Source organism: Scomber japonicus, chromosome 17, assembly GCF_027409825.1.
Source record: "Scomber japonicus isolate fScoJap1 chromosome 17, fScoJap1.pri, whole genome shotgun sequence".
Lineage (NCBI taxonomy): Eukaryota > Metazoa > Chordata > Actinopteri > Scombriformes > Scombridae > Scomber > Scomber japonicus.
The window spans coordinates 11387885-11676242 of NC_070594.1; the positions used below are offsets into that span (position 1 = coordinate 11387885).

Sequence of the window (288358 nt, forward strand, 5' to 3'; positions counted from 1 at the left end):
AACTGATGTGATGTGTGTATTGTTTTTTTGTAAATATGACTTATGATGTATTATCAAGTGTTTGGTTCAACCTGTTCTTGTTTAAGGAAAGAAAATCACAATAATTGAAATATAAAATCACAATACTTGTCTAATCAGAATCGCAATTTAAATCGAATCGGGACCCAAAAATCGTTAGAGAATCGAATCGGCACAAAAGCATATCGGCCAAGCCCTAGAAAAAACCCTCCTGAGCAAAATCTTAATCTTAAAGGTCTGTTACATGTAACTAGTTACTCCCCAACACTGGCTGCAGCCTACACTTTTCTCCCACAATGAGTCTAATGTTAATCGTCGATGTATATCCTATAGAAGTATAAACTCTCGTCTTTTAACTGTAAGCTAACATAATGACTGAACATAATATATGGATGCTCTGAAGAATAACACATATGACTCAAACATGTCAGCATTATTATATTTTAATAAAACATGAAGCTGTGCAGACATTACTTTGATGGGGTGTCTTGTTTATGGATGTACTCAATTATATTTGTCTTGTCTGATCATTCGGCACATTTTGTAGGTTTGAAGCTTTACAGCAGACAGCAAAATCAAAATAGAATTTAAATTTTAAAAAAATAAGTATGAATTGAAATTGAAAAGCTTTCAAGAGAATCTGGGTCTCCTGATCATATACGGCACCGCATTAGGAAAATTGGAAAAGTGGTGAGGACACTGCATCCTTTTATAGCACTAACTATGTTTAATTACACTCCCCAAAAAAGTAAAATTAATTACAGCACTTTATAATAATTTTGGCGTTACTCACAGCAGCCGGGGCCCCTCTTGAGAAGCATGGTACTTTCATATCTAAAATGAGACATACAAGATGAATTTATCAAGGCAAAAGAAATATGCTTTACTTGTGGGGGGTTTTAGCCATTATGGTAATTTTGATCAGTCCACTGCTTCAATGAAAATGTGCAAAAATAATGTGAGTTTTTTTTCAATAAAATATTCACTATTTCATTTTGCTATATTTCAGTATAATATATCAGCTGGTTGTAAAGCTTCTTGCATTAACGTTTAATTAAATAGCTTAGTTTGTGCATGTTATTGAAAAACATGAAATTCAATTTAAAAACATTATATTTACCAAGTCACCAAGAAACCAAGACCAACTCAACTGAAAAGGCAGACCTGGTAAATACTGTCAGTTTAGGAACATCATTACAACTTCAAGCTGAATGAGGGTGCACAGATGTTTGTGTGATAATAGATAATAATAAATTTGGTAATTTTGAAGAAAACAAAAAATATATCTGAAAATAAAATGATCATCAATTGATATATAATGTACCACCAACTGTAGAATGACCATAAGGTTAACATTGTATTTCTCAATGGATCCACCAGGACTTCCTTTATAATGTCTAGATGGATCCACCAAATTCTATACATGTAAGTTTCAACACAATGAACTGCAAAGAATTTTGTGATCTCCTGAGTTTTTACCTATTTTCAATATCATATAAAATATAATATAAAACTTTTGATTTATGACTGGTCAACCCACAAAACACCCATCAGCAAATGTTAAGTAAATGTACATCAGTAGGTTATGCTAGCATGTTGACACACATATCGTTTATTAAAATAATAATAATAAAAAGAATGGCCTTGTCCTTCACACATAAAAATATGTAACTATGCAATAGAAATGTTTAGTTGATTTCATATTAATGTTTCATTTCTATTGTACGTAGTGGGTTTCTATTTGCGACTAGACATGTACAGGCTACATTTTTATATTTCCCATTAATGTTAAAGTTATAGTTTCAACTTCAAAAATATTAAGTTTCTACTTAAGTCAACTACTGCACATGCACAGCTGTCAAAGTCATGTACACATTGACCTAATTGTGACCTCACCTGTGACCTGTCTATTGGCCAGTTTCTATACTCATCAATGTAATGATAGTGAACACTAGCAGACACCTTTCATTTCATTAGGTACACCTGTGCCATAAATTCTACATTTATGAAGTACATTTGAATTATATTGAATGGTGTTCCTAATATTTTGCCTCCTTCGTGTATGTCAATGGAGTCAACAAAATATTAGGAGCATCATTCAGTAGCTATAATGCACCCTAGTACACCACCATCATCCTCTATGACCTCAATAATCCACATAAAGCACAATTATAACGTAAAATGTATAAACTTAAAAAAAAAAAAATATGAAAGAGCTGTAGATTGTACAGGTCTACCTAATGAAGTAGCTGGTCACAGGAATTCCTCATTTTTGGATATCCAAATATAGAAACCTAAAGATTGTCTAGTAATCTTAATTAAATGAGTTCTTTGAGGAACCAGTTTCTATAGTGAGGAATTTCAAAACTTCTTACAGGCACCTTGAGGACATACAAGTTCTTGAAAGAGCTGTGTAGTTGCAGTGTAGCTGGAGTTTGACATACAGAACAGATGTCTCCTTCTTGCTGGGCTCACTTCAGCTAAAACGATGGTGCTCCACCACTGAAAACCTTCACTCTCCTTATCGATAAAAGAATGGCTCTTGTCATACAGACAGGTTAGCCATGTAGAGTTCTCCTGTGCAAGGTTAAAAGCATCAAAACCCCAAAATATTACTTGCCAGGCAGAGTTGGTGGAAAAAATCAGACACTTCCTTGAAGCTGCATAAATTACTGGTATTGTTGTTTTGTGTTGTTGTTGTTGTTGTGGTGTGGAAGTTTCTTGAATATTGACGTATCCACATGCATATATGTATATCTGTGGTACATCAATATTTATAGAGGTTTCCCTTTAACCTTAACCTCTTGCTTTTCTTCCTTGCCATGAAATAAGACCACCATGATATAACTTCAAAGTATGATGGGTGGATGGATTAGTATTTTAATTTTTCTCTGTTTTGTGTTGTTTTCTTTGCTTGTTTGTGGGTGGGACTGGGAGGAGAAGGAGGGGGTGGGTGGGGGATAGGGAGTTGGGGTTTATACTGTCACCCTGTACTGGTTTCTATATGTCTAATTTTGTGTCTTTTTATTCATATGATAAATAATTGATCACAAAGAAAAGAAGTTCAAGGCACTGCTGTGCTGAAGTTCAGGCTCACAGAGCCACTAGCATGGCTGTCAACTCTGTGGCCTTGTTGCTTTGTGTATGCCAGCTGTACAACACAAATCCTAGTTAAAAACTTCTGCTCTGTTTCTTTTGTACAGCAGCCTGTAATATATAAAAAAAAGACAAAAAAACTAAAAAGCCTAATTGACAGCCTTAATTGACAGTCTTCCCCCCTCTCTAAAAATCAAAGCTTATGTGAGTTTTGGCATTTTTAACTGCACTTCAAGACTAATGTACTGTCTCTCATCCTCTAAAGACATATAACTGTTATTCCTTTCACAACATTTTCAAAAGGGAAATGTTAAAAGAGGCAAAGTTTTTGTTCGACATAATAACAAAAGCAAAAATATGTTCTACATAGTCCAAGCGATTACGGGTCCAGTCTGACAAAATGTGTCTGTCTTTTATGGAGCAGAATCCAGAGGAAAGCAAGGCTCAACCAAGCTTAGAGCAAAAATGAGCTGTGAAGCTGTACTAAGCCTTTGCTCAATCCCTGTTTCCCCTCTTAAGTTCTAAGTACATTTGGAAAGCCGAGGTCCAGAGAAAATACTGAACATTTCTGCAAGCACATATTCCAGAGTGGATATCTTGCAGTTGTGTGATGACGCCCTTAAACATAATGTAGATTGTACGTTTATCTATTGACATGTGGTAGCTGGTTCAAGGTGGAGCACTAAATATAGAGGATGGTGAGGTCTCAATCATTCCTAAAAGGTCTTACATATCACAGAGACTGAAAATGTAGGCTTGTTTTTTTCTGTGTCTTTTTTGTGTGTCTCACTGTTGGATGAGAGTTGAGTGAAGATAAGCAATATTATTTGTTTCCCATAAGCGATCAAACCTGCGCTCAGACTCAAATTTGAAGATGATGAGCAATCTCTGAATTTTGCTTTTACCCCCCTCATTCATCATAGTATCGATAGTTTCACATTAATCTAAATAAAACACATTTAGCTAGCTTGTTGCTTATGAGTATGACACACACAAACACACACACACAAACACACACACACATACACACACACAGACAACCTGGCTCCCTAATGTGCTTCTTTATACTGTAACTATGTCCCTAGGAGAGCATCTGCTTAAGCCGTATTAGGCTGCAAAACACATGCAAACTCATAGATCAGTCCTGCTGCTCCCAGCAGACTAGTTTCCCCATTTACATTCTGCCTCATCATTAGTCCAGCTTTACTCCACTTTGTCAGGTTGAGAGATGGTAATGAATAAATTCAGAGCTTTCCACTGGTTTCTGTTGATTTGGGTTTTCCAGCAGAGAAAAATACAGCCTCTACATAAAAAAAAGAGTTTGTAATCTGCATTTGCACATGCATGAGAAACGTAACACATCTGTCTGAGCTTGTCAAAATAAATTGCAGCATGACAGTCAAAGTTATTTAAAATGTGCCAGTAGTATTCAGATCTGTTCAGAAACACTCAAGAATTCTTCCTTTCCTGCATGTATGAATATAAAAAGGCAGAAAAATCAGGTCATTAGCAGGGTGATGCATGTTCAGAGCTGACAATCAACACACACAAACATGGGCCAAAACATTCAGACACACAGGCATTCCTGCTCAGCACTCAGACGCTTGTGTTGTTACACCACTAATCTCAGGTCACTGCAGGAGGTGTGAAAATATTTCCCACCTTCTACGCAGATGTGTCCTCAGTGTGGTTCACCTCAACTCTCCACCTTTCCAGTCTTTCCCTACACATGCCCAGATCTTCCAGACTAGAAGATTTATCATAAAAGAATGCACCTGCAAAACAATATAATGTTAAATATTGAGACTGAAAGGGCCAGTTCATATTTTCCTTACATCTATCTCAGTATAATGGAGGTGAATGGATTTTGATTTGTGGAGCTCACAATCCAAAATTACATTTTAAAAAGTGTCCCTGCTAGTTTGAATAATACATATAATGCAACCGTTTGTGTCGGAGCTGCTTTTTCTGTATAAAGTAGTCCTATGGAAAAGTGTTCATAAGATGTCCATAGTCTAGGTCCTATTAACCAAGATCTGAGATTGGGTGGGTCCAAAATTGTACTCAGAATATGTGGAGAGGGTAATGTTGTAGTGTGACAGTTTTTGGGTGTCAAAATGTTTAAATGGATCAGAATGGGCAGCTCTGATCACATGCTGCATCTCAGTCAGGAAGTTTTAGATGCTATTTTGTCCTCCAGTTAATTTGGATTATGTTTGACTGTCCCTGCTTCGCTTTCAAATTGGATTTTTTTGGATTTTTTTTTTGTATGCACCTCTGGTTGAAGTTTTGCACAAAGTTTGGACCTCAAATCTTGAGATTCTCCAGAATAAAAGGAAATTATTTCATTAAAAAAATATGTTGCTGTTGAATTCCTTACAGCAGTCATAATCTATACAGAGTCATAAAGGTGCAACGGTGAGAACATAACATTAACATTATTGTTGCTCCTCTGTTCAGATTCAATAACGATAAGGATAATTGAACTTTAGACTATATTTGCAAATACTCCACTGGCTATTCAGATGAAAGCCCTTTTAGTTGGCTGGGATCTGGTCAGTGATTTGCTCAAGGGCCTTACGGGAGGAGGTTTAATTCTCAAATACACCTTTAATGGTAGAATCGCTTCGAACCTCATAAAGTTGTAAGAACACCAGGCAAGCACAGCCTGTCCTACAACATACTTACGCAAACAAGTACATAAACCCCTCCTCACAAAATACGGTTATTATTCCTAAAGTTAAGGCTCATTGAAAATTACCTCAGTAAAACGGCCATTAGTAAACACAGCAACCCCTTAGTGTTGCCTCTGCCTCTCAGAGCCAATCCAACAGCAATGGGGTGTTTGCCACCACTGCTTACTGCTGTTATGGTGCTGGCGTAAGCCTCTGCAGCCATCACCGAGGCTGATTCCCATTAGAACAAACCTATTTGGCTTGCATTACAAACCCATTCAATCAGGCAGCAGTGTTCTGCTTTTTCGTTTAAGCCCGGAGGCTGAGAGTGTATCCAGCCGCTGTCGTTCAATAAGTGAATGGGTTATTGCAGCTGAGTCTCCGTATCAACCTCATTTTCTCCCGAGCTCAGAAAAAAAAACATGTTTTTGTTCAATTGTTGTGCAACAATTTGTATTTATAACCCATTGCAAAATAAGATGAAGTGTTGTTCAATGTGTTTGCTCATCGAATATGCAACAGTCACGGGTGAGTGGGGTGATTTCCATGTTTGATAGCAGACAGGTGTGGTGGAGCAGCCATTCAGCCTGCCAATTGTGATGGCAGATTGACCTCTCTTGGCACTGTGAGCGGGAGGTTCATCACGTCTCTTATGCCACGCTTGAGTGTCATCACTTGTGAGTTGACTTGAGTGACATGACTGTAATAGTTGGAGATTCTTTGTCGTTAGTTTGTCACTCACTGCATCACATGGATATGTGATTTAATTGCAGGTCGGGGGGTATATGGGGTGTGTGGGTGTGTGTGGGGTGGGGGGTGGTGGTATTGTAGACGGCTACCTTGGACCCAAGGCAGAGTTATCCTCCAGCGTATATTTGTAATTAGCTTATTAGACTTTTATTTCATACTGCTCTGGTTTGGATTAAATCTACAAAACAAATGATGAAACCTGCTCCGTGCAGCTGTTCTAATATCAGTGACCAACTGGAGCGAGCAGGAAAAAAATTTGGCTAGCTTAGACAGATTTGAGCAGCTGTGCGAAAATTATAGTAAAAAGTGGTGCAGTGCAGAGTTAAACATTACTGAGGCAGAATCCAAAACACCAAATTTCAATTAGACTAGGCTGATAATTGATGGAGATATTAATGCTGGATGTTGATTTAAGCTGTGAATGGGAACAAATGACACGATGCTCGTATAGTATGAATGAGTCTGAAAGGAAACTGCCTCTCCCTCTGGGTGGTTGCACCAGTTCTGCCAAGGCTGTGTTCAGACTGAAAACTGCCATGTGAACCATAAGAAATTTTACCAAGGTATCTGTACCATAGTAGAACTATAGTAAAATGTTCTTGTAGGGTTAAAGCAGTGCAGGGAGCTGCTGCATTTCACTGGCAAGACTATGATAAACTATGATCTGGAAAGTCCAGTTGGAGTAATGTCTTAATACATTTGAAGGTTTGTTATACTCAAACACAGGATTTTCTAAAAACTTATCAGAGTGGCAACTATATGACCAGCTTAGAAGAGGTAATATGGAATATGGTCCACACATCTGATAAAACACTGCCTCGTAAAAACATGAACAGTGAAGTTTAAATGACACCCCATACCTCACATTACAAAACACCAGCTAAATGAACATCAGCTAGGTTAGCAAAGTTGGATATTTACTGCTCATTCTAACTTGCATACTGACTTTAAATACAAATTTCATACATTTACAATTTGAAGTTACATTTTTTATCCCTTAAAAACTTTTTTTGAGGTTATGCTATAGTTTATGGTACTTCAGTGATTTCCTACTTACACAGCTGATTGATTGGATGGTGCTGCAGATGTTTCAGACATAGTCTTTAATGGCATTTCTGATTTTTTTTATGTGCAACACAATTCAGCTAACCACTAGTTTCTAAGAAAATAGGGGTTACTATGATTTTTTTTTTAAATTTCATCAGGCAAGTCAATTACAGATAGTCATTTGCTATGACTGACTGGCCAGAGGCAAAGGGCCTCATGTGGAGCTCAGTATTTAACTTGGAGTGTGTTACCTGGAGGAGATTGCCTGATTGATATCAAACAGAACTGTCATCTTGATTCGGGCAAAGTAGAAGTCACCTTTTCTAGCATGATCTTTTAGTTTCTGACACATTTTTTGACACATCTTGGTGGAAATGTCTCACATGGAATATTTGTCAATCCTCATCACTTAACATATCCAAACCACCTCAAATCCACCACGTGATTTTATGAAATCAAACAGGGCACATCTGATTCATGCAGCATACAGAACTCCCATCAGACTCCCATCAACAATTATCTGCCACCATCGTTTATGATCAGACCATATTTTACCGCTGGTTTTGCCGCAGTCACCTTCACAGCAGCTGAAATGGTTTGAAGTTCACTTGCTTTTTTTCCTGTCCCAGATCCCATCCTGTCTCGCTTTCCATCTGTTCTGAGCAGGCAGGACTGGGGCCGGCCTGTGGGCTGCACTGGGGCCTCAGGGAGCAGAGCTGCCGCTGAGATACTCATTGCTTCATTGGGATTCTCACTGGATCCAATCACGCTGTCAAGCTTGGATAGGAGGCATGTCTCCCTAGGTAGCAGATACTACTGCGCACACACATACACACACACAGACAGACACATACACACAGCGTTTTGAACGTCAACCACTGACACATACAGATGGAGACAGAGACATACAGTACAAATCTGCACCCACATACTCATGCACCCTTCACCGGCATCATAACGCGCTCTGACTTTATCATCACAAGCCTGTTGATGCTCTTGACTGCAGAGCAACAGTGAAGCAGTGTTTTGGTGTGCGGCTCAGGCTCTCTCTTCCCCTCCACTCCTATATGGGGTAGCTGATCAGGGGGAACTAACCTGCTTGAATTTTCCCAATTTTGTTCCACTTCAGTGATAATCCATTCAAAGTTATGTTAATCTTACTCTAATGTCAGTGAAATTAAACACACTTTATGCAGGATGTGTTAGTAGATGCACTTTGCCAAATAGCTCAAAATTACAGTAGATTGTGTGTGTGTTTTTTTTCTTTCTCCAAAAGCAAAACTTTGGCTTCACATGCACTGACATTACATGAATTATGCATTGTATGGCAATAAATACCCTCAAGTTTAAAAATCCTGAGCTGCCAGACCTGGTCCCTAGATGGCACTGTGTCCACTGGGCGAGAGAGCGGCCCTGCTGTTTATCATGCAGCTGTGACAGCCTGTAAAAGCTTTTGTCAGTGGAACTGAAGATTTAGAGCCCAGATTAGCACATTCATATCTTAGCAGTTAATTAGGGCTGAGAAGCTAACTGAAAGCTTTGGTTGCTGAGTGATGGAGCGGAAGAATAAGAGGAGGTTTGCTCCTCACAGGGAGACACAAAAGTGAATTAAGTGCACATATACACACACACCTGACTCTCCTGCTAATGTATCACTGTGTGCACCCACCGAGACATAAGAATATCAATGCTTAAGCCACACGTAACCACTAAACCATTTTTTCTTTGACTGTGTGTATGTGAGTGAACGTTGATGTGGCTTAGGCACATCGAATGCACACACATGCCTATACACAGACAGACACACACGCCTCTTTCTAAGGTATTGTGTATGTGTATGTATGTTTGTGCCCTTCATAAAGCTGGAGTTGAGGTCAGTGGGTTCATATTTTACCTGTCAGGAGTGATCACCATCGCCTTCACAGCTGCTTTGCTTTGGTCCGTGGAGGATACCGCATCACTCCTGAATCTTAACTGGGAGAAAGAAAAGCTGCATGTCTACAATCTATAGAAGGGAGCCATAAAATGCTACAGCTGCAGATGTTCCCGGTGCTCAAGGTGTTTTACAGCATCTTGCCTCAGTGTAGGAGGCAACAAAAACAGATTTCATCTGTAATCAGTGACAGAGTTGATGTATCGGTCTTATAAAGCTGCTGTTTATTTGAATGGAAAAACATGCTATAAAGCATTTAAGTGGAATTAACCAGTTCATTAGCTGAAGTAAAAATTTATGACAGGTCAACTGTCAGCCTCCAAATGAATGAAGGGGAGCTGAGCTGCTCCCTTTTTGGCATTCCAGAGACCCTATACAGGGTGAAGGCAGAGCTAATGTAGTCAAACGCACACAGAAATCCATTTGGAAAAGCCATTAGCAAATGGAAATTGTTTTTCTGTCAATTAAGATATGAATTATCCAGCCGACATCAGCGGGATCTACTTCTACTAATTTGACTAAAAGGAAAAGTAGTTGCTACACATAAAATCCAATCAATAAACTTTGTCAGCCAACAACTGTGTAAGCAAATGGGTTGTGAATATCAAATGCGTACGATTCCTCTCCTCACACCCTGCTGGTGTAAATCTGAAAGTGACTAATGGTTGCAATACCTCACTGCTTCAGGGTTAGTGCCAGTTGGTTTTATAGGAGTAAAATGTAGACTTTCCTTCCTTTTTTATTTTATTAACACAGCTCTTATCTGGGGACTTGACTTCATTATGATATAATCATATACTGTAATTATTTGTTATTTGGAGAAATATTTGACAAAACTAAATACCACTATGCAAATTTTCTGTGGTGGCATATGCTGTAATTTTTCTCCCTGGTGCTTATTTTTGTATCTCTTTTCTCTTATTGTTATTGGTAAGTGAATGCTTCATAGAATTTGTTTTATTTTGTTCTTTGCCATCTGCACTGCTGAAAAGCCCTTTTTTTCTTTTTTTTACCACAATGTAATAAACAGTATTTTGGCTTTAAAAGCCCCATCAAGTTTTAAAAAACCAGTCACATTTCTGGATGGATCTTGAGATTTTCTGGTTGTTGGCTGCCGTCTAACCAGCTTCTTCACCTCACATACAAACTCACCGTTAAACTGAAATTTATATTCCAGTGTAATGTTGTGAATGAAGCTAAGTGTCTTCGGCGGACGCTCCTGATTGCAAATCAGCTCTGACAGTTGAGCGATAAAGGTAGAGAAGATCTTCCACTGATGCACAGTGCACTGCAGTGTGAGGCTCAATTTACAAAAGACCAGATAAATATTGAACGAATTCAAAAAGGGCAGCCAGCTTAGAAAGAAACTAATCAGGGATGGCAAACAGCTTCACATTTCTCAGACTTCTAAAATACCTTTAAATGAAAGAGCGTGACATCAGTATTCTTCTCTGGAGAGGCAAAACGCAGAAGTAGAACCATATTTGGTCTGTTTTGATCTATTTTACTACATAAAAATAAAACAGCTTTTTAAATTTTCAGTAACTACAAAACATAGCTAAAAATCAAGCTAACGCAATGAAGCAAGTGAATGAAGTACTGTGAAAATTCTACAGCTAAAGCTAAACTCTGCTAACGGTTAAGCTAGGCAGATCTCAGTCACTGCTATCTTTTCTTTGGTTAAGCTCGAAAAATGCAGAAATGCTTGGTAAACCTGGTGGTAGTTCTCTGCGTGTTCGTCACTACTAGCAACCCCTTACACATATAAGTAGTCAACCATTGTTAATATGAAAATATCGATTATAGCCTCTTTAAACTTTCATCCTCTCTGCTTCACTGCCTCTGTAGTCACTGCTCTCTCTTTCTCTCTCTCTCTCTTTGCAGGGCGGTACTGCAGTAAGATGAAGTGTAGATTGTCGATGCCATTGCTTGTTAGAATGAATGTTGTTTTCTTACACATTAACTTTTTATTGTGTTGACTTATGCAGAACAAATTTCCACATATTTTAAGGAGAAAAAATAAACCAAGCATCTTGAGATGTGGGTCTGCTTCCGAATGTAAAATACAGTCCCTCAGTGGAACGAATCCCTGCTGGCCTCCTTGTTCCCATTTGCCTGTGGCAGGATGAATGAGTTAATATGTAGTCATTGTGCGAGCAGGATATACTCACACACACGCCGCTCTGATATCCTACATCAATGGGCTATTGCAAGTTAATGACCACCTCTGTGAAGGCCCATTTGCACGAAATATGGACAGTGTAAAAATGAGCAGGGAAAGCAGGTGCTGCTGCCATAGAGCAGCTCATAATCCGACCATATGGTTGTGGAGAATCTCAGTTGGCTGTACACTCTCACAAAGACCTGATTTTAAAGAAACCTAAAGCTGTCCATCCACTGTTGTGAAGACTCAGGACACTTATAGACGTTTTCTCCCCTTGTCCTTTTTTCTCTTGTGGCATCGAGTATGAATTTGCATAATCATCTATAGGTGAATGATAGTGTTGAGCTACTGTGATCTGGACTTCATTTGAATGGAAATGATACCACTTTTTGGTATAAAAAGAAATCACTGAAGCGATAGGAAACGGATGAGAAATTGTGGTTTGGTGAATAGTCTTCGGCGTAAATGATATCTACCTTCTACCTTCGTCTCTTCGTAGATTCGTCTCCTGCTCTTACGCCACAACATAGATGAGTTAGTGACAGCCACCCGTAGTCTAACATCCAAAATGTTTGGGAACAACATTTTTTTTTTATTTCTGGGAATTGTTTGGAGTCAAAGGAGCATAAGACAGTAATTAACTGGTCGAAAAAGCCAAGTACCAACACAAAAAATCAAAGTGAACATACACACCGACCGATTTGCATGAAAATGAATGAGAACAAATAACTTCAGCAATAAATAATGAAATTTAAAAAAAAAATATTGCTAGAAGATAATGTCATAAAAATGAGACATGAAATTACGCTACACAATTAAAGAAAAAAAAAATCAAATGAGCAGACGAGAACATTGACTTCACAGTTTAAAAAAAAAGAAACAAAAAACGAAAGAAACAAAAGAAAAACACCTGTAAATCAGTAAGGTGCTAGCAATAGATCTCCAAATCCATCATAATCTGTCTTTATTCTCTTGTTCTGTTTTTTAAATTTCCAATAAAAAAATAAATAACATGAAAGTAACTTCAGAATAAGGAGGAGTCCCTAATACAAGATCTGAGGGAGGTGTCTTCTATTTGATTGACAGCTTCCGACGTCAAATATTCATGCGACTTAGAGAAACACCATCCAGAGAGACTAGACGTCTAATCTAACAACATTTGCTTCCCGCCTAAACAAATGTTCTTGTGCACATCTTTTTTTTTATCTCCAGGGTTTCCTGGCAAAAGAATAAAAATGTTGTTTTTTTTTTCGTCATGTTGCTACAGCAGTAAAATCAAATCAAATGGTCTGTCTATACAAGAAGAGGATAAAAAAACAACCAACAGAAACTTGAATTTTCTATACAATATTGACCTGCAAAGCACAACGGCTATGATGTAATAAAATATGTAAACATATTTGCTGTTTTTGACACAGTCGTCTGTGACAACAGATAGAATCACACTTGTTCACACTGCAGTAAGTCTTTAGCCTGGATTATTTTCTTTTAAAGATTGCAACAGTAAATTCTCCGCCAGACACAAATTATGATGATGCATTTTTTTGCCACAGCATCTCAGGAAATGTAAAGAAAAGTGGACAAAACGAAAGTGAAATGAAACAAAAGGAAAACGCTATCAGAGATTTAAAATTCAGAGAAATAACAATGTAGCATTTTGCCTGGTGGATCCTTTTTTTTCACGCTTGAACACCGTCTAGAATTTGGATGCCATGCATAGCAGTCCAATCCTTAGCTGAGGTGGGAGGGAGGGAGAGAAAAATATTGAGATACATTACTGTATCACATCCTGCTGAGCATTGCCTAGCCAACCCTGACTGGACATCATCCTTTTACAGTAAAAAAAAAAAGTCTTAAGTTCAATAAATAAATAAATAAATGAATAAATAAAAAAAACAAATTAGAAATTAAAGACAACTTTAAGTACACATATACTTTACCTCATATCGCATCCATGAAAGCTACATTTAATGAAACCGTTTGTAATGCGAAATCATGTTTTTGACTTCCAACTCTCCCGACAATCATTGTTTCTTGAGGTCCCTCACTTACACAGATGCCAGCACCACATCACATACACCTCACATGCATGCTCAGAATGGCCGAAATGACAGTGATCGTATTTTACAGGGTTACAATGGACAAGGTCATTAGAACTCCAAGGATCACACACCTCTGACAGTCACTTGGGATCGTGATGTTATTCACACTGCCAAATGTCTCCAGCAGGGACTCCTTAAAAAGGTCCATGTTGAGTCCCGATGAAGTGGTACTGCATTGTCTCTCCGTAATGCTTACAATAGTAAGTGTGCTTACGTAAGCCAAAGTTCTTTTGTAAATGTTTCAGTGACTCAGAAAGTCTTGAGTTCTAAAGAGGTTTAATCCTTTTTTAATCACAGTTGCCAATATGGTACTGTCAAAATGTTTATATCTTTGTTCCAAACAGTTTATTTTTTTTATGTGTTGGGAAATGACTTTTGATTTCTATACATAATACTCCTTGTCCTTGTCTTTCGGTCTCTTGCTACTGGCGCTGGCTTTGGCGTTGCTGCTGGGTGTTTTATCCTTCACCACAGCGCCATTGGTTTGCGCCGAGTTGCTGATGTAGTTGCGCGTCTCGTCCACCTGGTAGGAACCCTCGTCCCTGTTCCTGTACTTGTACATGGCGTAGAGGAGGATGAGGATGCAGAGGGCTGCGGCTGAAACAATGCCCACCACCATGCCCGTGGTACTGCTGGATTCCCGGATGACCTCGGAGGCCCCCGGGGGTACTCGCCTTACCACACCGGGCACCGTGGGCAAGGCAGCGGGCACCGTGCGCAGCATGGGCGAGGTTATGAAGGGGCCCCGTGGCTTGGTGCCGTCCAGATCGAAGGACGTGGGCAGTGGCAGCAGGACTATGTCCGGCTGCTGGGGTTTTACCTCGCGGTTGTTCATTTTCCCGGCGGGCAGCTTGGGCGGCGTGTCTGAGGGGACCGCCACAGGAGGCGTGCCACGGAGGTCGGGCAGAGGCAAGGTGGGTGTAGTCCTACCTGCCTCAGAGGCTTTGCTAGGCCTCAAGTCCTTGGCCTCCCACTTGGGTGCGAGGGCTTTGTAGCCGCCTTCATAGGTTGATGTGGTCAAGATCTTATCTGTTACCAGGGAGAAGGTGGTGTAAAAATCTTCATCGTCAGTCGGGGGCAGGCTAGAGTCGAAAGCTTCGCCAGAGCCAAACCCCGAAATCACCATGCCATCATCATCATCATCATCACCATCATCACCACCATCACCATCATCACAATCATCGCTGCCTCGGTCCGACAAGCAAGGTACCCCCGCCTCAGTGGCCATGGCCAAGGATTCTTTGGTGGTCTCAATAATGGTGAGGACGGGGCGGAGGGTTGGGGGGAGGGGGATGAAGGGAGAACGGGTGGATACAGAAGGGATGTCTATGGGGTCCTCGACTAGCACGGGGATGACTAGCTCCCCTCCTGGAAAGTGAAACAGAGAAACAAACACCAGTCAGAGGGCAGAAAATCTTTCAAAGCAAAAGCTAGCAAACACCAAAAGAAACGATAACCAAAGAACGTAAAAAAGCAAAGCTCAACAAAGGGAGGAAATGAACTGAAGAGAAACAAAGAAATAAAGAACAGAAAATACTGTACCAGTGCAAAAACAATGAAACTCAGAACCAAACAAGACCCAAACTGAAAGAAAACAACAGCCATAAATAAAGTATACATTGCATCAAAAGGCTTTGAGGGATGCACAAGGGTGAGCCACATTAAACTGACTCCATATATTAATTAACTCCTAAATGTCCTCAGATAGCAGTTTGCTTTATTAGCACTAAACTATGAACTATACATGATTATTATGTGTTCTATGTGTTGCATGTATATTCATAAATGATCATAACTGTATGTAAGAAGTGTGAGTTATGTGTATATGCCACACAAATTGTAGCATCTACTGTATGTATATGATAAGGCTGTATATTTTTCCACTTAAATGACTAGTTCAGGCTTTTAAGAGGCTCGTTTCATTTAACTAATCCTTTTTAGTTTGTTCAAAAAAAAAAAACAAAAAACAAAAAAAGTATTCTGTGGATACAAAGAAACAGAAGGTATTAGCATTTGTTTGCAATTCAAGTGCAAGCCAGTGGGCCTGAAAGCAAGTTAACGAAGTCTGAAATGAGAAACTGTTTGTAAGGTGTTTCATATAGCTGCTCAAAGAGGCGCTTTTTAACCCCGCTGACCTACACGGGCAAACAAATACTAACAGCTCCTGCATCATAAAACTGAAAAAAACGACAGAAAACAAACACAAAGGGAAAAAGATAAAAACCCGACTGGAAGCACTGTAAATATGAATCATATAAGCCTCTTAAAAACCAGAACTGAACTCTGTGTCACAGACTGATCTACAAAATAAAGAAAACTGTGCTAGAACAAAGTCACCGCTCACAAGTTGTTGTCCTAAAAATCTGAGGGGACTTTTCTCTCCTCAGCACTAAGTGGGCTCCCCTATTTGCCCTAGCCTCTTGCCTTTTGACCCCTACAGTTACCACAATGGCACAAAGTCACCTGGCAGTTCAACGCCACCTGAATGTTTGCTGGTTTATGCTGTTTGGTGAGAGAATCCCACTTCTAACAGCTTGTATTCTCCCTTTTTTTTAAATGTTATTTTATGTTTTCAAGGTGTGCACAGTGTTAAAACTTAAGGTCCTAGAGACTTAAATAGATTCCTACATCCCTCTATTTATTATAAGCCCATTTTGGAGCTTTATTGGACTCTTTATTGGTTAAACCTGTCATTTGACTACTACAAAGAGTTAGAAACATTCAGATGTCTATTGAAGCTGCTTATCCTCTTGCCAAAGTGGCTTGTTTGTACATTGCAAAGGCTCACAAACAGGGCACTATAAAGAGATGCAAACCTTTTGGAACAATAAAGAAAAAGAACACAACAAAAATAAAGGAAACAAAAATCATAATTAAGGCATTGCAAAAAGAGTTCAGAGTTAGAGCAAACATTGTAAAAAAAACATTCACAAAGTAAAGCCACAGATAGAGCTATCCAGAAAGGGATTAGTAATAAGTAAGTAGAAAAAACAGGTAAAAAACAAAAACAGCTCGGAAAATCATAAAAGCCTACCAAAAAAAAAAAAAAAAACAGTTTTCAAAGGAAGAAAGCATACCATCAGTTTTGTCAACTTACATCAACAAATTGCCCGCATGATTTTGGCAGGAAGAAAAAAAATTTACAAAAGAAAGTTGTGTAAGAATGCCTTTGGACAAGTTAGGTTAGTTTCTTTTTAACAATTTCTGATTAATTAGTATATATTTCTCTTTTTAGACAGGATGGTACAGGGAGGCAACAACACATACATCCACACATCATGACATGAAAAATAATCTTCACCATTCTGTTCAGGATATTTATTTTTTTAAAACTTTTAATAGTTATTTAGGTTTTGTATAAAAGAGAAAACTGTATATCTATGATTCTTGCTTTGATAGATAAGTCTCTCCTTAAATATCTACAGCCTGATTTAATGACTCTGTTTTTTTTTTTGTTTTTTTCAAACTTTTTTTTTTGCTCGACTTTAACTTGTTCATTCGTTATGAACAAATGGATGACTGTACATATCTTAGAATCTCTACGTAAAGGATTTGGGAGGAGGGAGTGTGAGACGGGGTGGGACCTATGAACATACTAGGAAGGAAATGACATAGATGGGGGTGAACGTGTACATCAGTTGCCATGTCCATGTAAAGGCGGCACGAAGCGGTCGGGCGGCATTAGAGCTTTTGGCTGTAAGGAAGGGATGGGGATATACAAACAATGAGCATATACATGCCCATCTACAAAAGAGAACAGCACTCTCAACACTGACAGTTTTACAAACCCTAAGCTGCAACTTCTTTTTGCCATGCACGAAAATTAACCGACTCATTCACTGATTAAATCCAAATTTCAATGAGAGATAGCTATCAATGTAACAGGAAAATATTAAAGATCAGCATTGAAACAGTTTGGAACAGTTTTCACAGATAGTGGCGAGGGTCTACTTTGGAGGTGTTCTTCTCTTTTTTCTCTATGAGGCCACGAATTTGAAATCTTCCAATACAGCTGCTCGGTTTTTGATACCCAATCTTATAAAAACGTCTGTTGTTTGTAGCGGAGTAATTAATTCATAGAGAAAAGAGGAAGTCTCATTCTAATTAGGGAAAAAAATCATCAAAACATTGGCAATTGTAATTCTTAGCAAATTAGCAAGATATATTTAAAGAATTTGAACATTTTCAGAAAGAAACAGAGATACACATATATGTATATTAACATATATGTACAAAAGACAAAAAAATAAAGAAAACAGATTTGCAAGCAAGAAAGAAAGGCATTAAATTTCTCACACTACCAAAGATGAACAACCAGAGAGCACACACTGAGGCAGACAAAGAGAGGGGGGGACAGTTTATAGGCAAAGTGTCACCACCTTCATTTAACTAATAATAAACACTTTATTATTAGTTACTCCAATACATTTCTCTTGTTAGTATTTTTAAAACACAGGACAGGGCGTGCAATCTGGATGTACGTCAGAGAAGAGAGGTAAATCAGACACGGTTTCGTTTTTGGATTTTAGTTCCACTATAAGAAGTTGGGTTAATGCATGCTTAAGTAAGTTGCATTTAGGGAGAGTAATATACAATAACAATACAGCAAGCCAGGGTCAGGTAATGGGAGAGGCTTAAGAGGGTAGGGGAGGGGGCAGGGGAAGGGAGGGGAGGGGGGGTTCAAAGGCCAAGAAAAGTCACCAAGGGCTGTGGGATATTTTCTCAGGCAAAGAAACAATTCATCAGCAGTTAACAGGGGAAGAGGGTTGCACCATGGGTGATATATAACCAACATTATGTGGCATTTAAGCCTACCGCATTCGCTAATTAATCAAAGCGGGCAAGTAGACTGATAATTAATGAGCTACTTTTACTTTAATGTTTAGATCCTTTGTGTTATGCGCATAACCAACAGCCTTCGTCTGACAGATAAACACTGTGTTGGGAGGGAGTTCCACAAGAGGGCACGGGGTGGCGAGTTTTATTTCGAGAGTGTTTCTGAGTTTAAGGAGATGTGAGAGGCGCATTTGTCTCAGGTTTTAGTTTGTCCTCTGCAGGCTGGTTTGCAGAAAGCTCATTCATTAAGCTAAAAGTTGTTCTAAGAGTTAAGCGTTATTGAGGACATACGGCATCTGTCATGCTGTATTGACTGTGTATTATCAACACTGACGTCTTAAATATGAATTTTCCTGACTGTCCAACCATGCTTTAGAGAATGCAGTAATGCCTGACATAAGTTAGAGTGTGTTTCTACGCTGTCTCCAGTGTGTGATCTACTCGTCCACTGACAGCTACTGCTCGTATAGTTGTGATAATATTCCAGTAACCATAGCCAAACCCCTTTTCCTGTTAAATCAACAATGCCAGCACAGAGTAAGTGATTATATTTGAGGCGTTATTTATCTAACTCTACCCTTGTTGTCTTGGCCTTGTTTGCATCCTTTCACTCCATCCTTGGATAACAGCTTTCGGCAACTGTTAGCTTTGCGCTATATCAACAAAACACTTGGATGGGAGGGAAACCGCTGAAGTTAAGGGTCTACAGTAAAGTCAGTGCAGGGGACCTTGACGTTTCAGTAAACACTTTAATCCTGTGTAAGCTCTTGCACAAGCGTTGCACATCTTGCTGCATTTCGGAGGCAGACAAACACTGCGGTTTCTAATGGGTTTGCTTAACCAGATTGCGTTTGTTTTCCGCACTCGTCAAGATGGATGGGGATTTTATTGTAAGCCTCTGCCTCCCTGGCAAATAATTCCCCATTGCTCTAGACTTACAACGAGTTAAACTGTTTTCCTTCTTTTTAAGCAAAAGGGAGTCAGGTCTAAGTGTTTCTTTGCACCACTGCCTACTGACTACACTTTGCATCAATAAGATTCTTTTCACCATAAAAATCAAGAGCATGTAACAAAGTGAATTTTATAGCCATTCCCCTTTTCATCATCCCTGGAAAGAGAGACATTTGCACTATCTCCTGCATGCTTTTGCTGGCTTTTGAAGAGGAATTAAGTAAATGTAGTTACAACTAAATGGCTGGTTGAATGACTACCTCAGCAGCTTGGAGGCTACAGATGCATAAATCTCAGAGCAGCAGTTTCTCTTCACTTTCCTCCACTCCCTCTCTCTCTTTTCCTTCTCTTCTCTCTCCTGGCCTGATCCCCGTGTTCATCCAGCGTTTGCTGAGGCTTCCGAATGGAGATGAATCCTGACGTTGTGTCAGGGATTTGACAACGCTACACCATAAAAGCGGAAAGCTGGTGCACCAGCACCAACCATGGATGAACTGAGTCAATGGGATTTCGACGCTGCAAATTGTGGGTGAGTCAGTGGTTTGGGGCCCTGAAATCCCATTGTGATTGTATGCATTGTGCCAATAGACCTGCTGAAGCAGATTCATTCACCTCTACCCACTACAGGTAGGGAGCTGATTACCAGAGAGCCAGCAACATGCAGGATCTGAGTGTGGACATATTTAAAGGGACATGCCAGAGATTATATTGGTGCATGTTTTAGAAAGCTCAGCCATTGCAAGAAACTAGAAACATGTACAGTGTACAAGTTCCGTTTAGCGTGCCATTAAATTATCTTATCTTGCCTGGGCATACCACTGCTGAGGGAAGTCACATTTTTCATTTATGGCTGCTCATTACATCCTAGAAGTTGAATGAAGTTGTCTTTGCAACTCCAGCAGGCAGAAGGCCTGCACTCTAAAGGTGCACAAACCAACTTTGGCTGGAGGAACAGCTCTCTTCCAGGGATGTCCTGAAGCCACAGCGCATGGCAGATAGCTCTTAATCCGTCATCATGTGGCTGGGCGCAGTCTGGCGTATTAAATTGGCATCTCCAGCAAGCGTGGCGACTCGCCCCTGTCAGCCGGTCGATTTGCTGTACAGCCATTAGGCTGCACCTCTGCACTCGGCGGACATGTGTCAGCTGAATAACCTTTAAACTGATCTGAGGCCTGTGTTGAAGTGACAGCCGGTCCGATGAGGCTTGACGGAAGCCATAGCTGAAGCCACAAGGAAACCCAGTGATCCATCCCTGTCATACTTCCCTCTGTACCTTACACGTGTCTGGGATCTTCATATACAGCAATAAAGAAATCATATTATTATTATTACATAGATGCTTCCAATCTAATATTATTTTGAGCCACTGACTCACAACTTTACCCACCCAAGGCTAATGAGATGAGGAGACATCTATAAATATGTTACATCTACTTGATCTCTGTTGGCTGGTAGCGAAATGGTGCAAGTCACGTCATACTACATACACAGTCTTTTTATAATTATAGTTTTATTTATGGGAGGCTGTACTCTTTAGAAAAAGCACAGCATTAGTTGTACAAACAGCTTCAAACGACCTACCTGTATGTTTATGAGCAGTAGCAACACAGGGGGTTGTCTGAGCTTCTTAAGGTGAATCAAACATAAGTGTGGAGACTGAGGTGCGTTGTTTCATTTAGATATCAACATTGGTTTATTTTTTACCAATCTTAAACCAACAATCTTCTCTTAACCTTAAACTAACATTGATTGTGTTTTTGCAGAACAGATGTACAATCACTATATAACTATTAGCATCATATGGAGTTGCTGTTTTGGTCAATAGTGACACCCTAACTTTGTCTGTCTTCTGTTTGGTGCTGGGCAGGTAGTGTGTGGGTTTATTAGAGCTTTGAGTGTTGAGTGAGTTGAGTGGCAATTCTCTGTAGGGTTTTGTCACTATGAGCGTACCCTTTCATATTATAGCTAATCATTTGAGCCATCGTTGATATAAAAATCCTGGTTAGAGCTTCTTGAACTAGTTTCTAAAATGTAACCAAAGCTTAAACATGGGCGTGTCAGGTTAGTTCTTATGGGTTGTTTTGGAAGGCCTTGAATATTAAGTTAAGACATATTGCAGATATATTATATATTGTACTTTTTGGTATGCAGAGGAGCATAACTTTCTCATAGCTGACTTTTTGATTTTTGCAGGTGTATATAATAACAATAATGATGGCTCAGTTCCATTATGGAGTCACAGGATTGTCTCCTTGACACAGCGATGGTACAGTAAAGGGAGCTAACGCATCACTAATGTTATTAGTTACACCTATTCTTCTTGCGCTATGACAGGTCAAAATGTCTGCTGCGACAAAGATCTGTCATTCGTCACTGCAGCATTTTTTATCACGTCTATTTGAGTTACTCTAACTAAAAGGTAAACTCTTTACATGTGTTTATCAGGAGTCTAAATAGAAAGCATTTTTGTCATCATCAGGTTTAACTGATATTAATGTCTTGCAGGATTTTAGCAACTTCTAGGTACTGTATGTACATATCAAACATTCAGATGTGCACTTGTGAATTTATGAAAATCATTTGCATCAATTACTACGATATAATTACATATTAATCACAGAATTGCTCTGATTACATGGTAATGACAAGCTGCAACACTGTTAATCACCGTGAAATTAAATCATAAATTGACTTGGTGTTTTGCTGTTCTCCAAATTGAGGATCTCTTTTAAAAAATGTTTTTTTTTACCAATGATATCAAGGTAGAAGCTTGTACCAGCTCCTTTTCATTTAACTCATAGACAGTCACGAATCTTATTGCACACTCCTTATTTGCTCTCTTGTGGAACTCACACGGGATCAAGGGTTAAGGTAAGGTTTAACAGTTTTATAAAAAACACACAGACGAGACAACCATGAGACGACCACATACAGCAGACAAGACAAGCTGTTTGGCAGACACAGACGGAGCTTTGACAGAGACATCAGGCACAAGCACAAACACAAGACGCCTCCGAGGGAGGAGCTGCCGCGGGGAACAGCGGTGGTCCAGGCCCACCGCTGTAGCCCCGAACACACACTGACATGTAGTAGAAGCCAGCTGGGGGTTAGCCTGAGACTTATGGGTGGAGAAGAAGCAGCACACAAAATGAATGCCAATCATATTCATGCAGAAGCAAGGGGAGTGGGGGAGAGGACTAATCGTTAGTCTATAGAGCTGCAGTACAGTCCAGTACAATATGCATGCCACAAATGCCTTCTACTTGGAGCAACAGATAGAATAGAAAAACAGATATACTTTGTGGCAATAAAAGTCTTTTTATGCCATCTGCATTCAAACAGACATGTATATGCAGAAAGGCGAAAAGAAAGAAGGTGAGTCGGGATGGAGGGGTGGGTGGGGGGGGTGGGGGTTAACGCTTGGGAGGGGAGACGAGGAGTCATTCTTTCACACACAACTTTCTTGAGACAGAATGGAGTTGCCTGCACAAGGCCAAAAAAAGGATGATGGCAAGAAAAGATTTTGTTGCCGTTCATTTCCCTATGTTGTATCGAAAATGGGGGAGGATGTTTCTTTAGAAGCCATATGGCACAAAAAAAGAAATAAAAAGTAAATAAACACAAACTTGATGAGGAGGAGAACTTTGAATTTTCCAACCACCAAAAGTTCATGCGGCACAAGATGAGGCAAAAACGGGAGGAGCGGCTCTATCCTTGCTTGGAGGATGGACGACGGATGATGAGGAGGACACCAAAAGAAAAAGAAAAAACAACAACGACAACGAAACCAGAAAAATAAAATCAGCCCCAGTTTCTCCCCTCCCCTACATACTCAACCCACCCAAGACCCAAAGTAAAGCAAAAACAAAAGACTCAAATCTTAAGCAACCCATCAGCTGGGTCCAAATCGATACAGAAGAGAGATGTTCATATGTGCATCACAGGAGAAAAAACAAACAAAATGCAACAGAAAAGAAACCAATCATGTCATGCAACTGTTCATACGACTGGAAGCGGGGCAAGGAATGAGGATATGAATTTCTGTGTCAACATGGTGAAATGTACAGTACAGGTATGTATGAGTGTGTATGACTACATATGTTGCCACTATATGAGGGGAGGGTACCATGTTCTCTTTAATACTTAGTAAAAAAAACTTCTTACATTATGCTTTGTTGCATTCCCTCTTTTGAGAATACTTGGGTTTGACGTTTTACGTCTCGACGAACTGAAAAAAAACCTTCCACGAGTTGTAAAAAATGTGTCCATTTAATTTCAGTAATCTCTGACTTTAAAAAGCAACTCATGCTTATAGATAAAGAACAGGCACAGGGAAAATAGCTTTCTCTTCACATCAAAAAGCCATAAGTACAAGGACCTAAATGTGGCCCTAATTTTAAGGAATCAAACGCTATTACAGTGTGATAAGGCTTCAGAGTAAATTAGTTCCTTTCATAGATTGGGGAAAATGGTAAAATTACTAGCTGAGTATCTTCTAAACTACACGGAGAGACCTCATTTCTGGGAGGAATAAATAAACGACCGATTATCTGTTATGTTCTCCGTGCACAGATAAAGTGAAAGGACAATGTATTGTTTCAACTTAGGTGTATTATTAGCTGTGAAAAGTGGACATATGCTTGTTACTAAGCTGAGCCATATTTAGCCAGATTAACGCGGCATCAATTAGTCTACTGTGATGGCGTTTTGAAGGACAGTGAAGCAATCAAATAGCCTGAGCTCTTAATGATTTCCAGAGTGCCTAAAGGGAGACGCTTTTTACATACTGAGCCAGTTTCTGTAGCACTCATAGTCTCCTGGTTTACTCTGCACCATTAGGACACATGCCAACTGCTCTTGGGCAGACGTGTGATTGACAACCTGCTCATTCAAAAGTCGTCCAAACCCAAGTCGCCTCAAAATAACCACCCCTTTTTAAATATACAGTTGTATTTCCAGCTCTGTTTTCCACTGAGTGAATGTCTTATCACTTTGATCTAATCACAAAGTGATATGTGTGTGTGTTTGTGTATGTGTGTGTAAAGGGAGGAGGGAAGAGAGACGATGCGCACAGAAATTCGAGGATATCTGTTCTCTATTAGAATGTTTCAGGTAAGGCAAGCCTCCGACGAAGGAAACAGAGGTACAAACAAGAGAAGAAGAGGAAGAAGGTAGGAGAAGGGAGGAAGAGGCTCTGTTGCAGTTAGTCTGCTACATATCACAGTATCTATGCTGAAAGCATCTTTGTTCTCGAAAGAATCTCAAAATGTATCCTCTGTCAAAAGAGACGCACACACACGCACAGCAAGAGGAAATCAACCATGTACAGGACAGATACATTTTGAAGCATCAGTGCGGGCGACATGGGGCTTGATACTAATTTCGTACTTTGTTAAGTAAAGTTTTGCTCTCGACTGAATGCTGAGAGAACAAAATTAGTATCAACGCTTCATCATGTCAGCAACCAGTGGCCCCATAGCTAAGTGTAACTTGTTTTGTTTTTGTTGTTTTTTTAATGAAAAGTATGAGCTTTAACTAAGTGGCTGTCAGAATGTATGCATTTAGTTACTTACATTAAAACTTTAAACTGGGACTTCCTATAGTGAGCATGCTAAGGATATAGCAACTTAAATCTTACTGCTTTCATCCATCTCCAAAAACTTCTTAAAACTTTAGATACACACTGAGAACCCCTCACACAAGTGTATCTTTCTCATAGAGGTTACTTTTTCGGAGGACTTTTTTTTTTTAAAGTTACACTTGAAGCTCTCATGGGACATGATGCTAAGAGGAGAGGCTCCTCGGTAGCAAATCAAAGAAAGATAAGGAGAAAATAGACCAGGTTCTAAGCAAGCACAACTCAACACACCCATCCCACCTGCATGTCCGGAGTCGCACTCTTCCAGGTCCTCGTCATCGCTGGAGCACTCCGCCGATGAAACAATGTCATCTGTCGTCTGTGGAGAAAGCGATACATTCACGCACGCACATACACACACAACACACAAACACACATACACACACACGCACACATAGAAATCTGTGGTTAGGCCTGGGGGCATTAAAGTGAGTGCTCAACTTGCACACAGCCATTTCATTCAAGGATATCTCTGCACACACAGACCTCTCCGCCTGTCCGTCGGCTTCCATATATCACTTGGAGTCAATCATATTTCACAGTGTTTATCATTCTTCACTTTATGTGCTTTCCACCTCCGCAGATAATTGTTTTCCTTCACCCTCCGCACTCTGCCTCTGATTATTTATCGCCCCTCTCCTCCTCCGTCGTCCACAATCAATGGCCCCACCAAGCCCTCACAGATCAACACCGTCCCGGCTTCTGATTTGTGCTAAAGGGTGTGGAGGGAGGGAGGGAGGGAAGGAGAGAGGGAGGGGAAGGGGCAGCAGACTTGCTAGCTACACGCGGAGCGGCGATGGATTATCTGTACCCTCCAGTTCCCACAATTCTGATTTATCCCCTCTCCCCCCCTTCCTCTTTTCGGGTTGACCCATGGAGGACAGAGGGGGGAGGTTGTATTTCAGCAGTGGTGCGTTGGGCAGCCGGCGTTTATTAGAATGAATCAGCGGGGCGATAAAATAAGCCCTGTCACCAAGCAGGGTTATGAAATCAGAGTGCTGATTGAGTTTTCCAGTTCTGGCCGAGGGTGTGGGGCTCTAAATATCATTGAGTTTGACAGACTAATGAAACGCGCCCCCATGCTTGTGCTGCTGCTTTCAACGGGGCCGAGAGAAAGCTGCCCACCTCTACACCATATGCATACACATGCTGATGTACAACATGCATGTCCGCCACACTCCGCACAGTGAGAAAGTAGATTTTTTTCAGAGCATATTGCTAATGTGTGGTGTGATTAGGCGTGATGGGGTGTGCTATTTTCTGTATCAGTACATCTGATAATATGTTAATGCGTGTTTGTGCAAGTGTACATAATGCACCACATTATCGACTGTACTCCAGCATGAGGAGGCAAAAAACCAAGCAAGAGGGGAGGCTCTAAACTAAATTGCTGTAAAATATGGCCCCTTGGTAAACATGACATTATTTATTGAAGCCACATTACGGGCGTAAAAGTCTTGGTTATTGCTGAAAGAGGGTTATTGCTTGTTATTATGATAGCAGCAGATGTGGGAGGCAGGGAAACAGAGAGAGTGAGAGAGAGAGAGAGAGAGAGTGAGAGAGAGATGAAAAACCAGTGCCACTTCAAAGTCTGTTCCAGCAATTTCAGCCCGAGACCATCACACCATAACCCAGCATCAACTGAAAACACTGCTTTTCTCTTGTCCATTCATGCTGCATTCATGCTGCATTTCGCTGCAACTGATGCCTACAGCATCTCAGCACGGAGCAAATATTTACACAGCCTTGGATGCAGCAGCTTGGCAGAGCCTATAACGCAAGCATCTGTATTCTTTGAATACAGAATTTCACTGAATAATGTATTTTCTGTTATCATACTAGCAAGCCTGCTAATTTCCTAATTAAATACATGCTATGTCATGTACACCACACAGGGAGACTAATGCATGTATTTATATCAAGCAGACTGGTAATGCTCTCCTATCTGGTCTAACTAAAGAAGTCATAAATCAGCTACAATTGAACTGAGAACTAGAGAAATCTGCAGCCCGAATGCTGACCAGGACCAGAGGGAGAGAACGCATTATACACTTTTCACCTGTCAGTTTCTGTATTGATTTTTTAAAAATTCTTTCACTTGTTTTTTTAAAGCACTTCATGGTCTGGCACCCGCATACTGTATGTCTCACGTGCTTACAGTGTATGAACCAACACGGCCCCTCAGGTCCTCTGGCACGAGTCTGTTAGTTGTTTTAAAGTGCAGGACTAAAACCTTGGGTGAGGGTTAATGTTTAGCCTTCATGCTCTGAGCAGCTGGAACAGTCTGCCTAAGGATGTAGCCTTTTCAGCCTAGCTTTTGATTAAATATGGTATATAGACTTTATTTTATTCACCTTTTTAATTATATATTTTATAAATTTTTGTAAATCTAGTTTTTATTTCGTTCTATTTTACTTTATCTTATTGCTGTTATTATAGCTTTTCAATCTATTATATATCACTTTTGTCATTTTCATTTCCTTACACGCGCTGCCCTTTTTGTTGTTGTTACAGTCTGATTTTGTTCTGTCTTATTATGGGCTTATCAGTCATCTGTGAAGCACTCTGAACTACACTAACCTGTATGAAAGGTGCTTTACAAATGGACTGATTGATTGTTTTGGAAAAAAAGTGGTGATTCATCTGCCCACACTCTTACAAGGCCATCCCTGGTAACATTTCTCTAATATTCCCTACACTGAAGTTCAAGTCTGCATTACAGGCAGAACAAGCTCGAAAACACACAGAGATATTTAAAAGCTATCTTGTACCACCTTCTTGAAAGCACTGCAATAAATATGTAATTCAGGTCATTTCTAATGTATAAAGAAAGTTAAATCAGTTGAATAAACCATGAAATACTGTAAACGGGACTAACTGAAGTTGTAACAGAAAATTTTCACATGTCAGAACAGCCTCTTTTTTTCATTCCCTTTGCAACAAAAGAGTAAAAAAACCCCACACCCATTAACCAGTCTCCTAAAATCTTTAGCTTGTATTCATATCAACTGCTCATAGTATGCTGCAGGTATTAAATGATTCCCTACCTACCTAGTCCACATCTTTTAATGTTCAACTTGAATACTGTCAGACAGACTGGGGGCTTGAACAATGAGCAAGAGAATAGTATCTGTCAACTAAGTGATGACATTGATGAAAGTGAAAATTATTAGGGAATCTACAGGTTTGGTATGAAATCACGAGAAGCAGGGGTGAGCTTTCCTCATGATCACAATGCTCATTAATCAGGCCACTGAGAAAAGAAGTTGTCAAATCCATCACTTGATATCATCATTTTCCACTCGCTTCTTTTTGTGCTAAAAGAGCCAAATTTAGATACTGTACTGTAGAAAAAAGCCTTATTAATTAGATGAAGCATATTCCATATCTGAAAAAGGATTTAGAAACTTTCCTACAAGGTTTGATATTGCTATGATAGAGTTAAACATGGAGTCTGTCAGGCCAGTCAATGTAAAAATGGTCATGACTTTGAGCGCCAAGGTAAGCCTCGCCACACGTTTGTAGTCTCTGCGCTCTCTTGACTTGTCAGCACACACAAGTCAAAGCTCTGCGCAGCACTGCAGAACTCCTGTGACGAGAAAAATCATTAAGTAGTTCATCTTTGAGCCTATCCACATTAAAGAGGAGGACTGATTGCCTCGGCTCCTGTATTGTAAAGGTTGCATTTAAATGGTAGAAGGACACACTCCAGTCAATGTATTCACTTTGCATTTGATTGAAAATCGTCCACAGACTCGGGGTACGAGACCCTCTCATCTACGCGTCTTTGATTCCACTCAAAGAAATTGAAGAGTGGTTTTTGAAGTGCGATGTTTGACATTTGTAGATCCACTAGATGTGTGCCTGATTCATTTTCATAAACATATGAACCAATGTATGATGTATCTCTGCCCGTCAGAATGGTTCAGATAGAAGGGCTTAGGGGTGCCATTTTTCTGCATTTGGGCTAATGCAGAACCGATGAAGTGACACAAAAAGCTCACACTCTTCTCTCAGTCGACCAGAGACGTCGATAACATATGGCATGAGGCTAGATTCTGTAAATGCAAAGGGAGCCCATGGAGCGGAAAAAGGCATAGACTGCATGTGTGTGCAGTGACGAGAGCCTACAGCGTGGTATAGCATAATGATGCGGTTGGCCAGCGGGACTACAAAAACTGATTTCACAGCTGGGGAAATCCAATTCTGTGTCTAAATCTCCATAACATAGAGTGGGATATATTTTGGCAGCAAAGTGATTTCGTTTTTGCCGTAATTATTCTCAACAAACATTCTCGTCATTTTTAAGAGAGTCTGGGTGGTGGGATTTACAGGCCGGTTTGTTGTGTGTGTGGGAAGCTTTAATATGCGTGCATATGCCTTCTACTTCCTGTGTGCAAAGAAAGCGTATCACGCACGATGAAAAACTCATAGGCTATGTGCATCATGCCTGATTATCCTGATTACACTGCCTTCAAGTGATGCTCAAATTCCTAACTCAACAAACAAACAGCACAGCCAAATCAATAGCTAGACTTCATTAAAACAGCATTTACCTCTGACCACTTCAGCACATCAACTAAAAGGATCACACTGACGATCGATAAAGATAGACAGCCTCCTTGGGAGACGAGTCTCAAAATACACAGCTTTTAGTTTCACAACTGATGGCACTGACACAAACAAAAAGGGAGAATGTGCAAAGACGCTGCCCCATCTCTGTCTCAACAAAGCTCCTTCGTTTGAGTTTAAGCAGAAACTGTGGACTCACTACTGTAAATCAGTCAGCAGTAATCCAAGGACCATTATCAAGCAAAGCTGCAACTACCTCAGGAACTGAATGGAGAGCATGCAAGATCACCGGTTAGGTTGTAGCAGAAACTAATACATTCGATTTTATGAAGTCATTATGATGAGAATTTGAAGGAGTAGTGTAGAATGAAAGCCACAAATGTGAGACTGATGTGTGCTGAATTTAAATTTTTAAAGTAAATGTTGAAATTCAATCAACTCTGCCCTAAAACAACCTTATCATGCCCAAATGTGTACTGCACTGAACATTTTGTTGGTTGCTGTAATATTTTGTCCTGTTCATGGCCTTAAGGTGATCCCTTCCTAAATTGATTTGGATTTAAGTGATGAGGGGCAAAATCCACCATATGCATAGATCACCCAAAGCTCATGTGACACCTCAGCTGTCTGAAATAGAGAAAAAAAATCAATATTTTTTAAAGTCTCTTAAGTATGACGTTACTTATTTGTATCACTATCCCTCCATCACAACCCAGAAAGGAAAGACTGGGCAGACAATGAGGGGAAATTTAGAAGATATCCGTTTTATTTGACTAACTGGCTGCTGCAGCCCTCAGCTAAATTTCTCTGTTTTCATCTATTACATTAGAATCACATTAAGTGGGGATCTCTTTGGGGAACAATTACAGCAATCACAAACTGCGCTGGGAGTTGTTTTAAGATAGACTTTAAAAATGTGAACCTATTCTTCAATTCCGGGCTATTCACACCGTTTTTTACCAGGTGAGCAGGACATCTGTCTTCATAAGCTATCAGTGCCAGAAGTAAAAAAAAAAGGAAAAAAACTTTAAACATCTACCCCTGCTCCCTTCTAGCCATATTAGTAGCAGCAGCAGCAGTTGCACTGCAGGCTGCCACGCTCTGCTACATCAAGCAGATAAATGCAACCGGTGTCTGACAGATTTCTTCCTCTGCCAAATAAAATCCACCATTCAATACAGCCCAACCACACTCTTCATACTTTTGAAGTTTTCCAGCACCGCACAGTCCAGCTAGTTCAAACTGGAAGAAAAGAAACTGAAAAAGATAGGATGCTTTTGGTTTTTGAAGTTTGTATTTTATATTAAAACAATGCTTTTCAGTGATTAACTAGTGAGATACTTTATGCTTATGCGAGCAAGAGTGCATTCACACTCTGTCTTCACACCTAATGCCTAATAATAAACATGACTGAACTATGGAGACCTACATGCTAAACCTTCACTGCTTGCCTTTTACAGCACACTGGTATGTCTTTTTTTTGTTCAATTGAAATTAGATACTATACACAAGTCAACTTTGGGAAACATATAATATATTACTAGATTTTCTATCTCAAAATATAATATATTAATTGTGTGCTGGCAGCCACCATCTGAGGGTCACACTAATTAAAAGAGTGAATGTTTGGAATAAAAACTCTTCAAATACATGGATGGTAACAGGAGCAGCTGCTGCATCTGCGGCTGCAGCTACAGTTGACTATTCTGCTGAGCATGACGGTGATTTGATTGGTCACATCAAAGTAAAGGCTTGTGCTCGGCAAGGGGAAAGAAAGACATAATGTACTCGACCACTGTCTATAGTTTTCCCCTGGGTCAGTAAAAGCAGTATAAAGGCTAAAACGCAGCCATGGCCCCGGGGTTACAAACATGACATGAAATATGAGCATGAACAGTGTAGCATCTCGGAGGCAAAGGGAATCCAAGCACACTTGCTTAAGTACAGTACACTGAGTCATATCATCAGGGATGTTGCTCCTGAACACACCCCCATCTTATCATAACAAATGACCTTCACATATTTTTCTGCCCGGAGGGTGAAGGAAACACTGAGAAACTAAGCCTTTTGAGAATAAGGGAAGAAACATAACATTATAGATCCACATTACAACCCCACTATCAAACCCAATTTTCTTTATTTACAATGCCAGAGTGCCCAGTGGCTAAAGCTGATTTTTTTGGTACTGATGAGAAAAAAACCCAAACAAATCAATTTTTCTCAAGCGCCTCATCCTGCCAGTCAGTTGCCATGGATATCCAGTGTGGTTATATGTTAAGAGATCAAAGTGACGACATAGTGGCAAGGGCAAATCAAAGACATGGATTTCAAAGCCACTTCTTATACCCTGAGGTGCTCCTTAGTCACCTTGGACATATACATTTTTCACACATGTTAGATGGGAATACATATGATAGACTATTTTTCAGGTTGAGAAACGGTTCAGAAAGTGACAGAAACCAGAGGTCAGACTGACTCCCATTCCCATCTCCTCTTTCTCGCTATCTCACTAGTTTCCTCCACTCCACCAGCCCTCGTACCAAAATAAGATAGTCATCTCCATGGCGGAAGCTTTGCCTTTCTATTGACGGCTGTCTGATGTGCGTGTTATCATGTCCGATCTGGGCTTTGACAGGCCGACAAGGGAGAGGCTTGTATTACAAGGGGAATCAATGGCAGTAGGCCATATCCCTATCAATAAGCTGCCACAACTCTTTTTGCTCATGCTCCCTGCTCTGTGACAGATAAGATGCTTTATCAGAAAAAAAAAAAAAAAAAGTGGTTGGGGGTAGGAGGGTGGGGGTGGGTAGGTGTTGAAAGGATGGGGGATGGAAATAGCAGCAGACACAGTGGTGAGTCTAATGAAACATTTGATCATGATGTTTAATCTTCATTAGTAACACAATTGTTGAGAGATGCAGGCAAACTCTAGCTGTGCAAAAGGGCTGGAAGTCCCACTGTTAACCTTCTCCCTCAATATAGTGGATAAATTACAATGAAATGAGCTCCAGGATCAACTTGTAGGGCCAAAGCCACATGCTAAATGATTTCCTAGATCAAATATTGATATTTCGAATGAAAACCCTCGGTGGGCCTTTCTTAGTGGCCTCCTGTAGTCAGCACATTTTTTTCTTTTTAGTTTTATGGAGAATGGAAAGAGGGTGGGAGAGGAGAACGGGAGGGGAAAAAACAGCTGGAAAGGGAAAAAAAAAGAAAAGAAAATGCATTTAATTTGTTCACCATCACTATGTTGTGTTGGTTTCAGCAGAATGGGTTATGTGCCTAGTATTTCTCTTTTTCTCAAGGACCTGCCTTTGTACACAGAGGACTGAGGGTTGCTGGCTCACAGCAAACTCTAATTGCCCTGAGGCCATAGGCAGCCACTTTCAAACAGGGTCATTCATCTTCCCATGGAAAAGGAAATGGTCTTTGGCCCTGATCCTTAATCACCCCCCTGCCGCAGTGACCAAGGTCATCAGGGAAGCCCTATGACAAACAGACTCACACACATACATGTAGTATGTACACACAGAAACACAGACAGAACAGCTGACAGACTGAGGGGTCGTAGGGGTGGTCACATGGTGAGAGACGGGCAAAGAGGAACATTTGAGGTGAGCCGATGAGTGATGGAAATTTCTCCTCTCTATGCAAGCTCATGCCATACTCAGGTGATACTAAAGTAGCAATTACAGGTCTGAGTTATGCTGTATGTTAGCGTTTGTGGTTCTCCCTTCAAAGAAAAAGTGAGGAATTATTGGGGATGTGTTGCGGTGAGCCGTGCTGAAAGCTGTGACCACAGAAGAGGCTGAGAGAAGATGAGAGCATGGAGGAGAGGGAGAAGGGGGAGACTGAAAATGCATAGACTGAAATTGTATCGTATTGTATTGAATTGCATCGTATTGAATTGCATCGTATTGTATTGCATCGTATCATATTGCATCGTATTGTATGTAAATCAACAGTCTTGGAAAGGGCTCCATTTTCCTAAGGATCACAAGACACTGGCAGAGACTGGTCTGCTGAAGAAAATGACTATAAGGTAACAGTAGCTTCACCTCAGATTAAACCATTATTACAATTTGAGCACCAGATTGAGGCAAAACCTTTTCTCCCAGATTTCTCTGTGTCATTACTGCTGCGATATGAATTTAAGTCAGAATAAAACTCAGCATTGCTTTGAACTAAATGCATGCAACTAACATATTGTTTTATGTTCATAGTTCTTAATCGGCATGTCTGTATGGAGTTTGCGTGCCTGTGTGGGTTCTAACCAGGGACTCCGGCTTCCTCCCACAAACCAAAAACATGCAGCTTAGGTTAACTGATGACTCTAAATTGCCCAGAGGTGTGAATGTGAGTGTGAATGATTATCTGTCTTTACACTATACATTAGCACTGTGATTGACTGGCGACCTGTTCAGGGTGTATCCCGCCTCTTGCCCAATGTCATCTGAAATTGGCCCTTGCCCTGCCATGAGGATAAGCAGTATATTAAAAAAAATGGAGGGGTAGTTCTTAGTTGAACTTGTCAGTATACTGATGGGAATGTTATTAGTTTTGCAGATATTTGGTAACAAACCAAAGTATAACAAATGGACATTTTGACCTGATGATGGCTCTAGATCAGTGGTCCCCAACCATTTCTGTTTTGTGATTTCCTTTTCATATTTATTTCACTGTTTTATTTCATATGTGTTCGTGTGTGTTCTATGATGCTGAAAATGATTGACATGATTATTTTCTCAGCTTATATGTTAATGAAATGCTTAGAGACATTAAATATGTGGCATGTTTTTGTTTGCTATCAACAGCAGATGTTATCCCAGAATGACTGGATGCAGAAATCAAAACACATATTGGATATATTGCCTATATTAAATCCCATTTGAAATGTAGTTTATAAATACATTTTAGTTGATAGTAATAATAATTTAGGAGTGGCAGTTTTCTAAGTTATTGGTTCTTGTGTTTCAACAGCAGCTCTGAGATCAGTGGCCATTCTCATTCTTCTGTTTCCTATTATGATCTATCATTAATTTTGTTGTTGCACAAATCACTCTTTACAGCAATTATTTTCATCATTATGAGTCTGCCCATATTTTGTGTGGATTGCACTGATAAATTAATAAATGACTCTTCCTGGCTTTTTACTCACGAAGCTCTTATTGCTCTTACAGCAATGAAACGAGTTTACTTGGTGTGTCAACCCTCCACTGCTGTTTGTCTCTCGGCTGTGCTGCACACATACAAGGAGGACTGGGCAGGCCTGCAGTCTCTTCACCCTGACGTTTCCCGTTTCTCCATCAGCTCCTTGTTTACATTGCTAGCTAACTTCCATGTATACTGCATCCTGCAGGAGGGATGTTCATGTTACACACACCCTTATCCTCGCAATATATTTAACACATTAAAATTATTACACCCCTTAAAATCAAGAGGGCTTTGCAACCCCCAGTGGATCTTTGGTGCCCCCCCTGAGGGGGTTGTACCCCCCCTGGTTGGGAATCACTGTTCTAGATGAAAAGTCAGATGATCGAAGTTATTATCCTGAGAGGAACATGAATGTCTATACCTCATTCATATTAAACCCTTCAATAGTTGTTGAAATATTTCATAAAGTTCTCTTTGTACTCCTTGTATGGCTAAAAACCATTACTTGCCTGAACTACATTACTTCAATATGAGAGCCCATAATTATTATTCATCAGTTTTTTATTCAATGGCACACATTCTACATTAATATTAATTTTCAAGCTGACATTATTCACTCTGGGTTCAACCCAGGATGATTTGATCACAAGAGAAACGTTGTAACTATCTAAGCTAATTTGTATTCAGCCAAAAAAAGTCTTCTTTAGTTTTATTCACAGCAGTAGTATTCTCACTTTATTATTTTATGCTTCAAATCAAGCTGTATGTTTAATATTTGCTGTTGTGTGTCTTTGAACATCACAGATCTCTTCTAACATCTCTGTCTTTATTGTAAAATGATGTGATCTGAGCCTGTGGTCCTCTTGAGGTCTCATCTCGTAAAAAAGAAAAAAGGCTTGAATTAATCTGATCACATTAGTTCTGAGTTGGATTTATGGAATGATTTAATTTTGAATCAGTTTCTTAGGTTTGTCTTATTTAATCCAGACCTCACACAATAAATTCTGCTTTTTTTAAATCTCTAAAACACCAGTGAATTCAACACCTTAATACATCTATAAATGGCCTAATGGTAAACTGCTAGAACTATGTATCATTCACATTTGGCTGTTGATTACTCAGTCTAGGTAGGCTCCTGTTTGTGATGCTGTTTGAGACCTGAGTTGACCTCAGTAATTGCAACAATACAATCCATAAGTAAGACGATATGTTCAATTTGGAGGTCTATTGGCTTTCTATTTACAATGTGTGAAGTCTGTAACAAATAGCTGAATTTGGACCTCGCACTTTCTCCTTGTGGAATACATTCTGATCTCCCTTTTCAATCCATTTCAATATCACAGTATTTCTCACAGTCAAAGGCTATTATGACTTCAAGGCTGCAATACCAAATCAATGTAGGCGTTATGTAATGGCTGATGCTGGCAGCTTTACGTCTCCCAAATTAGCTGGGGGTCCCATTTGGGTTCAGTTCCTAATGAGCACAAACCAAATTAAGCATTCGATTTAGTCTCTTTTTAGAAGATGAAAGTTGAAACGTAATCACTAACCAATAGAGAAATTATTTCAAATATACTGTACATCTGAGCCCTCCCACAGTACATCCACATGCTTACACACACACGTTGGGATGACTACCCATGCACGCACACAGACACACAGATTCTTGCAATTATCCCCCACTCATTGCTATTAAGAGCAACAGGTTTCATTGTAGTTTGCACCAACTCTCTATGGACAAACATTACTGGGCCTTGCTAACAGCTCGGCTGAGCAATGAAACAGAACACATTATTACTGTGGAACATCAAAGGCCGTGTCTGTGTGATACATATTTAATTAAATCCTATTGACTCAAGTAGACACATGGTGCATTCAGCTCGCACAGATACAGTAATGCATATATAGATCTGTGAATATCCTTGCACTGATGTGGTCTCTCCTTCTTTCTCTCTTGCATACAAATATAAATTCACACCCTCAAAGTGCATATCATAGTCTGGCTGCAATATATATATATATTCACAGTACAGCAGTGTACAGAGATTCATTACTGCTTTTGTGAATAAGTCACCAGCTCAGTGCATACTGCTGAAACTCTAGCTTCTCTCTCTCACATACACACCTGAAGTTAGCATTCATCATCGCACAGCTTCACTTCATGGGTGGTACATTACTACACAGACATTTCTGGGAAACTTGCTGTTTTACAGAGAGTAAGATGAAACGGAGAATGTGTAATGTAATGCACAGATATCTGTGACATATTTGGTCTTGCTTAGCACAGGCAGTTTTGTGTTTAATATAAAATCTGTAAAAACAACTCTGTCTTATTTCTTATGTCCTATTTATGTCTTATTTACATGTTCACTAGTAAGCTAGCTACCATCACATCAAAGCATCAACTACATTTTATTCAGAGTTATGAATGTTTATGAAACTAGCAACTTAATGAGGACTCATTTAAGGCTTCTGAGGTGCTATGAGAATGGGCCCAAATGTTGGTGGCTTCAAATCATTTTCATCAAAACATTTTTTTGTTTCCAATTTCTACACATTTAGTATATATATACATACTTCGAAACAAGGGTAATCTAAGTTCTTAACTAGGTGAATTACATGACATCTCTGTCTATCACTTTATTGAGACATGCAACCTTAATGAGGATCATTTCCAAAATGTTGAAATGTTAATTTCGAGAGGAAAAAACTGGGACAAAAATACCTAGAATAAGAAGAAAAAACAACTAGTGTCAAGGAAATGTTGAGAGCTGGTTAATCCAAAGTGTGGAACTCAGTGTGAGACATTGCAATGCCTGAGTATTTAAACCCCTCACCAAATCCTTACCCTTTCTACCTCATTCACACATCTATGCCTCCATCGGCTATTGAACTATAAACACCACACTACGCTGACTAATGTTAAGTTAAGTCACGTAGTGTGTACACAGGTTACTTGCTATTCATTCTATGAAGAGACCAGTCTGACTGTCTGCACAAAGCAGACAGCATATCTCCACCTGACCTTGGTTACCAAAGGAGACAGCCAGCCTTATCAAGACTGCTACATATCCCAGCTAACCTCAGTACACAAAGAGATGAACCGCTCTGAAAGAGACAGGTCATGACCTACTGCTCCCAGGGTAGAAAAATGATCAGTGAATGACCATGGAGAATACTAATATCCCTCCCACAACTAGTACAGTGGGGAGAACAAGTATTTGACACACTGCCGATTTTGCCACTTACAAAGCATGTAGTCTGCATTTTATTGCATGACATAAGTATTTGATACATCAGAAAAACGGAACTTAATATTTGGTGGTAATCTTTGTTTGCAATTACAGAGATCATGCGTTTCCTGTAGTTCTTGACCAGGTTTGCACACACTGCAGCAGGGATTTTGGCCCACTCCTCCATACAGATCTTCTCCAGATCCTTCAGGCTTCGGGGCTGTCGCTGGGCAATACAGACTTTCAGCTCCCTCCAAAGATTTTCTATTGGGTTCAGGTCTGGAGACTGGCTAGGCCACTCCAGGACCTTGAGATGCTTCTTACGGAGCCACTCTTTAGTTGCCCTGGCTGTGTGTTTCGGGTCGTTGGGAAGACCCAGCCACGACCCATCTTCAATGCTCTTACTGAGGGAAGGAGGTTGTTGGCCAAGATCTCGCGATACATGGCCCCATCCATCTTCCCCTCAATACGGTGCAGTTGTCCTGTCCCCTTTGCAGAAGAGCATGATGTTTCCACCTCCATGCTTCACGGTTGGGACGGTGTTCTTGAGGCTGTACTCATCCTTCTTCTTCCTCCAAACACGGCGAGTGGAGTTTAGACCAAAAAGCTCTATTTTTGTCTCATCAGACCACATGACCTTCTCCCATTCCACCTCTGGATCATCCAGATGGTCATTGGCAAACTTCAGACGGGCCTGGACATGCACTGGCTTCAGCAGGGGGACCTTGCGTGCGCTGCAGGATTTTAATCCATGACGGCGTAGTGTGTTACTAATGGTTTTCTTTGAGACTGTGGTCCCAGCTCTCTTCAGGTCATTGACCAGGTCCTGCCATATAGTTTTGGGCTGATCCCTCACCTTCGCCATAATCATTGATGCCCCATGAGGTGAGATCTTGCATGGAGCGCCAGACCGAGGGAGATTGACCGTCATCTTGAACTTCTTCCATTTTCTAATAATTGCGCCAGGTCTGTGAGAGCCGGAATTCTTATTGGTTGGTTGGTGATCAAATACTTATGTCATTAATAAAAAATCATCAATAAAATGCAAATTAATTATTTAAAAATCATACAATGTAATTTTCTGATTTTTGTTTTAGATTCCGTCTCTCACAGTTGAAGTGTACCTATGATAAAAATTACAGACCTCTACATGCTTTGTAAGTGGGAAAACCTGCAAAATCGGCAGTGTATCAAATACTTATTCTCCTCACTGTATAATGTGTAGAAAGAGGGTGACGCAGAATCAAAAAAGCAGATGCAATTTTTCAACAGGAAAACTTCCTAAGTCTGATCTAAAGTAACTTACTAGGAGCTGAAGAAAAAAAAATGCTGGCAATAGAAGATTAACTGTTATAATAGTTTTGTTCCCAGATCCGTTGTGGTGGAAAAAAAGTTAATTAAACACCACCAAGAGTGTGGGATCTCACAGCAAGCTCGCAACTTTTTAAAATGGCTTGGCACAGGATTTAATACTGACTGTTCCACTTTGATAATCCATGTAAGTCTACTGGCATGTGCTTGGGGGTAGATGACATCTGTAAACGAAGGAAGAGGAATCTGGATTTGAGATGTAAGGCCATGAATAACATTTAGGGTGTTTTTTTTTTAATCCGCAATTGTTCAAAGAGATATGCTGTATAATCAAAAGTAATTTAAATTTTCTTGACTAAAATGATCTTTGAGTTAATTGCTTATATTCGTTTGCAGAGTTGGAAATGGAATTAATCAACAGTATCTGTCTCTTTAGGCTGGTGGAGCCACTTTTGTTGTTTTAGTTGGAAGTTTCAGTTTTTTTTATTGGACATGTGTATCATGTTATAACCAGTAAGCCATCACTGGAGGCAACACAGCATGAGGGGAGCCTGTGTACCACCTAGCGCATGTGCTGATGTCCTGCCAGTCAGCTCAGAAACAAACTGCCCTGTGTGTGTGTGTAACTGATGTGTGTTGTTTGCTTGCCCCTTGGTGTGTGAGTGCCCCGCCGTGACAGTGGCGGCTGACAAGACAGCAGGTTTACACATACACAAGCATTCCCGGAGGAGCTATATAAGCTGTGTTGTGAGGCATGGGGGACATCCATTACAAAAACCCCTGTGGTTCAAAACCCCTGGAGCTAGCGGCTGGTTCTCACACACTGAGAGACAAACTGTCCTAAACACACGCACACACGCACGCACTCAAACACACACACACACACACACACACACACACACACACACAAACAAACTCATGACACACAGACTTGAAATTGCAAACATCTACAAACACATTCAGACAAAGAAGTCTAATAGAAATAGCTCTATGTACATATTCTCTTGCGCACCAAGTGACATGAAAAATTCATAAAGAGAATCACAACCGAACGTTGCATACACACTCCGGCAACAGACAAGACAGACAATCCATGTCAGAGCTGAAATGAGTTTGTCATGTTGATGGTAGGGGGGAGCTAGTCAGCATCACACATTCAAAGTCCTCTGATATTCTGACAATGAGAGAGGATGTGGCAGCAACAGCGCTGACTGCTTTTTCAGTGTGTGCGTGTGTATGTGTGTGAACGGTAGCTTAATTTGGTTGTGCGCCTATGTAGATTTGCGAGACAGAGATTAAGAGATCCTTGTACAAACTGTGAGCAGGCGCGTGTGTGCATGTGTGTGTGTGTGTGTTTCTATCCCTTTAATGAGCCACACACACCAGCAGGGTCCCCATCAGTCCGCTGTCTCCTAATTGGCCCTACCGAGCAACTAGCGGACCTCCAGCATTCATCTCCCACAATTCACTGGGAGCGCACAGCCGGGGTGCCTATCAGAGCAGCCAGAAAGAGGGGTACAAAGAGGGAAACTGACAAAAAAAGAAAAAAGGAAGGGAAGGAATTAAGAAAAAAAGCATGCTGAAGAAAACCTGCCTATTAGTTTGACCTTTACACAGTTTGCGGTAGATCTGGGCAGGGGTTTGCGATTGAAGGTGATCACAGAGACTAACTGAAAAGAAAAGACGACTGGCAGCAGGTGTGGAAGTGAAGAGGATCAATTTACTGTAAACATACCTCTGCGCACACACACAAAAGCAGATGAACACACTCATCAAACATCATCAGGCAGACTACCACATGGAGACAAGCAGGATGCTGCACAGCACCTTTCTCACTACCTCTTGAAGAGAAAATAAATCAGTGATTATCATATATCCCCAGGTGTTAAGCAACAACCCTGATGTACTTTAGATAGACAGTGTAAAAGACGCGAGTTGAAGAGAACAGTGAGGAAATAAAAACATGTGGGGGGGGGGGGGGGGGGGCATATTGGTAGCTTAGTGTGCAAAACCTTATCTTGTCCCAATGTGACCTTTGCTGTATTTAGCTTTGTCTCTCTAAACTTTCCTGAAACTCCCCACTGCTTACTATCTAGCAAAACACCTTGAAAATAATCTGAAAATACAGCAATCACCCTGTGTCAAGGAACTTTGACGTAATATTATTGTGCATTATTGTGCACATTGGATATGTGCATCAAAGCGCACTGATGTGGCATTATTTCCAGCTTCTCAGCACAAAAAAAAAGCCCAATTAAACTACAAACAATTTACCTCTCATTTTCCCGTCTCCTGAGCACCAGGCCAGTTGAAGATGATGGACGCGAGCAATTTCTTTAACACGGCAAGCATGCAAATCACTTTCAGTGTCTCTCCCTCAGCTGTTTCCCCCCACGGTACTCTAGATTGCAGCCCCCCTTCCTAATTGTTCCCAAACATCTCAGGCCAGCAGCGCAAGTTAATTGAGAATGAGAGACGTTGATCTCCCGTGATAGAGAGCCTTGCATAAATGAGTATTCCCAAAATGACTATCCACATCAAACCAGTGAGCATAAAATCCAGTCTTTGGTTCAACCAGAGCCCTGAAGAAACTAAACGCTTACGTGGTCACCTAACAAGGTACACCTGCTTAAGTTTATTGGGATTTACTGAGGGCCACTAAACATGAGCATGAACTGCAATCATCTTGTACCTGTGAGTGAATTTGCCATAAGGAACTTCTGTAATACAACATCAGTGCTCCTGCTGAAATGTATCCAGAGGTGTGGTTAGAGGGGTAGGCCTCTAGACCTGCTAGCAATATCCCAAACAAGAAAGGGGACTTCAGGTATTATTTTGACAGTATTTTGAAATTGTAACAATATACCATGAATCCCAATTTTTAAGTAGTGTAAATATTGACAGTGCACTTTGCTTCACTGACGTTCAGAATACTTTGGGACAGTTGGAAACATTTTAAATGTGCTTGACAATTAAAATCAAACAAAATGTCTGCAGGTTCTTTAGTCAGTGTCACTGTTGCTTCTAGGTTTAGGAGACAGTTTGATATGATCACAGACATACATCACAGCAGCTTAAACTGTGACAGAATTGTAGTGAATTGTTCCCTTTGCCTGCTTCATCTGCCAGTACATATTTCATTATGTGTTGTGTGATAATTGTCATGCCATTTCAATTTCAACACAAATCACTTGTGAGCACTAGAGCTCAGAAAAAAAACCAGATTCAGTGTCAAACAAGTGCCTTGATAGAAGCAGGCAGGGGTCCATACTGTATGAGCTTAAATTAAACAGGTTTATAACAGCTAAATATTTATTCCATTATTGTTGTTTATACATATATACTGATGATTGCATTATTCCTTCTCTAAACCTTATTTACTTGTCTTGCCAGGTCAACAATGAACAAATTATTATTTGTGATGATAGAATATAGTCATTATGTGCAAAAAAAACCGGAAAAGCTGATCTGAAGCTTATATGAGGCTTCTGAGTTAGTCATATCAATTGAATATCTGCCACATTAACAGTCTTTTTAGGTTGAAATACCCCCATTGTGTTTCCCTGTTGAGCTTCTGTGGAAGTAGTAACAAAAAGCAGGACTTAACTGCTGGAAACATTTTGGACCTGGTCTTTAATTGGACTGGAATTGTTGTGTTGCATAAAACCCTACAGTGTACATTTCCTGTGTTACAATAGTCTTACTTTGTACTCCAAACTTCCCAATACCATATTGTCACCCACTTTCCCCAAATCATCAAACTAGCTTACCTGTGTTTTTCAAAAGCTGTAGTTTTTAATAATTACAACTACTAATTATCAAAGACTTTAACTTAATACAATTTTAACAGATTTTTACCAATATGTTATGTTCCCACGCATCCAAAAAGTTGTTGAGTTTTATTTTACCAGAAGACAGTGTCTACAATTTATTCATCTGGTCTGTTTCCTGCAATGAGAACAGCTCAAGATATACACAGTGTTATAAAAAAAGTGTTAAGAAAATGAGGGATTAAAGACAATCTAATTTTTACTTTTAAAAAGAATATTTAAAACATCATCAACTTGATAAACTGACTGACTTAGCTTCCATTAGACCTCCTGACCCACAGAGTGGCAACAAAACAAAGTGTCAGAGAGCAAGAGAGGGAAAGAAAAACGAAAAGTGTCTGTCGTTCCGGTACATCCCTGTGGAGCTATCATTAATTAAGCGTGAGATTGGTTCTCTCCACTTCCCACCCCTGTCTCTCATTCTGTTGATCCTGAGATGTTGAGGGATTCGCCATTTCTCACCAAAATAAAAATAAAAAGCTAGTGTTGGTGTGACGTACCAAAAATAAATGTGCGAGAAGACACCGAAACCCACATTCTTTAGTCGACGTGTAGACACACACATACACAGTCCACTAATACTACTGCACACACGCTTAAGTCCAGCACCGTGTCAGATGCCTATAGCTCTCTTTCAGCACGGCAGTACATCACTAATGATAGCTCAACTCCCTCAACTCCCCTATACTACCCTGAGGGGTGGAGAAATCTGCCAAACTGGTACAGGTCCTCTCCTTACCTCTCACACCACGGTATTTGACAGCCAACTAGGGAACTATAAAATTAAAGGCCTTGGCAAATGAAATTCTGTGACACAGCAGCGTGAATCAAAGCTGACACAGCCATGGGAGCTTGTGGAAGAAGAATGAACAAGGCGTGCCCTCAGAAGGAATACAAAAGTAAAGTGAAAAGCCAGTGAGGGCAAAAAACTTCATTTTTCATTGTTAAGTTACCAAAGTGCATCATCTGGCTAACAGCCGCATCCAGGTTATTGACATAAGAGGTATCGCTTCATCATTTCACCTTGAAAAGGAGAGTGCTCACTACAAAAGCTCTTTCATAGCACACAGAACTTTATTGACTTCCTTTGATATTAATAGCCAACGACACAAAACGCCATTTTCCCAATGATTCTACTTTTTTTTGCCTTATCTGATGTGACCTTGTTGATGGTGCCAGAGACAGCAGAGTAATGCATCTCAGCCCAGTCTTCATCATCACAGATTACTGATGCCACACAGACAGAATGGATACAGATTGCTTTGCTTCTGACCTGGAAGTTCATATCCCACATATGGAGGGTTTACACCGGGTCTCTCTATGTCAATTCTGTCTAAATCACAGGGTATTTAGAGGCTTTCTGAGAGCTCTGACTCTGGCCTCCCCACACTTGCAGTGATAGAGACACACAAGTGTCAGCAATGACATGAAGGGCCATCATCACAGCACGTCAGACAATCTATTGTTGAGCAGAAGAGGCTGATAACAGTTGTCCCTGTCTGTCGTCGACCGGCCAACCTCTCCCCCAGCCCTGTCTCACCCCTGAGGGAGAGTTATTGCTTTAATATGAACAACGAATGGTTCAATTTGTCCTCTGGGTGTCAAAGGACTGCTCGGCGTGATTACTTTCTTGGCACGGTGGTGACATTCATTGGCTTGGACTTGCGACGTATTGGAGAAAGGCCTCTGTTAGGCCAGATCAGGTGAGTGACAGATAGAGACGAAGAGAGAGAGACAGAGAAAAAGATAGAAATGTAGAAAAATAGAGCAGTGGCAATGCCGCCTTTACACACCTCAATGAACAGCAGCACTTCAATTCTTGATAGAATGAGAAATACAGTATCCTGACCTTGACTGATCAAGCAAGGAAAAAGGCAGCTTGGCTACAATCCACCCAAGCAGTTATGGGAAAGTCACCAAAAAAACATAAAACACTGGAGGAAGACTGACGTTTTCTGACGATTCACTTTGTCATATGTGTGATTATCAAAAAAGAACATTCAGCCCACAGACTCAGGCTCGGACAATCGATATACAGACACATAACACACTGTAAAATGGCAAAATGTTTTTTTTGTATTGATTAAAAAAACAAGAGTCAGACTAGCTGTTTGTTTCCCATGGTTTCCAGTCTATATGCTAAACTAAGCTAATTAGCTGTTGCCGCCAGCTAAATATTTACCTGTACAAACATGAGAATGGTAACATCACTCCACACTAGAAAGTGAAGAAGCGCCATTTCCCAAAATACATTCCCAAACTATTCCTTTAAAATACCTTGTTAACTCACATTTCTACAAACTGGTCTTCACAGAATTGGAAATTTACTTCAGCTTCAAACTCATTCCTCTTTATCTCTCCTTGACTCCCATCAGCCACTGCCTTACCTGAATGGTAGGTGGTGAGCGCTGCTTGCGAGTGGTCGTGGTGGACAGGGTGGTCGTGGTCTCGATAAAGGTGGTGGACATCTCCGGTGGCACTGAGGTGGTGGTGCGTGCAGCGCCTCTGCTGACTGGCACATCGCCCACCAGCCTCACGCTCCCGTTCACTTTGATGTTGGCGTGGCCTTCGGCGGCCATGTTGAGGACTTTGAGGCCGTTGTAATAAAGGCCGGAGAGCTGGCCTTGGTAGGGCCGCTTCCGGTCGTTTCCACCGATGGAGATAGTGGCCTGGGTGTTGAAGATTGTCAGCTGCCGGCCTGGTGCAGGAGGGAGGGAATTGTTTATGCATGTGTTTATGATGGAAGAATCTGATGTAACAAACAGCTAAAGCTCATAAAAAGATCTAAAGTGGGACATTTGCCACGTTTATTAAGTACTACACTTTAACTGCAGCTTATGGGCAGTGATGGAAGACTACAGTAGCTAAATATGACTTTAGATATCACATTACTGCTTGATTAAAAGAAGGTGAATGGAGTTTCAATACTTAAACCTTTTGATGCAACATGCTTTTACAATGAAAACAGTAGCTTATCATTCTCAACAACCCCACCTCTCTGCTTATTTGAAATGACTGCAGCTATACAGTATGCACTGTTATCTACAGTAGGAAGACTTTTCCCTTTGATACAAAACAAAGAACCCCTGAAAGAGACTGCTAATGCTGAAAACAACAGACAGTACTGTATGCAGCTATAGCAGCCTAATCATAAAGAAGTGAACACATGCAGGTGTTGGGAAAAAAAAAAAAAAAACAAAACTCGAAAAATAAGCTGGAACATGTTACACAGGCACACTTAATATTCTCTGGACAAAACAGTGGACTCATGCGGTAAAGTGATTAATAAATATGTATACAAGCTTCGGCATATTATGATAAAGTATGAGCAATACACACGCACTGCATGTCATGGTGAATTTCATTAGGATAAGCGTACATATCATTGTCAAAACACACGGCTCATGCATTAATTATGAAATGAAAATACACAAAACTTTCACAATACAGGAATCATAATTGAAAATCTAATTTGTATATTTCACAGACACATAACACTGCAAGCTTGTTATATTTGAGGCATTTGCACAATTATAATACATAATACATTGGGCATGGAATGACAGGGACAGGACGTTCATATCACAGAAGCGAAAATGAAATAGCGCATGTGGAGTCATGCATGCAGCAGTAATGGGATTTTTCAGACCTGTTTGTGTTTTAGCGATTGTTAAAGGGACTTTATAATCAGGTTAAGATGTTTATGTGCAGTGACTTTAAACTTTAAATGCTGTTTATAATGATATTATGTTCAGGAAATTTATTATGCATCAAAAATAAGGACGGGGAGATTTCTACTCGACTCCCACAAATGTTTTAAACATAAACGAGGTGCTGCCTTGATAATCTCAGTACGCTGATTGAAAAGCACAGCTCTATCAGGGCACAGTGCACCTTGGCAGGCTCAATGTGACGCTTTGCTGTCAAAAAGGCTCCAATTAGCTCTCCATCATAAAACAAGTAAGGATTTTATCGTGTGTGATGTGTATAACTACAATCAGATAAATTACAGCAGGGAAAAGCACCTGCTGTTTGGAAAGTTTTCAGGGGGATATGCCCACTGATTAGTTTGTTCTCAAACATTGCAGAGGATTTGAGTGAAGGGAGCTAATTCTCCTCTCAAAACAATCGGCCTACTGTTACGGCATAGATAATGCCTTCTCCTAGTCAATTTTGTGAAAAAAAGATTAGGAGTACTCGATACTTAAAATCATATTGTGGCACTGTTTATACAATCTATTTTCCCAGTCCCTTTAACTGGACACCATGATTCAACAAAATTTAAAAAGATGAAGATGACAAAACAGGGATGAGAACTGAAGAAAAATGAAAGAAAAATAAAGGAAAGAATAAAAAAACGAACAAAAAAAACCTGCCTCGTTTTACTTGTTTTTTTAAAGGGTTTAAGGGATGGTTATTCATTCTCAGAGGTTGAAAGGGAACAAGCCGATGAAATAACAGAAAATAAAAGATAAACATTATAGAAGTTTGATAAAGATTTACCTTTCTCCTGAAGCCAATCTTCTACTGGCCGGGTATATTTGAACGGGATTTTCTTATTTGCCATTTGATAGCGCTCAATGTCGCTGTTGCCTTTAAAGTTTGAAAGTTTAACAAACAGCTTGAAACAGTTGGCAACAGCAACAGACATCACACATTTATACAGTGGTTTATAATGAGTTTTATCTTTGTTTAGGGATATTTATAAAAGCTTTATGATGATTGTTTTTCAAGTAGCTTTAGTTTAATTGTTTAAAATCAGATTTATATAGCACACTCCACATCAAAATCTAACAAATATCCATGGAATTAAAAAGCACAACACATATCCATAGCAGTCATGGAAAAGACAAACTGCATCAATAACCTGTAAGAATAGGGTATATGTTTGGAAAACACAGAAAATACATCACAGTCTGCATAACAAGTCCTGTAATACATTCATCATATTGCATAATCAAGACCAAAGGAGAGATATCAAGTGGTTAAAAAGGTAGACCATGCATTAACTGCCTTTCTCTGAAGCAAACTGGAGGTAATTTATGTGCACTAATTCTCCCACTGGACACCACCTGCTTTTACATTTCAAGGGCCAAGAAATGATTCGGTTTAGTAGCTCACTTGGAGGGAAAGAGCTGTGTAGCAGGTTTGCGAGGAGAGGTGTGGGGGCGGGGGAGGGCATTAAAGGAGGAAGTAGTAATTTGAAGTACTGCAGACCTATTGGGAGGGAAGTCCCACATTGACACAGATTTGAAAAGGACAATGCATACAAATGAGATCATTACTGACATGGCAGGCGGCCTTTTGGGTAAAAAAGCCTCCACATTCCCCTCTTCTGAGACCGAGGCTAATGTGTTGCAGGTATATGGGAATTAAAGATAATAGGCCCGCCTTTAACAGGGTATGTTGTGAGGCATGATACGATTTCTTGTTATGTATGTACCAGGATGCGATACTTTGTCTGACAATCATAGAGGCATTCCCTCTGAAAGGCACTGCAAGTCTGTCAACACAGAGAATTGAAATGTACAGCTCAGGTCTTCAAAATCTTTGAGTGTAAAGCCTATATAGAATTATGAATGGCAACATGATGTAACTCAGTACCCAGGTGGAAGGTGTTTGGAATACAGGGACTAGCACACAATTGTTTAGAGAAAAGCTGAAAGGGCAAAGATGTATAATTGTGAGAAAAAGCCTTTTGAAAATGGGTGAAGTTTGGGTGCTGGATTTCTTCCAGGTGATTGATCTTTGGCACACACACCTACGACGATCCAGCTGACGGAGGGTATGACCGTTGTGTTGCTACTCATAATTGCTTTTGAGTTGTATTTCATGTCCGTTGTGATATTTTGGCTTAGATTCTTACTGCACACCTCATTTGGAGCTACACTGTTCTCACCTTGTGATTACAATTTGTACAAAAGGAAGGAAGGCACCACAAATAGAAGAAACCATATACTGTATGTTCCAAAAGCACTTAGATAACTCTTTAGAGCATTTAAATTTTCTTTTCCTCTCTTAATTCTTGATCTTTCTATCATTCCTTTCTACTTTTCATATTCAGAGAAAAAGGAGCCAAGTGTTCAGTTTACAGCCAGCTGGGCAGGAGTGCGGATATGGCTGCAAGGGAGCTCAAGGAGCTAAAGGACTCTGTCTGCAGCGTGCCAGCAGGTTAATCAGCTACTAGCAGGACTCCCTCCCCATTCCTTTGATCTCAAGCAGGTTTCGGGTGGCCGCCAAATACACTCTCCTCTGAACAAGGGCCACAGAGAGATGCATGATGGTCGTATGTGAAACCAGGAGGCAGACAGAACAGTTACAAGTTTGGGTGAGTAGGTTAAAGGACGAGGTGGAAAGGTGCAGAGAGGGGGCGAATTCACTGACGAAGAACTGTCACTGCAATTTCTTCAGCTTCTTTCTAGTTTATGTCTCCTCCTGAATATCTCAAAGCCATCCCATTCTGTTATTTAGCCAAAATGAAAATACGCCTGAAAGGGAGAGACAGGGGTGTAAGCTTACTGTGCATTACTAATGGCATGATCTCAGGTATAGCTCTAACATTGTTCTAGGTGATTAATGAGGTGACAGTCCCCCTGTAATGAATACACAACAGGCTAATTGTCCAACTAATGAGAAAAATCTCAAAGTTGATATTCAATTTCTAAAGGTGACTCTAAAATGGATGACCTTGCCAATAAAAGCACTATTGTTTATTATAAAACTACTCTGCCTTTAAGCCAAGTGGACAGATATTTTCTCCAATTTTTTCATCAATCTTTCAGTATTCTGTAAAGAGGAAAGTCCAATTTAGCACCATTATGGACTTGATGTTTTGTCACTGTCACAGTGCAGATTGCACATTTTAGTGCCGCCTAAAATCCACATTAAAATTTCTGCCTGACACATTATTCAACCTAGATCTCTATATTCATATTCAAATTTTAAAATGTGTTTCATACACTTTGTTTGTTTCTGTTGCTTTCTATCACGGCCTTCTCAATCCTAAATACAGACAATCAAATTTCCCTTTTCTTGATATTTTGCCAAAACAAGAATTTAGTCAAACCCATGTAAAATCACACAAATGTTGTCTCGATGTCTCTATGAAATTGCATCATCACTTTAAGTAATTAAATTCTTGTTGAAACAGGTTGTTGGGGTGAGACTATGAAATTTACAAAATATGGAATAACACACTTTCTACTTACAAATGAAATGCTTAATTCATAAGCAATTAAATGCACTACTTCTTGTTATCTGTTATAGCCTTACTTAATTTGGTATGCCCAGTAAATAATGGTGGCTATATCAGTGTGTGCAGCTAACTACCATGTATTGGCATTACTTATTGGGGGGGTATGTACTGGACTTTTTAATGGATATTTTTATGTTGTATATATTAATTAAAGATATACTACGGGTGCTGCTTTAACATCTGACCAAGGGCAACAGATTAAAGTTAGCCCCAAGATAAGTCTGGCTCATTTGTTTTTTCCCCTGGTGAATAATGAACATTAAGTTCAAATTAACTAATAAAATAAAACAACAACAACAACAACAACACACATTTACTGTCTTTCTGTCTCTTCCTTGTGCTACAGTTACACTGTGTTTAACTCTATCCCCTTACTGTTACTTATTGCCAGAGTTGCTGCTGTTGAGCAGAAGTTACATGAGATTACTTCAAGTGTGTCCAATTAACTATCAGTTAATTAAGGCAGTTTAATTTGATAGTGCTGCCAGAAAGGATGAACTTATAAAAAAAGATTACTTAATTGGTTTTACTGAGTAGTTACACCTAATAGTGCATTATGAGGTCACCAATGTTAAGACACTCTTTTCTGTAGGTAACATTCTTAGGATCATTTTATGCCCTTTAATTGAGAGACATAGTGAAGAAACAAAAGACACCTGGCCAGATGTGAACCATAGACATAGCAGGTCATGGTCAGCCTCTTACCTCCAAGGCTCCAGGAGTTTATTCATACTATAAATGTAGATGAGCTGGCCATCACACTTAAAATACTGCAAGTACATCCACATATTTCTGCTCACTCAGAAAATGTGTGTACTATCTATGTGTACAAATACCACTATCTGGACAATTTCTTGTTTGTTCTGAAAAAAGATTGTATCTCTTAAAATATTCTGATGCACGTTGTACTTTTTGCAGCATGCACTGGCAGAGTTGAGTGCCTGAACTGCTTAACCCTGCTTAACCCTACTTAACCCCTGCAAAAGGCCAATATAACTGCATAGAATGGTATTAATATTTGTCTGGTTTTTGTGTCTATATACAGTTGGTAGCCCCTAATACATGCCATTTTTTTCTCTCCCAGCCAAAACAATGTCTAAATGTTTCCCTTTCTGTGGCAGCTATTCAGTCAACACAAACACTGGCACAGCGACAGTCATCTGCTGGTTTGTCGCCTCGTTCTATTCAGTTTGCTTGCCAGACTAATCTCACTGGGGTTCCATCACACGGCCAGTGCTGAGAGCGCATCAAAACTGTGAAAATGGCTACCGTGACAGGCTCCTGGCGTTCTCTCCATTTGTGGATGATGAGCACATTTGATATACTGTGGCCCTGTCCAAAAATCGTCATTCCACAGCTCAACTCCAGAGCTAGCTGTTGCAGCCCCTGGTTATGAATATCCTGCACCACCCACCTCCTTTCCAATCTACACTTTACTTTCATCTCTGTCTCTCCTGTCTGTCTCTCTGGCTATTCATCTACTCAAGTTTCTTTCTATCCTCTCTTTCTCTTCAGCTATCATCTGCTCCTTCATCTGCTCCCTGCTATTCTCTCCCCCCCTCTGTCTCTCACAGCACAATCAGCCCTCCTCGCTCTTCTTGGCTGAATCGGACCTCTTCAGGTACTGCCACAATTCTGATATCATTTATCTACTTTTCACTCACTCACCATTCCATTTCTCTTGTTCTCTACCTATCTATCTGTCTACATGTCAGCTCTTTGTCAACTTATTCCTGTCATCTACTCCATTAAATGCATCTGTGTTCCCTCGGCGACAGCATTTCTTTTCTATTCACCCATGCCCTTCTGTTTCTCCTGCTTATGTTCCCCTCTGTTCTCCCTCCATTCTCTCTGAGACGTCAGACAAAACCACGGAGTAAATTCATCATTTATCTGGTCACTCTGAAATTTATGGTGCTGAAAGGATGAATTAGACTGGCGACTTCAACACTCAGCTTAGTCTGAGTTCTGAGAGAGACAGAGATTGTGTCTCAGATAGGTCTAATCACGTTTGGCCCCGGGGACGCGTGGGGATTTATCTTACTCCCGAGGAATTGTTTTGTCTGTATTTCAAGACAAAGATTGGCAGATATTTTGAATTGCTGCTACTCATCGTGCCTGTTTCAGGTTGTGGGAGTCATATCATTCTGTGTGTGTTCAAGTTCTGAAAATGAACACAAGGCCATTCTCGTCACGACCGAGACTCTTGTATACACCACAAGTGATGGAGCATGCACACACGTGCTCTCCCTGAGGCCCAAGGAGAGTAGTTAGGCCAATGGTCACTCATTTGAGACAACGCCTGAGTCTCGGCTCAGCCAGCTCTGACAAAGTGTGATGCACAATATCCGCCCTGGCTCGGTCTGGTGATTCTTTGATTCAAAGATATAAACTCACGCGAAAAGATCATGTAATCCAAAATCAAAGAGTACAGGGATTCGGAGTGTTATATAAGGAAATTGGAACCCTCTCACTAAACAAAAGACAAGCCCCTGCAGTAATGTGGGCTGTCACAAAAGTACACAGGATTGTAGGGGAAGATGCACAGCCCTGATGAACACCGACTGGAAAAGGATGAGAAACACTGAAAAAAAAAGAAAGTCAGGACAAAAAAAGAATGGAGATCTGAGAGGGCACTGTTCAAGGGGAAGAATAATTAGAGAAAGGAAGAGACAAAACAGTTCAACACACAGAGACACACACAGAGACACACATGACACATAACACATGACAAACGCAACGCCCCCACACGCGAACTGAGCACACGCAAGCTGCAGGAGCCTTATTGAAATGCTGCTGTATGGGATCAGTGTGGGTATATTGTTTTATGGAACAATAGGACTGTGGATTACAGAAGTCCTTTTCTGCATTATTCCCCAATAATGTCCGCATTAAACGGCACCATTTTTATTTTGCAAACCTGTTTTGTGGAATTCACTAAGGGCACTGCAAATCAGGTTTAACCTGGGCTGGGATCTGAAGGTCATCCTTTCTCTCTCCCAATTAGTTTTGGCTTTCTGTGCTATGCACCCACAATAAAGGCAAAATGGAAAATTTACAGAAAGTTAAAGGATAATTTAGTTTTATTTCAACTTTGTTCTTATTTTTGTAGGACTGGTCATCATTTATGCATTTCTGTTGGCATCATTCATTGAATTGCGTATCAAATTCAAATTCAAATTTTTTTCAGTATCTCCAAATGAGGCACTATGTTACGAGTATAGTAAGACCCTATCAACCATTTTCTGCCATAAATCCTGATATCAAACAGCGAGTGTCAACATTTGCTTTACTATCTCTGTTCCCTCTGACTACAAAACAGAAACCAGGACAATGACTTGAATAAATATGAGCTCAGGGAAGCAGGTTCATTGTTTCTCTATCAACACACATTATAGATTAAATCAATATAAGAAAATGTACAGACTCCATTACTCAAAGATAAAATTGAACTGCTTCTTTCAATCAGTTGCCTCGGAGTGCAACAAGTGTCTCTCTGATAAAGGGTGTCTGTCACATCTTTTTAGATATCACTCAACATTATACAATTTTTTGGATTGTGACTTTTGAATGGTGCTTAAAAGCCCACTTCAGAGCCATCCTGCCCAAACTCAACACACATAATAGATTTGAGAGAAAATGGGGGCCTTTTGTGGCTAAGTGTAATGTTACTCCGTATTCATAATGGTCATACACCTGGCACCATTAGTACCTCAGACCTGTGTGGCTATGTGACATTCAACATGACCTGCAGTACTTATTTGTGTCATTTGCCCCAAGCACCTGTGATGTACAAAAAGCACTGTGATAACCTCTTAAATGACAGCGTAGTTATGTTATCCTTTCAACTGCCTTTTTATGTGTTTTTGTTCTATATAATTTTATTTTTCTCTTTAGTGGGTCCTTTCAGTATATTTTGAGTAAATATTGAATTGAAGTAGCAGGCAAACACAGCCATATTATCCAAATCATTTCTTTTGGATGAAATGAGGACACCTGAGATGTCAGTAATGTGTGCCATTAACTATAATAAGTAGAGGAGGTTGAAGTTATGTGATTAATTATATAGTTTGGATAATAATTTAGTTAGTGTAACCTTTGTTTTAACCTCCATATAAGTTTAGCTAACCTGGAGGTTTGTTTAAAACCTACATGATCTGACTACTCATGTTTTTTGCGTGGTGTTGCCACAGTATCAACTGTCAGAAATGAATTTGTTTAGTGAAATGCTATGATTGTTAGACACAAAGGCCAAAGCTATAATAAAAATGAGCCAAGATATTATATAGAACATAAAAACTTTTTACGAAGCTATTTATAGACAGACAACAGGAAAAGGAAATCCTTGTATATTTCTCCTGATTGGGATCCAAACAATTGTATGTTGAGGTGGTCCAATTCTTGCAAACACTGCTGTTGAGATGTGCAATTTAGATGCCTCAGGCTATTTTGCAAGTAGCTTGACTGACAAGCAATCCAACAACACCTTTGTCCTCGCTTATTCCCTTGCAGGGAGAGAGGGCATGCCCAGATCCAGTAACTGTTTATTGAACGGCCTGAGAGCCTTGTGGCAGCCTCTGCCTTCAAGTTAAGCATTAGAAGTGTGAGAAAGCAGTCGATGAGTCTGCACCCTAACATGTAATTACTCATGAGATGACAACGCCTTTACGAGGAAGGGAGGGGGGAAAAAATCAATCATCATTGAACTACTATCACTGAGTGTCCTGCAAATTACCTGTGCAGAAGAGAAAAATAAATCAGCACGCATTTGATCCTCCGACCTCAACTTCATTCCAAGACAATGGCAGACGGACAGAAAAAGGAACAAACCTCGATGGGATGACTTGGAAGGAATCCAAGACTAAAAAGCCAGAGTTTTCTGTGTTGTGCATTGCTTAATCTGAGAGGCAAACCCAACAACCGTTTAGCAGCAATTTCAGAATGGACGCTAGCTTTGGATAGATACTGACAGACATACTGATAGATGGTTGAGAAAACAACCATTGAACGCTGATGCAGAAGGCACTTTGAGATAATTATGAAGGCGGTAGGGGTTCAATTGTTATCTAAAATGACTGCCCGTTTAAGATGGAGCATAAATGAATTATTATATAATACAAAGCCTGAGATCTGACGGAGCCTGACAAAATTACCTCTGTGCAATGATGCAGTCACATTTGTCCAATTAGGTGTTCTCTTTCAATGAATATTGACCGCGTACGTGACTGAGACATCACTTGGGTGCATGTGTGTGCCACATGTTATGGAGTTTCTCAGTATTTTCTAGCATTAGTGTGGCTGAAACGCAGTTATGAAACCCATCTAACTTTATCTGGTTAAGGAAAAGCGAAAGACAGCCAACGGCAAAAGAAAGCCAGAGACAGAAAAGATTAGCATCACCTGCGCTGGCATTGAACCAAACCAAAACAGCGTGCCAGGTCACGCCAGGAGAGGAAGCTGCCCTGTCCTCGGTGGTGCATGCGACTAGAATCATGCTGTAGGGCTGTTGAGACATAGGGCTTAGAAGCGAAAGGGATCAACTCCTATATATTTGTTCCTTACCACAGGTTAGCATCAGTAATTTTGCATAGTTTTTCTTTTTTTCCGGTGCGTGGAACACAGACATACAGTTTTTCTTGGATACATTTCTGTTCACATGAGCTACACATCTGTTAATTTAACACTATTTATCTTCAACATTGTCCATTCATTCTACATCTGTTTCTGCTGGCTGAAATGGAGACACAGATATCAAAGACCAAGAGAGCTAACTCAATTTAATGGACTGTTAAGTAGAGGCTGGAGTGGATTTTGCTCTCTCTCTCTCTGTCTCTGTCTCTGTCTCTGTCTCTCTCTCTCCCTCACGCTTTCCTTTACTCTCTCACTAAGCTAGCTGAGCGGCACATCTCTGTTCCAAATGAAGGGAGTGCCTGAGCCTCCAAACGGAGTGGGCTTCGTTTGATGACCCTATTTGTATTCTGCTGCTGTGCTGCTTCTACTGACCTGAGAATGAGAGATACAGGAAGGCAGCAGCTTTATCTGGCCAACAGGCCACCCTTGGTTTCTGCCTCTATACTCTCCTTGCTAGCCCACCGACCACATACCTTTTGGAGCCTTTCAATCCCTTCCCTGAAATGAAATTGCCAGATGTTGCACAGTTAATACCTCTTGGAAGACAAAAGAGTCTAGCTCGGTGTGCTTCTCTCCTGTGGAGTCAGGTGTGAGGGTTGAAAGGAGTGAAATTTTTAGGACTTGATTCACCACAAGTGCATAGCATGTGACAGCTAATGTGACTTTATGCCTCTTAGTTTGCTCTCAGGGTTTGAGATGTTTTACTCAAAGAACAGGACTTCCTGTACAAGCTCTATTTGTCTTCTTGTTGGTGCCCTTGGATTAAACAAATAGGTGGTGTCCAGTGGATTTAAAACTACAATTTTACTCTAATTCTTTTAGAAGTTCATCAGACAAAGAATAGAGAATGGCAGTACCTGTGGGGAAGTGCTCGTTGATTGGCCAGTTGTCCACCTGCAAGGTGGCATTGCCTCCATTCCTGGTGAATCGAACCAAATGGTATTTGCCATCGTTAACTGATGTGGTCATCTCCTTAACACTGATGTCCACTGTCCCAATGTTGAAAGTCACACCTACTTTCCCTTGCTCCTGGAAGAGACACAAACAGAAGAAAAGCAGCAATATGTTAGAGGTGTGATTCTTTGTGTTTGAATAATTGTGTTAAACAAACCTTTATATGTTATTATATACAGCAGTGAGCACTACTTCTCAGTAACTGCAAGTCATATCAAACCTGACACGACTGTCAAAGCTAGATGAATTTGAAAATTTGAAGTGCTACTGTATCAAGATTCCACCCATTGTTGTGCAGTAATGAATTAATTATATGATAAACTAACTGTAAAAAAGTTCAATAAAGCGACTTGGATGAATGCCCTCGGCTGGTGCTAATGGTGAACTACTCAGAGAACCTGAGGACGCTAGCGCGCTACGCTTCATTATACCACTGTAATGTGATGAAAATAGGCTGCCAGCAGAGATTGTAATGATGAGTAATGCTCCATGCAGCCTGTCGTTGCAAAACTCGCAGGACAGATGCATTTTCTGCTGCGGTCCTTACAAACTGTATGAATACCATATGTTTTGTTTAGCTCCTAATGCTAAACCCGATATACCACATCCATAAATCGTGATCCCTCCCCATCATTCCCTGACTCCACTCCCCTCGACCCCACTAATTTTCATGAGCTGCCAGTGTGTTTTATTGTGACTGCTTGCGTATTCATGGGCATGTAGGCGTTACAAGCAAAATGTTTTAGAGCGGAGGCAGGGCTTGAGTGAGCAGTGATGGGGAAGGGCTGTGTTTTCTGTGTCATTTGTTTTAATCCCCCACAGGGAATCTCTCAGTGTAATTACCTACTTTAGAAGCCTGGAGCAGAGGGACCGTTTCTCATAACAAAACCAAAATTAGGAAGGCTTGCACAGAGGGCAGACACATATTGTTAATTGATCAGCAGAGACCCTGGCCCTGCATGGCTATCTGTTACTATACAGACCCTGATAATGTCAAGATGAACTTGAAAGTGCTCGTCAGCATGAAAGCATTGCAAGATTTGCTACAACTTAAACGACATTTAACATTTAAACCTGCTGACCTCTATTTAATGTTTAATACTGTAGAAGAGCATTTAATAAGGCCAACCTATACTTAACTGAGTCCATCATGCTTTTATGTTTTACTCAAATATAGCTGAAGAATATAAAATTAGAATAATGAACCACCAAATGACTACAGTGAGTTGTAGTGCAAAGTAATACATGAAGTGTGTCATTTTATTGGTACTCTGTCATCACATTTTGTTGAGTTAGTTTACTCTGCATCTTTGCTGGAAAAAGGGAAGGAAAAATAAATACATATGAGATAACAAGGAACAAATATCAGCTTTTAAATCAAGTTTGTTTCAATCTTTCTACTCCTTAAGTAGAGCACCTAGAAAACCTTGGAAGAAACCCTACAGTTCTCTTTTCATCTCTCTAAATTAGGATCCTGTGTTTGTGCAAGGGGGCAGGAGTATACTCTTGTCTTGATTTAAGGTGCAGTGCATCCAAGACTCCCAGCATATGCACTAAAATGACTTTGTGTGATTGAGTGATTGCATACACTGTAAGTTCCTAGACAAGTCCTTTTAACTGTCAAGGCAGTCAAAGGACCTGCACTGAATTCAATCCCTTACTTGTACTTGAACAGTTAAAACATTCTTTGTCTATTAATGAAAAGAGATATGGCACAGCATTACACTGTGCCCGAGTCCATAATGCAAGGCACGACAGAGAAGCTCTCCTCTGTGACAATCTCCAGCTCGCCTAATAATGGAAAAAGAATGTCACCAAAGACATGAGAAAGCCATCTCCTAAAAGCCAAGGTAGGGCTCAGTGTGAGAGTCAGACGAGGAGAATATCTAAATGTGCACTTAATGTCTCAGTCAGAGAGGCTGTGAATGGGCTGTTAATTTAAGTAGTTGTCATTAAAACTTAGAGTAACAGACAAAAGCATACAGTAAAAGTATATGTGCACACGTGAACGAGCACGCACGCAAATACACATAATCCTTGCACCTAGACAGGCTAAGGTAAGCGCACACACACACACACACACACACACACACACACACACACACACACACACAAGTATGTTGATGATTTCACATGACAAGGTGATGTTCAGTGTGTGTGTTGTACCGTGAAAAATACTACTAAAGCATCCTGGCCCTCCTGACTAATGACAGGACCTTTTCCCTGGTATGAAAAAACAACATGTCTGACGGCCTGAGCGCATACAAAGCACAGACAGACACATCAGCACTAGTACATCCACTGTGACCTTCAGAGGCTCTGGCAGCCCCGGCTCTCCTGTGTAGTCGCATCAAAGCCACATCAGCGACCCACTAATACCTACAAACAAAGACAGATCGTCACCCCTCTGGCCCTGGTACAAACAAACAACAAAACACAACAATTGTACACCTCTGTAACCGTTGCTGAGTGCCTCCAGGCAGTGTGCAGAGAGGGAACCGTGTATAGTAGTGTATCGCGACGGCAAAGCTCCATCTCTCTTCCCTTTTTTCCTCTGCATTACCCCTGTTGTCCGGCTCACTCCCGCCTCCGCCACCCACCTGCCTGCCCACCCCCGTGCTGCAGCAATATTTGATTGACAGATCCAATTACGTTTTTTATTGGCCTGTCGCTTGCGAGGCGGGAAGGCACTTCATTGTCTCCTGAGCAAAGGGGAAAAATGGCTATTGTTCTCTTAGTGGAAAAGATGATGGCCACTATTCCAGGCGTAAACAAATGATGCGCGGAGAATCACTTCCAGACACACACACACACTTGAACGCAAACAGACAACGACACATACACACACACACAAACAAAGTCATAGAGTGTAACCTTGCGCTAAACAATCTTTGTTTCAGTTGCATTATTTGGCAAAAAATGCAAAACAGTGTCCAAATATTCAATCAGTTGCTCTCACTAACTCTCAAAACAAGCACTCTAAATGTGAAATTACAGTAAGGAAAGTAGTAATTTACTGGTATGATGTGCTACAGACCTTTTATAGTCTCACATGCCTCTGCACTCCCTATTTAATGCCAATCACGAGCACAGACCGCAATAGGAATAGAATAAGATTGTGCTGGCAGTTTGTTTGTGTGTCAGTTAAATGTACAGTATGTGTGGGCATGTTGTGTTCACGCTCTATGTAACTTAGACTAATAAATGTAATTCCAGCGAGCAAAACCCCCCTTCCACACCCCCACCCTTCTCCAGTGCTGGGAGCTGGCTCGGGCTTGGCACGAGGAGCTCCAGTGGTCCCACGTGACCCGCTGCACACTGACATCAGTAATCAGGCCCGCTGCAATCCAATTCAGGGCCGATCAATGCCTTCAACACATGGAGCGCCCCGGGCAGAGTGAAAGATAGAGAATCACTCAAAAAGCAGTGGTGGGCAATCCTGCAGACAACCATCACAGGCCTCGGCAGACAGCTGCTGTACAGAGGACAGGCTTCTCACAATGGACCCCATCCCCACCTCACTGAATGGTCATTCTGCGAAGCCACAGGCCAAGACAGATACATACGTCTGAAAGCCATTTCATGGAGGTGAGATGAGTAGAATTAGCACATTTAGTTCTGCTGGGAATGGAAAAAAGCTGACAATAGAGGTATGGATACAGAGAAAGAAAGGGGTAAATTTATGTGGTTATATGGCAGATATCCTCAGTAAGAATATGCATTGAAAGCACTTGAAGGTTGGAGAATGTTATTAAAGTGGGAGTTTTTCCCCCCACAAAAGGTATTGAATTGCAATCAAACCTTGATTGAAATCTGGTAAGAGCATGGAGTAGTTGTAGTGAGATGACTCCAGTGGATCTATATTAAGTCTCAGTTGGGAAGGAGTAAGATCTTATATCAAGAATGTGAACATGTCCCATGGTGGGAGTTTAGGTTACATATCCACCCTTTCATGTGACATCAGTGCTCAAGTTAGCTTTTGCGGTCAGGGGCCATCAAAACTGGATCATGGAAGCAGTGGAAGTAGAATCAATAGACTGGAGAAGCTAAGACAACGTGAGACGTGGTGGATTGATGCACCTGGCCTTCACAGTGCTGAAGCCATTCATCGTCAGTAATTGACAGAGATAACTCATAGACGACGCAGTGATTTGTAGCTGTCTGTTATTATGTGCATCAGGCTTTCACAGTCAGAAATCTGCTAAAGGGTTGGATGTTAGAGGCTATTGAGAGGAGGTTGTGTGTGTGTGTGTGTGCTGGCCTTTAGTGAGAGTAATTTCTTCTTGAACAGAATGCGCTGACAACTCGACAGGCCCTGGGCTACACGAGAGCCCGGCATATTTGTTGCGGTCTTGAAATTGTGTAACACAGTTGGTAAAATTGAAAGCCCTAATTACAGAGAGAATGTCACCCTTTCCTCAATAAATTATACGGATCAGTGCCACAAACAAAAATACAATGTGCACATCCCAACAACTTGTGTATTTCTCAGGAACTGAAAATGTGGAAAATATCACTTGTATTATCTAACAATTCAAAATGTTTTGGTTTAATTTGTCTGGGTTTTGACATACAAGATATGAGTCTGAGATTTGATGGCAAATCAAATTGAGACAATAAATCTTTAACAATGCTTACTGTCAACAAAAACCAAACACTGTTGCTTATTCTTCTGTACAATACTGACATCCATTGTTGTCCATAAACTATTAAAATTATATCAATGCACTGGGTGACATGTTTTCATACACACTAATACTGTAGTTTATTTTGAGTCAGTCTGACATATGTAGTCTTGCTGCTGTAAATACTCACCAGAGAACCTAACCAACAAATGCTATATTTATTACTACTTGAGAAAAAAGCAATTTTGCTAAAAACCACAGTGCCCAACTTCTTTAAAAATGTACTCTGACTATTAAAAAGTGTTGTATTTCTGTTCTGTTTTCAAAGATTTATGTGACCACCAGGAACCAGTTGGCAAGGAGTTGATTATGATAGAAACGGAAGATGGAGCGGAAGTCAGAAAGTACTGAAAAAGAGACAAATGCACTGTTTGGTTTTTGGGATTTGTTCACCATAAGAAAGAAAAACATATATAAGACAAGACATATATAAGATTTACATAATACAGAATTAAATAATATAGAATTACATAATAATTATCCTTTAACTTAACATGTTTACAGAATTTAATTATAAGTGTTACTTTTTATTCAATAGCAACATGTCATACTAGGCCTGTATCAAATCAATATTACCTCTTAGCAGGTTTTGAGTATGTAGTGTGTTCCCACTGGAAAAGTGTCAAAATAAAGTCTAACCAGCTGGAATGCACATTAAATACATTCTTGAATGGGCACACTGTATTATATTTTCAAAAAAGGTAATAGATGGGTTGCTCACAGTTGGAAATTGAATAAATAAATAAATGATTGGTGATGGTTAGACAGCTCAAAAAAAATCTTGGGGGAAAAAAATAGTTTAATTGATATTGACAATCTAAAGCCTAACAGTATACCTATTGTATGATTTCCACTTTTTAAAAGAGCTTATTCTTTGTATACTAACTGCTAAAGCTATACACTATGACAAATAGAAGGTAATATATACTGTACAGTATTAGTATTTAGTATACATTTGGTGTTACTCTGTAAAGAGCTGAGGACGTTTTATTTGTAAGTGGTAAATAAAGAGAGCACACAATTTAAATTCTATTCACTCCCATATCATTTGTATAGAGGCAGATATTTCTAAGAAAAATATATGTAAATGTAGGTAAATAAAACCACAATATTATTTATGGCTAGAAAACCACAAGAGGTAAGTGAGAAAATATGTTTTGGTAATTTGGGTTAAGTGAGCCTTTAATTAAGTAGCTAATGCTCATGAACAATCACTGGCTTTGCAGACATTCAAGTTTAAAATGTTAGTGTTGAACAAAAATGGACGGGAGTGAAATACATTTTTTAATGGCATGAATAAACCACAATTTGATATGCATGCAGCCATTCATAGCAGTGATGCAGAATTCGTGCTTCGGACAGACAATGACCATAAAAAGGTTCTCATTTTGTGAAGATATACTCTAACAGTGGGACTGAATAAAACACAGCAGACATGCTTTTACTTTCTTTTATAAAAGAAGTAGAAGCTACAGTTCAGGGTTCCAGGCTTTGCACAGTGACAGTCTTAATGCACTATTCAAATAAACATTCTTCTGAAAACTGTGAAATTCCATTAATCATTAATTGGCTCAAACGTTCATTCAGACATTCATAATCGGCTGCAGAGCTGTTGTGAGAGGCGATGTGGGAGGATACAAGGCGCACAGGCCTGGTGCCTCTGAAATATTGATCACACCTAAAAGAACCCAGAGGTCTAACACAGGCTATATTTCACACCTGAGAGAGCCAGGAACAGCTTCATTGAATCGACAGGAACAAAATGGCTTCCACCTCACTTTACTTAGTGTTACTGTAGGTAATTGTTGAGCTAATATCAGCGAGTCCATTAGTCAGTTTGTTAATGCCCAGGAGTGCCAGCTAGTGTTAGCCCAGACTGAAGAGGAAGAGTCACTGCATTTTTAATACAAACACAAGCAGAAGCGTTGCCGGGGAAGGTAATGGCTTTGACTCTTGCGCTCGGGCTCAATGTCAAACTCTGAGCCTCGCTCTTTGATCCTCTGCCGCAGAATATGAATCGCGCAGGGTCAGCCTTATCAATTATTTACACCCATCTTTCTCTATTTCCTGTTTGTCCGCTCTTGTGGCTGTAACTTGCCCTGACACTAATGGTGGACGGCCTGGTGAAAACATTTATCAATGTTACCGCAGAGTCCTCTCCAGCTCTATACTATCACTTTCAGCCTTTTGGAACTTAGAGTACTGACACTGCACTGATCCTAATCATCACTACCATACTTTACTGCATGTGTCTTGGCTGCATTGCCTCAGTAAAGTCACTGAGCCTGAAATAACCCTCGGTTGTTGCATCTTATACTGCCAATGAAACTGTGCCTAATTTTAAGCACTGTATACAAAAGCTATGTAATATTTTAAATGATTTTAAATTAAGTATCATTTTACTCAGGGTGTGTGGATGTCCTCTGACCTCTGTGTATCCTTAACATTGTCTATTATTACGTTGTTGCACTTGCACCATTACTGTATAGTTTACCTTACAACTCTGACTTATATTACTTACTATACTAAACATTCCACATTTATACCTGGCCAATTAGGCACTTTACCATTTTAAAACATATATATTACATACATTTATAACTATTTGAATTTTCATCCTTTATTTATGCCAATTTATTGTATGAACATGTGATCAACTAAACCTTTAAATGTTCAATATCTACCTTTATATCTATATCTATATTCTACTATTCTACTTACTTAAATACTGCCATGTTTATAGAAAGGAGATCCATTCAAAGGTGAGGTCATTATAATGCATACTGCTTAATTACAAGCTTTCTAAACCACGTGGCACAATGTCAGCCATGATTTTTTTTATCTGCCTGACCTGCTGCATCACTACCTCATTCACACCATTACAATGCAGGGTGCTTTAGCCATCAACAACGTGTAATCAGAGCATCGTGAAAAACAGTGTGCCTCAGCAGCCTACACACATATGCACACGCACACACCTACACACACCTACACACACCTACACACACACACACTTTCTCTCTCTCTCTCTCTATCTCTCTACACCGCTATGGCCATGTTAGTACTCATCTTCAACTGATGTTTTGCAGCAGCTGTTAAGATAGTTCAGGGCATAAATTTTAAGTTTGATTTCATTTAATCAGTTTAGATTCACATTTGATTTAATTTACCCAGTGCAGCTCTGCTCCAGCGTCCATTAAAGAAAAAGCTGGTTTTGTGTGACCTCACACGGTGCCGTGCTGGGCCACATGGTCCGTACGTGCTAGTGGGCTCATTTAGAAAAAAAAAGGAGCCAGTGAATGGGATTGGTGCTAGATGGAATAATATGCTGTGAAAGTCCATTAGGGACTAGGCTAATGAAATTGAAACAGCTTGGTGATCAAATTAGAATCTGTTCGGCAGATATTTAATTTAATGTGCTGCTGAATTCGAGCACTTTCTATTTGGTAGCCCCAGAATGAAACTAGCGCACAATAAATCAAGCAGACACACAATTCATCCTATAGTCTCTCCTCCCCTCATTTTTGCTAGAATTAACAACTTGTCCAATGTCTGTATTTGCAAAAAGCCAGTCTGCTCCATTTTCTGAATATAAAAAAACACACTAAAGTGGAAATAACTAAAAGCACACCAGACTTCCCCAAAAAAAGAAATCACAAGAAGACTTATCTTTGACCTTTCAGTGGTTTCCCATAGAGAACACTTTCAGTCATGATCTCATGCTTCGCTGCAGCTGCTTTGTAAAGAATCACGGGGTGAAATTATTTGAATAGACACACAAAAGATATCAGCTTGTTTGAAGAGCTGCCCTCTGTATTTTGCACGCTCTCCTTACCATGTCTGGGGTAATATGCAAAGCATAACCACACTGGGAGACAGGGAGGGGGAAAAAAAAAACTCAGTGGTTATTTCAGATAGTTGCATATCATCCCAACTGCCAAAACGGATGGTAATTATTGGAGCAAGAGACACTGATTCTAAAGAGAGGGGCAGGGCACGCTACAGAGACTCTTTCTATTAAAGGGGGATGGACAGAGTTGCTTTCTTGTCTTGTGTGTGGTAGCCATAAACACGCTTTTGAACGTCGAGCAAAGCTTGGACTGCAGTTCATATCAGTGAGAAGAAAAAACAAAACAGACAAAGACAGAGACGCAGCTTCTCATCCATCTATTTATATAAACATACTATTCTGGGCACGCACTTCCAGGCACAAACAGATGGGCTGATGAATGTAAACACACAAATGTGCAAGTGAAGATACACACACACACAGACACAGCGGGGAGTTTTTGAAAATTTTGTCACATGGTTGTTTTTTAAATTTGTATGGTGCATCAAAATTAGAAGTGCTAACACCCACTGCCCACGAAACAAGTGTTAAAATGCTAATTTTAATGGCTGGCATCTACAGTAGACAGTGCTCTGCTATTTATGTCAGGTCTAGATTGTGGAGGGCAAAGTGAAGTAAAAGACGGGAGGGGTTCCCCAATCACATGAGATGATGAGGCAGAAAAAAAAGGGCCCTTCAAAGTTTTCCACCGAGGGGGCATAGTTGCCAATATTGGAGCCAAAGCTGGTTGGACAGCCCTGAAAACACGCTGGCAGCAGCGGGGTGGTTGGTCTGTTGCCAAGGGTAACCTGCCCAGGATCAAGACTCTACACTCCACCTTGCCTGCTGAGGTGTCAGGAATGAAGGTAGAGTGAAAGGAAAAGAGAGGACAGAGAAAAGATTCACAGGATGAAAGTGGATGTGTAGAAAGAAAATCTAGGAGTGGAAGAAAGGCTATGAGGTGAGGTGAAGGGAGGGCTGCAGAAAAATGATTAACTGAGAATAGAGTGCATTACGCAGCCTGATTCTAACCACAGTGTCTTTTTTTCCCCTTCTTCTATCCATTTCTCTCTGTCTTTGATATTCTCCTGAAGAGGAGATTCATTTTATTTTGATTTGAGATTCATTTACTTTCCAATCCATCACGTCTCTGTGATAATATCAATTCATGGGTTGCTCCCTCCCACTAAGCACTGAGGACAACGATTGCTGCCGTTTAAATTCACACCATTTGTGGTGTAATTGCTTCAACTTGGAGGAGATTATGATTCGTTAAAAAGATAAAGTGACTCACCAGTTGCTATAAGCACTTTTATAATAGAGCTGTATTAGTGAAGCTTGTGAAATATGCAACACCTGTATGACAAAAATTAACTAAAAATAACACATTTCAATAACAGCTGTTCGTCAGTTTTCACTAGTGATATAACGTAAAATTTAGTACTACACTCAATTACTTTTTGGTACTTGAGTATTTAAATTTTATGCGACAGTAAACCTACTAAAAATTATATTGTACCTGTTGGAATAGTTACCATCCCATCTACACTTAAATGGTTTAATTTAAATAACTGCTCGAGGCCCAAAAAGGTCAAATTATCCAATATTCACAAAAAAGGCAAAGATTAGAGAGACAAATGAATACAAATGTGTGCATTTGTTTTATCTTCCCTACCAAATTAATCATATCACAACCCCTCAGATTAGGTCCAACCCCAAGGTTAAGAACTACCTGACTTCATTTAACTCCACATTGATAAATGCTACTTATTCATTGATGCATTAGTATTAATATATAAAAATATATAATTTATAGGGGACATTTTTCTGTAGTAGGGTTAGTTTAATATCTTTTAATATTTCAGCATTTTTACTTGTGTAGGACTTTGAATGCAACACTTTTCCATTGATGTACTGCTACTTCAATTTAAGTAAATAATCTGAACACTTCTTCCGCCACTTTCCCCCCATGACAACCAATTCTCTAGCTTCATCCAGCGCCCTCTGGCTGCACACCGCACTGTAACCCCGGGCAGATATAAAATAATGTATGACTGAGCACCTGAATGTACATAATGCAGCAGCAGAGTCAACCTCCTTTCAATTCTTCTGCGGCGATTGCTCAGAAGCCACACTGGGCAACATATGCCATCTCTGTGTGCATGGCTGTCAAGTCAGCTTGATACTGGTCAACAGTCCAAGTCTCACTTTGCATTTATTCATTTCCAATTCAAGACCACATCCGGTGCATTAGAGCTGTGTTAAATCAACCAGAACTGCATTAAACTCCTGGAATGCATGAAAAGATGATGAGCTCTGATAATTGATTAAAGACATTTATAGAAGCAGTTGTTTGTAGGACTATATGCTACACTATGGACATTGTATTTAAGTATTACCTGGGGGTGAATATAGGATTGTATTAATAAGATGACTGTTTTTAAAAAAGAAAAGAGGAAAATTTGGGAGTGGGTTACCCCAAGGGTTTTTTGAGATAAGTCAAGCTATCAGATCCCCTGCTGCTTAGCAGCATGGGGCATCTCAGCAGCTGTCTAAATGTGTCACTGCCGTTTAGAGTTACTTTCATGTATGTTTTGAGACAGAGAGTTGATATGGACAGAGGGTACAGGGGAGAGGAATGATATAATGAACAAACAAAGAAGCAAAAGTAGCCATGTTGAGAAGGAGAAAAGACAGAGATAGAGAAAGGAGAGCACTGAAATGGAGACATGAATAGCCAGCACCTAAAATGGCTGAATAAACAGGAGGAAATCTAGGTCGGTCTGTCTCTCCCACTTCAAGGAACATTGAGGCAAGTGCCCTACTTCTTGAATGCTTTGGACACTTTCAGGGCAAGCTGTCATCAGACTGAGTCTCCCCTAAACTTCTGGATACGTTCAAGTTATGCGGGCCGTCTCTAAAAGATTATGACGTATTATTTATGAAGAACAAAACAATAGTGAATTTACTTTCACATCTACTTACATCCTCCTTGCGTGCTTGTCCTTCCTTGTCAATTATTTTCCCGTGATTATTTTTTCCTTGCCGTTTCGAAAAGGCATTATTTGTCATGAAATTAATTTGCCCAAAAGTAATAAGGCACCAGTCATTTTTAAAGGCAATTTTCTACTCCATAATATGAAACTGCTAAAAGATAAGTGCATATCAAAGGCTCAGCAGATAGCACTCATTGCGGCTCCCCTCTCTCACAATTAACAGGGCTGCCTGAAGAGAGGAGGCATGAAATCTAGGTGATTGGAATGCAAGGAGATGCCAATGTAATTCTGAGAAACGCCATTAACGTTAATCAGGGGCTCCAAATGATTGATTATGCCGATGCCTTGCATGTTGGGAACCGTGCATGCATGCTGATGCACGTGGCCCGTTGTAAGCATGTCAGAGTGCACGATCAAAGAAGTCGATGCGTTTATCACAGTGCTTTTATCTGGCTTTTTAGGATTCTAATTGCATGAGTGGGAAGATTATGATGGTTGCTGATAAATGCTATGCGCAAAAAATGAGTGATGTGATGCCAAAATCCAGCGTGCGATTATATGCATTTTCCCACATAGTAACATCATGAGATATATAGGTATAGATAGTTATGTTGGCACTATTTTTTTTATCTTTATCTTTTTCTATTCAGAGATAACTACATAGAGGTTCACAGAGGGCAAGGAATGGTGAGCCAGAGAAAGTGACAAATATATTGTCTATCTTGTGAGACAGTGGGAGGTTGTTTTTAAATGTCACAGTGACTCTCAAGGTCTGTTCCAGGTTGGCCTGTGTCGCCACTCCTGAACAATACCGCGGAAGACTCATTGCTTTGCAATGTGCCGACAGAAAATCACACTCGCACACGCATGCAAGCTCACATAATCAGCCTCTGCCACCTTGACTACTCTGAAAGTCTCCAGAAACATTCACTTCATACTGAATGCTGTCTCTGTGAGCACACTGCTGAGATGTCAGTTTTTTCGAGGTGTCTGTGTGTGAGACGGTAGGCTCAAGTGGGATGGTGCGGTTTTAAAGGAAAGGCCCAACGTCATCTTCTAAATACAAAGTGAAATTTTCGTCAGGCATGCCTTAACAATTTGACCAGTGTTTGCTGTGTAGAAAGAGACAAAGAACGGTGCAGACTGACAAAAAACACTTGACTGCTGAAGCTTTCAAAGGCAATTTTGCCTTTGCTAATGTCGTGCGAGCAAGTCGTACTCCAAAGCAATTAGGGGAGATAGAAGCTTGTTCATGCATGGACTCTGGTATACTTAATCGGAAGCCAAAAAACAAAGAAGCGACGAACAGTTCAGATGGTTAGTCCGGCCCTCCCTTAAGACCTAAACAATCTTCAACAGACTGAAAGAAGGGGAGACTGAGAAAACGAGTACAGAGAATGAAAACAACACCTCCTGCTGCTTCCTTCCCCATCTGTGTTTGCCACAGTAGAGCAAACATTACTCACTCTTTCTTTTCACCTCCCAGTTCCCCTGCCCCACTAACAAAACCGCCCACCCGCCACCATCTTCTCCTTCTACCAAAGCTGTATGGAAACTAGATGCTGCCTTCTTCCCTCCGCCAGATGCTGCAGAGACTCTGGGCCAAGTCGGGCACAGTGGGTGTCTGTCATTTCGGGCTCGCTGTCGGGTGAGTTTATCTGTCATAGAAGGCGTCCTTACACCACCGCCCCTGAAGGGAGATTAGACACACTGCACTGACTCTCTCTACTTCTATCTATCTCTGTTTTCCCTCTCTCTCCATATCTGTAGCCCTTGTCTGTTGCTCTCTCTCCCCATCAACATTGCCTCTCTTTCCTGTCTATATCCTCTATCTTATTCTCTACCTCACCCTCCCTTTCCCTCCCGCTATTTGTCAGTATGCGCTCCACTGAGCCAGGACTGTGAACAGGTTACAGTAGTCGAGAGGGGAGGGCCACCACGATCAGCCATGCGAGACACAGATGGGCCTCCTTGTCCATTCAGCAAGACTGTTGACACAGGTTATAGCATAAAAATGCTCATGATGTATTTCAATCCCTCCTGTCCGCTGTACTTGACAGCAAAGCCAGTGAAATAATGTCAGATAATGCTTTGTACAATGTCAAAAAACACACGGCTGTCACTGCCAAAATCCATCTTTTTCCATCCTTAGTAGCCAGTAAGGTTCAGGGAAGATTTCTGCAGAACATCTATAAAGTCTGACCTGACTTTCATGAGCATTTCTCTGTAATAAAATGTTTACTAAATAGCCATTCAGGAATTTAAAAGTTGTCAAATAATTCAACTAGAAAAAACTTTCACTGCAGGCAATTAGAGAGTAATTGCACAAATGGCAAATCCACAGTATCCATACAGTAACTCCAGTCTGCAGGCACAAAAAGCTCAAATAAACTAAAGCTAAACCAAGGTTTAATCTCACTCCTGCCAGCACTGAAGAAGACATTTTTCATAGTGAATTTTATAATTAGAGTGTTATCCAACTTGTGCTATCCCCCGAGTGGCAGCATTGGCACACAAGTGGAGAAGGCCCCTTGGAGGCTTTTCCGAGGAAAAGGCATATGTAATGAGTCATGAGGTCCCTCTTCGCTCCAAATGACATTAATTGCTGTCCAGGCAGAAGCCTGCTGGAAAATGGCCAACACATGCGCAGGTTAGGGCAATTCAACACTGGGAACATTGCTGAACAGCCACATCTTATTTTCCTAAAACATGCGTGCAATTGCATCATGTGTAAGCCACTAGCAGCCATTTATCACAGACCATGTGACTCTGATCACAGGGAAAGAAAATATGATGAATACAGTACTTTAAAATGAATATGACACGTGAATAGGGTAGTTAAACCAAGAAAGAAATCATGGAAAGGCTGCCTTTTCCTTCACTTCTGTGGCCATGCCTGCATGTTCCAGCAAGACATGAATGAATTAAAGATAATGTGGGAAGAATGAATTAACCATGTTCTCTTCAGCCTTCAAACCAACTTAATCAAAGGGGGCCTGTGAAATTCAGAGGATGGAGGGAGGGAGGGAGGGTGGGTGGGGGGGTCAAGAGAGCTGTGCTTTCACCCATGTCCACCATCTTAACATCTGTCACCTTTGTGCTGACTCATACTGCCGTTGCCTTAGGCTTAGATCTTACAGAGGGCTCAGCTGAGAGACATACACATACATTCACACACACACCCACACATACATACACACACGCACACAGACACACAAATACACACAAAACTTCATTGCAGGTGAGTTAAGACCTTACACTGACTACATTTACTTGATGAGCCCTCTCCACTGGCACATTAAATACAGCAAGGAAATCTGACCCCAAAATACTGTTTCTGTATATTTTTTAATGTTACATTTTTTGGTAGTACTTACTTTTAAAGCTCCATTATCTTCATCTTGTAATTTCTTACTTATCTAATAAGAAGTTTCTTGCAAAGAACTGCAATTTGGTGGTAATTATAGGTAAAAGAGACATTAGACAGCCACTCAGTCCTTTGAATTAGGTTTTAAAAAGAATCAGGAGATTATGTGGGAATTACATACTTAAGGGTACTTGGAATTTTCTGTTGATTTACAGCAGAATTTCCTTGAAAAAGTCCAATTCAAGCCAAGTAAAACAAAATAATTGGATGAAAAACTTGAATCTCTATATTTGTTAATTTTATTTTATACTTACCTACAACTAACATAACTGAACTGCTGAGAAAAGGTGGTTACTTTGTTTATTTTTTTCTAAATTTCCCCCAAAGTAACAGACATTTCTTTTTGGGAAATGATTAGAAAAATATGGACTTTAAAAACTACCGCTATGACACACTGCTTTAAAATGAAGGTGAAGCAACCACTCCATCAAAAACTGTTAAAATAATGCTTGGAGCATCACAAACAGATTGAATATGATACTGTAATCCAGAGCATATGATGATGACCTCTGAAAAAACACTGAGCCAACACACGTCTCACACATACACAGTATATGTCATCAATATAAAAAGGTCATGATACTATTGGTCGACTTGGGTCAGACTGGATCATATTGGGAGTCATGGTGTCTGTGGAGCCAGCTTTGACCTAACAGGAAATGTGCATGGCTCTGTGTGTGTGTGTGTGTGTGTGTGTGTGCACAGAAATGGATCTTACACACAAAAAAAACAATATATATATATATTTTTCTTTCTTTCCCCACAATAGAGATACAGAGGAAATGGCTGAGAGTAGTGGAGGAGCAGAACAAGAGATGTGGAGATGGAAGACTTGGCTGTCATGTCCTTGGCCATCTGCCCCACTGCCTGCCCAGAATGTCTGAGGATCAATAAACCTCAGAGACACACTCCATAACCTTCAGTGATTCAGTGCTTATAATAATTCTATATAAGAGCCATCCTGTAGGAAATATCGTTTATCCCTATAGATTGTTTTTCTGATGATCCCAGCTTCATAAAAAAGTGATATAGTCTGTTTTGTCTGCTTGTCAATAGAGCTTTGTCATGGTGAGAGCCAATAATGGGGGGGATTAAATAAATACAAACTCACACTCGGTAAAATGCAGAGGTACTCACTTTCACATTTTCACTCCATCTGTGAAGGAGCCTTGCACTCAAACTTGATCCCCTCTTTTTTTATCAGTAAGAGAGAGAGAAAGAGGGGAAAAAAACAACTACTTGCTGCTTTTTTATTTTTTTCACCAGCAGGCGCTTAATCCTCCATGAATACATTTGCAGTGTGTACATATGTGTATATATACGTGTGTGTTTGTGAGTGAGCCAATCTGCCACACCGTTGCAGATATTAAAGGCAGAAGACTTTTTTGCCTTCTTTCCACTACATTTATTTTCTAATGTTGACGTTTATCACTTGAGTAGCCCCGCAATTCATCACCCCACCCCTCTTCTTGTCGATAATCCGAAAGGGAGTCAATTTGCTAAAATGTGAATCTCTTTCTCTGATTTGGTTTTATTCACCCCCCCCCCCCTCTCTCTCTCTTCATCTCTGTCTTCCTATCTGCCTCTTTGTCCTGTGGCTCAGGTGAGAGACAGCAGAGGAGCAGAGAGTGGCTGGAACAGGGTAACGCTGAGGCTTGAGGGAGGATTTAGGAGTGACTTTGGAGCTGAGATGGCACAGCCCCGCCATTCATCATCCGCCCCTTCTTGTCGTTAATCCGAAAGGGAGTCAATTTGCTAAAATGTGAATCTCTTTCTCTTATTTGGTTTTACTCGCCCCTCCCTCTCTCTCTCCATCTCTGTCTACATAGCTGTCTCTCGGTCATGTGGCTCAGGTAGGAGACGCCAGAGGAGCAGAGAGTGGCTGGAACGGGCTAACACTGATGCTTGACGGAGGACTTAAGAGTGTCTTTGCAGCTGAGATAGCACCTTGCCTTGTGTGTGAGATACACCTCAATCGATTCCAGATCCCTCTGATCTTTCATTAGGTGCTCGTCACAAGCTGTCCCGCTCATCACTCAAGCACACTTCTCATCGTGTCTGGAGCCGGGCAAATAGAGGAAATTATAAAATGATGCTGCTTGTGAGTGAAGTGAACCGCTTTGATCTCAGAGAGCATATGTCTCCATCTAAGAAGGTTCAGCTACTTATAAAGACAGATATGTGTTGTTAGAAGCAGCAATAGGCACTAACTAAAGTTGATATGGAGAACATATTGCCTATTTACACATTCAGCATTCATGTTGCTTAGCGTTTGTTCACCTTATGAATATAAGTCCAATACCCTCTTAGCTCTGCTCTGGTCTTCACCAACTCCTGGAGAAAATATCTGGCTCATTAGCTGCTCAAAGCTCCACTATTTTCATTATAGCTATGGGCTAGATGCTAACTTTATCTGTCTGCTGTTTGATGCTGTGCCGGTAGTGTTCAGTGGGTTTTTGGACTTTTTTTTGGTGCTAAAAACAGCTACCTGTAGGGGCTGAAAATGTGAAAGTGAGCCAAAACAGCAAGGTTGAGGGTTGTAAAGCCCCAAAACAATCAGCTGAAAGGTGATAAAATCTGCTCCACAGACCTGAGGGGAACTGCAGAGTCAGGTGATAATTCTCTGTGGGTCTGTCACTATCACTATCAGTCAGGGGTGAGCCTACATTTAGGATTCACCAGGATATTGCTCAGAATTGGACGGTGTGTGAAGCATGCTGTGAGGACTGTGTGGAGTCATACGAGTTAAACTACTGTAGTAAATGTAAATATAAAATGTCTTGTTTTCTATTTGTAGTATTAAATACAGATTATGTCAGGTGTAGTTGTGATAGCTTTGAAATTGTTGCAGGTACTTGAAGCTGGGCTGAGTAATGGAAAATAATGAAAGTAATTATTTCTGCTGTTAGTTTGCTGTTTGAAATAAGTAATGAGTAATTGATATTAGTGGCCAGGACCAATATTCTCAAATCTCTGCTACAATAACAAATAAATGCCTTAGTAACACATCAGAGAAGAGTTTTTTTTTTCGATAAAATGGCCACATTCTGTCCACACCTCTGTGAGTATAACCTCAGCCTCTACAGAGCTTTAGTGGAGTTATTTTTTTTTCTTTTTGTACTGCAGCTGAATCCCAACCAACTGACCAGCTACCAGGGCCCAATCTAGCCTTTAGCATGAAAACAATAGCAGAAAAAAGAAAGAGAGACAGGGAGATAAGAAGGCGTGAGAGATAAGGGGGAGAAAGCGGGGTGGTGGAGGGGGGTGGGGTGGCGGCGGCGGCGGCATCAGACTGAGACAGAAAGGCAACATATAATTTGGAATTCACAGCCAATGTGGTTGTGTGCTGAGACCTATCTGAGCCAAGTTTGTCTCTGATCCTGCTCTGAATTCTAAAATACCCACATCTTTCTATCTCTACTCCCCAACTCCTTTTCTCCCACCTCTCCTTATTCTTTTTTTTCCCTCCTCTATCTTTTTCATCCAGCCCTTGTATTTGTTCTACTTTTGGACGTACACGATGCTCCACTCTCTGTCTCTTTCATCTTTTCCTTCTGTCTCTTCATCACTGTGAGAATGGGATTCATGTCCTACCATGAAGCTGTGAAAACAAGAGCATCCCCCAGAGGGGTGGCTGTCAGAGAGCAAAGTAGGGAGAGAGAGGCACACTGTTTGTTGTTCCTCATTGAATTTTTCATCTTAATCCATGAAATATACATCGCTGAGGCCAGGGCTAAGGCCACGGACCACAGGGGTACATTGTAATAATATTGCTCTGTTTGTCCATCTTGAGCAGTTATTACTTGCTGTTGCTCTCCTGAAATCAGGGTTGGGGGGTGTGGGGTGTGTATGTGAGTGTCAGATAAACTGTTCCCCCTGAAGTGCCTTTGGTTGACATGGATGACTGACAGATGTCCCCAAAGAGCCCTTGTATCATGTTTGGAGTGTCAGTGCCAGTGTGCCGTGTTGTGAGAATTTGTTGAAGGAGCCTGTGGAAATGTTTGTGTGTGTGTGTGTGTGTGTGTGTGTGTGTGTGTGTGTGTGTGTGTGTGCGCGCGTGTGTCCGTGTATTTATATATGCACATGGCGGTGGTAGAGAGTGAGAAAATAAGTGGGGGTGAGCATGTAGGTGGGCGTGTTTGGGAGCCAGAGAGGGAGAAATAAAGACAGCGAGTGCTTGTGTTACATGTGTTTGTGTGTATCCATGCATGTGAAGTTTGAGAAAATACAAGATGCAAAAAGGTTTTCGTTGTAATGTGCATTTAAGTGTAACCGCGCATCTTTTTCTCTGTTTTCAGTCGAAGTGAAGGTGCTGCTGAAGTTATTCATTATTAATGACCACAGGCACCAAACTCTCAACCTCCTTCCTTGATTATTCACTGTCAACTCACAAAATGTCAATATTTAACCAGAGGAGAGAATATGTTTAAATGAACTCACTCATATATTTTTCTGTAAAAATTCCATAGCAACTATGTGAGAGATATTTTTAGGGGTTTATTTTATGACCTTGGAGCATATTTTCTAATAAAGAAATGAAATGCATGGGGTCAGATGGTTACAAGTAAATGCAATGGAAGATTAACTCAAACACCATTGCAACCTACCCATACTCCCACTAGATACTGGAAGGTTCACTTTTGCAGAGTAATGACACCAAAGAGAATTTCAAGTTTCTCTCTTCAGAATCAGGTGAAACATGCTTTGATTTTACATTTCAAGATTGGTTCACTCAGTATATGGAGTGCTAATCAGTCTGTGAAAAGAAAAAGATGTATAAAAAGATATAAGTATAATCTCCTTTGTGGTTCTGGGAAAGCTTAATAAGGTGTGAGAAAATAACCCTTATGATGTCTCAGACTACAAATATATAATACAGAGTGTGCATTACAAACTGAGCTTTTTAAGTGTGTAAGGAAGGGTCTTTGGACTTTGAACCACGCTAAATGTGCTGACATTTAGCATGGTTTGCCTTTCATTTTCATTCCATTTTCTGTAATGATTTTTTCATCTATCTCTCATAATTCCCCCAACTTCAAGAAACTGCTGGAGTACATCTTTAAATGCATGTTGTTTTCCATTTGTAAGCACTACACACAAATTGAATTACCAAATGGGCAAAATGCACAACTGGCCTGAGGCCACAGACTCCCAGGGGCCCGAAAATGTCCCAGGTTCGCATGTCAATTGGTTTTGGTAATATAATTAATTGCAAATTTGCTTTGCAAAAAAATAATATCAACTGAGGCATCCTGCATTATTAACTAGTCTTGTTGAGGGGCACTGTGTCAGAATCTAGTTTTAAATCTGTTATTATTTTAGTTCATTTTTTGCTTACATGGTGTATATTACTTCATAAAGTCAAGTTTAATAAATTGCCACATGCTGTCTGACACACAGGACAGGTGGAATTATTCTAGCATGAGAGCTAGGAATCTATCAATGTGATACGCTGGATCAGCACTGGTGCCAATGCTGACCTGATTAAGCAGATTGGGTATCAGCCAGATGTGATCCATTCATTTTTTTGTCAGTGTCATGATAACATTCAGTGTCTCTAAGCAGTGTCTCCCCGTTACCTAACATAAAAATAATTCCAATAGGACTATTTAAAACTACTACTGCTACTGAAAAAACATTAACAATGATTACTGATATTCACGTATCCCAGAGCTACAGTATACACATATCGAATTTGGGATTGCATCAGTACTTTGTATCAGTTGGTACACAGAGTTGAAGTAACAGAATTACTATCATGAGAGAAAAAGTTGGATGGATGTATCTCGAATAGGAGCAGTGTTTGGTTGCTGGTTTATAACGAAGCTGCCATGTGCAGTCTGCTATGTGAACTGTACATAATGGGAACTTGGAGGCAAGAGGGGACACACACAAGGCAGCTAGTTTGGAGGGTAAGGATGGGCATCAGCATCAGCAGCATTTAGCACCACTGATTAAGATGAATAGATGCTCCCTTGAAACATTATCAGATCAGATCATCTAAAACAGGAACTGCAACATAATGAGCAGCATAATATTAACAAATAAGAGGTCAATGACATCCATTTATAAAAGACCAACACTAATCTGATTGTCTGTATGATTAAAAACACAAAAGCTGCTTTTTGTTTATACAGCGGTTCACAGCTTCTCATGTATGCACCAAGCATGTGAAGGTTTACCTCACACACAAACACACACACACACACACACACACACACACACACACGTCCACTCACCATCTGGCAGCTAGTATGCCAGTTAAGCTCAGCCTGCTGTGAAAAGTCATTATGTCAACAGTGTTTCCCCCCCCAAGGGAAAGCATCGTGCTAATAATCTGGTATTATATATTGACCTCATATGAAGTAACCTGCACTGTTGCCAATAATATTCTTGTGATGTTTGTCTTTTTGCTCTTTGTTAGTTTGAATAACAGTCGCACGGTAAAATAACACAGTCTGTTGTATCACCGGGAAAAATCTGAATAATAAAGCAGAGGAGATAAAAATGACTCTGCTGTTCAGGTTCAGAGAAAGACTTATTTATCAACAAAGTTACAGTAACGCTGACTGCGTGTATTGCATGCAACTAGTTGTGAAAACAGCTGCAAGGTAGATTTTCCTAGCTCTTTATTTCCATTGGGGGAATCAAATGTGGGTGGTAAGGAAATACAAAGTCAAATAAGAAGCTGTAATGTTATCAGAGGCCATGAGCCATAACCGCGATAATATCTATCTTTCCTTGCCGAGGTAGAGTAACTTGATAGAGGCAATACATTCCTGGCCATATACGCGCTGATGCACACAGGTACACATCAACAATCTTATATTAGGCCTGTCAGTGGTAGAGGGAGGGAGGGACGTAGATGGGGAAATAGACACTGTTCGAAATAAACACATACAGACAGAAAAGTAGCTGATGGATGGATGGGGAGAGACGGGAATTAGTGAAAAAATGAATGAATTATGCATCTGCGCTCCGGCATTAATAAATTAAAATATACATGCATTAGTGTGCGGATGTGACATATGTAAGGGTGGAGGAAAAAATAGATACACCATAGACAATATAGCCTTTTACCCATCCACAGCTACTCATCTCATTCCACATCTTGTGTCTGAGTGCGCCTACTTGTCTGCACTAGGGTTTTCAATTATCCAGTAGCCGCACCTTTTCTCCCCGAGAATTAGCATGAGGGGAAAATTCAAGTGGGTAATGGAATTCAGTGTCCCATCACTCCATTAGAATACACAAGCTTGATTGGTTGTCAATGTGTGTTGTATTTTTTTTTTTTTTTTTGAGAGAGAGAGAGAGAGCGTGTGAAGATTTAGAGATGCTCCTGGGTTGGAGAGCAAGTGTGTCTAAGTGTTTTATATGTGCTGGATATAACACTGGAGAATCTACCTATCCATCCATCTAGCCATAGAATCGTTTGAGGACATGAATTATCAACAAAAAATATTATAGCTTATTCTTATGTGTAAAACACTGCAAACTGTAAAAATGTGACTGTAGGTGAGTGGAATATAAAGCTTTTTTAACATAACTTGAGATCAAATTTAATAATCCCACTTATGCCTTAAAATCAGACAGAAAAGTTTATAGTTTATAGTTCAAACAAAAGATCTGAAATTATATCTAAGACACATTTACACATTTATTCATATACTGACAACTGGAGTTTTCATTGTGATGACTTTGTAGAGAGTTTGGCAAATTTTTAAGATACCTGTTAGAGAGAGACTTTTGCAATACTTGCAGAGTCTTTATCTTGTCAGGTGCCTAGCTGCGATTTTCTCCTTTAATTGGAAACCAAAAGACACGAAACTTGATGGAGCGTTCTCCATTTCAGCTCCGCCTGACTTCAACTTGTCACCTACAACATCTCCACAGAAGTGAGTTCATCTGGGCTCACAGTAGCCACGGTGAAGGGAGCTCCAGCACCCTCCTTTCCCTAGCACTCTCTACTGTTCAAGCTATATAAAAGAGAGAAGACAGGGTATTCTTGGTGCCTGAGGGTACCCTGCAACTACAATCAATCCCAGACCAGAACTTTTGGTCACATATCCTCCTCCTCTGTCTGTCTTTCCTGTCTTTGCTTTGAAGGCCATTCTAAAATTCACCTCTTAAATGGTAGACCGCAGCTTTCAAGTGCATAATGCTGACTGGCTAATTCTTACATTAACTGCATCAATATTATGTATCCTTCATTTACATTTACATTTTTCCAGCCTGCTAATTAAAGTTGTTGATATCTCAGTGACAAGGTTGTCTCTTCAAAGACACTAAAGTTACTACTGTCTTCCTTTAATATCAAGAAAATATTTTGACAATTTTAAAACTGAAATCTGTCATCACAAGCACATTTATCTTTGTAGTAACGTTATGTCAGTGTCTTAACTGTTGTAAAATGTTGTCATATTTGTACTGTTAATTGTACTGTCTGTCTCATGTCTCTTTGTGGCAAATAAATAAAGTTTTTTTCCCTATCTGAAAGCTGTAGAGATGAGATTGTGAAGGATTTCTCTGTGAGTGTGTGCGTGTGTATATGATTGTGTGTGTCTGTGTGTGTGTGTGTGTGTGTGTGTGTGTGTGTGTGTGTGTGTGTGTGTGTGTGTGTGTGTGTGTGTGTGTGTGTTACATCTTGGGTAATCTTCACCTGCAGCCATGTGCAGTCCCTGGTGAGATACTATGTGAGTCACAACCAGCACATCTAGCCTACGGCTTAGAGTTTTTTGTCATGGATTTAAGCGGGCTCTCACTCACACTCAAACACACACACACACACACATGCACATACCCACACGCATTACAACTAATCACTGCAATATTGTGACAAGCTCTCCTTTCAAATCATCTTTCATTAAGAAGTCACCTGTAATACAAACATCTTTGATATTTGTTTTTCCATCAGGGTTATATCTTAACGTTGGATTCAGATGATCTTTTACTATTACTGCAACATAATTCAAAACATGACATCTTATAAGGATTATTGTGTGTTTTAGAGCCCAGAAATCAAAAGAACTTATAAATGAATCAGCAGCATGACAAAATGCCGTGCTTACCTCTGCAAAATATCCAAATTGCCCCTCAGATTTCAAACCAAGCATGCAGTTGTTCTTAGCAGTTAAAATGTAAACACTACAATCAGCATTTTAATTCATGATTGCCAAACAAGCCGTAAGCTAATCACGCAGAGGAGGGAGGAGATAATGAACAAAGCAAGGGAGAGGAAGACCAAGGAGGGAATCAGTGATTAGGGTCTTGCCTTAAAATGTTTTACGCCGCGCTCTGGGCTCTGTGGGTTTCCAAAAAAATACCATGTGTGCCCACTTTTCCTTTCAAGGTCAGTCAAAGACATTCACGTTCTCCTGGTGACGTTTTATTAATAAGGGACTTGAAAGAAGATAGCAGTGATACTTTTATGATGGAAAATGGGGAGAAGTAAAACTGAGTAAAGGTTAGGTTCACACTTTTTGTTGACTCTACCACCTCATATTTTCAGCTGTTTAAGATATTAAAGTGTGGCTGTATATCATTTAGTGTGCTGATTCTCAAGTAGTGACCTAATAATTGCAAAGGCTAAGGTAATGGCCCTGGGCCTGATGAGACCTTTGGGTAGACATACGTATATTCCGAATCGACAGGCGTAAAGCCTTTAACCTTTTCCTCCAGATTCATTACTGAACTCAAAATGCTGACAGCAAAGACCTGCCGTCTGTCATAAGAACTTATTATCTAATGACAATGCAGTCAAGTCTTGCCAGTCCGGATAATTTTAAAAGCATTCCTTGCACGCATTAAAACTTCTAGAGGCAGCAAAGTTGTTTTAGCTGCAAATGAGAAAACATTAATATTGTGGTAACCTTCTTAGTGATCTAATATTCCCAGACCTGCAGAATTCCAGACTAACAAAGTACAACATGGGGCAAATGATAATAACTAAAACATTGGAAGTGAGGTCAAGAATTGGTTTATTTTTCTAAAACTGTAATCCACTGGTTTTACAGCTAAATATTCACTCAAGGTCTAATTAATTATTTACTGTTTACCTGTGGCAAAAAGTCCAGCTTTTTTTATTTGGCTATTTTTCAATAATGGTGTAATTGTGGAAAAACAGCCTCGCAGTGCCATGATTTCTGCACAGTATTTTTCAGTTAAAAAGGTGCAGTATGTAGAATTTAGTGGCGTCTAGCAGAATGGACTTGAGAGAAATGGGATATCATAAGCGTTTTCATTAGAGTATAATTTCAAGTGTTGTGATTTTGTTGCCTTAGATCTACACAAGGAGCAGGTACAATTGCACGGAGCCCTCCATGTTTGTACAGGAGCCCAGAACAGGCAAACCAAACACTGGCTCTAGAGAGGACCTCTCACCATAGATTCTGCTATATGCTTGGGGGTATTTAGTTGGTTGGAATCTGCAACCTCACTGCTAGAAGCCACTAAATGTTACACACTGGTCCTATTGAAGGCTATAATCACTGTTAATATTAAAAACAAAACCCACTTCCTTTGTACACCCTTAGCTGTCAATAGATCATTTGAAATATTAGCAGTGCAATGTAGCCACGCAATGAATGAATCAATTAATTAATTAATAAAATAAAATTCCTACACTATGTTCTGAACATGCTGCTTCTATCAGTGAACTGGCAAAATCTCCTGTGGTTTAAAAAAAAAAATAAAAAAAATAATTCATTAGCGGCATGAGACTCGAGACTGGAGAAATGAAGATATTCGCCGCCCAATGACTCGCAGCCAAATTATGAGAGATACCCTGCTTGGCTAGCTATGCTGTGATATCTAAAGAGCAGAATTAAAAATGCATTCCTTTTTCTTCCTTTAGAGGTTCTTGCAATTACTCTGTCGGTTAGAAGCACAGAGGGTGGCACTCCCCACATCCTCAATATAGTTGCTGCACATCTTTCTTATTTTCTCCCTACCCATGTCACCACTTCCTCTCTTACTTATACGAAACACGCAAACACACATGCTGACATACACTTCATCTCTCTATACTGTGGAGGCAGATAAGAACTGCTTGTTGTTGGCCCTCATCTTTGCGGAGCAGATGGCAGCTTTTCGGCACCACATGGCCAGCACTCAGGAGATGAGGGGAGCTCTTTAAGAAGAAAAAGACTTTCAATCTGCTTAAGCAACTGTAGCTCCTCCTCATCATCATCACATCTTTTTTCGCATGGCGTCAGCAGCAACTCTCCCACACCCATCCTTAACCACCGCCACCTGCAACACCTCTTACCACATACCTCCACTGAAGTGATTTGACGCTCTGCATCTATCTAGCCGGTGTTGATGATTATGTTAATACTTAATGCTTATGTAAACAAGTCAAACACAAGGTCGCAAAAGCAAGATTATTAAGATGCTGCATGGACGCAGGGTGGACTGGCCAAGAATTCCAACTCACAGCCTCCCGATTTTATCATGTTTCTCCAACATGTGGGAAAACACTGCATATGTATGGAGAGACACATTTATTATTCATGCTGGGAGTCAGTTTGAATGTGGTGGAGAAGTAGGGTTGTTCTCGAAGAGGATGGTGAGCAGAGACTCAGAGTCGGGGAGTGAGTTAAGTACTTTTTTCTTTTTTTTTCTTTTATGGATCTGCACTGTTTGTATAATTCAGTTTTGGCATGATGAGCTGAATTTTGCATGACGATTACAATGAGTAAACCTTGAGGAAAGATTAAGAGGTTTGTTTGTGGTCATTGTCTTGGTCAACTTTGCTTGTGGATGTTAATTTAGAAACAGCAAAGAACAAGCTAAACAGGCTAACAGACTGTTCATTATGAGTTTGATCCAGATGCTTACCCTCAAACTAATTAGATGCGTGACTTTAGTAGAGTGAATGTAATGTTATGCAGTTCAATGTCACTGAATTCTGAATGACAACATTAGTACTTACGATGTGGAGCATGATGTAGTCACCCAGACGAGGGGCGCTGTCGATGCGGACCAGGATGCCGTCCTTGATGGTAGTGCTAAAGCCCACTGCCAGCCGGTCCGTCCGTGTGCTCGGCCTCTCATTATTGGGCCATGTATATGTGATCAGACCCCCCCCTTTACCGAAGATGTAGGTGGTCCCGGCTGAGGAAACACAAAGAAAAAGGAAAAAGGGAAGGAATTAGATTTGTTGTGGGAAAAAATGGAGGCAGATAAATAGAGAACAAGCAGAGATGGGGTCAAATTCAATTCTGTGGTTTACAAAACATACTCTAACTAGACACTGGGGAGCACGGTGTCGTCAGCAACAAGACACATTCTGACAAAAACCAATCCAAACTACTTCCATTACGCTCTAACTCTGCTGTAATTCTTTTTCAGCTACCCTGCCGCCGCTACAATGTAATTGTGTCATGTTCTATTTTAGGTTTATAATGGTATTCAGCCACCACCACCTTTTGGGTAGAAGTCAGCAGCTCCCCTGGCGCCATCTATGACCTATCCAGCTCTTAAATATAGCCCCTTCCTAGGGAATAATAGCCAGTATGGCCAGAACCGGATAAGTCTCCCAATCCTCATGTATTATATATGAGACCTGCAACCAAAGAACAAAGGCTGGCACAAGAAAGGAGAGAAGGGGGAAAAGAAAAATCGAAGAACCTTCGTCGGGTTTAATTTGACAAATGCAGTGTAGAAAAAAGGGTCTCAATACCAGTGGGGGTATAGAAGCTCATCTAGAATGAAAATTTCTCTTATTACATCAGCCACTATGCAGATTTCTGTCAGATTAGAGCCTCTGATTGGTTCAAGATTGGCTGTGAGCCACAGCTTCTGTGGAGGTTGTTTGTGGATTTCCTTTTTTTTATCATCACATGGAACAGAAAAAAAAAGAATAGTTTCATTATTTGGTTTGAGGGTCGGATTCAATTCCAACTTCTGAATGTTCCCTAAGGTACATCAGAATTAAAGCACTGAATCCTTGAGCCGCTTAGCCATCTCGTCCACATTTAGGCAAAGATAATCAAGAGATCAAAGGCATTAGACCTACAGCACATAGACTCGTGGATGAATCAATATGGGAGACGAAACAGACTCCTGTGGCCTAGGGATAACAGAAAGCATTGGCCCACCTCACAGGCTGACAGAGGATTGCTAATGAAGTCTCTGAGTTCTTGCCTCAATGTATCAATTCATTTTTTTGGCTTCCATCATCACCCTGGATCTCTTTCTTCCACATCACCTCTCCCCTTCTGTCCCCCCCTCCGTCGTTTCACTCTTTTCCATTCACTTCCTCTCCAAGTCACCTGAACATCTGTTTGGCCTTGTGATGGGTGCCCAGCTGTCTCACTGTTTCCCCTATGAAGCGGCCAACAATCTGCTATGTGGTCCATAATACCCGGGGGACTGCATGAACATATGGATGAGAGAGAGTAAGAGAGGGGGAGAGACTCCATCGACCAGATGAGTGTCTCTATTTGCCTCCAGGCACACAAACAGGTCTGCATTTTACACACCTCAGGTGTCAGCAATGCAAACCACCAACTAAGGTTGTCTATGCGACATGAAAAATGTCTTAACAAGTGAAGCATCACGAGCCCCAAACAATTTTTTCAGTGCTTGTAACTAATAACCATACATGGCTGGTTTAACACAGATGCCCCCCTTAGAGGTTTTGTTTTTTTCCCTAAAGAGAAACAATAAAGTCTTTCATGCTCTCGATGACATTGCAACAATTGATGCTGATGTTTGCATCATGTATCACCTGCCTCAAATAGCACATTTCCTCTATTGGCACAACGTCTGGCTGAAAACAAGGCCCTGATTCCATGAAGACAGCAAATAGCAGCCTGGAGCCAGGTTGCACCGGATCTGGCCCTACTGTCTCATTGCCTCAAAGTTTCTTCTTGCCAAAAGAGTTCAGGCAGACTTAGGATTAGTTTCCCCGGCAAACGAGCAAACTTCGCCTATCTCATCTAACACACACTCTTTTTTTCTGGAGGGGATGACGATGATGAGCAGCAAAGATACAAGCACCCCGGGGAGCCAATTATCACATTGAGGAGATTTGCTTAGTGTTTCAAGAAGACAATGTTCGGCATGAAACACACACACAGCCAGCCACACAGACTGACGCACAAACACACACACACACCCATGCATAGGCGGGCTGATGGAGGCACAAATGCACATTGTGATGCTCAAGTATGAAAATGTGCAAACATGTGTGTATGAACACAAACATGATGCCTTCTCACATTCAATCACACAAGTGGGTGATTATCTGCACAAGTACAGTGAGCAAACCGAAGATCGCTGACATGTAGCACATTTCCCTCAACACCTGCTGGGCCCAGACTGCTCCGGCTGTATTTCCACACAGAGAGGAAGTCCACTGTAAATCAATTTATGCATTCATCGTATGCAAAACTACCAAGAGGGGCTTCATATCTCATACTTGTCCGAAACATGCCAACAGAATTGTAGCAGCTAGGCTAAACTCTCAAGGTCAAGAGTGTCATTTGAATAATTTCTCCACAGAGCAAAAGGGATTTTCCAGGTGACAGGGCTTTTCCATTCAAGTGTGGATGTGAGGAGTACTAGTATAATTGAATTGCAATGATTTTGTGAGGAGACTAATTAGATGGAAGTCAGGGTAAGCAATGGCATATTTTAGCATTTCCTGCATATTTTTGCACAAGTTACTTTAACTAACACCTCCTCAGGCATTAACCTGGCCCCAAAATTATTAACAATAGTCTTCAAGGTTTTTTTTTTTTTTTTTTTTTTACCCAGTATTAATACCTATATGTACACTGAAAGCAAAATGCAAAAAATAAAAATGGAAAAATCTACATGTACCTACACGTATTGCAGTGTGTACTCTACATTAGCACAAAGATCTCATATTAGTATCTCATTAAAATTGCACAAGTGTAACAACAAAGAACATAAATTGTCTGGAAAAGTTGTTGCTTCATTAATGAGAGAACCCTTAAAGAAAAGTGGTCTATGTAGCTGGGCATGCCAAAGTGATGTGGTTGTACACCTTTCTTGATTTGATTTGCTTGGTAAGAGTGTAACAGTGACTTTGATATAACACACTCTTAATAATTTGCTGTTTTGTAACCACTTGTTGGTTCCCTTCTCTGCTCTCTTGTAATTAGTGCACACTTTTTTTACCTGCTTGTGGTGTTATTGTTAGCATTCGTTAATGTTAATAGTTGAACGCTGACATCTAATTGTCAAAATGTACTTACGAGGTTGAAACATTAGCCCGCTAAACTGCAGAAATGGTGCGTTCAACATACATGCCACCATCTCACAGCTGTGAAGCCCTGGTGAAAAGCCAACTGCAGGGAAAATATCATCAAAGGAATCAAATCTACAAACAGATTACTGCACAAGATGTTATTTTGGTGGATCAGAGGGGACTTTCATCTCCATCTTTGAATAATGAAATCTTGCCATGGCCAGTGGGTATTGGAGAGAGGCCATTTGAAATCTAATTGTAGCATAGGGGTGCACCATTGATTTGAAAGTGAAGGGATGGGAGATAAGAACCACTCTGGAAAAAATTATGACTAACATGAATCTATCTAATCTGTGTTAGCTTGCATGCGTATTCTCTGATGGTAAACTACGGTAATATTATCTCAAATGAGCCTTACATTGCATATCTATGGTGAGGTTTTTGATTTGAAATAATTGCCTTTGGACAAATGCATTTCTCTCCAGCATTGTGATTCATTGCATCTGCACTGTGCCTCCGTTTAGAGACAAGCTGTAGATGAGAGACTCGGTCAAAGCCTTGGCCTCTATTTCGAAGAGGTCCCCTGAGGCGTGGTAGAGCAGACAGAAGGTCAGGACACCTGTCTGCAGAACAGAACCATGTCCTGTCCTTCAGGCCCCCACGTGACAATACCCAACTAGAGAAAAGACAAAAAAAAAATAAAAATAGGAGGACACAGTGTTTTCACACAGAGACAGAAATGATGGAAGGACACCAGTTTCAATCCACTCGACCAGCAGGAATAGCTGATTCGTGTATGGACAGGTGGAAAAGGAAAAGGTGGCATTCTTTACCACAAGGCACACAGCTGCAGTAGGTAAATGCTCTAAACTCTAACTGTCTGTATATGTATGAATGTACTGTACATACACATACATACACAGTCATCTGCATAGACATGAGTCTGAACTTAGACACACACCCCCATACACAAGCGCACACACATTTCCCCTCCTTTCTCCGTGGTGTGTGTGTGTGTTGTTTATGTGCTTTTATGTCTTTCCCCTTGTTATCTCTTGGGCTTTCTGCAGCGCTGGCACCCTAGGGGATGGAAAAAGAAGACAAACATGGTTTGATGTGGTCGAATTTTTTTGCCATCGGAGAATGAGAAAAAGAAAAAGGAGCCTTAAAAAAAATCCTGAAAGTGAGATGCAAAATGTAATTGCGTCCTCAATCAAGTTCAAAAGAACTCTATCATCACAATGCTTTTCCCTGTCGTGCTTCATACATGGGGAATTATTAGGCTTGCTGTCCTTCACACAACTACAATAAAGAATCATTGACAGAGGAATCGAATTGTGAGATACTGAGCTGTGTAATCACCGGGATTTATCTCCATTTTACAACCTCTTATCATTTCATAATTCATGTTTCCAACTGTTGCCTCTCCCCTCTGGGATAGAGTGAGGGACGACTCTGATGATTGAATGCTCTCTCTCTCTCTCTCTCTCTCTCTCTCTCTCTCTCTCTCTCTCTCTCTCCATCTTCCTCATTCTCTCTCTATCCTCAATCAGGTGCCAGAGGCAAGATTATGTGCATGTGTGCTGTTGGACTATTCATGCATTTTTATGGCATAGTCACACAAAACGTACAGTGTATGTGTGTGTGCGTGTATACGTTTCATCACACACTGTGTCCACGTGTCCCTTCTCTCGTCACCGAAACTGAACAAAATACAGAATATGATTGATGAAGGGCAGTGTGTCGTAAAGAGTGGCAATGTAAAGAAAACAGCCGGCCTTGAATGATTTACTCTGTCTGTTTCCCTGTTATAATAAGCTGTAGCATTACCAAACTATATGGATTTACGCACCAAAAAACAGGGGTAATAGAAGTGGATGAAAAATGGAAAGGAGGGAGACACCAGACAGAATGATCCGAGTGAAAAGTGAAAGTTTTCTGCAGCAAGCCAAAGCCGCAATATGATTTATGTGCAGACAACACACTCGAAAATACATAGAGAATTGGATTAAGGTTGGATTTTTTTTCATGCTTACCAAGATATTCCCTGGCAAGACTGCATTTAAACATATTTTTAGCCTAATTAAACTTTGTAAGTATTCAATTATTTTCTGTTGGGTATTGAAGGGAACTTTTGTGTGTTAATGCAAAGGAAATGTAAAGAGATATGAAAAGACTATAGAAAAACAGCACTAAGATAAAAACACCACAGTCTGCGATTATGGCTTAGAAAGTTATTTCCCAGTCTAAACAGTGCGTACAGAGGATTGTATGGATTACTCTGCATTGTATAACATTTTGTCAGAGTCATATTCTAACTTTATGAGCCAGAGCTCACTAGCAAATGCAACAAAGCAAGGCACAGGCTCAGGCAGCTTCCTCTGCTGCTTCTTGGGCTGCAAAGCAGCTCCAGTAGCCAGGATGATGAAGTCTGAGCCTCTGGGCAGCAGCACCACTCGCTAGGATTGAGCAGTCAAATACTACAGTGGTAGTATTTGTGCTACAGTTGCTCGCCAATGCCAAGAGAAGCCAAGCCTCTCTGCTGCAGTGAGATTTAGTGTTGACAATGATGCTGGAGTTGGCTGTTGGTGCCAGTGTACAGGGAGTGTAGGTGTGTGACAGGACACAATTGATGTCAAGAGTAACAAGGGGGCATGTTGTAGTAGTGTAACCTACTGTATGTTGAGTAATGTGGTGTTTAAATACACTCAGCATTGCAGCTAAACTAGGCTGAAATCAAAGCTAACATCTTTAATCCCACTTAATAACTTAAAATCAATCTTGAGCTATACAAGAAAACATTGAGACTTTGAAACAAGAACAAATAGAAAAATAAGAGTAATCTTAAATTACTTATTTTCTAATGTTATGCCATTATGTCTACTTTACAACAAAGTTTTTTTTTTGAAGATTTTGACTTCATCTCTGTGGAACATAAATCTTATTCGGTTAATTTATAAAAGATTAAATGTTTTTTTTAATTTTAAGTTAAATTAAATTCAACAGACACTGTTTAGGGCTTGAACAGTCATTATTGACCTTGTATATTTAGCTCTTTTTTCTGAGATATTCAGTGGCATTTATCGGTTGAAGTTTGCTCAGTTGTCATGAAGATGGCTGACTTAATGGTTTTGCCACATAATAACAACTAAACCATCTAATCATCACAACGTAGAAAATTCCTCCAATTGATGATGGCCAAAATATGCAGTTGAAATCTACAAATTCTAGTAAGAGTGGTATGTGATGAGACATATTTGTCAGAGATACTTCATTTGAGCATGACAAGCTGTACATTCAGTAGTACTTCATTGTATCTAAACTGAAACAAATAGTCTCAAACATGGTGCAGAATGGACCACAGTATTGGTCTACACATGGTGGTATTGATTATAAGATGTCAGCATCATGTGGATTGTAGATTGCCACTGTATATTGCTACTTCTGACACATTCCTGAAAGTTTTAATTCTTGTCAAATGTCATTTAGAGTCATTTTTCATCTTCAGGCTGCTATTTTTTTTTACCTCACTAGCTCTGTTGCATCTCTTTCTGGGGCCAATCCTAGTTACTAACATAATGACCTCGCCAACTTGTGAATTATCATTGTACTTCTTACACAACAGTTAATTCTTTCCAGTCGCTTGGAATGACAATTTTTATTATTTTATTATTCAAATGGATCGTGCTCAAAAACACTTGAGGTGCAATTACTTCCAACAACACAACATGCAGTGAGATGGCTCAATCAAAAAGTTCTCATCTTTTTCGTCACCCTTCATTGACGGGGGACATACTCGACATATTTCCATGATGAACAGCTTGATTTGCCATCTGTATCACGTTGCTGAGGAAAACGTGGGTAGACGTGGAGAGGGAGAGGAGGGAAGAGTGGAGAAAGAGTCTCCTTGTGTTTTTCGTTGGGTTTCTTTTGCAGGAGGAGAGAGGAAAGACATGAAGAAGAACAGAGAAACACAGATAGAGAGTCAAGTGGCGTGGATGTGCAAGCAAGTCTCGCATCAAAATGTGTAATACTGCGTGTGCTGCGGACCAACATAGCTATTACACATTTTGATGTGAAACTGGGTTGAGATGTGAGCCTGAAATGGTCCGAGTTGCCCCCCACACCCCCCCTCCCCTTCCCCAAGGCAACAGGAAGAGGCTTTGTAACATTGCTTTCTTACAGACAGGCATGTCAAATCATCCTCCCAGATCGCTACAGAAGAACAGGAACATCAACTCACAGACACCCATTAATGAAGCAGTCATGTATCCTCACTTCAGCTTCATGTAACACTGCAGAGGCGCAAATGTGAGTACGCACAGAAGTGAAAATCCCACTCCCCACAAATCCAACCCCCCCCCCCATCACACACACACAGACTTGAACAGCAGAAGGTGAGCCATAACAACTCCCCCCTCATTACTGCGATACTTGGATAGACGGTCTCAGCCTCCCGCCCTCTTCTCTCCTCCTCTTCTCCTCTCCTCTCTCCCCCTCTCTCTGTCTCCCCTCCTGCTGCATTACTGACACTCCTCTTTGTTGTAGCGGCAAGCGGACAGAGAGGAAGGGCTTTAAATGATTTTTTTCTCGGTTCTCTGGAGATGTCAGTTCCTATTCTCTCTGGTTGGAAAAGGAAGAGGATGAGGAAGAGGGAAGGGGGTCTGAAGAGGATTTTAGAGACTGGGGGTGGGTGGTGGGGGGGGGGCAGGAGAAAGGGGGGAAAGGGATGCAGCTGAGATCCATGCAGCACTCTAGGCTACAAAGAAGACCTGTCTGCTGGCTTTAATGTTGCATGCTGCCACCAGTAGAAATTTCAGAAAGAGGAGAGAGACATTGCAGAGATGAAAGGAAATAAGTTACTAGGTAGGAGAGAACGATGCTCGGTAAAAGAAGAGGCAGATAGGCAAAGATGGGCAGCAAAGGTGGAGCAAAGTCATCTCGAGGTTGCGTAAACACACAAAGATTGAAAATAAACAGCTGGCACACTTTCACATCAAAGCTGTGAAAACCTGACTCTATTGGACTCCTTTCTATGGTGAAAATTAGCATTCTGTCAGCTCCAGTGTTGATGTTCACACTGCTCTCAGCGAAATAAGGACATGAATGTCTCCTTCCCATCATTCATAATGCATGACACACAATGTGTGTGAGGCATATCACTTCAGAGGCAGGCCACACCAACCCTGTTGAGGATTAGGTGAAGAAGATCTCCTAAAGAAATAGGGATTCCAAGATGGCTCCGAGTGGAAGCATCATTTATAATTGAATCTTCCCTAGAGGATAGAGCAGCCTGTCTGCCTTTGCCAAGGCTTCATGGAGAGCCCAGAACTCCTCTCTCTCTCTTTCACTCACTCTCTTTCTCCCGGTCTGTTTCTGTCTCTGTCTCTCCTCCTTCTTTCTGCAATAACTGAAAGGCCCTCATACACAAATACAACAGAGCAACCTCAGCCACTGATCTTATCCCAAGGCTTTATGACTCAAATCCCAGTTGGACACATTTACTCATTCTGAACTTTTACAAACTTGTCTTTTTTTTTGGTTCAAGGAGAGGGAAAAGTTACAATTTTTTTTACAAACGCTGCATTTTAAAACTTGCGGTGTGTTTGCAGCACCTGATTATAACGATAATTAGGACCGGGCGTGATGTCAACAAATGTAGAATTAGTGTCAACTGCAAATTCACAAGGAACATTTAAAGCTTTAATCAACCAATCAAAGTTGAAATTTTAAGTATGAATTATTTAATCATCTGAAAAACAAAACATTGTGTTGAGCTATTCATGCAAAAAGAATACAATTTCATGAATGAGATCATTCACTGAAGTCAGAATTAAAAAAAAAAAACACCAGTTCCATTAAAAGGAGAGATACTAAACACCCAGTGTACCAAACATACCAAGAAGATCTTTTCTTTTATTGGTACTGATAAGGTCAATTAGAGACACAGTGGGTGAAATGAACTTCCTCATGAAACATAAAGTGGCTTTCAGACATTTGTGGTTGCCTGCCTTTTTATTTTGGGAGCATTGAAAGCAACTTCTTACAGGCTGGTCAATGAGCTATGAGCAACTCCCTGTTTTCGTTAATAGTTTTAGTCTTGAAGAGAAATAGCAAAGAAAAAGAAACGCAAAAAGCAAACATAATAAGAATTTTGTCTTATTTTGTTAATGATTAAGCAACCCTTCATATTTATCATGTGACTTCTTGAGGGCCCCATGTAACCACTGTCTGAGGGAAAGAATAACAAGGGGTTATAGCACTAGAAAGTTTTATTTATTCTAACTTATTATTTGAGTTTTGTAATAATTGCACTTAATTTGCTTTGAAAATATTTTCTTGAATAATACGCTGTTTTTTTCAGGCATTTTTACTGTGGTAATTTTTACTCTTCATGCAGCTTTTTACTGTGATGTGTGGATTTTCTTTGTTTAGGATGAAACATTAAATACAGGCTTTTGACCATTTGTCTGTCTTGTGTACATCAGATGATAAAAAATGCCGCCATCTTGTTGTATACCTTGTACAAGCTTTCATTTTCCCGTTCTATAGGATGATGAAGTCCCTGTGTCGAAACGTGTTGACTGAATAAAGAGCAGACTTTCCCAGTGAGACAGATAGTGTTGCAGAGTTATTTTTCACATGGTGTCAACAATCCACAGTGGCAAATGGATTTTGCCAGTTCGGTTTGTTTGCCTCATGTTGGTTGTGTACTGAATGTAATGAGTCAGGATGGATTGAGTCTCTGGCAAACCAGCTGCCACATTTGCCACACCAAACAAGCGGCTACAGCATTTTGCCTGAATGATAGGTAGCTGGTATTCATTTCAAACCCTGATGATAAAGAAAGCAACGTAACTTTGTCACCTCTCTCTTCCTCAGCTGACTTCAACAGAAAGCCTGAGAATGTGGAAAGCGATAATTAAGGCAGCACCTCTGCAAATAGTCTTACTTCACATGCACTAACTGCAGTTTTAAATGGAAACTGACAAACATAATGTTGCAAGCCGAAAGCAGAGAGACAACCTTATCAGCCCTATCAAATCATCCATCCCTTTGTCATGCTGGCCATGTATTTCAATTACAAGTAGATCCTTTTTTATAAAACAACTTGAGAATGTCTGTTTCAGATGCCCACCTGCCTTTGAAGAATAAGGATTAGAGAGCTGGATGGACGGATACTAAAAGGAATCAGCGGCTTGTATGAGGCAGGGCTAATCTTCCCTTTGATATCAACAACATCAAATAGAAAAGTACTTGAACCCAAAATGCTATACACAGTGATGGCTCTTCCTCGCAGGGAAAAACAAACAATGCAATCAGGCTGACAATATAGATCTCTGTTTTTCAGATCAAAATCAAACTGTGCATAAACATGCCTGATGACCTCTTTTGTTTGCTCAGTGTGTTCCCTTTGTCTGAATTTGATGACTGCCCACTGAAACACAGCATCATTGTCTTCAACATCACTAGACCAGCTGTGTCTGCGGTTGGCATAGCAACCCCACATCCCAGCCACCGATGTCTGTGACAAACCTGATATCGTCTCAAACCCTACCTACATCAAACACCTTTACATCTCATTAAGTAACTCGCAAGCAGTTCCTCCTCACTAATGATGAGCAGAAATACTTAAATGTGCACTGCAATGCACCTCCCACACCTCCTGTACTCTCTCCATCACACACACACACACACACACACAGAAAAAAACACACACGTAGAAAATGCTGGCTGCAGTGAGAGACAGAAAACAATTTCTATCAAATTTGTACTTTTCAGAAGTTTACTCAGCTACCTCCCTCTGAGCCAAGGACTTCAATTCCACAGAAACATTTAGGGCAATGCTCACTTTGGCCTGGCTTTTCTCACTAAACAACTCCAATTCAAGCTCAGACCTACAATCAATGAAGTGGATGGTTTTGACACATAGCTCTTACTTCAGTATGGCATGTGTTTTCAACGTATAAGTCCACAGTTAAGTACATCAATCTGCCTTTTTATATGGAAGCAATCAGTACATGGTAATGGTCATCTCTCTGTGGGGCTTCACCTGTGTGCACTGCTGAGTGCCTTTCCAACCTCACTGGTGGTCCTCCAGTATTATTTCTCACAAAGGGGAGGTGAGAATTTTCATGCGAAGGTTCTTTGATAAGTTGACTCTGAGTGACACTTAGAGCTGGGGTTGATGTGAGAAACAATAAGCGAAACTTTAGGTGGCAATCATTGAAAACTCACGAAAGTTAATGTTTGTGCAAGTCAGGGAAATCACTTGAACATACATACAGGTCAGACAGATTGGTGACTGATTATATGAGAAAACTGAGTGGAGTGGATTGGAGACACATAATGAATGCAGATGTTTCCATATGGGGTAAGAGGCATCACTGAATGATTTGATGGAGATGTTAACTATGTAAATGATACCCTTCTGGCCATTTCAGTTTCCAGATCTCAACCCAATTGAACACCAATGGGAGATTTTCGACCAAGCTGTGCAATTACCATCATTAAAACATTAATGAGGGAGTATCTTTTGAAATAATGGTGTTTATCTATCTAATAGAGCTCCAGACAAAGCCTTTCTGATGTCTTGTGGTGACCAAACACCTTAGTAACACACATGAAGAGATTCACTGAAGCAATACCTACCAATTGAGGATGATAACAGTTCCTAGTTGTGGCTGCTAGAGCCGCTGGCCAACTAATCATGACACAAATAAACTTTTCTGCTCATCTTCAATAAGTACTTGACATGCACCAGTGTGAATCATGACAAAGTTTCACATTTTGGTCACAAAGAAATTGTTTTGGTGGCACCATCCAATTACGTCAAACAAGATTTCTGCTGCCTTGATACAGGGATGGGACTGAGCCAACAAAAAAATGTCAAAGCAGGAAAGCACATTATTTTAGTGTTTCCTTCAATCTGTCACCTGTGTGTATATTCATAGAATACATCAAAGCTGTTTAAGCACACATGCGCAATAATCTTTGTTTTACTCTATCTCTTGGAGTCAAACACACACAGATACAAAGAGACACTGTGAGATAGATAGCACACTTTCTGACTCAGACAGTCTTTATCACTGCAACTGGTTCCAATATTGGAATGGTACTCTGTAGTTGCTGTTTTCCAATTCCCTCTGGCAGGTGGGTTGACTTCAGCCCTCTATTGAATGTGTCATCCTTATAATTAATGCCCTCCCTCTCTTCAATTCACCTCCACGCTCTCCTCTCCATTCTTCTCTTACAGAGTCCTTTTCCTCCTCCATTGACCAGCTACCTTGACCAAGTCTCTCCAATAGTTCTAACCCCTGCTTCAAGGACATTAAGCCTGAGAAAAACACAGCGGTGACTCAAGCCATGGGAGGAAAATTTGGCGGCCGAGGCACAATCCATCACCTTTCAGTGATTTAGCCACAAAGCCGTGGAGAGGTCGGTCCTGCACCACCTCCTCTGTTATCTGTTTCCAATCCTTTATCAAAAGGGGGAGAATGGGTTTAGGAGGAGGGGAAGGGAGGGTGCAACGGAGAAAGATGCTTAAAAGGCCACTGCAACGCACCCTATCTACAAATAAACAAGAGGTGTTGCAATCGATAAAGGGGGGGTAGGGGGAAGGGACAGACATGAAGTAAAGGTTTCTTCTTGAAAGCTGTAATTAACAGAATCCTTAAGCTAGAAGTATGGATTGGCGATAGAGAGGAGGGCGTGTGCCAGTGTCACTGAGGACAAGACGAAGACACAAAGCACGCACATGTTTCAGAGGGCTGCGCTCATCTACATGTGCATGTGCAGCCTGAGAGTATGAGTGAGCTTGTGTGGAAGTGCATGTGGATGTGTATGCTGATCAGCAGCCAAGGCTTAGCTGAATTTGCTTGGGGTGAGGTTGAGAGGGCCCGGGGGAGTTTGGAGGGCAGCGGGATGGAACATGCTGGCCTCTCAGTGTGTCTTAGTGTCGGCCTAATTAAAGGCTAAGCCAAAAACCTCTTCATTTTGTTGTTGCTGCAGTTCTGTGTGTGAGAGCATGTGGATGTGCTGGCAATATCAAGGATTTGAAAACCTACAGTGTCGAGTTTTCTCAATCTTTTCTGGCCTGTGACCCCAATTTTAGGTCTCATAACTCACATGATGTCAGATAAAAGAAAAGTTGTAAAGTTGTCATATGAATTCTTAGATATTCTGTTTTCAAGAACTGCTTAAAAAATCCATTAAATAAATATTAAGCCACGAGGAAGGTTCTCCAAAATGTGTTGGTAAAATAGTAGTTAAAAGGGAATTAAGCTCCCTTCCTGTATTTCAATGAGATATATCTCCAAGGACTGACTTCTTCTTTACTAGTCTGATGAAGAAAGTCCTGTGTGATGATTTTATTTTATTTTTGCAAATGTATTTCTTTTATTAAACATTTAACCAAACAATATAATGTAGAATTCACTGATGATCATGTACAGATATCAAGTGACATGAGTTCAAGTGTTCAACTCAAGGTTGAGAAACTTTGCTCTATAAATATGTGAGGATAAGTGTGTGCCTGCCTTTTTGCTGTGTAGATGTCATTGTAAATTAGGAGCTGTATACCTAGAAGCTAAGCTACCTCTATTGTCTCAATCCTTTCTTTCTTTCGATTCTCCTACCGTCTCTTTCTTTCTCTTTTCTTCTTTGCTCAGTCTTTCATTCATATACCTCAACCCCACCCATACCAGCCGGCCCCAGTTTCTGCCTTTGAAGATGTACTTAGCTGAACTAACGAGAAACTTAAAGCAAGCGACAGCAGCTCATGAAAGCCAAAAGAAATCTGCCACTGTGTGTGAGTCAAATGGATGGGGGAATTGTTGCAGTGGCATGGGTAGCGGGCACAGGGACTATAAGAAAAAGCTTACTTCAATCCCTCAGCCTAGGCTCGCACGCGTCTTGGCTCATATGGTGAGCATGAAAATGAGCAAATGCACAGGAAAGACAAAGAAAACCGAACCCCTGAGCTACCTTTGACAAACTGGAACCAAAAGTGTATCATTCAAATATATTTTGGCATGTCTTCATTCAACTGTTTTTTTTGTTTTTTTTCACCTTGCCCTAGGAAAACAAAGTGGTGCAAATCGTGGGTTCTTGAAACTTTTTTCTTGGTTCGACGCCAAATTGAGAAATGTATTCCACTCCCCTGAGGTGTCAAGCTCATTAAAACATATTACTGCTCTTGTCACATGGAGACCTACCTATAGGCACTCAATCAATTTCTGTTAAGGAAGGAGACAAAAAAAAAGGTGTAGATGCTCAGTGACCTACACACTTTAAATATGTAGCAGTAGAAAGGCAAGGTGACAGGGCCCATTGCATAGTCTAGACATGAGCTCTTGTTTCATCAAAGGGAAGACATCAATCCACGGGCTGAGCCAATAGGGCAACAGGTGCCACAGTCACACAGAGCCTATCAGGATCTGACTTCATTTTACAGCGGTGTTGGATATGAATACTGATAGGGATGTGTTTGACTGTGCCGAGGGAGGCATAAATAGCAGCACAGACTACGCAAGAAGACCTATAAATATCTTTGAACTTTTATGCTGTAGCTTTATATACAGTATGTATTTTATACATACAGTATTGCTTTGTATGTACAGTAGGTGACAGGGCCTCTTAAATAGAAGGTTTCAATGATAGAATAACAGTCTCCTATTTGGTATCATGGACTAAAAGCATATGTTCCTTATTACGTATAGTGGTAGGCTATTCACCTTGAAGTAACACAGCGGGGCTGCGAGGATAGAATATTAATACACTGGATGTGATCTGCAACCAAACCATTTGCTCTAGGAAAATATGAAAAGAACGTAAGAAAGCTAAACTGCAGTCTTTTTAAGTTCATATCCTGTCCCCACTGGAATGCAGAAACGTCGTGTACCGACACAATACGACATGAAACACAAATCTACTCTTCTTCAAAATATCACACTACACAGCTATACCGTCTGCAGTCTTGTTGACATTTCAAAATCACCTCTTATCAAAGCACGCCTTATCTTGTGCACAACCTGTCTACCCCCAGTTGCTCTGCCGCACTTGACCCCGAGCTTCGTTCAAGGAGGCTGTACATCCTCAGTGGGATGTCTGAGTGTATCATGAGCTGAATGGCAGAGTAGCAGCCGGTGGGAGATTGTCAGATTGACATAGGTAGATTCAGGTGATGGACTGAGGTCAAGCCACGAATGGATACGACAAACAGGGAGGTCCCAATAGCAGGCGTTAGATTTGGCCGTGGAAGTCGGGCTAGTTTGTAATGTTCACAGTTCATCATTTATTTTATTTTAAGCTTCTTTTTCTTGGTCAGTTTACTCATAAAATAGATAGTAGTAACTGGATGATGGGGTAGAAGTAGGCCCTGAGCTCATTTATGAATAGTAAGGGTGTGGCATTGACCGTTACTGTAGAACAGCTGCAAAGCAAAACACACATGGATTACAGGTTCTTTTCGGAAAAAACAAGGATGTGACAATAATGGAATTTTAAATGAAAGAGATGTCAAGGAAGAGCAAGGATGAAAGATAGAACTGGGAGGCATCTTTCTGCCATAACAGAGCATGTATACATCTACTCATACGAGCAACCCTGACATCAAACATTGAAACAAAGTGAAAACATCAAAGCTGTCTCGGGGAGAACGTTTTGCTGTGTCAAATTTCACATTACCTTGATCAATTTAAACTTTTATTTTGTTCCATCAAGTGCACCACAAGCACCCTGCCAGTGAGTACAATAGAAGTTCTTCAGACTGATGGCATTTCTATCCAGGCACAGAAGATTTCACTGTTACAAAAAAAGGGGAACTGTTGTTGAGATAGAGAAAGAAAATAGTTGAATAGGTGTCTTCCAGTGACTGAACACATGTACTGTACCTGCATATTGGTGCATTTGTGTGCATGTGTGTAGGTACATATGCAGGCTGCAAGAATAAATATGATCCAAGACTCTCATACTTATTCAGTTGGCTGTGGGCCCTTATAAAATAGCCTCCAGCAAATATTTAGATTACAGTATGCTGATTGACTCACTAAAGGCCGCTGCAGAGTGCTCTACTGTGACAACATGAAGGGGCCGGTGAGGTTGAGATACATGTTTCAATAGTAACAGTAACTAAGGGTGGCAGTAGTGAAAGTGGTTGTGTTTGGAGATAAACTGTTAATGTACCCGCCTGGCAAAAAAACAAAAAAACAAATAAACAGACAAACAAACAAACAAAAAAAACATAGCGAAATGGGAATATATATTAAGCTTCACATCCCATTACCCATCGCAATATTCTCACACAAATGTTCTCCACAAAGACCTCCCATGACGAAATGTCCTGCTCATTCCGGCCAGCTGCGTGTGTATGTAAAAATGGGTGAAAAAGCATTATTACTCATGGGGAGTAATTTGCCTCGGCATTATTGGTACAAAATACCATTAGTTGAATACTAAATATCCCCATTTTTTCCATTCATGATTGCAGTTGTTCCAACCTCCTCAGAATCTAATAAAAGATTTAGACAGTTATCTGAGCTTGCAAACCCAAGCGGGAGAGATTAGACTAACAAACAAACTCCAAAGAAAACTCTTCTCTCCCTTTATCTCAGTTTGTTTTGCAGCATCTTTGCAAAGAATGTGATGATAATCAGGCTTCATTGAAAATGAGGGACGCTACAGTGCCTCTAAATATTTCTCTTTCTCTCCCACAGACATGCTGATTGTACAATCAGATGGCACAACAAGTACGCATGTCTGGTTTTCGAGGGTGCAAGGAGGGCAGGGGAGTCAGGCAGCTTCACCAGCAGGAGCCATATTTAGTGGCTGGCTGTAGCCCTTTGTTGCACTAAGGGTCTTTTCTCATTATATGCTATCAGTGCTATCAGGTTTGGCTGCAAGGTATTTCACTTATCACAGGGAAAAGCTAACACACTCCCGAGCTCCTCTCTCACCAAACACTTTAATTGGATCTTTTAGCACTAATCTGCTGCCCCCAAAACACTGCCTGGGTTTTAATTAAACAAACGCCATATTAGATTTCACTTAGGGCTCCTTGAAATGCCACATTTAACTCATCCTCAACCATAGCGCCACAGGGAGGACATGCCAACCTCCACCCCCAAAAATCTTTTTTGATTGCTCAGTGTTTACAACATAAACAAATCCTGTACAGTATTGCAATCCATTTGTGTTTGGAGGTTATAAACTGGTGTTTTCACTCGGTGCTAGGGCTACGCCAGTGAGATGAATTGTGGATTTGGTGCTAAGCCCATGTCTCTGTCCGTGCAACGACAGACGCGGCTTCCACGACAGACCTCAAACAGCCCAATCGCCTCATCTTGACACTCCTTGGCTTCGATTAATACCAGGATTATTCAGTCGGAATGCGTCAACAGCACTCATATTTCTCTCTGAGACGAGGATAAATGGATCATTCTCACGCTGCCGATAAATCAATAAAACATTACGCTGATGCAAAAAGAGTTCCCATGAGAAAGGTGACAGGCAGGGAGGGCCTTACCAACACTGCTGTCTTGCTTTGCCCATTTGTCATTTTCATCTTTCTCACTTTCACAGGCATTTGACAGAGGACGTGACAGAATAAAGACATGAAAGGAGGAGAGAAGGCCCCAATACCACATCTTTGTTCTGCCTATATGATGGAAGCTTTCATCTCAACTACATAATGAATTAATTAGCTCTCTTAGCGGTCCATCGAATACTGCACAATGAATGAAGCTTTCCTAAAAAAAAGGAGGAAAAAGATACAATATACCCTGCTTTCACCCTTATCAAGACTACACTGGACCTAGAGAAAAGAAGGAACCAACTAATGCACCCCTGGGTGCAGAAATGAACCTTTTCTCGGGGCTAAAGTATCAACTTGTACAAGCGTAAGAGAGCTATCTCCAAGTCCTGGCCAATGAGAGTTTGACTATTTCCTCACTTACAACCACTTACTGCAGTCACATTGAATCAATGCCTGTAGATAGTTTGATTGGGCCAGCCTCCCCTCCTCCCCAAAGCAAAGCCTGTCTCCCAGCATATATCCTGAGCACACTTGCGTTGCCTTCGACCCAAACGCTTCCACTCTTTACTGCCCAAGGGTGCTTTTTACTTCTATTACAGGATTTTAATTCTCTTTGATGATAGGCATCTAACACCATGCCCTTAACCCTAATCTATCTCTCTCTGTGCCTCCTCCTTTTCTCTTTGCTGTGGCAATGAGGCGATCATTATTATGCATGTCATAATCACGGGGTGGGGGCTGTAGTTGAGTGGGTGTCTTCCTATGTCAGTGCTTTTATGTATGCACTTGCGTATATGTATCAGAGAGATGTACCCCCATGTGCCTGAAGCTACAAAACTCATTATTTGGTAACACACCTGAGACAGCAATGTGCTGGCAGTAGTGGCCCTCATGGTTTTAGTCGTATAACTCCCCATCCATCCAGCTTTTATTACCGCTCATTGTCAATGCAAATGAGCACAGCTAAAGCTATCAATGCCACCTGAGCAGCACCAGAAGGGACAGCAGGCACACCTTCCTGCAAGTCCTTGATAAAACAATTGTGTGATGAATGAAAAAGAATAACTCAGTAAATGATGAATTGCTCCATTTTTGGAGCACTTTGTGATTCTATCGAAAAGCACACACATACTGCAGATTAGGGTTTTTCTGGCTGCTCTTGCAACATTTGATAACATTGGTATTCTGTTGGAATTGGCTTTGGAGATGTCTGCAGCCATTCCAGGAAAGAGGAGGTGCAAAGAGAGAAAGAGAAAGGCAGAAGAGAGTCAACTGCATTAAAGTTTCGATGACGACGGTGAAATATTGCTGAGAGAGGGACCTCAAAAATTGATTTGGATATGAAAAGAAATGGAGGGTGTGGGTAGGGAGAGAGGGAGGGAGAAAAGGAGGTGAGGAGCGAGATGGGGCAAAAGGAGAGATAAAGAGTAATAACAAAAGGCTGGGTGGGGATCTCCAGGAGTTGCAAAGGAGTTAGAATAGAAGAAAACAAGGGTGACGGATAAAACACCAAACAATCTTTGTCAAGACTTTTACACATTTCTCTCCAGTGGCTCCAATTCCCATAGTAGGCTCCAATTCCCCCTCCAGCTACAACAAGCCACTATCTCCTACTTTTGTAGGAGATACATGTGTGTGTGTGTGTGTGTGTGTGTGTGTGTGTGTGTGTGTGTGTGTTGGACTGGCTCTCTGCCTAGCCAATTATGTCCTTGTGCTAGAGCCATCTCCCCGTCCCTGACCTTTACCGCCCAGCTCCCAACAGACTGCCCTCCACTCCACTCCACCACTTTGTCTGAATGTCTGTCCCACTATCACTCTTCGCTTGGCCCACTAAAAAGAAGAGAAATGTGCTTTCTTTTTTCTTCATTTCCAAGGAAAGCGTACAATCCATCCTCTTAAAATTATTTTCCTTTTCTCCCTCTTTCTTTACAAAGTGCCTGCACTTGCCAAGGTTAAGAATTATTTGTTATGTCTACATTCACTTGTTCATATGTGCTTTATCTGCAATGTAGTCTACCCTCTTGTCGCTGTGATCAAAACTATTAATAGCTCTGAATCCTGTTTTGTAGGCAAATTTCTATCTAGGGTGAGGACCAAATCTAAATAAAATAATAATGCAACAATGTCTGCCCATTACTTCCTGATGGCATACCTCAGCAGGGCTCCACAATCCAATCAAATGGCTGATAATGAAAACGAGGAAGCAATTTAGGACCTTGAGGGTCCTTCAAAAGCAAAAAGGCAGCATATCAAGAAGATCGGCTAACATTATGGCAGTTAATCCATACACTGCACACTTCTTTCTTCTCTTCTCTTTCCATGTCTTTCTTTCACCTTCTCTCTTGCGGTATATCTTTATTTCTTTCCTCATTCTATCACTCTGTTGCTCAAGTTGCAGGGCAGTATAATTAAACTTCTTTGATGCTCTACCTCTCCAACTACTTCACAGGGATAGAGTTAATGGAAGTCAGTGGCTTCTACCAGACCTTACACTTTAAATTGAATGTCTCCACTCCATTTGAGAGCTGTAAGAAGATAAAAGGACAAAGTGATAGGCTCTTTGCTTCCCGTTCATAGAGCTCCAACTAGATAACTGGAGACACTTTAATGGTCACTGCTCTGCATCATATTCATGGCAAATGAATACTTGCTGAATGTGAGTGCCAATAAAAAGGGCGATCGTCTGGCGTGTGGCTACATGAGTGCATATTGATGTGTGTGTGTGCTTGCATATGTAAAAGTACAGAAAGTGAGTGAAATGGCTACTTTAAGATTTGAATCTAATGGTTCTGTCCGTTCTTCTTGTCTCTCTTTTCACCTGCTCATATCTCACCCAAACATTTTCCAACATGCAAGATGCCAAGTTGCCAACTAAAGACCAAACAACAGGGAAGTTAGGATGTCCTGGTGTCTCAAAAAGCATTGCATGTTGTGAGTGTTGCAGTGTAATTAAAGCTCAATGTTATTTTGGTGTGTGTTTTTGTTACTTCCTATTTTGCCGTTTCCCTTCACTGTTATCAAAAGCAGAGGAAGGTTAAAGCAGCAAAATATCAGAGGCTTTTTGGCTGTCTACTATATGCTCACTTCTCATTAGGAGCTGGGTATAAATCTTAGATGAAAATGATGTGCAGCTATCTTTCCTTCGCATTCTGTACATAAGCTACCGTTATATTTGCAAACCTCTGAAAGGTTTATTCTGTGCCACAATTGGAGACCAAAGGGGCTCGACTGTTGCAAAGCATGTGGCTTTGATGTATCCTTCAGCTTGAGGTGGAAACACAGACACATACGTACTCGTCAATTTATTCATCCACGCTCTTCAGCAGTGTGTAGCATCAAAGCAGCAGGCTGCTATGCAACAACGCCTCATAGCTGATTAGTAAAGCTTGCTTCCATTAGTGTGGGAAGTGTCCAGTGTATAAAATGTAAATATATATATATACATATATATATATATATATATATATATATATTTTCATGTACATTTTATACACATATATTTTTTAAGACAGCTCCTATCTCTTATCTTTGATTCTATTTTTATTCCACTGTGAAGTTATGGTTTTCTGATGAATCCTCCATGTTTCAAAAATAAATACACACCCTCATGTCCTGGCTGTCAGTATACGGACTTGTTCTGCTGGAAAATACTCACTCCATTATAGACCTCATGACTGGTCACACTCATTTCCCAAATCAATGTCACCACAGAGATGCAGGTTAAGACCTCTACCTTGCTTCGCCACTGAGGTTTATGTGACCTGAGTGTGTTCTCTAAATATGACTGAATGCACGGAGGTCCCTCTCTCTCCCTCCTGATGCATGTGTTGAACAATTTCTGTATCGTAGGGGAGGGTAGGTTAAAAGATTTTATTTTTATGGATACACCCATACTGCCTGAGTCTGTGTGTGTCTAGGTGGATGTGTACGTGGAGAGGCTTTGAAGTGGATCCATGCTGCGACGCATTCCGCATGGCAGGAGGATTGCTCCTGGCGATACCACAGCTACACAGCATAGTGAGGACATACACACACAAATACACACAAACGGACACATAAAGTATACACGTGGACACACACAGTTGGAGGCAGTCTGAGACAGAGAAGCAACAGTATTCCATGAGACAGGAGAGTGGGCTGCAAAGCGCCATACCTGCCAGCTCCTATCTTCTCGGCAGCCTTCTGTAAACCAGACCTAACCAGACTTGCCAAGTTTAGTCTGTTGAAAAGCATGGGATTTTAAATTCAGCATGGATGCGCTCATCTCTCCGGTTTGCCATTCTTTAAAATTTTGTATTATAATAGCAAATCAAGTGTTTCTAATTTATAAGTCACATCTGCAACACAAACAAAGACAGGTGTGAAAAGAACAAGGGCCATACCACATTAAGCCCTAATGGTAAGCCAAATTAACACCAGGGGTTTAAATGAACAAAGCTTGCTGGACAACAGTCTTAACTCTTCCGCTCACTAAATCACCGCCCTACTCTCATCTCCTGACTGGCACAATGAGCCTCTTCACTTCATCAGCAGCTGCCATAAGGATCAATACAGCACTTCAGTATTGATTCTGCATTCTGTGGTCAATGCCAACTCCAATAATCACCTCTGTTCACTCATCAATTACCCCTGTTCCACTGCTAAAAGTTAGATAAGATGTTGTTTTTTTCACTAAAAATCACTACCCAGTAAGAATAACTAAATGGATCTTGAAGTGAAAGATAATGAAGTTAGGTGAGTTTGACCAGGTGGTATTCAATAATGTCTGCATCTGTAGGGTTGCAGTTTTCTAACAAATTCTGACTGGTGATGATGGAAAAGGAGGAAATATTCTGTCAGAGAGAATAACTTGTTTTGTAGCTATGTCGTATTGACTCGTATATCATAATCAGTAATTGTGCTGGAGGCAAAAAAAAAGTTGCCATAGTTTGTTCTGGCAGTAAAGAAGACATATTTTGCTTTCTGTAAGGACTGTAAGTTAGTAAAGCAGAACAGCCGTCTGTACTGAGAACATTAAGGTCAGCTGAAACATTAATTGACTCTACAGTAGAAGTAATTCAAGCTTTAAACTCATACAAACACACACAGACAGACACACACACACACATATATAAGTATTTGACATTTGAAAACTGCGACTATGTTGCCTGGACTAGCACTGATATGTACACTATGGCATTGCAGTGGGGGTGAATATCCGCTTCTCTTTCCTCTCCTCTACTAGAGCCTGATAAGCTCTGCTCCGGCTTGGCCAGATAGAAAGAACGGGGGCTGAGTTTTTTTTTCTTTTTTTTTTTTTTTTTTCTCTGCTGTGTGTCCTAGATGTCTGCACACAGTGGCAGCACTGCGTTAATTCGCTCAGACGCTGTCACGAATGCGGCTCAATGTGGCCCGAGAGAGAGACGGAGAGAGAGAGAGAGGGAGAGAGAGAGAGAGAGAGAGAGAGAGAGAGAGAGAGAGAGAGAGAGAGAGAGAGAGAGAGCTTGGACGGAGGGCTGGATAGAGAGACAAGCAGAGATAAAACGAGAATTAGACAAGAGATAAAGAAGGAAAAACAACACGATGGATAGACAAGGGATGGAGATAAAAATTGAACAGGGGCTATTTATGAAGATGAATGGCTTTGGATGTTGGTTTGTGGAATTAACGTTGGTGACAAATCATGCGTGGGCATCAGTGTTAAATTCTATTCAGGCGGCACGTGGCCACATGCTCATGCTTATGGATCTAAGAGAGTGAAACTGTATCAGGATAAGCCCATTGCTCCCTGCTGCATTGAAAGATGTAATCTGTCCTATATACTTCCTATTCTAAGGCCAGGTTATTTTCATGTAAGTTAGTTCAGTGAGGAAAAAGCACATGGAATAAACATTGTTCCCTCTCCCCTTCAATTACAGAAGCACAGTATTATCACTTGCTAGCTAACCAGGTAGATAGAGATAGCTGGACATCTAGGTAGTAATGTAGAAGACAGCTATAGGAAGCTAGATAGATACACAGATATAATGCAATCTCAAAAGGTGGCCTAAATAAATCATATTTTATTGTTATCTTGTGGTTTGAGTATTTACAGCAGCATGGACACGCATACATTCTGTAAAATCATATATATATATATCCACAACAAGGCCAGAGAACAAGGCCATTATTTGGAGGAAGCTTATATTTGAGACATGCTTTTACTTCTAATTTAGTTAGTATATTCGTAGTATTTTACTAATTTGTGTCCCTGTTTTCTTTAATTCATTTTGTTTTAACTTGCTGCTGGGCTCTTTGCTGGTAATGCAAAGCAAGAACTTCCTCCAAGTCCGCCTGTTATCCTGAAATATTCAACATAATGCACTTTTCCACAGCACTTATTCCATTATTTTATTCACTAATTATTTGCATTTACAATTGCTTCTACTTTGCCTTTTATTTCCCCCTCCCCTTAACATTTTCAAAGCCTTCCAGTGGTTTGAAGACCATAATCCATCCTTTCTCCAGTAGGATTTTGATATGAAACACGTACAGGAAGTCACAACAACTTAGATAACTAGAATAATTTGTAAATGGGGGTAAAGTGTTTCTGATTAAAAGAGACTGAGCAGCATATTATTGAATACACTGTAACATTACTGCTGTATGTTCTTCTACTGACAGAATTTGTGTTGAGGGTATGTGGATAGTAAGGAATTTACACTGAGGAATTAATTCCTTGCTCATGATTTTTTTTTACTTGGCCTTTATATGCAAAAAGCCTTTATTTTTATTTTTGTGCAGGCAGTTTTATCTATCATTTGAAAAGCAGTGTTTATTTAAGAATTTACAGTAGCTAGAGGGACGCTTACATATCTAGATAGAGCTGGATAAATAGATAGATTAATTGATTTTTGTAATGCAGAAAGAGGAGGAAAAACAGGCCTTTTGTTGGAAAACAAAATTTGCTTTGCACTGACAAGGGCAGGCAGAGGTAAGATAGGAAATAAGGATCAAATGTGGTGGCTAGAGGACAGCCATAGAGAGAAAATCAATTAGAGGGAGAGAGGGAGGGAGAAGGAGAGAGGGTGAGGGAGTTTTTGCATGTGTGTGTGTGTGTGTGTGTGTGTGATAGTATCATCAAGTTCACAGCGCAGAGTGAAGAGTTGAATGATTTTATGTGAGTGATGGACAAGAGAGGAGCAAGGTGGAAGAGTGATGATTCATATCCTAGTGGAGATACCATATCACCATTGGCAGTCTGTATGTTTGCATCCAGTGTGTCGACCTCACAATACACCTCTATTCTTGGGTGCACACTTCAAACCGTGTCGCATAAGTAGATTATACACGCAAACACACACACACACACACTCATATACAAAAAAAAAAAAAAACTCCTCTGTTTACAAATCAACCTTCTCTTCATGAGAAGCGTACACAAGCACATCAGGACAGACAGACGCGTTCAAACACAATATATGGACCACAATAATCTCCTCCTCTATTCAAGCTGCTCCTTATGAAGAGGCGCAGTCACACATACACACGCAGTCAGCATCTTCAGATATAGCAATGTAGATAATAGCTTGGCATGGTATCAGTGCTGTGATTAATCCTTCGGCCTGCTTTTGAACACTTGATAAATCAAATCAAGGAAACACCCACTCCCACCCACACACACGCTGACGCAGGCGTGCATGGAGTAATGAGCGTCTAATCAATCTTACTCAGGCGGGGAGGTTGCAGTTTCATCCTGCCAGAGAGGCTGAATTGCTCCTTGCACTCTTCATTCTGACAAATATGGGACATACAGTATATTGTTTACATCTACTGTGCCCTGGGGGGCTTTTGGGATCCATATGAATTATCCATATCCACTAAGTGCTCTGTAAAACAGGATGAATCACAGGTTAAGGCTTGCTTTAAAGTCTCAACCGGTTATGTAAGACTTGAATGAGGAAGAGCTCTGCCTCACTCTCCCTCCCCATCTTTCTTTCTCTCTCTATCTCTCTCTCTTTCTCTCTCATATCTTTTTATGTTAATTTCATCAGTTTAGTTCACACTGAGGATTGCTGAGAAATAAAAATATGTATTGCTTACTGTGAATTTACAAAGCATAACTTGTGATACTAAGCTGTAAATATAGTCAGAGAAGGAGGGGGGGGTCTGCAGTTTTTTCCAAAAGAGGTAGATTTCTATACAATAAACAAGAGGTCAAGGAGTGGGTAAAAAACCACCCATGCTCCCTGACATGCTCTCTTGTGACCAGCCATCAGCCTTCAGAAAGTGCTAACGATTCCCAAAGGAGTGCTAGTCTTCTGTTCAGTATGGGATGTGTGGAGTGTGGAGTGGAGTGCAGCATACTGGGAGGTGTGGTTGGGTGGCCAAGATTTGTAATACGCATCAGTGCATGAGCAGTCTGCAGTCAGTTTCTCTTAAATGTTGAGTAAGTGTCTGAAATGTCTGCAAAGTAAAAACGTCAATCAGTGCATGTTTTAATCAGTTATCTTTGTGTGGAAAATAATTAACGGGATGTGACAAGATTATATAATTAATTAAACATCAATAACTGGTGTTTTTTATCAACTGCTAAGGGTGACAGAGAGTAGAGCTAAGGGTGCATGCATCAAGGGTCCCTGTCTGCACTAATAAACAGGGATGCTGCATAAGACACCCCTACAGATAGAAGGCTCTCTGTATGCTTTTAAGCTATGGTTTACTATCAGTATGGAGCCATGCATTGGTGAGTGGCACAATAACATAAATGCATTGAATATGGTACAGTAGAAGAGGCACAATCAGGTGCTGTTATGTGGAGGTGTATGATGACAAATCCCACTAGGCTTTATTGCAGATTTTCTTTTTCTCTTATGCCAACTTTATCACCTATGATATCACATTTCCTGTTTCTAATTCACACTCCGTTTATGTGAAAACTGTTAGAGACAAAACACCATATGAGGGTGGGAAAAACTGTGTTGGTCTTCAATTTTGTGTTTGTATGCAAAGCTGTAACAAAAAAACAAAAAAACAAAAAAAAAAAAGCAGGAATGAAATGAAAGTTTAGGTTTCAATAATCTGATCGAGTTTTCAGCGAGGCAGAAACTGTGTAACACTCATTATAAAATAGTGAAGAAGGATGTCAGAATGGGAAACAGCATGTTCCTGAGTTGTGTATGTTTCTTGTGTGATGTGTGGGCACGTAAATGTATATATGCTGCTGCTTGTTTGTCATTCTTCAGACACATGCCCGTCCTCCCACAAGATACAGGCTGTGCTTGACAGGACACAACACATGCATGTCTGAACACTTCCCTTGACCTGTCAGCCTGCTGAATCAATTCTCCCTACAGGTGTTCCTTTATAGGCTAAGTCAAAATTTGGTTCACAATAGCTCAGCTTGCACACCTTTCTTTCCTTCCTCTTTCCAGCTGACTTTGTGTTCATATTAGTGGTGCTAGCAAGATGATATCATGTTTCCGGCTGGCCAGCGAGCTTCTTAGCCAACCCTGGCTGTCTGTTTGCTAAGGGACTGCAGGAAGTCCCAATGCAATATCCACTCAGTGCGGCTGGGCAAGCCCATTAGCTACTTTAGGCTGGACTAGAGTGGGTTGGAGAGGCTATCCCAATCACTCTTTCTCTGTCTGCACCTCTCTTTCTTTCACATGCATACTCCCTCCATCTTCCTCTCACTTTATGCGCCAACTCTCTGTTATCTCTCTCTCTCTAAATAGTTCTCTATCTCCCTCTTGCTTATTCACTCTTTACATCCCTACGCTTTGTTCTCCCTCTGCAATTTCTTCACTGCCTTCCACCGTGATAAACCACAATGAAGGAGAAATACTGCATTGGAAACCTGGCAGAGCAAGAGATATTTATCCAGTCCTTGCAGGGCAAGATGGAGGGGATTACAAATATTATATTCGCTTGGCTGTAAACATATTTATCAGGGGATGAATTATCAGTTGGTTGTGTATGTGTCGGCAAAAACATGTTTGTCTAGACGCTCAATCCCAGCTCTGGAGTGCTGAGCAATAACAAAAATCACATTTGACATGACGCTACTGTTTAAGCTCACAAAGACACAAAATGCACTTACTTAGCCATGTATTGCTTTAACCACACACACACACACACACATATGAAGCAGGTTTAGGTTAATTGGGTACACTCACATTTAGAAGAAGTCATTAATTTTGTTAGTTTTAAAATACGATAAGCGCAAAAAAATCCCTTTTTAATACAGTTATAGCAATAAACTACTCGGACAGCCCATTAACCCTAAGGTGTATATAAAAAAAGCTGACATTACAAATCATTGTGCATAAAAGTGCTCCATCTTGCTGCCAATATCACCAATAGCCTCTTTAACAGAATCAAGCATCAATCTCTTACGTGCTAATTACTGCCATGAGACATTTCCTGGAGAGACGTGTGTGTGTGTGTGTGTGTGTGTGTGTGTGTGTGATTTGGGGTGGGTTCTTTCTATGCTGTATATAAATCATTTAACTGGTATCCTCAAGGTCAGGGTCTTCAGTACAAATGTATCTAATGATATCCCCACTGCTTCAATGAAGTGAACCAGCCCAGGTGATTGTCTCAGTCCTATGATGTCATGTGGTGACAAGCAGATCTGAATGACAAAAAGGAGCAAGGAATCAGCATTCTCATATCTCACCACCTGTTGTGATGAAGAAGATAATGAACTGAGAGCGAAGTCACTAAAAGGCAGCGAAGGCCGGTGAGCAACTCATTACTTAACCTTATGATGTCACTGCAGGTCAAATCCAACATGATTCATGACCTCCTCAGGAAATTTTCATTCTACCTAATCTCTGGAGGTTCTGGCGCCGTCTCCATGGAGACAGATGTGACATGAAAGGCTGAGCCATTCAAACTAATTGGTTGTGGGATCAACACTAGAAAGAGGTACGATAACTATTCTTCTACATTCACTTTTGTCTAGTGAGGAATAATAGTAAAAACCACACAGAAAGAAAAGAGTGAATTTAAAAATGGCTGAATATTATCTTTATATAATTTTTAAAAATATATGAAAATGAATTAAACATGATATATCTATAGGGTTGGCTCAATTCCTGCTCATCAGATTATTCATTTGCATCAGTAGGGGTTTGTTCAAATGAATAATAATTTGATAGATAACTATGAGATGTGTTCAACTATATTATTATATTATTTTTTTAATATATATCTCACCAAAGAACACCATACAAGATTTGGTTTGGTGCTCGTGTTGTGGTGAGAAAGAGGCTATTCTGCATTACAAGGGAACGTTGGCACAATCTGGCTACAGCTCCTCTTGGCTAAATAGAATTAACTGTGAACTTCAGTATTTATTTCATTAAAATGGCCTACCTGGATTTTGCACAAGCTTTGTGTGTTTTTCCATTTTGTCTATGCATGTTTTGATTGCTCCCAGAGTTGGAATACATTCCATTTAACTGGCAGACTTTGGACCAACTAAAGCGAAAGTACTACCTATCTTCTCTACTAGAATCCATTTTCACCAGAGGACAGTGGCTGTCTCTTCTTCCAGCCTGTTGGCTCAGGTGTGCCATAAAGACCTGTTCAACTCCTCTGCACTCTGTATCAGTGCAGAAATCACCCAGAGCTGTACTGTCACAGAAGGACTCTTGTGACTTGAGTTTTTCTTCAGCTGGAGCTGTCCTTACATATGCTGTAATGATCTCCACTGTGTGACTTTGACTGTGCTTGTCAATGCTGCCATTCCATCCAAACGTTGCTACTGATTTAATTACGATATCCAACACCACCACACAGCTAATTTATGTTGCTGCCTAATTACATTCAACAAGGTGTTTTGAACCTGCTGCCAAGAGTTTGGGATTTTAAGGAACAGTCTTTGTTACATCCATAGAGGCTCACAGTGATTTTCAATGTAGAATACAAAAGCAAAACAAACTTTGGCTTCATCGCTGGAAATGTGACAAGGCAAAATTTTGAGAAATATGGATACCAGTGTACTGCAGAGTTTGCAGAGACTCCTCCGCATCTCACTCTGGTCCATGTCAACCAACGCTGTCATTGCTGGTGATATGAATATACATGTCGACAACCCCTCCTGTCATTTTGCAGTGGAGTTCCTAGAGTGTCTTGGCCTGAAGCAGCATGTTGATGTCCCTTCTCACACCAGGGGGCACGGACTTGACCTTTTCATCACTGACTCTGCACCATCAATAACCTACCACGAGTTAGTCTCAATGGATTTGACATTCCTGTCATCCACTACGAAATCTAAGCATCAAATTCTTTTCCAGAAGTACTGACCCAGCTATCATGACTATGGACCTTGAGCACATCACCTACCCAGCTTCTGTAATTCAGTGGATGATTTAGTGGCACTCCACAATACATACTCCACAAATTTCCTCCAGTTATATAGCTGCAAAACTGAACTCTCCTTATTGGCACACCACAACAGAGTCATTCCACATTCTTCATCTCACCTTGGACAGCCAGGACATCTCCCCCTTTCCTCCTCAGTTGCTCATCTGGGTGTTACGTGTGAACCTCAGCTGACTTTTGTAAGACATGTAAGACATCTATGCAAAACCTTTCCACCACCTCAAAAAACATCTCTAAATTCCACCCCTGTCCAACCCTGTCGGATGCACATAAACTTACCCATGCCTTTATCTCATCAAGACTGGACTACAGCAATGTATTCTTCCCAGGGATCACTGACAGGAGCATGCAGAAGCTCCGGTGCATTCAAAACAGCACTGTCAGGATCCTGATGAATGTAAAAACACAAACAGCAATTCTTTTTTCATTGCACTGGCTCCCCGTCTGCTTCAGGATTCACTACAAAGTCCTGCTACTCAAACACAAATCCATCAACGTACATCTCTACCAACATGGTCTGATCACACCACAAACCTCTACCTACACCCTCGGATCTGCCAGCAGCTTGCTCTTCTAGACCCCCCCCCCCCCACCCCCCCCACCCCCCCACTCCAATCTCCGCACCATAGTGGACTGAGTCTTCTGCTCTGCTGCACCACACTACTTCTTAACCATCTGAGGGCAGCACAGACCCTAGACTCTTTTTTAAAAAAGCCTTAAAGTCTTTCTATTATGGAAGGATTTTTCCTGTTAACTCTCATTACTATTTTCTTTATGCTGTGAGCTCTATTTTATAAATACTGTAGCACTCTGAGTATCACTAGGAATTAAAAGTGTGGTAAAAATGAAATGTATTATTATTATTTATTATTAAGTATTTCCCATTGGAAACATAGCCGTAATAATAAGAGCTAGAGAGCATAAATGTAATTAATATGCAGAGGCTGGAGTGACCGAGTAAGGAGGAATAAGCAAGCGCTGACTTTCTGGAGAATGAGTTTGCGAGGACATATACTTTCCTAGTTGATCTGCAAAGCAAGCAGATTTAGGGGGGGGGGGGGGAACATTGAAGCAAAGAGTTCTGTTGGGAAAAAAAAAATGTTTATCTATATGTTGCGAAAGAAAAGAAATATGAGCAAAGAGAGAAAGTCAGGAAGAGAGAGGAGAGGAAGGTAAAAACTGAGGCTGTGAGCTGAGCAGGCATAAAAGAGAGATAAAGGTCAGGATGAGGGAGAAAGGATGAGAGGGAATTGCAGGAGAGGAGCCATAGCGATGTCAGTGTCACCTCATTAACGTTTTCAACAGTTTTTTTTTTTGTCACTTTTGTTTTATTTCATCTTCTCTTCTGCTTCCCCTTCCCCTTGCTCCTCTTTCCTCATCTCCTTTCCCTCCTCTATGGCAGGCTGAAAAACAGCCTTGTTGTCTCCAAGATAAAATGCCTAAGCTTGTGAGAGCAAAAAGAGGGGCAGGGAAGGCAAAAACCTAAAATAACCACATAATTAAGCCCCCAAAACAGCTATTTCTATTGATTTGCAGTCCTGAGGAAAACAGGGAGCAGCAAGAAAAGTAAAAAAGAGGGCAAGGAGAAGCATGATGAAGAGGAAAGAAAGGCGAGTAAGGAAACATTTTTCAAATAAGAATTCAGCTTGCCGTCTCTTTTTCTGAGAGACCAAGGAAAACCCACAAGTCCACCAGAATCTCTCGTCTTCTATACTTCAACCAGCTCGCTCCCTCCCTCATATCTCACTGTATTTTTCTTTTCATTTAATTTTGCACCCATCATGAATAGCTGGAGGGCAATATAATCTAAGTCCACCAGTGTGCGATATAATGCTCGCACACGCGCAGCTCATCAAGGCACTGTAGACAGCGATACAAAGCCTACTATGCTCCTGGTTTATTGGAATAATTCATATATGTGCTACATGTGGGACAAGTTATTATGCAGCCACCGCACCTGGACCAATACATTTTACACGAGACTGAGAGGTCAAATACATTTTTCATAACTTCAGCTGTGACAACACAAACCGTTCCAGTGTGTTGCCATGCTATCTCCACAAGCTACTGAACTCACTGAGAAGGAAAACGAATACGTTGGCATTTTGAATTTGCAGTTATTCCTCCACCCTTGCCACAGTGTGAAAAATAAATTTCAGCTATTGCCCTTTGTATACTCTAGGGTAATAGCGACAATGTCAGCGTTAGTATTTTTCAGCGGGAACATGCTGTACAGGCAGCCAAAGAGGTTTAGTGCAGTCACTTGGGGCTAATGGTTTAGATTTTTTCTCCTTTGGTTTCAATGATAATGATAATAATAGGTCAAGGGGTCAAATTAAGTGTAATATACATACAGAGGAAACTTATTTTAATACATAAATAAAAGGCAATTTGTTCACTGTAACATCTGCACTGATGAAAATCTAAACTAACTACTGGGTCAGGGAATATGGCTGCAAAATAAATAAGTCAGCATGTTTCCAGTCCACATTACTGGTGGTGCACTATAGTGCTCAAGTCCTACATGAGATACCTGAAGTGAGCACATAATATATTTATAGAAATATTTACCACTCCACAGACTTTGAATAGACTTTGATCCAGCTGCTTCAATAGATTCTTTTTTTGCATTAGAATTTGTTCACCCTCTTTTCAATTATTCCTCCAGCATTGAGAGGAAGCCATTCTTCAGTTAAACTAAGTGCCAATACTGCTACTTTTCCTTCACACTGTGTCAAGGGCCCGAGGAAGAAAAACAGCAGACTCAAACTCAAAATGTCAATGCTTTGATAATTTGGGAAAGAAAAGAAGGATTTGATGCAGCCTTTATTCAAATCAAAGAGTCAGAGCTTACCTCAGAAAAAATATGTGACAGTATCTCTCCTTTCCGCCCTCCCTCCATTTTAACCTTCTCAAGACTTACAGTTACTGCACAGGTCCATTCCATCAGGAAGATGGTGTTGCCAAAGCCACTCTCTTCAAGGTGATCCCACATCAAACGATTGCCACACATGCGCATGCACACACACACACACACACACACACACATACACACAGGCAAACAGCACCCATCTCTCTCTTATTCTCCTTAAGTGCTGAGGGCAAAGCTTCAAAGCAGGTCAAACCACTTTCACAGTTGTTATTCAGTTGACTCATTCACTTTTAAACAATGTCTGCTCAATTTATAGCAAAGCAATGATGCTTTTACGTTCATTTTTAGTGCAACCACTGTCCATGTGCCCCATGCACTGTAATGTAATCTGGGTGTGCTAAAGGATTAACATGCATACGTTTGCTAAATTCTTGTCCAGAGATGGTAGAATGCATTCTGCTTCATGTCTGTGAAATGTGTTAAACAGAGCAGTCATATATGAGAAGTAAACTCTCCCCTGTGTGTGCGGACCTGCTTTAAATGATTACAAATAGTGCGTTACGTATCTTGCATGGTCATTACCAGCAATATAGCAGAGATATTTCTGTCTAACTTAAATACTGAATAATTGATACAGTTGCTCAGTTGTGAGCACCATAACTTGACTTCGAGCTGCTACAGGGAACATGCAATATACCAAACGTTGTTTATGTCAGTTCAGTTCAATTCATAAACACACAACCAAAAATACACATCCCAAAGCGGGTGAACTGATACTGCCACTGATGATAAAATGGGGAAATCACCAGAGAATATGCTGTGAGGAGTATTCAATTACAACAAAAAAAGAAACCTTTCAACATCTAGGAATTATTAGAAATAATAGAAAATACAACAAATTACACTTATAGTAACGAACTGGGCTCTCTCTGTTCTTTGCACCTTCCTGAGAACAATTAATGAAACACTGTCTATTGAGAGAGGGTGCTTTTTCAGCATGGTGATAAATAAAAAAAAAAAAAATACAAAAATAAATTGTTATTGGATATTCATGCCTTTGGCGGCCTGAACACATTCCCTTATTTATGACTACCTCCATTCTGTTTTGCCCTAACAGAGAGGATCATTCCTAGTCACTGCCTCTAATTAACAGTTTACATACGCAGAGGGTGGAAGTCCTTAGTGTGTGTATATGAAGTTTGTGTGTGTGTGTGTGTCTGTGTGTGTTTGTTGAAGTGTGTGAAAGCATACTGTATATAAAGAATGTGGAGTTGTGTGTGCACCTAAAGTACATTATGTGTGTATACACAAGTGTGCATTAGCATGTATCCGTTTTGTTTGTAAGGTCTCTTCTGAATCTGTAATTACAATCACGCCAAAGCCAGGGTCAGTCTGTTGCTACTCAATTGTGAATAGACAACACACACACACACACACACACACACACACACACACACACACACACACACACACACAGACACGTGCACACACACACAAACACACATGTATGCACAATAACAAGGCCTCCTAATCTCCAGATTTTATCCACTCTTATCTCACTCTGCACTGAGTCTCCACATTCTGCATGCAAATTTACACAAAAGTCAACCACAACCAATCTCAACCAACTAATACACAGTTATAAAAACTTATAAAGCCCACAGTAATGTGGCAGATAAATGAATTAAATAGAAACAATGCTTTATCTGCAGCAAACAATCTGAAAAAGAACATCTACAGTAAATTCAACCACAGTATGGGAAGTGAGAACTATTACAACATAAATAAATGTAGTTTCTAAATGCAAAGGAGCATGCATTATACCTAAGAGTTTTTTTAAATGGCTGCCACCCAGTCCCTGCTCAGACTCTATACTTTGTATGGTTCACACATTGCACATTAGTAATGCAGATCCTTTCTCTCCCTTCCTCTCTGCCTGTCAGGCTCATCTGCTCCAATAGCCCTCAACGTGCTAAAAATGAGCGCTCGATGTGTTAAAAGGAGTCAAGCATAGACCTGGCTCAAATTTGTTTTTCAAACAGATTCAATCCCCCCTCAGGGATTGATTGATCTAGTGTGACACAAAGGCATAGACCAGACTGTCCCAAAATGCTGCAAATGCAGAATAAAATAAAGGCCCTGTGAATTTGTTATTTTTCTTCTTCAGGATTTTATAAATGTCTTCCGAGGAACTTTCTTACCATTGCCCTTGGATTAAAGAGGATATTCTATTGATAATTCAGGTTTTGTTGAAATGATTTGCTGCCACTTTTCATCACAGCATTTTAAAAACCCAAAAGCATGTAAAATAAATGCTTAAAGGCTTAAAAAAAAGACTGTGTAATCTTACAATGGATCAGGGTAATGCACTCTAAATTTAAAAATATACACAGTATATTCACTCATTCAAGTTAAAATATTAATCATTTATGAACTACATGATGTTAGACATATACCCTATAAAAACCAGAACCACAACAAAATATGTTAATAATAAAAGTAATCACTTACAGTATACAGTATATATATATATATATATATATATATATATATATATATATATATATATATATATAGTCTATACAGCCACTTAATAATGCCATGGTAATATAGAAAAGCAGGTAATTTGCACCGTTCGAGAAACAAAAGATCCTTCAACTGATGTCTATGTAACAGCTAATGGTACAAATAGATCACATTAAGTACCTATAAAAAAGTCAATATTGAAAAGACAAACTTTAAAAAGCCTGATGTAATTGTGCACTTTGTCTTACAGAGCTTTAACATGTATGAGGACGAGCCCCTTGACAAAAGTGGGGAATGGTTCTACACTTATTAAAGGTGAGGAAAACCATTTTCACTCTCTATCAATCATCAATTACAAGAGCATTAAAGCAGGTGCGATCGTGGTCATTCAGTATCAGCGCTTGCTCCTCCGTTGATAGAGTCACTGTGGATGCTTTGCTTGTCAGTGCCTTTCACTGACAATTAAACCTATAATCTCATAAACGAGCTCCATGATGCAGAGCTGCTGTCAAATATTGTTAGCTCTTCGTACTGTGGTGAAAGGAAGAGTGAAAGGGAGTGTAAGTAAAAAAAAGACAAAGACAGAAGGACAGTGGGAGGGAGGAAGGAAGAGAGTCAGTTAAAGAGAGGAAAAAATGATACAGAGGTGGCCACAGATGGCTCCTTTTCGCTCTGATCATTCAGAATGATAAATGGACAGAAAGCGGGAAAGCCAAAGAGAAGGGAGAGAGAGGTGGTGGCAGGACTCACCATGGCCGGCTCGTAGTGAAGCCGGGGAGCGGTATATGGACACAGGTGGCTGATGGTGTCTGGGCCCCTGAGGGCCCTGCGGGTGATCGGGCCGGGGCAAGGCAGGGGGCAGGGGGGCTCCAGCGGTAGGGGACAGGAGATGGAGGTCTGAAGATGAGGAGGAGCCCCAAGCAGAGCCCAGCACCATCCATCCCACTGCCAGAAGCAACATCCAGAACAGCTGGCCCTCATGGGGCTTTTCTTTGGGGAGCATGGCTCACGCCCCCCCCCCCTACCGAATATTTAAAAGAGAGTAAAGCAGATGTGCAAGGATCTCAGAAAAAGTGACCTTTCCGTAGCCAGGATACAGTGGCAAACTCCATAGCAGAGAAAAATCAACACAAGCTCCTTCTTAATGTAGGATCCTCCAAACAAAATGCAGCTCAGGCTTGTGTCTTGGACTCCACTCGTGAGAAGGCAGAAGATCTCCTGCTGTTTGCTTCGTTTGCTTGCTGGCTCTTTGAACCAGAATCCAATATGTCTTTACTTTCTCTTCTCGGCAGGATCACCCTGTGGCTGCTCCTTTGATGACCATGTAAGCTTATGTGTGTGTGTGTGTGCGTGTGTGTGCGAGCAGCTAGCGAGATTGTGCGTGCATGCTTTCGGTGGCGACACCTGGAATGTGTCCCTGTGCGCCCTTCTTCACCTGCAGGCGCAGACTGGGTGACAGGAGGGGGAGAAACCTGCGCTGCAGCCTTCTGCCCGCTTGCCCTGCTTCGTTCTGCTCTGCACAGCTCCGCTCTGTCAAGCCACAGATAATACACAGCCTCGGCTATGAGACCGAGGAGGAGGGAGAAATAGAGGGAGGGAACGAGAGAGAGAGACGGGAAGCTCCACACACACTCCGGCGCGGACAAACTGTCAGCTTTCTGTCTCTCTATTGTCTCAGCAGTAACAGACTCCCTTCTCCCTCACAGTTCAGCAACAGAATCTCAGCGCAGTGTGAAGATCTCCACTCGTGCTTTATCTCCGTCTTTAAGTTGGGATCCAATATTTGTTTGACTTTTTTCTCCCCTCTTTTCCAGCTCTTTCTTCTTTTTTTTATGTCCCTGGAGAAGTGAAATGGTCTGGCTTGTTAACCCAGGGAGACCCAGACTGATAGCTCTTTGTATTACTCCACAGGAGAAAGAGACAGATTTGCAGACAGATAAAGAAAGAGAAAAGCCAGGGCGAAAGGAGAGGATGAGAAAATGAGAAACTGCTAGGAGGGAGCGAGATGGAGGGGTGGTGAGGGTTGGGGGGTGGGGGGTGGAGGGGGGGTGGTGAAGGCGAGAGCGGGAGAAAGAGAGAACAGAAGAGAGAGAGAGAGAGAGAGAGAGAGAGAGAGAGAGAGAGAGAGAGAGAGAGAGAGAGAGAGAGAGGAGAGAGAGAGAGAGAGAGTGAGGATGAGAGCGGGCTCAGGTGAAACTAAGCGAAGATGATGGGACGGAGGAACGGAGGGAGAAGAGGGGAGGGGAGGGGACGTGGGAGGGGGAAACCGGCAAGTGGGCCAGCCTATGCAAATCCTCCCTGAGCAGCGAGCAAATCAGGGAGGCAGGCAGCCACTGCAGAGGAGTGGGCTGCCTTTAGTCACAGAGAGAGAAGATGTGAGGGAGGCGTGTGTGTGTGTGTGTGTGTGTGTGTGGGGGGGGGGGGGGGGGGGGGGGGGGGGGGGGGGTTAGGGTTGGAAAGAGTGAGGGAATGAACAGCAGAGGAAGAGAGGTATGGGGGAGAAAAATGAAAGAGTGGGGCAAAAATTGAAAGGGATGTATAATAGTGGTGCTTCCACTCTGTCTGGTATTCCTGGAATCACATTTTCGAACCCAGCTCAGGGTATCGGAGTGTCACTTTCCCTGCAACAGCATGTGACCTCCCCTTTTCCTCTGTGTTTTGATGGTTCTGAAAGCCTATTGAAGCCAAACCACTGAACAAAAAAAGAAGCCATGCATTATGCACATGGCAACAGATTTTTGTGAATTTCAAAAGGGCAAAATCTCTCCCCACTCAAATAGAAATGACAGAGAATAAAGGCTTCCAGTCCCTGTTCTGTCAATCTTGGAGTTTTCTGAAGGGAGAGCCGTCTCTAGGCCTTAGGAGATATAAACACTCAAAAGTCAAACTGCAGTTTAATCACGTTGCTTGTCAAAATACAATTTGATCTGACACAAGCGTTCAGTATTTTGCTGTTGACCCTGCGGATCAACACTGAGATATTCCTAAATGACAGGAGGACTCCATGTACACCAAGTGGTAGTAATGCCATTGATGTGTTGTCAGTGAGGCAAAACTTTTCATGTACTGTATGACTCATTGTTGGCTTTGAGGAGGCTCTGTGTACAGCCACTTCACAGCTCCAGGATTACTCTGTTTCTGTGCATATGTCAAGATGTCCCTTCCTATTTTTCATTTAGGAAGGAGTCCTTATCTGAGACACCCGGGGGCGCAATTATTGCGCTGCTTGTTGTGAGCACAGAACACAGAGATAATGTTTCATGGGAAAATGAACGACAGAGGAGAGAGGACATTCTGACATCCATTGATCCATGTAAAAAGGAGGAAGCAATTTGGACTGGAGTCAGTTTACAATACAGAATAAATATTGTTAATAATATAAAGGAATGTGGGGGAAATGAAGTAGCATATGTACTGTGTAAGTCCTACTGTAGCTGTACTATGTTGCCTCTTATACTGATACTAACAATAATACTACACAATACACAATTCTTCACGTTACTCTTTAGCGTTCAGACATGCAGGTACTTTTGGTTTTGTATCCATAGATTTTGAAATTTCCCTTATATATCTGCTTTCACACCAGCACAATGGAGGTGAATGGATTACAGCACTGAAACGTAATCCATCCACCTCCATTGATATGTCCCCTTTACTACACACATAATCCACTGACCTTGCTGTCAGTGGTTTCCATAGGGACGATTTTATTAGAAAATAGCTCCAACAAATAACTTTCTGCCAAAGTAGAAAGTATATGTAAGTACAATATTCCTGCATGACTAGATACCACTGGAGATTTTATTCTAGGCAAATGTCAGGAAGTTACTATTTTCTGATTTATTTTAAAGGAAATATATTCTGCAATATTCTATATTCCATAGAAATTGCCATTGCTCAATGCTTTCCCTACACTGTCTGTGGCACTCAAACTCAAGCCTATTGTTCTTGGAGAAGATGTGAATCTTTTATATAACAATATATACTTACCACAGTGATCAGTGTGCTATTGCAGTAACAGAACTTTGTTTCATATGACATTGAGATAAACAGCAGATTTAATTGTCCTCTGCAGATAAATTTTAGTTTATTTTTTTTCTGAGAATCTTTCTGTTCTTTATTGGGTGTAACTTTGTGGTACTTTTTCATGTGAAATAATTGGTTGCTTGTAAAGTACTCTCAAAGTAAAATGCGCAGAGCAAACTACTGGTGCAGAGCAGATTGAGATTCTACAAGACCACAGTCTTCGTTAAATACTGTATATCTCCATGAGAGCATTGCCTGGGCTAAATATATCATCACAATGAAAATTGAATTTGCATGCAATTTTACTGAGGTTCATCATCTAACTACTGTTTGGTGAGCAGATTCTTTCATTTTTGCTCTGAAAATGCTGCTTGAGTTTAATCTCTGCTGTAGCTTGGATTGCCTGCCTGCTCTCAGGGAAGGCTGACTGTCACACTCATGCTGGGAGTCTGATCTTTTCTGAGGAGAACATAACAAAAGCTGACAAGGTAACAAAGAAATATGTCAACTCTGACATTTCATCAAAATTATCTGTTCACATCAATCTTTTGAGACATGATGAGGACTTTTAAGGTATATTTTACATTGTTTTATTTTTGAGTGTTTTTACATTTCTAACATATACCTTACATATGAATGAAAAACTGATATTCAATTCCTCAGTGAAATGTTGGTAATTTGTAAATTATGCGGATCATGTTTTCCTAGATCCCATTACTGCCAACAGAAGACTCTCTCTTCTACTGGAGTGATAGACTCTTACAAATCTACTGGCAGAACCGCACACTGCGAAAATGATGATGTAGATTTAAAAGATATAAAAAAGTTTAATTGCAACTTGATCTAGTACACTCCATCTCAATAACTTTACTTCATGAGCTATACTGATGCTTTTTTTGTCTATGTAGAGCCCTCATAAATTCATTTCAGAAACTGCAGGCTTAATGCTGGGTAATAAGCACTACTTATATCTAAGAGAATCCTTTTTCTATTTGTCTTCAGTGAAGAACATAGTCAAGCATCAGCAACAAATGCCTCACTTACTGTAGAGAGCATTCCCAAAAAACAAAATGACCAATAGTACTCCAAACAACAATTTTAAATGAGTAATGATCCTTGCATGGGAAGTTGATGAATGAAATACATCTGATTGTGATTGACTTTTAGAGAAAGGCTTTCACTCTTCACTTTAAACACATGTGCCAAGTTGGCGTGTAGACTAGATGAAAGCAATATGTCACCTTGATCATTACCCTCCCTCCCCTACAGCTAAAGTGGACCATCCAGAAAGCAGTTATTCTCTTTATAGTGCAGTGCAAGAGACTGAGCAGTTGATCCGCAATCTCGTTGAAACGACCCATCAGGGTGCTTAGCCTTTCAACAGGGAAACAGAGCCATTTATACTGCAGATGGAGACTCTCGCTCATCTGCACGCCAGCCACAACAGCAACTCTTCAACTTGGCTCCTCCATCCTTATTTGCATACATACACTCACGCATAAGCAAACAAGTCAGCTGTACAGTAAAACACACACACACACACACACACACACACACACACACATATAATACAGTAACCACCGTGCAACCTGATCATGTATCTCAGAGCCACACCCGACGCATGAGTCTAAAATGCTGTGCCTTTTGCTCAAAACTAGTCAACCAATAAGGATCTTGGGAGCGTGGAGTCCCATGCTGACTTGGTAATGAACCCTCGTCAGGATCAGGGCTAATTAGTGTTTTACATTCTGATTTCTCTGTGGTGTCTCTGTGTGACAGATGAAGTCTGTTCGGTTTGCCCTACACGCAGGCAAATGGAGCGCAAAACATCTTAATGTCACAGAAGAGTGGGGACACGGAGGAAGGAGGATAAAAATTCCTAACTCTATTACCCTCAGCTCCTAATTCCTAACTAAAAAGTATCAGACCAAAAACCAGGCGAGTCCTTACATGTACGGCGAATGGCACAATCTGAACTGACACAGTAATGGCTATGCTGAAGTTGGAAGAGATTATGAGCTGGCTGCAACTAAGAATTTGTATCTATTGAATTTCAATTTCCAACTGTCAAATCTGTTGAGTTTCTATTCATCAGTTAATCATCAGAAAATAGCGAGAAATGTCCATCCCAATTGTGATGAGTGCAATATGATAAAATTGCATGTTTTGTCCAACCAACTGTCCAAATCTCAAGTATCTAATTTATAACAATATGAAACAGAGAATAGAAAAATCCTTATACTTTGGGAGCTGAAACAGACAAACATTTGTAGCACATTTTTAGAATAGGAAAGTAAATGCTGATTAAAAGATTAAAAGATGAACTAGTTTGACGTTCGCTAATAGAAGTTAGATAAAAGCTTGTTTTGTGTAGTGATATCTGATATGTGATTTTCAAGAAGTCAAATCCATTGGGCTGCTTCCAAGGTTAATTCAGTGTCCTCCAGGTTTGTTCTTCAAGTTTCCTCTATTAAGTCTAAAATAACTGCTGAAGTTTGATATTTCAACACGTATGCACTCGCATGCAAACAGCTTCAAACCTCTGCCTGTTTGAAGAGACTGGCTTTAAAGGAGGATTGGCAGAGGACAAAGAATGATGCCGGGTATTTGGAGCATCACAGCCTGGCACAGGAGACACACTGCGCACTCCCCAGTGAAAAAAAAGTGACGGCAACAACAATATCGACAGCAATCCAGTAAACAGCATTTGAAGCCGTCTTTCAAGTCAGCTTCGCTTCTCCTCACCAAACTGCACGTGTGTGTGCGTATGTGTGTGTTCATCTGTGTATTTGGGGGCTGTTGTTTTATCTGTTACTCAGCAGTTCACATAGGCTGCCGCTGTTAATCCTTTGTACATCCGACTCAAAGGCATTGAGCTGCTTTATTTCTAACATAGGCATCAACCCGTTATTTAAAACAAAAAAATATGCCTAACACACAATTGTATTTGGGAACAGAGGACGAAAGAGAGAATAATGAGGCTAAAAATCTAAAGTGCCACTAGCCTCCCCTAGAAGATGCAAAGTTAATCACAAACTACAACAAGTAGTTCAAGTGTTGGACTGAAAAATCTAACTTACTGTAGGAAAGACCATTATTTCAGTAGTATCCCCATGCAAATAGATTTTTTGGAGCAATCTGTCAATTACATAATGAAATACCTTGTGGAAAATTCATAATTGTTGCCTGAAAGTGATAGTACTCAGCTCTTAAGTGTCCAAAATGAAAACAGTTAAAGGAACCATAAATATAATTAATAATTTTTTTTAAAACTTGAAGACAACATACCTATTGTAGATTTGGATATTTGTTGTGTTTATGTTGAAACATTGTTAGAGGGTGAAGGGGTAATCACAGGTATTTGGAAACCCTTGCAAGAAGTGACAATTTGCTCTGGAGTCAAACTTAAGTGCTATTCAAATGGCTCCAGGTCTGAAAAGTGAGGTCAATGCAGAAGTAACTTAAACCTGTATTCTCTCCGATGGCAAGAAGGGGCAACGCCACTGGCTCCAAAAAGGTTTTATGGAAGTTTATGGGAATATGATTGTACTTGATTGTACTTCTCAGTTGATTTTTTACATCAGTAAACAGTTTCCTTATGAGTTCATGGTCTAGATTCAAGTCTTCAAAATAAAATGACTTTGTAAATTATGATCCCATTTAAAGTAAAATAGACAATAAAGCAGGGTTTCCTTCAGGGTATTGTCATGTTGTGATTGACAAGTTGCTACCATGGTAACAATGTTGGTTAGATAACACAGAGTAGGTGTAGCCATCACTGTCACTATTTCAGTGTGTTTTCAGTTTGTGAAGGGTATTTGTCCTATTTTAGTCACCTAAAAAAGTCTTGTTCAGCATTTGGTTATACTGAAAGATTTTTTTTGGTAAATGCACTTTGTTTTAATTATTCTAAGCCTGTTTTTCACAAGTCAAAATTAGCATTAGCATTACCACAGTTATTCATAAACTGTAAATGCACTGCAAAAATCCAACTGAAATCAAATCAGAAGCAAAAAGTAAAAGCAAAACAGATAATATTAGAAAATGTACTTAATGTTTCCTCGATACTAATATAGGTGACAAGAGATAGACTAATCTACCAGATCAACATCTGTATTTCAACGTAAACATTTGGTGTATAATGACCATCCTGCTTAGGGTCAACCCACATCTGCTCTCACATGACTAACACAAACATCCGTGGCGAGATGCAAACATGCACACACATCATACACAAAGAACATGTCTTTCCTCTCCTCCTCCCACACACACACACACAGTGAACTCATACCCCGCCCATGGCTAAAGTGCAGTAATCCATCCGTTGCAGTGCACTGCAGCCTAACACATTTAATAATGAATGAATCATAAAATCAAAACTGACAAGCAGCAATTGAAACGTGACCGTTTGTTTAAAAGATTAAAATGCAGCAACACCCTTATAACTAATGAATGAAGTCTGAAACCTCAATTGGAGGACAGCAACCCAGGGTGAGCTGAACCAAGACAAAAAATATAAATGCACAAAATGCTAAAAAAATACCTGCAAAACACATAAAGACAAACTATAGTGTAACATAACAAATATCCACTCCCAAAAACCAGTTGAGTGAGCATTTAGATGCTTGAAGTAGTGGAGATAATTTTACTGGTGGACTCAAAATTAAAAAAGGCAGATTAAGCTGCACAAATTTATTTTTGTTTTCATATAAAAAGTGACTATAGATAACACTGACATCACGGAGCGTTCCCTTGGGTGCGTTGCTGGGAACAATAAAATCCCAGAAGACCTAGTTTCTACAGAACAGACAATTATCCTGCACATACAGATTTCCCCTCACCTTTTATTTGCCACAAATAAAAATCTGTGTAAGGGATTAAGCCTTTATTACAAAAGAGTTCTACGTGGGAACATCCATCAGGTATTGAAGTTATAACTTACATTTTTAGAGTGCCTCTGGAGAGTCAATTCAGGTAGTTAACTGTGCCACCTGTAGTCTTTAAAAAGTAATGAAAGCATGGGTAAAATACCAAAGAAAATGAAAGTTACCTGGAGTAGGTGGTTTCCTCAACCACGGATTAAAGAAGTAAGATTATACCGTGACAGAGCCTAGTTCCAGCCTCGTCAGAAGTTTATTTAAACGGGATCCATGCAGTGTTAAAACATAACTAAATAAAACACATTTTTCTACCTGTCTGGTGTACAAAGAAGGTAGAACCAAGTGTGTGCACAAGTATTAATCTCTTCCATCCCTCCCTACCATAGACTCACTTTGTCTTTCTTTAAGGGGGGGGGGGATCTTTAGGGGGAGACAGCAGGTCACCAGTATTTGCCAAATAGAAGTGATATAAATCATCTGAAAGCTGGGAACCTGAAGATTAATTTGAGATGCAGTTCAGCACTGTGTGTCAAGGTTTTCTTATCATAAATCTGTGTTAAACGTTGTGTTTTGGTTAGGCACCCATTCAGATTTGACTTTATAGTATATAAGGGCCTAGGACATTATAATGGACATATATGTTGGTGATTTCCATGCTCAATTATGCCTCATAAGTTGTTGCAGCAATATTTGGGTTGATATCATTTGTTATAAAATTTAACAATTTTTGACCATGCGAGATTTGCCTAAAATGGTTACAAATCCCATTAAAATCCCACATTATGAATCCAAGACCTTGAGGAATACCATAGAAAAAGTCATGCTGTGATTTGGTATCAAAAATGTTTGATATGGAGATTTCTGTAAGAATTGCATTTTCAGAGATTGGTTGGCACTTCTGTTCTGGAAATTGCTCAGAAACCCCCTTATTATCAATATATCTAGAAAAACATCCTCATCCAAATGTATCCTCTGAATGTCCTTGGTCTCTAGTTTGTGGTTGTAAAGTTTGAAAAGTCTCTGATTACCCTAGAGGTCACAATAGCTCATTTTATACAGTGAGGTCAAGTTTCAAAAAATGGTCTCACTACATTGAAATGGCTACTGTGGGGACTAACACTGTCACACATGAATACAATTGGATTCATTGAATCCACAATAATCCCAATTTATGCAATTCCAAGGCTGTTTAGGGATCCCAGTATGCAGAAATATTCAAATACACCATTTTTAGAATAGGCAAAAATAACACATTTTTACTGCATGCAAAAAACTGCATGGTTTTTTGCCCATAACTGCATGGGATTAGCATAACGTGGGCATGTCTGTAAGGGGGAGACTTGTGGGTATGAATCTCTCATAGAACCCATTTTTATTCAGATATCTTGAGGTGAGCGGTCAAGGGACCCCTTTGAATATGGGAACATTTGAAATTTGAGCATTATTTAGGGCCTTTCCTGACAAGCTAACATGGTATAGTTGGCACCAATGGATGTATTAGGTTGTCTTGTTTCATATGACACCAGAATCTTTACTCTAGCTTTAAGTGCACTACAGCCTCTGAAAGACAGTAATGTCGGCTGAGGACACTTGCTTCCCTGTGGAATTTAACAGTAATATATTGCTGCCTTGTGGTTACAGAGATCATTCATCTGTATATTTTGGATTCTAATCATGCGTTGGTGAGCACTTACACTGTTGAAGTGTCCTTGAGCAAGACTCTGAACCTGTACCAGCTCTGAGAAAGCTTTGTCACGGAATGAGAAAGTTTCCCTACAAGGATCAAGGAAGTTGAAAACATAAAAACAATCCTTGGTGTTAAACAGCAGCAATGTCCAGGATGAGTAGCATATGACATCTGAGAGACACACAGCAAACAACTACAGAGTGCTACACAACTATACACATGGTTTTAAAGAAACCGGAATATGATGTAAATTTGGCTTTTATAATACCCGTCTTTTGGGCCCGACTTTCCGCACAGTCAATCTGCACAAGTAAGCAAGCACCACATTGGACACACGCTCAACATAAAGGCACAGCCTTAGTTATTACTTTCAAAATAGCAGATATACATTGATTTGGCCTGCCTTGGGCAAAAAAAGGAATAAATTACCTCAAGAGGGGAGGCTATCTCCATTTTTGTGCATCAAGCTATCAAACAGAGCTCTAAGTGCACCCTTGTGAAAATAAAGAACACCCCCCCCAAAAGAGTAGATAGCTGTTCTCTATGGGGTTGCACTGATTTGGCCCAATTCCTGCTACAATCTCTCCTCAACACTCTGTATATGAATAGAAAAAGACATAAGAAGAAATCAGATTTTCTCTAATCTCTCCCTGTAATATTTCACTCAACGGTCCATATCAGTTTTCAAATTATCATGTGCAAGATGTAACGTTGGCAAACAGTTCCTCCTATGAAAATGCTGCTGGCACTGTAGTTATTTCACTGGCAAACACAGATCTCATGATATCACACCCTGCACCTACACCCTGTCATGCATTTACCCAACAACTGAGATAAGTGACAAGGCGATATTATCATGTGGCATTTTGCGTGACGGGGTGTCTCCAAAGGTATTCCCAGTAAAGGTCCCGGAGATAAATATACACTCTTAAAAAAAAAGGATGTTCCAGTTTTATTTTCAGTTCAGAGGAGCAAACAACAGAAACAAATAAAATGATCTTGCCTGGAATAAATATTAATACACTACACACTATGGCCTTAAGAATGACCAGACAGGTGAACAGTTTCTTGACACAAAAATTCAGCACTTCAACTTTTACACAGGTTGTATATATTGCAGAATTATGTGTTGGATTGCATCACAGTGTACAGGTAATGCCTTAAAGGAATAGTTCGCCATTTGGGGGAGATATTCGCTTTCTTGCTGAGTTACATAAAAGGATCGATACCGCTCTCGTATCTGTTTAATATGTAGCTGAAGCCGGCAGACTGACAACAAGGGGAAAAAGGCAAGGCCGAGTATCACAAAATCATTAATAAACATGTTTTATATAATTTGTATAATGCCAAAATTGAGGTGTTGAAATGACAGTTCACCCATTTTAAAAAGGAGGTATGTGTACCAGCCTGCTCGCTCCAGCTACACATTGAAGTCAGATATGAGAGTGATATCGATCTTCTAATCTAACTCTCGGGTAGAAAGTAAATCCCCAAAATGTTGAACTGTTCCTTTAACTGCATCCATCTTTTTGAATATATATCTTCTTGGAAAATCTTGCCCTTCACAGGTGAAAAATTCTCTTTCCCAGGTGCAAGACACGTACAAACACAAGCACGAACAACACAACACAGTCCTCTCTCTCTCTCTCTCTCTCTCTCTCTCTCTCTCTCTCTCTCTCTCTCTCTCTCTCTCTCTCTCTCTCTCTCTCTCTCTCTCTCTCTCTCTCTCTCTCTCTCTCTCTCTCTCACTCCTCTCTCTCTCTCTCTCTCTCTCTCTCTCTCTCTCTCTCTCTCTCTCTCTCTCTCTCTCTCTCTCTCTCTCTCTCTCTCTCTCTCTCTCTCTCTCTCACCCTCTTACCCACATTAACCTTCCGTAGACATTGTAGTCTAGAGTACACATCTATTTAGTGTTGCCTGAGCCACTGTCCTCAAGGTGATCCAGGATCAAAGGATCAGTGCACATAAACACACAGGGTCACATAACGCTCACACAGGTGCCAACACACAGCTGAGGACCCTCCATGAAAAGAGAAGGAGCTATAAACTTTAACACCAAAAGGATCAAACAATAAGACTTGGGGAGCTCTGTGTACAGACACACTATACATATTACTGTGTTAGTCTCGCTTTATAAATGCTTACTGCGCCGAGGCTGCGTTATTTGATGTAAGACAGGGGGGAGGAGAGGGCTTGTGGAATTGGCACTACTTTACAGCAGAATGGGAGTTTGATTGCTCTATTTCACGAAGCCTGATGATGCCTTTATTTCCATTTCTCAACATTTTAATCCCTGTCTTAATGCACTCAGGCAAATTGGTTCCAATGAATACACACTAGGGTTGGGCGATGTCTTCCAAATTAGCAAATGACAACGTCCAGTGTGAAATGGACGATGATATCGCTGTTGGGGGAGGAAGGGGAGGAAGGGGAGGAGGGGGTGGGGGGGTGGTTGTGGTCGTCTTATGGGCTACTGCTATAAATGTCTTTTTTCACATACTGTCTTTTAGACTTTTTACATATGTGCATATTGTGTATTAATGGCTTTTTTTTTTTTTTTTTTTTGCACGTTTGAGCTCATTCACAGCCCGTCCTCACCTACTCACCCACTCTTTCCTTCCTTTTCCTCATTAAAGGCTATGTTTAAACTACCTCTTTAAGCAGATCATCTAATTATATAAAAGAATATTTTAAACACAGTCACACCAGTAGATGTGTGGTTCTGTGACGGTGGCAAATCAGCATGCATTATGGCAGTAACAAAGTGGGTTGCTAAAAAAGCCACCACTTTTTAGAACCAAAAGACACTTTTGAGGTGTTGTGCAGGATTTGTGCTAATGTTATCCATGCAATAAATGAACAGACAACAAGTAATAAATATATTTTTCTATGTTCTAGCAGAGACACTGAAATTATAACTTTTTCCAAGTCATTTTGTAATGTGGCTATTTTATTGTTACTAGTTCATTGTGTGGCATGCTGATTTTATCCTGGTTGTACGATATTGGTCATCCTTTGTGTCTGGTAGTGTGTGTGTGTGTGAGTGGGTAGCAGTGTGTGTGTCCCAGAGTGGCCCAACCCTAATACACACTGGTTCACTAGTATGCTGATAAACTGGTGCAACATACTACATTGCCAAGAAACTGTAATAGAGAGCATTTCAACCTTGAAAACTGACACTAAAAATACACATATACAGCATTTTACAGTTTCTATGGAGAGCTTGTTTGTATTCTAGGTACAGTAAGAGTCAGGCACAGAGCCAATCTGCCCCCTGCCACTTCCCGGGCTTCGTCAAAACAGTTCTGGCCAAGCGATTTACAGGCAATATATGAAATATGGATCATACCTCGTTGAGGGAGAGAATGCCCGGGGATTTTGTGCTGTGTGTGTGATACATGTGATGGCTGAGTGGGTGAGAGACAGAGATGATTGCTTATGGGATGGTGTAGGAATGAGAAACCATCACAGCAGTGATATGCTCATGTTGCCCGTGCTCATCTGCACACTCACATGCTTGAGGATGTATAGTAAAGACTTACGCACGAGCTGACAGTGGTACATGTTCTCTCACACAAGCGTATGTTGTCATGTGTGCACAAACACGTAGGGGATTAAGGTTGCGTTTAGAGTGATAAAGCAGTGGATCCACACATCCAACAAATCCTTACATTTAAATGGTAAAAAAAAGGACGCTTCACTCTATCTTGCAAATTGATCTGCTTCTAGTCCTTGTGGTTAAAGTCTTGTGAAGTTCGACCAACTAAAATGACTTAGACACGGTAAAAATATGATCATGGTCATGGCTAAGGTTAGGGAAACTGCTTATGACACTAGGTGCAATGTGCAGTGACTAACAGTAATTCTTTGCTACTTGAAGCGGATATAATTTCTCTCACATTGCAAGAAGTTACTTGAAAGGAAAGTCTACACCAGTTGTTTAAATTTAATGAAAAAAAGCTGCTGCTTTCTCACATCGCTGGTGCGTTTCCAAAGAGCGGGAGTGTATTTGTCGGTTAGGCTGTGTTGCTACATGTCCCGCTGAGAAGATGAAAATAGAAACCATTAGGTCTACTATGAACACTCATCACGTGCTAAGACGCATCACAGCACAATACACTACTCTGAAGGAGGATTTTGGAAGTCTGGGAAGCTATCACAGCAGTAATAGTTTGTTCCTTGTTGTGGACACATGGGAGGTAAACAGTAAGACTAGTCACGGTACAAGGTAATCTTCATGCGATTGGTGAATGCAACAGATTTCCAGTTGACCGTGAACCGTAAGACAGCAAACACTGACTCCCATCAACTTTTCCCCCCCGGTGACACCTTTGTTGTTACACCAGCTACCCTTCCCACAAACAAAAAAAATGACTCACAGTTAATGTCAGATTGAAACGCAGCCAAAAAAAGGTGATGTTTGATTGCGTGACTAAAATGTCCTTCACAGGGAGAGAGAGAGAAAATAAAGAAAGCTCAAATGCTTCATAACACTCAACTGGGAAGAGTCAGATTTTCAATTCAACACCTCCTCTAAAAGCCATCATGATGTTGTCCAAGATTCAGCGTGGCCAGTTCCACTTGTGAGAGGACAACAATACAGAGCATTTGAAAACAACATCATTGTGCGTTGAAGTGCGGCGCAGAGTGACTATTCAAAACCAACCCCCACACCTCTGCAATCGTTAAAAACCTCAATTTTGCTTGTGTTTTGACAAAAGCAACATGGTGCAGCCACAAAGCTCTTCAATCACTCGCACCTGCCACTCAGCCCACGTGTGTCACCCACAGGCCAGCTGGAGGTTGACTGGCGGCTAATTTGTAGAACAATAGACAATCACCTGTATACCTGCACACACACAAACACACACATGTAAACACACAACACATGCTTACATGTACAAATACCTGAGCCCTCTCCATTCTCTTTCTGTTTCTCGCATCATGCCTCACTTCACTTACTAAAGTGACAGGAACGGTGACACTCAGGTGCTGAGCTGTTTCTCTGCACTGTGAGTGTGTGTGTGCGTGTGTGTGTGTGTGTGTGTGTGCACGTGCCCGCTTTTGCATCAAAACACTCGTAATCGGGCCTGTATAACAGATGCCAGTGTACAGCAGGTATGCAAACCTCTCCACCAGGTGTGCCTCCACAAACACTGCTGTCACTGCAAAATTGTCAGCGCACCAGAACTCATGATGTGTGGAGATGTTGTGGGTCACATCCCACAGGGGGTGAAAAGGATGACATCATGCACAGAGGACAACTGCAGCTTTTATTTTGGCTCGAATAAACCAGTGTTTGGTATCACAGCACCCTAATAGGTTTCCACCATCTTATGATTGCCTGTTCTAAAACACAGCAGTCCCATAATAACCTTGAATTATAATGCATTGCAATAATGATATCATGCCTCAGCAGCCGGGTATAAATTAAACGGAGGACATTTTTAATTACCCCAGGGTAACTGAATATTGGCCATCCTGCCCTGGTGGGACTTTGTGCTGATACTGCGGTGGGTTGATAAAATTCAACCACAGGCCCCTTTGACCACAATCCAGTCTGGCCTCCATTTTTCCCTTCGCTTAGGCTACCTGTGCCGGTCCAATTAGAGTTGGCGGAGGACAGGACGAAGCAATGTGGGAAACACTGACATTTAACACTGAGCACTCTCTCTCATGAATATGGAGCAAGGTAATTATGGCTGTAAAATGGTCTCTACTTGCCCCACGTGCAGATGCAGGGATTTTAGGTCACTTTCAGGAGAGGTGAATGATATGACAGTTGGCAGGAGGGACACTGGAACCAAGTTGTAATGACATGCAGTTCGCCAATTAAAACTGGATCCAAAATTGGTTTATTTGTAATGCAACATGGAAAAATAAGCATTTACAAGCCTGATAAGTAAATGAACATGTGTTCCTTGTAAGCAGGATCAGAAAAACAAAGCTATCTACTGTATTATAATGTGTTGCTCTGCTGGAAAAGTCCACCAGCACTATCAGATAAAGTCCCAAACAATTGACAATTAAGCTTGATTCACACTCCACATATATAAAGTCACTCACCACAACAACACGGTCATGCCACACTCACCACCACTCCTTTTGAACAGAAATCCTGTTTTCACTCTGACTGCTCATTCCAAGTGGTTCTACTTTGTTATTTGTTTGATGTTAAGATGCTGTCAAATGCAAAACGCCCGGCAGATATTTAATAAAGCCTGTAGGAAAGGTGAATATTGTGCATTTATTAATCACAGGGCTTTTAAAATGAAACATTTGTGTAAGAAGCGTTCAGTGTTTGAGTACTTGAACACTAAATGAAAAACTGGCAGAGGAGAACTGTTTTAATTTAATTACAGTAACTTTTTATTTGTCAAAAATATGAGGAAGACACAAGTCTGTTGTATTATAATGTTATAAGGAATTGTAAATGAAAAAACTAATTAGAATGGGAGCAGATCAGAAAACTGGATTCTTCTTATTTCAAACTAAAATATGAAATAGTGTATATAAAACATGGGGAATTAAAAACAAAAGCATATCTCTAATACAAGCCTGCTTTCAATAAAGGCCTGGGTCTCGCTACAGTTGAGGTGAATAAATTGAAAATTTGCTGTAGTCCAATTCTAACTACTGAGCTGTAAAGTGTTCAAAATGCAAATAATAGCAATGCAGTAAGATCAAAATATGATGTTTATCGCCTGTTAACCACTAACATCTAATATTGTGTTTTACATCTGAAATGTTAAGATAAGGCCACCATTTTTAACCTTTAAGGCAAGCGGCAAGTTAGCTTCCCAGAATGCAGGTGACTAGGCATGTGATATGAACAGATAAAAAGATGCGCTCACCCGCCTTTGTTGATAGGCAGATAAACAAGATACGAGCACATACACAAACACGCACCTCGGGGAAAAATTGTCTGTGGTAGAGAAATAATTCTGATGGAGTTCAAACCGCTCGTTTTCTCTCACAGGAGCTCGAGTATGCTCAAAGATCAGATGATTACGTGTCACACTTGGGCGTCTAAAAGCTTATCAGGTGAGATAATTTCCATATGCGCTTATTCATAAAACGTATGTTTACTGTTGTTTTGTTTATTGATTTATTTTTTTGTCATTTGTGACTTCTGTTAATCCTTTATAAATGCAGATTGCACATGATTATTGAGTGTGTTATACTAAGAGGAATCAAGGAGCATAGCATAAAAGCAATAATTGCCTTTGTTTTGTACTTTGATGTATATTTTAGCACACACACACACACACACACACACACACACACACACACACACACACACTCAGAAATAGAAATCACAGTCTTTCCAGCTTCCACAGCTCATTGTTTCACATCACATATAGAGCATTATTCTACTGAAGTGCTTCAATGAGACTAATTTATACCACATTTATAATACGTGAAATATTAAATGCATGACACCATTGTTATGGAAGATTCTGCTCGTCTTTGATAAACAGAGGTCTTTGGGTAATGTTTTTTCAGCACATTGGTTTATGATGATGGATCTTTTAAGACTGAAGGTCTGTGCATACAGCAATCTAAAACAGTTCAAGCTCAAAACAGGAATCAATCAGGCAATGCTAAACATGTGACTCTGAGCAGCTGCAAGGGAGACAAAAGCTATTATTGGCTAACACAGAGATCCAGTCCAACTAATCCTTGACCTTAGATATGCAAGATACATGGAGCAAAGCAGTGAAAAGAGCGAGCTGCGTCAATATTTCAGCTACACCTAATGGAGGAACTGAGCATAGCTAAAATAACTTGGGACTTTGTGTCTTTTTTTGCCAGCTCTAGCTAGGCTAAGTGCAATCCCTGATGGGTCTTGGCGAAGGCAATCAAGCCTGTGCAGGAACATCTGCCTGAATGTCTCCGAACATTGTGCATGCTGACGACAGCTTTAGGCTTTTAAAAAGACACTGGCTTCCATATACTTGCATGTTACCTTGTCTCACGCCTAGGTTACGCTGCATCCTGCCATTCTTTTCGCCTCTCAGAAGAGAAAGTAGAGCTGCCTTTATGTAAATTTAGATGAATTTGGAAAACCTCTGCATGGAACAGTCCTTTCTTTTTTTTTTCCTACATCTAAAAACTGAAAAGTTCAAAAGGTTTAATTTTAACTTGGGAGCTTTTCCTCTTTTTATTTTTAGAAACCAGTGTAAATTGTAACTTTTAAATTAATCTAATTTAGCACAGCATGTTCTGATCAAAGACTCACAATTTACTGCAGAGATAAAAGAAAAATATTTTTATGAAAGAAGTATTAAAATTAAAAAATCATAAAAAGACATGTCATGATGAAATGAACGCCAAATGAAAAAATACCTAAATAAAAAGTATTCTGACACCATATATTGCTTTCATTAACCTAAATTCGAAAGTTAGCTTTGAAAAAGATTAAAAGTGTTACTTTTTTCAAGTTGGGCCAGTTGAATGTTCAAAGAATATTTATCTTGGAAGCTGGTATCACTTTATCTCATCTCATCTACTACCTTCATGCTTCTTTAGATAGCTAACAGGATTCCTCTGCATGTTTAGACTCTATATTCACTGGCTTCCTAATCTCCAATAATCCCCAATGGAATAGCACCCTTGTGCTAAAATAAGAGGGTTGATTTGGATTTTACACCAATTGTGAGAGTTTTCACAAATTTATTTGGATTTTTTCCCCCACTTCCCACCATTGATTTGCAACTACCTCTGAACATAGAAACAGTGGAACCCATCTGTGAAAAAATGTCACCGATTGCAACAAACTGTAAATAGTTTCTGTCAAATTAAGATTACGAAGATGATTGTACTTCTCCGGAGTACAGAACAGATGGTCTTTAATTTATAACAGACACCTAAAGCCACTGGTGACGCTACTTGTTTACACAAAGGTGCGATGAAACCCGGATCTCTTTAACACATGATGAGAGAATTGCCTGTTTTATTCATATCGAATGAGCTTGTTAGTACAAAAGCAAAGAGACAAAGACAGAAACAGACTGAGATGATTACAAAGAAAGCCAGAGTGAGACACACAGAGAAAAATGCTGAATAATAGAGTTTAAGAATGTTTTCCGATTGCTCCAGTAACCAGGAGTTTTTTAGTCAAGGTAGCATCTATTCTACCCCATCCCAGCCCCCATTTACTTCCGAATAAAAGAGCAATGAGACGAGTGCCGGTTTCCTACTTAATTATCTCTCTAATGGAGGAAGAGAATGGCATTTAATTACTCGGCCCCAGATTTAGACTTGTGGCATGCAAGAGGTAAATGGATTTAATGTTGCGAGGATAAATGGAGCCACGGCGATGATATGCAGATGTTTGCACATGTGCAGCGGGCGTAACAAACTACCACACAGCACTTGATATGCCGTTACAGCCTGCCGTCTAAATCTGCTCTGTAGTATAGGAGTCATAGGGAATAATCACATGGTGTTAAAGCCAAAGCACAAACTGTAAAGGATGACGCCTGTGTGTGTATTATTGAGTGATTATCTATTTGAAAGTCTGTTAAAAAATAATACCCATGCAAAGAAGAAGCAGGGTTGACGCCCAGAGACTTCAGACTAACATTTCAGGGTGACAACTAGCAGGAGCAGCTGCCAGCTAAAATTTGTTCACAATTTGCAACATATAATGGGGGAAGGGAAGCACTATATAACATAAATGTTACACACATATGTGCTCCCGTTTGAGTCATGGCATTAGCCATCACCATGATGATAACAAAAATGGATTAGATTATTTTTAGATCCAAAACCTATCCTAATAGGGGTTGTAAGACAGCTTCCATCCAATACCCCCTTAAATGTGTCCACCCAGTGAAACAACCTAGCCTTTTTTCCTCCAATTGTACTGAAAATAGAGTCACACCAACTGTCAGTTTTGAAAACAAGAAACTTACCCTGTTTCTGAATGAGATATTTCTTGTTATCATTTTTTTTGTCATAAATTGCACACATCAGATGCAGCCAGAGGGATGCCATGGTTGACTGTGTTATCTTATGTTATCTACATAAGTCTACACAATTGGACAGAAGATGCAGCAATTGGGGGAGCTTTGCAGGCTCATAACATCACAGCCTTACGTGACTCTAACTGTTGCCCAGGGCTCCGTAACACGTGATTTCCCATTGGTGTGCAAATTGAAGTAAATGGATTTAGAAGACCAACAGAGCAATGTCAGAAAACACCAACAAGAGGAAATCAACACTCTGACTCTGACAAGTATATTTGTTTAGGTAATCAACCCATTTAGAGCTAAAACAAGAGCTTAAGTTAGCTTAACAGTAACCTTTACAATAAGTCAGTAGGCTTTAAATTTAACTGGCTCACTAACCTTTCAGGTGAGCACATCTGAACTGATCTCTTGTAGAAAACTGCCATGAGGTTTTATACCTAAAAGCAAATTCTACCATAGTACTATATACATTTATGTTATACTTATGGACAAAACAAAATAAAATACTACTATAGGCTTTCATTCTTGCAATAGAAATTCTGAAATACTTAAACACATTGGAAAAAAATCTCAAAATCTCAAAATGCATCAAATTTACATCATGTTTTGTGTAGCATTGTTTTATTTGAGATGAATTCCTCCCTCCTGGAGTGAAGAAAAACATTAAATAAATTCATAAATGTCAATGACTTGCCATAGAACCACTTCACCTCAAGTGAATTTTGTTCCTTTTTACTAAAGGGTATTGTCATAGGCTTTAAATCTGCAGACTGCATTAATCCACAATAATCTATCTTCAAAGTGGGGCTGTAGACCACAGCGCTGTCAACAGCAGTTAGCTGCCTCATCACCAATCTGGTCCCACTGTTCCTTCTTGCAGACTCTATGTTTTTACTCTGATTTCTTCTGGATTACAACTCGCCGCTTAAATAATCTGCCTCACTGGCTGCTGCAGACCTCTTTAATTGGTCAAATCAAACACATGTTAAAAACATGTGTATGCAGACCCTCATGTATATATAGCTCTTGTTATGGTGAATTAGCAAGGACACATGGACACACATGCACCATCTCCAAGAGCAAGGAGATGCACATCAGCAGAAAGAGAGACCAACAGATCCTCAATAGCCCACGCTATACCTTCAAGCAGCTGTAGCATCAGGCTACTGAAGTGTAATCAAAAGCCTCAGTCTGCCTCAAGGTCAATTCATCGGGGAAGTTATCACGCCTGAATTATACATGGCAGGCTCTGTAAACCATAAATGTTGAATATTCAGTTTGCACACAAGAAATGACAGAGAGATGGAAAGTACGAGAGAAAGAGAGAGAAAAAGAGACGAGGAGAGAGAGAGAGAGAGAGAGAGAGAGAGAGAGAGATTGGAGAGAATAGCAGCTGAGCAACCCGTCACTTAAAATAAAATGTCAGCGGGGTGAAATGTTTTTTTCGCCAAGGCAGATGGATTTTAAACAAACAGATATAAAAGGACAGTTTCTGCTCAAATGCACTACATACATCCTCATCCAGAAACAGAACAACCACACAGTCAACATAAATTATGTACAGTATAAACAAACATCAACAAATGCTGGCAGGGACACAATCAGATCGAACTGTAGTATGTTTTACTGCTACAGGCTGAAGGATCACTCCTGTGCACTGCTGCAGATTTTCTTTTTTAGAACACGACAGCAGAGAAAATGAGGTGATTGCGTTGGTCTTATTCACATCTGCTACTCAAGATGGAGCCTTCAGCTGTTAAGTTCCAGTGTCAGACTCTTGCTGTGAACCCAAACGAGCAGATCAATAGCGTATCGAGTGAGGTCAGCCTCCTTGAACCTGCGCTCTCTGCTTCACTCGCTTGCCGTGTCTCTCTGTGCATCTCTGCCTCTCCCTCGCTCACATGTGCTTTTAATGCAGACAGAGAAAGAATAAAAATGTGAGTGGTTGATAACTAGTCAGGCAAAGGTGTCAGAGTCTGTAAACACACAGTGGCTAGGGAACTATTCTGTATAGAATATATCAATGATGGTCAATCACAGCTGGACAGGAATTTGATTTTAATGTTGTCTCGAGCACTTAAGCAGCATGAAATACACTTACACTATGTAACCTAATGCCAGAAGTTTAAGTAGCATAAATTGAGTCAATAATGTATGTGCATGAAAAGATAAGACGAATGCTTTTTCAAGTACAGTATTCACAAGTTCAAATGCACAGACTGGAGCCTTAAAGTGCTCCTGGTAGCCAAGATTGATGTATCCTTTGAATTAATTCATAAGCAAATAGTTATAGAAGAATGAAGTGACTGTGTTGAAGAAAAGAAAAATCCATTTCAGTTTTAGTCTGTTAACTCTTTTATTCCTCTGTAGCTCTTGCAGGTACACTGTTCTCATTATTTCATTTCTATGGGCCATGAGTAACAACAAGGCCAGAACCACACTGGTGAAAATTAAAACGAAATGTGCCACCTTTCAGGTTGCCACCTCGCGTAGCCAATCGACTATTGATTCTCACTTGTGGGGGAGGGGGGGAAGGGAGGGGGGCAGAGTGATGGCAGAGGGGATGTGGGGTGACAGCGAGCGAGGCTCAAATTAAAGATTTCCCGTCCATGAAATGAAAAAAGGCCAACAGGGCCAATAAAGCGGCTCCTGTTGAGTGGACCCACACACAAAAAAAACCCACTCCACATTGCATACTTAAACTCCTCACTCTCACACACACACACACATATGCACGAACAAGCACGTAAATACACACCCTTCACAAACACTTGAGCCTCCATCAGCACACATCAGCACACGGTATTTGCTTGCGCTGTTGACAGGAGGAGTTATGGCATTCTGTGTGGGGAAGGGTATAACACTGACAGTGATGTCACTATCCCTGGCCCTCTTTTGTTAGGAAACCATAGCGTCTTGTCTCATAAATAAAGGCGAAGCTCCATTAAGACCAATGACTGTATCCATCCTCCCCTGTCTCTCATTATAAGGCCATCTGCATCCATCGACACACGCATCCCTCCTGGCAAGGCCACACAAGACCCATCAGAGACAGGAGAGCCAGCAACGCTTCACTGCCGGAGCCCACCAATACAGCCTGTCTCGCCACAATTAGGTCAAAGATAGCAATAGCATGTGCATTCAGTAGTATTTTGTGCTGAATGACAGAGGGGCTGAGCTGACGAGCACACACACACACACACACAGACACACACACACACACACACACACACACACACACACACACACAAACCTCGATTTGTGTTTCCGTCATCATTCTTTAGCCAGGTTTTTCCTACCAAGAAAAACGACAGTATAGACCAAAAATTCAGTTGGCACAAATGACCTATCGTTTCATTTGAGTGACAGATGCCATGTGGCGGCCATAGTAATTATAACCCAGAGAAGTAACGCAGTTCAGATGACTTAAAATGACAAATTTCCATATTAGTAGGAGGCAGATTGGATGGATGGCGAGATAGATGGACGGCAAAAAGTAGACTAAGCTGCAGGAGACTGCTGCTTGCTTCCAGATTCTTACTGCCAGAGTCACATTTCCAACTGTGAGTCAGGACAGTTTTTTAAAAGCCATAACTTCGATTGTCATGGTGGATACTGTAGTCATGACAACAAAGGTAGCCTAACTCGAAGGAATTAGAGAATTAGTACCTTTAATCCACACCAGGTTTCGAGTGATTGTTTTTATCATAAGTGATTTGTAACAGTTTTGGAAAGCTGCATATTAGAAAAAACACTCTTCATGGTTGTTCTGGGCTGCATGGTACAATCGACCTATGAGGTTGTTTAATTATGAGGACGTGTTGTTTCTGCCCAGTCTCTCTGGTCAAAACGTAAACCAATGTCTTTTCAGCTGGAAAATGGCCTCTGTTCCGCCCACAGACACACACACACACACACACACACACACACACACACAGCGCTGAGAATAAAACCAGCCTTTCTCGCCTGTCGGCTCGCTACTCGTCTCTCTGTGCAAGCCCATGCTCAATCATTGATGAGGCCAGGTCCTCTGGTACAAATGAAAGGACTGGGCAAAGGAGTGCAATCACCATTCGACTGCTGAAGAAGCATTAGTGAGATCCACACATTAAAAATCTCCCCATCCTCAGGCAGATACTAACAGTGCAGAGACGAAGCACACAAAGGAGCAGGAACACACAAGGAATGTCACATGAAACATTGATAGAGGGGAACTGACATAACAGGCTTGTACAGTGTGTTTGTGTTTGAAAGTTCAAGCTGCGAACATGTTTGTTCCTCAGTTATAATCAGTGTCTGCGCAGTCAAAGACAGACACATAAGTGACACGTTGTAGTTGTAGCTGAGTATTTTACTGTCTGGGCCTCCCACCTGCCTATTCTGTTTATTAATATTATTTTTCACAGGCTGTGTCCCCTCTTACTCACTGTCTGTTTTGTCTCTTGCTTTCTACAGATTTCCAAGCAGTCAGATCTCAGTGTCTCTCCTGCCTGTTTCCTTCTCATTCACACCAGGCTCTGGGCACTTAGGGACAATGATGCCAAAGCATAGCCTGAGGCAACCAGCAAATGGGAGCTCATTACCCCTCCATTTCAGTGGGCTTCTTTCTCTTCAAACAGATATAGCATTAGAGAAAAAAGGAAATCAACAAAAGAAAAAAAGAATGACTTCAGCTTCTATGCATATTTGCATATCCCTGTATATATATCTAAACATATCTATCTAGATCTATATATTTATACAGACATATATATACACACACTGTCTCTCCATATACTTCATCCTGCAGAGTGGTGTTGTGTATAAAGTCATGTATAGTCCATTCAAAGACTGGAGCATAGCTAATCTGTCACTGAATAAACTTATGAGGACATTAGCGCACATCACTTTACACTTCCCCAGTCTGAGCTAGTATAAATAATTAACTTCCACACCAACTTACAATCCCACTCATCTCCCCCGATTTCATGGCTCAACTTTTTTCACCTTGCAAGAGCAGAGCAAAAGAATAAACAGAGTGCAGAATATTTTTATTATGGATGCGTGTTTGTGTGTGGCAGGGAGCGGACGGGGGAAGTATTACACGGGGAGCTAGGCTCAGCACTGTTAGCGGCTGAGCTCTCAGTAGGCCTGCCTGGGGTTCACTCTACATATTACAGGATCAGAAGCAACTCTTAGCCTGCTGGGTGAACTCTTCAACTCCGTGCAGAGTGAGTGTGAGAGCAGGACAGGCGTACACGTAGCCCCCCCTGAGCTCGAGCTGTAGCCCTGAGATAGGCGCTCCTTTCTGCACGTAAACACACAAGGCCAATCTGGTTGAGAGAAGCTGCAATTGGCTGATAAAGTGCTACACTGAGTGAACCTCGAACCTCTACATCTGCTCACTCTTGTTTCTCTTCGTCACTCACTTGTGCTCTGTTTAGCCTCTTTAGCCCACTCCTCACCTCTCAGCTGTACGAGGTGTTAAGAGGCGAGTGCCACATTGATCACAGTTCACAGTTTAATGGAGTCAAGGTTCTGAAAGCACACACTGTACAGTAAGTGCATGTGTAAATGGATGAGTGAGAAACAACGGGTTCAAATGATAACACATCAAAAACAGCATTTCAACATCACAACTGTGGCTCATCTGGGCTGCAAAATATCATTTTTGATTTTTGCATCTTATCCTAGAAACCATTTAATGACTCTAGTTCATTACTGTTCTACCTCCATTTTTGTTTTTTTTATTGTCTCCCATCTTCAGGTTGCATATAAGCAGGGATTTGTGGAGGCTTATTAGGCTGTGATGGAATAGACACATCTGGATGCAGGAGAATCACGCCGTCATGAGTGCACCCAGATGGATTGAAATGCAATTATATGTGCTGGATTAATTATGAGTTCTTGCTCTGTTGCTACACTACCGCAGTGTAGGAACAAAAGCAAAAGAAAAAAAAAGAAAAAAACAAACATGTACACACAGTAAAAAGGGAAAAAAAATACAGTTTATATGTAGAAACAGATGTCCCTGGCATATTGATAACAGTTATTTCGACACCAACGCTGCTTTGCTTTGAAGAATAAATAACAGGGCTCAGGCAGAAGGTCGAGGAGATACATATTGTTTGAGGTTGAGAAGGGACTGCCTTGTATAGTGCCACTGCAAGCAGAAATGAGAGGCTGGACTGCCCCCAGAATTGAGAAAGCACCTAAGTATCAGGAGACAGTTTTTCCTATTAATATGGAAATCAAACACATATGCCTTCAGAGAGATTTTATGATACTCAAGCAGCTGCCATACTGTAGGAGCATCATCAGAAGTTGCATTTTCAGAGTCCTACACGCTTGTTCACCAGACCTCCAGGAAGAAATCAAGTTGTCCCAACTGCCAGGAAGATGAAGAGCAATGCAGCAGTGAATGAGCCCCTTGTGGTGCCACACAGTCAGTGAGCTGTAAAGGCTCTACCCTCGATGACTGGCCCTTCAGGTGAAGCCTTTTCATCTGGCATGAAAGCAACCAGAGGTTTTGATCATGTGGGCAAATGGAGGGTTGCTGTAGCAACCAAAGCAAAAGGGCCAGATTTGTGCTTTGATTGCATCCAAACTTTTAAGCGTAATTGCTGCTCGCCAATATACTGTCACCTCTCAAATTGGTCAAATATGTCATGTCATTGTTTGTGTTTTGATATGAGACCTCTAGACTGCATATTTCCAACTTTGCCATGTTAAAGATGCTGCCCTGGGAAAAACACTTCGCTTGACTTTTCATTTTCAGTGGCAAAAAAAAGAAAAAGAAAAAAGATAAAAGAGTTGTGTATCTTTCTCCAGGGAGCTGCCTTTGACTGCATCTTATCCAACCACAACTCACTAGCTCTATCTGGTGTGGATATCATTAAATGGACAGACCCCCAGTTGCATTGAGAGTGCTGGCATGTGCTCGCTGAACTGTTTTAGCAGTTCGACAGCCTTTGAGACGGTGCCAAATTTGAATGCACGATGGAATATACTGACAACCTGAAGGAACCCCGACATAAAGGGGCAACCCCAAATATAACAGACTGTTACTGTCTTAATTGAATGCACTGTTCATATATTAACAAGCTCAGTATGTCACCAACGAATACATTATATCCTCTGGACTAAATTACTGATTGCTATATCCAAAAATTGTATATCTCCTGAAAATTAAACATGTTTATTTAGGGCAGAGGAAGCGAATGAGAGCCCAACAGATCTGAGGAGAGGAGACTTTGAAAGTTGTTAAAGTTTGGCTGAAGCATGCATTGTAATCACAGCTCTCCTTTTTACTGTGGTTGAGCAAAATCAATCCCTGTGATTTGTGTGCCCGGCAGACTTCTAACAAGAGCAGCCAGCTGGAAAATAGGTCCACCGTCACCCCACAACACCTGGCTGGCCCAGACACCGCACGGGCGCTTCCTTTGGAAAGCCACATGTGCACAAACACACACACACACACACACACACATAAGCAACCCTCAGCTTTGTAATCTGGCGATGATGTGGAGGCTAAAAGACTTGTGATTGTCACAGACAGCACAAAGCAGACCAAAGCAGGTTTCGCTATGGCTGTGATCTCTATAGAACTGGAGAAGAATAAGACACTAGCTGAAAATTGTGACTGGCAGTGCAGTTACATCTTGTTGAAGTGCACTGAGGAGCAAGACAGATATACTGTAAGTTACACAGATCAGCATGCTGAATCTTTGAACGTTTTTTCTCGCCATTACTTTGAGTGGAATTCAGATGTATTATTGTCACCTAGAGAGCAGTGAAAAGTATTACATGTTGATCATTTTTTATTCCTTATTTTACATGGTATGTCAGTAATTGTGTCTTATTGTGTCTTATTCACAACAACAGGGGAGGTTTGGGTCTGCAGGGACAAAAAGGATGCAACAATGGTTGACTGCCTGTGATTTTAAAATAGTTTCTTTCAGGGATTATGTCACTACGTTTCTTATTTTCCTGGCAAAACTGGGTTTTCTCACCATAGAAATACATTTGATATACATATATGTGTACAGTATGTGGTTGTTTACATTACTTATTATAGAACCCTGGTGATCCATGGAGTGAGTAGCTTCCCATGTTGGACTATATATATATAGTTAACTATGCCCTCAAAAATATGTTCTGTGACTTTATCAGTAGTACAGCTGCAACTGTGTGAGACGATATGTAAGATATTACAATATAACATGTGCCAAAAACCATGATTCCCGTAGGTATTGTTTCATGGAAAAATATTTTTGTGAGAATTCCCAGCATCTACAGGTAGGTACTGGACTCTAGATGCAACACATAGAAGTCAAGTGCCTTGACAGTGCTTGATCAGGCTACTACCTGCCAAGTTATACATATTATTTTCACACCCTATATTTGGAATAAATCAGAAATGTATCAAATATCACACTGAACATCTCTATTATTTTACCATTATACAAGAATGATATGTCTGGCAGTGCCATGCTTCTCTTGTGCAGTGCTTCTTATTATCTAAAATCAAACAGAGAAAATGTGTGCTCAGCTGACAGCATCTTTTTTTGCACGTGTGACCTACATATGCGTGAGGGCCCGGGGTTAAGTAAATAAATAAAAAGTAGTGTTGCCCTGCCACCACACTTGCCAATTTTTTGTCCATCCAAATCAAATTGTTCTTGCAGTGAGCACAGACCAACCCTCCAACATGCCAATGATTAGCACACACATCCACTTTTCAAAGCTGGTTTAAAGCTAGTCAACATAGAGTTCTTGGTGCAACGGTGCATGTGCCAAAAATGATGTAATTTCGTATTTTGCGTCATGCATCATGCACAAAGGCTCCAAAAGTTGTTGCAGTGTTTGGTCATGCACCTCTGAATGTTTTTTTTTTTTTTTGCTGTGTGCAGACGTGGAAGTAGCTGAGGTACATTTTCTTATCAGACAGACAGGCTATCTCTTCTTGAGTTGCCTTAGTTTTGATCGCCATAAGCAGATCAATTCTTCCTTAGCGTGCCATGTTGGATAAGGACATTCCTCCTGTAACACTCACGACTTGTTGCTCACTGATAGAATATGTTTGTTTATACGACCCCTGGCGTTTTGGAGAATCGTGCAACAAGCAACGCGTTGAGCATAAATGCCTGTGTGAATGCTCGTAGCCTCAGTCTCTTACACGAGTATAAACAAGGCTTAAGAGGCTGCCTTAGTCTAACAGCATATTAAATGACTGGCTACACCACAGCATGATGTATGCAAACAAGTCCTTCAGCATCAGAATGAGTGATTGTGTGTGATTTTCCAGCTGGTTGGCCACTGATGTATTTTCTTTTTTTTTTACTCAATCAGAATATCTTGTGTGCAGATAATGATGATGGTGATAATGGTTATTATTATTGTTGTGAGTTTTTTTTTTTTTACAACAAATTAAAGGGATGCCGGTTTGGTCTTGGGGGTTAAGTGTCAGGTACAATTATAATGTTTTGGCTGATCCCTCGCTCTTCTGGTTTGTCTTTCTCTTTATCCCTGGGCAGGGTGCGCAGGCAGTATCTATTTGCCCGTCTGACTGCAGCCTAAGGGACAGCAATATCTGGCTCACAATGTAACGCATCGCCAGTCCCATCAGAGCCCACAATGCAGAACGCTAACTGTAACCCCAGCACCTGCCTCCCAAGGATGGAGCCACGCAAAGGGAGGAGGGCTGAAAATGAGAAAGAGAAACAAACAATTATCAATTGTGAATCATGTGCTCGTCATCCCCGAGTGCAGCTTGAGGTGACTGTGGTTTCAAATTGTTAAAGTCAGATAGATAACAAATGAAAGAATTTATGAAGAAAAATGAGGTATCCTGCCTCTTTCAAGCACATCAAAGAGCACATTTCTCTTGAGCAGCAGGGGGGTGAATCACAAGGCAGACTCAGCTCTCTGGTTTCCTTTCATGAGTTCTCCCCTAACATTACAGATTTAATGAAGTCAAATTACATCGGGGTTTCCGAGGGAAAACTGTGACTGAAACATAATTTATTGCTGAAATAACAGGAGGCAGTGATTGAGGAATATGTTTATCACTAATGGCAGTTAGTTGCTAAGAAAGCTCTAAATATCAAATTAAGAGACTATTATGACGTACCAAAAAACGACTTGATCACTTCTATAATTAGTTCTGCGGAATAAATTCAAGAATTTTCATTCAACTTAGAAAAAAACAAAACAATTAGTTGGTCAACTTCAACACCTACTAATAGTAATTATTGCACTTACTTTAATACTATTTCACATGAAATTCTACATGTATTTAAATGCACAGCTTCCAGATTCCATGATGTGGAATAATGTTGCAAAAAAAAAAGTGCAAACCACAGTACACCTATGCAAATTCAAGCCAACTGTCAAGATATATGTTCTGACATCTCCGGGGAGCATGTGTAGCCTAATTTGCAACACGGTGAGGTGACACATGGATGTGAGTTTGGAGGAGAGTCGTTGTGGCCCATGGCGCAGCTACCTCCCCCCTCCATCTCTCTCTTGGTTTCTCCCTCCATTTCTGTCTCTCGCGATCTCCTCTTAAGCTCCTTCCCTGTCCTCTCTTCCCCTTTAACTTTTCTTTGCCCTTTCTCTTCCCACCACTGCCCCCTCATCTCTCTCCCGCCCCCCAACCCCCCTACTCTGTTTCCGGTCTGGCCTCCCTCTATGTGCGAGGCAGGGGACTCTGCAGCTGCTGCTGATGTTCTGTTGAAGTGTGCTGTGCTCGAGACAACAATGAATGAGCGACTCCACAACAGTTTACAGCCATATGGTTTACTTTCCTAACAACATTTATTAATGTAGGTGATTGGCATTTTGTACTGATGTAATGAATTCCAACACATAACTTGCAACCTTGAAAAACAGTTAAAAGAAAAAATAAGGAGAAATCACCAGTAATATGCCGCTTTTGGCTCATACCCAATGTTAGTAATTGCATCAAAAATAACATCAAATAACATCTTTTAAATAGGAAACAAACATCAAAAATGATCCTTACTGAGGCTGGTTGTTTGAAAATATCCTTTGACTCCCTCTCAGCTATTTGATGTAATTTACTAAATTTGACACACTTGGAATTTGAGCTTTTTTTTCTCTTTTTTAACATGGCCTAAAAGCACATACTTGAAATGAAGACAAAGCTGCCTTCTGAACAACCTACATAGCATCTCCCACCTCTCTTCCAGTTTTTATCTCGTTCCAAATATGGCTTGGAGAGAGCAGCATTCATCACTTGCCAGTGGCACGTCCTAATGAAGCCGTCGTTTGTCCTCCTAATGGCACCTGGGCTCCATCTGTCATTGGCAAGCCAAGGCAGCGACACGCGGCATTCACCTTGCCAGCTCTCGTTTGCTGACAGAGAGGGGATCACATCCAACCTTACCCTGTGTGTGTCTCTTTTCGCATGCTGTGAAATCCCTGTAACAACACTACTGTGCAACATGGCCTCTTGCACTCGGCCTGCACGCGGCCCAGCTGAGTGTTTTTGGCCAAAAGGAAGCATGCCACTTCCTCCGTGCCACAGTTCCCCAATGTGGCTCGGACAGGGAGTGTGACATATGTCTGTGTTGTCAGGAATGTGGGGTGGGTGTGCATCTTTGCAGCTCGACAGCTGGAGCTGGGCTCAGCAGCCTCTCTTAAGGGAGCACTTCATGGCTCTTGCGTCTACTACACTGCCATGGCCTGGAGGCTGGTTTGGTAACAGTTAACCTTGGATTTATCTAGCTCACTGCATAGCTGACAAGCACAAAAAAAAACACACACACACACACACACAGTCATACAAACGGGCACACACAGTACTTGCACACAGTGAGACTGAAACGGCATGAAAACATGTCAAAGCCCAACTGTACAGTTTTCACACCTTTGTGGAGAAACATGCATGCAAACATACTTCAAAGGAACACACTCCTCATCAGATTATGCACAGATGTATCACACATACATCCACCAAAAGTACACACATAAACACCTCCATGCACATCATATATTCCAACCACAATGAAGGCTGTCAATCATCACTTTTTAGGTTTGGAGTAATTACCAACTGAGCTTCTGAGACATCCAAAAAAATGTGATCCTACTTAAGTATTTTTAGTGTAAAAATCCTCTTTCCCATTCATTCTCCTAGTTTGCCATCATTTAGCCAGGCTTATTCGCGTGCCTTAATGCTGGAGGTTCGGGGGGGGGGGGGATCCATTACATTACTTTATGATGCTACATCTGTTTAGCCATCCCTGCAAATTAAAGCACCTCCAAGCAGCCTCATCGCTCAACACACTCAATTAAAATGACTCTGCCTCGTGCACAGATATGCTTCCTAGCCTACTTTTTTTTTTCTGCTTGTACTATGCTGTTGGGGTGCAGCGAAAAAGGGACTGAGATGAAGTAAAGTAGATAAGCGTGGAGAAGAGGGCATTTGTCACACAAGTTAGTAAATTACTGTTCTATTATTTTTTGCTTGATTGCTGTGCGAGCGCTGAACCCTGGAGAGAGTGTGGATGTGTAACAGCAACCAGGCATGTGAATATGTATGCACTCATATACCCCCTGAAAGTATTACATATTTATTCATTGATGTATGCTTGTGGGTGTATCCATGGGTGCACTGCTGTGTATGATCACCTTGAAATCGTTTGCATTAAAATATTGGTCTGTTGCCCTGATGCAGATGCTGTGGAAAACCTGACGCATCAGTATGCATGAGGCTGTATGGAAATTGTTTCAACAGCAAAAGTCAATTGATTTTTGTTTTGTTTTCAAATGTGAAATCAAAGGTAAAATTGTAGATCTCAGGTATTTTCCACTAGGCTTCTTGGAGCACCCACCAGCTATACGCTCAATAAAACAGGCTTCATCATCATCATCAACGTCACCAAAACCCAAGTGATGTCTATAAACACCAAAACACACTATAAATATCACTATAATTGATGAGCCACTTAAGGTTGTTGACGACTTTGTGCACCTGGGAAGTCTGATTAGTCACAATGTGAAAGCTTGCAGCACCTACACAAGACTCATAATATCTGGAATTGCAACACCTATACAGCCTCAAAACAAGGATCTGCTTACATAACACCTTGGTCAAGTTGGTTCTACTACATGAGTGCTGACGAGTAACCAAATGCGACATTAAAAAAGTCAGCTCATTCCATAATGACTGTCTGTGATAGATCTGCCCTTCACTCTGGCCTAATAAGACATCAAATAAAGAACACCACCACCAATACTAGTACTACTACTACTACTACTACTCTTTCATAGGATAAGGCATAACTAATTTCTTCAGGTCATGATGTGGGTGGAGGAATATGATTAATGCTTTATGCCTTATAGGAGCAAGGAGCATAAGTAAGTTAGTTCTTGGAGCATCCCAATTTTAATATTTTGACTGTAATCGCTTAATTAGCTCAGTAAATCTGAACTGGTGTAATTACTTCCACAAATCTGTCAGCAGATCAAGACTTAGTTATAGCCACTGGACATATCACCAGGTCCCACTGTGGACCAGGGGTATGAAGATGAGAGAAAGCACAGCAAGTGTTTTTTTTTTTTTTTTTAAAGAGGAGGATTGTGTTTGGTTTTAACGTTCAGGGACTCAAGCTGAAATAAGCCATGCACCGTAGCCTACATCTCTGCCTCTTTGTCTTGCATTCTCTTCCTCTCTTTCACAGACCTCTGCCTTATTGAGGCTGACAATGGACAAGAGCGGCATGGCGAAAAGTAATTATGAGGAAAAACTGCATAGCTTCCCACGCAATCATCTGTGTCAGAGGCCACACAACGAACACAGGGCTTGCTTAAATGAGCCTGACAAGCCCAGAGAATATTAATTTTCTCTCCCCTGATTTTATCTCCTCGCACATGTATTATTAAACCCTTTCTCATCAAGGCCACAATATGGAAATGATGAATGGTCATCCAGATTGGCAATGTGGTTCCTAGAGGTGTTTGTGATACTGAAGGGGGGTTGAGCTGGAGGTCAGACAGACACACACGCCAACACAACAAGAGCAAAAAGTCATACACACACACACACACACATACATACATGCCGCCTCCCGGGTGGCTGGCCCTGCAGGAGATGGCCTGAGCAGTCTGATTGGGGTGCTGACCAAAATTAGATGTTAGACACCCCTGTGCCCTAACAGTGAATGGCAGGGACACAGCCTGTAATAACAGCCACTTACAGCCCCCTGCACAAACACACAAATGTACACAGAATTGGCTGCACGCACCAAAGTCCAAAGAAGTCAGAAGTTAGAATTACAGGTTTGCCCTCCTGATTGCAGCTCCCTCGGAGTGTGCAGGGTCTGACTGCTCAATGCAGGTACACACAGACTCATTACACACTTCTCAGGCCCAATCAGCACAACTCTGGGTTCGGAAAAGGATCATAACAGGTGTAGAGTGTCTACAGAGGGAAATATATACTTTAAAATATATACTTAGAAAAAGGCACTCATCTTGCTTTTCCACATGAAATACAGACATGTAATATAATCTCCAATTTCAAGTGGAGTATGTTCAGCTTCACATTGAAAATATCTTCAGCATAAAAATGAACAATGTACTAAATACCCATTTATTAGGTGTAATGTGAAAAAAGGTTAAAATGCAAGGTTATGAAAGTCAATTTGGTCACAAGTGGAAGGTTATTCACACAAGAGGAGTTAGTAATCTTAATACCATTGCCATAAAGCATAGCATGCCTGTCAATGCACAGTAGATGACAATGATACTATCTGAACAATAACGTACACTGTTATTGTAAAGATATTATAGCACATGGCATCCTAGTTTATAGTAAGCCATTCAGGGATAAATGCATTGTGACTAATATGATGGTACACCGTGTTAACATCAAGACAATCCATTTAAATCAAATAAAGCGTACTGCTGCTACTGTACAGTATATGGTGTGGGATCATAACATATTCTGCCAGCATCATTGTGCAGGGAAATAGAGATGGCAAATAATGTGTCTCTCTGCTTTGAATCTGTCAAATCTCAATGTATTAAACATATCATTTCCCTTCTTATGGCCCCTCTCCGACTAGCATCCCTGTGCGATTATCTATCTCAGCTGTCAATCTTCTCCACTGGAGTTCACATGAGCATGTAACATCGGTGGGATGCTGAGCAGCCACATGCACAAGTAGGCACACACACACACACACACACACGCACACGCACACGCACACACACACACACACACACACACACACACACACACACACAAATGAAGCAGATATGGTTGCACCAGAAAACTACATGATGATAAGAGGCTTCCAGAGCAGCAGCAGACATGATAGGAAAAAAAAAAAGAATCGTTTCATCTGATATCACAACTGATCCCAGTGCTGGGATGTGCTGTAGTAGATGTAGGAAGACTGAAAAGATAGGAGAGGAACATCGTATGGCTAAAATTAATAGCAAGACTGCCATTTGTGAAGCTTCATTGAGTTTCTCTACTGAATCCTTATTGGCATCTCAAAAGTAACTTCAGAGTTTAGATTGGAAATGGAAAAAAGAAAAAAAATCAGGACCTAGTTTAACATCTGTGAGTTATCATCTCTGTTTGAAAGTAAGATATATAGAGAATTTGAAAAAAAAGTATTCAATAATATTCACCATCTGAAAATGTCTAAATCTTCAACTAAGTCCTAATCATTTTACTTTATAACAGAACTAAGAGTCTGCAGTGCAGCCATGTGAGCAGCTCAGTGAGGCTGTAACTTTACCACGTTCATTCAATTTAATTAAATTTTATTTTATTTACATAGCAGCAAATCAAAACAAAAGTTATCTCAAGGCTCTTTTCACATTGAGCAGGTCTAGATCGTACTCTTTAATTTAATTTAAAGAGACCCAACATTCCCCCATGAATAAGCCCTTGGCGACAGCTCAGCAAGGAAAAACTGTTTAACTCCCTTTAATAGGAAAAAAAAAAATTTCAAGCACCAGGCTCTAGGTGGGCGGCCATCTGCCTTGACCGGTTGGGTTGAGAGAGAAAGAAAGGAGTGAGAAGCATATCATATTGGAGTTATCATAATATTGACTTACAGACTTGCCGGAAAATTAAGCAAAAATCTGCCATTCAATGTGAATAACCCAAACTGAAATGATATGTAATTTTATCAATGTACAGTTTTTTTATATATTCATATGACCAACTCAGTTATTATACAATTTTCCTGAGCTGTCAGATGATGTGAATGCTGTCAAATCCTTAACATGGGAATCTTCCTGATCCTTTTCATACATGTGACATAGCATGGACGCAGCATTAGGCACAGCAATGCTTTTAGCTGAGGGCTAATGTCAGTATGCTAACATGCTTATGTTTAGCATGCTCTTTGGGAAAAATCGTTGTCTGTATCAAATGTTGTTCCAATACATCTCGTAAATGTGTACATTTCACTGGGTGAGTGATTTTATGTGGCTTGTTGTTGGTGCTAGATGAAAAATCAGACTGCCAGAGAGTCATTGGGCTCCCTAGATATTTGTACCGTTTTTTTTTTTTTTTTTAGACAATTGATATTGTTCAATATATTTCACAACAAAAACATAATTGTCAACCTCATGGTGGCTCTACAGGGATAGTCAGAGGATCACCAAAGCTGGTTGAGACAATAATGCTCATTTTCACACTACCAGAATTTATGTTTAAATGTTATTGCATTACCACAGGGCATTCATTCACACCAAACTGTGTAGAGGAAACTGTGCTATAGTATAAGACTGCATTTCTTCTTATTAAATAAGCTGCGTGTATTCACACAACACAGCCCACTTTATGTGACATATTAGTCACTATCACAGAACAATCTGTTCCACAGCGTTATCTTTCCCCCGGCGTCTTCACAGTCAATAAGCCCCTGGATGAGTCTCAGCACTCCAAAGAAACTTTCCACATTTTTACATCATATTTTCATTTCAGCAAGTTACAAGTAAAGCTTATCATTGCTAAAACATATTTTCTAAAACAGAACAAAGGGCTAGTTCAGATTGAGAAAAGCAGAAGGGAAAGGGTTCAGAGGGAGTAAAATAATTTGAAATTTAAAACTTATACAAATCACCATCTAGTTTTCGTGCTAGAACAAAAATTGCACTTTTACATCCCAATGGTTGCATTGGATCCATTTAAAACAAAAAATCTCTTTACATCTATTAACTTTTCAAAATTCATGCTTAGCAAAACTGCACACCAGTATTTATTTCTGGGTAAAGAGGCCAGTATAAAGAGGCCAGTATTCACTTGTATGAATTGAACTATCCTGAAGCGAAAGGAGAGACTTAACCTTTGGCTACTGAAATTTAGCAGTAATTCATAGCAGCCTCCTCAACTATTTAATCCTCATACACAGAGATTTACATACTCCACTTGGATGTTCATGCAGACACACATTAAGCCTCTCTCTAGACTACACTGCGTAGACGTGCACACACACGCGCCCCACGTGCTGGTCTAACGTGTCCTGGGGATACAGAACATCCGAAGGAGAGCAACACTGCTGAGCCCAAACAAAATCAGCCGGCCCATTAAATGAGGCGTGACTCAGGAATCATGCGTAATTTCTCTTGATGGTGTCTCAATGTGTTTTAAAGTCATTTATATAACGATGGTGATGATTCACAGAGGAGGCGAGCAGAAATGGAGCAGAAAAAGAGCATATTGACTCTGCTGAGTGTCCCACGAATTATGTCCCCAAATGTACAGTGGGGCAGTTAGCAGAAGGTTAGCATCATGATGGAAGCTCTGGCGGTCAGCACTGTGGCACCAACAAAGTGAAAGTAAAAATACAAGTGTTTTCCATCTATACAATTAGCATTACATTGGTGGTTCATAGCTATAAAAATGTAATTAGAGTAGTAAACCCCATGAGTACACTACAGTATATTACAACCTAAAACACCTTCTTTAAAAATGAGCATTTGTGCTCATGCTTTTGAGGTGCATTATACAAGAAGACTCACCTGCTTATGCCAATCCAGCTCAAGTGACAACTTAAGGTGACAGTGGGAGGACAAATACATTAATACAGTCTCTGCTGTCTGCTGCCTGTTAGGTAAAAACGGGAGAAAAAATAGAGGGGAAAGAACAGAACGTTTCTCTAATAAAAGACAGAAGTCAACTGCCAAAGAGGAAAGTTTATGCTGCTTCTCCAAACACGTGCTGTGAGAAGCCAGGTCGCTTTGCACAAACCGTGTAGGATCACTGAGAGAGATTAAGAAATCGCTGGAATATTTCAACAGCCAGGGATGTCCTCTGTGATTAGAAAGGCTTAGGATTGCCAATGGACTCTTGCAGGAATAAGAAGATAAAAAATCATCACTTTTCATGCTATTCACTGGGTGATTTCATTCAAAGTGACTTATAGTACCATGTTGGAATATAATTTTAGCACTGGTTGCCCCAGTTGGAATGAAATTCCAAACCATTAAAATAATGGATGCCAGTCTTGCCAAAGTACTATCCAGAAATCTAAGGTTTTTCCGTCAACCATTTATTGCTGAATTATGCTAACTTGCAGAAAACTTGTCAGATGAAATTAAAGGGGGGGGGGCTGAGACGCGATGAAGAATCCATTAGTTTACAAGGTACAACGCTCTAGCTGAGGAGGTCATTTTTACAAGATTGCAGGGTTGTGTAATTGCAATGCCAATGTTCAGGATTTAACATGGACTTAAAAAAACAATTCTCTTATCACTCCTGGAACTTCAAATTTGGCCTTTTACGTAAATGTAACATCAAAGTGTGGCGGTAAAGCGAGTTGAGGTTGATTGTTGGTAAGTGGCAAACTAACACCATGCAAGAAAATGACATCTATTCAGCCACATACATCTTTCTGCAGACTTTTATTCTACTAATGGTAGTATATACTTAAGAATAAAGATCAGACAACTAGCAGAGACACCACAACTATAAAAATGATTTAGAAGGGACAGTTACTTAAATTTTGCACTGGATATATGAGTGTGTAATCTTTTTCTATTACCACAGGTGTACCAAACTGTGATTTAAGTCACTCATCAAACCATTAATGTTCAATATTTGATACATTTTAGGTTACTCACACAGCAATAATGATGTAATTTTGTCATATGATGTCTGACCTCAGCATCTTGTCTGACCCGTTTCACATTAGCTTCATTATACCACCATCACTGCTTTTTGATTTCTCTCTTTTCGTATTATTTAATGAGTGTAGTCATAGCTAATAGTCGCCATCATCCTCTATTCTCCTAGGAGCCTTCCATTTACTAATCAATGCAACTCTGACAAACAGCATTACCCACAACATGCATCACGTTACTAATAGCGGAGTGCTAATAATATACAGGTGATATAACATCGATCTCCTGCCACAAATGTATAATTTTAGATGTGTATGCACACAAGAGAATGAACATCCCGTATTTACTTTCAGTCTCATCAAATTTTCTGTTCATAACTAATGACAAAATATGGCATGTAGGTGAAAAAACAGTACCTGCAAAACTGGCTTCAGTAGCATGTGATAATTGGTTACTGTGCAGTGACTGGTATAATAAATTATGATTTAATGGTTACAAAAAGCTTTTCAGACACAACACCCCCCCTCACCCCCCACCCCCCTCAATTATTCCTTCTCAGATTTGGAGGGTACAAGTGAATGCGGATAGAAGTGGATGTTGAAAAAGCAAGCAAAAAAGAAAAGCTTGAGGGTTTGTATCTTTGCAAATGAAGGATGGGGAAAAAAAGAAGTCTCAAGGGAAAGCCTAATCACTTTCATTTTGCATCTCTGAAGAATTAGACCAAGTTAATAGAGCAACGCCACCACAAAGACAGCACAAAGTGATGCCTGGCTGATGCTATGATAATGGATGGCTTTCACCTCGAGGTCATTAAATAATTATCTTGTCGTAGTTTTAAGAGCTCATGTTTAAAATAGGATGTTCCATCACTTCGGTGTACAGCTGTTCATATGGAAAAGCCTTTCAAAGAATTATTGTCTTAAAATATGTACATTGTGGGATCTGTACAAGTGAACTAAAATGATGCCATGCCAGATCTATTATTCAAAAAGTTTGTGTCTAAGACTTCGTAAAGTGGGGTAAACAATATTTTATTTGTTGTGTGTGTGTTCATTGTTAAAATTATTTAGTTGTTTAGTTGATATTTTTCTAAAGAATCCATATTTGATCTTCATTACCACTCATATTCAACTTGGATCTATAGGCCTCAGAGCCATTAAGTGCTAATAAAGCTGAGCCTTCCAAGTGTCTGCCTGTCTTGGCAATCCTTAATAAGAGAGACCAAAAGAAAGAGCTGTGTTTCCAATTTGCGCTGTGAGAAATGTCTTCCCTTCCATCCCCTTCTTCATTTTCAGTCTCCTGTGCCCTTTCCTGTTTTTTTGCCTCTCACTGGGCTTTACTGGAACAAATCATTAGTAACACATGCTGCTGTTTTTCTCTGGGTGAGCCAGGCTAATTTTGACACAGTCATTATGCCTTCTCTCTCTGTCTCCTTTTCCTCTCCCTCACGCAGACTTTCTCTCTCTTTAAGACCTGACCTCCCCTCCTTCCCCAGCTACTGCACACAGGGCCGTGCAATACATCACTGTAAAAGCTGCCTCTCTCTCTCTCTCAGGGGTGCCTGGGGTTAGGGCCCTGCTGGGTAGGGGTCGAACTAGGGCCACAGACCAATCTCTGTCCAAAGATGGCTAAATCTGAGCCTGAGCAGAGGTCTGCTTACCCACCGAGAGCCTGCTGAAACTGGCAGCGAGGACATACTCCTATGTTCCGTCCTTCCATGTTCCCAAATTTGTGTTCTCTAATGTCTTGTCCCTTTTTCCCTATCTTCTCCTCCCCTCTCGCTCCATGTCAGAGCAGTGCAGGGCATGCTTGGTGCTGACTGCAGTGCATGGCATGAGCAGAAAAAGAAGGAGGGTGGGGAGCAGATGCTTGTGACAGTGTGGGGGCAGTAATGAGGGTCCCTACGATGGTGAAACAATCAGTAAGGCCTGAACACACAGTTCGCTCACGCACACCCACACAAAACAGTGAGGGAGTAATGGGCTGGCAAAAGCCCGGGGCCAGTCTCACTGACACACACACACACACATTCGCCACACACTACATGGTGAATAATGAAGAGGGAAACCACCATCATCACTGTCGACCACTCACCGAGCAGAACAAAACGAGCCAAAAGTATATTACCTACGCCATTTTTGGAAAATATTCATTTAGAACAGAAAAATACCCTGCTTTGCTCAGGTGAATCAGCTCAGTGTGCAGTTGCAGCAAAAGGATGGGGGAAAGGATTTTCTGGCACTCTCAGCCATTCTGTCTCATTCCAGGATGGCACATATGACATCCCAGTGTGTTCCCCAAGCCTGACTCTAATACACACGCAAAGCCCTTCAAAAGCATTACCCCTCCGATGGAAGATACTTTTATTGTGGCAGACGTTCCGGCGAGGAGAAGGTTCGATTCAACAAAGCAAGGCTGCAGAGGAGGGAAAACAAACAGTACTTGCAGAGTGTGGGGTTCACGTTGCCGCAGAGACATTTCAAGAAGTGGGGCAGAGGAGAGAGTGCATGTTGAAGCGAACAAGGTTTGAAAATAGCCTGGGATAAAACAGAGACAGCACGGCTGCTATTGTGCACACGTATGGGGCGCTGCAAAAATGCACACGACAAGCAAACACGCGTAAACAAAGAGGCATGCATAAATACACGCACGTCAGATGCTTGCTTGCCTGAACAGAATGCAATCAGGAATCTCAATCAGCAGCATGCTGACAGTTCGAGCCAAAGACGATTGATTACAATCGATTATGTCACCACAGGAAGTGGTAAGTCTTTATTTCTCTCCCCTTTTAAGGCCTACAGATCAATCCACTGAGCTTGATTTGGTTAAGATAGCTGTCAGGCAGAGGGAAGACTTATAGCAAGGGAAATAGACTCTTAAATGATAATTAAAAAAGAAATGTGGTCTGTAATATCTTATCTACATCTTAATGACCTTTGGAAATGTCTTCTCATATTGGGCCTGTGCATTTTAGCTAACATTTTGATTTTTAACCAAGAGGGCACATTCTAGGTTTATGGGGTTCAGCTGTTATAAATACGGCAACTATGACACACCACATGTCTTTAGGATTGTAACTGGCCTCGCTTAGTTGTAAAGGCAAAGATAAACTGTCCTAAACACAAAGATAAACATGGAGCAGGTGTAGGTGCTGAACCTTTTTTTTGTTCAAAGCAAGTTTCCAAGACACTAACCAACCCTGAGAGAGCACGCTGGCACCTCCCCCCTCCTAAAAGATACAGAAGTCTATGTATTTGTGCATGTGTGTGTAGATGTGAGTGAGTGTGTGTCAGTTTATAACATGTATCCATCATCTCAAGACTGACAGCAGTCACTTTGCATTACTTTTACGGTTACAGTGATGTATTTGACCCTGGTGTTTATCTTAGCCTCTGCCTCACAGACATGAACAGACAGTGACACAGTTACAGCCCCAAACACAGACACAGTCTCACACACACACACACACACACACACAGACAGACACAGTCACACACACACACACACTTTCCTGTTCTCTGCTTGACGCTGGGGGGACAATTTGAAACGGTGGGTCCATGTACGATCAGCCCTCTGCTGTAATTGGGTCCCCTGTCACCGAGCAAATTCATGTCAGCATCGGTCACATGGGAAACTAATCTAAATGGCATCAGTGTCCTACTTTGTGTGTATGTGTGTGGGAATGTGTGTTATGGAAAGAAAAAAAAAGGTGTGGTTAGTTTGAAAAGCAAAGTGAGAGTGTGTAGAAGATGGCTGCTTGTGAATTATGCGCAGAGTTGTTACTGGGCTACATCGCCACAGATGTGTATTCCAGCTGTGAATATGACAACTGAACAGTCAGTCTGGATCAGTTTGTTTCTTTTAGTCGCTAAACAAATACGTGCAGGAGACTACCAATGACTTGAACACACATACTATTTTCCTGCTAACACTAATCTGTATGTTTGTCACAAGCTCAGTTTTAGCCTTACTGTTGGACCTACTTTCCTCTTTCTATGTAGCAATGGACATCTACAGTACTGTCTGCCATCCTTGACACCAAAGATACATGAGAATAAAAAGAGTAAGAAGGACAAGTACATATTCCTATATGTCAGAGAGCTGATATGTGAATTAATCAACAACCTCTTGAGCAAATCAAAATTACATATTCATCCAGGCCATTGTATAATGAATATAAATTATGACCTTTTGGGAGATGGCTTTTTACATGCCATGTTTCTTCTAGCAGGCTGATGATGAGCCAAATGGTGGAAACACTACTATATGTATGTACTGGGGAGCTGTACTGTATTTTTAAAAAGGTAATGTCAATTTACATTACAGGAAAGATAGCAGAAGCTTTAAGGAGACAGCAGAGAGCAAAATAATATTAATCAAACCTTCATAGTGTACCTTCATGGTGTAGCATAGTATAAACATTTGCTTAAGGAATCAAACGGACAAATGTATAAAATGTTTAATTCTGTGCATTTAAGGTTAAGATAAAGATGTATAGTTGTATTTCTGGAAATTAACTATTTAGGGGTCAATGGCCAAATTTCCTTCCACACTAGAAACCAAAATATAATTTTATATAGTGTAACATCCTGCCAACATAAAGACAAATATTTGCTTGTGATCCATGGTCAATAGGATTGTAGAATATATGTTGGATATGTGGTTGTTTATATGTTGCACCTTTCTGCACTTCAGTCAGCAGTACGCTGATCAAAGCTGTGCCTTGATGGCTCCTATGGAGACAGGTGGAAAATCTGTAGGCTGTGGATGTAAACACCAATAGCAAGTTGGTATAATCTACTGTGAGAGTCTGCGAGTACCATCTGTGGGGGGCTAAGTGATGAACTGGGAAGCTGCTGACACAATAATTGCAGGCATCTTGCGATGAGGCTGAGAAAAAGCAAAGCGACAGGATGGTCAGTGAAAGAGAGACAGAATGGTAACTTTGAGAGGATCATAATTATGAGGAAGCAACTATTAGGCACGCAGTTCAGCATTGGCACTGTACTAGTAGAGTGTTAGGTCAGACGTCAGTATCAGGACACACGTCATTCCCAGCTTCTGTGTGTGTTTGAGCTAACGACATGAAAAAAGACTCTCAGTAAAGTGAATAACAGAGTGTACAGTCATGTCAAAGTAGTTTATCTTTTTAACAAAGAACTTTCTTGAACAAAAACAGAGCAAACACAAGCACTCTAGTGTAACATCTAGCCCAGCATGCATCCATTACTTCACTGTTTGCATTGGCAACAAGAGAGAATGTTGTGTTTGGCTGTGAGGCAAATTTAGCGTAATCCCAGTCAGTATTACTGATCATGTGATGCAAAACTAGCCCAGAAAAATACCTTTTGCCTAAGATAATAATCAGAAAAAGGAATGGCATTGAGGTTTTGCTTGTTGTAATCATTCCTCCTGCCACTACTGGCCATTAAAATATCATTTCTCAATGTGCATACAATGTAACTGATGTAGTAAATAATCCACAGTCCTTGTTTTGTGCAAACATGTATTAAAAAATGTATCTGAAACTTATATGAGGCTTTGGCAGTTTGAGTTAGTCTAATCAAAATGAGTCTTTTTTAGTATAAAATTCCCTCTTTGTGTTTCCTTGAACAGCGTTTCCCCGTTGAGCTGTGTTAGAAGGACAGGAACTAAGAGAGAGAATTTGGCATTAAAAATACTTCATATTAGCATCAGATAAATTTTGTGGATTGTGTCCCACTTCATTTACATTGTAAGTACATTAGAAGAGGATCATTAATGAGGAATGATAACAACGAGCAAAAGCTATTTCGATGGTTATTAGGGCACCTGTATATTGTTTTAAGAGAGTCTTGACAAAGGAGAACCTATCCTTCAGCCTTATAAAGTCTCTAATGCATTCCAATTACTTACAATTGGCTCTACATAGGGAATTAAAAAAAAAAATAATCAAAAATCTTCTCCAACATTTGAATGAATAGAGCACCGTGTTGGAACATGATGTTCAGTTCTATTAATATGTCCACGGGTCCAATATATTGCTCACTTTGCATTCATTTAATGAATAATAGACTACACTTAAACAGTGCTCTTCTATTTAGCAATCAAACTTTACAATTCACTTCTTATTTGTCTATGTCACTTAACAGAGATAAGACTTTTTCTGCTGAATTCAACAGATGTGGAACTGTTCTGTTTTAACTAGGTGAAGTTAAAGTATGTATATCTTTGAATTAATCAAGTACAAACACAGTGCCAATGAGACAAACTGCATGACTGCCAAATGTTCACTTCCTCCATTATCTTTAGGCGAGGAAGGGGGAGGTGGGAGAAGGGGTTGTTACATATTGCACTACAAACACAGTAATGAAATTAGCTATGTAGACAAATGAGTAAGAAGTTCTACTGAATTTACCATTTCATTTACATATTTCCCTACTCCAGCCATACAAAGAGGAGAACAATTGTCACCTTATCTGGATCAAGGCAATACATTTATCAGCAATACAGTAGATTACTGTTGTTGTGATGCACTAGATTAGTAGATTAGTATTTTTCCACAAAAATCATTGGAAAAGGAGCAGCTGTAAAACAATGGATACACCTTTTTTTAGTCCACAACCCGTGTGAAATGACTCACTTCACTATCAGAATTTGATCTATTCAGTCCGATAACACTTGGAAAGTATGGGAACACCACATGATTAAATCATTGTATCCCCATTCAAGTTTGCGAAGACCTAAACTGAAAGTTAGCCGGCTCAGCCTGCGGAAGTCTCTGGTGCGTTTGCTACATGGGACCCAGTACCCACAGAGGATGTGCACCAGAGATGCAGTATGCATTCATCCAGGTAATTTTATTTCAGTGGGAAGTGGCTTTTTAGACTTCCCACAATTTCATAGGAATTAACGTTTTGAACATATCCAGTGCTGTATCCATGGTTGCAGTGAAGTCCTTCTCAGTATACCAGGGGAGGGCAAAATGCATGTTCTCTTTGGATTGATTGATTGATTGATTGATTTTGTCATACACCAGAAGTACCCAGCCCAAGTGGGCTTACAAGACACCAAAAACACCAGATAACAGACATTAGAGCAATTAAACATATAAACCATCTTGATGCTTTTTCCAGGCTTCAGATACACATCTCTTTAGAAATAAAAATGTCAGAGGTAATTGCTTTTAAAATGCCTTCACCTGATGAAAATCGGCTTCATCTGATGGAGACGGCAGATGTCTTGGTCAGCTCCTCAAAGGAGTGCATTTGAGCCCATATTGAATGCCCTTCACGATGCACTGCAGGGTTTTTCTGCTGAGAGTCTCTTAATGGTTAACATTAATGGCTGTAAGCTATTAAACAGAGCTATTTCACCTTTTTTTCCTCTCAAAGGGCCAAATCATTTCATCCCACAATCTTCCTAAGATTGACCTCACTATGGCAACTGAACTCAATGAATGACAGGACCACCCTATGGGTACACCTATAACTTCTAATTCTGACACCACACAATGCCAATTACCTTAAAGGGAACAGTGTGAACTATGTAAAAGCCTATATATGTTAAACGGTGTCTCACAGTGGACGCCAGACATACAGCTTTTTATCAAGCCTATCTAAGATTGGCACTTGTTAAAATGTAGTTATAGAGATGGTTAGAATGACTTCTGACTTGAAATTAATACAAACAGGTGTGGGTGACCATTGCTCCTTTTTTCAGATGAAGTATCCTCCTGCAAGTGCTGTGCAGAGGAGAGCTTTATTCTTTGTAGTCTGCTTGGAGTGGTTTAGCTCCCTACTAGTGATGACTACCTATCAGCCTTGCTGCTGAGAAACAAAAGAGGAAAAAAAAAAGAGGGAGAGTAGGGGAGTGCAACAAGAACAATAGACCGATAGAATGAGACCAACTCATCTCACCTTCTTTTTTGATCTATGCACTTGATGTTGTGAAACTGCAGAAAGGGGGGGCAGTGGTTATTGTATGTATTGTATGTAGTCACTGGTGCAATTGAGTGCAGAGTGGGAATGCTGTCTGCCATTGACATATTACTTGTATTTGTTTGGCCTTTCGAATCCATCCGCTGCACTGCACAAGTACCCTGACTCAGAGTAGCCATGAGAGAGGCTGATCAGAAGCTACCTATTGATTCCTCTCATTGTTCAGAACAGGCAAGCAAATACGACATGAAAAGTGACCGCGTGTGGTCACATAAAATTCGCCAGCAATTTGTACACAATAGCACACGAGAGAGAAATACTCCAGAGCAGAAGCAAGCCTGCCTACCTTGACAAAAGCACACGCTACAAAGAGGGGAAAAAAAAAAGACACTCATCCTACCATACAAAGGTCAGCCCCCCCCCTCCACACACACATACACACACAGAGACAGACACACAAAAGCCTGAATAGTGGAGCCAATTAAACGAATATCATAAGCCATTGCTGCAAGAACATTGCCTGCGGGCTATACACTTTATGTAGAATAAAGATTTGAATCAACCAAGCTCTTACAGCGATTTTGTAGTAAAAACAATAAAATATACCCACAAAACAATGATCCTCGAATGACAGAGAACAGATTAACACATTGTCTTGACACACAGAGATGGTGCAGGAGAATGGGTTAAAAGACAAGATTATTTGATCTTCTTTGGAAAAATACAAGTAGAAAAAAAAGTAAGAGTCGAGGAAGATGATGAAAGAGACATGTATGAAAGAAAGACTGGAGCACAAGGAAATATCACAGCTGCGAAAGAAAACATGTGTGCGAGCTGCACTTACTCAAGACACGTTTCTCCCGAAAACCCTGAAGTTCAGACGAGGTGTTCGCGGTATTGATTGGGTGATTTGTATGTGTTGCCGGCGCTCCTGAAATGTGTCTAGGAACATGTGTTGATGGATGTGTCTGTGGCTGGGCTCTCAGTCTGTGAGGGCCAGGTTGGGTGCTGGGAACGCTCTGACAGCCTCAAGGTTACCCGCATGGCACCAAAACAGATGGATGCCCCTCATCGTAACTGTCTGTAATGTGTTCAACTCAATCATTCCCTCCCTCTCTTTCCCTCACAACATCTCTCTTGTTTGCTCGCGGAGGCAGTTTGCTGAGAGTCTGAGAGGAGTGGTACTGTATGTTTCAATAGACAGCCGTCGAAGTTATGATTTTATTTAGAACTTTCACACCTGTGTATCAACTAGGATATAAGGTTGTTAACTAATATGTGATCAATCCTTTTCCGTGTTAAAGGAGTAGCTCAACATTTTAAGAAATACATTTGTTTGATTTTGTTTGTGAGAATAATATGAAAAATGGATATCAGACTCATATCTGTAGGTTAAGTAGAGAGCTGGAGTCACAAATGTTTAGCCTAGCTTAGTTTAAAGACTGGAGGCAGGCCACCAGGGTCTTTTGAAAGTGAAAAAAATCTACATTCTCAAAGATTGATAATTAATACATTTTATTATATTCAGTGATGGGAATAACGGCATTATAAATAAACAGCGTTACTTTTTTCAGTAACGAGTAATCAAATTCATTACTGTTTCCCCCGTTACGACGCTGTTACCGTTAATGTAGCGTTACTTCTTCAGACCTCACTGAAGCTGGTTTTCGCCCCAACAGGCGTCTCTCTCTCTCTCTCTCTCTCTCTCTCTCTCTCTCTCTCTCTCTCTCTCTCTCTCTCTCTCTCTCTCTCTCTCTCTCTCTCTCTCTCTCTCTCTCTCTCTCTCTCTCTCTCTCTCTCTCTCTCTCTCTCTCTCTCTCTCTCTCTCTCTCTCTCTCTCATCTCTCTCTCTCTCTCTCTCTCTCTCTCTCTCTCTCTCTCTCTCTCTCTCTCTCTGCCAAAGCGTGGCTGCACTTAGAGGCATAACCAAAGACAGAGTAGGGCCTAATGAGACACAATCTCCCGGATTCTGGAACAAGGGAGTAAGAGAGTAGACTGCGCGTGTGTGTGTTTATGTGACTATCAATGCAGCGTGTGTGAGAGGAAAGCGTCCTGATAGCTCTGTGTTGCTGCTTATTAGACCAATCTCAACCCCCCCTCCCCTCACCGGAAGTTTACATTGTTATTGCTTTTTGAGGAATACAATTCAATCGCTGCACATCTGCTACATGTAGGCTACAATTATATTATTTACTTCTTAATCTTGATAGAAATTGAAATATAAAACAACAATGTGTGGTTTAATATGGAGTTACATGCCGGAGCCTTTCTGAATCGACCAGTGTTTAAGCTAAGCTAGGCTAAACATGTTCAGAATCCAGTTTGTAACTGACAGAAATGAGATTGATATTGATCTTACTCTCTGGCAGACTTTAAAGCATCATTAATTATATTTTTGCTACTTGTGGGCAGAGAAACAAACTGAATACACAACATTAACATTTTATCACCTCATAAATTTGTTATGGCTTATGTGTTAGCAAACAGTTGTCTGTTGACACATCCTGAAGACACAGAGCAGGATTAGCATTAATTTGGTGTTTCTGAGTCACCTGGAATGCAAGTCCAATATTCATGCTTTTTTTTTTTTTTTAGCTCTCTTACTGTAGCTTGTTAACTTTGTCAGCATTTATCACATACACAAATAAATATAGATCGACATATGCACTTAATTGGTCCCAAATTGGGGAATTCTTGTGTTACAGCAGCAGGTTTTTCAGGCATTGGACTGAAAATGAGCTGCTTGCTGCAGCTGGAAAAAAAAGGTTAATGGGAGCAGAGTTGTAGACACAAAACAAAAACAGTTAGCTAAAACAAGCTAAAAGGCGCTGTAGAGCTGCAGAGTCAGATGATAATTCTCTGCGCATTTATTACACTTATTTCATCCATTGTTTATACAATATACTGTACAGTACTGAAAAGTGAAGCTCAAAGTCAACTATGAAAAGTAATCATGTGAGAAGACTAATGTATCAGAGAGACAGAAATATATTTGCATATGAAAATAAAAATAAATGGTCCAAAAATATGGAAAAGTACGCATTTCACCATCATGCCCATTTATTGACACTCATGAGTAATATCTCCTACTCTTCTCCTCAATCTTTTTACCCGTTTTATATTCTCTTTCTTCTGGCCCTGGGGCATTTACTGGGGCATTTAGGCTCCACAACCCAGCATATATCCAATTATACCGCGGCTCTGAGCACGGCGGTGACACATCGATTGACACAAGCGACATCCAGTCTTATCACAGTTACATGATGCAGTGCTGGGCAAGCATCATTAGCCTGATCAGCCAATAGCAGCGCAGCTCGTTAGACCCCCCAAGGGCTGGACATGCAGCCCTGGTTCTAATACAGATATCATAAGACAAGGAAGAAGAGTGATAAAGTGATGGAGAGAGGAGGGGAGATTTTAAACCTTCGAGGGACAACTTTATGTTTCTGCTTTCTCGTATATGTATGTGTTTTGGGCAATTCCACTGGGCTGATGTTGGGCAATTACACTTTTCCTCGAGCACTCTTTTTCTCAACAACAATAGGATCGGTTTCCTCCATCATCCAAAACATGTTTCTGTGTGACAATACTGCAGGCAGCTGTCAGATCGTTCAGCTGCCATTTAGAGTTAGTGTTTAAACCACCTGATCGTATGATCCCTCGGTCATGGGCACCTCCAGGGCTAGCTACTATGTGTCACAACATTATTTAATAAAAAAGAGTGAGATCATTTCAAAGTGTGCTTTTGGGATAGGTTGTGCCCTGAGGATAAATCATTCTCTGTGGAACTCTTTTGGCCCATTTCTATTCTACCTGTGGTATTTATAGGCAGATGTTCTCGTATTTCTATGCTCCACTTATAAGCCCTCTTTAGCCAAAAGGTACTTTCACATACAGTATGGAAACTTTCTGTAAGTGTTTGCAAGAGGAAAACCCAAGAAACAAAAACATTTCTCATTTATTTCTCCCTGTTTACTGCTTCCCTTTCCAGATTTATCTTAATGCCAGTTGCCTTCATTGGCTGAAAAGTTCCTCATATATTATGATCAAAAGTTGCCACCAATACATCTGTGCCCAACTGAACCCATGCCAAGCTCCATGGTTCCCGTGGTTTGCTTTATAGCCAACTAACCCCTGCTCAACACCTGTTGTCCGGTCCCGGCCAGCTATCGCTACTTAATCCCATTTACAGAGACAGCAGGTTAAATTATTCAGCGCTCCAGTGAAAACACCTACAGTATGCATGAGGGGGTCTATAGATACCCTCTCAAATCTACCAGCAGTGTGTGTGTCCTCTCATTTATTTGTTTATTCTAAAACCTTCACTCATCATTGACGTCATGTCAAACTGAATAGCTCCATTGTGTGGCCGCCTTTTTTCCCCCTCTGGGCTTAATACTGTCGTGCAGACACATTCAATAGAGGAAAACTGTTGTTATTATTGTTGATTTTCTACTCAGTAGAACATTGCGGACCAGAAGAAACACAGCTTGTTCCTCAACCCCCATCTGCTTTGTCCTTTTCTTTATCCTCCTTCTCGCTCCTTTCCCCAATGAGCGGAAGAAAAATGACTACAAGGCGAATGCCTTGATTATTTTCTTTTAAATAGTGAAAGAAGCAATGCCGCTGCTGCGTTGTCATTTATGTAAGCAGTTATACAGATATGGTTACAGCTCTCTGTGCAGGCCTTGAAAAGTATATTAAGGACATTGGGTTAAACAAGAGCAGAGGGTTGGTTGGGATCATCACACTGACAGAAAAATCCATTGCTAAATCTATCTAAGCAATTACTAATGTCAGCATCGAACTGACAAACAGTTTTCTGGTGCCTGTCATCAGCCTCTCTCTCCCTTCTCCACTCTCTCTTTCTGTTTGTTTACCATGTTCCTGACTGTGGAACAATGCAGCGACCTTTGCAGAGATAATTCTATTACGTAAGTTGAGTAATTGCTCTGGATGTGGAAGAGGAGTGTCCGCCGCTCTTCTTGCTTGGCCCACAGCTCCCATGTCCTTGGATTTAAATGAAAATCTGAAGTATTCATAGAACCTGACAAGGAGAGGTCCACACACACAAAAAAAGGAAAAACAAACAAACAAAAATAAATAAATAAATAAACAGAGAGGAGAGAAGAAGAATGGAAGGAAAGAGGAAGAGAAGAGGGGGGGTGGATATGAGACGACAGGGAGATGGAGATGAGCATGACAAAAGCAGTGAGCTAGAACCAAGCAGGATGAAAATGCTATAAAAAGTCCACCCTTCAACCCCCAACCCTCGCTTTTTTTAAAGCAGTGTAGGGCACGGCATGTACCTCAAGACTGTCCAAGTGGTTCTGAGAAAGGCCTCTATGGTGCACCTGCAAAGCCCTGCAAATTTTCTATGTCCTCTTCCCATGGTAGAGGTGTGCAGTCACAAAGTGCAGGCTGCAGGGGTACACAAGAATAAGTGGAAGGAAAATAGATAGCTCCTGCCTTTTTCTCTCTACCTAGAGCCCTGTCAGCTACAACGGAGAAGTGCAGAGAGGGCACGGAGGCTTGACGCTAACAATCCACACAAGATGAAACTGCGAGAGGCTTTACTGGCAGAAATGTTCACTTTACTTTGTTCAAGTTTCTTCATTTGGACAATGGATTGAGACGGAGTCAGAGAAGCAGACAATTACTGATATTTGCTGCCAGCTATCAGAGAGGGAGACCAAGAGAAACAGAGGGAGAAGCTCCACTCCAGCATTGTTAATTAGAAACTCTCTCACAGCGCTGTGCTCACTGAATAAAAGGCAGTCACACTTTCACACAGAGAGCACACATGCAGGCAAAAGGCAAAGAGACGGTGTTCATTTTTATCAAGCTACTTCAATCGAACAATAAAACTGTTGGCAATACGATTGCATTGTACAACATTGGATTTTGCATTGTTTAGGAGATCGCACAATATTTTCTCTCTATGATCCATAACTATAAAAATTGGATAGGCTATGAGTTTGTAGGGGGGTAATAGATAAAGAGAGAGAGGCGAGTACAGGAGGCAAAGCAGTAGAGGAAAATAACAGGAAAGCTGATTTCATGCTCGGGGGATTGCATCTCATTTACTCCCAGCGTGGAAGGATGGTGTGCGGTCCTGCTCATGGATTTACTGCCACCTGGTGGTGACTGACTGCACTGCAGAGCTCATGAAACCTCACAGTACACGGGCTGTCATCAGAGTCAACACCAGAGGAGTGGGTCAGTCTAAGAGAAGCAAACTAGACCTCTTACCTTGGGCAGAGAGTGTAACATAGACCTGTGTGTGAACTTTCTAAAATGTAAACTCCAGCGACTTTGGCTCATTATCCTTTTTTTCCATTCTCTCTTTATTATTTACTTTCTTGCTTCTAGCATTTGAAATGAAATGAAAATTGCTTGAAAGAAAAGGAACCAAAAGCAAAAGAAAGAAAATTAACTACAACATTTCCATTAAGGGCAATACCGTTCAGTTAAGAATGCTATTATACGCTTCAACAGTCCAGTCAATATTAGTGAACATCTATCTCCAAAGCCAGCAACAGGAGAGCTAAGACTTCAACCTGCAATGTCATGAAGATGTAAACGGAGTTACTATCCAAGCGCTTGTGTTTCAAGAAGAAATATGTCTGTGTCGATATGAAATCAATGAAACTTTCCTCCAAGTCATCCTAGGCAGCCGTGCAAGGTGAATTAATGAGGGCTTCTCATCACTAATTAACACATAAAAACACAACTCCTATTACCAACAGAGAACTGGAGTCGATTACTTCCTCAGTGTGCAAAGGTTGCACCATATGATCTTTTACAGAGGAAGAAAAAGAGTGAGAGAGAGAAGGAAAAGCAGAAAAAAGAAAGAAGAAAATTTGAGAGATATGAAGTCATACATAGTGGCCGGGTCTAACATCAGAAAGGTCTGGATGATTAGGGGATGCCAGCGCTCACAGAGAGCAGCTCTCCTAACAGCCTCCACCACCTCATTAGTCTGGCCCAGCAGCAGTATGCCCCCACTATTAACCGCTAAATGAAAGACCGCCAGCCGTGATTACTGAGGGGAAGTCCCCTGTCGTCATGGGGATAAGAGAGCCCTGCACACACATGCACACAATCTCACACTTAAACTTCTGCGGTAGCTATTTGAATGGCATTTTTGTAAAGAAGATTGAAGCAGAAGTGGATATTTTACACATCATCAGTCACAGCCGTTCACTCTGAAGCCCATAAAATGTGAAAGCTCAGGACATCAAGCATACCTGTTAGGACAAGTTGCCTGCATTGCAGCATAAAAAAACGCCCTCGACAATTGCCCGCATCGGCTTTGCTTTGTTTAAAGATCACATGAGGCTTTCACCACCAATTCCATGCAGCATATCTGACAAAGGCCTAATAGGCAACATGATGAAAACATCTTCAGACCCTAACCCTTTAGTCAAAGAAGTGGTACTCACAGTTGCAGAAAGGGTCTCAAGGTTCCATAGGTGCACCCAATGTAGGTGCAAGGTGCATGTAGGTGTGTGTAGTATTTTTTAGTGTGAAATTGCTGCATGTTATCAGAATGATGTGTTTTTTTTCTTGCATTTACTATACATATACATACATATCATGCATGTATGTGTATAGTAAATGCTATGTGATGTAAGTGTCATATGTACAGTTGTGTGTGTTGACTGATTGCACATGTTTTAAAAGGAGGACTCCATCAATTTAGTATTGCACTTGCCACCATAATGTTGCAAAAGAAAAAAAAGAGCTGAGATATCCAGACTTAACCCTACAAATGTGCACCTACCAATTTGAAGCCAATATCACTTTTTCTCAGACTTAACAGAACTACCTCCAGAGCCACAAAAGACTAAATTGACTTTGCCATGCAAAATTGATGGAGTACCCCTTTAAACCACATAAAAGACATGTTCAGATAAATCTTTAGCGTATAAGTACTCACGGTCGTTGCAGTGAGTCCCTGAATAAGATGTCATGGAGCAGTCACAAGTGAAGTTCTCCCACTGCTGGATACACACACCCATGTTAGCGCACGAGTCCTCCTGGCAGGTCGTACTCGGGCCTAGAAGGGAGGGAGGGAAAGAGCGAAGGAGATACCACAGGTGCAAAGTCAAGCAACATTAGGTGCTGCTGCTGAGTCTTAACAATGCAGGACCCATGCAGAAGAAATGCACTCTAGTGAAGAATAGATATATACAGCATGTGTGTGCCTCGGAAGAGACAAGGAGCAAACAGTGTCACCACAGGAACCCTGACCTGGAGTAAAACACATTTAAAAACAGTCTGGGGAATCCTGTTTCATGCTGGGTAAAGCTGCGATCACACTGGAAAACTGAAAGCAGAGGTGCAATGTTTTCACAGGATCATCGGCACGCTTCTCAAGCAGTGGGAGCATCAGTATACAGATTTAATGAGTGTAAAAACTGATGTATAGGATGCTAGTTTGAGCTTGTGCAATGCTCTCTAATCTGCGTTTAAGACATGCTGCTGCCTTTTATTTGGAACGTCAGTGACGTCTTGTGATGACACTGTCAGCATCCCATCATTTCCTTCTTTTTGAGTGTGTGTGCAGGTCGACATGCATGCACTTTTTAAAATCATTCCAACAGTTAGTTTTTGAAAAGTTTTATCCGAGTAAAACTTAGAACGCTGCATTCCCTCTGTGGACAAGCAAGACGAGACAGCGGGGCAAAAAATTAAAATAAATCAAAAAACAACTTTTCAACAAATGACTCACGGATAAAAACTCCATTAAACACTACTCATCAAAATGGTATAAAAGTAACCCTGGCAAATTTCTTTCAAAAACATCTCTTTCACTGTGAGACTACATGGTGAACACTAGACACACTAGACAGACAGAATTCATGAAGAGCAGAGAAGAAAAGAAACGTGAAGAGCACTTGACAAAACGTAGTGCATATCCTCATGTATGCACTTGAGTCAGACAGAGTTAAGGAGGGTATTCAAAGTCAAACTGGATGTGTCTACACCACACATGGCGCTTACTTTTGAATACTTATACTGAGAGGGAATGCAGATAAGGACAAGTGCACAGCATAAATAACGAGATAAACAGTCCTCCCCATTGGAGTCTAGACAGACACGGGGGGGGAAAACCTAGACAAAACCCCTTCTGATAATCACAGAGGAAACAAACAAAAGTAAATAAAGTAAAATAAAATCAACAGTCCGAGTATATGGTAGACAAATGCAAGTAAACAGTGTTTAAGAGCAATTGTCTTCGGCAAGACAATGTGAAGAGAAGAAGACATTTGAAGTGGAAAACAGAGCAAGTTTGCCAGCTGAAAGTGCGTTTACTGTGTAATGTACAGTAACGGTGGTCAACAAGGCATCCCCAACATTGTGTGCGTACATGTATTCCTCCGTTTTATTAATGTGAATCTCATGTTCTTATGCACACATCCAAAGTCGTTTTTTAGTGCGAGCGATGGAGTATTTGAATGGTTTTGGGTGTTGCAGCAGGGGGCCGCTCGCTCTCTGAAAAACACTCTCATCTGGGAGAAGCGGCAAACATGATGGGTTTTTTAAAAAGAAAGAGAGAAAGAGAGGGCTTTATACATCAGCAGCACACTGACAGAGTTTAGATGTGCAGTGACAGCCTCTTTCTTCTGTCTATGCCCTGCCTGTAATATGTCACAACTGGCATTTTCATACAAGATCAGTACAGAACTCCCACAAATTGTCTCCCTCTGCTTTGAGACGCTGCCTAATGCTTTTTCCTTTTTAAGCTATCTACATGACTGACACATATTCATATGAACATCACTTACCTAACCTGTTCTGTTTGCTCTTTAATTATACTGTCTGCTCATTTTTTGTAATATTGTTAAACTTTATTAAAACAGGTTAGTTGGAGAGGAAATATGATATATATGATATCATAATTACAGCTGGAATCTAATATATTTATGGCTATATTCACCCTGCATAGTTATTAATTATGCAATAATCATACAGTATATCTTGTGGTTTTCTCTAGTTTTGCCTGCCAGTGGTCTCTCTGTCTCTCTTGGTATTAATTTCTTTTTCAGAGAGCAAGTCACCTCTGCAACACCGTTGGACATTATTGCCATGGTGACACCCACAATGCATTGCACACAGCAGACTTTCAGGCAAGCAGGCCTCCGAGAGGCGGAGTTTAACCCTCTACCTTGCAGGTCGGCTTTGGTGAAACCAACTTTGTTAGCGCAGAAAGAAAATAACAAACAGAACAGAGCAGAGCGGAAAACAAGAGTAAAGGTTAGTGAGGGACCAGCATTGTTAGTGTTCTCAAAACTTGTTCAAATTTGTCACTTTGGCAAAGTGCAACATGGGGGAACTGTGTTGATTTGTTAGTGAAGGCTATAGAGAATCCTGTGTTTGGCTCACAGAGGCTGCAGTGTTTGTTTGAATCCATCTTAATCATCTGCTGCCCTCTAGAGGAATTATGTAGGGTCCTGCACTGTGTGCAAGGAAAACTATATGTTTTTACCACAGTTAAGTTTTAGATAGGAAAAACTGAACATTTCATAGGTTCTTTTTTTTTTGCATGAGGATGTACTGGAATATCCAATATATATGAAAACAGACTCAAGTCAAATTTATTATCAAAATAACGGCAATAAAGAAATATAAAAATTAATGATGCATCACTGTACAAATATCATATCAACAGCAACTTTGCCTTCTATATTAGTAAGAAGCTAATTTGCTTTAAGATTTAGGAATATTAGTGGCTGGAAAGGAATAAAAGGTAGGAAGGTGGGTGTTTTAGTGCAAACACAAGCATCTTTAAGGGAGTCAGTTTGAAATGAAATCTCTAATATTATAAAATAAGCAAACATTTGAAATAAATGTACTTCCTTACTTACTATTTTCCTTAATTTTTCTTTTCCTGTATAATCTGAGAAAACCATGCTTCTTAACTTGACATTCAAGTTTCAGTTGTAATTACCATAAAATATATGGAAGCGACATAAAAATTTAACAAGCAATTATTTGAGAAACTAAAGGATGAATTTAAAGTATTACCCAATAATGTGACAAATGCCTGGCAAAGGAAAAGAAAATAAGTAGGATTAACTGTGCCAGGGAATGGCTTTAAGGACTACTGAGGAGCTTTCTAATTAGTCTAATAAATCTCACACGGCAGGTCATCTTTCTCAGATCCTACAGGCCATCTTTACCTTCACAGCCACGTTCAATCTGCCCGCTGCGGAAAAGGGCGTCGTTGATGAGGTCTGGCAAGCGCCCGTTGAGGTCAACTGAGGCCAAGCAGCCCTGGAAGCCCTCCCGAGAAACCACCAGCTTAGGGAGGTTCTGATACATGTTGGGTCCCAGACCTCCGATGAACAGGTCGCCTAAAGGGAGAGAGGAAGGACAATTAATTGTTAAGTTAGATAAAGGTGATCGATATTACCCTAAATATTGCATCTAAGCCACCAGATAAGACAGGTCCAATCTAATATACAAATGACATACAAATGATTTAGGAAACAACAACTAACACTTCTTCAAAAGTAAAAAAAGACATTTCTTAATTTTGGAGTAAACCACACACATTTACAGACTTGTTTTTCAGACTAGACACACTCTGATTGCAGGATGAATTTTAGCCCAATGTCACAAATCACATTTTTTCCTCAGGGTATTTTACAATCTGTACAGTAGTACAACATCTTCTATCCTCACACCCTCGATTAAGATAAGGAAAAACTCCAAAAACACCTTTAACGTAGAAGAAATGGGAAGAAACCCCAGGAGGAGCAAAAAGAGTAACAGTCTCTTAGCACCTTAGCAGTGTGTTCAAGATAACAAAACACTGGTGCTTACCACAGGAGGAGAGAAGTCATTGCTTTGCAAGTCACTAGAATACATTCCTAAGCCAAATCAAAGTCCTAAACATTATGTACCATTCATAAAAATGTAATCCCATTCTACATTTTCAAGCAGAGTAACAATTAGTACAGTAAATCGACAGGATTCATGTTTCAAAAACACTTGATCAGGTGAGCCTTGGTATGTAATTCCTGTGACACAATCACAGTATCGACAAACTGATGATTCTGCATCCATCCACACAACCGTTTTTGCATGTTGCAATCCATTTAGCAGACTATGTACATCTAAATGTGATAATCCTCAGGTATCCTCAGTTATCTGTGCTGCCAAACACGTCTGCTTTCACAATGAGACCAGCCGCTGTTGGATCGATTTAAAGCAAGGCTGATTAAAGTCAGTTTTTTGTCAATGCATTTTTATAGCATTGTTCCAGACCTCTGACCTCACCAAAATTTCATAAGCAGACCTTTAATGAAAAACTTTGAGTGTGCCTGATTTAATGTATTTTCACTGTCAGGCAAATGAAGAGTTGAACTCTTTTTTAATACCGTCATTTTTCATCTCTGGCCTTGGGGAGGATATAAAGTCACTTCCAGTCAAAACTCTCTTTTTTGATTTTCTTGAGTAAAGTCGAAAGTTATCAGATTCATGACTCAAGTAGCTCCAAACCTCAGGCACTTGCAGCATATATTTAAAATTGTGTTCATCAACTTTAAACTCTGAAATCAGATATATAATACCTTTTAAGTCCAGGTTCTTGGCTCCGTTGACATTCTGGGTGACCGATTTTGAATCCACTTTCAGTGTGTGTATGTTGGAAGCATCTCGTGTGATGACCACATTATGCCATTGGTTATCGTTCAGTGGGTTGTCACTGTTCCCCTTCAACAGACTTGGCCCATTGCCCAGGTCGAACACGTAGTGGATAAACCTGGAAGAAAAGCAGTAGCAGGTAATCAAATTAGTGTATACTCCTGTGTGTGTGTGTGTGTGTGTGTGTGTGTGTGTGTGTGTGTGTGTGTGTGTGTGTGTGTGTGTGTGTGTGTGTGTGTGTGTTTGTGTGTATATGGCTGCAGCATGTCTCTTTTTATCTTCTCAGACTTATTCAATTTAATGGAAAAACTCACACAATCACTTTAAGTTGCTTTGACACTAATGGGAGTTAAACTGATAAAGACAATAGTCATCGCTACAGAACAATGATGTTTATGTACCTACAAGCTTAGGAAAGGTAAAACAGGGATTTGGGAATTGTAGATTGGTCAGCGCTGTTAAATTATTAATGACATAAGAAACCAACTGCAACCCATATCAGGGCTGCTGCTTTAAATATTATAATCATCTCTGGACTGCAGCCAAGGAATAAATCATCAACTTGTCACCATCACCCTCGTGCCGCTCACCCTTTGACCAGTTCCACGGCAATGAAGTCGTTCCCGTCTCCACTGTTGAAGATGATGAAGCCATCAGGCGAGGTGGTTTTGAACTGAAAGAAGAGGTGCATTGTGGTATAAGCCTGTAGAGTGGCTAAACCCAGGTAGCTGCCCTTGGTCTTGAAGGTCACCGGGTCGGCGATGATGAACCGCATGCCAAAATGGGCGTTGAGCTCGCAGAAGTCGATGTCCCCGTTCTTGCACATGTCGATGTACTGCATGCCATTGAACTTAAGGCTCTGAGGGGAGAATTAGGGAGAGGTGTAGTCATTATGAATTAACTGTGAAGCATGCAAATTGTCTTGGCAGCATGTTAAATAATACACATTCATATATAATACTGATGGATGCCTATTGTTGAATATGATGAGCAAAGCCTAGGATTTATCAGTGATAGACATTTGCTGAAATGATGGATCTGCTGCAATGTGATTGTGTTTCACTTTATACCTGAAGATGCCCAATGAAGGAGGATGGAGCAGAGGAAACAAAGCGCCTCTCAGTCAAGATCCCTGTCTCCACATTGTTGAACTCTAGACGGGTGTGGTCACCTGCCATCTGACCTGAAATGGAAAAAAAAGGGGAGAGCATAGGAGAGGAAGGCAAGGGATGAAGGTGTGGAAGAGGAGGAATAATACTGCAATGTAACCTCCACCTAATGTCGTGCTGATGAAATAATCCTGCCAGTTCTCACAGTCAGGCAAAAATAAAACCTGACATGTAAACAAATGTTGACTAATCCTCAAAGAAGCAGTGGAATCATACACCCCTAATCATTTTTACACCAGGCCAGTTAAAGACAAGGGAGAAAGTTTAGTCAATGTCCAATATTATGGATAAAAGTAGTAGAAATGATCAATTCTACACAACTGTTGCAAGAAAGAAGCATAACATTAATAGATATTAATGCCACATGTTTCAGATATAGTGAAGGTGTTGATTTAGATATGTTTGCCTTGTAAACAACATAAGCATCAGAATCCTAAAATGGTATCAGAAATGCAGAATAAGACAATAAATAGAGATATTAGAAACATTTACATCCCTTCAAACTATATACATATATATATATAAAATCACAGATATCATGGATACTGTTAAAACAATCAATGTTTTACAAGACAAATACCTTCAGCCATGTCGTTATCCACTGTAAGTTTGAAGTTTTTACCGCGGCGGACCACTCGCACTGTGTGCCATTCATTGTTGTTGAGCTTTTGTCCGGCATATAGAACCTCAGGGCCCTTGCCTGAAGAGGAGGGTTAGTTAGTCAAGGGACGGGGGAGGCACAAGCACAAACCAAATCTCTGTTTTCACAAAAAAATAAAAATAAAGATGACTAAACTGGAAAAATATATCATTTTGAATTAGATATAGAGTACATTTTACTTTTTTTCTACAATATGTGATACATGGACCACTTTCTTAAAACAAAGTGTAGTCTTTTTCATTTAGAGATGTGTTGTGACAACACAGTCTTACTTTCAAACAGAAGTTTGGTTTGGATTTGACAACAGAGAAAAATATTACAGCAAATCAAAGCTGACATCAAAATGAAAAAAATATTTGCTGTTACTCATTCAAAGACTCCAAAAATGTGACTCAACCAAAGTAGAATTGAGTCTAACTGCCCCTCTCTCCCTTGTGCATATATAAATATATTTCCAGTTGATTTATAGTTTTCACTGATCCTTCCAAGTTACGCCTTGTTGCAAATATCTCTACATTTACTATATCATCTAAATCTTAGTTAAATTAAGTTGACAGATCATCACTAAATGCATTGCTCAATTGTGATTTTAATCATAGTATGGAGACCTGGTAGAGAAACAAATGTATTACCACAGACATCCACTAGAGGGAAATCCTGCCACACTCATTCAGAGTCCTGACTCTGCTGCATAATATTGAACAAATATTTTAAATTCAAATAAGCAGGGTTCTTTGGTCACTTTAAGTCATTTGTAACTTCTGTTGTCCATTGTTGACCCAGTCCTAACATACTAGGTGCATATACTGGTGTATATGAAAAATGTACTATATAGTATCATATTCTTAGTGTTTACTTTACAAGAATATGTTTCAAGCATTGGTAAATTTTGGAAATCACAAATCGAATCAGGACACAAACTGAAGTACTGTAGGTCTACTGCTTGTGATTTTCAAGAATTAAAAATGTACCAAGTTATGTTGTTCATATTTTTCCACCTTGTGACTCATTTTCCAGCCACTGTTCAATTACACGATTAATGGTATGTTACACATGTCTAAATGTTTAAATCAAGTTCATTAAGATTAGCATTTACAGGATATCATTTAAATTTCCCATTTGAACTAAATCAATTCACAGTGATACTCTGCAAATACAAATCAATGAAAATCAATATTAATCGTATCTTTTACAATTTAAACTGTGCACTGCGTGATTGTGTATCTGCACATCCATGTGTCTCCCTCTACAAGGCTGTGGGGTTCAAATAATGAAAATCAGGAGTCCTTTTCATGAGTAAGAGCATGTCTGCTAACACCATCTGTATATCATGTTATAGGCTTATTTACTGCAGTGTGTTAAAACAAGGAAGGCTAAAATGGAGCAAGAAAACAAAACAAGTGAGACACAGAAATATATTACAGTGTAACTGCAAACAATATAGCCCATTAAGTCTAAAAAAGCACATGTTTAGTGAGTAGCTATAGGCATACAGGGAAATATTAAGAACTAGTTAGAGAGATATTAAGAACTAGTTGCCTGAATTAATTTGAAAAATGGGCCATTTAAAATATATAGAGAACATTAAGTCAGATTTGCATAACTTTGATCTCTGGCTATTACTTTTTTCCCTCTTATCTGAGAAATCCTCTTATCAGTCCCCCGCATTCACACATTCCTGCCCCTACATCTAGCACAGAGGCTATAATAAAACACTGATTGAAGGAAGAAGGCTCCAGAAGAAGAATGTTGACTTACTGGTGTTACAGTTTATCCTGACACAGTCTAGATGGGGAGGGGAGAATAAGTGACAGATGAAATCGCATCCTTCAAGGTTACAGCTGCAGACATCCAAGAGCAAGAAAAGCCACCTTCCGGGGACGGTCACATGACGCCAGCGGCCATTTAAGCCTAGTTGGCTACTGCTTGTCAATGTCACAGTATTGATACTGAAAGTCCAATTTAATTCCAATCTTAATACCTTTCTTCACTCATGATGTTATAGCCAATAATATTGTACAAATACTGGTCAGTATCACTGTACTGATCAGAATGGTCTGCTAATGATTATTATTATTTTTTTAGCAACATGTTGAATTGTTTAATTTCAAAATGGTTGCTTGTAATTAAATGGCCACATCGATTTTGCAACCCTGCAATGGAGCCAAAATATTGTACTAGTCACCAAATACATACTGTACAATAGAAAAATGTTATGACATACAGTATGTCAATACAATAAAAACTTCATGTGTCTCTTGCTATAATCTTCTTCTAAGATTAAATATTGAACTGGTGTTTGGGTGCAGGTTGAAATCCATGTGACCAGGCTGGTCATGTGCCGTCAACCGCAACAGAAAAGTGGGAGCAAACAGCCTCGAGCCACGCAGCACCAACACCGTACACCCTCTCTCAGAGAGTTCTATGCATGTAATGGGGTAAAATAAAGCTAAATTAATCAAATGTATTTTTTTTTTCTTTTTAATTTAAAGATAAACTATTTTCTTGTGTGCTTGGAAAAAGTCCACAATTCATAATAAAAACATGAAAAGTGGACATCAGATGAGCAGCTATGGTACAGTACACTGCATTCTGGTATAAATGAGTAAGATTGAAATATTTTCTACGCACACATACAGTATGTTTCTGTGTAGAGAGACTATCTATTATAAGATGGCTGGTATAAAGGCTTGGACTTAAATGCACCACTCATGCCGCCATCTGCAGGCGCGCTGGGTGCTGTGGCATCGGGCTGTTTGCCAGAAGGGCCGCAGGCTCGGGGCCTTTGAAGGGGTGAGTGCCATCTTTGAACAAGGCATGGTAGATGCCAGCTAGACCAAGGGTTACTAATGGATAGAGAGAAACATGAACCTGCTATCATGAGGAAAAAAAAAAAAGATCACAGGAACAGACCCACACGATAAGAATGCATACTATCAGTGCAGCACTAAAATGTACAGACGCTTACCTGCAGTTCTGAATAGATGGCAGGAGATAATCTAAAATGTTGCTGTTTGAATAATGCATGTCTAGGAACAGTGCCATCTATTAAAGTCATCCAAAAAAGTGAAATGGTGTGCTTTAGAAGAATCTATGTGTACATAATAATGAAAATGACTAAAATGATCTATGATCTGTTCAAAAGATGTGCTGCAGAGCATGGATAAATTTGTTAAGTGTTAGATTGATGGATATAAAACTCTACAGAGACATCTAAGCATCAAGGCAGAAAAAAGTTACAGTCCAGGCAAGTCAAAAACAACGCATGCAACTACAAACTACAAAAAACGGGTTTAGTATGTGTTAGGTCTGATATCAGGTCTGGACCATGGAGAAAAAGAAAATATACAAAAGAAAGAAAACACAGAAACATAAGGCCTTCCCCGGAACTCTGCTGAGGTCAGCCAACGGGGACGGTTTATACGATACCTAAGTTGACCGTCAGTTTGACCCTCCCGCTGTCCAGCTCCAGTCTCAGTGTGTCCGCTGACTCGCGGGACGTGGCGGCCATGAGCAGGCCGAACGCCCTCTGAGACATGAAACGAAGGGAGACATCCTCGGCCTCAGTGTGCATGACGGTTGGTATCACAATCTTCATGTACATGCTGCCATCGTAGGACAGGATCGATGACTCTGTGAGAAAAGGAGACAAAAAAGTACATTTTTTTGAGTCTCATTTTAATTAATTTTCATGTAAGTGGTACCAAAATAAGTAATATAGGGAGAGAGGTCGTGTATCAATTTGTGTGTCTGTGCACAAACCAGAGATACCATCAGAGGGCCACAAATTATGGCAATATATAGCATATGCTTCATCTCCTGACGGCTTTGTTTGTGCTACAGAAGCTTCCGATAAGATAAAAGAGACTGTGTGCTATGAAAGCTAATAAACACACATATGCTCTGAGGGGAAAAAACAAACCCAGTTTCAAGTTTGAACATGCATGCATGCATATCCCCTAAATTCTATCAATGGGAAACACACACATATATGTCCCACATGCCCGGTTGCAGCTGTATTCATCATCCGTGGAGTGACAGGCGAGTGTCTGGGAGCTCAGGCTGAGATGTGCACACACGCTGCTCAGTGTGCAGAAAATTAAATCATCATGCTACTTCCTCCCCTCCCTGGCAACTCCCCTCTTCAGACGTCTGTTGGTGTTTTTACTCTTAACCGTGAAAATGCTAAAGAAATATAAGTAAAACTATACTCTAACAGCACACAAAAACTTGGTCCTCACACACACACTCACACACACACTGAACACCACCAACAGCTGTGTAGTTACATGAAGACAATAAGGACAAATAGATCATGCAGGTTCAGAGGCAGCTGGGTCAGGCCACTTTGTTCCTTTTTTATGAGTACGAAAAAGGAGGAGAGAGCCAGAGCGAGTGTGGTGAAGGAAAACTGTCAGCAGACTGGAGGCCTCTTGGGGGGAGAGACAGATTAAAAAGGGTATCCATCCATGAAATACCTGTTTTGACACCTCAGCTCTTAAAAGAAAAAATAGCCCTGTGGCCTCAGAAATGCACCACAACTCGGCTGCATCTAGGGAAATGCTGAAGCTGTAGGTGAGAGGTGTCAGAGCATCACACTAGAGAGGGGTTGTACCTGTAAACTATGCTATGTTGCATGTTACATACAAAGTGCTGCTTGATTAGTATTTTAATGTTTCTTTTTTTTTTTTTTTTTTTTTTTTTTTTTTTTACATAGGGTGGTCTACTGAATAAATATCTAGGTCATATCTCGGTCGATTTGTGAGGAAAAATGTTTATCCATGCATTATAAGTAATATTGGATTTTTGCTTCACTTAAATGTCAAACTTCATGTGATATGTTGCAAAATTCCTATATAAGCTGTGAGGAATCACTGAACCATTTGCTTCACCAAGCAGCGCCCTGCTGTAAAAATCCTGCATGGGTCTGTGTTGCTTTCAGGGCTGTTGTAAAATCCATTCTATGAACAAGCTGTCGACTGTGTGGGCACAGTAGCCGGGAGGGTAATGAAACCTTGGTTCACCATTGTTCTACTCCATTTGAAATTGCACAGGCTCCCTCCCTCTTTGCGTCTCCCTTACTCTCGCGTACACGCAGAGTCATCTGAAACACAGACAAACATCCACACATGCATGCACACCAGCTAGTCCTTAGACGGATCTCCTGACTGACAGCGGCGTGTATTGATTTGTGAGCCAGGTCAGATCACAGGCTCACACGAGAGGAATAAAAAAAAATGTGGTGAGTCAATCTGCAGCTCAGAAAACTCAAAGAGACAAGGAAGGGTGCAGAAAAATACCCTATGAAACAAACCATGAGGTCCACTCTGGAGTTAAAGCAGACATTATTATCTCTGAAAATTGGTTCAGATGTTTTTCACTATGAGAATTATAGACTGCAACACCATCAAAACATCTTGAAAAATGGTTATTTTCACTTCTTAAATAACAAATTATTCCTCAGTAGTTCTCAGGTGCATTACTGTTTACAACTTTCCTTCAATTCCACAAGGTATAACATGCATTTTTGAGAGAACATGATATTTCTCTGGATTCCTGAGCATCTTTACTGCTGAACTAGCAAGAACACCTGGAACGCAGACAGGTGGAGGAAATTAACTACACTACTATACATCTAATGTGTGTGCATTAAGTCTAGCTCTCTTCCACTGGTAAACACACACAAATCTTGACTAAATTGTCCACAATCATGCAAACATAATATGCAAATCTGTTGCTGGATTGATTTCCCTTTTTAAACCATTAAAGCTTTTATATTCCTGCAAAATACCTCCAACCCGCCCTAAGAGGCAGTATGAAAACCTTAACCAGTCTGGTAAGATGCCCAACTGTTCCAGTCTGCGCTGTGCTGAGCCTTTTAAGTAAACCACAATACAATAGCAGCCAATTTTATAGATCTGTTTTGATGCACGGTATCCTTTTCAGGGGAAAGTAGTCCCCATCATGTCTGAGTGTCATCGATCAATCTCAGATGGGATTGGCTGTGTTGTAGTCAAATGGCTTTTTATTGTCTGAAGGAAAAAAAGGGAAGCTTTTGGTTGACTGCAGCTTTTATTCAGACTGCATGTCTCGCTCTGCTTTGAGTGGCGGGAAACCAAAACAGAAGAACGGACGGGTTTATTTTGAAGACGCCCAAAGTTCATTTAGAATCACAGAGGGATGAGTTCAAGAATAAAGACAAATCCATCAAAAATTCTCCCCAGATAACCACCCAGGACATAATTGTGTCCTCCGCCTCACTGCTCAAATATACCAATTGTGCACATATAACTATAACAAGAAACAGTATGGAAATATAAATAAGTGTTGATTCAAAGATTTCAACATGTCTTTGACAACCAAAAATGGTATAAGTCACAAGAGGAGCTGTAGCTGTGCAGTAACTTTAGCTTTGTTGTCCATCCCCTTCTTTCTAACTTCATACAGATGGACTGCCCACTGCTCTGCAATGACTGAGCTTACAAGAGAAATCCAAAGTAATACCATCCTATGGTTTTAAAGATCCAGTGTATTGAAACTTAAGTCTTATTTTCGTAGTTTTGGACATTACAGTACTTCGATAAATTATGATAACGATGTACTTTCTCTTCATAAATCTAAACCTCAGCTGTTAGAAATGTGTTCCGGATATGGCTGGCTCCTTCCTGCACTGTACCTTAATAAAAAAGGTGAGGCCCTTTTGGCCTGTGACTCTTTATGTGTTCCCAGGAAATGCAGAACAGTGGTATGGTATCATGCAAGGTTTAATCATAGTTCCCAAGGCGATGTTAGAGCTGTAAAGGAATGAAAGCATACAGTGGAGCCAAACATCGATATACATCTGAATTAAACATCAGGTTCTGCAAAAAGTGAAGCCTGCTGCTGTGATTATAGTCATTCATACCCGATGTAAAGCTAATAACAGGCCTCAGCAAGACATTGCAGGTGATTGCACTCCACGCATCCACAGTGTGTGTGTGAGTGTCTGTGAGTCTTTGGAGTTGCATACACGCACAGCAAGACATCTACACACACACAACACAGTGGCACAGTTGCAGCTACAGCGAGTGCTGCTCTCTTGGTATTTCTTAAGAGAGAGATCAGCGGCAATGAGGATGTCATTTTAGATGCTAATTAAGCTGCTACTTGTCAGTCTGTACGTGTGTGCCTGCGTGTATGTGTGTGTTTTCCAGTGAGCCCCACACTTTACATAATTAGCAGTCCAATTGAAGCAGAAGATGAAGGAGGAGGAAAGCTATTAAGTGAGAAGCTTCACAAATATTCAGGGTATAGAGGGGGGAGTGGGCTGGTCAAATCTCTTCAGCACAAACACAAACACACACACACACAAACACACAAACACACGTCCTGTTTAAACTTTGAATTCTGTTTTCTTTGTCTCCATTTTTCTTCTGTCAGTTCTCCCATTCTTCATTTGCCTCAGAGGTAACTGTGTAGGATTATCTAATCATTTTTCCCCCTAACAGAGTGACAAGTCTTTGTTTTGATAAACAAACTAACAAGGGCCTTGACTGTCATTGTGGTGTTTCATATGATTGCCTGTCAACCCTTCCCCCCCTCACACAAAACACACACACACACACACACACACACACACACACACACACACACACACACACACACACACACACACACACACACACACACACACACACACACACACACACACACACACACACACACACACACACACACACACACACACACGTTTCAGGGCCTGCTGTCAAAAATGTTTAAAGTTCAGACATCAAATCCTCATCCTGACAGTGAGGATAAGAAAATCGATTAAGATTCTTACAGGCACTAAGTGTTCCTTAGTCTGTTTTTGTGTGAGTGTCTGTCTGTGTGTGTGTGTGTGTGTGTGTGTCTGTACATATATGTATATATATAGAGTGTGTGTGTGTGTGTGTGTGTGTGTGTGTGTGTGTGTGTGTTTGTTACAGGGTTTGTGGACAATGTGTATATATACTGATGCAGTAGGAAATGCCTGCACTCGACAGAAAAGGCTCTTGGCTGTGGACGTTATCCACAGTAATCCTCACCACGTGATTCACTCTAGAGACGTACACGTGCACACACACACAACACACACACACACACGCACACACTGTACTTTTAAAGGCATACTCCAGTCTAATCCCAAACCTTGGTGAAAGAAAGCAACGTAGTTCAATAAATAAAATAGTGAGCAATACATTTTGAATACAGGATGAAAAAAATCTAATTTAAAAACTTGCATGCATTAGAAAAGAAATATCAGTAGACCTATGCAATAATAACAATCTGGTTCACACCTCAACAGATCTTCATTATATGTTTAAACTGTGAGTAGGATGCTTTATTCTATCAATGAATAGCGACATTTCTGTAAAGCAGAGGGACTTCAGCTCCTCTCTTTCCTGTGTAAGTTTGCTGTTCAGTGAGTAAATATTCTTGACAGGGTGGAAGTCAATATTTGTATGCCCCAAAAGCACAAAATGACCTTAAAACATCTCGGAGGGTTTAAACAGGGCTGCTGATCAGAGTGTTGACCCAGTGATTGCTTCAACTAGTGCTGACATTAATGAACTTTACTGCTTGTTTTCAATGTCAAAATGTACGTTTCCCATGGCAATGGTGTGTTTTGTGGTTAAGTAAACTATAACAAAATAACTCCGCAAAACAACTTCAAAACCACCCTCTGTATTAAGTTGTTGTGGCTAATGTGTTAGCAACTAGCCAGAACAGCATTACAAACACTGTCCTTACAGAGTGGTTATAGCTAAAAACGGTTGCGTATTTACACATCCAAGAAAAATATAGCAACATTAATATTTATTTCTTTTTTTTATGGGTTAGGGTTTTTTTTATATAAACAAACAAAAACAACCCCATGGTCTAGGTACTAGCTTATTCTGTGCTTTCACTGACTTTCAAATGCTGTTGATAGCTCAACAAAAACTAATAATAATCATGATCAGTTTGGGGTCAGCCCTATGTTCCCACAGCTCTATGTTCCCACATTACTTAGACCCCCCTTAGGACCCATGTTCCCACAGGGTTAGGGTTAGGGTTATATTTTACAACTGCATCCATTACATTCACCCTCCCCCCCCCAAAAAAATTTTTTCCCCACACTCATCCGGGCCTACGGCACCCAGTGTCACAAGTGAATCTTTTCGGCCCAAGTGGGAACAAACCCCAGTCTCCAGTATGATAGTCAGGCATCAGCAGATTGGATAAAACTTAAATTTGTGAAATTTGCTACAGTAATTCTGCTCCATACTGTAAGTCCCTGGTTATGCAAATGCTCATAGCCCATGTGCCGTGCCGTATCAGATGGATTGGTCAACCCAATGAGGAGAAAAGCCTGGTCTACCTGATCTTACAAGCGCAAAAAGATGGCCCAATCAGGACAGCGCTGTGCCCGCCCCAGTGCTTAATTTGTAAATTATTGCTCATGAGGGACTTTCACTCGTAGCCTCACAGAGGTATCAGGACACCCCACATGTCTGTAGGATGGAGGGCTGTGGGAACATGGGGTCTAAATTTTAATAATCTCTTAGAAATGTGGGAACAAAGAGCTGTGGGAACATAGGCCTGTGGGAACATAGAGCTTTGGGAACATAGGCCTGTGGGAACATAAGTGCTGTGGGAACATAGAGCTGTGGGAACATAGGCCTGTGGGAACATAAGTGCTGTGGGAACATAGGGCTGTGGGAACATAGGTGATGTGGGAACATAGGGCTGTGGGAACATAGGGCTGTGGGAACATAGGGCTGTGGGAACATAGGTGATGTGGGAACATAGGGCTGTGGGAACATAGAGCTGTGGGAGCATAGGTACTGTGGGAACATAGAGCTGTGGGAACATAGAGCTGTGGGAACATAGGGCTGTGGGAACATAGGGCTGTGGGAACATAGAGCTGTGGGAACATAGGGCTGTGGGGACATAGAGCTGTGGGAACATAGAGCTGTGGGGACATAGAGCTGTAGGAACATAGGTGCTATGGGAACATAGAGCTATGGGAACATAGGTGCTGTGGGAACATAGAGCTATGGGAACATAGAGCTATGGGAACATAGGTGCTGTGGGAACATAGGTGCTGTGGGAACATAGAGCTGTGGGGACATAGGGCTGTGGGGACATAGGGCTGTGGGGACATAGAGCTGTGGGGACATAGACACGCTCCCATAATTTTACTCTAGCTTTGTTGTTTGTTCTTACACGACTCTCACAAACAATCACAGTCTTGATTTATTAAGAGCCAGAAAGGGTATGTGTTTCTTTTATTTCCATTTGCTCTCATAAATTTCTGTATTCTATTTGTTTTTTTTTTTTCTATAATGGACACATAAAGTGGAGAAAGTCTGAAAATGTAAAACTCAATGCCCTCAACCTAGATTTGGGAAGCACTTTGAAGAAATTACATCCTCTTCAGACAGTAAAACTCAGGAAGAGGCCAGCACACTCTCCGGGATTATCAAATCTGCTGTGCTCAACCTAAGCAGGCCGAGATGAATTTATCAGGATATCAAAAATCACAAGGGGTGGTGTAGCGTCAATATGAAACAGTAAGCGGTTTTGTGCATCAGGCATATTGAATAGGCTTTAGACAGGGATGAGGTAAATCTGTAGAGCTTTATCAACATGTGACAGATATAATCGGAATCTGAAACAAGCCTCCTGCACATTCAATTTGAGGTATGATTTAAACAAAACAAAAAAAAAACCCAAAAATATGTCATTCATTTATTCTTGCTGTATTCTAGGCCATAACATCATATGGACTGCATCGTTCCCATAGTGTTGTGGGATTAACCCCACCGCTGGTAAAAGTCATGAAATGACATTCCTCAACGGTCTCCAGTAGCTTACGCCACCATAAGATGGATTATTCAAAGCCAAGCGGTTATATTTGACCTGAAGGATGTCGAAGTTATGATTAATGACAGTTTGTAATGATTTATGGGAGTAAACCTCCTGCTTAGTGGGTAGCTGCACATACGGGCACACATAGGTTACTCTGTACATAAACATACACACAAACAAGTGACATTTTGCAAACCTTTAGCACATTAACCTTAACCAGTGGTGCGTGACTCTCTGAGGGGCAAGAAACAGGGTGGCACCCAATATAGGGGCATAAGCTTAAGTGAGAATTTATTTCACTTTTAGTGAAAGAGCAAAACTTGAAATACCCAGTTGTCAATTGGACTGTCAAGAAGTACATTTGAGCCAAATTCAGTGAGGCAACTAGGCAAAAGTAAAGGGTAGAAATGTCCTGTTTGGGCAAAAGTATTATCTTGGTAAAAAAAAAAAAGGACTCCGAGAAAAAGGTTATGCCTCCCACCCTTTATGATTAAAGCTTTTAATGTCCTTATAGTTTTAATGAAAATCGGCCAGTGGTTTCCATGACTCCCACTGGCTGTTGTGAAGCTCTGCTGATTGTATATCTGTGACTTTGTTTGATTTAAGATTTACCGGACTTGAGCGTACTGTACCTTCCATTATTGTTGCATCAGGAAAGTGTTGACAAAGATAGTATATGTACTTCATGTCAGTATGTTTTGGAAATGAAATACAATTCTACAATAACCATCATCAAACAAAGACTGTGTGCACTGTGCATGTGTGTGTGGCTACTACCTGTCACTGTAAAACAAACTATTTCTTTATACATTGTAAGATTGTCAGAAAACCATGTGGGGGAAGTACAAACTGTTTTCCTGTTGGTTCTTTTTTCCCCAGATTTTCAGAAACCTAGGAAACCAGGTTTGTACTCTTTTACGAGAAGAACTTTGATCTGCTTCATTGCCAACAATTCTAGTGACGTAATTCAACAAATAGAACAGCCTTGTACTGTTGTAAAATTCCTCCACATCTGACATACCGAGCTATACCTCTTGTGTAGTGCTGAAAATATACAATGGCTGCTTGTAGTTTGGTGGTATTCAAAGTATCAGTGAATGTTTAGTTGAAACAAGCTTTACCTCACAAGCTTTCAATGTGCCTAACGATAACCTCATCGCCACATAGAAAACACACACACACACACACACACACACAGAACAATCCAGCTCCATCAGGGGGCAGCAAAGTCAAAGGCAGCCAGCCACTGTAGACACCAGCTTCTCATTTGACTGGTTAGTAGATGAAAAGGGTGGAAAGAGGAGTGAGAGATAGAAAAAGAAAGAGAAGGAAATTTATAAAGGTAACAAAGCAAGACTGCAAAAAATAATAAGTGATGGCTTTATGGGGAAAAAGCAGGAAGCAAATAAAGTCATTTTCACAGTCAACCTACATTACATTGTATTAAAATGGTAGACTTGCTCTTTATCATGTGGCAAAACAAACAAGTCTGGTCTTGTGATGCATGAAAATACCACTATTAAAAGCAAATTCATGCTATTTTACACAAAATGCAACCTCACTTTGCAGCAAAGAAGTATTATGTGTTTTTTTTTTTTTTTTTTAAATCCTTAAAATCAGTTAGTCTCTCTGGGAACCCTCATCCCTGCTGCCGTGAGAGCTTTGGAGACTTGTCAATTTCTCAGATGGCCGAACACTTAAGGCTTGATTTCCTCCGTGTGCTCTCCTTTTCAATCTCTCTCTCTGTCTCTCTCTCTCGCTCTCTCTCTCTCTCTCCTGTTGTGTATGAGAGAGTGAGTGGGAAAACCACACAGAGGGAAGAGGGAGAGTTTGTGTGCGAGTGGTAAAAAATAAGGGGAGAATAAATACGAGACACAAGACACAGAAAAGCAATTGAAGACGGACGCGGCACATTCCCGTCCTCCGTTCCCTATTCTGCATAGTGTTCCACAATGAGGAGTCAGGGTTTACATAACCCAGCGCAGCTCCTAAGCACACATTTAATTACAAATGGGGATTAGGGAGCAGCAGCATAATGTTCCAAGCAGCGAAAAAACGGAAACGAACAGATCGTTTTAAAGTGCAGTAGGATCTGTTCTTCTAACGGGCAAACATTGTCAAACAAATCTCTCTCTGTCTGTCTCCCTGCTGCTGACTCGCTGGCAGTTTCAACATTTCAGTCAACAATTTGTACTTCTCTCTCCCTTTCCATCTATTCACTACTACCTCAGCTGTCCTTGTTCCTTTTGGTTTCATACGCTGTGTGAATCTGTGTGGCTGAGCTGCGTCAGAAACTACTGACATACTGTTCCAGCACAGGAGGACGACTGTCAGCTCACCACGAGTCTATCATCTGGTGCTGAAGGCAGGAAACACCATCTTTAATGGCAGGCTACTCAATGTCCTCCGAAGGAGAGGAGAGAGGAGATTTCACTCTCCATTTCTTCTGTATGTGTTAAGGGAAATTGCCACAGCTGGCTTCCACAAGAATTAAAATTCAATCTACATGACCTGCAATCACTTGGGCCTCCTCTCTGCAAAAAACACCATCTCTGCAAATGGAGGGGGGAAAAATAAGAGGATGGTAAAATGAGGATGAATCAATTTCAGGGTGGAGGGGGAAAAAAAAACCCTTCAGCGCAGTATTGTGCCCATAACTGAACCACAGAGCTAGGCTTGAAAAAAAACGTGTGACACGCTTGATAATGCGGAAGATACCAAACTCATTATTCTGCTCAATTCAACGATTATTCAACAGCGGGAAGCTGATAAGTGTTAAAAGACAAATGGAACAAAGCTGAAATGAGGAGTGAAAAGAGGGGCCTGTTTTTCGTTGTCGGGATTGGGAAATTGCAGGCCCAGGCATTTTTACAATACGAGCATGTTTCAGCTTCAAATGAAATAGGATTAATTTAGCATGCTTCCCTAGGCTGCAAAAACTGCAAAAAACAACTCAAACATACACACACACAGACACACAGAAGAAAATATAATCTAAACAGTTAGGCTTAGATATGTATTTGTGCAGTTAGGTATTGGTTAAAAGGCTACATACTGCTGTCATGTCAGAGCAAAAAGCTTTTACAGGCCACACATTTACTTATATGTGAAGACTATACAGGAAAAAGAGGCTTGTACTGTATGACTCAAGGCTTCATTTTGACACGGGCTCCTTTGACGAGGTGTGATTTTTCACCAGCATACTACAGAATCCACAGGACGGATCAGAAGCGCATGTTTTGACACGCACCTGTGCTTTCCGTGGCCCAGCATGCAATGTGTCAGAGCACCATCACACGTCTGTTCTAAACATAGTCAAACTCTTTCTCTTTTTCATTTTTCTAGAAATAAGAGCTTAAAAATATCTCATTTTCCATTTTACCATGAGGAAATAACTAAATATTCCAATGTTTTTTTTTTGTTTTTTTTTTGTTGTTGTTGTTTTATTTAAGGACATATAAGCCTATCGTCAATATGGTTGTTAGTTAGACCCCAGAGGAGGAAATATTTCTTGCACTGAGAAAAAAGAGGATTCATCTTGCTGCACAAAGACACGGCGAAGAGATGAAATATGAAGTATCATCGGTCACTAAAAGTGCTAGACATATTATCATCACTCCAAAGTGAGTGCGATATAGTAACAATAGACGTAATGGTGAACTGCAGGTGCAGCTGCTGCTGATGCTTCAAATTTACCACCTGCAGTGCACCACAGAGGCATCACAGAGGCATCATGTGTTAAATGATGTGAATCAGTTACCACATCCAAGCCGGTGAGCCTTTACTGACTGCCAGTGTGTGAATCAAAATCTCTACCTATAAATTTCAAGTCATAAGAATCAAAGAAAGTGTATCTCTTATCATAGCAATAATTATATAAATAAAGCCAAGAATGAAGCAACAGTGCATTCAAACAGTGAAACGTATTGCAGCCAGCGACACATGAAAATCTATATACCACATGCTTTGAAGTCCAATGTCCTGCTTTACAAGCATGATTGCTCAACCATTCTCCTCTTGCTAATTCTTCGCCTTCATCTGTCCCCATTCTTGATTTGTCTTCCCTTTCTATAACCCAGCCTCTATTGTACTTTCAACCTCATTCTCTTCTCTCCATTTTCCTCGTCTTCCCCATCCTCCATTTTACAATCCCCCCCCACCCCCCACCCCCACTTTTGTACTGTGTATGTATGTGCTCACTGGCCTGTTAGTCAGGGCAGACCTTGAAATGTCATTTTCTCTGTCTGCTGAGATAAATGTCCCGGCAAAGGTGCTCATCACCCGTTTTTTACGGTGAGAAGTGAGGCTGGGGAAACACGAGAGAAAAAAGGAAGGTGAAAGCAAGTTACAGAACAGTAGGAGGGGAAAGGTCATAGATGTGTGGAGGATTTTTTAGAAACTGTTATTCTTTCTTAAAAAAGAAAGGGAAGTCATGACAGAAACACAAACACAGAGCTTCAAGTGTTTTTCTACAAATATGTGTCTTGACGTGAGGTAAAGGGAAGTAGGGAAGTGACAAAGCTAAAGGCAGCACCGAATGCTTAATCATGATTCCTCAGCTTCCTCACCCATCCGTCTCTGGGTGGATATCTACCTTATGATAACACTGGAAAAGTATCTAGAAGGCTCCAGTTGTACATCTCATTCTATCTCGCTCAGTGATAATGGCTTTCTTCAAATGCCAACAGCTAAGCTGAAAAAGAAAAAAAAAGAAAGAAAAACTGCTGAAAGCTGAGTGGCTACACAGCGCATACTCAAACAGCAGCATGGTTATCAACATTGAAGCGATGTTCCTTTATTCAAACTCAATTGTCAAACAGTAGATGAGCGCTTTATACTGCATGCACATCAACTCAAACCTGTCAAACAGAAATATGACCTTGAAGACGGAGCCACAAGCATTCAATAATTCTTCCTTTTTTACAATTCCAAAAGCACGACTTAGGCACGATTGGCATCCCTATCACACCATGATTTATATATACTATGTCAGGTCAAAACCAATGGATAATATCTGTTAAATGTCAGTCATTTCACCTCAGGTTCATTAGAGCAGAAACAAAGGAATACACGTAAAAAAATAACAAAAAGGTTTTTAAAGATAAATAATAGAGAGATGCATGTCTTGACTCGTTAGGGTAAATGTAAGAATGTTAGAAATGACTGGCAGCCTTTCAACAATATTGATAATAAACTTTTAGTAACAGGACAGGTACACAATAAAGTTTTATGATAATATGCTGAAAAGGCAATGGGGCGGCTGTGGTTCAGGAGGCAGAGCAGGTCATTCACTAATTTGAAAATCGGTGGTTGGATCCCCAACTCCTCCAGTCCACATATCGAAGTATCTTTGGGAAAGACCCCCTGACTGACCCCCAAATTGCTCCTGATAGCTGTGCGAGTGTGTGCGAATGTGCATTAGATTACATTCTGATGAATAGGCGGGCACTTTTCATGACAGCCTCTACCATCAGCGTGAGAATGTGTCAATGGGTGAATGTTGACATGTATTGTAAAGCACTTTGAGTGCTATTTAAATGAAGCAAATTTCCCAATTAATTGATTTGACAATTTTTTTCATCACAGGGAGTGGTACAACGGTAATTATGGCTCTGGACGAGAAAATAAACCCTGTTGAGCTTGCAAAAAATTCATCATAGAAAGCCTGTGTAACTAAGGACGTGGAGTTTGAAATTTTAATGAAGGGCTGAATTATAGGATTTCAGAATTTGTGGAGCTTGACTCATACTAGAGACAAAAAATCAGGACATCTGGGCCTCTGATGCATTGATTTAGAGTAGACCATTCTTTTAAAAATAAAAAACACTACTAAATCAGTGTTCTGGAAACAAATTGCATCAATAATATATTACATTCCTTTACAATAAATGAGGTTATGTGATGACATGAATGAAACATGAATTAAGCCTAACTACTACACAGTTATTCCCAAATCTTTTGCCACAAAGCTAATAGCTAGGAGTGAGATAATACAATACAAACAAATGTATTAATGGCACGAGGGTTAATCTGTTTGGAGCAGCTTGTTTTATATAACACAAATAAATAATATACAGCAGAAAGAGGAATAATATAATAAAACACTGTGGAACTAAATGTAGAATAAAATCTATGTATAGTATTGATAAATAGACACAATATAAAGATCAGTTAAAACATTCACCACCAATGACATGAGTATTTAGGATTCAAACTGTAGAGGAGATGGACATTTTTTAAGAGTGATTAGTTTTACAAGCAGGTAAAAGCTAACCGGCATCCTAATGGCAACAGAGAACATTCACTTGTAAGATTATGTTGAAAATAAGACAATTAAAAAGACAATACTTGCTGCTTTTTGGTTGTCACTCACAAAAAGAATTCTTTGTTTCACTCTGGTGATCTTTGAACAGATTTTAATAATGCTGTTCAGGGGGTTTCTGATTTTTTTTTTTTTTTTTTTTTTTTTTTTTACTGTGAGACTTTGAAACCAGCAGATAAAAGAAAAAAACTCAGGAGTCTCTTAATAGAAAGATAAATACAAACGAAAGAGGATGACGGGACTGACAGAAAAGGAACAGTTTGCGTCCTTTAAGGTGACCATTGAAAATAGAACCTAAACATTTGCATTTCAACACTTTCAGTATATATTAGGGATAGGAGGATATAAGATTTGATTTTTATCGGGATAAAAACACTCAAGATGATTTAATCGTTGTGAATTTCCATAATCGGGATAATCTGAGTATCCTCATGAGTGACTTGACACAGTGTGTGGCTCACTAACGTACAATCCTGCTGTTTTCCTGAATTATTTTAAATGGAGATACAATAGGTCACAGAAACATCGGTTTGTATTTGAGGTGTACTGAATAAGAGCCATGTACAATACAAAGTACACGTACACAAGTCTCATTTGACGTGTTGAATTAAAATCATATGTGGCAGTAATTGGTACCTGACCTTAAGAAACTATTCACACAATGGTGTGCCATGCAATTATGCAAGGGCTATTACAGGGCCCGAGGATTAAGGGAGACTTTCAGCAAGATCAAGGGTTTTTTTCCCCCTCTGTGGATGGAAAAGGCATCCACACAAGCATTTAAATTATGCCACTCTAACACTTTGTTGAAACTGACTTTTAGCATATCTCTGGAGCTGACCTCATCTGAATACAAATGGGAAGGAATAGATTTTTTAAAATGATTAAGAGGTTATCAAATGGTGTGCAGAGACAGTGGAATAGAAGAGTGAAATGTTGCTTCCCTCGACTTTGGACTGACTCCTGCCAGATATTTCTCTCTTTACTCACATAATGCTCATAGTTGCCAGTCATTTAAACAATATAATGTACATTTTGAAAACAATGCAAGCAAATGACTGCAGCTAAGCTAGGGGTTAACCATAGACGCTGTGTGAGAATGAGAAATTGCAGCATTTGAAAGATTACTGGTCACACACCTTGTTGAAATGATAAGGTGCCGCAAGCTATGTGACACCCTAAAGTCAGCTTAAGCAGTCAAGTACATTAACATTTCCCTTTTTTGTGATAAGAGAAAACTTAAAATACACCTCTATGTAAGATTTTTCTCTCTTTTTCAACATATGGTTTAATTTCTCTTGTCCTTTGTATTATTTTTACCATAACAGATAATTATGACATCATCTGCAAAATGAAGCATATTTACTGAGAAAGTACTGCTTCTTTCACTTTTAAAGCACAACCTAAATGTGAAGGAGTCCAATGTTGCTGCCAGGCTGCAAGATTCTATGTAGGAAGGTGGTGAGCATCAATGTCACCCAATCCCTGTTGAGCAATTACTACCTATGATTAAACTGTAAAAACCATGTGGCAAGCTATTATTTAGCTGCCACTATGAATGAACATCGAGCCAAATGAGCAGGTAATTGCATAGTGTGTGTCCTCTGGTGTTTCTACCTTTGTGAGAACCAATGAGATTGATGTGATTAAGATGTATATGAGTTTAGCCGGAAATGTCATGACACGCACACACGCACACGCACACACACACATACACACACACACAACAACAAAAACTTGTCTAAATGCTAACACAATTTCACCAAAACTCTTTAGATCAATCAATCAAATATTGGAAATGAAATGAATTAAAGGATGTGTAAAGAGTGAATCGCCTGCGGTGAAACTATTAAGAAAGCGGAAGCCAGTGTTGTAATGAGTGATGTCACTACTGATCTGCGGTGGACAAACTCCCAGCCATCTGCTCAGGCCCGGAGCCATCACTACTCCTCTCCACTGACAGTAGGGAAAACACAGGCACTTACTGTATGTGGGCGGTGGCATCTTGTCAGGGAAAATGCAATATGCATTAGACACAATCCAATCTGTCTCCAGTGGATTGGTGTGTATGTGTGTGTGTGTGTGTGTGTGTGTGTGTGTGTGCGCCCTGCTAACTGTATATCCGAGTTTGGTTGTGTAACTGTGTGTGTGTGCGGTGTTTAGTTCCAGCAGAAACACAGAAAGAGGAGAGCCTCAGTGGGATCACTTGGCGCTAGGCTGGCACACCGTCAGACAAACACACTTCATTAAAGGTCTTTTTACCTGATTAACTGGGCTACTTTATCAGCTGCACAGCACTCAGCAACACACCAATGTCAGCAACACCCCAGTTCCTAAATGTTCCCACATCCACAAAACACATAAATAGATCCACACACAGTTCACAAACACGAAGCTTGACTTACTGACTGACTGTTTGAATGACTGACTGGCTTGCTGAGTCGAGTCGGAGCGTCTGACACGACAATCCCTTTCTCTTGGCGGAGTCAGTGTATGACATCAAATATACCTCCCTGTAGTCTTGAATTAATGTCACCCCTCACAAGTTAGACTCAAATACGACCTGAATAATCTGTTGTACTCAAGTTTTCCTTATGGGGAGTAACATTTGGGTAACCTTTTCATGTAATGGAATGTAACAATCAAAAAAAAGGAATAAAGCCTGGAGCTGTCTTCCAAAGACAAGAGAGAGGACAAAGCGTACCTTGAAACATTATCATTACAAGAGGGTAATGATTTCCTTTTCTCTTTTCCTTCTGTGGATCAGACTGCAGGCTGATTCAGAGGCAAATCATATTCCAGCATCACTTTTTAAAGCGTTACACCAAACTAAACCTGTACCGATTCAACCCAATTAGACACAACCCACTCAGATGGAGCTCTAACATTAAAAAAGAAAAACAAACCTCTCACACTATCATAATGCCACAAGTGCCATATTATTCTGAGGGCAACAGTGTGCAAGGATTAGAATTTCCACTCCAACCACGGCAATACATTTGCACACTGTTGTATTTTAAGCAAGCAGCTTCTCTTTTCTCTTTGCCATGTGTGTCTGTTGGGGCTGCACCGAGCCAAGCGGCCCCATTTGAATTCAGATCACAGGCAGACAGGGTTTTGGCAGGGCTACGCTCCCGGTCACAACCCAGACGAGAGGGATCTATCAGGGCCAGGGCTTCGGTATCACACACCTGCATGGGCCATTGGCACTGCCTAGCCGGTAAAAACACACAAATGCACATACACGCACACATACACACTCAAGCTTTGCCAGTCATAAATAAAACATTCATAATCATGTGAATGGATGCAAGCATATAAAGTACGCAGACATAGATCTATGTGGTCACACAGAAACAGAGAATGATGATATTCATTGCTTTTCATACTTAATATTCAGTATATGCACATATCCATAATATTCAGTATACGCATATATCCGTAATACACACACACACACACACACACACACACACACAGTCTGGCTACATGCTGACACTACATCTGTTTGTGTGCTATCACGACAGACCTGTGATCACAGGTGCTGTCATGTCTCGTGGGCTGGGTTAAAGAAGACATGCCAAACAGAGGGAGCGCGTGTGTGTATGGGTGTTGATGTGTGTGTATGAGAGAGCAGGGCGGGGATTAGCAGGGAGATGCAGGGAAGGTTTTCAAGTCAAAATTAAAAATAGAACAAAAGATACAAAAGAGACAAAGGAATCATCATTTTACTTATAGATAATTGGCAGACTGTCTGGGAAAGACCTGGTCTGAGTAGGAGAAACAGCTCTCCTATCTAGAAAAAGGCCGAATTTATCAGTAGACTAAAACCATGACAACTCAGAGTCTAGGCCAGGAGGCAGAGCTGCAGTTCTACATGCTTCCCTGCTCCTCCATTAGAGCAGTTACCCACCCAAAACTCCTTACAAACTGTGTCTAAAGTAAACATGTGCAGAGTTATACATGAAAATCTGATACAAATGAACACAAGAACTGCATTAGTACAACCAAATAGGATAATTAAATGCAGACTGTTAAACATTAGATCTCTGTCATCTAAAACTGTAATAATAAACAGTCAAATCTCAGATTATCATACTGATTTATTTTGTCTTCCTAATGAAACTATGAGGTATAGTTTCATTAAAATGATGCCTATTGACCATAATTTCCAAAATGTGGCTAAAGATGTCTAACACAGAAGTGGGTAATAATTTCTTCTGTCTAAACAGGCAAACCAAACTGGGTCCATTTTGACCCAGGAGGACAAAAGTTGAATGGTTGACAGGAAGCCAACAGGAGAGCACACTCCTCTAGACACCAGCTGAGCAGGTGGAATTGCAGTCAGGTTCAAGTCAAATCTAATAATCAACCCTTGACCTAAACTTAATTACAACTCATTCAAAAGCTTTCTTCTTAGTCTTTCAAACTTAACCTGGAAAACTTTACAGCCAGCTCTATCTGTTGCAGTGTACCGTCCTCCTGGCCAGTACTCTGAACTCTGTATCTAAATTATTATCCCTTTAGTATAGATAAAGTAATTACAGTGGGTGACTTTAATATTCATATAGATACTGATAATGACAGCTTTAGCACTACATTTATCTCATTATCAGATTTAACTGGCTTCTCTCAGTGTAAATAAACCCACTCACTATCCTAACCACACCCTCAACCTTGTCTGACATATGGCATCAAGGTTGAACATTTAATAGTCTTTCCACAAAATCATATTTTATGTGACCATTAATTTATAACTTTAATTACTGAACTACACAGCATTAGACAAAAAAAGTCCTCTCTAGATATCTATCTGATAGTGCTGTAGCTAGAATTAAGGAAATGATTTAATCAGCAGTGAATACAATGTCACATCTCAATACAACTGAGAACTCTTATGCTAACTTTAGTTGCTCCCAAAATGATCATCTCGTTTATAGTGCAGAGGGTACTTGACTCTATCATTGCCTCTTTACGAGAAGATAATAATAAAAGAAAATAAATTATCTCCATAGTATAACTCCGAAACCCTCAAATTAAAGCAAATATTGTGAAAATTTGAAAGAATATAGCATTCCACCAAACTGGAAGGAACTCGCTTAGTCTGGCAAGTTATATTTAAAACATATAGGAAGGCCCTATTTAATGCCAGAGCCATCTATTACTCATCACTAATAGAGGCGAATAAAAACAGCCCTCGGTTCCTCTTCAGCACTTTGGCCTGGCTGACAAAGAGTCATAACTCTATTGATCCATGTATTCCTATAGCTCTCAGTAGTAATGACTTCATGAGCTTCTTTAATGATAAAATTCTAACTATCAGAGACAAAATTCATCACCCTCTGCCCTCAACAGGCACCGATTTATCCCCAAACTCAGTAACCTTAGACACAGCTGTAAAACCTGATATATATTTACACCGTTTTTCTTCAATCGACCTTCCTGAACAAACTTCAGTGATTTCTTCATCTAAACCATCAATCTCATAGACACCATCCCAACAAGGCTGCTGAAGGAAGGCTAACTCTTAGTAAGCAGTTCTTTACTCAATATTATTAATCTGTCTTTATTAACAGGCTATGTACCACATTCCTTTAAAGTAGCAGTAATAAAACCTCTTCTTAAAAAGCCTTGCTCTTGATTCAGGCATTTTAGTCAACTATAGACCTATATCTAAACTTCTCTTTCTCTATAATATCCTTGAGTAGGGAAAGGTGTCTGACTTTCTACACAACAATAGTTTATTTGGGGATTTTTAGTCAGGATTTAGGGTGCATTACAGCACAGAGAGACCACTGAAAGTTACAAATGACCTAATTGCATCAGAAGGACTTAGCGCTGCATTTGGCACCACTGACAATTACTTCCTATTGTAGGGATGGAAAGGAATTTCATTAAGTTGGTCCTATGTATCAGATCGATTTCAGTGTGTACAAGTTAACAATGGATCTTCCACGCAAGCAAAAGTTAGACATACAGTTTCACAAAGTTCTGTGCTTGGACCAACACTATTCACCTGACACATGCTTCATTTAGGAAAAAAGCCATAAATTGTCATTGTTACGCAGATGATACCCAATTCTATTTCTCAACAAAGCTAGATGAAACCAATCAGTTACCTGAACTCCAAGCATGCACTGAAGACACGAACACCTGGATGACTTACATTTACTTATTTTCTGCGACTAAATTCAGACAAAACCAAAGTTATTGTGCTTGGCTCTAAACACCTCAAAATACACGATTTAATGATATAGCTACTCTAGATGGCATTGCCCTGGTCTACAGCACCACTATAAGGAATCTGAGAGTTATCCTTGAGCAGGATGTGTCCTTCACCTGCCACATAAAGCAAATTTCAAGGACTGTCTTTTTTCACCTACGTAACATTGCAAAAATAAGGCACATACTGTCATAAAAACTAGTCCATGCATTTGTTGCTTCTAGGCTGGATTATTGCAATTCCTAATTATCAGGCTGTCCTAACAAGTCTCCAAGGACTCTCCAGATGGTCCAGAATGCAGCTGCACATGTCCTGACAAAAACTAGAAAAAAGGGATCTCATTTCTCCCATTTTAGCTTTGCTGGAGTGACTTCCTGTAAAATCTACAATAAGCTTTAAAATTCTTCTCTTCATCTAAAAAAGCCCTTAATGGTCAGGCACCATCATATCTTAGAGAGCTTACAGTATCTATTACTCAACTATAACACTGCACTCCCAGAATGCAGGCTTACTTGTGCCCACCTAGAGCCCGATTTTGCTTGAGGTTTCTTCCCATTAAATGGAGAGTTTTTCCTTGCCGCTGTTGCCAAGTGATTGCTCCAGGGGGAATGGGTCCCTGTAAATTAAAAAGTATGGACTAGACCTAATCTGTGAAAAGTGCTCTGAGATAACTTCTATTGTGATTTGGCGCTATAGAAATAAAATTGACTTGACTTGACTAAACCCGGCACAGATACCAGGTAGAAAACAGATAGTAGACAGGAATGCTGTTTTATGTTAGTTGTCGCCTGGTACAATCTTTGATCTCCTCAAAGAGTCTAAAGTATATGTCAGGTTGCATCTTTCATCCTGGTAAACAGAGCAAGAAAATTGCTCGCTTTTTAGATCCCAGTGGAGAGGAGAAATTACACAGAGTGATGTGCTTGGTTCAATACAACTGTGATGAAATCATCTTTGGACTTTCATTTCTGATGATTCCATTATTTGGTGCAAAATGCACTGGAACTACTTCTGTGTGGTGTAGGTTTTTAGAGTTATAAAAATCAATAATTGCACACAAGAAGGAGTTGAGACTATCGACTAGAAAAATACTAGATACAGTACACCCTAAACATGCTATTAAATCCTTAGTTCATGGTCAGTGCCTTAACCCCTAAGTCACAAGTGAGCTTTTTATTAGAGAGCAAGTACAACACAGTCCTTACTGACCAATTATTTCAGTGCTGATTTAAAATTATAAGTATCAGAAATGATAAGGGTAATTATATTTTAACATTTAAACTAAGAAATCATGCCTTGCTTGGCTAAACACATTTTTAAAAGTCATATCAGACGACTTTATAGGTGTAAAGGTTCTGTTCGGCTAAACATGCAGATATACTGTATGCTTGAAGCATGTGGCATGTCATCCACTTCCTCTAGAAGTCACTGGTGAAATAGTAATGAGTTAAGAGAAGAAACTCCAATGTTGTACTCAGTGCTTGTACTGAAGGAAGGCAAAATAAATACAAATAGCAGCATTGAAAAGATATGAACAAAGCCAATGATATAGCCATGATTTTAGAAACAATAAAAGTCATGAGTTCAATTCTGTACTTTATATGCTTAATCAATATTACAGTTTTTAAGGGCTTTGTCATGATGTGTTGCTAAAATTGACACTGGCAACAAAAATGAGTGAATATTCACTTTTTGAGCATGCAATTTTCTGATCAGAATGAAAGATCCGCCTTTTATTTGAAGGTCAGCTTTTCTCTCCACACAAAGGAAGTGCTAATTATCCTCTTTGTTTCAAACACATATATAAAAATAAATATAAAAACTTTGCTCTTCTTCTGTTTTTCTTTGGCTTGCTGCTGGCAGTTGCTTCTCCTGTTTTCTCTCAGCCTTATCAGCCATGATGGCCCACGTTGCATTCCGGGTGTTGTCTTGTTCATTTTTCCCTGAGCGATACAATCTTCACAAAGGAATTTTCAACTAAGAAGAAAGACTGTAAAGTTGTCTAATCCACAAGCCAAATCATGCTGGTTTCCATTTGAATAATCTATTATGTTTTTGTAATCTCTTATTCTTATCGCGTAGTTAAACTTTTTAACAACTTTTCTGATTAATCTAGAGCTCCAAACATTCAGCTCTACAGGCTGCTGCTGAATGCACCTATAGTCTGAGACACCTCCCTCCCTGCTGCGTGTGTCCACCACGTAGCCTCAGCTAGTCTGTGACTGCACTCACTCTCGTGAAGAAGTGCTGAATCAGAGCTCATCACTGAAAATGCAGTGCTTCTCATCTAGCTGTCACTCTTTGGTGACCCAAGGATGCCCGAGTCTGCTTCGCCTTGCTTGGCACTTTCTGAGAGGCTTACCTCATCATCAGCCTTTCATCATCACAGAAAAAGACAGAGCTATTCAAAATTAAATATTTATTGGCTGTAGTTAGAGGCGGTAGTGTTGGCCCCCTTGTTTTTGATAACATTGATTCATTAATTTATTCATTCTGTGGGCAATAAGTTGCTTATTTAATTTACCCATTAATTTTGTATCCATTCATTTTAATTGAATATATGAATATATGCTTATGTTTTACCATTCATCCCTATCCCTTGGTAGTTAGATACATATCTTGATTTATAGCTAGGTCGTTGATATCTGTGTACCCTTTATCAGAAGATGGAGGTTCCTGTATGTAGAGTTCATGACTTTTAGATATAAGAGAGATTAATTTGATTTAAAGATCCTCGCCACACATGGATTAAAACATGTAAAAAGACTCTGTTTGGAGCAATATTGTGTGTTTAATATGTTTTTTTCCCCACTTTTTTCCCATTTTTCCCCTAATTACCATGTTAAAATCCTAAAAAATGACATCTTCTCCCTAGAGTCTATACATATGCAATTATATTTCATTTCATAAGTTTACTACTTCCCTGAAGATCTCTCTCTACTTCACTGTAAAGTACCTTCTCAGGGTTTGTACCCTGGAGGCTTCAGGTTTCCACAGCACGTTTGTGTAGGTTGAATATCAGACCAGGATAGGCTCCAACTATTTGTGAGGTCATAAATGATGCTCATAGGCCCGCCCCTTAAAACAACATTTCTAATGAGCTCATAAAAATGTTCCACTATCAGCAGATGAACGTGAAAACAGCCTTCTAGTGTGAAACTCTGCACTTACATCACTCTGCACAGTGAAGCTCAAACACATTTTTGAATGGAGGGGTACCTTTTCCTCCTCATTAATTATTAATGAATTAATCAGTAGAGGTGAAGCCGCTTTCAACTTTATGAATGCTTAATATTAATTTCCAAATGTAATATTCCCTACATAGGAGCTACCTATATGTACTTTTTATTTATACTAAGCTTACTTTGCTGAAATCAGAGTTTAAAGATGGAACTGCTGATGCAATGTGACAAATAATTCTGACACCTCCAAAGGAAATATATTTGGACTGAGAAACATCACAAAAACAGTGTAGGCTGATCTCGACAAACTGTTTGGAACAAAGATAGACAACAGAGCTTATTTACATTCCAGCAGAAAGTCACCAACAAAGGCCAATCATTGTAATGTAAATGTACAACCTTTGTTACACTCCCCAGGAGAGTGCTGATCTCTATCATTTCACCCCTCGTCTCATCATACAAGTACACAATTTCTCTGTTGTACTGTATAGTGTTGATTCAGATCAATAGCAAGCGCCATGTGTGACTACATCTCAGGGGCTCTTTGATATTGTCACAAAGGAGCTCCGGGGGCAGGTTAAAAGCATGGAGGAGAAGGAAAATAAGCTATTCTACCAACATGACTAATATAATTTCATTCGTTCCAAAGTGCTGCATATTCATTTCATTCTAATAGAGGCACTGTCTTCATCTCAAAGGCTATACTCAAGACAAAAATTAGCTTCAGAAATATTGCACTGTGTACTGCAATATGGTTGACCATTAGAGAATATAGAAACTAATAAAATCAGTCTAATTTTAAAGTTTGAGATATTTGCAAATGTTGTTGTCTTCCTCCTTTTATCTTCCATGTGAAGATTAAAGCTGACCAACAACTTTAATTCTGAGTGCAGGATAAAGGTGGATCGCTCAACCCAGGTGGGTTTTTCTTCACAGGTGACGGTGAGGATGGTGAAACTGTCTGCTGCTGAGAGGAATTGGCCTGTTTTTTTTTTTTATTGTACCCTGAGGAGAAAGGAACTTTCTTCACTGCGGTGGCAGGGGAGCTAGATATCAAAGCTCTCAATTTCTTGCTCAGTCTTCTTTCAGAGCCTCACCTGTGGTCACACGCTTTTGGGTAGTGACTGAAAAAAAATAATATCGCTGACACAAGCAGCCAAGTTGAGATCCCTCCACAGGGCGGCTGGTCTCACTCTACATGAGAAAATGAGCAGTTCAGCTAACAGAAGGCTTTTATGCCTTTTGCACTAACTGGAGCAAGCTGAGGTGACTCAGGCTGTTCCAGCTTGTCTACAGGGCAGACCCAGAACACAAAGGAGGGGTTACTGATCCCCCAGGAAGAGTTGGAGGAAGTTGAGAAAGGTCATCCAGGCTACTTTGCTCACCCTGTTGCTACTGTGACCTTGAAGAGTGGCTTGAGAGGCTAGAGAATGGATAACGGGTAGATGGATAGAAGATGCCTATTCACTCTAAAAAAAAAAGTTTGATGAATGACAAAATTACAAATAAGAAGAATCTGAGGTCTGGTGTGATATGAATGATCATTTAAAACATACTCAAACATTCTGATTTGTCTAATGAGAATATTATTATGTATTATTATGCAATTATTCTTCTTACTTAAAGCTATAGGCTATATACTTACTTAGTTATACTAGTTATTTTCATTACTGACTAATTAGCTTCCTCATTGTATTAATTGTTTAATGTGTAACATTGCGTACATCCAGAGGTTCCTTATTTTGTCTGAACGGCAGCTAAAAAAACAACATACAAAAGCAGTAAATCCTCACATGAATCTGAAATGTACAAATATTGAGCATTTGTAGTTGATTAATTATTAAAGGGCTATTCCAGATTTTTTTTGTATTACACTTTAATGGGGTTAGGGGTCTCACAAGAGGCAGACTACAAAATAGCTGTCTGGGCTGATGCAGTACAGATATCCCAACGTTTTTGGCCTTGGTATTTTTCCAGTACCTTAAAACTGAATCCTACTGTACTTCTCTCATAACTCAACCAATAGTTCATTAGAACCTTCCTGCCTTCAAAGTCTTTCAAACACCATTTTGTAATGCAGAATAGTTTTACCAACTTCAACATCAACTTATTTATTAATCAACTAATTGTACCAAAATGACCTAACTTTGTAGCATCACACCTCCACACAACTGGAACCATAAAACTAGAATTCAGAGTCATGAATGCAGTCATGTCAGCACGAGCAACATCAGCACATTGCCCTACACCCCATCACTGTGCTGAAAAAAAGTCATCCGCTGAACAGGCTGCTGTTTTGTTCTACAGCACCAGAACTCGAGGGCAGACTGGCGGTCGCGGGTTATCACCCAGCGTCAACAGCACTCACCGAATGCAGATATATGACCGTTCAGAGACCGACGTGTGGGAGGAAGCGGAACAGGGCAAAAGAAGAAGAAGTAGCGAGGAGGACCGGCAGCCTGAGCCTTAGAGACGTGTGACTTAATGTTTTCTCTCTGTGGGGTCGAAGGTCAGTGAGGAACACTGGTTCTGTTTTAATGTTTCTATCACAGCTGCCTTTTTTTCCTCCTTTTTGTGTAGATACAACATCATGGGAGTGCTACTAAAATAGACAGAACAAGAAAGACTAAGACAGAGTTAACTCAATCAGACAGCCCCAACTCCTTAACTCCTTTCTGTGGGAGTTAAGCCTCCTCACAGCAGACGAGCAGATTTACTGTACGTTGCTGCAGTGCTAAATTCACTTTTCATTATTTATGACTGTGCATTTTAAACATGTGTCGTTATGTTCCAAGAAGGGTTGCTTTAAGATTTTTTCCTAAATGTTTGTCACTGAAATTTTAATTCTTTAAGCTACAAGACATCAAGAGCACATGAGGGAGCAGCCTGTACCTGAATGTACTCTTCATGCAGTAGTTTATAACAAAGGCTTGTCACAATATCAAGTACATGTTGATCTCTATTCTCCTTTGCTTTTATTAATCATTTAAAACACAATGTCATCCCAGCGGATTCTCATTATTCCACCTCAAAGCACATTTCTTTACACGTCTGAAGTTCTTTGGGAAAGTACTCGAAGCCCTTAACTGAGTTCCCCAAAAAAAATTCTGTAAAAATCGTGAAAAAGTGAATAACAATCTGAACAATAGTCCGATAACACACCCTCCCACAGCTCCAAGTGTCCCTATCTCCACCGTCTCATAAAAACTTAATGCGTCCAAGCTCTTAAAACCCAGACAAGGAGAGGCCATTTCAGTAGCAGAAGAAGTTCAATTTCACTCCAAAACCATCCCAAGCAAAAAACAAGCTTTCCTTTTTCCACAGCCACTTGGCAGAAAAGTGAAATCCTATTAAATCTTTCAGCAAAGCTTCCAAAAATATTGTGAGGAAAGTGTCCCAAGTCACACTTCTTCCTGTCTGCTAAAACAGATCACTGTCCACTTTCCTGGAAAGGCTATTGTTAGCAGACACTGACATAACGCTAGGATGTCACTGCCACTTCACAACCATCTCGAGGATACAAGAAAACATATTTTCAACTTTGTAAAACTAGTCTACTGCATCTTTTAAGCTACGCACACTTACTGTCATGAGCACACTGACCAAATAGATTTCTCAGCAGTGAAAAGGAACTGCTGTAGCCTCTTTAAAAAGGCCCGTCACAACAAATCAATGAGTCTTCTGACAACCTCAATACCATTTTACAATCATCACTGTAACAGAGAAAACACACTCATGACTTAGAGAAAAAGACTGGAAGGGAGTCTCACCTCTCTCACAAGTACTATCCCAGAAGCCAGTGCCAGTGCAGTCACACACGAAGCGGTTCCATCCTTCCTTACACACCCCGTTGTTCTTGCAGGGGTTGCTGTCGCACTGTTTCCCCGTCACTTTACTACATGAAGACTTGATACCCGTCACGTTCTGGGACACAGCTATCTGTCGAATGTCCTTGCTGCGTCCATCGATGAACAAATCCCGGACGCAGCCCACGTAGCCATAGTTTAGCATAGCTGTCCAGAGCTCAGTAGGGAGCACCAAGCCCACCCGGTTGTCAGGCAGGCCACCCAGATAAAGGTCCCCCTCCAGGTCCAAGATCTCATTTTCCCCGCTGGCTGTGAAAGGACTCCGGCGGCTGTTTACTGAGATAATGCCTGCAGGGGGGAATAATCAATTATTAAATACTGGCCAGACACTACACTGCAAAAAATGTACAGATCATCATGTCACGTAATCTTCTCTAATAATGTTTTTTTTATGCTGGCACAGTGAGATATTGAGATAATGTCACAGTTGTTGAATTTTCCCAAATCAAGTGTGATGTTCTCTGTAGTTACATGATCTGCTATATTTTGCTTGCTACCAGAGAACAGCACTTCTTTGTGCAACAGGAATTCAAAACAAGTGACCTTTATTGCCCTCCATTTACAGCTCTTGGCACTTAAACATAATTGATATTCTAAGACTAAATAAAAATTACAATTTCAAACAGAAAGTGGGACTAACGGCTCCTTTTTGTTCGTCAAAGCGAGGACAGAGGTGAAAATGAATAGATTTTTGCTTGCTCTTCCACTTTAGCCAAAATGCACCGACAGCACATTTGTAAAAGAGGCTGACAAAAATAGCAAAGTACAACTGTGTCTGTGCATAGTGGGGGTCTGAGTGGGAGGAGGTGCTAAGCAATGTTTGGAAGCCAAAATTGTACTGATCACTGACTGTAACACTCTCTCCAAGGCTACTGATATTTGAGTCACAAAAATGACACAATGGGGGGAAGGAAAAAATAAGCTTGCATTCAGCAAAAAATATACTTTACTGGCACGAGGACACTGATAGCATACATGAGCACAAGAGCCCCAATACCACATAATACATATTTTTATGTGTTTGTGCTCCCATGAGATAATTAAAGCAATTATCATAGGGACATTTTATAATTTTCTAAAAGTGCATTTAACCCCAAATGAATAGTTTTATGGAAGGACCCCATGGTTCAAATAATTATGGTTTTAAAATTATATAATAATTACCAAAACAAATAAAAACACATACAAAAAAAAAACTGTCACTGGTGCATTTGTATTGCTAAGGTATAGTGACAGCATAACCCCTCATTTATATTCCAAGCAGATAAAAATACACCACAGACAAAATCATTAGAGACATTACGCGTGTTCTCAGCCTGACTCTATAAACATGAATATAATAATCACATTTAATATCATATTTTTAGCATATATCATAGGCAAAACTGTTTAATTCATCAGTTCTTTTTGACTCAAAAGAACTAACTAAAAGATTTAAATAACTTTCAAAATGAATATTACAAAGAGGAAATAGGATTTCCTGATGTATGAAAATCAAAATTAAGAAAATGGATAAATGAAAGGTTAAAGACACATTTCATCATCAGGAAAACAGGCCTATAATTCAATTTGCATGATGACTTAAGAAGCCATTTTTTTATTGTCGAACCTTTCAATATATATGCCAAATAATTAGATTATGCTTTTAAATATATACAGATAATTAGAGAAGGAAGAAAAAAATGGCTTTGTATAATCATCACCTCTATCAGCATCTCTCTAACAGCCCTTACTGAGGTCAAGAAAACACAAAAAAGAGATGTAGAGATCACCTTTTCCACAAACCCCAAATTTAGCTTGTCTGAAAACAGTGTAATCTGAGCTCTCACATTTTACTTGTGTTACATTCACCTTGCAGCAAGACAGGAAGATTCTGGCAAGAGCTCTTTGTGGCCATGAAATTTAATTCACTTGCAACTCCCATTAACATTTCACTCCAGCCACAAGTGTGATTATGCCTGTTCTTAACCATCCCTCAGTCTGGTATCCATATATCTGTCTCATTCCTCTTTTTCCCTGCGAAAATCCTACTTTCTACCCTGCTATCGCACTGGGGGCTGTGCTGGTGATTAATCAAAGCAGTGAGCTCTGACACACGACTAAATTGGCTGCTCTAACCTGATATATAACACAGGCTGCGGCGCCAACTAACACACCCGAGTTCTCCGGAGGATCCCACCTAATGCAGAGATTGTGTTGGGCTCAGAGCTCAAGGCAACACAAGTTTCTAACCTTTTTTCTGTAATATAATCTTCTTCTAATACTTTCTGTGTATTCGGCCATGTTTTCAGGTCAGAGGACACACAGATGGAAGCAGCCGAGGAGAAATAGAGTCAGTAACTATCTAGAGAAAAGTACGACTCTATCCTGACAATAAATCATCCCTGAAATTAATATATTGAGGAAGTGCTTGTGATGTAGGAAAACGTTGAAATAAACACTAACATGATTATTACTTTGATTCTTACTGCTGGTGCAGCTCCATTGTGACAGCTGATGTGAATTGCAGAGTGCTTTATTCTTAATCAGAGTAATTTTCACAAACACAAACAATTCATGGTATTTAAATTTTGGCGCGTATTCAGTCAATCAATACTGTAAATATTCAACTTTTTCTAGGGAGATGGGGGGAAGTAGTTAATTATGGTGAAAATAATGTTCTGTTTTCCATTTCAAGTTTTCTGTTAGGTCAAGTTTTTGTTATAACTTATTCATTAGTCAATTCTTCAAGTAAGGCAGTTTAAGCAAATCTACATTTTTAAGGCCAGTCAATATATATTTATTGGTGACAACATCTCAGATCTAAAAATGTTGCTCTTTAAAGTCATTTCATATTGTAAATTAAATCAAGCTTTAGTGAAAGTTCAATTATTCTACCTTTATTTATCTATGGGGCGATGTCATTATTTTCTCCTGTTCTTTCCCTCCCTGTTCCTACATTCATTCATTCATAATTCCAACATCTTCACCTGACCAATGATCTTTCTTTAAATATGTTTTTGAATTTCTGGCCAACTATTGTGCAACCCATCACCACCATGAGCAGAGACACTCCATCAATAATCTGCTGGCTCCATTCCACCATCACCACCACCAGCGTCTAGACTCTGATTCTGTTCTGTCTCTTATAAGCATACGGGCCTAGACATAATAAAGATGCTTCACATCAGTTGGCAACATATTTGCATGTTGCTAATATCAATAAATATAGTTATTCACTTTCAAATTACTCTCTTTTAAAAACACTTAGCACTTAAGGCTCTATTTCATTTTAGACCCTTAAATACTAGTTATATGAGTGGAAAATGTATATATATTAACTGCTGTGATAATAAAAACAATAGTTAACCTTTATTCCTTAACATGAAGGTCTCCTATCTCAAACAATGAATGATGACGCCCTCTCGCTATAGAAAACAACATAGGAGCTATGTCCCTACAGCAATATAACAAAAAAGGATGAGTCATTCTTCATTCTGGATTTCAGGATGTATTGTACAGTAGCGTACCTTTATTTTTTGGGGGGTTTGATTCTCTGTCTAGCAGTTTGTTATTTGCCTTGTCAGCTCTACCTATAAATGCATATGATGTGTAGCCAAAGGCAACATATTTTTAATTGAGCCAAGAGTTCAGTCTCCTTGATTGAAGCCAAGCCACTCTTTGATTTTATGTGTGTGTGTGTGTGTGTGCATGTGTGTGTTTGTGAGAAAGAGAAAGAGAGAGAGAGAGAGAGAGAGAGAGAGAGAGAGAGAGAGAGAGAGAGAGAGAGAGAGAGAGAGAGAGAGGACAAACTAGTGATATATTGAGACGACAGTGCCTTTCCAAAGCACCAAGTGATCATAGTTTACTTTAGCGACTTTAATAACCTGTGAAAGTGCTGTTAAACAGAACTCAAGTGTCTACTTTTAGTAATGTGTGTGGCTAAAAGTAGGTAATTGCAGGAAATCTGTTCAGTTTTATTCACTGCCATATTACAGCAAAATGCTTTCAATGGGCAAAGTGGATAGATTCTCCTTCAACTATTTGTTATTACTCTTTCCTCCCCCCCTTTGTTTCCTGTCCATCCTTCATCCTTACCTGAGCGACCATCTCTCTGGATGTCCACATGGTGCCACACGCCGTCATTGACCTTAGCCTGCGTGGCTTTGACCTTGATGGTGCCGGAGCCCATGTCCAGCAGCAGGTACAGTCCTCCGTCCAGCAGCTCCACTGCAAAGAAGTCCACCTTGTTGTTCTTTTGGCCCTTTGCATCCCGTCTGTCCTGGGGCTTGCCGTGGGTGAAGAGTATCAGTCCGTTGGGTTCAGATGTGCGGAAGTCGAAGGAGATGGAGCCCACGCGCTTGGTGTTCCATTTCGGCAATGCCAAGTAGGAGTCAGGGGTCTCGAAGTTGATGGGGTCGAGGGTGGGAACGTTTTCGCACTTAAAGACCACATCGCCCTGGAGTTTCATCTTGGGGTCCACGATGCGGGCGAGGCGAGACAGCTCCAGGCGGATATCATTATTCTTATACACCACCTGGGGGAGGAAATACAAGTATTAAAGATTTCTTATTAAAATATATACCATGCATACAAGTGTAAAATTATACCTCAGTGTGAATCATGTCTTAAAGTGTTTTGTTTGTCGTATTTTAGTTTGTCCACAATCACTGTAGAGGATAATTTGCCAGAGCCGTAATGATTGAAACATATTTATTTCTCTGTGAATGAATTGCCCTCCATTGCAAAGTGTAATATTATAGCATCATACTCTTCATAAATTGCTGATTTGAGGAAAGCTGATCGATAAAACTAATATCTTCTAAAGGTGTGTATAGTCCAATTTGTTTCTCAGTCATCTTCTATTTCAACTCCAATTTATTTCCACAATGAAACGGAGATTGTACACAAATGCGTGACAGAATTTAGGTTTGATTGCACCTCTGCCAACTGAGTGAAGTGTGAGAAGCAATGGCTATATTATTATTAGTGAGTCATTCCCCATATTGTTCAAAAAGGGTATTTGTTACACACAGCGGTATCTGTGATCCTGTGAGAATATACCCAGCATCATGCCTATTTACCCACAATAAATTCACCCCAACCCCCTAATCCATAAAAGTAGAAATCAGCTTTACATTATAGTCAAATACAACGGAATACCACAGAAAAAGGAGAGCAGAATATTGTCAATTGGAATCCACTGAGGTGGAAAATTAATGTTTTTTTTTTTCTTTTCTTTTCTTTTCTGGGGAGGAAGACAGGCTTTTTCTTGGTATATAAGGCAGTGTGCAAGCAGGAAACAGAAACACTGTTAGAGGGATCGCAGCTGTCAGCAAACAGATTTTACTGCTGTGGGATTACCGATAATCCTGGAAGATTTGACAGTAAATCAACACAGGTGACCCGAGCGCCGAGGAGAACTGGAGAGGGGGAAAGAGAGAAAGGGGGGGGGAGAAAAAAAATGGAAGGAGAGACAGACGAGCTGTTGGGAATAAGGGCAGCAGAGAACTGTGTGAGTAAGGGGGGAGAAAAAAAGAAAGAAACGTCAGGACGCAAACAGGGAGAAAAAGAAGGAGAGATCTCGAAGATTAAATGCCGTAAAGCCAGTGTGTGCCACTTGCTTTCAAAATATGCTGGTGTTTATGTTTGTGTGTGCGTACCCGTCTACAGTATGTGCAGCGCAACACAAACATAGTGATGCAGCTGTCAGCGTGGTTAACGATTAAACTTAATCTCCTGAACATGACACACAACAAAATAATCACCACACACTTTGTCAAGCTTTAAATCTACAGATAATGTAGTACAAAATACTGATGATGTGCCTTCCATTTTAAACATATGAAAGCTTGGCTACCTGCAAAAGTAAATGATCATAGAAACACAATAATAAGACTCATGGCTTGAGTGATCATTTCTGTTAGTTCTAGTAAATCATGGCAAAATCTAGCTCTCTGAATATTGTCAGTCAGCACCAGCAAGATGATTTGAACCCTTCCAACAATCAAATTTGACTGAAATTTCATACGAATTATACTCCACAGAGATGTTGCAACTGCCCTGTAGCTCAAAACTCGTAAACTTGAACAACCATTAAGATTACACGGATCTCTCACACTGATGTTTTTATGTTTTCTTCTGAAGCAAAATACCTTGCATTCCACTTTCACTGAGCTTTTAGACTACTCTTGGGCAAGAGAACAAACTGAATATTACATGAAAGGAGAAAGAGAGAAGAAAAAGATGCTTTAATGCTGCTCATTTGCAATAGAGAACTTTTTTCTTTTTTTTTTTATCAAATAGTCTTGTGATGGTCACTGTGCACTCTTTAGATGTAAATCGCTCAAACTTGCTAAAGTTCCGAGGCACTCTGTCTTCGTCTTTGAGACATATCAAGTAGACTTTTCACTACATAGAAAGAATAATTAAGCTCTATGATTTTTCACCATACAAGGTTTCCTTGAGGCAAATCAGCATGTTCTTGAAGTGTGAAAAGTGCTGTTTTCTTTGTTTGCCTCACAGAGAAAGTCTTTACAAACTGTCTGCAGCAGTGCAATATTCTTCTGGTACCCACTAATCTTACAAATCAACCAACCCCTGATCTGTTTTGGGATTATGATTTTGTCTGCAGCCTGATCAATAAGGTAATCGAAATGATGTTATAAAAGAGGAACTGACTACAGCAGCTATGTGTAGCTCATCTTTTCCTTTGTTATGGCTTGCTTTGCTACGCTATCCTTCTGCCTATCAACAGCCTTATGGGGCCCATTCATAATGCACGCACAGGGGACTGTAACGACTCCATAAAGCCAAGAAGCTCCATCTCTGCTGCAGGATGGTGTATCGATTGGGCCTGGTAAGGAAACAAGGAGAGGGGTGAGGGGGAAAGGTGGAGGGGTGGGGGGTGGAAGCAAATGTGCGTGCACAGACACACACACACAAAGACAATCTCCTTCCTAATCTACTTCAGATCAGTGCTCATGTACTATTGGCCATGGTCACAGCTGCTGTCAGCTGCTGATTTAGCCCCAGTGTTAATGAAGAGACAGGGTAATTCCACTGAAGTGGAGAAAAGATACAGACACACACACACAAGGTGCTCATGAAGCTTTGCAGAGGAGACTTGAACACACACACAAATGCAACCGCACACTGAAAACATTGTGCAGATTAATGTAACAATAGAGGATGAGTAAATATTAGAAGTGGATGAGTGACAGCACTGGTGAAACAAAGGGTAGAATATTCAGTCATCATTAGAGAGAATCAATATGGGCCTAAATTACCATTTTACGAAGACTGAGATGTGACAGTGCACTGATATTAAAGGATTAGTTCACCCTAATCACTAACAACATATTTTCCCACTCACATCGACTGCTATCAAGCTTTGCAGATATCTTCCATGTACCTGGGTTTTGAAATATATCCACGGCTGAAATTTCTGCCTTCAACTCAATGAAATGATGGAGAATGGCATTCAGGTGAATTACTTTTGACATACACAGCAGTAATATGTTAGGAACTATTTTCTGCTCGGCTCACAGCGAGGTCTGTGGATTATCCTGAGTAACTGGGATGTTCTTTTATAGTACATTTTTTTGAAATGAGCTATACAAATGAAATTCCATTCACCACTATTGTATCGGGGTGGCAGGGGTTTCAGCGGTGGATATCTCAAATCTTGGCCTGTCTTGACACACAAAACCAATACTCTATCACTGGAAACTGTTATAAGAATAATATTATATATTTGTGTAATTTGGGTGCAATGATCCTTCAATTTGAAAAAAAACAGTAAGGCTGCAAAGCGTGTTCAGCCGTGCCATAAGATACAGTCCTCTTGGGAGACAGTGAGGCTTGACTCTCTCTCTCTGCTCATACTGCTACTGCTTCACAGCTCAAAATGCCAGCCACTACAGTTACAGCCCCACACCGACTTCCACCACGGCGTCCATGAAGCATGTTGGCTCAGATTCTTAGCTACCACCTGGGGAGACAGTTTGCCTTCACCACACTCTACTTTCTAAGTGTTAAGATGTATGTACTGCAGAGAATGAGAGCCTTGAAAGCAAATATCAACTATATATAAACACAGTAAGTTACTGTTTTTTCTCAATTAATCCTTTTCCTGAGACATCAAACTGAAATAGAACCACCAAACACACTGCAGCTAGAAAATATATGACTAGGTGTTTTATTATTAGATTGTCTCGGATTCCTCTCTGCAGCACAGTGATTCAGGGCTATGACTCTCTCAGTCTCAGCCCACCTTGAACTTACACATCATCATCGATTTCAACTCTCCAAATGCCCAAATATTGAATCCATAATATTTAAGGCAGTGTCATCTTTGGATGAACTTTAATTTCATGTTGGTCTTTTGTGGTTAAAATATTGTGGCTAACCTCAGAATTCTTCAGACTTAAATGACAGAAACTGGATCAAAATCTGATGATCACAACCGCTGCATGCATATTCCCAGTCCAGTACCTCCAGGCTGGTTATATTGCTTGTGGCATAAGTCTGCTCTGCTGTCTCTTGCCTTGTAGAATTAGAAAAACTCATTTTAGTATTTTAAATCATATTACATTTTTTATAAAGCACCTATAATTATTTTTTATGTTTTAAGTTCCACTTCTTATTCTTGTTAGGCTTTAACCACTTAACGCACGCTGTTCCGTCTACGGAATGGGACGGATGTTAGGAGGTAGCCACAAGTTCTTCTGGATGTTTTAAACACCACCCCTTAAACATATATAATCATGCCGTACATCGTTGGAAAGCTTAGATTGTCCTGATTCATTCAAGACCACTCACGACGTATATGGTTGCTCACAGCCGTAGTAGTATTAGCGATTAGTTCGGCTAGCCCCTGAGCTAAGTAAGAAAAGCTATAATGCCTACATACCTTCAAAGTCTTCCCTTTAACCACAACGATCATCTTATGACTCAGCACTTTCTGTACAGCTCGCCAAGTATCCATTCTTGTGAAATATGAAATCGGTTTCCATAAAACCGAAATACTTTCCTCAATATGTCAACATGTATTTAGTCCAACACGTAACGTAATAACACAAATAACAAATCATATACGGTCCGTTTACGTCATTTCATCTCAGAGTACACGTGACTAGATGTTTACGACCGTGAGCCTCTTCCGCTTCTGACGACACCACACACAAGCCAATCGGTGTTTAGGATTAGGCAGTACATGTCTCCAAAGCCAATGAGGACATGTGACCGACAACAATGACGACATGGCTTTGATTGACTGCTGTTCTAGCCTATGGAAATATTCGGTGAAATGAAGTTGATAACCTTTTATCCAATAGTCTGAGGTTTCCAACAGTGTATGACACTAAGCTATTAAGTTTGGCTGTCCATAAACAAACTCCAAGCGTAACCGGCGTGCGCCCTGTGCGTAAAAGAGTTGAACCATATATCATTACGCACACGGCATTTTGGTACACGGTTGGTTCTTCTTCGACTTAACATATAACTTATACCAAAATAAACGGATAGATAGATAGATAGATAGATAGATAGATAGATAGATAGATAGATAGATAGATAGATAGATAGATAGATAGATAGATAGATAGATAGATAGATAGATAGATAGATAGATAGATAGATAGATAGATAGATAGATAGATAGATAGATATGGCCAAACAAAAAAATATGGTTATATGTAATAATAATAATAATAATAATAATAATAATAATAATAATAATAATAATATGGCGTCAGCTTTCATTAGAGACCAAGATTTTGATTCTAGGCAAAGGGGATGTGAAGTTATAGGTGTTTGATTGCGGTTATACAGCTTTAGTAACCAAGTGTCCATTTGGAGTCTCCAAAAAGGACCTGAGGAAAACGCATGGACATACCTGTTGAAAAATGAGACTCCAGATTTGGACTGCATGAAGCCAAGACCTGTGGCTGTGGCCTCATTGTGTCTATATCCTGCTGTGCATGTCGTTTAGGCTAACAGCCTAAACAGGGGCGTGTGTTAAGTGGTTAACTAGCTCAGCAAACTTAGCCTTAAAACACTCACTGAAACACAAAAAAACATCCAATGCAAATGGAGATAGTTTCCAGGAGGAAAAAAATCTGTCATGTGATATGTTGGATGATCATTGCCCTGAAATGTTGAGGTCAGTAGCAGCCAGCAGCTTATCTAATGTTGCTGTAAGCACAGACTAATAAATTAATATTTAACTTAAAAATCAAATTTAAGCTGGTAGTTTATTTTCTTTCTGTATCAGGTACTTTTGATTTTGCAGGAAACATGTTGCAGCTGTTACAGGAGTATCCTGATAGTCTGTATTCCACTGTGTGACCAGTAAATTATCTCCACCAATGTGTATATTTAGCTTCATTCCTTAAAGTTTGTGTAAGATCATCTCATAAGTACCACAATGAAGTCTAATACTGCACAGTCCTGACAACAGAGAGCTTGAAATACACAAGGAAGCGAGGACAAGTTATTTCCTGTAATTACATCCTCTTACTTTGTAAGTAAAGGTTTCTAAATGTATCCGAAAAAAGCCCTCAAAAAAGTTGACCTTTAAAAAGAGTATGACTTACAAAGTAGTTTTAAAACATTATAGCTCTCATATGCTATCAGTTATCATAGGTGTAAGTGGAGTCTACAATTTAAAAATATCTTTCAGAAAACATATTTTTATAGTATTATATAGTGCAGGGTTTAGAATTACCCAGAATTTAGGATACAAATTTATTTATGTATGAGGTGTCACCGAGAGGGAAACAAATAATGTTTACAGCGTCAGAGATTAACCTAGAGGAGGTGAAGGTGAGGGGTGAAGGCCTTCCATTAAATTCTGAGGTTTGTACCATCCATCATTGTTTGGCCCTATGTGGGGACTTTAAAAAAAAAAGGTAAATAACTAAAAGGACAGGGTGACATTTGCATTTGTATTGAAGGGGAAAACAAGCATCGCCTGAACATACTGTGGTGACTAACACAAAACTGATGATGACACTTTACCTCTCAAATGCCAAATATTGGTCTCTTGCCCTCTCCTTCTCACATACTCATCATTCTCTTGATCTATACCCATTTCAATGTTTTTTTCTCCCACCAGCTAACACTTACTTCATCTGTACCTGTCTTCTCCCACCTTCTGTCCCTCCTTGTTTTATTTAAATACTCCCACTATTCTCATATATTTGCTTCCACGGCTTGTTACTCATCACCTCCTGCATACAGCTCCTCCTCCCTCGGCAGAGCACTTGATGACAGCGCATGCCCCAGCCGCCCCCTCAGTCTGACACAAGTTGCCACTACACAGCTCCAGTGCTGCAACGGGTGCCCCACGATGCCGGATGGAAGGGGCTGGATAGCGTGAGAGCTGATGGAGGGGGGGCGGGGGGGGGGGCAGAAAGCACTCGATGCATGGCACTGCAAAACATCAGGCTGACTGGCGAGTGAGCAGGGTGGCTGCCCACTGGCCCTCGGTCACGTGACATGCAGAAGCCCACATGGCAAAACACGAGTGTGGGCGGCGCGTGTGAGAGTGTTGTGTATGGATGACATCCCATGTAGCCTACGGGGGAAGATGAGTGCAGTGGAGACTGAACAAGAAAGGGGATGTGATGGCAGCACGTAGCATCTCTTTTGTTGTCAGATACAGGGAAAGGGAGGTATTGGCTCGTTGCAGCAGCACATGCCTCCATCTGCTTATTCATCAGCTCTTTCAAAAGTGATGCATTTCTTTATTTTCTTCTTTTACCTGATGGTGAAGAGAGACCAAGATGCACCAACAATCCTGCCTCAGTAGCGTCTGAAGTGCCTTAGCCAGACATTACCAACACATGCAGTCAGACAGAAATACTGACGCACTCTGATCTGAGCAATGGGCCAAACTCAACTGAATCATTCCCTCATTATCTTGGGATATTGAATCCAAAGAAAGAGGTGGAGGGGGCAGGACGGAATAAATGGTGTAGGAGAGCATGAGAGAGGTGCAGAGACAAAGAGATGATACACATATCATCTATTTGGGTTACACATAGTTGACGGTGAATGCAAATACACACGTTGAAAGAGATACTTTGAATGAATGAAGGTATGAAGGAGAGATCACAAGGCGAGTCGTGAGCAGTTTGAATCGTTATGTGTAGCAGATGGCATCATGCCTGCTTAATGGAGCAACATATGATGAACAGTTGAGGACCACACAATACTACCACTACCCGGCCACATGGTGAATCACCTCCATGTTTTTGTCCACCCAGCGCTCCCTCTCAAGGGCCAACTCATGCTGAGTCACACACGACCCGATAATATTAGAAACACACAGAAAACACAACCACGCCGGCATCACGGCTCATAATGAAATCTGCACAGTCTTTACATTAAAGCTTCTGCCTCATTAAAGCTGCACTAATCAATAATTTTACATGAACAATGTGTGATAAGACTACATGTAATGTGATATGGGTTGCTTGTAGTGACAAGCCACCCACAGAGAATTATAAACCCAGCTCTGGTAGCAGCTTTCAGCTCGTTGTTCTAGTTTTCTGACCTGCAATTTACTGTTTTGGTTCAGTCTCACTGCTCTCATCAACCTTGCCTCCAGATGTGTGAACTGTTGTTTTGCAGAGAAACATGACAGACAGACAAATTTAGAGACTAGCTTGAAAACACAGTGGAGCTTTTTTTAGCAGATGAAAGGCAATTATTTTTCTCAGAACATGGTGGAGACCAAAACAGAGCTAAAAGGAGACTGAATATTCGGACTTATATTCTTTCTTATATTTAAATACTTATCTAATTGCCAGAAGACAACTCCAAGTTAATGTTAGTGTCATTCTGTATCTGCTGAATATGTACTATAATATGTCATGTATGTGTTTTTCTGCTTGTTGTGGAGTTCTGCCCCTAAGAGACTAAAAAACCTGAATAATGCATCTTTAGGCTTGCCATCTACTAGCATAAGATTTATATCATGGTCGATACAAAATGATTAACTGTTCAAAGGAAGGTGTAGATACTGTGATTAATCACATAACTTTCAACACTATGCTCCATTTCAAAATGGCATGATTATTATTAAAGATAATGTATGTGAAAATGAACACAATGCCACCGTGGACAGTTTTAAAATTGACAGATAAGAATCTCTTGATGAAAATCTTTGTTTGATTTATATTTTTTTATATTTTTATCTTTGTTCATATGGAACATAGGTCCAAGTGAAGGTAGATACTCCATAGCTAACGAAAATGTGTGGAGGAAAAAAAAACAAGTTAATCTACTATACCAGTGTACTGTAAAGTAGCTGTTATGTCATGTTGGCCTGCACTGGAGGATGGTTGAGGAAGCTCAGGTGAGGATTAGTTCAGCCCCTGTGAGGGAATTTACTGTGTAACCATGTGTATGAACATACAGAACAACACTCTCTTGACCCTATTAAAAGGCCCTTTTCAATGAAGACATATCTACATATCCTAGTCAGAGAAGCACAGCTGTCAACAATAAAAAAAAATGCCTCAATTCCATTTAGCTGTTTCACTCAAGGTCCTGGTATTGCACATGTTGGCTCTCTTTCATTGCTTTCTGGGACACTTCAATAGACTAGGGTTATTATTAATGCAACTACTAGCTTCAGGAAAACACTTCTCTTGTTCAAAAATACAAACATACATCTCCCCCTCACTTCAACATGCTGGATCGAGGAACTTTTTCTAGACAACCAGAATGCAGGTTCAGTAACGCATATAAGAAACTCACATTATTGTTCATGCTGCAAGTGTGTTAGCAGTCTTAAGAGCACATATAAAAACTATATACAGCTGTAATGCTGGCTTACAGCACTGGCTCAACAGCTCATCTATGTTTAATGCTTTGTGCAGTACTGACATCCATGGCTGTCAAGTGCTGCTATTTAACAAATCCTTCCATGTTGCGAGAACAAACATTAATACACAAATAAAAATGAAATATGATATAATGAGAAGGAGAATTTCCATCACAAGGTGTATGCAGTGATTTTCTCTCTAGCTGCACACCAGGCAAACTATATATTTGTTCATCTACAATAGTTTGATGATACATACACAAATCATTGTTTTAAAGGGACATCTTTCTTTGTATCGTCTATCAATGTGGCACTTTTTGTGCTAAATTAAACATGGGAAAACACAGACTCAAAGAAAAGAACAAAGTAAGTCAGTTTTCAAGGTACTGTTGATGGCTACTGTCCACATGCATCTGTAATAGACAAAATGCCTAACCAATTTGAGGATGGACGGGAATTTATTAGCCAAAATGATAATGACTGGGGGAACAGCTGCCTATATATGTTGTAAATGCTTGTACGCAACCACACAACAAAAGGATAAAGTGAGAGAGAGTAATGGTCTGATGTAAGCTGGCCTGGCTAAATGAAAGGCATATTGGAAGGTGCTCAACTGAACTTGGCAGCACATCACTAGACTTACTAGCTCATGTCAAAACTGAGAAGGTTGTGATGGAAGAGAAAAACAGCCTGGATGAGAGGGTGGAGAGCGGCCAGCCTGAGACACAGTGGCATATTAATGTCCCTAGTAAACTTACAAATGTTATAGAGGCTTACACAGATAAAATGTGAATTTATGTAGCCATCTGTCCATCAGCTGAGCTAAAATAAGCTTCCTCAGTAAAAAATATCCTCAAGAATTAAATGGCATAATACCACCTACAAAAGAAGCATATGCAGTAAAATCACTTAAATTACTTTGGTTAAAAATACATAATGCATGAAAGAATAAATGATATTGTGTTGATAATGAAATATGGTCAAAATATTCCAGCTGTGCTCTATTACAGTTGTTGGTGGTTACTGGGCACATAACTATATGGTGGTGGGTGTGACTCTTTTTAAAAGGGTTCAGTTTTATGCTGTTTTTCCTTATTTATATTGGTGCAGTGGAACAGTGTAATGCTCACCTGTGTTTCATTCATTTCAGACAAATTGCTGTCAAAATTTTGTGAACTGTTTTGGGGTGTAGTTGGAAGATGGTGGTGTCAAAACTAGAGCCCCAGTCGAGTTTATGCTAATGATGATTTGATATTGGTGTTTGTTAAATGTATGTAACATAACGTAATCCTAGGCGCTCACTGTAAGCATTGATAAATGAAAGAGAAGCCATTTCCCTGGTTGATATCTGATCCTGGATAAAAATCCTCCACCTGTTTCCTCACAGGATAAAAAAAGGATCAATCGACAATCAATTAATCATCACAGTGTTGGATTTACCCATTTTATATGATCCATCTGTTGTTGAACTGAAACAAGGAGCTACATGGACTGCAGCAGCACCACACCCTGTTTCACTAATGCTTTAGATGCGGGCCAAAACTACACTCTTACATCCAACTGCTGTTGCTGCTGCAACAACATATGATTGCCGCTGGTAACTGCTATTCATGTTTTCTGCTTATAGTGTTGCAGGAGCCACTGCCAGGGCTGTTTGCCTGTGTTGGTTGGCCAGGGCTGCCATGACTGTTTATCCTGGCCAAATATGAGCTTCTTTCCCTTTTCACAAAAGATAACTCTATCTGCCATAACAGAAATATATGGTAACAACTTTTTGGCAGCATTGCAGTCAGCAGTACATCAATCTTTTCATTTCAACTGAACTGGCCTGTTTTGTTTTTACAGAGCCACCCATCATCCCTTGATTATAATTATTTACTCTAGAATAAGTAATGGTGAGCAAATTGTAAATAACAGGGCATCTAATATATTTTCTGGCTGTACACATAAGCTATGAGAGCCAGAAAATACATTATAAATGTCCCAAGACAATAACGCTTTTTGTGTTTCATCATAAGTAAATATTTTGTTCAGACTGCTGCCCATTGGGAGGCGTTTTAGCAGCACACTCAAGCTGAAGCTACAAATTACCTGTGATAAACTGTGAGAAACGTGACAAACTGCAGTAACTGTTATGAGTAAGTTTAAGCAAGGACAGTGTTATACTTCCTCTGCCAACTCAGCAGCTTTAATTGATAATGCAATAATATTTTCTTCCTCTTTCGCTTCCTTCCAGGAAATGTATGCTGATCTTTCCCCTCAACATCTAAGCAGGTGTCCTGGTTAAATGAATACTAGGAAAGCAGTTGTACAGTATGTGGCTGCACATTTATGTCTTGAATCATTTGACGCAAATGCAGATATAATGTTCAGCCCACACAGTCTAGTACTTCACTAAACTAGTCATGCACCTGTTTTCTATTTGTATTGATGGCAGGGGTGGTGGTGCGTGCAGGTGCAAGTGGCGGTTTTTCCTACGAAATACAAGATTTATAAAACAGCTGGTGAGAAGATGATATTGGAAAATGGGCTTTTGAACTCTCTTGTCATCGAAATGAAGACACTAAGCTACAATGAAATTGTCTTGCTGGCTTGAAACAACTTCACATCTGAGTGGATTGAAGAGTCCAAGAAACACTGTCTTGCACAAAGGCCCACAGAAGGACCTTAACATCATCAAGGCGTGTTTGAAAGTGCTTAATGAGTACAGAGAAAATATTCCCAGGTTTGTTTTGCATTACTTGGATGAGCCTGTACCTGTCCAGTTTGGCAGGATGAACACCTTGGCGCTGCTTAGCAGAGCAGAGCAATTTAACTTGGAAGTTTTTTTTGCTTGAGGAGGGCCCTGGAAGCACAAGCAACTGTGAGGGAGAACCTGGGGCAGCTACTGTGGCTAGGGATTTCCGGATGTCAGCAAATGAGAAGTACTGTGGTCTTCCTGGCTCGGACCTAGGGACCAGTGATTCTTAGAAAGAGAGGTGCAGGGCCAGGCTCAGCTTGCCAGGAAGAGATACAGAATGAAGCAAAGACAAGCACACTACCCCAAACACAATTGTGCAAGCTTGTTAGAAATGAGCAGAGCAAAATTGGCACTGAGAGTAGAATTCAAGTGTTTGAAATGGGAGTTAATTTGCAAATAGATTCTTACCTAATCTTACCTAATGTAATGTAGTTTCTTATACGTACAATCCACAACTTTGGCCGGCAGGGACTTATGTCCATCGTTATTATGAGGCTCGTAAACCCAGACCTACTAATGGTAGTGAGGCCTGCGGTTCAGAGGGAGGAATTAATCTGCAGCACTCTGAATACACCTGCAGCTCCACTTGGGAGCCACAGCCTAGTACTTACCCGGACAAATTACAGCAGCCAGTAAAGATGGCATAGTCAACACCAAATTAACTACGCTAAAATAAAATCACTTTTGTGTCATGTGGGAGGGATGATCAACAGTCATTTTTAGCTAAACAAGACCTGGAACCACTGGATTATTTACTGAACTACCTTAAAGATGCAGCTGTGTGATGTAATATAATATAATAAGAACTCATAACAAATGAGTTATGTTCTATGTCTGATTGTATTGTGGAGCCTCTCCTTATATCCAGAAGGCACAAAACATAACACACGGATGAATTGCTACATCGGCCACTTGGGGATTTGAACTCTGGCCCTTTGTATTCCCAGAGAAGGTGATATACTGGCTGTACCACTGAGGAGACTTGGCTCCACCACCTTCACACAGCCTGAGGAAATGACACCACATGTACATGTGTATTTCCATCTATTTAAACTAAACAAAACCACTACTGTCAGGAATAAAATAAAATAAAAACAACATTGATGTGCTTTTTTGAGTATATTCTAAAATATTTTAGTGAAATGTGTTTAAAAATGTGCTGAAATAGAAAATGTGCTTACAGCATGAATTACAGCAACATACTGAATATCACTGCAGACTCACCATTTGACTGATCTGAACACAAAGTGAAACATTATCCAGTATCCAATGTGTGTGTGTTAGTTTTGGTAGTATGTGAATGAAGATGTTAACTTTTTTTGCAAATTTGGAAAAATATAGAGTGACTTGAATTGACCATCTGTGCTCTGTGGGACTTACTGTATGTATGATTTTTTGATTTTTGGAATGTGAATTGTCGTAGAAATTAAGATTTGTTATAGTAAGCCACGCCTATTTTATCAATCATTACAACATTTTATGCATTGACACACACATTAACGTAATAGTAGAAGAAGAAAACGCTGGTAAAAAATTCAATTCAATTCAATTCAGTAGGCTTTATTAGCATGACATTTGACTTGTGGGGCCAAAGTACAATTATGATTACGGAATAATATATATATATATTGTTTACTTATTCTTCTTTGTATTTTATTGTGCTATGTTCTGCCCATGAGCTGTGTCCTTAATAAAGTCTGAATTTAATTGAATTGAATTGACTGGATTTGCTCCTACCTCTCTGAGGCAGCCCATGAAATTGTTGCTAACTGGAGATCCAGGCAGGTCTGCAGTGCTTGGGCTCCCACCCACGTAGAAGAAATCATCGGAGCCCAGCATGGTGTAGTCTTCCTGGGTGTAACCAGTGGTGGTGAGGATCCCATCAACGGAGATAGTCACCTGTTGAGGAGGTAACACATAGCCAAAGCCAAGCCATTACACTCTGGGATTTGAGGCTGTGATGTGTATAAAAACACACCTCCTTCCTTGGTCTGCATTCGAAATGAGGTATTTGGACTTTTCTTTAGGTCCCACACTGTAGGTTGGTTTCTCATTTAACCTTTTTACAGAATCATTTTATACCTTGAAGCGATTGTTTTGGACCAGACAGCGTTTGGATTTTGTTAATGGAATTTTTGCCATAGGATTCACAGGACAGGTAAAGAAAATATGGCAGTGGCATATTTTCTTTATCTTTGATGGGGGTAAGAGAATGGATCCGAGGTTTGGTTCTGAAACTTCAGGTTGGGGGAGGGTTAGTACAAAGTTCAAACCAAGGACAAATTGATTGCACTTGTCTTAGGTTTCGGGATTCATCTGTTAACTGCAGACACACACATATACAGTACACACAAACACACAGACGTGCGCACGCACGCCTCCACTCAATCATACTTTTGCTCTCACACCAACACTCTCACACTCACACTCTCCCATCTCTTGCAGACATCTACATTTATATATCCACACACATGCAAAACAAGGGGAGGCTTTTCACACCACATCAATGTGCAAACCAAGGTCATCACTGTTAGAAGGCAAATTAAACACATTTAATTGGACATGTAAGGGAGTAAGTGAATCAATGGTGCCATACAAAGCTTCAGCAGGCCACACAGGGTGCAGAGGCTCATGCACAATCAACAAGCCCATATTCAAACACACTCTCAGAATAGCTGATGCTGATCTCTGATCAAGTTTAGCTCAAGTGTCATGGTTGGATTTTCAATGTCACTGGACCAGACCGATAATCCCAGATCAGGATGCTTATTCTTAGAAATGTTATGCATATGGGGCCAGAGGTAAGGGTAATCAAGGTTAGCCAAAACACACAAACACCACTTTCACCAGCATGCTACAAAAACAAACACAGGGAGGGCAGGGTGGGTGGTACAGTGATAGATGGAAGGTGAGTGAATGAATTGTGTGTTAGTGGTTATTTTGGGTGACAAGGTGAGAGGTCAATGAGGTGTGGGCATGCCATGCGCCATAGTGAGTTGGAAACAACTGTCAGAGCTCCCGCAATAAAGGTTAAGGGTTGCCATTATTTGGTAGTTTCTCTTTTAGGGCTCGGTGTCGAGGTCACCATCTTTGCTGGGATTGTGGAAAGCTTCTGTCAGTTCTGGACGACAGTCCTCACAAAAAATGGGGACTTTTTGTGTGAAAAAGTAAAATAAAAAGTAAGTTGCCCTGAGAAAGGCAAAGAAGTCAATTATTTTTAACTTGTTGGAAATCTGCAGTAATGTGGAAAAAACAAAGAGAAAAAAGTAAAAGCCAAAGTGAAAAAAACAGGATGGGGGATTGTGGGGTAAAGAAGGAGGTTGTTGGCAGGTCAGGGAGGAAATTGAGAAGAAGCGAAGAAAGAATTGCCTGGTAATACAAACCCATCTCCTCATTTTTTGATAAGAGTGTCTAGGATGGAACTCAAAGAGAACAAATAAAAGAAGAGAGGGGGAGGGGACACACGGCAAACCCAAAAAAAAGACAATAAGAATGATATCTACCAGACAATGTAGTTTGTTTACCATAGCGTGTCCAATGCCTGATTGCTTTCCAGAAAAAGGGGAAGAAAGGAAATCAAAAGAATAGTGAACAAAAAAGGTTGTTAATAAGGATGGACAGAAAACAAAACCCCAAATCAATGATGAAGAATTAGGATGTTAGTACATTAGTTGGTTAGATATTGGTTAGTAGTAAAAAATGACTTTATCATGGATGAGTTAGTGTTGGGGTAAATAAACACTACATGATTTGTTAGATTCACTGGTGTAAAATTGCCATCTTGCCATCCTAGCCAAATTTTCTACATCAGAGTCCTGCAAGAAAAAAAAAAAAAAAAGTACTGTAAGATGCAAGACTTTCTGATAAAAATTTGTGTAGGATGGCTCAAATCCCAACAAAACTTATAGTGTTTTTTTCACCCTTATTCTAACAAAGTGCCTTTCAAAGACGAAAGAAAATGATAGTGAAAGAAAGACAGAACTGTAGAAAGAAAGGAAGAAAGCAGCCAGCCAACCCTTGGCTCTTAGCTTCTAACCCCCTAAACTTGGTGTTATCCTATAGGGATTATCAGCTACTACTATTTACTAACCTGTGGGCCAAAAGCTTATTGCTGGGGAGGGTCCGGATATCAGCATTTCTTGTGCTGCTCTGAGAGCAACACTAAATGCTTTGTCACCTTGCAGACAAGCTAAAGGTCAACCAACACAATAGACAACTTCACATGTTTGCAACAAGCACTATCCATGTACAAGACTGGATCTCTTTCTATCTCTCTCTTTTTATGTACTCTTTCTATAGACAGCACTGACTCATTCTACTGTAGCTCCATCCAACAGCAATGCGAGCCAATTCTGAATTACATCAAGAAAATGGTAAACAATATCTGCCAAGTAACAAATTCTGCCTATGCACACAACAGATGCACTACTTTGATGGAAATGTATCTCCATCTTTAAAAAGCTTCGTGATCATCTGTGCTATAAATATTGCCTTAATGGACTGCTCAAAGGCAAACACTCTCTCTGCCTGGCTTTAAAGTGAAAGTCTATATTCTACACAAGCATTAAAAAAAACTGTTTCTGAAAGCAAGGCAATAGCGACAGCACCCGATAGAAGTGTCAGCTTAGGCAAGTGTGAAGCAAAATACAATTATCAGATAACTTTAATTCGAGGACACAGAGAACTCAAGTTTAATACCGTATGTCAATAAACAGGAAAGAAGACTATATCTAGCATAATAGTGCTTTGACTAATCTACCAATGACATGCTACAGAACTGTTTTGCCCTGTTTATTTTCACTGTTTATTCAGCAGAACAGAAATTGAATAATGAAATTAAATTAAAAATAATTCCATGTAATTGTATAGACAACCAAAAAAGAATAATAATGGCATCTGTCTAAATAATGTTTCTGAACTGTGGCAATGGAATGACAACCGATCAGAACAAGGTGACATTCTTAACGCCAGCTCTCTCTCTCAAAGCTCTTGGAAGCAGCTAATCTAAAGCAAAAAAGTAAAAAAAATCCACCTGTCTCCAAACTCCGTCCATCACTGTTACCCCCGATTACCTGTCTCAGGTTGCGTGTCACTTTGATGTCATGCCAGGAGTTGTCATTGAATTTTCCACCGACTGGTTCGACGATGGCCTCAAAGGCACCGGAACCCAGATTGATGACGAGGGAAACGGCCCCATCTTTTAGCGCAAGGTTGACATAGTCTGCGGATTTCCCCGTGTGGAGGAGGAGGCCGTTGCGTTGCCAGGTCTTGAAGGACAGCGTGATCTCATCGCTGCTGCTCTGGATGGGGTTCTGCGACAGGTCGTAACAGAAGTACTCGGAGCCACGAAAGGTAGCCACATTCTCCTCCCTCACTAAAATGACAAGAGAGAAGAAAAAAAACGAAATGTTAATGATTGTTATTAGGTACCGGAAGTAGCGAGGTGATGTCATTTTCAGCATTCACATCCTGCTAATGATTCACCGTGTGTCGTTCAAGAAATTGTTTTTCCTTACGAGTTTCATGTGCCATGACAACAAAAGGCAAACAGTCATTATCACATTCACACTCACAGTTACTGCAGTATGTTTTAAACATGAAACAAGCTTAGCCACTGTGTCGGTCCCCGCATCAAACATGAGGCAGCCTCAGTAAATATGAGAAGTACTTTATGCTCCAGAAACGGTTACATCAAGCAAACACACAATGCACCGCTCACTATAATTACGGCTTTGATAATCCCATCTTTCAGCTAAGATCATAAAATTCTATCTGTACGACTATGGGTTTAGGTTTCACATACAGTCTCTAGACAGGCAGACTACTTATGATGGAACACTATTCCCCACTAATGGTAGGCATAAATCAAACTTAGCCTGAATTTACCGTTTTATATCACTCTGCTGTTGTAAAGAGACTTCCTGAGCCCATTTTTTTTGGACTGACACCGAGAGTAAGGTGAGACAGTTCGAGACGGAAAGGCCCAAGGATGGATGGAAAGAGTAAGAGAGCAAAAATAAAAGTGCTGGGCTGAGAGAAAGAGAAGACTCCACTCACAAGAAAGAATGAGTGGATCAGAGAAGTTGTGTTTCCCTGTGATCTGTGATGAAATAATTGACACTTTCTCTACTGCCTCTTAAAAAGGTGGTTTGACACACTCTGGCTGGCTTGGGTCTGAGTGAGTCTATTACAGACAAGGTCAGACTCGCTGTCAATGATTTACAGTGTGTTAAGATGGTTATGGCACCACTGACTTAAGGGCTTGAAAATTCTTCTCCAAAGTGCAGAGCATTCAAGGCAGCACCCTTCAAGAAATTGCAACCTTCATAAAATTCCCTTCTAACACACCAAACTGACTAACTGCTGTGGCTTTTTGTAAAAGTACCTACGTCATTACAACAATACAATTTCCAGTGTGTCATTTTCTTTTTTTTCTGTGTGTAGCATTTTCTTTTCTTTTGTATACTCGTGGGGAAGTCACGAGGGCCACAAGTAAAAATGAGGAAATGCACAAGTGGGAAGACAGAAGAAGAGAGAGATGAGAATGAAAGAGAGAGAGAGAGCATAAGGGCTGCAGGCTTGAAAGCTCCAGTTTGTTGTGTTGGATCGGGCTATATGTAAACATGAGGGAGCAGTGTTGTAGAGCTGGCAGAAAGATACTGAAGGAGGAGAAAAAAATGACTGAGAATATGGAGAGAGAGAAACAAAAGGAAAGTGGAGTTAGGCTGTGGGGTGGGGGGGGTTTGATTCCGGTCATAGAGAAATTCTCCCCTTGGCGTTTCTGCACAACATGCAGACAAGAGGAAATAGTATGGGAAGCAAGAAAGGCCCTGTGAAAGCCCTGATCCATGTGCCTGGGGAATAAATAGAAACCCATTATTACCACTGAGACAGAGTTACGTGTAACACAGAGAGACAGCAGAATCTACATTGGAGAGTAAAAAAAAAAGAAAAACTCCATCTCTACTGATTTCATGCATCTAATCTTAGAAAGTGCACAAGCATTCACCGCATATAGAGATTAGAGAAGTCTATATAATATTGTTCTTCCATGACTCTGTAGGACATCAAAAGCAAGACAATAGTGCTGTGAATACTGAAGAAACACATAAACCATCCACAGAAAAACTCTATTAGATTACTGATTAAACATTGATTTATTGATATATATATATATATCCACAGTGTGATTATATTGTCAAGTCATCACTGTCTGTAATCTTTCATCTTTATGTAAATCTACAATATGGGCCAAAACCCTCGGGGGTTCTGAAGCAAGACAGACTCCTTGAGGTACAATAGAGGTACTATGACATAATTCTGTGGAGACTGTAGATGCTACATAGGCTCAATCACATCTTGCCTGGAGGCCCCTTGTATATTTCTCATGGCAAATGACAGGCATGTGTAAAAGGCAGACTTGTTTTCCGAGACTGATTCTAGTCCATTAATTTCAATGTCTTTTCCCAGTTATTTGACTTTACTCAAATGGCATCTTCAACTAATTTGCCAATTTAACATATAACATTGTGTAGCAGCTTTGTTAAAGGTGAGTCTAAATTATATAACTCCCAAAAAAGCCACAAAGGAAGCAACCTTTGTCACTGTAACCATGCTCTGTGTAGGTATGTGGCACAATAATCCTTTAGATACACTCCAGACATCTGATCTTGTCTGCTCTCACCTGACCCAAGGTAGAAAAGGTTATTGCCATGGCAACTCCCCTCATCTATCCAACATAATCTAATTAGGTTGTCTATCTGAGGATTGCAGCTCAAATAGCGAGACATGCTAGTCTTTGAAGGGATTCCTGTTCATATTATTATCAAAAGGTGAAAAGACCAAACATAGCCATTAGTAGAGGTTCACCAGTAGCGGGTGTGACAAATGCCATAGCTGGAGCAGTGACCTTTACAAACATGATCATTTGGGATTTTTTCTTTATGTACTACTATGTCTTTAACCACTATCAGTGTGAGACAAAACTGTGAGATTAATTTAAAAAATTGGCAGAGTTGGCAGAAAAGGTCTTAAAATAATTGGGCCAACACATCTAATGTAATATGTATAATGTATAAACAAGATTAACCGTTTACAGCCATTGTAAAGAGTCTGTGAGGCTGTACTTCTGCAGTGCTTTGAGCTAATCTTTACGGTATCATGTTTACCATCATAGTATTTAGCATCTTTATGTGCTAACATTTGCTAATTAGCAATAATTCGTACACATCTTAAGTGCAGCTGAGGCTAATGGGGTCATCATTAGTTTGCAGGTATTTGCTCAGCAGCCAAGTTATCTTTCAAATTAAAGTTTTGACTGGATGGTGGTGATAGATTAAACATAAATCAGTCACTGAAGTTATTCCAATCCATCCACAGGGAGACTGTGACTGTGTGTACCATCTATGACAATTTATCCAATATTTATAAAATGTCAATCTTGTTGTGATGTTAGAGGTAAACAAGTAAAGTAAAACTGGCAGTTTTATAGTTAATTTAAGATTTGCTGCATGCTTAAAAAATAAAATCAACCTCTATGTGCCATACTAAATTGTGTAGCATCATTGTATCATATTGCTGGCAATGTATCAAGATGCACATGGGCCTCAGTGATGGAGACGCACATCCCTACAGGGGACCACAAAACTCAGCAAAATTCATCCTCTGGGCACCATGAATTTCTATATACAGAAAAATGCTGTTGAGATATTTTTGTCTGGACCACAGTTGTGGACAGACCAACAGACTGACCATTAATAGACGGAAATCGGCATACCTAAAGCCTTGCAGAAATGCTTGCATGGAAAAAATAGCACCCGGATTCTCTATTTCCTGCAGAATTAGCAATGTCCATCTGATCATTCAGCATATTTCTTGCTGTAAAGAGCTTTTTTTTTTTCTGTAGCAAAAGGGTTACCAGCCTATGGAATATTTGATCTCTCCATATGTGTATTAATTATAATGATGTAATTACAATGTTGCTGTGTAGCTGTAAAGACTATCAATATCACATTGTTGCTATGAATAATAGAAAGAGCAAATTGATATAATGTAATATTTGTGCACCTCAGCAATATTAAACCCGTGGTAAGTGTATACGGATCCATAAAAACCAAGGGAAATGTATTGCCTGTTGAGACATGTTCTGCACAGATCTGTGGCTTTCATATCGATCATATAGCAGGGTCATTTTCCTTTATTTTCGCCATAGTCATCAATATTCCATTTGTGTGCAGCCTGGTCCATTCACTGGGGGCTGGGGTTCGATTTCAAAATCCACTGGAAGCAATTAGCTCCTTCATTACCATCTCCCACTCTCTTCCGCTCCCCATCACCATACACATCTGTGCTGCCTGAGCTCTCTCTCCAGTTTGACCCCAGGGGCCTCCGAGTAGAGAGTGCTGTCACCTTACAGAGTACCAGTCAACAACTTTGAACCTCCTTAAGATCAGTGCAGCACATCAAACTGTCCCTAATCACTGTGGGAGGCAAAAGACTTAAAACACATAAAGGGAAATCAGATGAGTTTAATGATAGGATTAGAGACGAGAGGCACTGTGATTATTGTGGAAAAATACTGACTCTAGATGCTGCAGCTGTAACTCTGCCAAAGCTATAAGCCTCGCTGCACAAGGATGCTAGCCCGGGCAACTCGGACTACCTTTAGTTGCAGAGAGAGACTTTTCTCTAGTGAGGTGAACTCAATTTGTGCTGACATCCAACACATCAAATGCATGATTGTGCCACTTTTACAGATAAATAAGCCTGAAGTTCCAGACCTAAACATAGAAAGCTAAGTTCTGCTCCAAGCTATTGTTGTTTGTGTGACACCATGGGAAACACAAGCGAGTCAAGGTTGCTGTGTCATCCCAAACAATGCATTTAACTGAATCTGAAAACTAACGCTTCCTCCCAACACACACTCTCTCTCTCTCTCGTTTCGTACTTCCCCAAAATGAGAAATTTGCATAATTTGCTAATAACAGCTCGAGCGACACGGTTAGCCTGGTGCAGCCGAACATGAACAATGTGTTTCAGTGCTTCTCAACATGAGGCTAATGCTAACCATGCTACTGGGTGGCTTGAAGCTCAGTGGTGAGCCATGACATGTCAAGTGAATTTGGAGCATCAGGGGTGATGTCTCTCTCTTCAAAGGCAGGCGGCACTGTCAGGCAGGCTTATGTTGGAGGAAGATTTGGCAGAGCACATTCCATGGTCATATTTAACCGGCCAATTACTACCAACGTACTGAAGCAACAATTGAACTTAAACCAGAATACAGACACACTGACTTTTTTGCGAGAGAGTAGCGTATGGTGAGGTTTCTCAGGGATGCATTTTCCAGTCAAAATCTATATAGAAAGTGCCTTGAATGTGTCCTCTCCATGACAACTTTCACAATGTCACATGACATATCTAAGAGCTTGAAGTGAATTGTCACCGCCGACACTTCTTTTCTCATCTCCGGTTTCGCGTAACCTTGTGAAACTGTGGCGAACGACCTGCTGAGACTGCCTTTGATGTCTGCACGCACAGACCGAGGACAGACGAGTGACAACGAGAGAGACAAAGAGAGAGATAAACATAAACAGAAGTGACAACGGAGGAAGCAAAAAGAGTCTGGAACAAAAGAAAGTGAGAGATGGAGGCAGAGACAGCGAGGGGGGAAAAAAAGAGAAATAAAAGAGACGGGAGGAGAGAGAGAGAAAAAAAAAAGCTGAGAGTTTGGGAGTGTAGGAGAATGAGAGTGGCAGATGGAGGAAAAGAGAGACAGAGGTACTTCCAATGGCTCTCTAGAGAAACTAAGTGACAATGTGTGTTAAGGCTGACTAGCAGTGAGGAGTGGTCCCTTCGGCTTGTGATTCCAGTATTGATAAACCTTATTATTGCACCTGATAACACAGCAGCACACCCATCACCTCCCTTAAAAACATATTAATACATTCACCGATCCCATCACCTCTCCATTGTCAATCTTACAGTCAGAGCATCATTTTTGCAATACTAGAACCCCCCTAATGAAATGCTGAAAATTGGTTTCTATGAAGTGTGATTTCAAAGATACTTAAACATTTTTTTAGTGTTCAGATTTCATACTAGCTCATTTTCTTGCAATATTTACAAAGGGACATACTGGAGAAGAAGTACAAGCTTTTTCAACTTCAACAAGCAAAAGAAAGTGCTGCAGGGAGAAAAGAGGCAGGCTTAGAAGAATGCAGCATCTTGACTCCATCAGAGTGTGACTCACTGTGGTGGACAGACTGGTACCTGTACATGCTGGATGGTCGTCATCTCACTGTAATGAAACACCATCTAGAACACTGTGATTATCCTCTTGTGTAATGTTAACTTCATTAATAGATGACAGGTTCATGGGTTGACGTATGCAGCCTGATAATTCAGATAATTGCCGCTGTGAATAGAAATTTGAAGCGGCTATTTAAGTCATCTTATAGGCTTGTGGTGTGTGCAGATCTGAAAAGTTGTTACAGAGAGAGAGTCCAGGGGAAATAAGGTTGTGTGTGTGTGTGTGTGTGTGTGTGTGTGTGTGTGTGTGTGTGTGCCTCACAAGCAACAAGGCTTTAGAAATGTTGGTCTGTGTGGAATGTCTTAACGGCTACATTATGGATTACAATTTAATTTAGTCCACATTTTCATCATCCTCACAGGGTGCATTACAATCATTTTAAGGATAGACTGACTACTGTGACAGCGTGAAAAATATTCATTCATATTCATATGCCATAACATTCCATGAAATTCTTTGTCCAATCATGGTCCTACAAGGGGTAAATCTGAATGATTTTAAGGACATCCTGACCCCTCCTCTTGTGCCACTAGAGATGTGGAGATTAAATGTAGACATCTTAAAATATACAGGGTGAGCTAAGAAAAATGATGATCCCCAAAGGATAAACCTCTTTCAAATCATGATTCTCAAATGATAAAGGTCAACACATTATGCTTCACTACACATGTATCTCTATACACGATTTCCAAAAAACAGTAGCATGGCCATAAAATTGAGTGAGCATCTAGACGATGGGCTCTATTGGACATCTTTTAGCACCACCCTCAGGCTGCCACACATCTCTGTACATTTTATTATTCCACACAAGAATAAACCCTTTGATTAGGGTATCCCAGCTGGTGTTTTCAACCACCAAAAAACAGATTTTGAAAAAAAGAACTCCCAGAACTAGACAACATTGGAAATGCCAGTATGTTACTATGATTTTTGCTGGTAACCTTTAAAATAACATATATCTGATCTCAAGTGTCTGATTCCATGTGTCTGTGATTCATTTTTCAGAATCATGACTTGCATGCCGGTGCACTCTGTTCTTTATGTTTACTCTTTGAAGAGCATATAACACATCTGAAAGCAGACTGGCAGAAATGGTAAAGCTGCCATGAGTTGCATGCCAATAGAAGACTCTGTTGTGTTTATGCTTTGGCATTTCAATGTAAACTGTATACCTTGAAAATGGCTGGAAAGCTTTATGCAAGTAAATGTCATTTTCAAATCTGCAGTATGGGCATGGCTCAAGGCTCCCTTCTGGGTACTGGATATGACAAGCTAGTCACTGTCACTTTCAGTGTGTTTTTTCAGCATGTTTGCGTGTGTGTGTGTGTGTAGTCGCTGAAACTCCTTATTAGCTGCTGATGGTGGAGTCTCCATCCAGTGAGTGATGAGGTTTGGAGTGACAGCAGGGGGGGATGGTGTGAATGGAGGGAGTGAACGATGGAGGGATGGAGGGTGTCTAAAGAATGGGGGCAGGCGCCTGAGGTCCAATCCCATCAACTGAGGCAATTGTGCGGAGCGAATACAGGAGCGAGGAAGGTGGGGGTTGAGGATGAGTTTGCAAAGGAGAGAGATGGTGTGTGAGAGGGAGAGAGATGTGGTGACTGCACTCCTATTACTAATACTTGACAATTAGGAGTAGAAATACTGTCTGAAAACACAGGGGAGAGGGAGGGATTAAAGGAGGACATCTCAAAGCAGTCTGTTACTGATCTTCACAATCTACTAGAAGCAATGTAAAGTAAGGAAAGCAAATGCTGATTTAAGTTTTAAGACTAGTCTCCCACCCTGCAGGCACTCACTGCTTGACATTTATTAAAGTGTGGCAGAAAATTTGAGTGCATACACCTAACTTGCTCGAGACAGAACATGTGATCTGTCACTGTGAGCATATAAATTTCAGATTTATGTCCACGGAAACGCAAACTTTTCTATTTTCTCTCAGAGTCTGCATGGAATTTGCATCTGATTTACAAAGGCAGCAACTAATTATGCAATCAGTGACTGGGGCTGCCTTCAATGTGCGTTCTGCTGGTAAAGGAGAGGAGCAGTTCAGGGATGGGAATTTTCAAAAGGTCGCCAAAGCCCAGAAAATAATTTAAAAAGAAACTGAAGTTAAAAAAGAATTACTTATGACATTCAGAAACATTTCCTATTTTTTGGCCACTAATTACACTTATAATAAGAATAACACTTATTTATATAGAATTGTACATTGTTTAAATATGATTTTTGTAAAGAAAAAGAAAAATACAAGAAATACCATCATGTTTATGTCTTACTAAGAGTGCAACCATCATCAGGTAACCAAGATGATCAAATATTGTGTTCTTCTTTTTTCTTTTCTTTAGATAACTTTTAATTGTGTATTCATTCTTGTTTGCTGTCTGCTCATCTGGGAATATTACAGAATGCAGGATAATAACGTTTTATCTTCCCCCCCTTAATACCAATAGGTTTGTAACTGCTCTTTAGGTAGAGAATTTTCCATATAAAATTGGCCCTCACAGTAAAACCAGCACCACCATACTATAAATGCTCTCATCATTTACTGGACTTAAGCTGCTAGTATGCTTCATTAGAGGTACTTGTCAGATAGTTAAACAGCTTTTGTGTTTCAGGGGTTTCTGCCCTACACACACACAGCTTTCAGACATCATAATTGTTTAATTTCTGTACATTTCCAAATCAGTCAGCCTGTCATTCACACCCTGTTTCACGCAGCGTTTGGCTCGGTGTGGGGGAAAGGAAGTTTTCTCTCTTGTGCTGTGCTTTTATTTTACATTATTCAAACTAACATGTACAACTCTATGAATGCATTAAAGGAAAGGTATGCTCCATTATCTCCATGTTTAAACAATTATCAAGTCTTTCCTCTCTTTGTGTTGACCTGTTTTTCATTCCTTCAAATTCAAATGTTCAGAACAGCTACAAACACATTAACCTGCCACATCACAAACTACTTATTTTCAAGCATATGGTTTGTTTGTTGCTGTTATCATTATCATGGCATAAATTACCAAAATAACATTATTCTTTCAAATCATTTTGATTGCTTAGCAACTGAGGGTAGATGGTCAAGTATAATGATTAAAAATTTAAATCACCGAAAATTTTGTTTCATAGCTGTTTATTTAGAGTCAAAAGGCAGAATTAATCAGCACTTTAGGGAAAAAGGAAGATCTGAAGCATATCTGTGGGCAAATGTGCAAAAATAAATATGCTTTTAAAACTAGAATGCTGCTCAGCTTGAAGAGACAGCCTTACACAGCTTCAGTTTTTACATTTTGATGACATTGCTTCTTTAGTTGTATGATTTTTTGGCTTTCTGTGTACGTTTATACCATCAAATATTGACTGAGTTAATGTACACTGCAGGCACTGTATTCATGAATCCTTAAGTGGTTTCCATTTCTAAATGGTTGTAACTGTGGATTATAATATTATAGAGTTATCTGCCGTCTGTATTATTTTAGTCAAACAACCAAACAATCTTTGACAGTATGTCTCCTGAATACCAGCTATTGCATCAGCCTGACAGCTGCCGTCCTGAGCAAAAATGGGATGTGATGGCAGTGAGCATTGTATTGGTTTCGTATTCTCCACCGTTCTACAGAGCACCATCTTGATAGGGTTGCATCAGTCTGAATCGGTGTGGGTCTGTAAAGTCTTTGTTTTCACCTGTCTGTCTAAAACACTGGACGTTTTACTATGAAATGGGCTATTCTGGTTGTGAACTAAATCAATTCATTATTTTAATCTACACCGAATGGATGAATATTGCATCTTATTGATAGGAATTAACTGAAAACAAACAACCTGTTAATAATGGTGACATGGTTTGTATATACAGTGTGTGAGAGTCTGCATGTATACAGTAAATGCATATATTTGTGCATGTGTATAATACATAGCACGTGTGAATGTTTGTGGTTGTGTTTTTATTTGAGCTTGTTGCATGGAACAGGGTTGCAGGCAGGCGGGGCCATCCCCTGGAGCCTGTCAATCACCCAGAGTGGCGTTGCCTTATTGGCTATTATCTCTGCTGTCAGAAGCCCGGCCGTGCCTCCACCTCACCACATCAGTCTCTGTCAGTTCACACACTGCCTGTGGATAAAGCCATGGAGCATGAAGCTGCATGCTACTGTTATCATTACTTTTAGTGACATATTCTGTTTCAGGCCCAAGACTCCATCAACAAACACCACCTCTTATTTTGAGACTAAGACTAATAACAAAATATTTTAATTTATTTGATCATTATATTACATTATAATTTAAGGACTCTCTCTTGCTCACTTAAATTTTTTTTTTTTAATCTGTCTTCTTTTTCACAGTTTACATCTTAAATACTTTATCAGCTGCTCAACTGTTAAGCTTGACACAGCTTCAGTATGCTATATTGCTGCTCTCCACCCACAAATGCAGGAGGACCCAGCGCAAAAAAGCAATTAACACAGCAAAATTACACCGCAGTAACACAGTCTTCCACAATCTTTAAATGACTGCAACTGAACGATTGTCCCTTTTTAATTATATACTGTAAGCATACATATTTAGCAGTGCTCAAATGCCATATTCAATTTGCTGGGTGATAATCTTTTCCGATTAAAGACACACTGATGCAATGCATCATGTAATGTATGTCTTCAATAATACATTTAATACCTTGGATTTCGTGGATTTTCCATTATTTTTCTCACTGTATTTGCGTTGACACAGTTTCTATATTTGTAATGTTACAGTACAAATGTGAGAAATCAGAATTCACATTTCTAATTACCACTGTGAGGTTAATACGGAAGCTTTTCAGCAGTTACTAAGAGAACATCTAAGATACACTTAAATAAAATGACATAATAAACGCCAGTAATAATAAAAGGATGCCACAGCTGAACGGAGACAGATCTCATTGCTATATAGAATATGAATTACAAACCACTTAACAAACCAATTATGTGCTTAGACAGAAGAAAAAGTAAAGCTACATGTTCTGCTGAAATAAATAAATAATTTTAATTCAGAACTGTCATGACAGTGAAAAAAAAATCTTTTTGGTTTTATGTTTATATCTAATAACACTGTGGAATATTTATTTAAAAAGCCTGTAAAACTACACAATGTGTTGAGGTTGCAAGGTGGGGAAGGCAGTTACTGAAATCAATATAGTATTTTTAATTTTTTAATTTTTAATCTCTGTTTTGAGAATGGACACCTGCACTTTTATTGTCCACTTTAAAAAAAAAAACATTTTATTGACAAGATGTTGATAAATCCCACTCCTGCACTTGCAACAGATTAGCACATATTCCTAGTCGAAGCTGAGGCCATCTAATATTTATTACCTCCATAACTTACTCTCCTGTGTACTGCTAGAACGTTTAGCTGCGTGCAGGGAGGCGAGGGGTTAAAAGGGGAACAGCAGTGCCATAAAAGGGACAATGAAATAAACATGACTCACCGTAAAAGAGCCCTTAAAGCCAATATAATCTAGATGGCGAGGAAGAGCAGGGTGCCAAAGGTGGTTAATGACAAGCAACCCCCCCCCACTCAGGTTTGACCTATGACCTCACCTCAACAGCCAATCGCATTGAGAGGTGTTTAAAGATGGAAGTGAACAGTAATTGGGTTACATTATTGTCTATTTAGGATCCCTAAAATCCGTTTATGATGCAATAAGAGACATGGGATAAAATGACTAAGACTCAGAGTATCAGTTCTCTTACAAATATACAAATGATGAATGTCATTTTACAACAGCGTAAAGCAACTGAGAACAATGATTATTTCTTGGATAGCCATAGAGAGTCAGTGATAAAGATGCAGACGACTCAGGGAAACATATTCAACACACCGCTTAGCAAAATGAAGGAAAAAAAAAACCCACTGCTGTAGCTTTAGATCCAGCTAGAACCAGTTGTAGCCTGTAGCCAAAACAATATGTGACTCTCACTGTGTGTGTGTGTAAGAATATGCACGCGTATGTGTATGTGTGTGTGTGTGTGTGTGTGTGTGTGTGTGTGTGTGCAAGCATTTGCAACGTTGTGCTCCTTCAAGAGATAAGAGTAACGATGGATTACTCTCGCCTTTCTCCAGCTCTCTCCTTTTAACCTTTAAGCACAGGGCTGATTGCAGAGTTTACACATGCAAACAAGCCAGGTATGACTCTGTGTTCATAAAGGGTATCCGTACAGTCTCTGTCTACAAAGCACACAGGCACAAATAAGAGGACACACATACACACACACACACACACACACACACAAACATCACTGGGTGAACAGCAATCTTGGCATATGCTGGCAACAAACAGCTACAGACTAATCTCACAATTCAAAGCATGAATATGTGAATTGCACACGCACATCCTCCATCATGTGGAGGGAACACTAAAGCTAGAGGTCATGCCACTGTGTGTCTGGATGCATTTTTTTCAATCTGAATCCTGCTACTCCCACCTCTCTCTTTCATTCTGTCCCTTTCCTTCCTTTTCTTGTGTGAAGCTTCAGTGGTGGGGGAGGGTTTGAGCCTCGTCCTTACTTCCCAAACTTGGCTTGGTTGAACCAAACTCAGCAGCTCCAGCATTTCCCAGCTTCCACACAGCTTTCTAAAATTAGTAGAAAAGATCCACAGCAGGGATTGACTGACACGTCTGCAGTCTCATTGAACTTAGATTTTGAGCGTGACTATGGCATTTCGGTCTGTTTCTATAGATTTTTGTAAGCTTTTATGGGAGTTTTTTTCCTGTACATACTATAAGCTGCGATGTGCAAGCTGGCAAACATGAGATCATCCATGCCCACATACTAAATAATTGTGTGTATGAGTCCTATAAAAAAAAAAGCCAGCTGCTTTTCCAAATCCTGTTTGGCTGCAATCAAAATGATCCTGACCTGCTGAGGTAAATACAGAATTACTGTCATTGAGGAAAGTGGTATTTACTATTTGTGGAGCGAGGTCTGCCCACAATTACAATTACTAACTATGCTAATCCAAGCTTGTTAGAGAAGCACTGCAGTCTACTATGATGTCTACTGACTGGAACTGCAAGGGGTTTTCACAGTATGACAGCAGTAAAAATGTGCACATGTTTACTGACCTTTGACCTTCCTAAATAAGAGGAGAACATGCTTAAAGTGGTGTGGTAAGCTCACACTGAGAGACAAGGAGGATAAATTAATACAAGGTTGAGAGCATGCATGCAAAAATTCAAACAGCATCCTGAAATTTTTAAAGTTATGCAGGAATATGCAAGCAGGGATGACTGTACAATCATGTAAATTCATACACATACACACACACTGCCAGACTGCTGTATAGCTTGGAAGTCAATAACATTATCCCCTCTCCATCTCAGCAACAGTTATTAGTCTGGAGAGCCAAACGGCTCACTTCAATGACACTCTGGAGATGAAGGGATAAATCACCACACTGAAAGGATGAGTGTGTGCGGAGGAGTGAGAGTATAAGAATCACAAAAGGAGAGGAAGAGAGAAAATATAGGCTACTCTCAGGCACAGAATTAGATGAAGTGGCAGTTAAGTCAGGGTGGTATGACTTTTTATTTTTTTGTTAAGTGTAGATGATGTGAAGACAAGTCATTCCCGATGCTAGGACTGATGTTCAGCCTCGCAAATCTACCCCATTCTGAGTGCCGTACCCCTGGAGTCTTTCTGCCTCCCTTCTCTTTCCTTCTGTCACATTCACTCTCCATCTCTCCACTTTTGCTTTATCAAATAGAGAAAAGGTGCTTTATTTGGCCTGGTACTCTAAAAGCCTCCCTTTTGTTCCCCTCCCCCTCCGCCACCAACTCCCCTCTCGTTTTCACCCTTCTCTTTCTCCCACAGGACCCTTCGAAATACAAGGAGAGAGGAACAAACGCCAGAAGGCTTACAGCTAGTTGGATAACACACAAGTGAACACCTCATGGACTTATGTGCCCTATTTCCATTGTGCTAAGGACATTACATCAACAAATTTAGGCTGGCTGATATTGCATGGTGCTGCTTTGTGTATCAGAATTTACCCACAAAAGATAATAAGCCATAACTATTTAAAGTGTATTTATGTAAATTATCTACAAATTGAATTTTTAGGGACACAATGTCTTTGTGGTTTTAACCAGATTTTAATGATAACCCTAAAGTATTTTGAAGTCAAACTAAAATTAAAATTATCATTGTTAGCTGTCTCCATTTCAGAACTCCCTCCATAGCTGTGTCATAATTTCAATTTCTGAGTAACATCGCTAAGCTAATTACAGCTAACACAAGCTAAACCATCTCCTTTCTGTAAAGCAAGGTAAGCACAGGTCTGAGTGTGCTGGAGCTGCCGATGGCAAAGTCGTTTTTTAAATAAAACAAATAAGAAAAGTGATGCTTAGTAGGGAGAAGTGCTAACTTTAGCAAGATAGTCAGCTCCCTAGCCAACCTAGCCTCCACTTCCTGTGAAGAAGCTAGTTAGGCTAGTTAGTTGGCAGTTGGCCAACTCTGTGTTGAAAAGGGGTCACATAATGTCTTGTATTAACAATTAATAGTTCATACAGGGCTATGGCATGGCCATTTAGTAGCATCAGAGGGTTGAAGCTGTGTGTTGAGACAGAACACAAAATTAATTTCAAACACAGTGCAATTACATACAAAGTCAACATGAAGACACGACTAGAGTCAAATTCATTGTGATTCATTGTCTGCATGAGTTGAAAATGTTTCACATATGCTGGGGCTTGCTTTATAAATGCACAGACAAGAGGGAAATAAAAGCAAGGACATGAGTTTCAGGACAGTTTTAACTTCATTTAGCTTCTGAACTGAACACAAACACAGAGACACAGCCGGTGCATCTGTTGCTAGTAGTGATGGTTGTTACCACTATACTGTTGGTACAATGGCTATTTGGAGCAAACAAACAAAAAGAGTCCAGCTGGCAAACTCACATGAATGAAAAAAGGCTAAAAAATGTATGCAGATTTCCACATCAAGGTCTTTTCAGTTGTCCATTCTTCTTAAACCAGTAAGGAAGCAGCACATGTCTATGAGAAGAAAAAGTAAGCTCACGCAACAGCCGCTTGTGTGTGTGTGTGTGTGTGTGTGTGCCATTCTAAGTAAATGCCAATTCCTATGGGACAGCTGGCTGTATGGTAGAGTGGTCAGCTCCATCCTGCAGGGCTATCACTCCAAATGTCTATTTCTGGAGCCTGTATGAGGGTGTGTGTGTGTGTGTGTGTTTCTGTGCATATGTGTTTGACCAGCTAGAGCTGGTGAGGAGTGTGACTGTTGCAATACACCAGAGGCTCCTCCAGATGGACGAGGGACTGAAGCCCAGGTGGAATGAGTATAAGGGTGATTGTTTGTGTATGTGAGTATGTGTATATGTATGTTTGTATGTGTGTGTGTGTGTATGTGTGTGTGGTGGTACTGAAAAGACTAAAACACAGGCACAGAGCAAGTAGTAAAGAATACATTAAACCCAAATTTAAAACATAATGGTTGTACTTACACTTTAGTAAGGATATGAGCAACGGTTAGTGTCATTTACAGTTCTCAGCATTGCAGTGACCTTTGCTGCAATATTCCTGACCGCCTCCCCCACTTCACTCATTTTTAATTGCCTGCCATGCCACAAAGGCCATTTGGTGGGAGAAAGCTACCAAAGTAAATAACACTTGTGTGGTTATTTACCACACAAGTGTTATCTACACTCCCCTTATTTGGTTGAGTGGATAACAATGGAGATGATGATGGGGATGATGATGATGATGACAGTTTATTTAAATGTCTATGCAGAGTGAGGAGGCCAGTGAGGAGGAGCTAATTTACACTGAGGACACTGGCCGAGGAGAATGAAAGAAAGACACGAAACAATAAAGTGTTGAGGCTAAACCTCAGAGGGGCCATCCAGAGTATTACAATGAGCTCATGAAATCGCCATTAGAGAAACACTGGGCTTACTGATGCATGTTTATTACACGATTGTGTATCTGTGTGTTCTTTGGTATTTAGTTGAACACTTTGTCCACAGTGTGCTACATTTGAAACATTAATGAGCAGTGGTGAGATGAGAAGAGGGAAATTTGCTGAATTGCCATGATGAACACGGTTGATTTGTAATTATTCATGGTGACACATTTAATCTGATGTGGTTGAGGAATCAGGAGGCTGCGGCTCCACAATGGAAGCTACACTGTTACCCAAGCATGCTGGCTATCTCTACTTCAGCTTTCCCCCGAAATGCTGTCAGATAAATGATCTACAAACTCACGACACTGAAATATTGTATAACAACTTTTTTTTTTGTCCTGTGCCATGACGAACAGCAATACAGTTTCAAACTCTGTGCTTTTAACCACCTCTAGAGGTTTGGATTCAAAAAAGACATAGAAATACGTCATTCATACACACTCAAAAAACATATATTCACCAGAGACAGACACTCAAAAACCACACCAAGGATTACCTCACCAGCAGGGAGACTAACTGCTTGATAGCAGTGGTCCATTAAGTAAAACTCCAGAGGTTGACTCCTATTTTTGCACTTCACAGTGGAGGACATGCAGGGCAGAACACCATATAAACGCTCAAAAACGTATTAGACCGTAAATTTAGACCAGTAATTCATAAAAGATGACCTCAAACCAGGCGACGGCTGAGCATAACGAATGAGGAATACCGAGGTCGCAGCTTTGGGGAGAAATCTACGTGTGAGTGTATATGTGTGTGTGAGTTTGCAAGTGCGTGTGAATATGGATGGAGCTCTTTTATAGAACTTTCAGTTTCAATTTATGATCCATTAACTTGTAATAAGTGCCATACGTTCCCTCCTGCCCCGAGAATCAACAGCGAGGGGAGTGAGAAGGAGAAGGGAAAGGGCATTTAGAAGTCGGCCAGACAGCTACACAATGCAGCGATTAGAGTAGTCTCGGTCTATAATGTGGCATTTAACGCACGCCAACATAAGTATATAGCCGTGGAGGTTCATCCAACAGTCACATCATGCTCCATTCACAGTCAGCGCGCCCCTGTGGATTTGGGTAGCTATGATGTTCCCATGTTATTGACAACAGTGTGTATTCCCTTCATGCAAGTGAGTAAGTGAACACACTTTCTTGGTGCACAAAAGTGTTTACCCAATTAGAATGAGGTTGTTCAACACCAGGAATTCCTTCCTACAAAGAGTTCTCAGTGATAAGGAGGTGACTTGTTAGTAACACTAGTTCCGAGATCACAAACAAAGCAATCCATGCCCCTCACGTTCTCCCTCTCTCCAAAAGGCTAATGGAAAAACTGTCTTCTGGGGCGGACATTCGACACTCACCATCCATCCAGGATGGGTTCTTGTCAGCAGCCTCACTGCTTTTAACTCCTTTAACTCCTCTGTTGAGGCAAATGTCTTCAAGACCTGTTGCTTTAATGTCTCTTTTATATGTGGTGCTGACAGAAAGCAGGGAGCTGTTTGAAAATTCTTGTTTTTCCTCATTTGGCTATCAAGATTACTCCAATACAATGTGAGTAGCATTTCCTGTTCATAGCCTGACCGACTGTGAGTGCAGCTTCTACTGGTGCAATACAAAAAAAAAAAAAAAACATGTAGCAGGCAAATTGGCAATTGGTTGCCAGCTGTTTTGCCTTTGCACTATGGTGACAAGCAAGGTATTAACAGTAATTAATGTGCTACGACAGTCAGAGGTGCTACAGAGCAGTGCTGCAACGACTACATAGGTTCAGATAGGATTATCCTGATTGGCTGAGCTCATGCATGCAAATTGTGCTGTGTACAATATTACTTGCATCTGGATATCAGAATATATCAAATCTCAAAAGATTTTAACAAGGAAAAATAGAACTTCTCAAGATTTATACATTCTTATCGAATACCAGTGCATATGATGGGTGCGAGAAGCGGCAAATCAAAGTCGAGCAGTGAATGTCATAGATAGATAAAACTAAGCTGAAATCCCTCAACACATTAACATTTACAGTACATCAGAATCATCCCTTTGTTCATCTCTTTGTAACAGTGGAAGATTTCCAGATATGAAAATACAGTACATTATATGGAATGTTTTGCTGGCATTCACATGCATATAGAGCATAAGCATGCAATCTGTAGAGAAGATTATATTGTTATATATGCTTGTAAACATGCGTTTAGGTTTAACACATGTGTGCACTCTTGTGAGTCTGTCCAGCTGTGTGGAGTGTGTTTAGTTAATGACTATATGCAGCCGTACTTGTGCGTGTTTAAGTATCTGCCTCCTCTTGTCATCATGGACTGTGTGCAATGCAGGTACTGTATATCACAGATTCAAAATGGTGACCAAATTTCTTCATTTTCTTTAATACCTAGACATGTTCAATAGAACTGTGTCCTTCTACAGTATTTAACACCTGATTACCTGGCAACAGCAAGGTTCAAAAGTAAAATGTCTGTTGCTTAAAATGTCAAACACTGTGTTGTATTTGAGTTTCTTGCACAGCATGGCAATGAAGATGAGGGTCTTATTCAGGGCTAAAGAGGTAATCACTGCATTTTCTTGAGCAAACAAAAGCAGTGTAAAAACACTGCCAAGAAAAAGAAAGCAAAGAGGAAAAATCTAATACCGGCTAAATCAACAAACTTGAAACAAGTGGTGCCATGAATATTCCCGTTCGCCCCTCAGGGCAACACTACATTCTGCATATAGTAGTCTTTTTCTCTCGCTCCCCTCTTTTCTTCTCTACAGCTTGACTTCAAAGACTAACTCTCTTGCAGAATCCCAGTCAGGTGGTGGTGGGGGGGGGAGTGAATAAAGCACACAATATGCTGAGTGCACGCCATATCACACATCTCTCACTCTTTTATGTGTTAATCACCGTCAGTGCGGCAGCGGATGGAAGACGAATGAGAATGTAATGAAGATTTGGGTCGTGGGAAGTGACTGGCGCAACCAGTCTCCACCTCAACCCCGCCAAGACGCCTAGACATCTGCTTGCTCTATAATTTGTATGCGTTTCTGCTACTATGGCTGTGAGTATATGCCACATGAATGGAAACCACTCTGACCTTTCAAGATCGATCATAAAATGTGACAATGGCAGCAAACTGGGCACCTCACCTAAAACTCAACTAGTTTCTTTATCTGATTATCTCAAGCATTCCTGTTGTACATCTGAGAGAAATAACGAAGTAAGTTCATTAGCCTGCACGGCCCCATCTAAAATCATAAAGCAAGACAGGTACTGTAGCCTGTGATGCCTATAAAGTGTGACCTGGGAGAGAGGAAGAATGGGGAAAGAGACCAAGACAAGTCCTCTCAGAGAGGCCCCAGGCTTTTGATATACTATGGCAAGAAGAAACTCTCTTTAAAAAAATAAATAAAAAAAGCCAGGCTTGAGTCTGGCAGGCAGAGAGCTCTATCAGGGCCAAGCCACACATATATCAGGGAAAGGCACTAAGGCTATTGGGGATAAGGCATGGAGGCATGAAGAGAGGCTATTTCCATGGGGAGTCCTTGGAGAGGCCAGGCCCAACCTGCTAGTGAAGCCCAGCAATGAGAGGTCTCTCTGGGGGACTGCAGAGGATAAGAGGCCCCGGCGGAAGAACTCTCACGTCAGCACTTCAATCACGCCTAATCCCTGCTTAGTACACCCACTGCTATGGCAAGGAGAGAGAGAGAGAGAGAGGGAGGGAGCGGTAGAGGAGAGGAGAGGAGAGGAGAGAGGGGGTGGGGGTGGGGGGGTGCAGAGTGAAAATGGCGAAAAAGGGAGGCTAAGTGAAAGAAAGATGAATAGAAACAGAGGGAAGATAAAAGCTAGGAGAAAGGGGGGAAAAAAAGATTAAGAGAGAGAGAATGAGATGAGGAACAAAAGGGGAAAATTGCCAGAGGAACCATCAAAGGTGAACAAGTGAAGTGAAGATAGTGTGTGAAACAGAGAGCAGTGATGAAAACTCAGGCGTGTTTAAAACGTCAGGTCAGCCTCTGCCAACAAATACATATTTTTGTCCTTTCTAAATCCTATCCAGGTCAGAAGAAATCAGAGCAAACAGAAGTGATGCTTGAAATAGTCATTATCATCAATGTACATGTAAAAGACGGATGGCAAATTAAAGAAAAAAAACAAAATAGTGTCTTAGTATGGTTTTGGGCCATGATGTACCACCACCACAATGGCCTCAGTGCTCCTTGTCAACCAGTCTCTGAACACTACTGGAGGGATGAACACCATTATTCCAGATTCCAAATCTCCCATAGGTGTTTGACTGGGGTAAGATCTAATAACTAGGAAGGTCATAGCATCTGATTCACCTCATTTTCATTAAACCACTCAGTGACCCCTTGTACAATTTGCATGGGAGCATTGTCATCCTGGAAGAGAGCACTCCCATCAGGATAGAAATGTTTCATCATAGGATAAAGGTCATCACTCAGAACAACTTTGTATTGATTTGAAGTGACTCTTTGCTCTAAGGGGACAAGTGGACCCAAACCATGCCAGCAAAATGCCCCCCCACAGCATTACAGAGCCAGAGATCCCCTCACTTCAGGGGTATATGCTCTGCAACTCTACTACAGTAGTCACTCTTTTGTTTTTCCTTACATATCACACTAATACATGAGCACCATGGTAACCAAATGTGTGCAGTTGACCGTCGTCCCCGACCCTATTTACTGAAGTCTTTCCCATTGATCTAAATGCAGAATGTCACTTTAGTCGCTGTTCCTATTGAAATAGCAGCCAGTTGAGCAGTCTTTGTGACTGAAGCTCCTGCCATCTGTGCCCCAACAATCAACCATCTTTCAAAGTCACTTAGATCTTTTCCACTTGCCATCTTGATACATAATCAGAATCATCTGGGCCTGCTCAGCATTTTTATATAAGCTATAATTGTACCATGCAGTGCACCTGTGCGGGAACATCTGCATTCGTCATTTATTCAGGTCTCTCCTTTAATTTTGTCTGTGCAAGAAAAAATGTCCCATGAGTAATTTCAAAATGAAAGCTTCAATTAAATTACATATCTAAAACTTACTTTCAGTTAAGAATCCTTACATTTACATAATCATGGCATTCTGGAAAACGTAGCCTTCTGTTTATATTCATTTCTATGTAACATATCAAATTACTACAAGGAGCTCTGGGTCCATTTTAAGCAGGGTGAAAGAGGATATGCTTAGCTGTCTTTTAGAAAGAAAAGAGTCCCTACCACACAACCAGAAATATAACCAGAAAACCAAGTGTTCCACTTGTCAGACAAATTACATGTTCCCGCTGTACTGGTCTTCTTCTGAGATTGCTTGTGTTGTTCTGCAGTAGATATGATTATTCCAAGATGGCAAAATGATACAATCTCTGTGCACAACTGTAAAGACATATCAAGTATATATTCAAGTACCAGCTACTATTTTAGCAAGCTCTGCCACAGTGGACAGAAAATACAGGGAGATGTGAGAAGACACGGGTGCCTTCATGGCCGGGCGGAAATCTGTGTTCTGTTGACCTGCATCTAAACCTAATCTGATGAATACCGTACATATGTACATTATGTGCGGTTGTGCATGCATGTGTTTATAGCATGTTTGAGTGCATGTGTCGGGACGGATGGAGGGATGGAGCAGCGACAGAGGAGAGGAAAAGAGGGATGGAGATGGAACAGATGGACGAGGGGAGATCAGTGAAAGAGGATTACGCCACGTCAAACCATCATCGCACTCATAAAAAATCAGTCCACCCACACTGCTTCAGGGGCTTCAGAGCCAATGTAGAGCAGGGATAATTTAAGGCCCACAGTCTATCTCCCTCTCTTACTCTAGATAGTAAACTACTGCTGAGAGGGAATGGACAGAAGAGACAGTTTAAATTAAGCGCAGGGGATTCTACAAGAAAGGGCGATTGAGAGTATGTCTAGATAAATTGTAAAGGGTGATTGTGCAGGAAAGCTGTGAGGGGATTTCTAGGCAATAGGGCAAAGGCTGTGTATGTATTACTAAGTTGCACAAACTACAACTGGGGACAGACATAAATGTGTTATCCATTCATGTTCGTGTGTGGAAAAAGGGCACGCGCTGGAAATGTTGCTTTCAATTTACAACAGAGACTAAACCTAAGCAGTACTTAAAGCTCTTACCTGACATTTGTTTTTCACTGAGATCTACAGTACAGCATCTACATCTGCATGTTTATTAGGCTTCAGCTACCATAAACTTAAAATAAAAAAAGAATCAAAGCTACAGTTTACATAATTTGTACACTCCATGTCGCTGCTGCTTGTTGCTTGTTGCTTGTGACAGCAGTAGTGAAAAAATCTGACAACTTCTTTTTTTTTTTTTTTCCTCGCCGTTCTTCCACCAGCAGAGTTCCTAAGGTTAGTTTCCCTGCAGCACATCCTCTGAGCAACCCTGAACAGTAAGATAAATAATAAATAAAGATGTAAGATCAACAACACTTCAGCATGATATCATTATAAACACTATTTTAATCCAAATGGACAAATGGACAAAATGTTTACACAACTAGGTTCCTGACAAATCAATCTCTGCTAGATCAACTTTACAAAGCCTCTGGCAAAACATGTTGTTCGCACAGTTGCACTTGTTATTTAATGAACTACTGAAGAATATTGATACAAGTTTCCTGCTGAGAAACGATTCACTTTTGATTTCATTGTTATATGATTCCTGCTTTCATCAGCCTCTATAAAGATGCTGAGCACGAAGCAATTCCACTTTGTTGGTGAAAAAAATGATTTACAACATTTCATTTTTCAAGAATTTACAAGCATGGTTTTTCATTATTACTTCTCTGAAATGTTGTTTTGTCTAATTAATATATTTTGTCAAACAAACTAAATCAAATTAAAAGTCCAATTCATTTCTGGTCCTGGATTGAAAAAGCTTTCATGACTGGCATTACAATAATGTTACATTGTGTCATTTCAGGACCATGGCCAGCGCTAGAAGTGACCATGGGTGCTTACAAGAGGAATAATGTTCTCTCACTGAGCACTACAGAGCATTTCAGCACCTTGGACAAGGCCACTCTCAGTATGCTCCAGTTGGACTATTCAGAAAGTACTGTAACTCATAATGTAACTTTCAACAATTCATATCTTTATATTTTGATTATGCAAGGTCCTGCTAACAACTTTGTAAGACTGTTAAATGCTAACATAAGCATTCCAACACACTCATAATAACAAAGCCAACATGATAGTGTTTAGCTGTTAATGTTTACAATACTAACTATGTTAGTTAAGTGTGTTAACATATTAGCAAATGCAAAATAACATGCTAACATATGCTAAGTGGCACTAATCACATATCAGCTGAGACTAATGGGAAAATCATTAGTTTTGCAGGTATTTGTACATAAACATTTAACAAAAGTGTTTAGTGTGTGTGTGTGTTTACAATTCATCCTGAGAAGGACATGACTTGATGTACTACGTTTAATGATAATCCATCTAATTGTTGTCAAGACACAATTCCCCTCATGGTGGGGAAAAGATTATCCTCTGGGGACCATGAATGTAGTATATTCCATGTCAATCCATCCGGATGTTGTTGAGGTATTTTAGCCAGGACCAAAGTGGATCAACTAACAGACAGACAGACATTGCCATCTCTGCAGTTGAGCTGCTAACATAGCTACAAAAGTAGATTCCTTCTGTCTTCTCAATATTAGACCAAAACCACAATTATGAATCATTAACCTTTTTAAGGCTATGTATGATCTCTCACAAAAAAACCTGTCAGTAAAGCAAAGCAAAAAGAAGCACACATACACATGTCTGCATATGTGTTCTAATGTTAGTACAGACAAAGGCTCTTCTTCACAGTCAGAGTGTATGGACTAAATACCCCTAGAGAGCAGGTTTCATCTTCTCTTTGAAGCCCTGCCAACAAGGAAGCACGCCTGACTCACTGGACATTTATGTAAATGTTCTCTTCCCATCCCACTTCCCAACCTACCAGCTGCCCTTGAAAGACAAAAAAAAAGAAAAAGAAAGGAGAAATATGTAAAATGACATCCCCAACAGAGGGCCACAGATAGGGTTAATGTATTTCTCTTACTATCTTGTTATGTTCTGTCCCTAACCCATCAATGTCACTTCCATCATCATTGCTGTCCCATGTGCCCGCCTTTCACTCACTTGCCGATTTCCCACGTACCAACACTCCCAAATGCTACGTCACGCTCAAAATGGCTGATGATTAATGCCATCTGCGGTGGGCGGGCGCCATGCTAACACCCTGGAACGGAATGGATGGTGCATCCCAGGTCCATCTGTGCCTGTACATACAGATATGTACACAGCCGAAGACCACAGACATGGCTGTGTACTCACATTCACTGTATGTATGTACACAAACACAAAAGTCACAAACAAGCTAAGATACACATTCACACATCAGAATACAAATATAACACCAGAGAGAAATGAGGGGAGATATGAGGAAAAACACCAACTGTTCCCACCCCTATTGATAGCGAAGAGGCTTGGAATCCGTTTTTCAATAAACCAACACTTCATGTGCCTGGCACTCATCACACTCTGCAATCATATCCAAAACAGCAAAAGAGCAGGAAGCTATTAATTAGAGTAGAGCGCGCGTGGTCACGAGGCACGGATTCGCCCGGTGTTTCGAGGAGTCGTCGTCAGGTCAGTAAAAATAAACACCATTATGTAGTCTCTGAGAAGTCAGAACGCTTCAACAGAGCAGAAAAAGAACACAAAAGTGCTTCAAGTACACGCTGCAATTAATATGTCAGAGTTTCTTTGAAAATGCCATTATGGCTTTTGCAATTGTGACTCATTCAGATGACCTGAGTCACAATTATGTGACCTTGAGGCAAATATGTTGTCCTTTATGAAGCACACTTTGCTTCTGACAAATGAGTTAATGAGTGGACTATCAAGTATGTCAAGCTTGGAGAAAAAGTAGGCACTACATGCAAGAGCTAATGTACTTACACCTTCTTTTATACTGCAGGCCATCACCAGCTCTCCATTATTTATGTCACCGTAGGCATTTAGAGTCCATTATGCACAAGGGTCAAGGTGCTATGAGATGTTTTATTTGAGTTCCAACACTCCCAGGTAAGAAGGAATGGGAGAATTATGCAGCTTTCAGAAGAGTCATTTGTCATCATCCGCTTCTGTTGTTTTTTTTTTTCTTTTTGGTTGACCTACTCTGCTGTATCTGTTTTTGTTTATTTGTGGGGTTTTTTCTGCTCCTCTGTGCTAAAAGGAGATGAATCCATTTTGTGCTTTAGTGTGTGGGAAAAATTCCAACAACAAACGTTTTACAGCCTTTCCTCTTCATGGGAGCTAAGAGGAGCTCAGCTATTTTTGCTGCGGGGGAGACAAGGCGAGGCAAGTGGAAACGCAAGCTCACTCAGTGTTTGGCTGCTGGTGGAGATGGGAAAGATGTGAAAAGATAAGTGGCTTTGTTCTTTACAGACTCGCGGCAGTACAAAAAAAAACCTTTAATATTTACCCCCCACACCCCCCCCCCCCCCCCCCAAATCCAAACACAGGAGGAAACCGTTTTCATTGCAACATGACATTAAGCCATGACGGCGCACATATGGAAACACACAGAAAAAAAAAGCTTTTATTATTTCTTCACCTCCCTTTCTCATCTTTGACAAGAAAAAAAGAAGACTCTTCATGAGAAAATTGTGCAAAGGGAAAGAGGAAAAACGGGTAATGGAACTCATTTATAATCAAAATGACAACCAGCTCTAGCCGAGACAGGGGGAGACTCGGGGAGAGGAAAAAACGCTGGAAGACAGCTCGAAAAGGGAGGACTGGGAGGTGAGGCTGAGATTGGAGAGGGACTGTGGGCTATTGGGAGGCTGCGGCTCCCCTTAGCATCTGGGTGAAGTTCATTAAGCAGCGTGTCTGTTGTGGAGGGACTTCGTTATGAACCAGACCCAGAGCAAGTGGAGACGGCTGAGGCTGACGCTCCAAGGTCATGGCTCGTCCCGGGGGTCACCGGCTTTAAGAAAAAAGGGACTGGAGATAATAATGATGAAGCTGATGGCGACAATGATGATAAATGATGCACAAACACATTAGGCTGACTATATCCCAGTGTAACAGAACACAGGCGTGCCCATATTCAATCAATGACCAGTAACAAAAATGGAAATCAAGTGCTAACGTATAGAGATGTTTCATATCTCATTACCCACATGTACTATTATCTACCACAGCACCCAGGTGTGACATTAAATCTCACTATATTTGTCCCAAGGAGCGTGAATGAGGCTAACGTGTGTCTTTCCGAACAACCCTGTCTCCTAGAAGAAAGATTTAAAAGGTCCAAGGATCCAAGTGGTCAAATATAGAAGACATCAAGGACATACTTTATTAAGATTGGCTCTAATCCGCTGTCTATTCCTAACCTTGACCAAAGTGTTTTTGTAGCTTGAACCTAACCACACACAGGATTTGAATTTTAGAAAGAAATACAAGCCTTGTGTTTTAAAGACAGGAGTGTTTAGCAATATTTTGGAGCTGGATCCATTCAGAGTAACGAAAGTCAGGATATTGTGGCATTTGCTGCATTTATATTAGCCATTCTTTTAAAAAAATATATCTCTTGTAAGTCCCTCAACTACGTAACAGTGCAGTACTTAATCATTGGAACAGCCACTTTGTATGGTTTGGGGCTGCACTTTTAGAAAACAGTGTAAAAACTGATTACTTTGCTGTTTTAAACATTTCCAAATTAAGAAAAAACACTCAATACTTGTAACTCATGCATCAGAGACAAGCTCAATAAACTTAAAGAAAAGGAGATCTCTGTGACTGCTCTTGCAATTACGACACTTATTAATTCGGTATATCAGTTTCGGTCCACACAGACTTCTAGAAGAGAAGAGCATACATTTTCCTTTTTTCTTTTTTTTTCCTGTGTTACACATCAAAACTTATTGTGCGGAGAAAAATACACCGCCAACCTTTCTCGTGGTTTTTGTTTGATTTAATAACGCGTGTTCTCATCACATCTTCAGCTTCATTTGGTCTCCGTGTCCCATTTGTTCCCTATCGACTCTCACTATGTGATCCATATGTGTCAAAGATGATTTATACAATGTCAGAGAGAAATAACGTTCTCTCAAATCATTCATCTTTGGTTTTTAACAATCGATGACGTGCAGGGTATATGAGAGAGTTAGAGAATATTATAACGTGTGGCGCCGGTCCTACATGAATGAGAGTATCCATAAAGGCCTGTCAGATTAGGTGTGCCAATTCCTCAGTCTGGATTTATTATTATTATGGGCTGTGGAATGCTAGTGAATACTGCCTGCATGCAGATGAGGGGCCCAACGCAGAGACGTCAGACCAGATCACACTCCATTAAGTTCCACCCTGGAGTGTGAGTGTGAGGGTGAGCGTGTATGTGTGGAGAAACAGTAATTTTTTGTGTTCTTGTGTATGCGGAGGGTGGTGGGTGACCATGTCGCACTGATAGTTAGTGTGTGTGCGGAGTATTAAACATGTTCCAGGGAGTGATTTTGGGGTGACTAGGGGGAGGTACAGAAACATTACCGCTCTCTGATTCTCTAAAACTAAAAGGTCCCTCGTCTAGTGTGTGTGTGATACCATTTGGCCAGAACACAGGTAAAACACACTCTTCCCAAAAGAGAGAAGAGAATATCCAAACACTTCACAAAATCCAACTCTATATCCTCTTCTGCACAGGGAGACTGCAGCAATAATTTGCATTCATATCGGAGTACCCGACACTCTCCCAGATGTTGGCACAGGACGATCTGAAGCTATGAGTGTTTGTTCTCCCACAGTTTCATCCTCGCATACACTCCACCTATTAGCATGGCTCTGAGAGCACCTTTGGCATATATGAGCATCTAGCATAGCTAACAAAGCTCTGCAGCTCCTAAAAAACAACTCATATCTCTCCTCTAGCTTTTTGGCATCTGTCTTTTCTCTTGATCTTTACTTTCACTGTTTGCTTTCGCCTCTCCCGTTTCCTGTTTATTTTCCTCTGGTTGTTCCCTCAATTTCACTCTTCTCTCTTTCTTCCTCGACATCTGTATCTCTACTTTGCACCGGTTCAAGAGACACCTGTGGTGACAGTGTGCACAACCGCACTCTTATAAGATTTATAAAAGGCAAAGCCAAACAGTAAAACTGCCGACTTTTTAAATATCTGAAGAGACTGAGGGACTGAAAAACAGATAAGAAAGGAGATGAGGAGTGTCTGAAGGTGAGAAAAGAAATATTGACTTTTACTGTTCAATGCTGAGTCAATGTTTGAAGTTTGAAGGAAGTTTTGCCTGAAAGCTTGGATGTTGAGGAGTATTGACTGTAAAGAATAATGGCTGAGAGGACTACAAATGAAGGATGAGGACGAGTAGATGAACTGGAGTGTCTGAGTGTGTACTAGTGTACTAGTTCAGATAAATACAACTATGCTGTTAAAAGCTTAGCAGAGAGATGTTAATGGTTTGCCATTTATTTTTGTGTAATGGGGTGGAAAGTGTTGATATATCTTCAACACAATGATGATTTTGAAATTGCACAGGTGTGTATAGAAATGCAACACCAAACGCATTTTCTTTCATTCACATCTGTTTTTTTTTTGTTGCCCAATTGCTGATACACTTATGTGCTCTCCAAAAATAAAAAAAAGTCTGAGTCTGAGAAAGTCTGAGAAAACAGCATGGGAAGTTTGCTTGCCACAGAAGTACTGCAGTTGAAAGTTTTACAGTTGAGTTTATGAACTTTAGTTTTTCTTTGTGCAATGCAACTACAAGATGTACTGCAGCACCACTTGAAAAAAAAACTACCTCCATATACAAGTGCTTCCTTGTATGAAGGCTTATATTGTTACATGACTTTTTGTATTCTCGCTGCAGGTTGATAGACAGACAGAGACAGAGAGACAGAGAGAGAGAGACAGAGAGAGAGAGAGAGAGAGAGAGAGAGAGAGAGAGAGAGAGAGAGAGAGAGAGAGAGAGAGAGAGAGAGAGAGAGAGAGAGAGAGAGAGAGAGAGAGAGAGAGAGAGAGAGAGAGAGAGGAAATCTTGAGGATTTAATGCAGATCCAGTGCACACATCTTTTCAAAAGACGTTGCAAATAATTGTTTGAGTGACTTTTGACTATGATGAAGATGCAGCAGTGTCAAAATGTTGCTCTGTTTGCATTATTAATGGCTACAAATCAATCAGTACGTTCCAGTCTGTTCGAGGACCTCTGAATATCCTTCGTGTGGCAGCTCTTAAGTTAATATAGTACAAATAACCTTTTGGTTTATTTTTAGGTGAAGCCCTTAATGGAATTGCTTTGTAACTCAGTACAAAATGTGAAAACTCAAATGCATATTCTCTTAAGGGAAAGACCAGTTCTACATATGTCCACCTGTGCCTCCTATAGGAAAGGAAAATAATTACATAACGTCTTTAAAGTCAAAGAAACTAACAGCTGCTGTAATTTTCATACCTGCATCACCTGACAATTGACAAAGGTGTGCTTTGAGGTATAACACTTAAAAAGGTGTACCTGAGGTATAACTGAGATTCCATTAAAAACTTGGTGGCTCAGGTTAGTCTGAGACTGCAAGCGTAGACACAGTCAGTCATTCAGCTTTTGATACTTTCTTTCTTTAAATTTATTTTTCACCCAAGTAAAACTAATCTATGGCTGTCAAGATCTGTTGGTCTTGAAGCACAAACACTTTGAGGGCAGCACAGCTAATGGCTTGGGGATATTTGTCAGCTGAGTCATGTTAACTGCAGCATTCAATAAAAACCTGACCTCAAATATCACTCCCTCCTAGGTGCACAGTCTGTAGCGTATGAATTTGACTGCATATGAGCACCCCAAGCAATATGTTCTTTTTTTTTTTTTTTTTCTTTTGAAGGGTGAGTGGTGGTGGTGGTGGTGGGGTGGGGTGGGGTTCAGATTAGGGAATAAAGACAACTTGCATGCTCAAACTTGTAAAAGAAGAAAAAAAAAGATTCACAAGCCTTTGATTTTAAAAAGAGGTGAGCGAGAGAGCAACAAAGCTACAGTAAAAGCAACAGAAAAAAAAGCAAACAAAAGAAATAGAGGGGCGATGTGTCAGCAACATAAGAGTCTATCCCATCTGGAAAAAGGAAAGATGAATGACAGAAGCTAAATGAAATGCCACTCTGGGTAATGGGAAAGAGCCGGCGTCAGGAAAGCAGGTCACTTGAATTGCAGGGGATGTTCTTGAGTGGCTTTGCCTTCGGGCCTCGTGCATTCAAGCTTCCTCCTCAAGAGTTGATAATATTAGATCAACACACACACACACACACACACACACACACACACACACACATATACCTACATACATTTAGGCTGTGTACTAGGCACTGCAGGCTACTTGTGTAAAAAAAAAAATCAGTATGCATTTGTTGTGCAGGTGACAATTTATCCTGAAAGAAGCAGCAGAAATGGGTTTTTCTTTTTGTATTTCTTCACTTGATATTTTACTGTATACAAAGAAAAGTAGAAACTGTAGCCATGGTGATGGTAATCATCATGGAGGTGAATGTTCTCTCTCGTGCTTTTTACCCCTCTTCCCCCCTGCATTCTTGTCTCTTAATGCTTCAATCTCTGACCTCTTCTTTTTTGTGCATCTCTCTCTCCCTCTCCTCTCCTCCCCTCCCCTTCCTCCCTCTCTCCATCCCTCTGACCTGGATTATACTTTTTTTTTTTCTTTTTTTTTTCCAGCTCCCTGAGCCGAACAATACGCTCCGGCGCATTAGCATGCAGCCCAGCCAAAAAACACAAATCCTGCTCAAGCTTGTGACTATCCCTCTTCCTCTTGTTCCTCATCATGGCCTCAGCCCCTCCATCTTACACTCTTGTTGTCTCTCACGCCTGTTTTCCGGTCATTCCCCGTTTCCGGTGCTTTCTCTTTATCCACAAGGCCCTCCATCTATCTTATCCCTGCGCTTCCTCTCAGGGTCTTAAATTCCCTTCTTTTCAACCGTCATTTCTCTCTCTCTCCATTTCTACCACCCCCACCCCTCACTCCTTTTTCCCTCCCTGCCGTCCACACTTCACTGCCCTGCCCGCTGGAGTGTTTGAGAGAGGGGAGCAGCATGCTTCATTTAATGACAATAATTAATTCTCCTTCTCCCGATCTTAATGAGCCAAATCAGTCACGAGCCTGAAAAAAAAAGAGAGGGGGAAGAAATGAGGGAGAGTGAAGGAATGAGACAATTGCCTCTCATCCTTAATGCCTGTAAACGCAGCTCTGACAGCCCCCCACTGCTCAGCTTCACTCACAAGGCATCCCTCACATTCTTTCAACCACTCTCTTGTACTCACCTGGTGTTCAGACACCTCTCTGAAGCCAGATCTGTATGATGACACTTCAGTGAATACAATTACTGGATTTTTTTTTATTTTTTAATTACAGCCCACAAGTTTCACTATAACCTCTGAGTCTTGTTTTTCCAGGTGATGAGTTACCTGTCAGCTTTTTAAAGCAATGTCAATGACTTTTGAAAAAAAAAAGAAAAACAATGTTTATTACTCTCATCATCATATTGTTCATATTTACTCATTCACCAATGAGCTTTACCCTTTCCCAATGCAGTGTTTCAAAAAATATAATAGCATTGATTGTTTTGCGTCCTTGGTTATTGCTCTGATGATAATGGACTCTGCCACGGTAATTAGTGTACACATGCAACTGGAATTATAATTAATAACAAACTGGCTGTTTTTGCTAAGCAGGTCCGGCTTCACTTTTTCCTGCCCTTCACATTAAACATTATCTGACATCTCGTCTCCATCGTGTTTAATCAATATCTGAGGATATTACATTGGCTACTTTTTTAATTGAATAATTGTTTAAGTCATTTTTTAAAGCAGCAAACCTGATGGTGACCTCATTTTCTTTGGGTTTAGGGCTACTGTTAAAACAAAACACGATATATTAAGAAGGTCACCTTCATTCTTCAGTTATTTAGATTACTCAATAACGAAAATAATCCTCGGTCACAGCCCTACACACATGCACATGAACACCAAACACACAGTTACGCTTGTTTGGCTAACAGTGAATGACACGAATGTCACACAATTAAGAGTCCTGCCATTAAGCAGCAAACAGTTCATCTATAGTTACTGTGACTCTTAACCTGATTGCTCTGCTCAAAGCCAGAAGCCATGACTGACTTTCTAGGTCAAAACCAAAGCTCGTATAGCTAGGGGCAGTGTGGTCTCTGGTGTGGTCCAAACCAGATTGTTGTACTGAGGCTAATTTGATGTGGCTGACATCTTAAGTCAACTTAAGAGTTGATAAAATGGTGGTTGTTTTATTTCCGATCAAAGAACAACCCCAAACTGTAGGTCAGGTCTGTGAGGAGCGTTCAGCTGATGTGCAGATTCAACTCAATGCACTGTTTTGTGCATGCAAATGATCGACTGACTAGTTATTCAAGGAGGCTGAGCTTTGAACAAGATACAGTTGTCTAAAATGATTAGCTGCATCTCTCACTATTAAGGCATCTAGTGCTTAGGGACAAATGTGGTTAATTAAGCATGACTTTAGAACAAAACACAAAGAAATGAACTATAAAACTATTTTTTTGACATATTTGTCAATCACTGGGGGCAGGACACTCAACCTGAGCAACCAGTCTGTCACAAATACAAAAGCAGAGGTTTAGTCTTCAATACAGCATCAAAATTGTGATTGCGTGTGTATAATGTGTTTGCTACCAAAATATCCTATTCTTTGGATTAACATGTCGAGTTGTTTTTACAGCCTGATCTCCAAGCTCCTTAAGATCTTAATGATTGACACTCTATCAATCAGATCTCACAGGATTTGGGGAGGGGGTAAAGATCTGCCCTCATCACAAGCCCCTCCTAATCTGCAATCCTACAATAGTCTATAGATTCCTCCTTAGTCTTAAGATATCATTGCTTCCCGGGAAGACTGATTTGACAGTGAGGATGGGGGACATTGACGTACTTCATAACTGCTGTTTAGATCTTTGTCCCAGTTAGACATTAAAAAGACAGAGATGTCAAGTATCATACAGTGCAGGTCCAAAAAAAGATGAAAACAACCCAAACCTATTTTAAAATTGAGGTTTTGTCATTGAAACTTTTGTTGTGGAGTGACGTGTGGCTAAATAAAGGTTAAATAGCAGTAAAAATCAATGTAATTACCTTGCCTGTCTGGCCTGCCTACAATACACTAATGCTGCAATTAATAGACAGGGATTGACAGATGGATTAGTGCTTTAAACAGACAGAGATTATTCCTCTGAGCAACTAAAGAGGAAAGGAGAAGATATCCAACTCCCATAAGATCCTGAGTCCCCCTTTGGCTGTTTTCAAGAAGAGGTTGTGGAGCAAAAACAGCCCAGAATCAGACAGAGGGGGCCCTCCGAGGGAGAGGGACATAAGAAAGGGACGAGGTGACTGCAGTATTACATCACTAAATTCATTGCTGTACCTCCTTGCCTCTTCGTTGACATTTCCAACAGTGAAGCAAGGTATCCGGGGTCAGAAATGATGTCTCACTGCCACAGCTGACCCATTACATTGCTTTGAAAGGCAGTGATTATGTTGGCGAGCTAGCGAGACAAAAACACAGAGGCCCAAACAATAGCAGGAGGTCACCTTGATACAGCTGCCTGCCGGAGACAGTGCTCAAACGAGGAGAAAATGACTCAATTACAACCAGGCACACAGCAGAGAGAGCTGGGAAAGGGGGCAGGGAAGGCAAAGAGAAAGGAAAGAGAAGAATAAAGAAAAATACAGATGTGGCATTTGTAAAGCTGCCGCATTTGATTATATACATGCTGTGCTGCACTGCTGAGAGAAATCCGTAAACCAGATTACTGGATTGTGCTCAAATTGGGATTTGTGAACACTTCACAAATTCAGTTCAATTTACAACCTGCATTTAAGCAATAATCTGGAAAAAATGAGACAAAATTACATCAAAAGAAATTGAATTTTAATGCTTATATTAAGTATTGCTCAAACATTTCATTAAACGAACAAATGACCATATGCACATATTTTATGTTTGGCAGCCGTGTAGTGAGGTGGACTGCTCTGGAATTTAAATTCAATTTTAGTTGTTGTTCTGCTTCATGTGTATGACCTTGAAATGCCAGGTTTGGTGTCTGAATTGTAATTTCTAAAAGGCTAAAATATAGCAGTAATGTGGAAACTGGATTTTAATAAAATAAAATAAAAAAAAAAGAAAAGATCACTGAGCTTTCTTCCTTATTCTGTGTGCTGCAGTTTGTAGATAATCAAGGCACTCACTTTGTATGTTCAGTCAAGGACAATTCAAATTTCAAAGGTGATCAAAACAAGTTAGATTAATTACATCTCAGGATTGTATGTTTGAATTGGAAAATATACTGTATTAATCATTTTGCACTGTGGTAGATATCTATACACATGAGAGCCTGACAATATTAGGAAATAAAAACCTTCCAATAATGATATATCAACCAATACTCTTATTTAAACAGAATATATACCTAGACACACATTTTTGCAATAATCCCTCAAATGTGGTTATCAAACACTCGTGGCCAAGATATGCAATAGAAGAATGGCATTGAATGGCAACAGTTTAACAATAAACGTTATGGTATAAAATGCTTCCAGTGCACTGAAACAGCAAACATAAAATGCTGCCAATAGAACTTTAATAAAATAGAAATATTGGTACATATTGGTCAACACATGATACATCTTTGATAGGCTAATAGGCTCTAATAGTATATTTTTACATTGACATACACACCTATTCTCTACTACAGATGCCAATAGGCATTGCACCAACACTTAAATATGCTTGAATTTAGTTGAAATAGTACTTAATTGCTGGAAAAAAATATACTGATGTACTCCTTCTCCACAAAATGGGAAACATCTGAAAGGCGTCCAGCTGAACTGAAAGCATGACAACATGTACCCATACATTGCCAGTGGCCTGCTTCTTCTATACACTATGGGAAACAAGGATTTTGACTAAATTTGGAGCCTGGCGGAACACAGCTTAAACATTCCCACCAGAGGATACCCTGAGCCAGGAGCTCATCCCTCAGCAAAGTGTAGAAAATCATCTGAGGAGTCAGAATGAAAGTGTCTGTGATTTTTGTGTGTTAGTCTGTGGTCAAACAGATTTATGACATCAGTACTTGGCATTGTAAGCAATTTACAGCAGAATTTAAAAGTGTGATGCACTTGAAGGAAAATATACTGAGCATGTTGAGCACACAAGTTAAGGAATCCCTTGAGTTTTACTTCAATTTGAGAAACACTGCCAAAGTTCAACCCTTCTTGACCTGCAATGATGAAAAAATAAAATAAAATAAAAAATGTTCATTCATTTCAAACAGACTAGGCTATTGTACTGCATTATTCACAGGCCTTCCAAAATACAATTGTTAGGCAAAGAAAGGAGCATGTTCATCCAGTTCTAGCCAGCCTGCAGTGGCTTCCAGTATCTTTGAGAATTGATTTTAAAGTTCTTCTACTCATAAATAAAGCTCTAAATGGCATTTGAGCACTCTATATTGCAGGTTTTCTATTAGTTTTGCCAATCTTCTATACATACCCCCTCCAAGGAAAGTTGGGAATAAAGTTTTTTGCCCTCAAACACCTTTCCTAGAATCATTAGGGTAGACATATTCATTTGACCGTTTCAAACCACTTTTACACTTTATTGGATGGCGCTGATAGCTAAAGGGTTGAAGAGGAAGAGAGGCAGGAATCAGATTTAATTGCAGTAATTACTGCAGAATAAATGACTCACTTCATGACTGGTTTGCAATGTTATGGACCAAATGAAGCCTTTCACAAATGTAAAGAGGCTGCAGGGACCTGAAAAGACCACTGACGTCCTAGAATAACACTTCAGAGTGAGATCTTGACAGAGCTCCTATCAGCACACAAGGCCTAAAGGTCACAAAGGAAACTTTTTGTAGATACTGGACATTAGATATTGGAACATACTGGCATATCCCCACTTACCACTTATACATCAATAAAAAAATGTAAACTTCGGACCACTCTTTGAACACTCACTAGATTTAGCTACCACAGCGCCACATGTCTGCCTCCTTATGGAAGCGCTGAACAAACTGGTTACAGTCAGATGGATGGTAATTTTAGGTGACAAAGAAGAAAAATAACTAGCCATGAGCAGCTGCTGTCAGACTCTCTGTGTCCGCCAGAGCTTTGACAGTCACTAGAAGCACATTCAAGGCCCTTTGTGAAGGTTTCTGTGTGGGATCTGTATTGTCTGAGCTACTGGATCTGCTACGAAAGGCTCTCTCTACTGAGTGTGTAGCCGTAGCCACTGCTGTTTATCATGTTAACGTTACTGTTGTCACTCGTCAGCCTTGAATATCTTATAAAGCTCTGAATATAGCGCAGTTAGTTATCGGCGGGTTGTGCGTTGTGTTTACTGCCAGAGAAAAGGAATAAATCTTTGGGTTATTAGCATGACGTCGCCTCTCTGTCGTCTCCTATCAGGTTTACTAACGCTGCCAGCAGCTCTGTGAGAGGCACAAACTGAGTCTACAGTTATCAGTGTTGTGATATTTATACAAACTGAAGCTGCAGTTATCAGAGTTGTAATATTTATATAAACTGAAGCTACAGTTATTTGTGTTGTAATATTTATACTTGGGGGCAATTATTATCTGTGAAACTAAAGTACTGCTAATACAACATTGTACATTTTCTAAGTACTTCCTACTCATTGGAATGCTTCTTCCTTCTTTTCAGTTGCAGATATCGTGATATATAATAGACTATTTCTTTGTATCGCAGTATCACCTTTGATGTTATCGTTATCTTGGGAAGAATATTGCGATAGTACCGTATCATGGGTTCATTTGTCATTCACACCCCTTTAGCAATGAGGTTAAGAAAGTAGTCACACTGAGCTTTGCGGGTCAGTGAGGTCACTACACACAACTAAAGCGGATGTCAGAGATTTGAAGGCAATCCCCACAGCTGTTCCTTCAAGTGCCATGTTTTATCGAATTCAATAAGATGACTGAGCTAAATGAATAAAATGTATGTTTAGGATTATTAGAGTAATATAACGCAAATGTCAATTATACTTTCCAAGGCCATATAATTACAATCCATGTTCCAGTGTATCCTAACAATGGTTGAACCCATTATAACCTCTACAATAGAATAGATTTAGAACATATTTTAATTAGCCAGCGTTAATTTTAGCAGCAATGATCATAAGTGATCACTCTTAAGAACTCTACGGTACATGTAGGCATTTTATTCCACTACATTCCTCTGAGTGTTACCAGCTCAAATGATTTAACTTTTCTCAAACACAGATGTAGCCAGTGTAGAGTATCTCTGTTGCACCTGTGTTGCACTGCAGCATCAAGCTGGATATAGCTGCTGCTCAGAAACAAAAAAGGCTGATTTTATCTTTTTTATGGGCAACTGACAGTAGAAAGACTGAAAAAGCAAGTTGGACTAGGAGTAGAGATTACAGCTTTTTGTAGCAACCATGAACAACATCTGACACACAATACATGGGAAACGATTCAACATGACCGAACGATACAGAAGGGAGTCTTTACAGTGAGAATGAACAGATGTTGGAGGAGTGGAGGCTTTAGGTGAAAAAAACCTGATAAAGATGATCACATTTTTTAAAAATAAATAAAAGACAGAAGCCATACAGTGTAATCCCCAGTCCCAGCCACATCTTTTCCCCACAAGTATCAACTCTATCAGTCATAAAAATGTGCTCCTGACAGTCTCTCAGAAGAGTCAGTGGCATGTAGGCCAATATATAAAAAGCTTTTCCTATGCCTGGGGCTAGCCAAGCCTTGGCAGCAACCAGCCAGCTCCACTGCGGCTGCACACATCAAACACATGGACGTCTACTGTATGCACACACACATATGGGGATATTTATCAGCTGGGAGACCTGGGTGTGTGAGTACAGTACCGTATATGTGTGTGTTTATAAGAGTGAAAGGGGCAAACAAAGAGTAATAGAGAGGACTGAACCTGTGTGTGTATGTGGGAGTATGTGTGAATTGATAATCATGGACATGAATGTAGGCCTGAATGATATTCTTGACACTCATTCATGCTGCACACACCTTTATCTTGTTACAGTCTGTTCAAACAATAAATATTTCTCATGCTATAGTGAAGCACACAGGACATCAGAAGCCAAGTTACCCACATTAGAAATTGGCTATATAAAGGCAGTGATACATTTTTAAGCCTTATATTATCACGTTAATTAGGAGATTTAATTTGACTTTTTGTGTCTGACCTTGAGTAAGCGAGTACAACTATCATTGGAGGAAAAAATGTAGATTGCCGATTGCAAATTCTAGTTTTCAAATGCGAACCTGACTTAGCAAAAGCCATAATGCCAAAACCTTGATGAAAAAAGAGACAGGGTTCACAGTTCCCCTCTGAACCCATGTATCTCTTAATATTCAAAGGAAACCAGCGTACTGGATATTTGTTTTTTGTCCCTGGTTCATTGAGCCTATACCCCAGGTTTAGCAGGCCTGAGCTACTGTGTGGAGTTCACACTGGCCCCAAGCTATGGCTGTGGCCCCATTCTGCCAGGAAAAACCAATTACTTAGTATTTCAAAGCCCTCTGAGTGCCCGAAAGGGGCCCATCATTTAACCATGAGACACTGCAACTTCACTCACTGCCGGCCTTTCAGCATTGGGTCATACCGACGCACAAATTCATAAGAGGGACACATACAACACATACACACACACCCTAAAATCATATGAAACATGCACCCCGCCGGATGTGAAGTACTTTAGATTTATTTTGATATATTACATTAACAACATCTAGTTTTACCTGTTATCTGTCATGAACGAGTTTTAACGTAGAAAACACAAAAATATGAGCAACATTTATGAAGGGAAAATGAATCTAGAAATTTCAAATCTCAAAAAAATGTCAGTCGAGGAAGCTGGTGTGCTCTCTAAACTGTATTTTCTAATTAATCTTTAACAAGCGTTGGATAGTGAGTCAGCAGCTAACAGAGTGACCTCTCAGCACCACAGATAGGGTTAGCTTTCTACTGCTCAGTGTCTTCTTACCATCATCACTCACATTCAAACACACACATACACACACACACACACACACACACACACACACACACACACACACACACACACACACACACACACACACACACACACACACACACAAGCCAATAGTTAAGCTCATGCAAATAAACCCTGGCGCTAGATAGTACACTTCCACACCTAACATCAGGTCTGTTTTACCAGACGTGGTGTCACACATTACCCTTTACGGGAAGCCTCGTTTAGCTTGAAGAAGCTACTCTTGGTTTACAATGTTATATATCTCTATCTGTAGCTCATCAACTGTATTGTGAGGCTGAACCCTTGAACACAGATCTACTCCAGGCTGATCCGGTTTGCCCCCCAGTACTCTCACTACGCTCCCTCTTTGTCTGTCCCACTCTGTCTCTCTCTGCAGGATAAGTTAATGAGTCTAATGAGGATAAAGACTGAAGGGGAGAGAGGGGAAAAGACAGAGAGGGAAGGAGAAAGGGGGGAAGCAATCAGATGTGGCTCTGCCCAGCCTTTGGCAATGACAAAGTGGAGCAATTATGCATGAAGGCTGTGACATTGACTGTGGCATCACCTCTTCTGCTGATCTGTTAAAAAGCAAACATACTCTATAATTCAGTAAGGCACTCACTCAGTCCTACACGCACAGTCTCATACAGACACACATCTCCCTGCCAAACACATTCAAGGACACAGATGATCATTCTTTGACAAGTTAATACGTCTGCGCACACGGCCGCGTCGTTGGCTGGCGCGAGCCTTTCACACCATAGGTCAGCGGAAGGTCAGAGCTGTTCTCCAATCTCTCACACAGTGGTTGTGAAAGGTACCGGCTGAGGAAAGTATTCCAATTATGAGTCCATCACCTACTTTGAGCCTCTCATCTCTCTCTCTCAGGACACACATACACACAAAGCCTACCCCTTCTAGTGTATGCCTGCAGTTCCCATCTTCCCTCTCCACTGCCCATTTGATGCTTGGTTGCATATTAATGGTGTCATGCATGACAGAGATATTGATTACTCACAAGAATGAGCCTACAGTGCCCCTGGTTTACACGCTCGCTCGTAAACACAGATTCCTACAATCACCATCATATCGTAGGGGCTTACTATAGAAACATCCAGGGATGCTATATCAGCTACAGGTGAGCATACAATGGGAATTATAGTATGGCATTCTTAGATTCTTAGAGAGGGAAAAATGGAAAACAAGAACTGTGGGGTGGATTTTCTGTTATAAGGGATGATTCTGGTTTGTTACAACTTTGGGTTTTATTGTCCTGGTTTTGGCAACCTAACCCTAACCCTAACCCTTAGTGACTGCTGAGATCCTAGACTGTGTCAGCAACATTAATATAATCAGACATGTTTTAAACAAAGCCCTTGGTTAGCCTGGCTTACCTATTTGAAGGAGAAAATGAAGAAGAATAGTGAAGTTATTGGTTTAACTCTTCATGCTATATTTGTGTCGGCAGAGTTTTTTTCTGCACAATGAGGGATTATTAATAACATTTTGGGGTGGCCACTGCTTTTTAAAAATCTCCAAATACATTGGTTCAGATAATCAGGCTAAATCAGGCTTTGTAGTGATGTCACCATGTTCCTACAGTACATGTCAGCAGTGATTTTCATGAGTACAGCGTTACTATATGAGAGAGAAATAAAGACCAACTAGCTACTGAAATAGGACCCAGATTGTAAAAAAGCAGAAGTCTCCTTTAAAAAGAAACTTAAATACCCCCTCAAACTCTTGTTTTTGTCGACCCCCAGTTGTTAACTTCTCACCCGATGTACAGCTGTGCTCCAGTATCACTGTTAAGTGTAGTTACAGGTGCAACAGAGCACACCCACCAGTGACAGTGGGTGAGATCAGAAGTGAAACAGGCTGACAGCTTCAACCAACAAGTGCAGTGAAATAATATTTGCTGTTTGTTTGTTTGTTTGTTTAGCCTGGTGTAAACTTTGTCAATCTTGAAATAATTACTGGTTCTTAAATATTTGGATACAAATTGCTATATGACCTTCCCCAAAATTAGGAAAAATAATGGAGGCAATCAGGCAAGCAGTCATGCCAGCCAATCATGGACAGCTTGGTGGAAAAATGTCACCACTGCCCTTCAAATGCATAACAATTTGTCTCAAAATAAGAAGGCCACAACCCTATAGAAAAAAGAGGCCTTTCAATTTTATAATGCTGATTTGCTGCTAGTCAGTTGAGAAAATATGGGGTGAGGATGTAAATGACAGATGCTGTGCTTTCCCCTGAACAGCTACAGTCAATGTGTCCTTGAGCACAGTATTTAACCCCGTGACTGGCATGACAAAAGATAATCCATGAATAAAAGCCTTCTGAAGCCGCATTCCTATTTATTTTCAATCTCGAGCACAAAAAAAAAAAAAAAAAACACATACCAAAAACATTCAAAGTTAAGGGAGTGTTCGCTCTCACTAGTCAAAGCAACACAAAATGACAAAACATGACAACTGTATGTGAAACATGCAACCGCCTTAGGAAGACACAAATAATTACAGATTTTAAATGGATCAATCCCTCTGGCTGTGCTTTCATGAATCTAATGGTGTGTGTGATCAGACATAACTAGTACAATCACACAGAATTCCCAGTGTGTCATATTTCACATAAAAAGACACACACAAAGACTCACACCTGTCAAAATCTACTGCGGGGTCATAACGCGTTCCAGCAATGGAGTGTGTTCGCTCAGCATATTCCTGTGCAACTGATCAGCCAATTACACGACTAATTATTGCCTCTTGCAGATCTGTCAGACTCCGCAGGCACGGGGCAGTGGAGATCAATAGAATGTGTTAAACCCGAGCAACACACACATATACACACAAGCACACTGCTGAAAGAGAGAAGATGATCAAACGCTATCAAATGCCTCTGTGAGTCTCTCGGAGGACCCCCAGTCAGGCGCTGAGGCAATAGGGGTTAATGGGTGTGTTGTGATGCTTTGAGATTTGCCTACAAGAACATGCAAGTTGAATCCATTATCTGCAGAGCAAGACTCAAATTACCAAAAAAAAAAGAAGGAGAAAAGAGAGAAGATAAAAGAGTGAAATGTTTTGTTTACTGAAGGCTTCAGGGAGGGTCGGGGCTAGGACTGGAGTGGATTAGGAACAGGTTGAGTAATGGAAGAAGGGACAGAGGGACACATGGATAAAGGAGGGGAAGACGAGTTTTACAAAACAGAACTGAACTTCAACTGAACTGGGAGAAATGGAATAGAGAGTAACAGATCAAGAAAGAGACGGAAAAAAGAGAGAGCAGATGATTTAATCATGAAAGAGCAGATACTATTTTGAAATTGTACAAAGGAGAGAATGAAGAAAGAGAAGGGGTAGAAAGGGAGATATGTAGGTAGGTAGAAAATGTAAAGTGAACTGATGACTGACCGATAGCTGATAATGAAAGTGGGACTGCTATATATATATGCAGTGTACATGAAGTAAGGGGGAGGTGGGTGTATGACTAATGGGTAAGGGTTAAAGAGTGACAAAAGAATGGGTGGGAGGAAAAGGACAGGGGGATGAAAGAGAGGACGGATAGGGAAATATTTAAAGAGCAACTGCAGGTGAAGGGGTGGAGAAAAAGACAATTAGGAGTGATTGCAAGAATAAAGTACATAAATAACAAAGAGAAGGACAGTCACTGTAAGTTTAGAGCATAGAAGAAAGAAGTAGCTGTAGCAACAATTGAAGTATAAACTAGAAATATGGCCTCCACCAACTAGTCAAGTTGCAGTTCATATTCATGTCTGTCCAGAATCTAATATTTGTTGTGAATGAATTTGATAATAACACAAATTTGTAACCACAAACGCAGACAATGCTTCAGATACGGATGTTCCGGCAAAGAAGCTACAAACTCTAATATGTGGATGCTTCACATACATCTTCAACCCTCGACAGCACAGAAGATCAATACAATTATCATAGTTATCAAGCTGGGCACCCTACATTAGTGTCACCAATTTAGTAGTTGATAAAATGTGAACTAAGGTCACAATCTCCCCATCTGTTCCTGAGTTGTGGCGTTGAATAACGGCCAGAAAAATGATTTTGCAGAACATGATGATGTCACAGTGAACCTGACCTTTGACCTTTTGGATATAAAATGCCAACCCTTCATTATTATATCCTATTAGACATTTGTGTGAAACTTTGTCTTAATTAGCACATGAATTCTTGCGTTATGGCCAAAAAAAGCATTTTGTGAGGTCACAGTGACTTTAACCTTTGGCAACCGAAGTCTAATCAACGACAGACGGAGAACCCAGAGATGCTTCCAGCCATGGCTTTTGCCAGTGTAGATGAATAAAAGTTGAATATATACAAGAGAGTCTTCTCAGTACTCTTTGTTGTGATGACTCCAAGGCTGTAGCTACCATTAAGCACACTGAGGTCATGTCTTCTTCTGTATATTTCTTGGAAAATTAATTAAAATAGCATTTAGGCTGACGAAAAATACGGCACTAGGGCAAAGTATCAACATCAGTGCCTATGTGATACCTTGCTTTGGAAGCTTTGACCATTTTCTTTTTCATTTAACACAATATATTAAACTGCTCAGTGTTTTATCATGTGTTGCTTTAATAACTTTAATAAAATATTTCCTCATTTAAATAGGAAATTACCTTATTAAAAAGCCTACAAATATTAAGTGACACTAATTTATGAGATCTGACACATTTTGGTACTCGATGGTATGAGTGCATTTTTGGCATTACTGTGAATATAATGACTTGCATGCAAGCCCCTAGAAAGAACAGCATCTCTGTACAAGAATATAACTCCTGGTGGTTTGAAACATATTTTTAAAACAGCATTTAGACCTTCATCTTTGGAAATGATATTTGCAAACTGTGTAATTAAACATACAATAAATAAAATTTGGAAATGTCCATATATTTAAGGTGGTAGACTTGAGGGTGTGAGGGTGGGAGCAGGGGTCCCTTTGGACTCCTAAGTAGAGTATTTCTAACATCCTGGCCATGGACATCACAATCTGGAGGGCACAGACTACTTACAACAACTATACACTGTACATTTACATTATCAGCAATATCATTTAGATTCTGTTCAACTTCAAAACAGCTCATAAAGAGGGAAATAAAGACATCCACACTCAACCCACACATGAACATATATGCATATGTGTGACCAAATATTCCCCCCTTAAGCCAACCAGCAAAGAACTTCACACACAGCTGGATATGTACAATGCACACCAACACATACTACTACACACACAGTGAGTGCAGCGTTGGGAGCTGATCAACGCTTGATTATCTTCCCTCAGCAAAGCGCACCCTGAGCAGAACCAAATCGGATGGCTTCATTAGCATATCATCTGCATAATGGCTCAGCCAGAGCAAGGGCATTCGCCTGCTACGTGGCTCCTACCATGTCTCACTCTGAATGGGAGGGGGGAGAGGGGTGGGAGGGTTAGGGTTAGAGATTTGAGATTCGATTTTTATTTGGTTATAACTAAGCAGACGCTGGGTCTCTTTTGAGTCACGTGACTGCCCAGTTAATTGAAGGCAAGATAATGAAAAGGAAATTCAACTAAAGATAATTTTGCTCTATTGTGTACAATTGCTGGAGTTTCTTTGCTGATACATCCAATTATAAGCTTGTCTGCTGCAAATTAATGTATGAACACATGGCCATGAATGTTTGTACAGTGAATATTAATTGCCTGAATATTTTCTATTTTAGCACACTGAGCAAATCTTTGTTGCAAATGACCCGGGTGAGGTTTGGAGAATGTTAACTTATATTAATATGTGAAAATAATAATAATACATCCTAAAAAACACTGATGAAATGATCAATATGACTTTGATCTGATCAAACAGAATGACCACGTATACAAATGTCTATCTTCTGTTCTTCCAAGGGTAAAAAAGCCATGCAATGTAATGAGGCTTCTTAGAATATTTATTGCCTTCATGAAAAGATTTCATGCCCCACCTCACAAAAGGTCTGCCCTTGGTTAGTGTTTGAAGAATGACTCTTTCTTTTCACCCTCTTTTAACATTATCACTTACTTTGTAATACAAGTCATGGTCATCTTTTCCATTAGTTCTGGCTCTTTTTTCTCTTGACAAGTACTTGCTGCCTTCATCGAGGTTCACAGGTAGATATGTCACCAACTTAGATGAAACATTTTTTTTTTGAATAGAAACGGCACCTTTTTTTTTTTTGAAGTCATCGGTGTCAGATTGTTCGAACATGCTGCTCTTGCTCTCTCATTTCAGCACACATAAGAGTGCACTCAGACACGTAGAAATAACTTGAAAGTAAGAAAACAGCCATCCTGTCAGGCAAGAGTGCTGCCATGTCATATAAGATATGATAGAAATGAAGGCTCAGGAGGTTGTTACGTCATTGAAGGGAGAGACAGACTAGCAAAAAAGGTAGATGGAGAGCCAAAAAAAGAAAGAGAGAACTTGGAAAGCACATATATAAGTTAGGGGTTTGGAGAAATAGAAAAAATGGAGAACTAGAAATATTTGTTATTACTTATAGATGTGTTGTTCTACTAATAGAAACTGTTTAGGAGCTATCTTGGTCCAAAAATACATATCATGCTGATTTTAAAGTGTAATTGAAGGCTGATTGAGGTCATGTAGCTGTTGCAATGTCATCAATAATCAAGAAATGTTTCTCAAGAGGTGATATGTGCATGTGTCTTTGGTTTCGACCATATCAACTGGGCCACACCTAAAATAAAATAAAAAATTAAAAGGAAAACTGCATGAATATTATAAAAAACTATTGAAAAACCTTTTTTCAAGGTCACACAAGAGTAACTTGAATGGATTAATATTGCGCATGTTAGACAGATTAATCCACAAAAGAGGGACTTTTGCTTCTATGTCTCTCAGTTAAAGAGTACAAATGTACTTTACGAATGTCCTCAGATCAGATTTGGCCATTGCCTAACATTAGACCAAATGTTCATAGATATCGTGCTAACTAGCGAACTAACAGGCAAACATAACCTCCTCAGCTGGGGTAACAAACTGTGACAGAGAGGATGAATTAAATAAAGAAGAAACAGAGAGAGAGAGGGAAAATAAAAAGAAGAAGAAGAAGAAGAAGAAGAAGAAGAAGAAGAAAGAAAGAGGCAGTGTGCTCCAACAGTGCTCGCTGCATTTCCTGCCATTCTGCTGCCATGTTTGTTTACTTTCTCCCTGGTGTGAACATCTATGCATGGCTGCAGCCATCACATCTACACATGTCACCCCTCTGCACAATCACACACACACACACACACACACACACACACACACACACACACACACACACACACACACACACACACACACACACACACACTACACACAAAACACACGCGCTCCCACATATTCCTAAGCCTTCCTGCGCTCATACTTAGACTCTCACAATACAGCCCTTCAAGCAACATCTTAACCTAGTTCTTCGCATAAATCCCACTCATAAGGTCTCAGGCACTCCACAAACAATACACAGCATTCTTGAGTTTTCAGCCAAATGTGTTCACTCAGTGTACTACTAGTCCCGTCTGAGAACCCTGCTCTTTAATTGCAATGCGTTATTTTACTACATTTTTGAAATTTTTTTACCTAAGATTTGAGTTTTTGCCACATTTGTGAACGATATGCAGACTAAAGGGTCATTAAAACATTGTGGTCATCATCAGATTGTGACACTTTTTTTTAACCACTGCCCAGGTACAGTGGGAACATTTGAACTTGCATATCTGTCCCTACGCAGATGTACGTTTATGTAATGAGTAAACATTATTTGTCACCGTGTATGAGCTGTGTATATTTCATGTTTGCCCAGTAGCAAAGCCGATAATGATAGTTCAAATATTTTGTGCAAATATGTTAAATATTTTGCAGAGAAAGTGGCTTAACCAACAGCAGTATTCTTTTGGTGATAAGCAGCAATGCAAATAAAGATGGACAAATATGTCAGTTACATATTTACATGTTCCCTCTCTCTCTCTCTCTTTCTTTCTCTCTCTCTCTCTCTCTCTCTCTCTCTCTCTCTCTCTCTCTCTCTCTCTCTCTCTCTCACTGTTGCGTAACCACTGACGCACTCATGATCCGTGAAAAAGTGAGAATCAGTTTTGCTCGGTTGATCCCAGAGGTCAGCAGCAGAGAAAGAGAGAGCAGAGAGAGAGAGAGAGAGAGAGAGGTAAAGAGAACACAAGGCCAAAAGAGAGTAAAAAAGAAAAAGAGAAAGAGAAGGAGAAGGAGGGAAATATGACCAATCACCAGGTTTGCATTGGTGAGTTTGTGACTGAGAAATGGTAAGAATTGCTTGCTGGAGCTGACAAGGTCGCCTGAACATCTGTCTATTGTTTGGGGGGGTGAACCACAATAGGGCAGAATACAATATAACAGAAAGCAATGCAACAGAAAAAAAAATGGAAAAGTAAAAGCCAAATAATATAAAGGAATAAGAGTTTTTTTTAAAGAACAAAACAAATGAAGGAAATGGCACAGCAAAGTAACAGAATACAGACAGAGAAATGGGGGGAAATGTATAAAGGACTAGACATCAATACATCCCCTTTCAAGTCAGATTCTACTAACAAATCTAATGAAACCAGTGCAAAAACTAATAAATACAACAGCTCTAAACCTCAAACAGAATTGCTTGTTACCTCCAGTTTTCAGGCAGAATTCTGAACAATTTAGCTTCTGGCTTCTAGGGATTAGAAGTGAGGGGCTGGCAGGGTGAAATTTTTACTCTAGCCAATCTGTTTTGGGTTTTTTTAAACAATGAAGTGCAAGAGGAAATCTGCGGTGTGTAGGGGGACGACGTCTGAAGCTCATATTTTCTGACTGCTTGAGTAGCAGCCGGTCAGTACTGAAATCAATTTGACCAATGCCCTCAATTTTAACAACTTTGAAATCCACCTCGAGGATCCTGGTGTAGTTTCAGACTGAGTAATGGGGAGAGGCAAAGTTAAACTCAATTTCAGGGTGAGCGTCTGGCCATTAAACGCCATTTATCAACAGTACGACCAACTCATGCCAAAGCCAATAAGTGCCAGCTGGTGCTCTGAATCCCAAAGTCTGAAGCATAACAGGAAAAAAGCCATTTTCATTGCATCCACGACACCGCATGGATACAAACAAAACAAAACAAACCTCTGATGACATCCAGCGCCTGCCCCCCCCCAATCTCACACACATTACAAAAAGGACAGGAATGTCACATTTTTTCAAATATGCAATCATGGGTCAGCAGGTTAAGGACTATGTTTAGATAACTGAGATGCTGAAAGACAATATGTTCTATCTTATCTTATTATATTAGGCAGTAAAACAGCAGTGGACCAAACCTGTGGTCATAATACTTTGACACTGGAGTTGGGAACAAAACACAGCAGCATAGTTGCAGGAATCATCAAATATTTACCCAGAATGTTAAAGTAAGTTAATTTAAGCTGCAGATTCTATATTTAGTGTGATAAAGAGCACATAACTGAATTTATAGATTGGTTGCTTCTTGCCAAAATCCACCTTCCGTCTTGTACACAGGTGTAAAACTTTAACAGGGTATTCTCTAATGCAGTTGTTCATCTTTGGTTCTAATGATTCATGTGCAGCTAGAATCTTCCCAAACATCAGCATTTAAACCATAAACTGTGTGTCTGCTGCCATGAATTTGGGTTTTTTGACTCAAGAAGTTGGTCGAGCCATGTTTGAATGTTCTCAAGTAACTGCTGACCCAAGGCATTAACTGATACAGGCTTAATGGCAGATGTACCACTGAACACAATGAGTGATCAGAAATCTAAATTTGTCTAATCTGTGGCACTTTCCCGTTCCTTCAAGAGTACAACAATTAAAAAAAAAACTTTTTATGAGCATTAAGAGCACCGCCTCTTCAGAAAAGCAGCAATTTCATTACTTTCACTACGATCTGTAATGTTTGGTGTCAAATGACCTGCGCTGTAGTGGTAAACTGCTAAATCAAAAGTCACTGAGATATCTGCTTTAGTCCTGGCAGGGTCCAGAGGGAATGAACTAACCAAGAAGCTCAAAGGAGGCGGTACATAAATTCCACTGAAGTCTGGCAGGATATGTGGACAGGCAATAAGCACCAACATAGCACTCCCATCTTGAGCCTGACTGTGATGTGAGGCTCATGATGTCCACAGTACTTTGAACTGGCGAAACACAAGAGTGAATAAGGAGGAGGAGGAGAGAGAGGATAACTAGAAAACTGAGGCAGACAGAGATGAATAGGGTGGGACAAAGGCAGGGAGAGAGGGACTGAGAAAGATGGAGTCAGAGTCAGAGAACGGGTGACAGGCAGGGAGAGAATATATATTCAGAAAGGGAGAGGGAGGAAGAGGCAGAAACGCAGAGACAGAGGCAGAAAGCAAAAATCTTGTCTGTGTGAACTTTGCGGCAGGACTTTGAGGGGATAATTAGGGAGAGTGACTCCAGAAGTGGAGAATAAGTTCTCAGTCCTAAGCCTTCATGCAGGGGGGATTAGACTCAGGCTGAACTCCTCACTCCTCTTCTCCCTCCCCTCCCAGCAATCTCACTGCTCTCTAAAGTGGACTTGCCCCCATTGCCAAGTTATGTCCAAAGCAACTGTGACAGCTCTGTTTCTCTATCTACCCCTAGAGTCAAAATAGATCAGTACAAGGGTTTCATTACAGGATGAGTTATCCACCATTTGCGAATCATCTACAGAGGGTGAGTACTACAGCAGAAATAAAAAATGCATATTGCAATGTAATCCAATAGCCTGCAAGAATTTTGGCTTTTATCATACTTTATGGCATTATTATACTGTGTTTCATTATATTGCAAGGTGTAAAAAAATATTTCATCTCTGCCCATTGTGTGTGCATTCAAGGGTTTTTATTTAAATTGGAATCTAGCTATTAATTTTTTATAATACATTTTTACATTTTAAGCTAATTGCACACATGTAACGGATCAATTTATGATCAGGAGAGAGCTGTTATGGAGTTAATCTGTGCTGGTAGCACAACCTGCAGGCAGCCTCACAGCTCATCTCTGACCTTGGGCTAAACTGCCCTGATGAACACTACCCAGGTGTCCACTGGAAGCACATCATTGATGAGACATGGAGGAGGAGAAAATAATGATGTGACAAGTCAGCAAGCACAGTTCGAGCCTTCATGTACAGCAAACCATCAGAATGTGTTTTACCTTGGCTGTTTATGCTACATTAGCAAGGACAGGAAGTGTTTTCGATCAATAGCTTGTAGCAGTTAATTAAATGGCTTTTAGACGAAAGACTTAGTCAAAGTACGGAGCTCAGTAAATTGCCTAATTTGGAGGATTTTTTTAAAAGTAATTTTGAATGTTAATTACTACATCGACAAACTGTACCAACAATTGAACACTGTAAAAAGATGTAGTCATTGTAATTTTAAGAGCTCTGTAAAAACACTGTAAAAAATAATGCTTGTTTCAATATGTTATTTTAAGGTGTAAATGCATAAAATACATATAACATCTGGAATCCGATCATCTCTGCCAAACTACATCTGGATGTTTTACATGCACCAGCTGATGTCTTTAACAGCATTCATATTTAGTAGCAGGTAAGCAGTTTCTGTACATTAAGATCTCTACATAATTAAATTAACATGCACAGACATTTACCCTCATGATCACATCTTATTATCTGGGTGACATATCTTAGTGTGATTATTCTTGGGGTACCAGCTGTATATTGGGCTTGTGATTGGTACTCACTAGATTTCTTTTGCATACAATGTATTTTTCATTCCTGGCTGTAGAGATGTCTCTCCACTAAACTCAATAAATGGAGATATTTTATGTCCTTGGTGGAGTCTAATAAACATTACCAATCTGCAGTTTCAAGTACAGCATGTTGTTATCTGGAGCAATGTAGCTAACTGGAGCACAGTCCCTGGTCCACTGCCATGGCTTATAAAAAGTTTGTGATATCGTCAAAGCCATGCATCAAAAAAAAAGTTACATCTCTGAGCCAACAACAATTGAGGCCTCGTTGATTGCAAGTGACAAAAACTTTCTCTCCGTAGATAGCTCGGGGTTCAAGTAGCATCAGCGCCAGAATTGAGTACAGAGATGACAAGGTGTTCCATATTTTTCATTAGAAATATGTGGCCTCGCAACACTGACACACTCCCCTGGCCCCTTCATCTGCCGCACTCAATCTCTCTCTCCCTCTATCTCTCTCTCTCTCTCTCTAGTTTTGTTTTCCCCAGTCTACCACTTACACTGCCCTCTGACCACTGTGCCATTTACAGTACAGACGCATAACTGCAGAGACATGAATCGAAGAGCACAGGGACCTGCTGCAAGGCACTTCCTTATTTTACACATCTTGATCTTAGTAATCCTCAATAAAAAGTCACATAACTTACAGAACACTGCCTCGGTTACATATCTGTGTGTTTTAGAATCATCTTTTATATCTGATGATTGTTTGTGTGTTGCTGAAGTGTTTTTGTGAGAGCTGACTCGAAATGAGAGAACTTATATGCTTAAATCCTTTGCAAGTAGCTTTTCCCAAATTTAACCTGGCAAGATGACTGCATCTATTAAAATATATTCTTTACTCTGATCTGCAGCCCTCTTAACATGGAAATATAAGCAGTGCCTGATTTCATTTATGAAATATGAGCTACATTGTTGATATTGTTATTCATTAGTTTTCTTTACACAGTTTGGAACATGAGAGTCTTACAGCCTATCCAGGGAACCTTGCAGGGTTAACAAACATCATTCACACTTCCATCTATGATTATTTCTGTGCTCCCACTCCTCCATTTAATCTACATGGCTGTGGACAGTTGGAGGAAACTGGAACACCCAGTGTAAACCCCTACGGACTCCACATAGAAAGCCTTGTTATGTTATGCTTCTTGTTATGTTATGCAATAGCGCTAACAACCGAGCCGCAGTGGGACCCTTCTCTAGACAGTGATTGGCCCACTGCTACCTAATATGCTGATGTGGTAATAATGTAAGTGAATTCTCCTTTTGGTTTCTCCCTATCCACAGGGAGAAAACAGAGCAGAGTCTGAAACAGAGCTAATTATTTAGAATAGTGACTGTAGCCACATTCATTGCAGCCACATTTCAGTCAAAAGTCTGAAATGAGGGGGGAAAAAATGTAAACTCTCATTATGATTTACTGTTGAGTAAGTCACTCCCTGGTCAATGATTGTGTAATCCTTTCCACATGTTGCGTTGGGAAGCATGGGGCTGTTTAAGACTTTACTGGTATCTAAAAGAGAAAGGAAGGTCTTTCCAAAAAAATGAATTGAATATATTTCACAGTGTTTGTTTGCTATAAAATAAGCTGCAAATGTTAACATGTCCACCTAACTACCTTAGATTTTGTTTTGGTGAACTAAGTATTCAATCAGGATTATACCATAACAAAATAAGAAATGAAATTGTATCTGTTCATGCTGTGCTGTTTGTAATACTACAACTACCAAACTCTAATAGGCTCTATCCTGCACTACAAATACTATGCTGCTCTTTAATTTATAAGTCTCCTACATGGATCATCTGCTGTTGAGGATACTGTATTTTTGCTCAAGACATAAAACTTTAGTCTTTTAACATGATATCATGTACGGAATGATGCCATCAAGTGAATATTTTAAGCCACTTCTACATTTCAAACCAAGTTTATGAAGTTATTGAAATAGCTAACTATAGTGATCATCTGAAATAACTAACTATAGTGATCATAGATAACTATAGTGACCATCTGAAATAACTAACTATAGTGATCATAGATAACTATAGTGACCATCTGAAATAGCTAACTATAGTGACCATCTGAAATAGCTAACTATAGTGACCATCTGAAATAACTAACTATAGTGATCATAGATAACTATAGTGACCATCTGAAATAGCTAACTATAGTGACCATCTGAAATAACTAACTATAGTGACCATCTGAAATAACTAACTATAGTGACCATCTTTTCATCATCTATTGTTATAAATTTACTAAGTATTCCATTGTGAAGTCTCCCACTGTTACTGTAAATTGGACATGTGCATAGCAACAGTAACAAAGGAGGGCGGGGCGTAGCGAACGGTCAATTCATAGTTTTCTTGCACCCAGCAAAAAGTAGGCCCACATACGCACGCATGATCACACACAAATACACAGTGTATCACATGACTGTGATAAATGAATAATGAGGATATTCTCTGCACGACTGCAATACACAGAGGCCACTGCTATGACCTCATTTAAATGAAGCCAAATGTCGGGTCAAATTCACCAATCAGCTCCTTTTCAACTGACAAACAAATGTCACATCCAATTAAGCACGCACACATACACAAATACTTGTATGCGTATACATAAATGCATGTAAGCTTCATCTTCACACAGACTGCATCATGAATATTTACAGCTTGCAAAGATACTGAGTAATCTATCTCAGGGCAAACTCATCATTTTATATTAAACAGTGATAATCAAGTGAAAATGACTTAGTCTCCAGTACTGACACCATATTTCTTTCCATCTCCACTCCAGTTTCCGCTCAATCACTCATCCTTCATGCAAGAGTAAATGTGGGCGCTCGTTAGCAGGAAAGAATCCAGTCCCCTGATTTTCAGCATCTCTCTCCAACACACAGCCGGAGCATATGCACATATGCATTTAATGAACACACATAATGAATGATTAACCAGTGGCAGCAGAAGCGCAAATTCGACACGCACACACACACACACACACACAGACACACAGCTCTTGCAACGCAGATAATAAGAAAAAGAGGGTAAAAAAGGGATTGTTGTACCTTTGTTTCTACCTACAGTTTTTGGAGAGGAGAAAGGATCCGCAGAGATAAAAGAGGGAAGAGTGTCATCCCGCGTACAGCACCGGAGAAAGACAGCAAAAAGTGGGGATAAGCTATTGTTAGTCTACAGTAAGCCTATACTCTGCCAACTGACATTTTCATGCAAAATGTTGACAATCATGCAAATGGTGGAGAAATGGGAGAAGCGCATGTGTGCAGTACACTCCATAGTGTACACACACACAGCTGACACTTAACTTCATCATGCTTTCCATGCTTTCTCTATTCTTTGATATTATTTGGTCTTTTTTACCCCAGAAAGTGATGTTGCTGGAAGCTTGATGACATGTTGAACTCTTGTGGGTTGTACAATGGCTACAATTGGTCGTGGGTAGTTTTGTTTGTTGTATAAA

The 288358-nt window shown here is 40.3% G+C and overlaps 1 protein-coding gene across 1 annotated transcript; it reads right to left on the reverse strand.

The window, feature by feature from the left end:
- Nucleotides 1-14125: 14125 nt before the first annotated feature.
- Nucleotides 14126-230514, reverse strand: LOC128377575 (neurexin-3b). The gene is made up of 17 exons (XM_053337537.1): nt 230413-230514; nt 216197-216635; nt 212024-212407; nt 185084-185287; nt 183413-183439; nt 181574-181693; nt 180895-181007; nt 180415-180683; nt 179752-179942; nt 178357-178530; nt 175110-175229; nt 84020-84201; nt 57054-57225; nt 45698-46008; nt 38876-38878; nt 25465-25529; nt 14126-14498 (listed from the first exon to the last, which is right to left on the reverse strand). Exons 1-17 carry the CDS (start codon nt 230512-230514, stop codon nt 14168-14170), a joined length of 3207 nt encoding a protein of 1068 aa, XP_053193512.1. The 3' UTR covers nt 14126-14167.
- Between the last annotated feature and the right edge of the window lie 57844 nt (nt 230515-288358).

Bases quoted from the DNA above. Each gene is read 5' to 3' on its own strand.
- LOC128377575 (XM_053337537.1), bottom strand. From the start codon at position 230,514: ATGCTGGGCTCCGATGATTTCTTCTACGTGGGTGGGAGCCCAAGCACT. The intron at 84,202-175,109 runs GTGAGTACTTAT...GTGTTTCCTCAG, and splicing joins AGGGACTCACTGCAACGACC to CCGGGACCACCTACATCTTC. The intron at 46,009-57,053 runs GTACTGCCATTC...CTCCTGCACCAG, and splicing joins CAACGAGCACTTCCCCACAG to GCCGGCAGCTGACAATCTTC.